The sequence below is a fragment of the Cupressus sempervirens genome, chromosome 11 (assembly GCF_028749045.1).
Source record: "Cupressus sempervirens isolate cs-2001-9-10 chromosome 11, ASM2874904v1, whole genome shotgun sequence".
NCBI classification, from domain to species: domain Eukaryota; kingdom Viridiplantae; phylum Streptophyta; class Pinopsida; order Cupressales; family Cupressaceae; genus Cupressus; species Cupressus sempervirens.
Genome location: NC_143128.1, coordinates 656102642 through 656390999, shown reverse-complemented (window position 1 = coordinate 656390999; position 288358 = coordinate 656102642). Strand labels below are relative to the sequence as shown.

General features: G+C 35.0%; 1 protein-coding gene and 1 pseudogene across 3 annotated transcripts; one reads left to right on the top strand and one right to left on the bottom strand.

Moving 5' to 3' along the window:
- Window positions 1-104503: 104503 nt before the first annotated feature.
- Window positions 104504-235905, top strand: LOC149531485 (protein virilizer homolog). 3 transcript variants are annotated; one of them, XM_089811442.1, is made up of 27 exons: window positions 104504-104961; window positions 143972-144060; window positions 203388-203511; window positions 203995-204660; window positions 204772-205140; window positions 205229-205333; window positions 205431-205610; window positions 219902-220043; window positions 220140-220321; window positions 220529-220614; window positions 220701-220749; window positions 220875-220941; window positions 221078-221520; window positions 221642-221741; window positions 221906-222039; window positions 224382-224449; window positions 224555-224771; window positions 225303-225518; window positions 230476-230631; window positions 230754-230807; window positions 230904-231106; window positions 231204-231273; window positions 231506-231831; window positions 232145-232316; window positions 232426-235002; window positions 235109-235180; window positions 235390-235905. In XM_089811442.1, the coding sequence occupies exons 1-27, from the start codon at window positions 104887-104889 to the stop codon at window positions 235399-235401; spliced, it is 6954 nt and encodes a 2317-aa protein (XP_089667568.1). In that variant the 5' UTR covers window positions 104504-104886; the 3' UTR covers window positions 235402-235905. The 3 variants fall into 3 exon arrangements, with proteins under 3 accessions (XP_089667568.1, XP_089667567.1, XP_089667569.1); XM_089811441.1 differs by having other exon boundaries at window positions 221036-221520; XM_089811443.1 differs by lacking the exons at window positions 104504-104961; window positions 143972-144060 and adding an exon at window positions 167439-167527 and having other exon boundaries at window positions 221036-221520.
- Window positions 235906-241943: 6038 nt separating this feature from the next.
- LOC149531484 (exocyst complex component EXO84B pseudogene) lies at window positions 241944-242836 on the bottom strand (annotated as a pseudogene).
- Window positions 242837-288358: the final 45522 nt, after the last annotated feature.

The following is a 288358-nucleotide window of genomic DNA, read 5'->3' as shown; positions in this document are numbered from 1 at the left end:
AAAAATTAAATGTACAAATCTGAAATGATCATACCAATTTTGGAAATCGGTCCTTTGAGTGCTGATTTGCAAAAAAATTTGCCTCACAATCGACTTTGGCCTAGGGTAGGCAGCTTTGTAGCCGATTTTCACCGAATCAGCATTCTAGATGCCATGGCAAGGTCAGATTTGGCTCTAGATGCTCCCAATTTCTGCAGCACTCTAGATTTGAGCTGAGGTGATGAAGCAAGTGTGGTCTCAAAATGGCTATGTGATGAGAAAATCTCTATGCTCTGATACCATGTAAGAATTTGACTAAGGGAAAAATTCACCTAGGAACTAAGAACTCAAACACAAGCACACAATAGACCAAAAATGGATATGATCAATTAATCAGAGTATGTCTGAATACATTGCTCTATTCAAAATGTGATGTTCAACACATTAGGAGTGCCTGTATATAAAGGCCTCTTAGGAAGCACCTAGAATGTATCTAGAAACAACCAGGAGATAAGACAACTAAGCACCTTATCCAACATTCTAGATGAATGGATAAGAATGACTAAGTGTCATATGTGTGTAGAAGATTCTTGTGTTGTAGAAGATTCTTGTGTTGTAGACAACATGTGCTTTAAAGAGGTGTGGACCCCTTGTGATGTCATCAAGACAACTCGCAAGAGTGCACAAACTCCTAAGTGTCTCACAAATAAAATAATGCAAAATAATTAAATAATGCATTAATCTAAGTAAACTTAAGTAAGTGTAATAAGTAAATACTTATGTACACCAACAGATTTATTATTTTTCTTTTCTTTTTTAATCTACCTCTTCTGAAAACTTAATATACTTACTTTCATTATTTAATAAATTAAATATCATTTTTCTAATCCAAATTCTATAAAACATTATATGCTTAAACTTGTCAATCTGAGATCTACAAAAGGGTATTTCTGGTTTTTCAAATTTATCTATTTTTAATAGGAAATTTTGGCCTTAAAGTGGAAATTTGTATTAAAATACATACTTTGATGATGTGGCTACCACATGGCATGCCATATCAAAGGGCTTGATTGAGTCTCACCTAGCCGAGTGGCACTCTATAACCCATGTATGTGTTGGCCCTTGTAGTTGATTGCATGGGTGTTATGCCTCATATAAAATAGCTATCAAATTATTCATTTTACTCTAAAATTAATCAAGTAATTAGCTCCTAGTGCTTATTTGACTTCTAGATTATCATTTTGGGACAAAGTAGTGGGAAATTGATATATTTATTGAGGATTGTTAAAGAGGTTTATTTGAATACTTCAAGTGTAATGGGAAGAAAATATGAATGAAAGAGGAATGACAAAATGAAAGAGCATACAAAACTTAATCGAAAAGGTGTTGATGATAATAAGGTACCTATTGGTGTTGAAGAAAATGCAACTGAAGTTTGGGAAGATATTTTGTTTAAGTAAAGAGAGAAGGGCTTGAACCCATTACAACTAAAGTAACACCAAGTCCTTAGAGAACAAAAATAAATTCACGAGAAGTTTGGGAAGATGTTGGTACTAGAAATCAAAATATTTTTTATGGAATGAAAGATTTGGTGTAATTGATTGAAGAGTCTCTTTTTAATCAAGTTTCATCTAAAAAATGGTACTTGATAGCACAATCAAATTACACCTTAGAAAAATGTAGGAAGAATATTTTGAGAGTAAATCTTTGATAGGAAAAGCATAATTATTTATTAGAATATTTAGAAATAGAGAAATGAAACCAATTTTGGAATTGTTGGGTGTCAACAATAACAAATCTTATGGAGGTCAACTAAAAGAAATGGCTCTTGAAAAATTGCTTGATTTTTTGAATGTTTTTCAATTAAGGGTTAAAACAATTTTGTCACAAGGGACCTGAAACCCCAATAGTGAATACAAAATAAAAGTCATTTAAGTCCCAACATGAAATAGTGTTGTGAGAAACCAATACCCCCAAAATACTAACACCCTTAAAAAATAGCCAACACCTAAATAACAATAAGAAAAGAAACTAGCACCGGACATAGACCAAAAAATAGAAAGAACCTCCATAATAGACATTATGTTGGATCCATGACCAACTCCACCTCCATATATTTTATTGTGCCAATTGCCACTTTGATATCCTCCTTATTTAGCTCCATACTCTTAGTCTTCAATTTCCTTGTACTTGCTTCAAATGGGTCTTTTCATATTCCTTAAGAAGTCCTCTACATACTTATGGTACTCTAAATCAAGAATGAAAGTTTTATTAGCATTATAATCCATATTATCCACAAGTTTGTTTTGACAATTAGCAATGGCCTCCATTATCCCTTGGAAACATTTGGTCATATCATTAATGGTCTTTTCCAATTCATCAATTCTCTCTATTAGACTCATAATAAAATTATTTTTTTCATTAGGCTCCCCTAGCTTTCTTTCTTAGGACCATCCTAAAGTTGTTTTTGAATTTCTTCCATCTTTGCATTCAATGCTATTTAGTTAATATTCAAAAATTTTGTAGAGTCGAAGGACCATTTTTCCATACGAAAATTATGTTAGAAATGCTTTAGAATAACTGAGAGGTGGGGGGGAGGGGCGGGGGGGGGGGCGGGGTGGGGGGGGGGGGGGGGGGGGGGGGGGGGGGGGGGGGGGGGGGGGGGGGGGGGGGGGGGGGGGGGGGGGTCTCAGTGGGCGTGGTGGGTGGTGAATCAGTTATTCAAGGTCCAACATGTCCAATTCAAACTTTTTCACTAAGTGTTGTGAGCCCATTCAACCATTCATTCATCCAAGCATTAACTTTCCTAATTAGAAAGTTACTATAAATCAACATGCAAGCATAACACATAAAAGATCAACACATAACACAATGATTTACGTGGAAACTCAATTTGGAAAAAACCACTAGTAACATGCTACTCAATTATCACTCTTCTAAAGTGATGCCTTGTGAAAGGCCTACCCTGTTAAAGGCTTACAACACACTGTTAAATGTGACCTTGTTAGAGGATTTAACCAACTTGTTAGAAGTGGACCTTGTTAGAGGACTTTAGAATATTCATTTGGAATGCCACCCTATTAAAAGATTTACAAATGGCTATTAAACCAACCTAAGTCCATAGAATTTTCATATCTAATACAATTGCTAGTGAGTATTAGAAAATCTTTGACCTGATTACAACATACAACTTAACTTGCAAATCTCAGATCACTTCTCAGCTCATACCCTTTCCTGGCTTTCAGTCTCTGTAGCTCTTAATAGCTTGCCCTCCTTTCAAGCTCAATCTTCTCGAGTCTCCATGCTCAATGTACCAGTGCAACCATCTCTTCTTGACCACTTGTAGAAGCAAAGCCTCTGTGTTCTCCCTTCTCCTAGATGCCTTCTCCTTGACACCCTTCTAACCACTTCACAATTTGGCTCTTTAGCATCAGCAACATCAGTAGCCTTTGCTTCTTGGTCGATGACTCCTTAAATAGAAGTCTTGGAACTCCTTTTCTTGCTCGACTCTTCCATTCTTTAATTTTAATTTGTATGGATTAGGTAGGATTCATTGTATCTAACCCATATTTTTGTTTTCTCTAGAAACTTCTTGAATAATCCTTTGAATTAGCCCAAAAATGGTTTACATAGAATTCTGTGCCACCAGCTCATCATTCTTATCCTCCAAATGGTTCACAAAATTCAAGGCAACCACTTTCTCAGCTTAGATTTGGTGAATCTTCATCATTTGAAATAATGCAGCAGCTCAACACTACTAAAATATTGATGCTCAGTATATACTGTGTTACTTGGCACCTACTACGTTTTTATTGATGCTTGGCATCTGAAGTTCACTTAGCACCAACTAAGATTTTCTGATGCTCGGCACCTAATACTTTGCTTGGCACTTGAACTTCACTCGACACACACTAGAATTTTCTTTTGCTCGGCTCTGTTATGGTGTCCACAACACACGCCCCATTCCTAGTCAAGAATGGGGACCCCCTACGTGTTTTCGACTCCCGAACTCACAGTTCAAGAGTCGGGAGAAGAAATTTCATTATAGTTAGAGTGTTCGAGTCGAAAAAAATAGAAATTAAAAAATTAAAAATTAAAAATAATAATAATAATAATAAAATAAAAAATACAAAATTTTTAATTTAAAAAAAAAACATAATAATAATAATAAAAGAGGAGCACATATTGCACGCGCGCAAATGAAGAGTGTGGTGCGCACTAGCATGCGCACCAAGGTGCACTGTGCCCTTCACCCAGCACGCGGGGCTTATAAAAGCCCCCACCCCCCTCCTCTCATTTCATAACTTTTTTTTTTTCCCAAAGTCTGTCAACCAAAAGGTAAGCGCACCTGAGATTTTTTTTTGCGCTACGCACATGGCATCGCATGCATGTAAAATTTGCGTTGTGCACTTGGGACTATTGCGCCATGCACCTAAAATTGGTGCCGCACACCTATGGTGCCACATGTCCAAACAAACAAGTGCCCATGTGCCTTAAACATGCGTCGCAAACATGTACACTGCACACAAAATTTTGTTGTGCGCCTCCGCCCATCTCTGTGGCCCACCTTCCCTCTGCCGCGTCGCAGCTCCAAAGCCCCCCGCATGCCACCAAATGTTCACGCCCCTTGTGTATTGCGCACTACGTGCCTGAGTCCCAACACCACCATTTCAAACCCTTTTTTCCCCCACCAACGGCGTCGCACACCCATCCATGCCCTACCCGTGCGTCGTCGCTCCAAAGCTACTTCCCCACAACGCCCGCACGCCACTTGCATCCGCCCTCATCCATGACTGCGACACACTTTTTGCGCCCTCCATATATATATATTTTTTTTAAAAAAAATTAAAATAAAATAAAATAAAATTTAAATAAAATTTAAAAAAATAAAAAATAAAAAATATTGAAAAATACCCAAAGGGCACATTCTTTTTTTCTTTTCTTTGCACTTATTTTAATTTAAGAGTTATATATTTAAACTTTGGACTAATAAATTTTTATCTCGTTGTGTGTAGGTGATTAAATGGCGTCCACATCTAGGGTCACACCCAAACTAGTAGTGTTCAAATTCCAAGGTGTACCATCCAAATCAAGATTTCACGATGATTATGTCGAGATCTGAGATACTGATCTGGGACACACTGATTTAGGGGAATTCCTAAAAACTTATAATAAGCCAACCAAGAGATCAGATATGGTATCGTCCTTGATATGTTTCGAGTTGGTGAACACAGCATCACATCCCATATCAGTGCAGTCAATAGAACTAATCATGACTCTGGCGCAACATTTTGTTCTTGAAGAAAGAGTGGTGAAAAGTGCGATAGGAGAAGTAGTTCTTGATCTTGACCTAACAATATTGAGAGGCTCTTCCATCTCTCGAGAGCATATCAGTTCATCAGGATCTCCTACGAATCAACAGAGAGATGGTACAAGGAACATGCAAAGCAGGCGATAGATATCATCCAATCATACTATCTCATTGAGAGACCTCCTCAAGGAAGGATAACAGGGAAAGTGGATATGACTCGAGGATATATGAGGGAAGATATTGGTTACTCCATCATAGTTTTGAGCAGAGTCATGGGTTTATCTATAGCAAGCCACCTCAATACCTTCATGATCAACTTTATTGAGACCATCAAAACATCAAAGATACCATTGGACTGGGCCACCACACTAAGTGAAAACTTGTGTGAGCAGTTGAGGACTGTAAAGGATAAGAAGAAGTTTTATATGATGTCTTACATAGTATACTTGCTTGCAGTGAGGGTGACGAATTACCCCAATTTGTATAGAAGAGGCAATATACAGGATCCCAATGCCTGGCCTTACATAGTCTACCCTCAGCTGGTGAAGAAGAAACTATCTGCTCAAAGCAAGGAATATAGAATCATGAATGATGTCTTCATTTTTGTAATCATTTGATTCATTGAAGGAGATTATGGAAAGAGGCTATCTGATGAAGAAAAAGCACAAATAAGAACTCTCGGGGCCTATTTCATTCAGTTTAAGACATTTACATATTTACGAGTAGGTGGTGCCACCATCAACCCCAAGAAGCTCCCCAGATATACGAGTGAAAAGTTATTGTTACTGGAAATATCTCGACAAATTAAATCAGCATATGAAAGGGTGAAGAGACAAAGAAGACCTTGTTGGACATGACCTCTTGTCATTGGACCATACCAGGTAAAATGGAAGCAAGACATTCCAACTTTTGAATGGGAATGGGAGAATTATCCCCTTGAGGAGTAAAATTCCCCTAGGATACATTTTGATAATGTCGGGAAGGTGGAGAGTATGGCAGGTAAGGAGTTTCATCATGAAGATGTTATTGAAGATCATTAGATGAATGCGAAAAATGACTATGATATCCGCATACGGGATTATTGTAGGATGACTTTGTATTTGGCAAAGAAGACCCTCAATCTAAATATCCTAGAAGAAATAAGGCAACAAGATTCTAAGGAGCTATTGGACCCCCTGTTCAACTTGGACAAAATCGGAGAAAGACCCATTATGAATGCAGAAGTTGACAGGGAGGAGGGCGATGATATCAATCATCGAGAAAGACATGTGGTTAGAATGACCAAGGAATGGATCAAGCAGCCCTTTTCACTTGATCCCATACCTAACACTGTAATCTTCCATGCTCAAGCCCGCCCTGAGAAATGTAGAGGAAGGAAAGTTACAGTTCCTACTTTTGCACTCCAATCTCCCATCAAGCCAGAGACACTATACCAACTTGACCACCCGGTTGGATACTATCATCCTCTAGAGAGGACAAGAAAGAACAAAAGGAAGAGGACTTCCTTGCAAAGAATTCAAGCAGAACAGGGTGAAGTGTAAGCACCTCCCCATCAGCAATGAGAAGAGGTATAAGGATCTGAGGATATCAGAGCTTCTCAATTCCAGGATAATCCTTCACTACCTCCCTTTGTGTCTACCCAATCAGAAGAGGAAGAGAGTCAGCAAGTTTTTATACCTCCAACGCAAGAAGAACTAGCTTCCCCTTCTGCCTCTATAAAACAAAAGAAGATTAAGATCCAAATGAAGAAAAGGCAAAGGGTGACTAAAAGAATAGTGCCTTTTACTTCTATTCCTAAAACCATCTTAGAAGAAGAAGAAAATGAAGAAGAGGAGATAGATGAAGAGGAAGAAGTTCCCATACAAAGAAGAACTCGGCTAGCTAGAGCCATGGAGGAGGAAAGGAGAAGGAGTACCTCAAGCATATCACCATCCACTCAAGCAATACCCTTGCAAGTATCTTCTTCGGAAGATGAAGTGCAACAGTGGGTGGATGAGCAAAGTGAAGAAGGGGATGATGTATTTAAAATGTCCAATTTTGACTTTATGTCTATGGGAACAACGTTAATTGATAGCAAGATTATATGTACTCCTATTAGTCAATCTCAACCTGAAGGCTGGACACAAGTACCACCAGGCACACAAGGTCCCGATCCTGCTTGCCCATCTTCACCACAAGCTACGGTGGTAGATAAAGGTTCGGTTACTCCCCCACTTCTAGGATCAGAGGAACAAGTTCAGAAGGAACCATCACAAGAGGAGCAACCAAAACAAAGGGCAACTGATGAAGTGTCAAAGGAGGGGCAAATAGCCGAATATTCTCAATCACCTCCCCAAGATACTGAGGCACAAGTTGCCCAATCCACTAAGACTGAGCAAATAGAAGGAGAACCCTCACAGATAGAAACAACTCCGAGGATGAGTGATAAGGGGAAGAAAGTTGCAAAACATACTCCCTGGTCTTTAATAAGAAGACCTCCAGCTGAACACACTCCAAGATGGCTACAAAAAGAAGTCATAAGAAGCTCCAGACCCAGATTCCAAGCCTTGGAGGAAGATATTTATGAGATCGCAAAAATTTTGATAAACCTGAGTCCCCGACATGTGAGGCAATACCATTGGCATTTGTTACAACTACACAGAATAGCTTAGAGTTGTTTGCATAGGTAGATGTTCCTCTTGGAGATATAGATGTAGAAAGCCTTGGTCCCAAGGATTATCAATTGGAAAAAATCATGTTGGGAAAACCCACACGGGATGCATCCCGATTAATGGTGACCATGGGAATTAAGGAAATCATGAAGAACATGGGGGAAGATGAGATGGAAATCCAAGCACTTCAAAGGTAGGTTGAGATCCTAAAGGAATATTTGGCTGAAGCCATTGGTCCTCTTGATCTTGAGCACCCTGAGGAGACCTTGAATACTATTCTCGAAGAAGGGGGAGTAGTTCATATGGATCCATTTTTGAGAGCTTTTGAGAAATGGCGGGAGAGTTTTGAGAAAAAAGGAGTCATGATCATCATAGCAAACCTAAAGATGTTGCACACTACACAAGAAAATGTAAATAAAATGGTGGTAATTTTGAAGCAGGACTTTAGCATTATTGATGAAGTATAGGCTTGGAGCAAAGATTTAAGGACTCTACAAGCTATAAAGGGACAAAGGTTCCGAGTTTTGATTGATGTATATACGGGTGATGAATTGGATATGATTGATGACTGGATAGAAAAGATAGTAGATAGCAATAAAGTAATGGAAACATTACATGATGAAATTCATCGGCTTAATGACCAAGCCCGAGAGCAAATTTTGGAAGCAGAGAGGCACTATAGTGATGCCTGCTTGGATATTTTTGAAGATGAGGAACGTGAGAGATTGCTACCTGTAGAGACAGTAGTGGAGAACTTCAAGAAGATTTTTGTGGAAGTTGATGATGAGAAGGACATCCGACGGGCCTTCAAAATTGAGGAAGCATTGATAGAGTTGGATACCAAACTTGGGGATTTTGCTGATACCTGAATTGAGGTAGACAATTACAGATGAAAAGTTAAGGATAAATATGAGGCTTTGGATTTTTCAGATGCGGCCAAAATCACAAAGATTATAGAGAAATTCAAGGGAAAACATCCAAACATACCTTTGGTATGAAGTTGAAGAAAACCCAGATGCCAGAATTTTAATTTTGACACTTAGTGAAATTTTGAGATTTTGACCCAGTCGAGGTCCGCAGCTATATAGGTCCACAGCTTCGTAGATCCGCAGGTCTGTAGCTCTGCAATTCAGAGGTGCCCTGGCAGTTGACTGTCAGTTCTTAAAATAGCACTTTCTATGCATCGAGAGTGCATCTTGATGGCAAGTTAACTCCTACACACGCCTAGTGAAGGGCCAGCTTCCATTTTTGACGCTTCCAAGCACTTCCACTTTGACTGATGGCTTCCTCCTACTTTCTCTTTCATGCTTTCTCTATTTTTGACATGTAAAGGACTCATGCATCCAATCAATGAATAAAATATGGATGGAGTTCCTCAAAGCACTAGTTAGATTGTCAGTTTGTATATATTTAGTTTGTTTAAATGTTTTAAAAGCATTTTACTGCATCAAGATATCTCTCACTCTCAACACAAATTGAGGAGATGATTTCTTATAAATACCCCATTGTAAAATATAAGAAGGGTTGTCGTTATTATGCAATAAAATTATGCTTTTGGTGCTAGCATTCAGAGTGTAGTTATTCTTCCATGAATGTGTCATTATTTTATGAATTTTATTCATGAGATTGTGATTGAGCCAAAAGTTTATTGTGTTGTTTTTGTTTGTGCGATCTTTTAGTTCTGGTGTTTGCTATAGATATATGAATTCTACTAATGTAACGAGCTTGAGAAGAGGTCACCTGATTGTGTCTACATAGCTTTTTGTCTCGCATGAGTGCACTTTCTGTGGCCTTGCGATTTGATGAAGAGTGAAACATCATTCGATTTTTAAAGATTCTCACCGACAATTGCATCAGTGGATTCTAGGAAGTGTTGCTCCTATTTTCATTGGTTTCCTGCTGATTTCTTCGAAAGTTTAACTCGCAGCATGTTGTGTCTTGTAGCTTATGTCTGTTTAGGAATTTCAATTTCAAAGTCATTTGATTTCATGTTATTTGCTTTAAGTTTCATTATTTGCTTTGCTAACCCCCTGTTAGAGTAGGACCTCATACTAGCTGCATTGTTAGAATTGCATACATTGAAAAATAGAAAAAATATATATATATATTGTTCTTTTGGTGTGATATTTTGAGATAGCGAATAGATTTTACTTCAATTCCAAGATAAAAGAGTTTTTAGAACCAACAAAGGCCTCCTCGTGAATGCTCACATTTATCTTCTACTAAGTGGATTTTGGTACATCGCAAGACAAATACTAAACCTTGGGGTGGATCCTTAAAAAGATTTTCTTTTCAAGAGAGGAATTACACTATGGATTCCTGTTGTTGACCTCATGCAAAATGAACGCCCAACAAGCTCCAACTAAGAATTTGCTCAGCTTCAACTAGCTTGCTCGGCACCCACTAATTAACTTAGTTTAAGCTTTGCAGTCAACCTTGTTACAACTTCTTCCTCCAATGTTTCTAAGTGTGACCAACCTTTGTATCTTTGAGTATGTTATCAATACATCATTTAACCATTGTCTTAACTGATCCTTGCACTTCATTACAACATCATAACTCAACCTTTCCCTTGGGTGCTCTTGTTACATCTTGTTGATCAAATCCTCTTCATCAATCAACTAAGTGATAGTACTTAGATCTTATAAGAAATTTTCATTCCTACAAATAGCAGGTTTGGCATCAATGACAAAATAATGATTGAAAACATTATTTTAACAACAATCTCCCTCTTTGATCTTCAATCTTCCGCTCACAATGATCTTTTCAATCAGATTTCCAACAAAGTATATAGAGAAATGACCTTTGAAGTTTGCAAAATTCCAAGGGGAGTTTTGATACTTAAATCCTTAATGTCATCTTCCAATAGCTTAACATTGACCTCATCCACATTAACAGTGTTTTTCATAGGAAAAATCTTTTTTTTTCCTTTTCATGACTGTCAAAATCTTCAATCATCTCTTTTTGGACTAAGACATTAGGAGAAATGTTCTCATCATTAACCATCATCTTGAAAAAATCATCAAGGTGGAGAAATTATTTATCACATTCCTCTACATTCTCCTCTTCATTTTCTTCTTTTTCCTCTCCAACTTTATCATTCTATGAAAGGCCTATTTTCTCCTTAGAGAGAATTGAAATAGGAGATGGACAATTACTGTAAGGCATATACATTTTCTCGACCAAACCATTTGAATAATTACTTTTCCCTTTATCCACCATCTCCAAACTCTTCTCTTTCTCCTCACTCTCTCCTTTTCACTTTGTTTCCATCTCCTTATAACTCACATTTTGCTTCTTCCTTTTAATCAACTCTATCTTAGCTTCACCCAGTTTGAAAGTCACATATTCTTCCTTACTTTTCTACAACCAAAATTCTTAGAGATATTTTCCTTTTTTATCATTATATCCCTCAAGAAGGAATCTTTCACATTATCTACATATACTCAAAGATCAAAACCATCAACCCTTCATGCAGAATGGGTTTATTCAGCTTCTCTCTATAAGACTTAATACTATGACTCGAAGAAAAGAGAAAATAGAAGGGAAAACACACTCTTTTCTTATACCTAAAGTGATTTATAAGGGAATAATGATACTTATGGGCTCTATCATAATGTTTATCCAAGGTTATGTACTAAATCGTAGCCTTAAGTACCTTATTCCATAGGGTTTTAATCAAAGAAATTGTATAAATCCCACCGCCCCTCCCCCCCCTCCCCAACCCCCCTTTTTCTTTAATTGAAACCCCATACTCTTTTTAAGGAAACTTTTTAATTGCTTCTTCAGAAATCTCTTTATTATGATAAAAATGCATACCTTTAGTTTTAAGGTGAGTGATTGTCTCTATTACTTCTATGTTAGGCTTGAGACATCTTAGTATCATTTTCATAGTCCTGCCTACGATCCATGGATAAATTCCTCTATAATATTTGGCTTTGATTCATTCATCCTCTCCATAAACAACACCATACCTCCATGTTCAAGCTTCTTCCAGACCTTTGTTTCCTTTCTCCATTTATAATAATTTCTCGGTTCATCACTCTTCAAAGCACCACCCATGATTTTAACACTAAAAATAACCCTTTGTAGGATAACATAAAAAATGCATCACAAAGGAGAGAGCCAAGGTAAACTAGTTGCAAATAAAATACCCACAAAGCATGGCAGTATCTCTTATTCTTAGCATTCACACTTACAAAAGTACCACAATAATTAAAATTCATATCCCTTATACTATCTTTCATAAGTAGAAAGATTTTTGATATCAATAACTTAACTAGGTGTCTTTTCATGACTAATGAGCACATTTAGATTTTTCAACCCTTCTATGTCATCATTCTAATGAATGGAAGAGGCATTAACAACTATCACATTTTCTAACACATCAGCGACCCTGTTGGTTTCTCTATACAAGTGGTTGATCTAGTCCTTTTCAAGCTTATTAATGATATTTTTTGTCTCTTTTGATATTGTCTATATTCCAAGAAGGAATAGCCTTATTTGATATATAATTGAGAAAATTCTTGGAATCTCCCTCAATCCATAAGTATCTACTACCACATTTATTAGCTAGTCTTAAACTTGGAGTAACCCCATTATGTCAGCCAAATGGTTCATTTGGATCTCAAGAGGGACAAAAATGGATTAATTAGATTGCCCCTTTCATTTCTGATAATCGTTGCATAGCCAACAACACCTAGGTTCTCCTTCACTACCCCATTAAAATTCATCTTGACCTAGCCTTGAGGTGGATGTTATTGTTAGGATTAAGTTGAGACAAAAATAATAGTTACATGCAAATATAACCAATACTAGAAAATAGTAGATCACATAAAAGAGAACAAAAGACACCAAGATTTAACATGGTTCAACCAATCCCTAGGCTACATTCACCAACAGAAAGTCCAATATTATTATTATCTACTAATTACAACCTTATAATAATCTGCATTCCCTTACAGCTCAATACCACTGCAAGAAGCTACAATATCACCATTCATAATGAAATCCCTAATCCTAAACCTTTTTATACAAGATTTTTCTACTTACAAAATTACGGCTAGAATAATACAAAAATAGTAGCTGACACATTTTACAATATAAGGGAATTTTTGGCTTCAGGGGCACTACCTCCAAAAACCCTCATGGGGGTGTTGCCCCTTGACCCCACCATGTACTATGATAGGGAGTGCACCTAGGGCACTACCCCTCGACCCTATCTTTGGGGTACTGCCCCCAAACCCTTGTAGAAGTAATCTGGAGGGAGATCATGCTGAATAAACCTTTGAGTCTTATTAGGCTCCACATCACAAAAATCTCTAGCTTGGAGACTAATTAGACTCCATAATAATAACCTCCCACTTGGAGACTGATCATAGCACTACAAAACCTATAGCTCCCACTAGAATATCAAACCACCCTAAACTCTACTATTCTTTTAATATGTTTAGTCTAAAAGACCAACCAAAGTCGAAGAGGAATTTAACTTCTCCCTAGTCAAAACCTTTGTAGACATATGTACTGGATTATCATTTGTATGTATCTTCTCTAGCTTTAACTATCCATCATCAAAAAATGGTCGAATGAAATGATACTACAACTATATGTGTTTTCTCTTTGAATGCAGAGCTAAATTTTTTGCAAGATGAATGGCACTTTGACTATCTGTAAAAAAATAATTATCCTTTTGAGGTTGTCCCAATTCTTCCAAGAATATTTGAAGCCACATCATCTCCTTAGCTACCTCTATAGCAGCAACATAGTCTGCCTCTATAGTGGATAAAGCATTAACCTTCTACAACCTAGAAACCTAACTCACGGCTGACCCACCAATAGTAAATGCATAACTTATAGTACTCCACCTGTTATTGATATCCCCTACCAAATCTAAGTCAAGATAGCCCTCTAAATCAGTAATAGAACCCCTAAAGTGTAAACACTTACCAAATGTTCCTCTCAAACATCTGAGAATCCATTTAACTGCATTCCAATGCTAAAGCCTTAAATGACTCATATACCTGCTAACAACTCCCACTGCATGTGCAATATCTAGCATAGTACATACAATAGCATACATAAAGCTTCCTACAGCTGAAGCATAAGGTATCTTAGACATCTTGTCCTCCTCTTCTTATGTCTTGGGACACATTTCCTTAATCAATGTCAAATGACAAGGTAAAGGTGTGCTGACAGCTTTAGCATTCTCCATAGAGAAATGTTGCAACACTTTCTCAATATAATTAGCCTGAGATAATATCAATTTCTTGTTCTTCTTATCTCTGCAAATATTCATACCAAGGATTTTTTTTGCTACCCCCAAATCCTTCATAGCAAATGCATGTGCTAACTAGCATTTCAGCCCCTTAATATGATCCATGTTAGACCCAGCTACAAGCATATCATCAACATATAAACATAAAATAATGTAGTTTTCATCATCCAACCTCTTAAAATAAACACAATGATTTGAATGACACCTACTATATCCATGCTCATTCATAAAACTGTCAAATTTCAAATACCATTGCCGAGGTGCTTGCTTCAAGCCATATAAACTTTTGTCAATTTGCACACTAAGTTCGCCTTACCTTTGACATCAAATTCTTTTGGTTGAGCCATATATATCTCTTCATCCAAATCACCATGAAGGAAGGTTGTTTTAATATCAAGCTGCTCCAAATGCAAATGTTTAGTAGCCTTAACACTTAAAACAGTGCAAATAGAAGTCATTTTAACAATAGGAGAGCATATCTCATCAAAATCGATGCCTTTTTTCTATGTAAATCCTTTTACAACTAACCTGGCTTTAGATCTTTTGTTACCTCCATCCTCTTCTTTCAACCTATAAACCCATTTATTCTATAAAGCCTTTTACCTACAGGTAACTTGCATAAATTTCAAGTCTTATTTTTCAACAAAGAGCCCATTAAATCTTTGTATCCACCTACACAAGTTCTTCATAACATTCAAGTTCACTAGCATTAGTAAGTAAAATAGAATACAAGGAAGGAGAAAATCTTTATGGAGGTCTACTCATCCTTACTGACCATCTAACAGTCACTGGGGTCTGTGGAATTTGTTGTTGTGATTGTTGCAAATCATGAGGAATTATTGGAACATCAGCTTTTGGAGTATCATCCAGCACTACATAGTCATTTTTTTTCTTATCATGTTGTTGCAACAGATCTTTGCATAACACTTTCTCATTGAATATGACATCCCTACTTTTTGTAATTTTATGATTTTCAAAATTCCAAAGCATATAACCAAATTCATTAATGTCATATCCAACAAATACACATTTCTTTGATTTAGCTTCTAGCTTAGTTCTATTTACATAATCTATATGAGTAAATGCTTTACAACCAAAGGTCCTAAGAAAAGAATAACTCACCTTCTTACTAGTCCATGCTTCCTCTAGAATACCACAACCCAAATGAGTAGAGGGACCTCTATTAATCAAATATACAGTAGTATTAATAGCCTCCACCCACATATTTAAGGGAAAATCTGCATGCAACCTCGTGCTTATTGCACGCTCCATTATAGTCATGTTCATGCGTTCAGCCACTCTATTTTCTTGTGGAGTCCTTGGAATAGTTTTCTATCTATGAATACCATTAGCAAAGCAATAATCTTCAAATTCATGACTGTAATACTCACCACTATTATCATATCTAAGACATTTTAATTTCTTTTCAATCTCATTTTCAATCAAGCATTTCCATTTCTTATAAGTTTGAAATACATCAGATTTCTATCTAAGGAAATAAACCCATACTTTTCTAGTTGCATCATCAATAAATGTAACATGATAATGAATGCCAGCAAGGGAAGATACCTAAGCTAGTCCCCATACATCTGTATGCACAAGCTCTAATTTCTCACTTTTATTTTCCTTCCTAGTCTTCACAAAACTCACTCTCTTTTGTTTTCCATACACACATCTTTCATAGAAATCCATATTAACACATTTCAGACCTGGTCAAACTTGCTTTGAATGAAGTACTTTCATACCTTTCTCACTCATGTGCCCAATTTTTTAGTGCCATAGTGTTGTATTAGAATCTATAGTAGCTATTTGTTCTCCCTGCTCAACTGCAGCAACTGTTCCTAAACATTATTTTTTCTCCAAAACAATCAAAGTAGAAGGAACAATATGACCTGAACAAATATATAAGTTGCCTATTTTCACACCTTTTTCTACTACAAGGGAACCTTTTGAAACATTCCAATTTTTATCATTAAAAGTAACTACACAACCCTCATCACCAGGTTGTCCTACTGAAATTAAATTTCTACTCAACCTTGAAACATGTCTTACCTCATGTAGTAGCCAATGATTCTCATATTGTAACTTAATCTTAACTTTTCCCTTTTCAAAAATCTGATAGGGTTCATTATCCCCAAATAAACAAGTCCAAAATCCCCTTGGACATAATCAATGAAATAATCTCTATGAGGTATAGCATGAAATGAAGCACAAAATCTAAAACCCATGAACCATCAACACGTTCTAAAGATAGAAGAAAAGCATCCTCTTTGAATTTGTTACTTACCACATGTGCCTCCTTGTTCCCTTTTGGTTTATCTCCTTCATTGTTCTTTCAAGTCTAGCAATATTTCTTCTTATGCCCTAATTTTTTATAGTACCAACAATCTCTCGGTCCTCTAGATTAAGACCTCTTCTCCTTTGACTTTCCTTTTGATTTTTCACAATTTTTGGAATTATTTCCTCTCTTAGTCATTCTGCCTTTGCTTTGTGCATTCAAAGCCCTTCCTAATGTAGATCCACTTGAGGTTTTCCTACAAGTTTCCTCACTCAAAATAACAGCGATCACATCATCATATTTTAGGGTACTAGATCTAGAAATAGAATTACTCACAACCATTACCAAGTCATTCTAGCTTTCAGGAAAAGAACACAAAATTAAGAGAGCCCCAATTTTTTCATCAAAATTGATACCCATAGAAGATAACTAACTAGTAATAGTATTAAACTCATTTAAATGATCCACAATAGATCCACCTTCTGTCATTTTTATATTAAATAAACACTTCATCATAAATACCTTGTTTGAAGCAAGGGGCTTTTCATACAGTTCTACTAGGGTTTGCATCAACTCTTCTATTGTGTTCACTTTTGTAATATTAAATGCCACCAATGGTGCCGAGCATAATCGAATGCTTCCAAGTACCTTTCTATCTAAAAGATTCTAGTCATCATTTATCATATATCCCTAATTCTTGGTTTGCCCTTCCAATGGCTTCCATAAATCCTTCTGATAAAGATAATCCTCCATTTGCATTTTCCATACCTGAAAGTTATGCCCATTGAAATTGTCAACCCTTAGCTTACCCTCATCTGTCATCACTCCCACTCAACTATGAGACCTTCTTATAGAGGATCTCTATAAAAAAATGATGATAGTCTGGCTAAAAAAAATGGTGACCATCTATCTTAGATACCACTTGTTAGGATTGACCTTAAATAGAAATAATAGTTACATGCAAATATAACCAACACCACAAAATAGTAGATCGCATAAAAGAGAACAAAAGACACCAAGATTTAATGTGGTTTACCCAATCCTTGCACTACATCCATCAATAGAAAGTCCAATATTATTATTATACAATGATTACAACCTGATTATAATTCATAATTCCTTATAGTTCAATACTACCGCAAGAAGCTACAATATCACCATTCATAATGAAATCCCTAACCCTAAGCCTTTTTATACAATCTTTTGTCACTTACAAAATTAGGGCTAGAATAATACAAAAATAGTAACCAACACCTTTTACAATATAAGGGCATTTTTGGCTTCGGGGATGCTACCCTCAAAAACCCTTATGGGGGCATTGCCTCTCAACCCCACCCTATACTACAATAGAGTGTGCACTTGAGGTGCTGCCCCTTGATCTTGTCTTAGGGGCACTACCCCTAAACCCCTGTAGAAATAATCTAGAGAAAAATCATGCCAAATAAACCTCTGAGTCTTATTATGCTCCACATCAAAAAAATTATATCTAGCATTGTCTTGTTTCTCTTTATTCACCCTAAGTCTTTTTGATTCACCCTCATCAAAAACAAGTTTCCACTAAAGGATACTTTAGAAATTCTCATCAACATTAGTTTTTATCCTTTCATCTAGGGACACTGGCAAGAAGGTAGAGTCCCTAAACATCATATTATTCCACTCCTTCCATAGATTTGACATAACATTAAGGGAAAGAAGTATCTAGAGGTTCTTATCCACAACAGGACCTTTCTACATCACCCAAAAATTAGTCTGCTAAAATGGGCTACACACACTTCAACATAGTCATTGCATACCAGATTCATCCAAGAGTGAACATGATATTGTTCATCTCAAAAGATCCAAGCAAAATGACCTACTACCTTCTATCTAGTAGGAATTTTAATGTTTTCTCTCAAAATCAAGAGCTTAGTGACCATGGACCAAGCTAGAACAAAGGATTTGAAAACACTAAGATGAATACAATGCTTAAATTGAAAAAAAAAAATTGGTATTTTCTAGACAAACAGATGAGATGTTAAGCTATATGAAATGTAGATTTGATCTAAGAACAAGTAAAAAAATAAATCTAAATAAGATGCATGCAAGAGTAGTCTATATTTTTGAGATTTTTCAATACAATAGAATGAGATCTAAGATATTGAAATAAAGAACAAAGTAAGCTAAAATGTATGCAATATTAAGCTAGAAATGAAATGCTAATAAAATACAACAAATCTTGAATACACAAAGTGAGTGATCAATATTATAGAGTTTCTTTCCTCAAAGGTAAGATCCTTTGTGAGATATGAGAGCTCTTTATTTGTAGAGAAAGTGAGTAAAAACTCCAAGGAAAGGAGTGGAGAGAATTTGACTATTCAGATTCCACAAGAATGGGAATATGACATGTCTTCCCTCTTGCAACTTGTCCACTTTTTGAAGATTCTTTTTGAAAAGTGCCCTTTATTTGAATATTCTAAAAGGCATCTCATATTTGAATACTCCAAAAGGTGTCTCATATTTCAATATTCCAAAAGATGTCTTTTTTTTTTTTAAATCAAATAAATGAATATGTGGAGATAATTTAATTTCAAATAATTAATAAATCCCTTTGTCATGTATTATTGACAAAAGTGTATTAATGTAATAAAAGTGTTGGAACTTTATATTAAATTAATTAGTCAAAGAGATTAAATTAGCCAATTTAAATCTAATATTTAAGGATTTATTAATATTACATGATAATTGCAAATTATTTTTTTATGCAATTGATATTCAAATCAAGTAGCATCAATTAGGACTAGAAATGCCTAGTGGTTTTAGGACTCTATTGATTGATTTAGAGATTATGAGAAAATTGGTTTACAAGATCAATTTTAGGGTATTACAATGGGCTCAAATGTGGAGGTGGTGTACATGATGAGGGAGTGCATTGAACCCAAGTTGGGGGTGGTTTTGACGGTGGGATACATAGGGATAAGATTGGCATTGGTTGTTAGATTGTGGTGATTGATCAGGAAAGTACTATACATACTTCATAAAGGTGTGCTAACAGCTTTAGCATTCTCCATAAAGAAACGTTGCAACACCTTCTCAACATAATCAACCTGAGATAGCATCAATTTTCTATTCTACCTATCTCTACAAATCTTCATACCAAGGATTTGTTTTTCTGCCGCCAAATCCTTCATAGCAAATGCATGTGTTAACTGGTGTTTAAGCCCCTTAATATGATCCATGTTAGACCCATCTACAAGCATATCATCAACATATAAACATAAAATAATGTAGCTATCATCATCCAACCTCTTAAAATAAACACAATGATCTGAATGACATCTATTGTATCCATGCTCATGCATAAAACTGTCAAATTTCAGATACCATCGCCAAGGTGCTTGCTTTAAGCTATATAAAAATTTCTTAAATTTGCACATTTAGTTATCCTTACCTTTGACCTCAAATCCCCATGGCTGATCCATATATATCTCTTCATCCAAATCACCATGAAGGAAGGTTGTTTAACATCAAGCTACTCTAAATGCAAATCTTCAGTAGCCACAATACTTAAAATAGTACAAATAGAAATCATTTTAACAACAGGAGAAAATATCTCATCAAAATCAATGCCCTTTTTCTGTGCAAATCCTTTTACAATTGTCTTGGCTTTAAATCTTTTCTTACCTCCATCCTCTCCTTTTAACCTGTACACTCACTTATTATGTAAAGCACTTTTACCTACAGGCAACTTGTATAAATCCCATGCCTTATTCTTTAGCAAAGAGTCCATTTCATCTTTCATTGCAGACTCCCAATGAGTCTTAGTATCCACCTGCACAACTTTATCATAGCATTTAGGTTCACCAGCATCAAAAAGTAAAATTGAATACAAAGAGGGAAAAAATCTTTATGGAGGTCTAATTTGCCTTATTGACCGTCTAACATTCACTGTTGTGTGTGTTATTTTTTGTTGCAGTTGTTGCACATCATGAGGAATGGCTAGAACATTATCTTTTGAAGTATCATCAAGCACTACATAATCATCTTCTTTCTTCTCATGTTGTTGCAACAAATATTTGTACAACACTTTCTCATTGAATATGACATCCCCGCTTCTTACAATTTTATGATTTTTAAAATCCCAAAGCCTATAACCAAATTCATTAATGCCATTTCCAAAAAATACACATTTCTTTGACTTAGCTTGTAGCTTGGTTCAATTTTCAAAATCTATGTGAGAAAATGCTTCACAACTGAAGGTTTTGAGAAAAGAATAACTCACCTTTTTACCAGTCCATGCTTCCTCTCGAATGCCACAACCCAAAGGAGTAGAGGGGCATCTATTAATCAAATATATAGCAGTATTGATAGCCTTCACCCACATGTGTAAGGGCAACCCAGCATGCAACCTCATGCTCCTTGCACGTTCCATTATAGTCCTATTCATGCGTTTAGCCACTCCATTTTTTTATGGAGTCCTTGGAACAGTTTTCTATCTACGAATACCATTAGTAGAGCAATAATCTTCAAATTCATGACTACAATACTAACCACCATTATCAAGTTTGAGACATTTTAATTTCTTACTAGTCTCATTTTCAACCAAGCATTTCCATTTCTTAAAAGTTTGAAATACATCAGATTTCTATCTAAGGAAATAAACCCATACTCTTCTAGTTGCATCATCAATGAATGTAACATAATAATGAGAGCCACCAAGGGAAGATACCTATATGTACAAGCTCTAATTTCTCTCTTTTATTTTCCTTCCTAGTCTTCACAAAACTAACTCTCTTTTGTTTTCAATACACACAACTTTCATAGAAATCCATATTAACACATTTCAAACCTAGTAAAACATTCTTTGAATGAAGTACTTTCATACCTTTCTCACTTATGTGCCCAAGTCTATTGTGCCATAGCATTGTATCAAAATTTACAGCAACTATTTGTTCTCCCTACTCAACTGCAGCAATTGTTCATGAACATTCATTTTTCTCTTAAACAATTAAAGTAGAAGGAACAATATGACCTGTACAAAGATATAAGGTGCCTATTTTCACACATTTTTCTACTACAAGGGAACCTTTTGAAACCTTCCAATTTTTATCATTAAAAGTAACTACACAACCCTCATCACCAAGTTGCCCTATTGAAATTAAATTCCTACTCAACCTTGGAACATGTCTTACCTCATGTAGTAGCCAATGATTCCCATTCTGCAACTTAATCTTAACTTTCCCCTTTCCAACAATCTGACACGGTTCATTATTCCCCAAAATAAACAAGTCCAAAATTCCCTTGGACATAATCAATGAAAAAACCTCTGTGAGGTGTAGCATGAAATGAAGCATCAGAATCTAAAACCCATGAATCATCAACACTTTCTAAAGATAGAAGTAAAGCATCCTCTTCAGATTTGTTACTTATCACATTTGCCTCCTTGTCTACATCTGGTTTATCTCCTTCATTTTTCTTTCGATTCCAACAATATTGCTTTTTATGCTATGGTTTCCCATAGTACCAGTAATCGTTTGTTCCTCTTGATTGAGACCTCATCCCCTTTGACTTTTCTTTTGATTTCTCATGATTTTCAAAATTACTTCCTCTCTCAGTCGTTATGCCTCTGCTTTGTGCATTCAAAGCACTTTTTGATGTAGATCCACCTAAGGTTTTCCTACACATTTCCTCACTCAAAATAACACCAATCACATTATCATATTATAAAGTACTAGATTTAGGAACAAAATCACTCACAACCATTACCAAGCCATTCTAGCTTTCAGGTAAAGAGCACAAAATCAAGAGAGCCCTAATTTCTTCATCAAAATTGATACCCACATAAGATAACTGACTAGTAATAGTATTAAAATCATTTAAATGATCCACAATAGATCCACCTTCTATTATTTTCATATTAAATAAAACCTTCATGAGAAATACCTTGTTTGAAGCAGAGGGCTTTTCATATAGTTTCGCTAGGGTTTGCATCAATTCTTCTGTCATATTCACTTTTATAATATTAAATGCCACTAATGGTGCTAGGCATAATCAAATTCTTCCAAGTGCCTTTCTGTCTAAAAGATCCCATTTTTCTTTTGACATAGATCCCTGATTCTTGGTTTTGCCTTCCAGTAGCTTCCATAAATCCTTATGATAAAGATAGTCTTCCATTTGCATCTTCCATAACTAAAAGTTATGCCCATTAAACCTATCAACCCTCAGCTTACCCTCGTTTTCCATTGCTCTCGCTCAATCGTGAGACTTTCTTGCAGAGGATAACTAAAAAAACAACCTGGCTCTAATACCACTTGTTAGGATTAAACCATGGACATAAATAACAATCACATGCAAATATAACCAATATCAAAAAATAATAGATCACACATAAAAGAACACAAGACACTAAGATTTAACATGGTTCACCCAATCCCTAGGCTACCTCCACCAAACCACAAGTCTGATATTATCATGATCCAGTGATTTCAATCTGATTACAATCTGTAATCCCTTACAGCTCAATACCGCTACAAGAACCAATTTTTGTATCACAACTATGAAACAATCCCTAACCCTAAGCTCTTTTACACAAGTATTTTTATCACTTTAGGGTTATAATTAATAATTACATGTCGACTCAAAATCTTGATAAAATAGGGCCCAAAAAAATCTTCAACCCCAAAGAATTTATGAAGTATGTACAGTACTTTCTTGATCAGTCACCACAATCTAACATTGGCATCCACGTGGGGAATCATCCTTTAAGGTTAATTAGGGGAGTGTATGGTGAAATTCAATAGTTTTTGGTTTGGTCATCTACAAATCCTGCTAAATTTATCCTTCCTTATATTTCTTGGGGATGGTGCACATTACTTATTTTCCTCTGATCTAAACCTAGAGTGGGTAATGGTAGGAGACCGAATGGTGAGAAAGTGTAAGACACCTATGCAATCTAATGTACTAATTGGTAAGGATGGGTTGTCACTTTTTTGAAGGAAAAATCCCCCTCGGTAGAGCAAGCAAGGCTTTGGGATGTCTAGTGGGTTTTTTGTGGGTGATCGTGGTGTGGAGGAAGTGGTGGGTTCTTCTAGTTTTCTAAATGTGGGTGGTATGGTGGCTAGTTCTTCATCTCACTCTATTTAGATTCATATGGTGGGGGTGAACATATCCTTGATTCCAAACTACACTCTAACTCAAAGTAGGAGGAAGGCTCGTGACCACATGGTTTCTTTACTAGATCATGGAATCCTTAGCTTCTCAAGGGAGGAAGTTGCCTCATGGTTCAAGTGAGCATGTTCTAGTTTCTTGGGTATGGTTTTTATGTCTTGGTTATATGTTTATGGGCCTGCAATTTTTCCATGATGCAAAAATTTTTGGATACTAATATGTAAAATGTAACCCAGCATATGGGGGTTTCGTTGATATTGCATAGGTAGGGGTTTTGTTTAGGCTTGGGAGTCTTTTTTGGATAGCTCAATTTTGAGGTGCATCACTGTAAAAAAAATTTAATATTAATATAATTAACTATTACCGATAAAAAAAAGTAAGAAAAGAGAAATAAGCATCCAATGGTGAAAACTTGGCAATTCAAGCACCCTGGATAGGTACCTAGTTGAAAACCAAGTAACATGTACCATGTGTACTCAGACCCTCTCATTATCAATCAAAATCCCATCTCAAACCCCCATAGTGTCCACTCATTCATTAAATTGTGCATCCACATAATGCTCTAGTATTGCAACATGTGACAAACAAGAAGTTGTTGCTATCCTAATTCTTGAGCTTAGAAAGAAATCAAACACATTATGTTATAATCCTACACTTTTTAGTTGTACTATGTCAATTAAATTTTTGTTATCTTCTCATCCTGAGGTTTTTCACCCTTGTCCTTATAAATACATTAGCTATTTAGTTTTACATATCCCCTTGTAGTTAACCATCATTTGGTCTCATTGTATATCTCCTTGTTTTGTATTAGATTGTGATTGATCAAGATCTCAAGCTCTCCCAACTATCTACTATAGAAATTCCTCATGTGAGATCCTTCATCATCAATGGTTATCCTAAAGATTGTAAATTTCCAGATAATCATGGTTCTAGATCCTACTAATAGGTCCTTGCACAATGCATCCTTCCTCTTGTCTGACCTTGGTCAATCAATATCCAGACCTATCGATCTTTTTTGCAAAAGGTTGTTTTCATGGAATTACACTTTTTATGGCTGATTTTAATTTTTTTTTTAAATTATCTTGCCCATAAAATTTGGTTGTCCCCTTCTCAAGTCACCATAATCTCTTATATCATTGCATTGTGAACGAGACAATCTAAGAGTGAGGTATAGATTAGTTTTTGTTTGTTTCTTTTTCTTCCTGTGAGTCAGTCAAATGTAACCCTTGCATATCCAAACATGTGACCATGCATGGTTGTATGGTACACTTGGAAATGTAATTTATCTATGGGTTCCTAGCATCAGTTCTACTCTAAATCCTTTTGGACTCATGTTTGATGTTAGGGAAATCCTTACATATCTATTTTGAGTTATTCATATGCAATATTGGTGACAAGGTCTTGATGTTCTTAGTAATGTTGGTAGGTGGTCCCTAACATTTCTATATCAAATGAAGTGCTCAAACTATATGGTGCTACTCAATCTTGGGGTACCCTACACTCACACTTCATAGGATCCCACACCCCATCAAGGAAACACAATAGAAATACTATTAGAATCTTGAAAGATCCAAAAGTATAAGTTATCCAAATCTTATCAAAAATCAATAAATCAAGTCATATAGATCCTAAAATCCCAAGAAGTCCAAAAGTTTCAAATCTCCCTCATTACAAATCCCACACCCTAAGGGTTCAATTTAGAAAGAAAACTCCCCTACTATCCCCCTCACAAATCCTTAGTCTCTCAATCCTCATACATAAAGTTGTGCAAGTAATTTTGAGACCCCCCACAACTACTTGCACAATGAGGGTACATTTGGTCAGTGATATGCTACATCATTCATTCATTAATTACATTATATTGAATTCATGTCATTAATTTCATTAAGTTGTATTCATGTCATTAAATTCTTTAAGTTACATTCATTTCATTAATTACTTTAAGTTGCATTCATCTCATTTATTGCATTAAGTTGTTTTCATTTCATAATTGCATTAAGTTGCACTTATTTGCTAATTACATTTGGTAGCATATTAATTTCCTTTAGATGGCATTTTAGTATCATTTTAATTACATCTTATATTGTCTTCGTTGATTAACTACATGTTTGTTCATTTACACAATTTATTAGATTGCTTTATAACTTTTATCCATTTATCAAATATGTATTAAGTGCATTAATTTCAGCTCATTATATACATATAGTTCATTAATTAACCTCAATGTAGATCCATTCTGATAATCTAATAAGGTTCATTTCAAGTATCCATATTAAACATATTTTAGTTGCATATTAACTTAACACGTGCATTCAAATAATTTTGCATGTGTAACATATAAATGCATAAAAATCTCATCATAAACATTTTGCATCATAGTAAACCATCATATAGAACCTAATCACAAAACTACATCACATGCAAAATCATACATCACATAATCATACAGAAATTAGACATCATCACATGCATCTCATATAACATTAAATTGCATATGTCACATCACATGTCTTGTAAACATAAATCATATCATTTACATCATCATATACATAAGCTACATCATAAATCATGCATATCCTATCACATATAGATTCATAAACATACATCTTGTAAAGTTGCATCAAATTGCATCAAACATTTCTTAAAGCATATAAAAGTCATAAATGCATCTCATCCTACAAAAATGTGTTAGAACATATACCATAATCATATAAAATCATCGCATCATGTAGTCACACACATCAATACATCACATAAACATATACATAATTGCATCATAAACATCATGAAATGAGGCACGTGATCCCACCTCATCAGCTCATACATATATCACAATGTCCCAAAAAAGAATCACATAATGCATCCTTGTTCCATGAAAGAATTAAGAATGTTCATAGAATATCCTATCATGTCCATAAGAAAAAATGCAATGTCCATATGATATAATAAATGGATCATGTTCCCTCAAAAATGTAGTGCCTGCCCCTGGTTCACATTTTGTTATCGTTGCTGAACTCTTTTAGAACTAGTTTTATGTTGTTGGTTAGCAGCATTCTTTTGAGATTATCAGATGTTGTGCTATGGATTCAATTTATTATGTGATGAGATTACTTAGACTCTACATTTCATGTATGTATGATGATTATTTTTAGTGTTCACAATTATTGATGATGATTATTACATTTCTTTCAATTATTAATGATGATTAGTAAGATGATTTATTATCATATGTTCTTTCTTATGGTTACTTACCCCATACTTGCATGTGTATGGTGTGCGTGTTTGCTTTTGTATGGCGTGTTTGATGTGGTTAAGGAAGGGAGTCGTAGTCACCTGCTAGTCGGGATCTACACGATGCACCACTTCCTACCATTGTTTGTTTAATTTAGTATATATTGTGTTTGTACATGCATGATTTTATGCAGGTTGCAGGTACCAGGTATCGACTTCCCTGAATTGCCAAAATGAGCGTACTTTATCACATTATCTCAATGATAAGAGAGGGGAGATAAATTCTCAAGTCTAAATCCCAACCCTTTGAGCCATTTGTCCTAATTGGAAAATTAGGACAAGTATCTGAGTTGAATACCCACCAAATGTGTCGGATGACATATTTCATGATTTTTAACCCTTTAGATTTATTTTGTATGATTTGTTCTATGATGGGTTTTCATATTTTATCTTGGAGGTCTATAGTGAATTTTCCATTAATTAAGTCTTAATAAATAGATTTAATTAATAAATTATTTATTTGAGAAAATTAATAAAATATCATGATCTTTGATATTTTGATTGTGATTAATTAAATGTGAATTATTGAGGTAAGGAATTAAATAAAAAAAAACTAGAAATTAAAATTAATAATAATTATAAAATAATAATAAAGTAATAAATAAAATAATAATAATAAAAGTTATAAAAATTAAAATGAAAGTTATAAAATTTAAATAGATATTATTTAAAAAGTAAATTGGAGTTATAAGTTTGCATGGGAATTAACATGTGTCAACAACACGGGGGTTAGTGCATCAATTAAGCACAAGGTCTACAATTCTATGACTCATCAAAAAGAATTGGAAATGACCCATGCTTAGTTGGTGACACCTTTCAGCGGTTTCAAGAAGCAATCCAAAGGATTCTTGAGAGCTCTTTATATTCAGGCATTCATAGAAGCTTAGGGATAGCATGGAGAGCAATTGAAGCATTGGAGGACTCAAGAACTCTGAAGAAGGGAGCTTGCTCTGCGGGTTTTCTGAGGAAGAGCGAATTAGCATCAGAATCCAGCACTTCTTGTCACGTGAGAATTTCGGTTGACTTGGATCATGGAGGAATTTGCGAATGTTGGAGAAGGAAGGGATTTTCTATGGACTTCTGAGGCATGGCAAATTAGCATCAGTGTCTAGGTGCACTCGTGATATTCTCATATTTCCTTTGCACTATTTCTCTTCCTGTCTTCACCATATTTTTTACAATTAAATTGGAATCTAGATATGTATGGTTGCAAAAAAAACAATAAAAAAACTTTAGATCCAATTAAGGAAGAAATTAGATCTAAACGGGTTTGGATTCAAATTAGAATCAAATTGAAATAGATTTGAAAATAGTTTCAAGATTTATGGCCAAATCCATTAGTGAAATTATTGGATAAATTTAGAGAACAATTACCTTTTTAAGAGAAAATTCTTAATTCATCACAAACTGCCATGTCGCTGCCCCTTGGAAAGACCCGAACTCAGTCATTCATAACTTTTTATTGAGATCGAATTTATTCGATCGCTCCGATCAGAATTGGCGCAACTTGGCCCTCTCCAACATATTTAAATTTCAACCGGATCCAACAGTTCATTAGAGAGATATGGCCGTCGTACTGGGACTATATTATTCAAGGACAAATATTTCTCCATTTTTCATAACCAAGAGTTCTTTATGCTTAAACTTCACAAAAATAATATATCAAAACATGGAATGAATTAAAGATATTATTGAAATCTTCCTTTAGTAGAATCTTATTAATATGCATTAGTTTTATATGGTTTATTATCTAATCTAATTAAATCAAATTTAATTAAGATTAGTTAATAGTAGAAGAAGTGTAATTAATTTATTAGTCAATCTAAGTAAATGGATGAGAGAAAATTAAAAGAAAAGAGATTTTAATATAGTTTATATAGTGGACTTTTTATAATGTATATTAAATACTATTTAATATATATTAAATAATTTAGAAATGGTAATTTTATATTACGTTTTTAAATGATGAGACTTTAATGATATTGGATTTAATTGACAAGGGTCAAAATCATTGTTATAACATTTAATAACCTAGTTATAATCTGAATTGTTAATACGTTATAATTATTGATATACCTTAATGGTATTAAGAGTTAACTAATGAAGCTTATGTAAAGTTCTCTAGATCGATTAATAATAGTTTTGATGAGTTTATTATTTATTAATGTTTGTTGGGTCTAACAAACTATTAATAAATAATAGTATAAATAGTTTAAATAGTTATCAATTAATACGATCAGAGTTAATCTAGAAGATATTAGTTAATGATTGAAATATTGTAAAAGATATTAATCAAATTTAATTGATTAATAATTTGGAGGAGTATCAATTAACTGAATCAACGTACATAGTGGAAACTTATTTGAGATAATAATACTTGGTATTGGAGATTTATTATAACTTGTTATTGTTAAAATATAAATGGAAACTTTGCTGAAGAGTGATGAATTTGGTTAGTATAGAATTATTAATAAGATTTTCAATATAGCTTGTTATTAATTATTAACAAGATTATTATTATTGAATTTCTAATATGAACATTTGAGTATTGAATTATAGCTGACTTTCAACTTATAGAATTCTAGTTGGTTATTAGTCAACTGATATTAATTGAAACGTTGCTATGGTTATGCAATTATTAATTAAATCAATTAATGAGAGTTAATTATATTTAATTAATAATTAAGTTATGTAATAGAGATTTAATTGATATAATTCTTTTAACGAGATTGTGGATTATCTATATTGAAGTTGATAAGTCTTATGACTTTAGATATTATATGATTGTCAATGATGTTAACGATTGAATTAAGAGGCTTAAATTTTAATAATATTTAATTAAGTCTTAATTAAGATTATTAGATATTAATAGGTCATGGATGGTGTACCTATGTTAATGGATTGAGATAAATAAAGTTACTTTCTTCTTATTCGAAGATTGATAATTGGTTCTTTTATAAATGAATAATGATCATTTGATTATCTCGAAAGTTGTAGTAACATTAAGGAAGAGTTATCCAATTAGTACTATGGATCTTAGCAAATAAAGCAAATGATTTAATAAATAAATATTTATCCTTAGGTTATTCTTAGAATGTAATTCTTAATAATGGAAGGATAATGCTATCGGGGAACAAATGGGTTGACTTGTAGGTCAAATAATGAAACTTAGACACTTGAGGTATACTTGCAAACAGAAAACTGGAAACCCCTACACATTATTCAACTATGTGATTTTAGTAAACCAAAACATGTGTTTGCATCGTGTATTTTGTATGCTTCTTGTTTTGAGTTTTGGGTTGACTAGTGTTGACCAGTCCTAGGCTGTTACCAGAGGCTCGAGGGTTATGAGATGTGTTGGCATGTTGATCTTATTTGGTCTCAATCTTTATAAGCCCAACCATGGTAATGTGATCATGTGCTCTATGAAATGTTTGTATTTATTCATCAGTCTTCATGTGTGAAGCTGAGATGTATGTGTATGAGACACTTGAGCTAATCATTTTTGAGTCATTGATCAGTTATCCTTGGATTATTTTCTAGTCACCATGATGGGACTGAAATGTGGATTTATTTTTTGATGATGTCATGTTGTGACATATTTGACTCAACCATTTTGGAGTCTTCGATCAGTATGATTTTGAGATATTCTTGGTTGCTTGTTGAGAACCATTTATCTTGAGATATATTTTGGTTATTGAGAACCAATGGATATTTATGATTATCAGTGATGCTTTCAGTTGCCAAGAGAGAACTGTTGTGGTCATGATTTTCTATGGATGCTTTTTCAGATGCTCATGGAGATTTGATGATCCTTATCTTGGAGATTTGATGATTCTTATTATGGATATTTGATGCTTTTATGCATATTTGATGATTTAAGTATGGATTATCTTTTATGATTTTGAGATTTATGATTCCATGAGCTTAGGGTAGGTAATCTACTTGTAGTGTCAGGAAGTGGCTTGCAATGGGGGTCGGGGCCCTAAGTGGCTGTCAGGGTAACTCATTGTAAGTTTGGTTAATAAGTGATAACATTTACACACTAAATGGGGATTAAATGAACTTAAAAAGATAATTGTTTTGATGTTCTCACCCATGCCTTGAGTGCTTGTACAGGCTAGGATGGGAGTAGTGAGAACGCATGGTTGCGACCGTGCATTCCGTAGTATGCCTCGTCAGTATGAGAGGATACTAGTGGATGCATGAGATCAGTATGGACCCGTGGAGTTTAGCTAACTGCCAAGGTAACTTATACGTGATAAATGCAATGACACTTTCCTGCTTGCATAGTAGGTTTCCTACATGTCATTATGTGCCTCTGGGAATTAGATGTCGATTTTGTGTGATGGAACCTTTGAGTTAGTATACTTTTAGGATTCCTGGACTTATAGAGATTTGTGCTTCGTGAATTGATATCCTGTTTGGGACTTGAGATCATCTCCTCGGCACGGTGGGAGTGGACCACTTAGGTTCCACGTGGTCGGGTGGTAGTGTATTTTCACTCTTATCATTTGAGATCCGTCCGAGACACCGTGGCTGGAGCATCTTTGGTTAGTATTTATTCTTCATTATGTTTTTGGAGCATTATAATAGATAATATACCTTATGATGGATGTATTTACTGATATGTTTCTTATATTGATGATTTGTTTTACTTTGCATATGTTAGTTGATGATTTATTATGATGTAATTTGCATGTTAGTAGGATGTTTTAGGAGTGACATTCCTACTATGTTAATATCGATGATATCTTCAATGCTTTGGAATGTTACGCACGGAGGGATGGCTAGGATCCACGATGGTCTAATGATGCTACTTACGGTTGGGAGGAACCGTGCACTTAGTTATTTATGTTTGTGATATATGGTTATCTTTTGTGATGGATGTTTATATCTTTTGTGATGATGTATCATGTATGATATGTGGTTTCATTTATGTTATTGCATCATGGATTAATATTAGATGATGATGATGTACTTTATTTACTTGGATGTTTATTCTTTTAAGCTTTTCATACCCTGTGATATGTACAATGGATGATTGAGCTAAACTAAAATATAATTACAAAAGGACACTTGTATATTGTTTAAGTACATTGGATGTATCATTGTTATTTTATAAGGATGGGATGTTAGATGAATAGTTAGTTTAGATGTGTTACAACGTTAAGGGATCTTTAAAGAATGTAGCTTGTTATGTATATATGTTATGTTTATTTTCATTTGAATTGTTGTTATTGCTTCCGCAAATGTTATGAATGGTTTTATCTTTCATGTTTAAAAAAAAATTGTTTGGCAAACTTAGTAAAATTCTTTGGATCCCTTGCCGAGGCATTACAAAAAATATATAGAGTAAATCATACATATAAATAAAAACCCCAAAATACAACATATAACTACATGTATGTCTCTCCTATGGCTAGCTAGGTAGGATCTGGTTGTGTTTCTACTAGATCTAGACTTGAGCTAACCTACATTGGATCTAGTGATGGCAGTGGTAGCATATGTATTCTTAGGATCTTGTCACACAACCTCTTGATCATAATCTATCGACCACTTAGATCCCTAAATGTTGTGTGTGTTAGGACTAATCCTATCATTGCCACATCATCACCCCCCTCTCCTCCATGCCCCCTTCCAAGGCCTCCCTCCTCCCAGGGATATTTACCTCCTCCATCTAGACCAAACACCTAACCAACTATTATTATCATGTTATATTTCCTTGTTGGTGGCCCTACCCTATCCTTTGTGAGGATCCCACCCTATGGTTGTTTCTCTCTCTAGCCTATGTTTGCATTCTTATACGAGTAGCCTATGATCAGTACACTCTCCTAAAATGATCCCTCTTATCCCAAGGCACAACCACATAGTAGTTGTGCCTATATAATAACACCTTCTTCCTAAAGTCCATGACATCCCCCTAGAGTAAATCCTTATCCCACTAAAGGTGAGTAATCTCCTCTATATTTGTGAGTGACCTCCCTCCTTGAACCTAAGCCTATGTCTGTGCCACCACTAGGTCCTATATTGACTAATCCCTCTCTTACTAGATCTAGTCTCTATCAACTTAATAATTTTCCTTCTCTCACTAGAGTCTCTCTTGCTCCTTAATCAACTCTATTCCCTCCTCTAATGTTCTTCTCAGGTCCACCTCTAGTGAGTCTATCTCCACATGTATCTGCTCTACCTCTCCAACCAACATTGTTGTAAATGTAGTATATACTCAGTTACCAAGAGGGGGATGAATCAAGAACCAATAAAACTTATACTTTAATTCACCAATTAAACCTTCACAATATAATTTGATCTAATTGCATGCATGAAACACTAAAAGCAATAAAACATTCATAACACTTGACTCAATATTTGGTAACCCAAAAACCTTCCAAATAGAAAATAAAACTGGGTTGGAGATGATACCCACAAGATTTATTACTGCAATGTATAGTTATCCAATTAAATCTTATAATTGATCACTTCTCTTGATCTACCCTATTAGGAGCAATAAGGACTATTAGGTCCACCTTGTGAAAGGATTTACAACATATAATGAAGTATGTACTTTGTTAGGAGATTTGTAAAAGACTATAAAGTCCACCTTGTTAGAGGATTTGGCTAATACACATGTTAGGATGAATCAGTGGCTGATCTCTGATCTATGACTTAGTTTTCTAAATGAGATTCCTTTGAAATACAATAATCACCTAACTGTGATAGATGAGACTCTACTTTTTCTTATACTTCTTGCACCCTCCTTAATTCACACTCATACTAATTGATTGATTCACTTCTTTATTACTACATTGCATATGAAAAGATATATTACATATATACCAATTTGTTAAATTACCTTCTAGAGTCAACTACAAAACCTGATTCAAACAATCTTCACTATGTTGGCTTACTACTGTAACTCTGGTTCTGAAGACAACTCGGGTGATATTCTGGCACTCAAAAACATACTCAACAAACTCTAGCATTTGTTTTCCATTAATGCTCAGTCCACATTGACCACTTAGAGTAGAAGGAATTCAATTAGCATTGGGTGACTTGATGAATACTAAAGAACTCAGTAGTCTTGGTTGACACTAAATGGCTCAGTCAATACTACCTTCATTCATTTTGTTAACATTGTGAGCTCAGTAGACACTGATTAGCTTGAGTAACCTTTCAGAGCTTGGTTAACACTATATCATGTATGGTTTGCACTGATGAACTTGGTAGACTCTGTGAAGCTTGACAAACACTATAATCTAAATGAATAGCTCAGTAGCAATTGTGAAACACGACTTTCACTGCAATCTATCTTAGATGCTTGGTAGACACTGTGAAGCTTAGGAGACTCTTCTTTCTACATGTGGAGCTAGGTAGCAATGTAGACAACTGAATAAGTGTTAAGTCACTAATAGTCAAATCATTTGACCATAAGGTCAACAATACCCCTTTGGAATTAGTGACAAAAACACTTATCATACCAAAATATTGAATACATAAAATTCAAGTAAAAACTCCCCTATCAACATGTTTGGGTTTGTAACTCAGTTTTGACTATTAACTGTTGCTACAACTCGGTAACCTCTGACTCTATTTTTTTATTTTTCAAATTTTTTGTTGTAAACATTTTTTTTTTCTTTTTATATACATCTTTCATACTATATATATATATATATATTTCCTTCTTGTTTATATACATTACATTCCCCCTTGTGTATGATAATATTATTCTCTCCCTTTTTTACGCAAATGCCAAAAATGTATAATTACAAGGTAATGCCAAAATGTGAAAGGAAATCACTATGTACCTTTAAAAGTATGGACATTGTCTTGTCCCAATTCTCTTGAAAAAAAATTGAATTGTGGAATGTTATATGCACCTCTGCTGATAGTTCCATCATGTGATTAACTATAGAGAAATTGTTGTCATGGATCAATGTTTTTACATATGCAATATATTTTTGCATTACATCCATGTTAGGAAGTGTCATGCCCTATATTTTTGCTAGTGTGGCCCTAATCCTAGCTTCTTCCCTTAACAATTCTTCCTGTAGATCAGTCAAATATCTGATCCTTACAAAATGTGCAGAACTACTATTAGGATCAAGTGACAATTGATGTGCACTTGTCTTCGTATCAACATCTATCTTGGATAGCTTATCCTTTATTTCCTTAGTAAAATTTTATGTATCACTTCACATTACAAATAAAGTAACAACATTAGTTATAAAATCTTCAAATGTAGCAAGAATGGTGGACAACTCCACTAGGTCAATAGCAATCTTTTGGGCTACTTTCTCCAAAACTTTATTTTCAAACTTCTTTTTTGCTCTCTACAAAAGTTTGTCTTGTCCATTCACTTCCTCATTATACTTGTGAACAACTTGAACAAGTTGATCCAATATTGGTTGTGTTTCATCAACCTCAATATTCAGTGCATCAACAAATATGCTCTTAATATCTTCAAGAACTTTCTTTTTCTTTTTCTTCTCTTCTCTCAACTTTTGTTTTTTTTTCCTCTTCTTCTATAGCTCACTAAGGGTATCCACTTGATTAGGAGTCAGATTGGAAAGATCCCAATCTGGTATTAAATTGTCCTCCTCTAGATCACTTTCTTCAGTATAGGGTTCTGCCTCTTTACCCTTTTCTTTTTGAATAGTAGAAGGAATAATTTCCTTTTCTTTCTTCAAAACTTTAGTGCCCAATCGAGGCTTAACCTCAATTGTCATTTCACTCATTATAGATGAACTCAACAAAGAAGCAATAGTATCAATAGCACTTATAATAAGAAAACTTATTGATGATGGCTATGACTCTATTTGATCCACTATTGTAACAACAGGAACTTGTTGCTCAGTAGATGAAGTTGTGAGCATAGCACTTAGTTGGATGGTTCCTATTATCAATTGGGTGCCTAATAAAATAATGTTTACCTCAACTAACTCTATAGAGGCCTTCTCTAAGTTGGATTTCACTAAGGCTTTTTTGAAGAGAGTGGGAGGGAGGTAGTTACCTCTGTTGTTATCTTCTCTGGGTCTAAGTCTTAAATACTCTCAATTTTAGGGAGGTCTCTAATAGTAGTTTGATCCACTTCATCCTCTTCATTATTGACTTCTTCATCCACATTATCAATTTCATCTTCATTTATTTCCTCATCATCTTTCTCACCATCTTCTTTTCCATCATCTATTTGTACAACCTCCTCACTAGGCTTGTGCAAACCACAGATGTTCTTCCATGAAGTTGTGTTAAATTTCACAACAAATTAAATGTCTTTTGATAGGATTAGGAATGCATTTAGGGGTCAGCTTTGTTTCATTCTTCTTCAATGATTCCTTTAATTCCTTATTAGATAGAGTCAGCATAAGTTGTCTCAGGGTTTGTTCTCTGATGTCCTTGGCAATGTTTAATGCATTATTCCATTGTGGTGCAACTGCCTTTAGTAAGACATTAGGAACCTTCTTGGTCATTTCCTCTAGTTAGTACTTCCACTTTGCCATTTTAGCCATTAGGGCTTCTTCAATTTGATTCTACTCCTCCTTGGTTCTTGTTTCATACCTAAGGAATTTGAAATCTACCATGTCTCCTCTATTATTCAATTTTTTTAGTCTATATTGGAAGGTAGGGGCAGACCTCTTGAAGACTACTTCTTCTTCATCTTCATTCTTCAATTTCAATTTCTTCCTTGACTTTGTAGATTGCCTTGTCAACACGGCAGGGGAGGACTTTGTAGGTTGGTTATGATAACATTCCCTTTCTTCTTGGGTGGCTCCAATTCAACTAAGTCTTCATTGCTTGGAAGATACTTTTGACTCAATAAAGTCTCTAACCTTGGAAGGAACTTTGAACTAGGTAGATTCTTCGACTTGGTAAACTCTTAAACTTGGTAAGAACACTAATCTATCCATCTGTATCTAAGCTTGGTTAAGTCTTTCAACCTAACCATTCTTGGTAAGGTCTAAGATATTACTTCAATTGTCATTCCAACTCAATGATCCTTGTGCATCTAGAATGTTGATATGGATCTTCTGCTTGTTGACTAGAACTAATGTGAGATAAATCCTTTTGAACCATAGTTCTTGTAATCTCCATAAATAACTAGGTTGAAATGGTTGAGTCACCCAACTCACTGACTTGGGTGTCAACACTTTCATTACTCTGATTTGCATCCTTGGGAGATTTTCTTACCCATTGTTGCCTCATTTGACTTCTAATATTATTAGCCTTTGCTATCTTTTCATCTTCAACTCCTCCTCATTTCATACAGTTCTTGGCAAGATGTCCAAGTTTTTAACATACAAAACATCTCCTAGTAGTGTCTCTCTTCCTTGTGTAATGTTTTATGCAATTTTCTCCAATGTACCCATACTCATCACATTAGTGATATCTATATTATGTGTTATAATCTTAATCAAAATATAGCTTTGACAATTTCTTCTATTGGGTTCCATTTCTTGGTCTTTCATTATGAGGATTTGTGCCCTTGTTTGTTGCAATTGAAACACTTTCCTTCAAACTTAGGTTTCTTTGTGCATTCACTTGGTCTATGTCCTAGTTTGTTACAACTGTAACACATTGCACTAAACTTTGATTTACCATTGCTCCAATGCTTGTTTGATGTTTGTCCTATCTTCCCACAATGATTACAATAGGCCTTTTGTTCTTTTGAGCTTCATACTTAGATGATTCACCTTCTTCTTGAATCCTAATCTAGTTTTTCCTTTGTGTCTAAATTGAGTTTTCTTATTGAATCAATTCATGATTTCTTGATATTTCATCATTCTCTCATCGGTTTTCTTCTCTATGCTGAGATCATTCTACAATACTTCATTCTTTTTTCTCAAGTTGATAAGTTCTTGATTTGCATCATTGAGTTGATCAATCAAATATATTTTCTAAAGAGATAGTTGTTGAATTTCATTTTCCTTTTCTTTTATTTCTTCTTTAGCTTTGTCCTTTTGTTCAATGACTTCAAAAATTCTGAATGATTGAATTTCTTGTTCTCTTTTTAGTTTTCCGACTTCTTCATGAAGAGTAAGATTCTTTTCGAGTAGATTTGTGATTGTTGCATCAGCTTCATCTAAGCTTTTGTCTTGACAAATGTCTTCAATTCTTTCTTCAATGTAGAGATTATCATCCATCTGTGCTACAAGGTTTTACTTCTTTTAATGGATTAAGAGAGTTGCTCCTTCATTTTATTGAACTATTACATGGCCAATTACAGATCCAACTTTTCATTTTCAATAGCTTTCTCTAGTCTATATACTTCCATTATCTCTAATCTTTTCTCAAGTTGCTAGACTTCTGATGTGAGAACTAATTCTCTAATACCAATTGTTGGAAATGTAGTATAGACTAGGTTACTAAGTGGAGGGTCAATCAGGAACCAATAAAACTTATACTTTAATTCATCAATTAATCCTTCACAATATAATTTGATCTAATTGCATGCATGAAACACTGAAAGCGATAAAATATTCATAAGACTTGACACAATATTTGGTAACCCAAAAAATTTCCAAATAGAAAGTAAAACTGGGATGGGGATGATATCCACAAGCTTTATTACTACAGTATAAAGTTAGCTTGTTAAAGCTTACAATTGATCACTTCTAGTGATCTACCCTGTTAGGAGCAATAAAGACTATTAGGTCCACCTTGTGAAAGGATTTACAACATACAATAAAGTATGCACTCTATTAGGAGATTTGTAAAAGATTGTTAAGTCCACCTTGCTAGAGGATTTAGCTGATAAACCTGTTAGGAAGAATTAGTGGCTGGTCTTTGATCTAGAAATTAGTTTACTGAATGAGATTCCTTTGAAATATAATAATCACCTAACTGTGATTGATGAGACTCTACTTGTCCTTATACTTCTAGTAGCCTTCTTAATTCACACTATTACTGCTTGCTTGATTCACTTCTTTATTACTACATTGGATATGCAAAGATATATTACATATATAACAATCTAATAAATTACCTTCTGGGGTCAACTACAATACCTAATTCAAACAATCTTCACTAAGTCAGCTTACTATTATAACTCAGGTTTTGAAGACAACTTAGGTGATATTCTGACACTCAACAACACTGTCAACTTGGAGAAATTTGGTATTCATTTGACATTGATGCTCAATCTACATTGATCACTTACAGTAGCAAGGACTCAGTTAGCATTGGGTGACTCAGTGAATATTAAAGAACTCGGTAGACTCGATTGACACTAAATGGCTCGATCAACACTACCTTCATTCACTTCATTAACACTGCAAGCTTGGTAGACACTAATTAGCTTAGGTAACCTTGCAAATCTCAGCTAACACTATATCTTGTATGGTTTTCACTGATGAACTTGGCAGACTCTGAAGCTCAGCAAACACTGCAATCTGAATGACTAGCTCTATAGCAACTATGAAACATGACTTTTACTGCAATTTGTCTTAGATGCTCGATAGACACTGTGAAGCTTGAGAGACTCTTCTTTCTGCATGTGGAGCTTGGTAGTAATGTATACAACTAACTAAGTGTTAAGTCACTAATAGACAAATTATTTGACCGTAAGGTCAAAAAATATCCATTTTTTCCTTACTTTCCTAAAGTAGCCAACCAAATAAACATGCGTATGCTTAAGAGAAACCAACCTTATTATCATACCTTTATATCCACCCTTACATGATAACCCCTCTCCCCATAATCCTTCCACCAATACCTCTTTAACATGTGGCACTTGAAAACCATGTCCTCTAGCATGCCTACCATTTCCATCATCTATGCCTCCTACTCTATCCACGTCTATCTAATTTCTATCTCCTCTCCATGACCCCTCTCCCTAGGCCTCCTACTAGGTGATGCCCTGACTGGCACCACCTTAGCTTCCTACCCTCCCCTCATATCCCTCCTAGTTATTAGTGTAGTTACTCTACCATTAGAGGAAATCTTGCTCTCCCTATAGGTGGAGACCTATGAAATCATGCCTTATACTCTTGATTTGAACTAGCATTAGGAGGCATGTCCACTAATCCTAGTGGATGACTACATACCTCGCCAAATTTCTAGTAACACCCTTATTCCAATCTAGGCCAAACTCTACTCACTTCTCTTGTGTAATCCTCTAGTACTAGACCTTGGGGTCTAGCACCCCCTGCATAATCCCAAAATATCAAACAACTCATTCAAGTATGTATGACTCAATAATGTAGTCGCATTGTGTAGTGATGTATCTAATAGTCCTTACATAAGGAAATTGGAACTGGCTTTATGGATAAGGACACACACTCAAATAAGGTCACTAGGTAATCCCATATCTAATAGTGTTGATGGTCTCTCACAAATAATCCAAATCATTAATATCATGATACATCAATAGCTCTATCTAGTTGTATACCATCCACTCATCTAACTACCTATCTTTTTGATGCAGGAGCATCCTGGGTGTAAGAGAAATCCTGCATTGCCAAAAAATATTTTTATTGTGTTTTTTGAATAAGGGTTGTCTTAGTGTAGATTTGTTTTTGGAGGCTTTCTACTTAGTAAGTTAATCATGTGATCTCATAATGTCCTAATTTCAAAGGTAGATGTTCATCTTGCATATATTAGCCTACCAATTGAGGCTCAATACCATTTCATGAGTATTCATGAAGTTTGGAGATTTTGGTGTGTAGTTTTGGTATAAAAAAATTCAAGCTTTTTCTTGAAGGCCTTAATGGCCCGAATAGAGCTTATGTGAGTCAAGACCCTATAGATCAAAAGTTGAGGATTACGGAATGGGATTATAATACAAAATTGGAGCAAGGGTTCAAAATTTATGGCCTTCCAAAGTTGGACTGACAAAAATTTCCAAAATAAGTGTTAAAGGTGTATCGAGCCTACTCTATATATTATTTTAGAGTTTAATCAGTCTCGAGGGTTAGGGTTTAATGTTTAGAAACTTAGTGGGTGGTGTAAAAATGCATATTTAATGAATGCTTGTACATTGTCTAGGACAACTTTGGGTGATAATTCGTAGCTTGGTGTTGCAAATTATTGTAAGGAAGGCACCCGTGTGGGTTTTCATATTATATTTCAAAATTCTGTAATTACACATCTGTGACAATAGTAAGAAGCCCATATTTTGTTCTCACAAATTATTGTTGTTTCTTTGTTTATGTTATGTGTTTGTGGTATTAAGGGGAGAAACCTTCATCACATGGTATTAGAGCAAGAGATCCTGAGTGTGTGATAGATCCTCAATTGTGAGGCAGTTATGCTAAGACTATGGTTTGAGATGAACATGTGGACAAATTGTCGATTGTGAGGCAATTCGTACTAGGGTTTTAGCATAACTGCAAAAATGTCTCTATGAAGAGAGCATGATGGGAGAGTCATAAGTGTTACACTTGAGGGTTTTAGAGCCCTCCATATATAGATGCAAGGATTGGAAGAACAAATGTGTTGTCGATTGTGAGGCAATTTGTACTAGGTTTTTAGCATAAGTGCAAAAATGCCTCCACAAAGAGAGTGTGATGGGAGAGCCATAGGTGTTACACCTGAGGGTTTTAGAGCCTTCTAGAGATAGATGCAAGCATTGGAAGAACAACTGTGTAGAGGATTAAATCTTATCGTAAGAGATGAAAGCAAGGATGAAGAAGAAGAAGAAGAAAATGTTGAAGAAGAGATGGTTCTAAACCCAAAAGAAGAAATACTTTTTAAGGCCATCTCCACGATTGGAAAAAGACCTAAGTTTGAAGTTCCTACATTTTTGGAAAATCTTAACCCACATGAATTGATCGATTGGATCAATGAATTAGAGGAATACTTTGGGATGAAGATATTGAGAATCCTGATAGGGTCAAGTTTGTGAGGGTGAAACTAAAGGGTCATGGAAAGATCTAGTGGCATGAGATTCAGTTTGAGAGAAATAGAAGAGGCAAGGACAAAATCACCAGATGGGATCAAATGATAGCTAAATTGAAGTGACAATTCATTCACGTGGATTATGAGCTTGATCTTCTAAATAAAATTTAACGATTGAAGCAAGTAGGAAGATCTATTTACAAGTATACCAAGGAGTTCTACCAAATTCTCATTAGAACCAGCCATGCAAAAGATTATAAAGAGAAAGTCTCTTGTTATCTTAATGGGTTGAGGCCAAGAATTTAGGAGGAGTTAAGTTTGGTCCAAATGAATAGTATTACAGAGGCGTAGAAATTTTCCCTAAGAGTTGAGGAAAGTTGAATAAGAATTTTGATAACAAGAATAGTGGAAGAGATCACCATGGAAGATCTAGTAGAGGGTCTTATGGATGTCAAAATTGTGATCAAAAGAACAAGGATGAGGAGAGTAGTAGCAATCAAAACCAGAGAGTAAAAAAATTCCAATAGTTTCCATGATTAGAACAATGGAGATTAGAGAGGAAGAGGAAGAGGGAAAGGATCTGGAAGAGGAGGTTTCTATGGAAAATACTTTCATTGGGGAGTAAAAGGGAATCAAGCATTTGAATGTTACTAGCACCAAGGAAGGACTAATAGAATCACTAAATGTTAGGCCAGAGTTGTGCATATTGATGAAGATGCCAAATTATCACAATTTGAAGATGTTGAAAGAGGAGAAGTCCTAATTAATAGAAGAGTCCTACTAAGTGGTGAGAATGAACCCGATCAAAGGAGGAGTTTGTTTCACACAAGGTGCAAATGTGAAGGTAGGTGTTGTGATAAAATCATTGATGGTAGAAGTACTGACAATCTAGTGTTAAAAAATATGTTCATGAAGTTAAAACTAAAGAGGCATAAACACCCACATTCATACCATATTTCTTGGGTGTAGGAAGACCACAAGGTCATGGTCAATGAGAAGTGCCTAGTGAAGTTCAAAATTGGAAGCTACCAGGATGAGGTGCTTTGTGGTGTCATACCAATGGACATATGTCATATGTTGTTGGGTAGACCATGGTAGTTTGATAGGAATGTTGTACATGATGGGTATGCAAATATCCACACAATGAAAAAGGATGGAGTGAAACATAAGTTGAAGCCATTGAAGGATACAAATGAAAAGGTGTGTAGTGCTACTAGAATATGTGTTGTTGATAGAAATATGTTCTTAGAGGGTATAAGGCATAAACATATGTGTTTTGCTATAATTACAAAAGATGGTAAAGAAGAAGGAGAAGAGGTACCTAAAAATTTTGAAGATTTGTTGGAAGAGTTTCTAGATATTGTATCAAATAATGTACCTGATGGATTACCACTAGTGATGAAGATCAGTCACTAGATGGACTTGATTCTAGGAGCTAGTTTTCCAAATAAGGCAGTGCACAGAATGACACCAACTGAAAGTGAAGAGTTAAATAGAAAAGTGAATGATTTGTTGCAAAAGAGATTGATTTGAGAGAGTCTTAATCCATGTGTTGTACTAGTAGTATTAGCACCAAAGAAGAATGGAGAATAGAGGATGTGTACATTATCACAATCTATCAACAAGATCACAATCAAGTATAGATTTCTACTATTGCAGATGGATGATATTATGGATTGTTTGAGTGGAGTTGTATATTTCACAACGATAGATTTGAAGAGTGGATATCACCAGATATACATTAGAGAAGGGGATGAGTGGAAGACTATCTTCAAGACAAGGGAAGTATTATACGAATGGTTTAGTCATGCATTTTTGGCTAGCCAATGTGCTGAGCATTTTCATGTGGCTAATGAATGAGGTACTGAAGCAATTTTTGGGTAAATTTTTCATTTTTTACCTAGATGATATTTTGATCTTTATTAAGACATTGGAGGATCATTTGATGCATATCCATGAGGTGCTTGATAAGTTAAGGGAAGAAAAGTTGATAAATCTAAAGAAATGTATTTTGTGAAGGAGTTGGTGTACATAGGATTTGTAGTTTCAGAAAAAGGTCTAAATATGGACCCTAAGACAATAAAGGCTATCCTTGAATGATGTACTCCAAGAAGTGTGACTGAGATAAGATCTTTTCATGGACTGGGTAGTTCTTACAAAAAAAAATCAGAGGTTTTAGCAATATTTGTGGACCTTTGACTAAATTAATGAGAGGATGTAGGAAAGAATTTAAGTGGACTATAGGAGTAGCTAAGAGTTTAATTTATTTATTTTTAAAGTTATAGATCAGCCTATTTTAGCACTTCCAGATTTTAATAAGGTGTTTCAAGTAGACTGTGATGCTAGTGGTATTACAATAGGAGTTGTTTTGATTCAAGAAGGTAGACATGTTGCTTATTTTAGTGAGAATTTGAATGATGCCAAAAGAAAATATTTTGTTTATGATTAGGAATTTTATGCTATAGTTTAGGCATTGAAGAAGTGAAGACACTATCTTCTTCATCAGGAGTTTTCTATGTTGATCATCAAGTTTTGCAATATTTGAATAGCCAAGGAAAGTTGAATCAAAGGAATTTGAAATAATGAATTGAGTTTTTTGTAGAGTCATACATTTGTTTTGAAACACGGGATTGAGAAGTCTAATAGAGTTGCAGATGCTCTTAGTAGGAGACAACTTTTGTTGTGAGAGATGAAGATTGAGGTGGTTGGGTTTAAGAAACTCAAGAAATTCTACCCAAATGATCTTGATTTTGGTGAAACTTGGAAGACTTGTAAAAAACTTGTTACACTTGACTAAAAAAAGTGGTTGGATTCATAATCCAAGATAGTATGTTGTTAAAAAGAAGTCAATTGTGTATTCTAAGAAGTTCTATGAGAGAGAATCTCATCAAGAAGAAGCATAGTGGAGGATTGGTTTGACACTTTGGTAGAGATGAAACCATTACTTTGGTTGCTAAGAATTATTACTAGCCACAGTTGTAGCAAGATGTCAAGAAGTTTGTGTAGAGTTGTAGATTACATCATATGGCAAGAGGAGTGAAGCAAAATACAGGTCTGTATTAGCCATTACCTATAAACATGGATTTTGTTCTTGGCTTACCAAAGACACAGTGAGGGCATGATTAAATATTTGAGGTGGTTGATAGATTTCCAATAATGTCACATTTCATTCCCTATAAGAAGACTAGTGATAATGTTCATGTAGCGGAGTTGTTTTTTAGATAAGTGGTGAGACTAAATTGTTTGCCAAAGAGTGTGGTTTTAGATTGAGATACCAAGTTTTTTGGGTATTTCTAGTGTACATTATGGAAGAATTTGAAGATAGATTTGAAGTTTAGCTCATCTAATCATCCACAAACTAATGGAAAAATAGAAGTTATAAATCAGAAGATTTGTTGAGATGCTTAGTTGGAGATAAACCAAAGGGTTTGGATCTAATTTTACCACAAGTAGAATTTGCATACAATAATTATGCCAATAGGAGTTCTAGTAAATCACCATTCCATATTGTATATGGGAACGATTCAAGAAATACTTATGAATTGAGGCAATTAGATAAAGGAAAAATAAGTAGTGTTGAAGTGTAAGATTTTGCTAAACATTTGAAGAACATCCATGAGGAGGTGAGGAAGCACATTATTAAGATGAATACACAATACAAGGCTATGGTAGATTTCAAAAGGAATATAAGGAATTTAAAATTAGAGATGAAGTCATGGTTCATTTGAGAAATGAGCTTTTTCTAGTGGGTACATATAATAAGTTGAAAAATAAGAAGTTTGGACTGTGCAAGCTAGTTGTTGTCACAAAAGCTTGCACCCTTATCCAAAGTTTTTACTGCAGGACAACCTTGTGAAATATGGAAACAACCTCCAAGTTATGGGACTTGAACTATGAGGTTGAGTCTCTAGAGAAGGTCGGCTTCCTCTACTATTAGGATGCAATTAAACTACTCTTGAAGAGAAAAGGGAGAAGGAATAGGTAAAAGTAACTACCTAATCTATTCTAAGGAGGTGTGCACCAAAATAGGGTGTTTAGACTAGTCTCTACCCATACATGCACAGTACAATTATCATGACAATCCAAAGATATATAGATTTGGACTTGCTTTAATCTATTAGCTATATACAGATCAAACAACCAAATGAGCAACACAAGGGAAAAAAGCTTCACTTCTTATCATTCATAGGCCAAAAGAGATAGAGAAATGTATGTTATAGATATCCACATTACATCAAAGAAAGGCAAAGAAAGCTTGCAAAATACATCAGTGACTAAAGGAGATAAGACAAGATGTCATATAATTAAGAGGAAAAGATGAAATTTACAATAGCATGTCAAGGCAATACCAGAGAAACAGAGAAAATCTTACCTTAAAAAAGAGTACAACATCTTTTATAGTGTAAGCATAACTCAAATAGCTTCCACCCTAAGATAAAATTCAACCACTACATTCAAATTTATAGAGAATAATTAGTGCAAAAACTAGAAACGATCTAATTACAATGCAAATCCAGATGTGAGAAGATCACTTATCCATAAAAAAAATCTTTGAGAGGACAAGAACAATGGCCATTAACCTTCTGACTGGGTAGATGGATCAACATGTGGCAATGGAGTGTTCTTTTGCATTTATTAGGTCTGGGGAATGATGAAAGTGGTTGTAGGAGATCAAAAAGTTTGGATCTATCATCAAAGAGTTGCTTCTCCTATCATCAACTTGCCAAATTAGATGGAAAGCATAGGTCAATTGTATTCAACTATCGCTCTATACCTTTCATGCTACCTAATTGGTTGGGAGTTCCTCTTTGTCCATCTTAGTGGGTGAAACTCTTTATATGTTTTGGTCAACACTGAACTCACTATCCTACAAGTGTCAACTGTGGTTAAAACCCTTTATATCACTTTTTGTTCATAACCCCAACTTCTATGATCTAACAATCACTGATACTTTGTATCATTGAGCCCATCCTTCATTCTCTTTACAATCCTTTGACAGCACTAAGATCCTATGATCTCACAATAGAATGGCAGACCTTAACACCCCTGGCGTAAGGTTTTGGTACCATTATTATTTCTTTTTTATGTCACAAGCATGGTTGATTTGACCTTTACAATCTTATGATAGCAATCCATCACGATATCGGCAACCATGGCAATAACCCTTGTGATCCTATGATCATTGTTTAACTATCTTTTGTTGTAATCTCGGGAGGCATCCTCACTTGTGCTTACAATCTTATGACTCTAACATCATATGACCAACCTTCCCCTTTGTAGTATCAACAACATAGGAAGTCAACCCCGCGATCCTACAATCGTTGACCCTCGTGGCATCAAAACACATCCTTGTGGCACCTACAATCTTATGATCACTTACTGTCATAACATTCGGCAAGACCTTTATTTAGCTTACAACTTCTCAACTATCTTTGATGTCATGACAACCTGACTACTCGACCAACAGGAGCCCCATAGCATCTTATCACTACTTAATTTTCCTGATGATCCTCCAATACATGAGCTATCATAAGATTTAGACCATACCATCTTATTGTGGCTCTAGGATTTAAAATATAATATGAAATTGAATCTTGTGACCATTGGGTGGGTTTAAATATTTTGAGATCAATCCTTGGTGGGAGGGCACTTTTGGCCAACAACAGTAAAAAAGCATGATTTTGGAAATGTCTATGATGTAGAGTTGCCTATTGAACTTAATATTTCACTAGTATTTAACATTTTAGATTTGATAGAGTATCATGAAGGAGGTGATAAAGATGAAGTTGCAGAAGCATAGTGGAGTATTCCATTAGCTAGTTCGGCTACAAAGGAAATTGAGAAGATATTGGATAGTCATGTTGGTAAAAGTACAAGGAACAGAACTTATACAAAGTTCACAGTTAAATATTTTGAGATCAATCCTTGGTGGGAGGGCACTTTTGGCCAACAATAGTGAAAAAGCATGATTTTGGAAATGTCTATGATGTAGAGTTGCCTATTGAACTTAATATTTCACTAGTATTTAACATTTCAGATTTGATAGAGTATCATGAAGGAGGTGGTAAAGATGAAGTTGTAGAAGCATAGTGGAGTATTCCATTAGCTAGTTCAGCTACAAAGGAAATTGAGAAGATATTGGATAGTCATGTTGGTAAAAGTACAAGGAATAGAACTTATACAAAGTTCACAGTCAAATGGAAAGGGAGGCTAGTAAAAGATTCATCATGGCTAAAATGGGAGGAGGTTAACCATCTTCATTTTCCTCTGAACACCTAAGACATGATGGGGTCACTTCTCAAATTACCTCAATTGTCTAATGCAGGAGCATCCTGGATGTAAGAGAAATCTTGCATTGCCCAAAAATATTTCCTTTTTGTTTCTTGAATAAGAGTTGTCTCAATGCAAAGTTTTTGTTTCTGGAGGCTTATTACTTATTAAATTAGTCAAGCGAGCTCAAAATGTCCTAATTTTAGATGTGGATGTTCATCTTGGATATATTAACCTATTAATTGAGGTTCAGTGTCATATCATGAGTATTCATGAAGTTATTATGGATTTTTGGTGTGAAATTTTGGTAAAAAATCTTTAGGCTCAGCAATGAAGGCCTTAGAGGCCCTGGATGGGCTCCAAAATGAGGTCAAATAGAGCTTTCACAAAACAAGGATTGTAGATCAAAAGCTAAGGATTTCAAAATGGGGTTATAATAGAAAATAGGAGCAACGATTTAAAATTTATGGCCTTCCAAAATTGGGCTAACCAAAATTTCCAAAATAAGCATCAAAGGTGTATCGAACCAACTCTTTATGTTATTTTAGGGTTAGTCAATCTCAAGAGTTAGGGTTTGATGTCTAGAAACTTCCCTAGTAATGTAAACATATCTTTTAAGGAATGCATGTACATTGTCTAGGAAAACTCTAGTTTATAGTTTGTAGCTCTGTGTTGCAAATTATTGTAAGAAAGGTGCCCATGTGGATTTGCATATTGTATTTCAAAATTATGTAATTCCACATTTTTAGTGATAATAAGAAGCCCATATTTTGTTCTCGCAAATTATTATTGTTTCTTTATTTTTGTTATGTGTTTGTGGTATTAAGGGGACCAACCTTCATCACTTTCCTTCCAAGGGAGTGAAGCACTACAATGTGCTTCCACACCCAAAACTAAAATAATGAAGTAAAACCAATGTTGTATCCTTGAGCTTGGTCACCATGGTAAATAATATGATGAAGGTCTATGTACTCTAACAATATATGTGTCCCATGGCTATTGGGAATCCTACATCAATAATCTGAGTGATAGTCAAAATCAAGGCCAATATAATGCTAGCCCCACCTATATCTAGGGTAATGTGTCTCAGCACTAATCTATACATAAAGAAATAAATACACCTCCCACATGCAACCTCTATATGTCAATATAATACCATTTAATTGTACCATAGTATTGGTACCACTCCTAGTCATATCACTGCATGAACAACCTAAGGTTGTGTCACCTTAACAACTATAACCTCTAGTCCCCAAATGGGAGGATAGAATATCTTGTAGACATCCTCAAACATCATTGTCATCTCCCTTATCTAGAGATGGAATTGTGTTGTCTATGAATGTTAGTGGTTACATAATATAGTAACCATCACCATATATATCCTTTTGTAGGGCATCTTGGCTAGATAGCCCAAACCAATGGTGTCTACTCAAGCTCAATATACCTACATGAACTCCTCCATTGCCCTTAACACTATTAACCATCTCTCCCATGAAATTAACCTCCATGGGCCACTACATCTAAGTAACCAAATTTCATTATCCTTAAGTCCTTTACTAATGATCCCATAACCTTCCTCTTAGGTCCCTATAATCCTCATCTCACTTAACCCTTAGTTTAACCTATTTTCGTGTGACCATATTATACAAGATGGGTGATCTTGAAGACTCCCCATTCTCTATATTCTCACCTTTGTAGGAACACATGAACCTAACCCTAATTAGGTTGCAACAATCTTTTGACTAACCTAACCTACCCACCTAAACCCTTGCAAGATCATTATTGTCACCCACTCCAACTGTGGATTAAAAAAATCCCATAGAGAATTTATTGTAGGAACATGTTCCCACAATAAATTCCAATATTGATCATTTTTTTGTGATCCTGTAAAAAAAATCCCAAATTTTAACCCAAAACCCTACGGTCCTAAAAAAAAATTGTAGGATTATGATCCCATCCAACTTAAGTTAGTGGGAATGCTAATTCTAGTTCTAAAACTATAAATAAAATAATAATAACAAAGAACAAGAGGAGTTTCTTGATCATATCATCATATCTATCTTGTGGTGCCTTCAGACGCTCTTCACCATGTCCACTTGGTGCCTTAGATATCCTCATCTTGCAACCCAAAACTAGAGCTCAAAATAACAAGAATTCAACAAAAAATATGATTAAAAATGAGCTCCTTTCTAGCCCCCCAATTCAATGTGTAGGACACCTTCTGAGCCCTTATACCCTGTTCTCCCTCCTAGATACCCTCTTTCACACTCCCTAGTTATTTTTGCCTCATAATCATAATTTTAATATCTATTATGGCCCTTTTGCATCTTTTTTTTCCCTCCTGGGCATTCTTTCCTCTTGAGATGTTGTCGGTCTCATTTTCTCTACCTTGTTGGTTATCAAAACCATTGATTAGAATCCTACAAGCCTTGTCTGCTCGATGTTGGGATATCTAATCAATTTTGGTCAACTTGATAGGATCAATCAAATTGATTTAAATCCTCCACGCTTTTGGCTCCACTAAACCAATTCCTGTACACCTAATCCTGGATAGAAAAACTTGGATCCAAGATGTTTTATAGTGAATAGATATAATGCAACGGCAATCTCCTTAAATGGAAAGATTCTAAGGAAAACCTTTTGGATTACGAATGATGAATAATCTTCGAATTTTAATTACTTTAGGAGAGTTGTGAGTTTCTGAAAGGAAAATTTAAAATGAATTACTGAGACAAATAAGTATCAAATCCTTCAAAGAAAAAGATTAGAAAAATTGCCAGCATGTAGATTGAGAAATATGAAAGGTTTAATGATCAATGCTGAGTTTTAAATGGGCGATAGAGTCAAATTTATAAGTTTTACATACAACTTTATGATATTATAATATTAAATCTATAAACAATTTAATTATTGGGATGTGTCAAATTATTTCTTCTTATGCATTTTAAAACCAGTCTATAATGTTTTAACCGTTAAAAGGATAAAATAGATACGAATACAGAAACAATTTCTATATTCCACAATATTTGTATTTATCATGTCTAAATAGCAACAAATAATTTAATCCACTTCTCCCAATAATAAATTATTAATAGAAAAACAAAATATCATAAAGGACGAACTATATAATATTTAACTCTAAAACCAATGAAAACCTTACTGATTATACTACGAAAAGGTCATGTTGAAGACACCTAGATGTTAATACTCCACTCAACACAATATTTTATAGTATTTAAAATGTTTGTGCAATAATCTCAATGTCCAGATGCTTAGTTCAACTTTAGTCCTTTTCAGAAGAGAAATTTTAAAGATATTTGCTTCAAGAGTGTTGATAGCCTTTTTGAAAGTAGTTTTTGAATAGTGAATTGTTTGATTTCTCATCACATATTTATAGAGGACCAAGAGGTATTTGTTGCCTCTCCAAATGTTGCATCTCTTAATTAATAAACAGTTTCTAAAAAAAGTAATCCTTAAATAATTATAACCAGCAATTTAGCAAGTAAAAGCCTTTAACCATAAAGCCCAGATAAATATTATAATACTCTGACTCGTGTCTTCTTCCATATAGCTTTCCTTGTTCCTTTCTCTTGCACCAGCAAATAATGGCCTAGGTAGGGACTTTACAGATTCCCAAGGACCATGCTATTCTTCAAGAGGCATATCATTATGAACCTGACAATGATAAGGTGTATACAGGGAATCTGAACCTGACTATCAATGGCGAGCATGCAACCCTCAATTTTTATCAAATTGATGAAGGTATGATTATCCTCATTCTAGTGCTCATCATACTAATTCCACCATGCTAATTCTTCGGCAACCTTCATATATTTTTGCATTTACAGATATCCCAAGCTTGTTGACTCCCGACGTCCCTTCCTGCCACAACAACACAGAGTCAAAAACAATGAACACATTTCTCAAAATCATTTTCATTTAGAGTAACCTTAAATCTTGCAAATGTTCACGGTAACCCCTAATAAGTTTATGGATGCATGGGTTAAGTCTTTTCCCAAACATCGTTATTCCAAGCACAAACCTCTGAAATTGTCACTTTGTAAAAATAGAGGCTTGACTATTGTTGTTTGTACTCACAGAAATGATGCCAAAGATCAAAGTTCTTCAATACTTCTTTGTTTGAAACAGTATATCACTTATATTTGAAAATCACCAATAGACTTGGTAAAACTGTAATTCATTTCTTTAGCAATTATGCCCCTTCATGATGATTATTTATACAAAATTGTGCGCACAGGTCTAGAGAAATTTTCTTGCAAGGCATTAACAACTGTACTACATGGTACAAGAAATAACAATCCTTAATATGTCAAGTGGATATTCCTCCTTCATAATCATGCGTGAAACAAGTGCTTTCTCTTCCAGATTGCAGAACAATGTATGTAAGCCTCTATTAATCCTTTGAAACCCAATTAATGAGCAACCTAGTTGTATATTCCTTTTCTATTCAAAAATAATATTGACTATGAGATTGTAACAACCTAGTATGAACCATTTAACTAGGGAATAAAAGGAACATATGCTATACTTAGTAATGACAAAATTATGGGAGTAATATATAAGATATAGAGATTATCAAATGCATTTCAAATGGATGCCCAAAATTTTGGGCTCCACCAGTGGCTCTTATTAGGGACATATGTCTATTGTGGACATAATGAGATTCCAGTTATCTTTGGAGGAGTAGACTGAGCACCTATGCTTAGCATGATGCACGGTGAAATTGGGTGTCCCTAAGCCCCCCAAAAAATGAGCACTTATTCTTTCCTCTATCAAACACCCAATTCTGATCATGTAACACTTTGAACCTTGTTGAAGTAGATGTATCATGTTGTCTCCTAGTAAAATTTGATCCGTTAGTACATATAAAATAGTCATCACGTGATATGTGCTTGCCTTTCATCTCCCATTTAGGATTAGAATTTGTGTTTGCCTTATCAATAGGATTTTTTTTAAAGAAATAAATTTGATTATTTAATTCAAACATGTGAAATTCTTACTTCATTGATTTGATTAGTATACATAAAACAAAAATTCTCAAAAGAAAGATGATGAAAACTTGAAAACAATTCCTTCAGCATATTATTAACAAATGTTATCATAGAGTCTTCAGGGATACTTACCTCGGTATTTTACTCATACCTTATACTTGTATCAAATATATCATCTTCATGAACAATACTCACTATCTTTGCTTCTTGAAAGTAATCCTTGGCATCTAACTCTTGTTTAGCCTTTGAAAAGTCATTAAGTGTATTGTGATCTTTAATAATTGGAGGGTTCGCATGTATGTAATTAGGCATACTTTCATTAGAACAAGTCCTTTTTTTTTTGGTTTTCCTTTTGCACACAATCTGCCCCACATTCCAAATAATTCTTCTCACAAGAAAATTTTGAATATAACCCACATTCAAGAATTATCACTTCCATGATGTCAAGAGTCTGATCAATTGAGATATTTGAAAAAAATTTAGGACTAGCTTCCAACATGTCCTCCTTACTATGTACATTTGATTGCATGTCATCCTCACATTCTAAATGCAAAAATTGATCATAAAATGGATTGAAAAATGGCTCTTCCTCTAAATATATTGCTCCACATATGCTATATTTTCATTATTTTCATAATCATCCTTAGGCATATCATCGTAGTGCTGATATATTTGATCTAAAAACTCTTCTTCAAACAATGGACTCAAGAAAGAAACCTTGGGAGTATCCTCATGAGAACCTTCATCCCAAACTTCTTCATGTTGTTCTACTTCACTTTTGCAAAATATTATGTCTCGATTCTCTATTGTTTTACTACATAAGGTGTTTGAAATGATTTGGAAGTTCTTGGATGCATTTTCTTTCTTTAAATATATATTCACATTGTTTTCAAAATCTCCTTCTACTATTCCATCATGTACAAGATCTGAAAATTCTTTGATATTGTATCTAAATAGATCTCTTTCCATACTTAGACTAGAATGCACATCGTCAACAAATATCTCATCCTCCTGAGAAGTGTATGATCCTTCTAGTTCATTGTTTTCCTCCTCATGAAAGTGATATGGATTTGGCAGAATGAATGAATTTTCCTGTTCAGCGAATTTATCATAGGGTACATTTATTGTTTCATTAGTTTACTCTTCTTTGTATACAAGAAGAAAAAATTGACTACCCTTTTTGAAATTCTTTTGATATTCCATATCTAACAAGGTCAAAATCTCATCGACACTGAGAGAATCCTCCTCATCATTTCCATTTTCTTCACAATTTGATTCCTTATCAGTCTCATCATGATCAGATTCTTCTTCAATTTCCAATACATTTGAATCTGAAACTTCGTTATGTTCTTGTTTTACCTTAGTATTTTTTGCTTCATCTTTAATTGCTTTATCCCATACCTAAAGAAGAAGCTCCATGTCAAGGTCCTTTGGCGAGATTCTCAACTTAACAATTTTGTTTAGAAATTCCTTGTAATGAGGTTTGATGTTTGATGGAATATCATGGTAAGCATTCATCATCCTCAAAAATAAATGTGTTGAAGTCTTGCCCTCATATCTTTATACATTAAAAAAGGCATCAAGTGGAGACATGTCAGGATCCTCCTCCATGCTGCAATTCTAATTTTTATCTTGTTCATAACACATGTCATCTTCCTCACTTGTATCATGAAATTCATATATGAACCATTGTTTGAATTGTTTCCAAGATGAGATACATTATGTGAGTAATGATTTGTATGCCTATCTTGCATTGTCCTTCAAAGTCCTGGCAAATAATTTCATCACCTGATCTTTCAAATAAATCTCATAATCTTCTATAAATGTGTAGAATGCATCCAAATGTCGAATTTCCGATTCATCCCATTCTCCATGGAACTTTGGTACCAGTTGTGAAAGCTTTAGAGATAACTTGCTAGGTTCATAATCAAAATTTCTGAAATCCAATGGCTTGATGCCACCTAGAACAAAAGACTTTCTTTCAAATGATTGATACATTTGAAAAATTGTATAGCACTTCCTTTTGAGTCTTCTCTCTCAGCAGAGTCACTATAGATTCACCACCTCCAAATGGAGGAAAATGAATAATCTTCAAGAATCTAAGTTCTTCCTTCCAGTATAGTATTCCTCACTAAAGATTAGATCTACACAAAAAACTTCAAGAAAAATATACAATGCTTCTACAAGATCAAATCTTTATAAAGCAATTTAAGATTTGTATTAAAAATTATGAGAGATTGAAATCTTCAAGGAAATTAAATGCACTGTAAAAAACTTATCAAAATGTTCTAAGAAATTAAATAGAATCAAACTCTTACTAGTCTACAATCAGAAACTCTTAGGGTTTATTTTGCAACATCCCCAGTATAGTTGCCAATCTGTTGGTTATCAAAATTGTTGATTAGAAACCTATGAGCCTTTCCTGCTCGATGCTGGGATATCTAATTGATTTTGGCCAACTCGACAGGATCAATCAAATTGATTTAAATCCTCCAAGATTTTGGCTCCACTAAACCAAGGCCTGTACACCTAATCCTGGACAGCAAAACTTAGATCCAAGATGTTTTATAGTGAATAGATATAATGCAAAGATAATTTCCTTAAATGGAAAGATTCTAAGGAAAAACGTTTGGATTATAAATGATGAATAATCTTCAAATTTTAATTACTTTAGTAGGGTTGTGAGTTGTTGAAAGGAAAATTCAAAATGAATTACTAAAATAAATAAGTATCAAATCCTTCAAAGAAAAAAGATTAGAAAATTGCTAGCACATGGATTGAGAAATGCGAATGGTTAAATGATCAGTGCTAAATTTTAAATGGGCAATAGAGTCAAAAGTATACGATCTCACATACAATTTTATGATATACTATATCTATAAATAATTCAGTTATCGCAATGCATCAAATTATTTCTTTTTATGTGTATTTAAACTAGTCTATAATATTTTAACCCTTGTACAAACAAAATAGATACAAATAAAGAAAACAATAATATTTCACTGTATTTGTATTTATCAAGTTAAAATAGCAGTAAACAATTTGATCTACTTATCATGATAATGAATTATTGATAAATAAAAGTATAATGATCACAAAAAAATGAACTATATAATATTTAACTCTAGCGCTAATGAAATTCTTACTAATTATACTGCAAAAAAAGATATCTTGAAGACACCTGATTATTGACGCTCCACTCAACACAATTTCTTACAATATCTGAAATATATGTCCAATAACCTTAATATCCAAGAGCTTAGTTCAACTTCAATCTTTTCCCAGAAAGAATTTTAATAACATATGTGCTTTAGAATATGCAGAGTTTTTTAATTTTTTAAAAATATCTTGAATGGTGTCATTGTTTAGTTTTACATCATATATTTATCGAACCACAAGGGGTATCAGTTTGTTTTCCCAAACAATGCACCTCTCCATAACTCATAACTAGCATAAAGTAATTTACATAATTTCACTAAACTAATCAATATTTGGATGCCTCCATATCTTCAATGGTGATTAGGATTAATTTTATTTTTAGAATTCATTTTGACATATAAATAGGCCTAAGACTTTTATGCAAGCTTCCTTTCTGGTTTTTCAAATGCAACAAACATTATTCAAAATGTTCACATACTCCAAGACCACATGGAATCCTTCCATCTTTGTTATCGAGGCTTAGGCATTTTCCATCTGTAACATGACACATGAAACTGAGGATCCTATGTCTGCATCTTCCAATTTTGATTTGTATGTGCTGGAGATTCCTGTGAGGTTTGTATTATGTAGAACTGCCTGACTTTAAAGAATGGTAGTAATCACTCCCTGGGAAATAACGATGATGTAATACTCCATCATCATTTAGCATGTGCTCTTGCAACAAAGTCAAAGAAAATATTATATATTTGATAATCGTATAGAACTTAAACCAATGGTTGATAACCAATACTGAAAACTCCCTTCGGCTTCTCCTGGGTGAAAATTTGACTCTCGTGAACTTTTTGATAGCCTACTTTCATCATTGGATATCTAGGGCAAAAAAAAAAAAAACCTCAATACTACATTTGTTTGGGACTGGGTGCCAATTATCTTCATTTCTATAGAGGCAAGGATTATCTTATCTTTGATGGTATTGCAATCTACTAATGACTAATTAATTTTGAGAATCATCAAAATTCATGTTCTTTATATTAGCAGGCCAATGATTTCTATCGTCTATGGGTGAGATTCCATTTTACTTTCCCTATAATCTTATTCGCATCTAAACAATATTTTTTTCTATTAACTGATACCATGTGTTGTATATGCATAGAAGGTGCTGCTAGAAATACATCACCAAAAAAAAATCATCCATAGAATTACAAGTCAAACCAATATTGGGTGACAATGACTATTTTTGTGTGTCAGGTCATGCATAATTGTCACTTCAGAAATCAGAGGATGCCATAAGAAATTTAGCATTAAATATTTGAAATATGCTCAAGAGACCTCAAATCCTTTGATCATTCCCTTTTAAGAAAAAAAAAAAAAAAAACTGCTACATACACCTATTATCTGATTAAAAATCTCTAATTTTGAATCCACGCAAGAATTAACTATTATCATTCTGATGATTTTCTCAATCGTCAATTTGTTCAAGGGTAAATATGATCTCAAAACCTTCCATGCTTTGTGAAACTCTGCTCACTCTTTACAATCCATTTTATTTAATGAATGATTAACAAAGTATTGCAAATGGAAACTTTAATTTGCAAAAATTTTAAGGTTCCATCTATATATGAGAAATATGTTAGCAAGTAATACTAATCTATTAAGAAAACAAAGCATTAACTAGCATAAAAGACATAACATATATGAGAGACAAAGTGAAACCCTCAAATGAGAATATGAGCCATGGAATGGCTCTCCCAATGAGGGTAGTCACTTGATTTAGGGATGAGTCTATTTGATAGGATTTGGGATGTATGCTCAAGCTTCAAACTAGCTTCAATGGAGATTTTTGGGATTTTTGGTGTGGATGCATGCAAAAGTATGGATTTGGCTTCAAAATGGCATTATAACTTTACTTGATGGATTGTGATTGAAAAGGCTTGGGAGGGGATCCAATTTATAGGCTAAGGGCTAAGATGGAAGGAAAGATGAAAGCTTAAGGAGGGCTAGGATGCACTCAAAAGGGAGCACATGGATTGTGCTTGTTTAGCACCAATCAGGGAGTGACACATGTCACAAGGTGAGTGGATGGAGGAAAGGGGAAGGATGAGTCAACAAAGGAGGCTCAAAGGATAATATCTTCATAAAGACCCTTCATTATGGCTTGTAAGAGCTTGTAAGAGTCTTTATGGTTTTTGTAAGAGCATTCATTGTTGGGTGGTTGGGATATTTTGAGGGGAGTTGAGATTGTTGACTTTCCTTGGCTTAGGAAAGTCTTAAGCTTGCTTAGGGAATGTGACAACATTAGGGGGTGGATTAGGCTTGGGTTTAGGATTAGATTAGGGATGTTAGAGATTTGCAAGTGGATGGCATTCATGAGGGTGGGTGAGTTAGTGACTAAGCTTAGTTAGTATGGGTGGATGGGGTGGATTAGGCTAAAAGGGGATTTAGGATAGGTTAGGGGTTATTAGATTTGAGGGTTTTATTTATCAAATAGGTTTATTTAATAAATGGGGATTTTGGATTTAGATAGAATAATAGGATTTAATTGATAAATAATAGGTTATTTGATTTATCAATTAGGATTATAGATGATTAATTAAATTAATCAGCTAGGGGATGGCAAAGGATTAATTAAATAGGAATTTAATTAATGATGCCTTTAGAGATAACTAAATAGGATTACCAAATCAATGTAATCAAATTTAGGTGTCTACACCATCATACCCATCACCTTCTCAAGTGGGCATCACTCAGTACAGTCTCTCATATTCCTCTAAAGACTAGGGCAACTTAGTTGCTTTAAAAATTCTTCTCATCGTCTATTATTTTACAATGTCTTTGAAATGATGTTCTCTAAACAACATGTAGAAGAGGGGGAAAATGTAGACACCTAAATCTAATTACATAAATTAAGTAATCTTATTTAGTCCTTTTTTAAGGCATTATTAATTAAATATTTATTATTTTATGTCATACCCTGGCTAAGTAATATAATTAATTGACTATAGCCCAATTATTTGATCAACATGATAACTACTAGTCTAGTTATTAATTAAATCTCGTACCTCTATTAAATTAAATAATTGCACAAACCTATTTAATTTAAGTTTTTGAAATCCCTCTTTGATTAAATAATCTCCTTTAATCAATCATAATCATTAACCCAATATTAACCCCTAGATTCAAACTCAACCCAACCTATTCACCCATACTAAACTTGCTCAATTAAATAATTAACCTTGGTTAATTAAGTGACCCACTTGCATTTTCCAAAAATTCTTACTTGCATCCTAATCACCATCTATTATAAGCCTAATAAAAACTTAATCATTTGCACAACTTTAAGTATGAGGATTAAGAAATCCTAACCCAAGCCCAAGTCAACTCTTGTCACATCCTCCAATTCTCCAAATAAATGCATTAAAGTCTTCCTTAAATGCTCTTACATACTCTATAAATCTCTTAGAAATTTATCTCCTTCACACCCCTTGAAATGGTCAGATTCCCCCCTTAATAAACCCTAATGCCCTCACTTGCATTCTTCTTCTGACACTTATCACAAGGCTATGCATTTGACAAATCAAGATACAAGTGCCTCCATTTCCCTGCATCTTGACCGCTCTTAAGGGGTTTTCAAGTTTGCATCTTGGCCATCCATTCCATCCTCCCCTTTCTTCAAAAATTGAACCCCCTCCCCTTCACAAATCATCCTGATAGGGAAACTCTAGATTCATATCCCTTCGTTGGGTTTCTTGATCACTTCATAGATCTTGGATTCTTCAAGCTTCTCTTAAGCATAATCCTTCAATATTTGAATGGTTACATTGATAGAAATACTCTCTACTAGATCTTCCCAAAAAATTCAAAAAAATAATGCTCAAATTTGCTTTTAAACCCATCCTCAAAATTTTGGCATTTAACCATCCAATTCCTTTTAATACTTACTTGGAGGAGTGTAAAGACTTCAAAAATCATTTGGATTCCTTGGAACCAAACCAACTTTCTTGTTCTCCATTGCATTTTTCCATTGATTTCAAATTTTGCTCTTTATAGGTCTTCTAGCCTGTTAGGACTCAATTAACACATTGATTTGGGTTTTTGGGCTCTAGTTCAAAAACTTATCAAAAGAAATCATGAAAAAACTACCATTATAATTACCCTTTTGGAAGACCTAAAATATTTTGTAGATCTTGGGCCTCTAACCCTCTGTATAATACTAGACCCTAAATAGAGTCATTTTAACCTTAACTAGTCTAGAGATTAAACACATTGCTCAAAACCTATTTAAAAAAATTAAACCAAATCTAAACTTGTCACTAGGGATCGTATTGGTCTATTCACACATCTATAAGTTCTTGGATTGCAAATTTCAATTCACTCCTGTAGGATTTTTCAAACTTTTACTCACAATTCCTAGCCAAGTTATTGTAGAGATCGCTTAGGGCATGAGCTTAAAATCCATTGTTAAGGTTTTTTGGCCTACAACCAAATGTAAAATATTGTACAAAGCCTCAACTCAAAGACTCACAATGGTTGTGAAAATACCATAGTGGAATTTCAAGATTGAGGCATTCTTTCCTTCAAAAATGTGACTATGCTAGTGATCAACATACTTGGGTTTTGATTTTATTTAACATTGAAAAATTGCAAAAAACTTAACACCAAATCACACAAATGAAATTAAAATTTATATGCTAATTATTTACATCAAAAGAAAACCATTTTCAATCAATAGCACATGAGTTTCTTGTGTTGCAAACTAACTGTGGATAATTTACCTGAAAACTCTCAATTGTTTACTATTGCAATTTGCACCAAATGACATCCAACCTCATTACAATGCCTTGGGAGATCTTATATGTGTTTCCCCAACATGTCTCAATCAACTATGCATGATGCACCAAATGACATCCAACCTCATTACAATGCCTTCGGAGGTCTTATATGTGTTTCCCCAACATGTCTCAATCAACTATGCATGACTATAACTATTTTAGCAGAAAATGAAAAAACTTGCAAAATTCTTATCAATGAAACATTGCAAAGTTGTAGAAGTTGTCATGACAACTTTTTGCAACATATGCATCTTTTTCCTCATCAATGCATATACCAAATATAATGGTGAAAAATGATGTTTTAGACCCCCTTGATATATAAACACCAGTACATGACCCCTTCACCATTATTATGCCATCTTTTGTTTCTTCCAAAACTACATCTAGCTCAAGAGAGATTGGATTTATTGTCTTCTAGTTCTTCCCCTAATGGGTCTCATGGCATTTTAGACATGATGTGATAATAATTTTGTAATAATTTTTCTAATCTAAAAGGGTAAGAAACTTCTAAGAAGAAACCCTCGAAATCAGGGTCATTCTTCTTCAACTCCCTTTCTACCCTTTGAATATCTTCAATTTTTCTCAATCTCTCCTCTACATCACTCTCAATCAAATTTTTTCTAATTATTTCCTCGTAAGGTAATTCTTTGTTGTAAGGGAGAGTGCAATTTCTTATTTCCTTTGAGGCACTCCTGACAATATTCTCAAGATCATATATTATATATGGAGTAGAAGACAAATTATAATGTTTCAAATATTCATGAATTAGGTCAATGGCTTCCTTCCCAATTGTAAAGTTGCCAATTTTAAAACTAAAATTATTGAAAAATGACACAAAGCTCGATTAAGGGTAGTGTCTATCTCATACCCAGGTCCAAAGTTGCACTAATAGATCTCCATCAAGGTCTAAAGTTTGATCAATGAAATATGTGTTGAGGTAGCCAATGTTCTTGTATAGAATCAGATGCATCAATAGTGAATAATGATGGAATTTGAAGTTTCCAAATTCTCCCCTTTGAGCAGCTCCAATCTCTTCTTTCATTTTTTTAATGATATATTTCACATAATCATACTAAATATTAGTGACAGGGTCTTGAATATTCAGAGTCATGAGGTAAGGTCCTCTATACACCATATCAGAACCATCACTCCTAAGTGCCTTATGCAATTCATAGATAGTATTCTGCATATAATTTTAGAACTTTTTATTGGGAGCATCTTATCTACCTTCTTTGGTATGTCTCCAACTAACTTGAGCTCATACAGAATATGGTGGATCATTATTTTGCCAATGTAAAAGATGGCATTCTTTTCAAACTTCTAAAAATCCTAGATGTCAACCTCTGCACTCATCTAACCTTTAAGCTCAAAAGCTTCAATGAAAGAGGCACAGTCAAGTGTACATAATACACTCATATCCTTCTTATGAAAGGATTTTTGTGTAGGGTTATAGGACACTATAATGGCCTTCAACAAGTCTACATCAACATATACCTTAGGGAAGATGAGCTTTGCCAAATTCCTTTGCCATGGGTTTGAGGTCGGTGGCTTCTTGAATCTATTGTTGTAGAAAAACATGAACAACTCATACCCATTTGTGTCTTGGCATATGAAATCTCTGCAATATATAAATGGGTCACTAAAATTATGATCATTTTTTGAAATAGCATTTGATGATCCAAGTAGAAGTTGAGTTTATTCCTCTACATATTTATTTGGCTTTCTTTGCCTGGTTTTCCCTACATTCAATGTTGATGTTTGGGCCACCTCTATGTTGCCCCTCATCAACTCCACTATCAAACATGTGAAGCCTTGAAGCTCGCAAGAAATAATTCAGCATCTTGATAGCTCGGACGCTCTGTAACTTAATGATTTCTCCAACTTCAGTAAGTAGTACCTTTCTTGATCATAGAGAATGTCTTTATGTATGTGTGTACCTCATCAACTTCCTTTACTCCATTAAATGTCTGCATGCACAAGGATTCAAAATTTATAGGAGTGTCATTTCTGAATTTTGGTGATGTTTACTACCAACTAATCCTTTTTATTTTATGCCAAAATTTTTGACTGTCTAGAAATCCCTATCCTTTTTAAAATTTGGTGAAGTCCCTTTATGGAGTTTTTTCTTATTATGGTTCTAATCTTATGCTCCTTTGAATTTTAGTTTCATCATTACCCTGTAAATTTAGATGTCATAGCCTTCTGATCTTACGTTCTAAAGTTTTTCATATAGTTAGAGACCCTAACTGCTATATCCTTTTTGAAAATATGAACTTATGCTTGGTGGTTAATAGCATCACAGTATAGCATCATGATTATTTATGTGACCTTTGGAAATTATCCTTTGATCTTACACTTCACTTCAGTCATATCTTTGTAAGACCTTAAAATAAACCTTGCAATCTTACATTTAACCTTCAATCATAGCACAACAAGACTTCATGCCCTATGAGAAATACCTTTTATACATTGACGCTCAAGCCCTAGCCATGTCTTCATATGACTCTTGCAACATAACTTACGCATTTATGTCTTCCCTATATTCATATTATCGGGACCCACTTTTAGACATGAGAATTTTAACTTACAGCCCTATGTTTAACTCTTGGAATGCATGGTTGGGAGACACTTTAACCTTTGAAGGAACAGACTTAAGATCCTACGCTCAGATCCTAAGCATAAAGTTGAGAAAATTTTTCACTTCTACAAAGGCATACTTATGGTGATATGCTTGAGCCTTAAGCATAAGGTTAGGAAACTTGGTTCATAGCCTTTATGACTCTATGCTTCACAGTTGGTCGGGAAATTAGAGAAGAATAAGGAATATTCATATCAAGACTTATGACTTCTCACTTGTATATAAGACTTAGGAAAAGGTAAAGTATTAACCATAGGATTAAATATTTGTGGCTAGTTGAATAATATGATTAAATCATTTAGTATAATCTTAAGTCATAAAAGATAACCATAAATCTTAACATGACCTAGGGCACAGGTTAACCAATTTATGGTTTCTCTACTAAAAACTTTGTAACAAAATACATGAAAACTGTAACTACATACATCTACTTGATTTTCACAATATTTTTCAAAAAAATTGGAGTGGTGAAAATACAGGCCATCATAGTATATGTCTTCACTCCATTTGTCATGAACTAAGTATGGGCCCAAACATATACAATCAAATTTCCCATGTTTTCCCTTATCTTTTATCCTTGCATTCTATAGCAGCACTAGGTCTTATGGTTCAAACTTCCTGCTAAGGGACCTTTTATCATATAAATATTTCATCTATAATTGTAACTTTGAATTTCTAGTTGATGTTTCTCTCCTATTTCATCCAATCCAATAAGTTCATCCAATCTTTTGTGCATGTCATCAACTCTATCATCATCAAATTTTTGAATAAATTTTTACATTCCAATCAAATTATTTTGGGGCAATCTTGATTGAATTCCATAGACTAGATCAAGAGGTAATGATCCTATAGCCTTCTTTATTGTCACCCTATCAGCCCATACTTCCAATGGTAACCTAGAATCCCATGCCTTTTTATTTTCATCTATGATTCTCTTGATAATATTTAGAATACTTTTATATGTGGATTATCCATGTTCATTTCCTTGAGGGTGATAGGGAGAATAAGTTGACCTAGTTATGCCATACTTGTCACGAAACTGGACATACTTGTCAAATCCAAAGCATATAGCATTGGTTGTTACAATTTTCTCAGGGCATCCAAATCTAGTAATGATGTTATTCAAGATGGAATCATTTACTAATTTACTGATTGATCTCCTTGTTGGAGTAGCTTCTGCCCATTTTGTAAAATAGTCAGTTGCTATCAAGATCCAAGAATGTCCACTAGAATTATTTGCTATTCCACCTATAAAATCAATACTCCATTGCTAGAAATAAAGCTTGTACTTCTACTTGTTTCAAAGTCACATTTCTAGAAACCTCTAGCTTACCTACAAACCTCTGATAAGGATCATATTTCCTGATTAGCATATAAGCATCCCTGAATAGGGTAGGACACAAAAACCAACCCCTTATCACTTTTTTAGTTGTAGTCTTGGCTATGTAGTGACCGCCACACACTCCATTATGCATTTCATTTAGAATCCTAATGGATTCCTCTTTACCAGCACATTTTAATAATACTCCTTCAAGATTTCTCCACCATAGCTTTCCATCAACAATAATATAATTGATGGCCTCAAGCTTTAGTGTTCTCTTCTCATTATTATTCATTGGTGTTGGAGCAAACATGTACTACAAATAGTAGATAATATCCTTATACCAATCACAATTATCCATATCACATATACATGGCATGTAGTCATCATCCATTATATTTATCTTATTTGCATTTAGATTTGATCGTGCCATTAGTTTCACTAAACCCTGGCCTCTTACTAACTTAGTAATTTGGTTGTCTACAATGAATTCATGAATCCTATTTATGCATCTACATCTTCTACTAGACACTTCTTGTTGAGAGAAAATGTCTTTGACTATAGCACTTGGAACAAAATCTATCACTATGGCTCCTACTTAGTAACACCTAAAAGCTCTAATTGCCTTCACCAAAGCATATGCTTACTTATTCTTTATATCATACCTGAGCTCTACTTCTTAGAGGGGTTTACTAAAGAAAGAAATTGATTGTTCAAAACCCTCTTCATTTTTATAAAGTAGTACTATTGCAATTGTATGAAACAAAGCAAAGGAAAAAATATGCATGAGTTTATTATAATCAGGGGCTCTTAATACTAGTGCATTTTTATTTGCTTGATATTATGAAATACAACTATAGGCTCCCACTCCCATCTAATCTCTGCCCCTTTCTTGAGCATATGGAAACAAGTCAACTAATTTTAGAAAAATTGGTTATGAATCTCCTCAAAAAAATTACCTATCCAAAAAATGATAAATTCCTTTTACATTTTTAGGTCTGGGTGCTTTCTCTATAGCAATCACTCTTCTAGGATCTATTCTTACCCAATATTTTGATACAATATGACCCAAAAGCTTACCCTCAATTACTCCATACACACACTTCCATGGGTTAAGGGAAACCTCATATTCCAAAGCTTTCATAAAGATGTTCTCTAGATGTTTATAATGATCCTCTACATTCTTAAAGTAGGTAGTCAAATCATCTTGATACACTACCATAAATTTATCTATGAAATCAGCAAAAGCCACATCCATAGCTCTCTAAAAATTTGCCGCAATATTGATTACTCTGAAAGACATCCTCATACATACATATGTTCCCCGTGGGGTAGTGAATGTAGTCTTGTATTGTTCAACTTCATCCACTAATACTTGATTAAAATCATATAATCCATCCATCATGGACATGAGCTTAGAACAAGTCACCCTTTGTAACATAGCTTCCATGTTAGGTAATCCATAATTATCTTTCTGGGATGAAATGTTTAGATTTCTGAAATCTACACATAATCTAATGTCTCCATTATTTTTTCTAACTAGTACCAAGTTTGAAACCCACGTTGAATGTTTTATCAGCTTGATAATGCCCCCATCTCTAAGTTTCATCAGTTCTTCTTACATCTAAGAGGATAGGGTAGGGTTTATGGGTCTTTTCTTCTACCTAAAAAGTTTAGCATTCTCTTTTAGAGGTATTACATATTTAAACAAGTCTTCCCCATAGGCCTTAAAGTCATCATATGACCACATGCAAAACATGCCAATACTTCCTTAATAATCCAATTAAAGACTTCCTAATAATAGGAGAGAGCCTTTTACCTATGTATACCTTCTTGGGAGCTTCATTTGTACCTAAATTTATATCCCCCAACTCTTTTGTCTTATTTTCTTTAACATATCCTTTTACTCTATCTTGATTGTCAAACATGGTCTCTGAGATAACTAAACCTTTGGGGACCTTTTTTTTCTAAAACTATATAATCTCATTTCCAAAAATTGTATCCTTTCCATCTATATTTCCCACAAAAGCACTACAATCTAGTTCATGTCCATGGTATTTGTCTTCACAATTAAGAAACTTTAAAATATCTAAATCATCTTCAAAGACCTGCCAACTTTTGACATTATCAAGGATTGAAGGTCTTGCCTGCATTTCCACCTTGGATACTCCTACAAAGGATGTTCCATTTGGTTTAATAGAAATATTTGATAGTAAATATACCATTTTATTATTGGTTTTGTCCATCCAAGCTATTCCAAAAGCATCAAAGGCTTCAACTTCATCCATACAACATTTCTATATTGCTTGATTCTCTTAATTTTTAATGCATAAGATTGTTTGACTTGTGACATTACCATCTTAAAGTGACCAATTGCATTTAAACATTTTATACCATGCTTGGAAGCTAGTCTAAGACCTAAAGCAATGCTTCATACTTTGTAATGTTATTTTCATATGTAAAACTCAAAGTGAAACAGTACCTAAATGTTTTCTTCTTAGGTGAAATAAGAACTACCCAGAACTTGCTCCCTCTTTTGAACAAGCACCATCAAAATACATGGTCCATAACTCACCCTCTTTAAAATATCTCTTGACTTCATGCGCTATTGGTACAAGTGTTTTTTCTTTTTCCATGACAATGACCTCAGCACTGAAAGCATTTATATTAGTATCCAAGAAACAAACGGTATCATTATCTACATTTTCTTGAATCATGTGAGTAATATTGGGCTTTCTATTTACCTTTATAGCTTGATCACCTATATGAAAGGTAGCAAATGATATATCACATTGTAAACCACCACCCATTAGAACACTGTAGTTTCTAGACAATAACATCCCCATAGTGGGGAGAAGTGTCTACTACTAGCGCACTCATAAAAAGTTCATTTACTGGGCATGTAGCTAGTGTTGAAAATAATTCTTCAATTGCATGTTGTCATTTATGTTCACACAAATGTTAGTATTAACCAAGTAATGTAGAGTTTGCAGTATTAACCTTGTACATCTCAATACTAACTTAGTAGATTATTAACGAAGAGTATCTTACTTGCAGTATTGACCAAGTGGTCAGGAATCAAAGGGCTTTCAGTATTGACCAAGTGGTTGGGCATCAAAGGGGTCATAGTGTTAACAGAGTGTTCAATCCTAGTTTTGACCAAGTGACAAAAAAATGTAATTGACAAATATTTTATTAATTGAGGTCAATTATTTGGATGTTTATTGTTGTTTTGGAAGGGTATTCAAGTTGACTTGTCTAATCTTATGACATATAAGAAAGGTCAAGCTGTGAGGATAAATGTATTGAAGTGTAATATGAAATAAGATGGATATGTATTGAAAGGCAGAGTAGGAAAGTGTATAAGATAAGCTGCAAATAGAAGGATCTAGAGGTCAAGCCAGAATAGAGATCTAAATCTACAAAGAAATTTGCTTCATCAATCAAATCAAAATTACTGTTGCTTTCTAACCATTGTGGCAGTAAAGAAATCTTTTAACAGAGTTTACTTAAAAATCATTTTGTAAATCCTCTAACAAGGTGACATTTCAAGATTGAAGTGTTTAAAGACCTCTAACAAGGTCACTCCTAACAGGGTGATTTAAATCCTCTAATAGGGTCATACTTAATAGTATGTTTTGTAACCTTTAACAAGGTTGGCTCCTAACAAGGCTCACTTCAGAAGATTGATGAAAGCGCACATGTGAAGATTGATGAGTTTGCATAAAGAAGCGAAGAAAGAAGCAGCAAGGATCCTGAAGACTATAGAAAGTTTGTTCATTATGAGGAGGAACTTAAGACTTTGCCTCATAAAGTTGAAGTTGATTAGCATTCAAGTGTACCTAGCAATTCTCTAGTAGTTTAGCCTGAGTCATTGATTGTTCAACCAAAGTTGTAGCCTCAGATAGTGCAACCTGAGTCATAGGCAATGCAAACCAAGTCATAGTTAGTGAAACCCAAGTTATAGCCAGATCAGTCTAAAGATCCTAAGTAGGAGACAGAAGATCATGGAGAACCAATTGAACCAAATTTAGAATCAAGAAAGAAAGATCCAATACTTGCAAAATATGTCAGAAGGCATCATGAACCTGAACCAATAATTGGAGAAGAGATGGAAGGAATGGTGACAAGGAAAAAATTAAAAGGTACATGTTTACTTAGTGAATTTGAGCCTAGATTTGTAAAAGATGCATTAGAAAATGAAGGTTGGATAGAGGTAATGAATGAAGAAATCGAGCAAATAGAAAAGAATAAAATTTGGTCTCTTGTACCTAGACCTAAGGATAAGAATGTGATTGGTACAAAATGGATATTCAAAAATAAGTTGAATGAGAAAGGAGAAGTAACAAGGAACAAGGCAAGGCTTGTATGCAAAGGTTATGCTCAAGAAGAAGGTATTGATTATGGGGAAACATTTGGCCCTATTGCAAGACTTGAAGGAGTCAAAATACTTTTAGCATACAACACAAAATGGATTCAAAGTATATCAAATGGATGCTAAATCAACTTTCTTAAATGGAATCATAGAAGAAGAAGTATACATTTGAAATGTCCCTTTACTTATTTTAAATGATATTTCAAGCCTCAAATCAGATCTTTAAAATCAAACAACCAATATTATAAAGATCCACCAATTTCTCAATAAAACCCAAATCGGGTATGTCCAAAATAGTGCCAAAAACTTCACAACTTCACAAATTATTAATAAATCTGAAAATGGACATTTTTATAGAAATTTCAGCAGCATAACAGCCTACAAAATGACATTTCCAGATCCGTATAGCCTTTACACAACAGTTCACAAATGTAGGACAAAAAATATGCTCATCGGGCTCCCGAAATTAACACAAAAATGCCCAAAAATACCACAAAAACACTAATAATCTATCTCAAAAGTTTAATCACGTCCCAATACATATATTCAGCTCTATTTTAACATCTTAAAGTCTGAAATACAGCAGCAACTCAAACTGATATGAAATACTCAACCGAAAACACCAAACTCTTACAAAAAATACACCCGAAAACTCACAAATCTGCACTGTTCAGCACAAAGGCAAACTCTGCATGAGCATGCACATGGAATGGCTTCAAACTCCCATCCTTAGCCTTCCTGAAAACTTGCAAACTCCTATTCTTGGGTCTCCCTGGAAACCTGTAAACTCTCGTTCTTGCGTCTCCTTCTCCACAGGTTTGGCAGCCTCTGAAGAATAACAAAGAAATGAGCAAAAATCAAGTTCTGGAATGAGCCCAAAATGCCTCCAAACCCCTTAAAAGAGGGCATAACCCTAACTCACATCCAAGAGGGGTTAATTAAAATATTTTAATAATATTTTTCATTTATTAGTCCATTCGCTTCCAAAGATTATCCCCCTTTGCTAAAACTTCACCTTTTTGGGCCTGCTTGCCTTAGCAAAGATTATTATTTTTAATTATTTGAAAAGGGGACATGACAACGTTGAACAACCTAAACATTTCATTGATCCAAGCAAAAGAAATATGGTATGTAAACTTCATAAAGCTTTATATGGATTGAATCAAGCTCTTAGAGCATGGTATGAGAGACTATACGGATATTTGATAAAAATTGGCTTTGAGAAGACAAATGATAATAACAATTTACATATCAAAGAAGGACTACAAGACAAGATATTGCTTGGAGAAATATGTGTATATGATATCATACTTGGAGGACATGAGATGTTATGCAAATCATTTTATGAAGAAATAAAGAAATAATTTTAAATGTCTATGTTTGGAGAGATTAAATTCTTTGCGAGTCTACAAGTACATCAAATGAAGGATGTCATATACATCACTCAATCAAAATACATCAAGGAAACATTGAAAGTATTTGGGATAGAAGATTCCAAGCTAGTTCGAACACCTATGTCAACTGGTCATAAGCTCTCAAATAATGATGATTCAAAGGAGGTAAATCAAACTACTTTAGATCAATGATTGGGAAACTTTAGTATGTGTTACACACTAGACCTGATATTGCATTAGCAGCAGGCATAGTTGCAAGATTTTTAGCTAATCCAAAAGAAAATCACATGATGGCAGTAAAAAAATGTTTGAGATACCTAAAAGGAACTAAAGAATATGGATTATGGTACAAGAAAGGAGGAAATCTTGAGTTGAGAGCCTTTACTGATGCAAATTGGGCAGGAAGCATTGATGATAGAAAAAGCATTAGTGGAGGAGCTTTCTTTCTTGGAAAGAGGTTACTTTCTTGGACAAGCAAGATGAAGAATTGTATTTCTCAATCCAAAACAGAGGTAGAATATGTTATTGCAATAGTCAATTGTTCTAACATAATGTGGATCAAATAATTGATGTCAGGAATGAAGGAAGAAATCAAGGAACCAGTGGCTATCTATTGTGATAAAGTGAAATCAATATATCCAAAAATCTAGTGATGCACACAAAGACAAAACACATTGCAATCAAATATAATTTCTTAAGGGAACCAGTTCAAGAAAAAGAGGTGAGATTAGAATATGTGAACACTAAGGAGAAGATAGTAGATATATTTACTAAGGCTTTGCCTAAGGATGCATTAATGTATCTAAGAGGTAAAATAGGGATTATTCCCCTATCTGATGCTCACTAAAGCAAAAGATAGTGAGGAATCAACCAAAATTCATTGAAAATCCATCAAGTTGATGCAAATTGTTATACTTTAGGTGTAAAATGTAGATAATATTGCATATGAATTAGTACAAAAGGTACATTATAATTTCAAAGTGTGTATCATTTGGCATTTGATGTCAAAGAGGGAGAATTTAGTGTGTCAACATGGAAGATTGAAGGAAGTTCAATGTCAGAGTAAAAGAGAGAGAGTTTTGTATCTCAAAAGGAATATATTCAAATGATGGAATGATCAACAAAGAGGGAGTAAAGACATAAGTTCACAACAAAGTGTTGACAAGAAGCAATAGAGACAAATCCGAGTAGAATCTTAGAGGGAGTTGGCATGGATAAGAATCATAATGAAACTAAGGATATTATCTAACTGCTCATACTTTTATCAGTTTATGTTGACATGTTGTGTTGCCATCAATGCCAAAGGAGTTTTTTTAAGAATAATTCTTCAATTGTATGTTGTCATTGATGTTCACATAAATGCCAATATTAACCTGGCAATGTAGAGTTTGTAGTATTAACCAACAGTCAGTTAATGAAGAGAATCTTTCTTGCAGTATTAACTGAGTGGTTGGGCATCAAAGGGCTTTTAGTATTGACCAAGTGGTCAGGAATCAAAGGAGTCATAGTGTTAACCGAGTGTTCAGTCCTAGTTTTGGTTGAATGACAGTAGAATGTAATTGAAAAATATTTTATTAATTGAGGCTAACTATTTGGATGTTTATCGTTATTTTGGAAGGGTATTCAAACCGACTTGTCAAATCTTAGGATATATAAGAAAGGTCAAGTTGTGTGGATAAATGTATTGAAGTGTAATATGAAATAAGATGGATATGTAAGTGAAAGGTAGAGGAGGAAAGTGTAGAAGATAAGATGCAAAGAACATTTGATCAAGAAGGATCCAAAGGTCAAGCCAGAATAAAGATCTCAATCTGCAAAGAAAGTTTCTTCATCAATCAGGTCAAAATTACTATTTCTTTCTAACCATTGTAGCAGTAAAGAAATCTCTTAACAGAGTTGACTTAACAGTCATTTTGTAAATCCTCTAATAAGGTGACATTTCAAGATTGAAGTGTTTAAAGACCTCTTACAAGGCCAATCCTAATAGGGTGATTTAAATCCTTTAATAGGGTCATACTCAACAGTATGTTTGTAACCTTTAACAAGGTTGGCTCCTAATAGGGCTCACTTCATAAGAGTGAAAATTATTGTGACTAGTTGCAAGGTTGTTTTCCCCAAATTGGGTTTCCACGTTAAATCTTGGTGTCATCTGTGTTCATGTTATTTGATTATGCTTTATGGTTCTACAACTAAGTTACTAAAGAGATAAATAATCTTAAAATTACTTTGTTAACCAAGTATCGGTAATATTCTAATGTTAACCAAGCTAGTTAGTATTGTATGATCAATGGAAGTTTGTATTGACATCTAAGGGACAAGGATTTTTTTTGGTGGTAATTGATTCACGCCTCCCCTCTTAGTTACTCTCTTACATTTCCAACAACAAGTTTATAGGGTAACACATTTATAGTGCCAATGATAGGAACTTCTCTAGAATCAAGAGCACAACACCTCCCATGCTTTATATCTATTTTCAGACCTAAAATTCCATTATTTTAATGGCATAACAATGTTTGAAGCTTCTGAGTCTATCATACCATTCTTAACTACCCTTCCATTTATAACATGACTGAGGAAAAATTTGGATACATATCTTCAATGTAAACAACAATAGAATTATCTAAATACATAGGAGGAATCTGAGACACTACCCCTTTAGCTTCCTTATCCCTACATGGTACATCCTTCTTGCTTGTTAAAGGTTTACTATCTTCAATATCATTTGTCACTCCTATAGTTCCTAGCCAAGCTAAGGCTTTACTCTTATGCTCTTTTATCCTAAATAGTTTAGACAAAGGAACTTTAGTAGTAATCTGAGAAAGCATGGACAACATATCTATAGGAGTATGAGGAGGAAACTCAACAAGCACATAGTTTTCCTCCTTTGGCTAAACATCAATGTTTACAAGTTGTTTATTAACTTTCACTTCTAGTACTTTTACCTGTGTAGTCTACTTTTTTATCTCATCATTTTGGGATGTTGTCACTTTCTTTGGTTTACATTTCTTTAGATCTTTACATCTTTCACTTTCACTACTAGCCAGTCCTTGACCTTATTACCATTAGGCATCTTATGTGTTATATCTTTGATGAATATTCCTAATTTTTTGCTAGCATTATCATTCACAACTCTTTTCCTAAAATTGCAATTGTTTTGGACATGAACCACCATATTTGTTGTTATCTTGCCAATTTCTTCTTTTGATGGCTTCCTCAAATTAATGTATCTCACATTAGAGATCACATTGCAAGCATTATCATCAACAATTTTTTTTGCTAATGAAACCTTTCATACTTATATCTCTATGAGTTTATATCTATTTCATATCACAAGAGTGTACCAAGGTACAAGCTACATTATCTAGGTTCTCTTCTTCAACAATTTATTTTGGCTTAGGTTCCTATAAGGCAATTATTAATTGGGCAACTGTACAATAATCTAGAAGATGGGGTGATTGCAAGCATTATCATCATCATCAAAAAAATTTTTGCTAATGAAACCTTTCATACTTATATCTCTATGAGTTTATATTTATTTCATATCACAAGAGTGTACCAAGGTACAAGCTACATTATCTAGGTTCTCTTCTTCAACAATTTCTTTTGGTTTGGGTTCCTGTGAGGCAATTATTAATTGGGCAACTGTACAATAATCTAGAAGATGGGGTGATTGACATGCCATGCACCAAGGGGTATCCTCTGCCATATTGATAATATTTCCCAGTAATGGGTCTCGAGTAGTTTTCTCATTTCCTTTAGCCATATTTGTAATAGGCTTCCCATCTCACCGTTGGTTACTATAAGGGTAATTTTGTAACCAGGTTTGTCTATTTAAATTGTTTTTGAATTGTGTCTTGACATCAACATTTGCTTTATTTGCATTTCCTATTAGTGGCTTCATGTTCTTCAACAAATTCAACATCTAATCCATCTTATCTTCCTCTAGTTTCTTGTTTGTAGAAGGTCTCTCATTTTCTCTTTTGTTACTTCTAGACCCAAAAAGTTGTGGGTAATCTCTTCTCCCTAGCTTTTCAAATGCTCTCCTATTATTTTCTATGTTTACTTCAATTATGAAAGCATCTCTTAAAGTCTTGGGATCTTCGTCTCTCAATATATAGGCGATCTTGCTATCAAAAGCATTAAAATAAGATGTGAGACATATATTTTCATCCAACCTCATTACTTGGAACAATTTGTACATCCCTTTCTAAAACCCCACATTAAGATCAAAAGTGGATTCATTGTAGTTTTTCTTAATATTTTTAAATTCATTTAGTATAAAACCAACATTTGTATTGTCTCCATAATGTTCCTTGAAACATTTCTCCAGATCACACCATGAAGCAATATTGTCATTAAAGAGTCTTCTGAACCAATCCCTAACATCCTTAGTAAGAGAATGCACAAACAACTTCATGACAACATCCTCCAATTAAAATTAATAATTATTCAACATATGTAGTACATTTCTGAGATGTTCTTCTCCACTAACTTCATTATTTCTACTAAACTTAGCTAGCTTATCCCTTAGCTCATTTGGAATAGGATTAGGATGACCCAAGATTCCTACAAAAGGTATATGTTTATATCTCTCTAAATATACAAGTCTTTTTTGGAAAAAAAAACCCCACTTGCATTGGGACCAACAATATTTGTAACCAACTTTATCATACTGGCATTTACTAGTTGCCCTAATGCAATATTTCAAACTATAATAGAAAATATCATAGGATTTGCCTAAGAATTCCCCACATTACTACTCATAATAGTAGGAATACAATTAGAAGACATACCTTGGGAAGAAACAACAAGGCCAGTATTAGGACAAGATGTAGACTTTAGGAATTGAATCTTCTTCTTTATCTTAGCAATTTGTGCTTCATTTTCAACCTTCTCCAACTCCTTAGCAAGATTATCACATTTTCTCCCAGCTTTTTCCAACTCTATGTCAATTTGTGATATGACAGGGACACTTTTTGGAACTACAGTAGGTTCATTTGTGTGAATACCAATCACCTTTTGTTTACCCTTATCTATAATCTTAGTTGTGGGTTCAAATGTATTCACTGTGTCTTTAGCCTTCTCAATGGGCTCATATTGACAGATCTGATTAATAAGTGGTCCCTCCTTCATAAACTCAAAATTGTCGTGTAAATCTTGTTCCCATGCCATGCATTCAGACCTTAGATTTCCCAAATCTCCAAACACATCTGCATGTAGAGATGTGGGTTTCTTCTCTAATCTCTTGTTTTGTTCTTTCAACAAAGATATTCTCCTAAGCAGGTTATCCCTTTCCATGAGGGCGTTCATGACTTATATTTCTTTATCTTTCTCCAAACGTTTATGTCTGGTGTCCTCTTCAATAGCTTGTCTTATGAGGACCTTTGAATCAACATACAAATCAGTGGTATTAACAACAACAACCTTTGACTCCATGGTCTCACTAAGATCTATAAGGTTTTTTTCAATGTAACGGACATGTTCTAGGTGAGATCCAATGAGCTAGGAGTTTGTTGAGTTTTCATGTCTATCCATATTTCTTGAACTAGTTACTCCAGATTTGGCATATCCCACGGATGAGACTACTTTATCTTCACACATTTCTTCTCCTTGAAAAGGAGTGTTGAAAAAATTACCCAAGATACTAGTATTGTCAGAGTGAGAACTTTTAAAGGAAAAACCCTTTTCTTCTACAATTTGAAATTACAAGTTCACTCCTAAATTATTTCTATGTTGCCAAGCATGATTGGAATCCCCTCTCATTTTAGGTCAGACTTTTGTATTACTCTTGGATAAATCAATTTGTATTGAGACATTAGGGTGTGCCTTTATGTAAGATCTTGTGTTTTTTTCTTTTGTAGGTCATTAAGATGTTAATAAAATGTAAATTTTAAAACACTAGTTAAGAAACCTTGATCAAGTCGCCACCCACCTAGGGAAATGAAGCTTTCTTAATGACAAACCTTGAAAATCTAAAAGAGGTTGAACCAATCAAAGAAATGGATGAAACCTAGTTGCATGAAAGACATAAAACATGACTGGCCCACTTACCACATAAAATAAAGCACACTACTCGAGGAAAGGTACTTAAAATATCAACTCAGCACATACGCTTCTAATATAGATAGATTCAACTCTACACATAGGTAAGGACACTATTCTAACATATGCAACACTTTTCACACATGACCTATGTCATATATTTCCCATTAGAGTCATCATTTTGTTGGCTCCTCATTTGACAGGATTTCAAATACCTTTTGAGAATGTAGCAAATACATAGGAATTAACTAAAAACCATAACAAATATTCCCATGCAAGCCAATAGGACAAACTAATAAAACTTTAAAGTCTTCTTCCCTTTGAATTTTGTAGGATTCAGGCATGTATACCTTGAAATTTATTATTATTTTCCTTAATGACAATATTCACCATAAATTCCAATATAGCAAACATTTGCCTTTGATTCTTCTAATTTGGATACTATGTGAGGGATGCAAAACAACTAAGTCTCCATACCCTACAACTTTCTAAATCAAGCACAGGCTAACTTTCTAGATCTACAAATAAGAAACAAGATAATAAAGATTTGATTTATGAATTTGGATACTACATAACCTTATAAAACTTGTCTAGCATCAATTAATTATGATTGGTGCTTTATCCATTTAGGCCATTTACTCACAAAATATGACACACTACTGTTGGAATTATGATATATTTGTCATTAGTTACAACACTTACTCGATTCGGAATGCTTACCGAGCTCATCACTCAGTCTACAGTTCATAACGAGCATTCCCTTGGAAACCGAGCATATGGGCAGTTCAGCAGTATCTACCAAGTTCTTAGTGTTTACCGAGGGATCAAGGTAAATGAAGAAACTTAGTGTTTACTGAGTGATCAAGGTAAATGAAGAAACTTAGTGTTTACCGAGTGATCAAGGTAAATGAAGAACTTAGTATTTACCGAGTGATCAAGGTAAATGAAGAACTTAGTATTTACCGAGTAAACAAGGTAAATGAAGGAATGAGTGTTTACCAAGTGAAGAAGGTTATCAATGGATTCAATTTTTACCGAGTGACACAATATTCACCAAGTCACCAATGGTTACCGAGTTCCAAGCTACTTACAATGGTAAGTATAAACCGTACCTCTACTCTTACCAAGTGCATGACAATGCGTTGTATTGTAGTGGATGCCGAGTATCAAAAGGTCATCAAGTCAGTTTTAGAAACTCGAGTTTTCTACCATTTGGCCGACTCAGTAATGTTTTCTTCACTTGTGTTTGGCCGACCTTGTTAAGTAAATATTGGAATGGTATATATGTGATGTATTATATCATTTGTACAGATACATAGAAAATTGGATGGATTTCGTATTGCTATATTTTTGAAAAGAGCGAAAGCGAATCAACAGTAGAACAGAGGAATACAGCAAGGTCAACATTGGTGCAAAAAATTTATATCTATTACATCAGGTGATCAGAGCATAAAGGATCTTATCACCAATTAGTTGTAACCAGATCCACTACTTCATTCTAATAGGTGAATCAGTTTGTAAATCCTTTAGCAGGGTAGACTTAGCAGTCTTTTGTAAATCTCCTAACAGAGTGCATACTTCATTGTATGTTTGTAAATCCTCTAACAAGGTGGATCTAGCAATCCTACTTGCTCCTAACAGGGCAGATCATTAGAAGTGATCATTGTAAGCCTTAATAGGCCAACTTTATATTGTAGTACTGAAGTTTTGTGGGCACCATCCCCACCCCTGTTTTACTTTCTAATTGGAAGGTTTCTGGGTCACCAAATCAGTGTGTTCATGTGTTATAAATGTTTATCTGTTCATGCATAGAGTAGATTAGATGGATGAATGGTGAATATGTTATTATGCATAATTAATTTAAATTTTTAGGGTTACTAATTCACCCCTCCCCTCTCAGTAACCTTGTTAGTCTGGATTATTTCCAACACACTACAACATATTTGCTTTCTCACTTTGTGAAAAGGAAATCAATGCTCAATTTCAAATCTCATACTTATCGAAATCTCCCTATGATACCTTCAATTCTCTTAAGCCATATCAAGCATTTACATAGTCATTTTGATTATCAGCAAAATATGAGACAACATATAATTCAAAATGAATTACAACTGAAATTCAAAATGCTTATCATTAAATTTTAGAAAATTGAAAGATAACACAAGAAGAGATAAAACCTGACTTGGGCAACCAAGTATTTCTTCATTTATATTAATTTGCTTGAAACGATATAACCCAAGTATCAAATTTAGTGAAAATAAGCTAACTAAAGATAGAATAAACATCTAGTGAACTCTAAACTTCCATTAAATAAACCATACAAGATGTTCTTTTCTATATAGTATTGGACCGACTTAAAACATGAAAATATCATTCATTCTTTTTTAATTTTGCCCTTTCTCTAGCCTTGTAACTCATTTATATAGATAAGTTGCAATAAGATTTAGGCATAGAGAGACTAGACACATGTCACATTTTTATTTGACATTTACAACTTGTTACATATAAGACAAAATAAGAAGAGACAACAAATGGAGATAGTTTCAAAAATGAACAGTTGGCAGCATGTGTTTTCAAGATCAACTCTTTGTTTACAATTTAGTTGTATCCATAGCAGATTAATTGCAAAAGTAAGATACACTATTCTAATGGTTGTCTTTCCTCTAGTTTCTCTCCATGATTTTATTCTAGCTCTATTCAACCACTATCTCCATCGAGCAATGCTTTGATTTTAGCTAAAACTTCCCAAATGGTAATGTAATTGTCAATGTCTAACCATGTGGCATCTCTAACCATATTCAGCTCATTCGGACTCTTGATCTACATTGCATATGGTATTTCCCTTGCATTTGTTATTGCCCTTGCATCTACAAATACCTCATTCATATCCTTTTCCATATTATACAAAATATCAACAACCTCATAAAAATTGGACACGTCAACACCATTATTACAATAGGATGTGACCTTTTCATGATTCCAAATATCTTGAAATGATGTGGCCCACTCTTTCTATTCCCTCAAAATTCCATCATTATCAATAATAGGAGGAATAAAACCTTGTTTGCCATCTACAATAATTTTCATTTTATTTAGAATCAATTGCATTTTTCTAGAAAAATGGCCATCTAGTTCCTTAACCTTGTCAATCATTTTTCTAGTAGGAATAATAATTTCCTTGGCAACTCTTTCTTCAAGGTTAAAATTGGAACTAGCTTTTCAAAGAATTAGCTATACGGGCCACACTTCTTAAATAAAGGATAGAATAATGATAATGCTTCAAAGCACTAACATTTCACTCCTTGTAATGAGATGTAAATACCATGAACATTTTGTGAAATATTCTATAATACATTTATCTTCTAAGATAATGTACATTTCATTGCTCTTTCCTTTCTCTCCCTTTCTATGTCTTTTTCATCAATATCCACACCTGATGGTTGGTTAATCATTGTTATGGATATTAGTCCTTCTTCCTTTGTTTGGATTTCTTTCTCACTAACCTCTGTAATAGGCCAACTAGTACTTTTCAAAGTTCTTATTTATGTCTCTAGTTATGTGATTTTCTGTTCTATCACATAAGTCTTTTTCATCTCCTCTTCATATTGTTTCCTAGTAGTAACATAATCTTTGAAAGTTTAATGTAATTGATCCTATCATTGCTCTTAACAAACCAAACATCTATTTTCCATGTGTAGACTGTACACTCTAGAAAATCACATTTCCTTGAGGTGTGTCCTTCACCTCCGTTAGCTTTGCCTTATCTAATTTTGGAGATATACTCCACATAGCTACTGTTTGTGAATCTATATTATACCCTGATCCTCTTTGTAACCCTCCTGGGACAAAATGTTCAAAGGAAATTGACTTTTCTTGTCTCCTTATTTGATTTAACATGAAAGATGAACTCAAGTCCCAACCAAACAACAACAACATCCCACTTCTTTTCACTAAGTCTCTAGCCTCTTCCATAGTGAGAGTCTCACTATTTAGATCATAGGCTTGCAATTTCTCAAATAATTCAACCACTTTTCATCTGAATCTTTAGGTTGTAGTGTTAGGGATAGTTGATTTTGTTTCAATTTAAATAAAAAAACTCTTGAACTCCTCACTTTTGACAAAGTCATAATCCTATAAGAATTCTCGCACCTCGATTATCTTGACATCTAAATTTTTTGCTATAAACTACATTTCACTTGGGGCCTTTTCATTCTCAATAGCTTGGTTGATAAGAAAATTTTGCTTCATGTCATCAAAATACTGACTTTTCCTAGGTAAAATTTGCAAAGCTTTTTCTCTTGCCTTTTGGGGAATTTCAATTGACTTCTGCTTCTTCCTCCCTCCCTATTCCTAAGCTGAGGTCTTAGGCTACTTCTCTTCTTCATCTAACTCAAGAATAATATTAGGCTTAGTGGAATCTAGGTTGAACCTTTTATCTTCTTGATCCCCATCTTCATCTACATTATCTCTTAGTAATTTTGAATGCAATTATGAAACCTATCTAGATATTTTTCTTCATGATAGAAATTTGGAAAAGAGGGATCATTGTTTCTCATTTCTTTGTCCATCGTCATGATCTCTCTCCATTTCAAAGTCCTATCCTTGCATATACCTTCTTAAAACAATTGTGAATAACATCCTCTTCCCATAGGGGTTTTCTTGGAGGAAAATCATACCCTCTCATTTGTCGTAATGCAGTCTTAACTATTGCAGTTAATGAAAGATCAACCCCACAATTGCCAAGAATCATTAGCATGCAAACACTTATCATAGAAGAGAGAAGTAAAAAGCTATGGAGGCTAGAATTTCCATATCTATAGATGAGACATTCTTGATGAGCAAAAAGATAAATTTCTATAATAAAAAGTGAATTAATTTCAATTTTTGTTTATAATGAGAGATCATCCTTATAAAGGAGATCGAAACCCTGAAAAGGACTAACACAAGTTGCATCCAAATAATTAATAAAATAATTATTTATTAGATGCCTAAAGGTTACCTTAACCAACTAGAGTTAATTAGGACAAGATAAACTTGGGGAGTATCTAAAAACCTAGAACCTACTACAAAAAGTAGAATTGGGTCTTGACAAACAAGGCTTGATGAGGTACCCAAGCACAACCAAATCTCTGGAAAAAGGAGAAATAGATAAAACTGCATGGGAAAAACCCTACTCCAAAAAGAAATGGAAATAATGTTGAAAGAAACTAGTGAAGGACTAAGGAAGCCTCCAAACTAGGGAATGTCCTAGAAGATAGGAACAAAAGATGATCATGAAAAACACCACTCAAACATGTAGACGCTGCAAAACTCTGTCAAAAGTAACTGTTGATCTGAAGAACTTCCACTGAAATAGAACCTAACTAGGTAGAGGAGACTATAATGTACATTAAATAAAGAGCCATAGAAAGACAAACAAATGAACTCAAAGATGCAGATGACATGAAACACCAAAGCTTGAATAGTTGATCAATCGAACCAAGGAAGCATGAGAAACAATAGAAGAATCCCCCCTACTGAAAACAAGGGTGAGGTGATATGCTACTATAAAAGTGGGGCAAAAGAACTACATGTCAAGGAACCACGATCAAGATGAACAAAAGAATACATATGTGTGTACCGAGGTGATCAATCTCAGACATTACATGAGGCTAATGTTATGGAAGAGGAAGATGGCAACCAAAGGCAAAACATCAACCCCCCATGGCACTTTATTAGAGTAGTGCATGTATAATAAGGCACAAGATATGGTGAACCCCAATAATACAATAATCTGCATGAGTGTCCTCAGATGACCTAGCTCGAATCAGAAGGCAAAACAAGGCAAACAACTGAAATGGAAATACAGATGTAATATGGCACTTTATCTCAGTGTGTTTGTGAGAATGCTTAAAAAGATGTCTAAATAGACCATAAGAGACATAAGACTAATACAATAGATAGTACAAGTCATGATGAATCATCTAAAGCGAAAAAATCAATCCCCATACCTAAAATATGTAAGGAAACTTGCAACAAAGAATATAATTGTTTCCACATAACCCATAATAGATCTAAAATAAATATGTAATTGAAATCCACATGCAAGAGAATAGACAACATACCCACAAAATTGTTACACAAGATATACCCTGGAAAACCCTCATTGAGGGAAAATACCCAACCTCCAAAAGCATCCATCACCATGTATTATTCATCAAAAAATACCATTGCAATACAACCATGGAAGCCTTCAAAGCCATAGCCACCACCGATAAAATTATGTGAACAAACATGAATCCGCACATCCCATGCTATGCTTCCAAACTTCGCAAATGTTCCCTTGGCTAACCTATCAAGCCTTATCTCACTCGACTCTTGCCTTTTGTCTTCTCCTTTTCACTCATACTATAACTACCCTTGTGGCTGCTTATATAGTAGCAAGTCCCACAAAACCACCAAGTGGTATTACATAAACCATGTACTAAAACCATGTGCTACCTAACCCATCGACCTCACATTTAACATTAGAAATTTAATTCTTTTCCCCAACATTAAATAATTACATCAAATACTATCACAATGTCACAATGCAACTTATCAAGTATATCCCATGGGAATCTTTACATGTTGCACGTCCATCTAGGTGTAACATTACATAATAAAATAAAATAATACAGTATAACAATATTATGCAATGTGTGTAACTCCCATTATCTCAACAATCTCCCACTTGTTGTATATATTGCATAGAGTCAATCTGTAGCCACATAAATGAACAAGGGAACAATCCCTCCTAGCACATCCACCATCATGGATCAAAGTAAGCCATGTGCTCCATCCTAGTACCCGCAACAAAATCAAAGTATCCAACATATCAAACATGAATGAAGCTACCTCCTATTATGCCACTACCATTGAACATACATAGAAGTCATCCAAAGAGAAAGCCACCCAACTTGTTGCATTAGAAAATCATAAATTCCTAGACCAACTGAAATGTCAAGCACAAAAAACCTAATCCAAAGGTAATCACATGTATCTATAGTTGTCAAAATATCCATAGCTGAAATAACACCCACAGCAAGTCCCAAACCCATCCAACTATCCATACCTCCAAAGGTATATACCAAGTGAATCTCACATCATCAACATATCCAATCTATAACCTACAATCACAAGCCTCAAGAGCAATACCTACCACATATGTACCAAAAAGCTCCCACTGCAAAAGATAATGTTAAATCTATAACCAATCCACTCACAACATCTTTAAAAAGTTAATCCATGTAGTCTCAAGAAAATCCACAATACATAAACTGATATCCTGCAAGAACAACTCTCGTAACAAGTCTACAACACTCTCCCAAGTTCTCCACAACCAACAGAGCAAAGAGATAAAAGAATGACCATGTCATCTCTCACATGACATACATGACCACAAACTAGTGATCACAATCTCTAACCAATCTCAAATCCAATGTAAGAAAAATTGAACATCCAGGAAAATAACCAAGACCAAAGAGAAATCATGCAAATCATAACCTATATCATGTCCTTCCACACACATCTCTAGATGTAAACTATGCAAGTATGATCTCCTCCATAAAACCCCAACAAGAAGCCGCAACAACACCCAAACCATACCATATAAATAATCATGGATGTAATCCTCTCACAAGAAGATTGAACTCATAAACCATTCCTAAACCAAGGAATAACCATTCCTAATCCAAGGAATATGCCCAATATAAAACCATCTCCCAAACTCAACCAACATAACAACATATGGAAATGGAGATAACCAATGCTAAACCATCTCTCAAAATGAACCCTTCAGAACTAACTCATGTACCATAGTTCAAGATCCATATCCATGAAAGACAAGCATAAATGAAACTAAGAGAAACAATGGACTATACCTCTCAAGTAGCAAACTGCTAAGTAGACCAAGAGTGGGGAATGAGAATGCTCATCAAGATATCCAAGTCTCCAACCAAGACTCATCTAAGAACAATCTCCTCTCAAGTCCATATTAGGTGACTGCCCCTCGAACTTCCTATTGAAACCATCAATTATCCTAACAAATACTTCTCTAATCCAAGAGAAATCAGCATCACCACCATCTCTAAGTATCCATGAGCACTTGTAACCAATCAATCCATGCCAACTCCAAAAGCAACATAGCAATATCATGAAGTATCAAGGTTATGATTAGTGTACTCAATACCAAGAAACTAAACCAAAATCAATGTCAAAGTTCCAACCATGGCCTCAGGAACATAAACATGACAACATGATCTTGCCATCTCAACCAAAGAGATAACATGCTCCATATGAACACACTATGACATGTCAAAAACCTAAATGTGTATCAAGAGTATACCATGACATAAAAAATGAAACCATCCTCACACCAAGGATAACATGCTAAATGAAAGCATAAACCACACCTTTACCAAGAACCTTGTAAGTCCTCAAGATGCAACCATCTCCACACACCATGAAGATAGCCAAGTGCACCATGCAAATGTCAAAGATGCTTTTGCAGCAATACGATCTAAGACAAACCTCCAACATCTGCAAACACTCAATAAATATATCAATGCCAACAACTCTCACTCAATTGTGGTACCAAGTCACATATGGCATCATAAAATCCATCTCCTATATGAATATTCTCCAGGTCTACACTCACACAACCGAAGTGTCAGTACCAAGTGAAACCAAGATCTCCAAACAAAGAAGATACAAACCAAACTAGGAGCTAATCCTGCACTATCACCCCATCACTGTCACAAGCTCCCACTAAACTGTGTATCCAAGCTATCCATGACATCATGATGAAAATACCATTCTCTAACCATGAGAATCAACCAAGTCATAAAACCATCAAAGAACTCAAAATGCACATCATAAGCTCCTCAAAAGAAACCAAATAACCATGATCCTGAACCAAGAAGATATACCACCATAACCAAATTAGAAATCCAAGCCAATAAATATCAAGGATGTACCTATATATCCAATCATGTCATGCCAAAATCCATGGCACCATGATCACATCCATGAATAGAGCATCTAACTCTCAATGTGTCCAACCTATCAGCATAAAATAGTCAACCACAATCCTCCACCATGATTGTACCTTGTAACAACATCTCATCCCTTCTATATGAAGAAAATTCAACAAATCATGTGACTTAGGGCATAGACAACCCAAATGCAAGCCACCAATTTGAATATACACCAATAATGAAAGATCAATGGGCAAAGACAACCCATAACCAAGCTATAAATACAACCTATAAGTATAGACCACTTAGAACACTGCACAACTTGTAGACCCAACAAGTCATCATACATATCCAAACTAAACACTAATAACCATATCATCATGAGACCAATCTAAATAATGAACTGAGTATACAATGACATCAAATCTTAAATCTCCAAAATATACAATGTCATAAACTCATAATGTTACCATAGTCAATATATATCATACATTGTTCATATCAATGTATAACCAAATAAGTCATGCCAAACCTGCACCAAATCCAAACCAATGTCTAGAGCTCTCCAAGAGCTTTTTGTTGACTACTTGAAGTCCAAAATCTAACTCTGTATGTCCAAGTTATGCCCTAATTCGTGCTCAAAATAAATAACATCTAACTTTTAGGCTCTTAAAATCTAAGAAAATGTCAAAAATATAAAACCAAACCTACACCAAGTTGTAGTGCTTTGAATTAGCTTTCCAATGCCTATAAGAACTCTGAAATTCGATCTCCTAAGAGAAAGTTATGGATGTTTTACTAAGACAACCTTTTTACCATTTTCACTACGATTTCTCTTTATGACGAAAATTTTGATGGGATTAATTTTGACAGCCATCACAAGCTGAAATTGAAAACCTATTTCATTTCCTCTGAACATGACCAAACTAGGGCATATTATATATCAAAATTTATAGAAACGTCGACCTAGATCCAATGGTGAGGTCTGTTTTTATGCAAGAGGTCATTTTTGCAAGCTACCCCCTAAAACCTCATTTAAATGAAACATCCAAAAAACCCTTTTGTCCAATAATTTCACATGTCCAAAATCTACCAATATCCCATCATAAAAGCAAACTGAAAACCATCAGATCTGCAATAAACAACTCATATATCTTGCCTTTTTTTATCCTTTCATGCATTCCCATGGATTTAATCTAGGGTTACCAACAACACAACCATAGCTCTTATACCACTTGTAAGGAAACTTGCAACAAAGAATATAATCATTTCCACATAACCCATAATAGATCTAAAATAAATATGCAATTGAAATCCACATGCAAGAGAATAGATAACATACCCACAAAATTGTGACGCGAGATATACTCTGGAAAATCCTCGTTGAGGGAAAAACCCAACCTCCAAAAGCATCCATCACCATGTATTATTCAACAAAAAATGCCATTGCAATACAACCATGGAAGCCTTCAAAGCCATAGCCACCACCGTGCAAACTATGTGAACAAACATGAATACACACATCCCATGCCATGCTTCCAACCTTCACAAATGTTCCCTTGGCTAACCTGTCAAGCCTTATCCTGCTTGACTGTCTTCTCCTTGTCACTCATACAACAACTACCCTTGTGACTACTTATACAGTAGCAAGTCCCACAAAACCACCAAGTGGTATTACATAAAACATGTGCTAAAACCATGTGCTACCTATAACCCACTGACCCCACATTTAATATTGAAAATTTAATTCTTTTCCCCAACATTAAATAATTACATCAAATATTATCACAATGTTACAATACAACTCATCAAGTATATCCCATGGGAATCTTTACATGTTGCATGTCCATTTAGGTGCAACATTACATAATAAAATAAAATAATACAAAATAACAATATTATGCAATGTGTGCAACACCCATTATCTCAACAAAACAACCAAGATATCCATCAAAATGCAAAAAACGTAGAGGACTGAATAGATTGTGCTAGGAGCAGAATCTAGAAAAACGAGCAACATTGTTGGAAAGAGCTCGAAAAGACCTTTCCAACAATATAAAGAATTCCCAAATCAAAGATCGAATGCTCAAGATATGTCTCCAGGAGTGCAAAAGGAACTCCTAAATTTGACATCATTAAAAAGCTATTCAAAAAGCATTGAAACTAAAAATCAACTATACCACTATGATGGGCTTAGAACCAGCTTTCTAGTGATATCTCATTTGCGAAAAATAGAGTCGATATGCCCGAGATATGAGCAAAAAAGTGAAGGTAGGTCCAAACAGAGCTTGAGGAGGTGACAAGAATGTTGATGTAATGTTGATGTGGCACTAATGTCAATAAGTGATGAGCTCAAATTTAATGGTCATCGAGGAAAAAAAATACTGCAAAATGACCCCTACCAGTAAAAGAAAATTGATCATCAGAAACATAGCCAAGAAAAGAGCTGGTACTGGATAAAAATTCAGTGGCCAATAAGCAAGTTTGGAAAATATGCCATGAACCAGATCCACATGCAAGCATGTGGTATACAATCAAAATGCACTATCAAAGCACTAGAGATCAAAAAAAAATTGCAGTCCAAACTTTGATGTCACTTAGCCAATGACATGTGCATAAGGTGTCAGAAAAATCTCAAGCATGAGCCAAGAACTCTAGAAGGCATGTTAATGTAGGTTTATAAAAGTATGAAAGCCATCAATGATGGCTCTCAAACAATGAACTAAGACTTTGAATGTAAATGAGAAAGGAAATGAAAGTACCCATTGTAATACCTCATGTCTAAGAGATCTCTCGGGTATGTCCTATCATCACGGGAATAAGATCTTGAAAAAGGGTTCATGATGAGGGGAGTAATAAACAAGTAAGTGTGAGGACAAATGAGATTGCACATCATCGCCAAGCAAATAATATTGCCCATAATCCACATGATGCCTAATTATCTCTCTTCTCCTCATGTCATATGGTTTCTTCCTTCTTTCCTCTCCAAAGACAACTATTATTTCTTTCCTTGAAACATCTTCCTATCCATGTAATACTTTGCTTTTGTTGCATCAACTGGGTCTATGCACTGCACAAACCCAAACCCTCGAGTCTCTAAAACTGCCAAATGCCTTGAAAGAGAGCATCAACTTCCAAAATGCATGCACTAACTTGAACAAACTGGAGAAAGCAGAGGTGGTGATCGTTGTCTGAGACTCAAGAAGAAAAAACCAATGCCAATATCAATGCCTCCAATCACATCCACTAATGGTGGATCATGCCAATATCAATGCCTCCAAGATCTTCATCTGAAGCGGCTCCCCTACAAAAATGCCATTAGTTTGGAAAACTGCAAACCAACACTGGCACATAAAACTGCCAAAATAAATAGAGATCTACCAATGGTAATGGAGGAAATGAGTTGTTTCTTCATAAAACCCCAAATTCACTGAGGCAAGAAGAAGCATTTGGAAGTGTGTGGAGTCCAAAACGTCCAACTGAGGAGGAAAAAATGGTGGTGGTTGTCAATCCCTCAACACACAAAAGCTTACTTTTCTCACACGTCAAAAGGGGCCTTTTAGTTAAGGTTGGATCACATTAGAAAGGTTCTATGAATCAACTTTAGAGCCTGTGAAAAAAGGTCTCTAATCAGGACTGTTGGCCATTGAGGATGTGACCGAGGTGCAGATGCATGGATCCTCTAAGGCCCAAAAGAATGGTATGGGCTTGCAAAGTGTGCCTACCAATAATCTCTCCCCCTACGAAACTCCATTAAAAAAACTTCGCTCGCATGGCTCGGAGTGTACAAGAGCCACTAAAGAACGCCTCTTCAAAATTTAAAAAAATGCCAAAGTTTGCCTTTACAAATAAAGGGCATGCAAACAAAAATTGTTAACAATAAACAAAAAAATCACCTCCAAATTATTTGTTGAGAATAAAAATAATCATTGCTTTGATTTTCGTGCCTAGGTCAAAACGATTTGGGTGCAAAAAAAAATTGCCTCTGATTTCAACAATGTCCAAACTGGACATATCTTATATGGAAATGGGGGTTTTTGATGTTCAGAGCTCAACGACGATGTCTATTTTTACTCAAAGTGCCACAAAAATCAGTAACCCCCAGATCCAATAAAAAAATGTTGAAAGCTCATATATGAAAACCAATGTCAAATCTCTCACAAACAGAATAGGGGCATGAAGAGCTGGTGCTCTGATACCATGTTTTAGTTGATGAAAGATCAACCCCACAACAGCCAAGAATCACCTGTATGTAAACACTTGTCACAAAAGCAAGAAGCAAAGAGCTATGGAGGTTGGAATTGCTAGATCCATAGATGAGACATTCTTGATGAGCAAAAAGATAAATTGCCATAATTAAAAGTGAATTAATTTTAATTTTTGTTTACAATGAGAGATCATCATTATAAAGGAGATCAAAACCCTAAAAAGGTCTAACCTGACTTGTATCAAAATAATTAATAAGAGAATTAATTGTTAGATGCCTAAAGTTTAGCTTAAGCAACTAGAGTTAATTAGGAAATATTGCAGCAAAAAAGTTTTAGTTCTATCATATTCATGTTGAAGGAGATTCTTTTGTTATCATTAATGCTTGTGTTAGGCAGTCTTCCTTTGCACGACATATCCACTATGTTTGTGTTTAAATATGGTCTCTGCTTGATTCATTTGATGAGGTTTTTCTTACTCGTGTTTTTTGTGAAGGTAACTCTGTTGCCGATTTACTTGCAAATTATGGTGTGGATAGTTGCTCTATTTTGTATCCGTCTGATAATGTCACTTTGGACACCTACTTATCGATTTTCCATTTGATTCAATTTGAATCATCTTAATTACAATGGCATCGTATTAGCAATAGTTCTCACTTGTGGCTATACAACAAGTTTCCACCTGGCATTATTCTCATCCTTGCTAACTTTGATTGGATCTTGCCATATCTTTCACTAAATTTTTTCCATGTCATCTTTCTCTCTTGGTTGTTTAAATATGCTCTCACACAAGGTTATCCTTGTACCTTCTTGTCCTTCGAAGGTTTTTTCAGCTCACTTCATATCTTTCTATTTATTTCTTCCCATCTCACATGCTCCCTCCTTTATATCACATTCCATATTCCTTTTGCTTCTTAAAAATTCCCTCTGGCTCTCATTGTGTGTTAAGCATGCCTTTCTACACTAATGAATTTCAGCCTTTTAATCTCCATATCTGTCTTTGACCTCCTTCGCCTGAAATTCCCTTGCAGACCTCTGTGAATGATGTATGGCTTTCATCCATTTTCCATAGTCCCCATTCCGATGTTGCCTCCTCCTCCTCCCCTGTTATCCCTTCCACTTCCCATACTGCTATTGATTACGTCCTAGAGCAGGCCGACCAATTATGGAGCTCGCTATTTTTTTCTCCACCATCTCAGTTTGATCTTGGAGGGTGATCTGCTATATCTATTGCTTCTTTTTCTCTATGATGTTTGGTTTTTTGTCTCCTAACATTTAGGTTTGGGTTCACCTTCTGCTGCCAGTTCGATATGTAGCTTGGTGTTTCTTAGCTATCTTCTCTTTTTGGACATGTTGATTATTAGTTCGTTTACTATTATGATCCCTTTGGGATTTCATGTATCACTTGGCATTTTGTATAATTATCAAGTCTGGTTTTTGGTGCTTATTATTTCTCTCGTGCCATCCTTGGCACATATATTATAATTGAGTTTGGCTTGTCAACTCTCTTCTTGGGTAGCTCTAGGTATACTATATTTTTTGTAATGGGTTATGAATGGAGTTTTCTTTCCTAGTTCTTTCTCCAAGAGCCCCTTTTGAACCAGTTGATTATATTAATATAAATACAAAGATTTGACCCAAAAAAAAACTATATCATTAGGGGCATAAATTCTAGTGACTAAGGATAGCAATTTGTATTGTCTGATAAATGTGTCAATCATATCTATTGCATCATTACCAATGTTGAAATCCCCAATCTTAAAATTTGTACAAAGGAAAGTACCCTTTCGCCTTACAGTCCCTGAATGCTCTCTATTCATCAGAATTAAATTCTATTTATATATCTGGACCTTGAATAACTGATTCACTCCCCCTCTCAGTTATTCTAAAGAATTCCAACACATACTCAGCGAGACTTGATCCCTGATATGTAGTGCCTACCTCTAGTTTGCTTTTTAGTTATTATTGTCAAACTCTTTTAGGCTGGTTTATGTCTATGCTTGATGATTAGTGACATTGTGTTTTTAGATTGTTGGATATTATCTCATACTCAATTGATTATATCATGAGTTAATTGTTACTATTTATTTCATGTATGCATGATTATTCTTTGATGATGATTGTATACAGTGATTTTCAGTTATTTCATGATGATAATTAGATGGATTATTTATACACGTTTCTATGGATACTTACCCCATACTTGCATGTGTATGGTGTACCTATATCTTTTATCTTATGTATGATGTTTTTGATATGGTTGAGGAAGGGAGTTGTACTCACCTGCTAGTCGAGATCTACACGATGCGCCACTTCCTGCCATGCATGGATTTTATACAGATTGCAAGTATTGGTTATTGACTTCCCTGAATTTCCAAGATGAGCATACCCTATCACAATATCTCAATGGTAAGAGAGGGGAGATAACTCTTTAGTATGAGTACTATCCCTAAGCCAATTGTCCTAGAAAGTCGAACAAGTATCTAAGATGTTTACCCTTCTGAATTCATCATATGACATAAATTTGTGATTATAACCCTCGAGTTTGATCTAGTATGTTGTATTTTATGATGGGTTTTCATAATTTGTCTTGCGGGTCTATGGTGATTTTTTCGTTAATTAAATCAAAGTAAAAGAATATTTAATGATTTAATTTAATGGAAAATTATTAAGATAATTTTAATATTTAATTATATTTAATAAATCGAGAAATTAATCAAATAAAAGAAATTAAATTTAAAGATAAATTTATAGTTCTAATTTTGGAGCATAATAATATTAATTTAATTTAATAATAATATATTTAAGAGATCATTTTTAAATAAATGCTAAATATTATTATTACTTAACAAATATTTTTACAAAAATTGCTTCAAAAATTAACTAAAGAGAGAAAGAGAAATTAATTTAATAAAGATATTTTAAATTGCAAAAAGTGTGCATGGATATTTAAAAAGTAATAAAATATTAAAAGATATTGATCAACAAGTTCCCTCTCGTGATTCAACAATCAGAGCCCCAAATTTAGGGGAGAACTCTTTATCAGAGAGGGGGAGTTCATTTTCCAATTATTGAGTTTTGAAGGAGCAATTTTTGGGAAGAAGGGTTTTAGAAGAAAGTGTTAGAATTCTTTAGAATAACTGAGGGGGGAGGGGGGGTGAATTAGTTATTCAAGGTCCAATAATGTCCAATCAAACTTTCTAATAAAACAAAAGTGAATCAGAAGTACTATCCTTTTCACTTTCTTAACATGCATACAATTAAACATGCATCACACCATAACACAAAGGATTTTGATGACCCATAAACCCTCGAGGAATAAGAAGGTAAAACTGGGGTGGGGATGATACCCACAAAATAACTGCGCAATTGATTTCAACCACTTGTGATGGTTTGCCTGTTAAAGGATTTCTACACCGTATTAGGAGTGTGCCCTATTAGAGGACTTAAGAACATTCAACTTAGAATGCCACCCTGTTATAGGATTTACAGTTACCTTCTCAAAAGAATCTATCATCCCTCTCTAAAGATCTTGTTATCCTTCTCCTGAGGATCTCTTTATCCTTCTCCTGGGGATCTTCTATCCTTTTCCTGATGCTTATCCACCTAGCTGTTAAGCTAACCTAGAAATGTAGGATTTTAATATCTAATACAATGGTAAGAAAGTATTAAAAGGGTTTTGAGCTAATAAAGATTGCAACCCTATCCTTGTAGATTTCAAATCACTCTTCAGTTCTTTTCTTTGCTTGGCTTTTCTTCCTTACAATGCTGACAGCTTGTTCACCCTTCAAGATCTGTCTCCTTGAGTTCTTCCACTCGTAATGCCAATGCACTCTTATGGTCACTTGATCAACTCAGAGTCTTGATGCTCTGTTCTTACTCCTCACTGTGTCCTATTCTTGACACTTCACACTAGCCTTCTCTTGGCTTTTTCACATGACCACACTTACGACCAACTCCCTCTCACACATACTTGATCTCTGACCTGTAACTCCTTATAAAGAAATTATGTTCTTCATTTCCCGCTCAAATTTTGATTTGATCTAAGAAAACGATATTGTTTTCCCTCCAAATTGCTTCTTCTAGAAACTTCATGATAAGTCCACCAGCATTCGCCTTGAATTGGTTTGCATGGTTTACATAGAATTATGTGACATCTACTCATCATCCTTATCATCCAACTAATTCACAAAATTCAATGTAACAAACTTATCATTACTGATCTGGCGAATCTTTTGACTTAACAAATAATGCAGCAACTCGACATCATTGGTTTACTGATGCTCGGTTCCTTCTGTGCTACTCAACTTCTACTGCATTTACTGATGCTTGGCACCTAAAGAAATTTGCTCGGCATCCATTACCTTTTTTTCTGATGCTCGACACCTGAAGTCTTTTCCTAAGTTACTCGGCACCTGAAGGATTTCTTGGCACACACTGAAGTTGAACTTGCTCAGCTTCAACTATGAATTCGCTCAACTCTAACTAGCTTGCTCGGCTCTCTCAAATAACTTAGTTAAACCTTACATCTTTGACGTGTCTTAGTGTGTCCATTCTCTGTGTCTTAGAGTATGTCATCAATACAATATTTCATCAATGGCTTAGTTGATCCTTATACTTATTTTCAACATCATAACTTCAACCTTTCTCTAGGTGCCCTAGTTACATCTTATTGATTGCCTCCTCCTTGTCAATCAACCAATTGATAGTACTTGGATCAATTAAGCAATTTTCATTCTTGCAAGTAGAAAGTTTGACATCAATAACAAAACAATGATTGAAAACATTCTTTACAAGTTCCATTATTCTTCATTCATGATCCTTTCAATCATTTCTAACAATCTCCCTCTTTGGCATTGATGGCAAACCAAACTGATCAATTGATTGAGCTGATCAACTTAGTTACCACCAAAATTAGATACCAAACAAAAAACTTGTTGCCATTACATATCTTCCTCTTCACTGCTGCATCATTACTACTAATCTCATACATCTCCATATCTTTACCTTTCATTGATCAGTTTCTCATAAATCTCCCTATTTGACATAAATGCCAAAGATATAACATCTTCAACATGCTAAATATAAGCTTTGCATCTTCATGTTTTCTCCCTCTGTCACCATGCTTGTGATTGATCTGAAATTTCTATTCCTGTTGTCATCCTCTACCTCATTCTTCTGATATTTCAATGATCTACTCATGTTGATGCAGGGCAACTTCTTTATTCCTTTAGACTGCTTGAGTTAGGGGCATTATCCCCAACTTGCCTCTAAGATATTCATAAGTATCCTTGGGCAATGGTTTGGTGAAGATATCTGTCGTTTGTTCCTTTGTGTGAATGTACTCCATCTTCACTTGTTTTTCTTCCACCAATTCTCTTACATAGTGATACTTGATTGCAATATGCTTGGTTTTTGCATGCATTACTAGATTCTTGGATATGTTTATAGCACATGTATTATCACAATACAATATCACAGGTTTGGTTACCTCTTCTTTCATTCCTTTCAATAGATGTTTAAGCCATACAATGTTTGTGCAAGTGACTGTTGCTGCCACATATTTTGCTTCTGTAGTGGACTGAGATGTGCATGTTTGTTTCTTGCTAGTCCAAGTGACTAGCCTTCTTCCTAAGAATAGTGCTCCTCCACTTGTTCTTTTCCTGTCATCAATGTTGCCTCCCCAATCTGCGTCTGTGTATGCATTGAGCTCAAACTTTTCATTCTTTTTGTAATATAGGCCAAAATCATTAGTTCCTTTGAGATACCTCATTATCCTTTTTACTGCCATGAGATGATTTTCTTTGGGATTAGTAGAGAATCTAGCCACTATTCCAACTGCTGGTACTATGTCTAGTTTGCTACGTACAACATATTGTAATTTTCCAATCATGGATCTTTAAGTTGTTTGATTGACTTCAGCTAATTCATCATTTTTGGATAGCTTATGTCCTATTGCCATTGGTGTGCTGACTGGTTTGGAGTCTTCCAATCCAAACATCCTGAGTATCTCTTTGATGTACTTTGATTATGTCATGAATATACCATGTTTTAGTTGATGTACTTGCAATCCAACAAAGAACTTGATTTCTCCAAACATAGACATTTTAAACTCATGTTTCATTTTGTTAGCAAAACTTTTGCAAAGTGCTTCCTTTCCTCCAAAAACTATGTCATCCAAAAAGATTTCAAATACAAGGATATCCTTACCTTCTTTTGATTTGATGTACATGTTGTTGTTATCATCAGTTCTTTCAAATCCTATTTGCACTAGATACTTGTGAAGTCTCTCATACCATGCTCTAGGGGCTTGCTTTAATCCACATAGAGCCTTATGCAATTTGCATACCTTATTTTTGTTATTTTCATCAACAAATCCTTATGGTTGATCTATGTATACTTCCTCTTCAAGTATACTATTCAGAAATGTGGACTTAACATCCATTTGATAGACTTTAAATCCTTTGAAGGTTGCATATGCCAATAAAGTCCTTACTCCTTCCATTCTGGCAATTGGAGCAAAAGTTTCTTCATAGTCTAGTCCTTCTTCTTGTGCATACCTCTTACAGACTAGTCTTGCCTTATTCCTTGTGATTTCACCATTCTCATCTAACTTGTTTCTAAACACCCACTTAGTTCCAATTGCATTTTTGTCTGTTGGTCTTGAGACTAAGGTCCATGTCTTGTTCTTCTCAATTTGTTCTATTTCTTCTTTCATAGCATTGTACTAGTCATCATCTTTTATGGCTTCACTTACTGTTTTTTGTTCCATTTTGCTGAGCATACATGTCTCACTTCTGAGTCTATTCCTTGTCATTGGTCTTGCCTCTTTGTTTCCAATAATTTGATCTACAGGATGATTTCTTCTTACATACTTTGCCAATATTGATTCTTTCCTTGTTTGCATGTTGTCTCTTTCCGAATTTGAATCCTCATGCATATTTTCATCAAGTATTTGTTCATTTCCTTCATGTTGGTTATTCTCAAAATTTGAATGAACATTCTCTGTATTTTGTAGCTCGATTTCTGAATGTGTCTGCTGCTCGGCATCCACTGTCTGTGATTCGACAGATGCTAGATTTTGTTGTTGATTGTCATTCTGAGTTGCAACTTCACCATTAATAGGTATACCTTCATAAAAGTATACAAAGGTCTTGTATTCTTCTACTTTCTTGGTGTTCTCAACACTTTGAACTTCTGCAAGCTCATCAAATTTCACATTTGTGCTTTCTACTACTTTGTTAGTATTAATATTCAAGCACTTATAAGCTTTGCTTCTAGTAGAATAACCAAGAAATGTGCCTTCCTCACTCTTTGCATCAAACTTTCCATTTCTAGACTCTTTATATATATAGCATTTGCATCCAAATATTTTGAAATATTTTACATTAGGAGAATGCCCATACCATAATTCAAAAAGTGTTGCATTTGTACCTTTCTTGACTTGAACTCTGTTGAGTGTGCAGACTGCAGTACTTACAGCTTCTCTCCAGTACTTGAGTGCAACATTTTTCTCCATCATTAAGGTCCTGGCACAGTCAATAACTGATCTATTCCTTCTTTCTGCTATACCATTCTGAGGTGGAGTCCTACGTGTTGATGTCTGCCTTTTGATTCCTCTTTCATTGCAAAATTCTTTAAATTCTCTTGATGTGAATTCACCTCCTCTATCAGATCTGAGACATTTTAGGCTCTTCCCAATCTCTTTCTCAACTCTGGCCAAGTACCATTTGAACATTTGGAATGCATCTGATTTTTGTTTCAGGAACATGATTGTCATCATCCTTGAATAGTCATCTACAAATAGCATTATGTATCTGTCACCTTTGTAGCTTTGCACTTCAATAGGACCACACAAGTCAGTATGAACTAGCTCTAATACTTGATTAGAAGTATAAGTTTTTCTTTTGAAATTTGACTTGGTCATCTTCCCTAGTTGGCATTGTTTGCACATGGTGTTATCAGGCTTTTTCAACTTTGGTAGACCTCTGACTTTTTTCATTTTGTTGATGCTTATCAGATTGTCAAAATTTACATGACATAGCCTCTTGTGCCATAACCATACATCATCAGTTTGAACAATGAGACAAGAAGCATCTTCCATGTCTAGGTAGAACAAATTACTCCTAGTTTGGTCACCTTTTCCTAATAGACTTCCTTGGGAATCATAGATCTTGGCAACTCTATTTTCAAATTCAACCTTGCATCCTATGTTGCCTAACTATGAGACACTTAACAAGTTATAATTTAGGCCTTCAACATAGTATGCATTATCACATGTTATTTTTTCAGTAAGCTTGATACTACCTTTCCCTTTGATTTGACATGGTGCATTGTTACCAAATCTAACACTATTTCCTTCATATTGAGTAAAGGAAATGAACTTACTTTTATCTCCAGTCATGTGATGAGAGCATCCATTATCTATGATCCATTTGTTATTCTTGTTCATGCAGGTTACCAGGGCAGTTGCTTCATCTTCATCTGATTCATCTTTCATAGCCATATAGACTACTTCATCATCATTCTCGTCAGAGTCTTCTTCATCAATGTAGCATCTTTTGCCTTTACCTCTATAGTCCTTGTTGTCCTCCTTTTTGTTCTTGAAGTTGCCTCCATCCTTGTAATTTTTCTTTTGTGTGCATCTGACTGCAATGTGACCAACTTCATTACAGTTGAAACAAATGATTGGCAACTTACCTTTGAATTTTCCTCTTCCTCTATGAAATCTTCTTGCTAGTAATGCCTCCAATTGATCTACATCATCTTCATCAGTGTTGCTGTCACTAGATACATACTTTCCTTTTCCACTCTTTTTCGTTGTTTGCACCTCCTCATTGTCTTTTATTGTCATCTTGGCTTTGAATGCAGATTCAAAGTTTTTTGGCTTGTAGTTGTCAAAGTTGGATAGCTCAAAGGCAGTGAGTCTTCCAATTATTCCTTCAATGACAATGTGTTGCCTAGTACACACCTTAGCTCTTGGATGGCTGATACTCTTATAGCATAGATAGGAAGCAAAGTTCTCAAGTATTTGCTACATACTGTTTCTTCTACTAACTGTCCTCCTAGGCTTCTTATGGTACTCACCACTTCCTTCATCTTTGCACCATATTGAGCAAAATTCTCTCCTTCTTCCATTTTCATGTCATCAAACTTTCCTCTTAGGCTCTCTCTTTTGGCTCTCTTGACATTATCGTCACCTCCATAGATTCTTGATAATGTTCCCACATTTGATGTGCAGTACCACATTCTTTGATGTCATCATAATCGGCATAGCTTAGTGCTGAAGCAATATCTAACATTGCTTGATTGTGCTCCTTCTTCTTGCTCATGTCATCTGCAGCGAGGGGTCCTGCAGGGTCTACATGATCAACTGTGATTGAGGTTTGTGCATAGTCACCTATTGATCCGAGGTGTAGCTTCATCAAACTTTGCCATGCAACAAAGTTGTCTTTGTTTAGCTTGGGAACTTCTCTTTTGGACATCTTGATCTTCCTGCTGCTAGTACCTTGAAACAAATCAACAGTGAGCTCTGATACCAATTGTTAGAATTCTTTAGAATAACTGAGAGGGGGGGGGGGGGTGAATCAGTTATTCAAGGTCCAATAATGTCCAATCAAACTTTCTAATAAAATAGAAGTGAATTAGAAGTACTATCCTTTTCACTTTCTTAACATGCATAGAATTAAACATGAAAAGTAAACATGCATCACACCATAACACAAAGGATTTTGATGACCCGAAAACCCTCCAGGAATAAGAAGGTAAAACTGGGGTGGGGATGATACTCACGAAATAATTGCGCAATTGATTTCAACCACTTATGATGGTTTTCCTTGTTAAAGGCTTTACACACTGTCAGATGTGACCCTGTTAAAGGATTTCTACACCCTGTTAGGAGTGTGCCCTGTTAGAGGACTTAAGAACATTCAACTTAGAATGCCACCTTGTTAAAGGATTTACATAGAGCTGTTAGGCTCACCCAAGCCCATGGGATTTATAGTTACCTTCTCAAAAGAATCTATTATCCCTCTCTAAGGATCTCCTATCCTCCTCCTAAGGATCTCCTATCCTTCTCCTAAGGATCTCTTTATCCTTCTCCTGGGGATCCTCTATCTTTTTCCTGAGGCTTATCCACCTAGCTGTTAAGCTAACCTAACAATGTAGGATTTCAATATCTAATACAATGGTAAGAAAGTATTAGAAGGGTTTTGACCTGATAAAGATTGCAACCCTATCCTTGTAGATTTCAGATCACTCTTCAGTTCTTTTCTTTGCTTGGCTTTTCTTCCTTGCAGTGCTGACAGCTTGTTCACCCTTCAAGATCTGTCTCCTTGAGTTCTTCCACTCGTAATGCCAATGCACTCTTATGGTCGCTTGATCAACTCAGAGTCTTGATGCTCTGTTCGTACTCCTCATTGTGTCCTCTTCTTGACACTTCACACTAGCCTTCTCTTGGCTTCTTCGAATGACCACACTTATGACCAACTCCCTCTCACACATACTTGATCTTTGACCTGTAACTCCTTATAAAGAAGTTGTGTTCTTCATTTCCTGCTCAAATCTTGATTTGATCTGAGAAAATGATATTGTTTTCACTCCAAATTGCTTCTTCTAGAAACTTCATGATAAGTCCACCAGCATTCGCCTTGAATTGGTTTGCATGGTTTACATAGAATTCTGTGACATCTACTCATCATCCTTATCATCCAACTAATTCACAAAATTCAATGTAATAAACTTATCGTTACTGATCTGGCAAATCTTTTGACTTAACAAATAATGTAGCAACTCAGCATCATTGGTTTACTGATGCTCGGCTCCTTTTGTGTTACTCAGCTTCTACTACATTTACTGATGCTCGACACTTGAAGAAATTTGCTAGGCATCCATTACCTTTTTTTTTTTTGATGCTCGGCACCTGAAGTCTTTTCCTGAGTTACTCAACACTTGAACATTCTTGTATTACTTGGCACCTGAAGGATTGCTCGACACACACTGAAGTGAACTTGTTCAGCTTCAACTATGAATTCACTCAGCTCTAACTAGCTTGCTCGACTCTCTCAAATAACTTAGTTAAACCTTACATCTTTGATGTGTCTTAGTGTGTCAATTCTCTGTGTCTTAGAGTATGTCATCAATACACTATTTCATCAATGGCTTAGCTGATCCTTATACTTATTTTCAACATCATAACTTCAACCTTTCTCTAGGTGCCCTAGTTACATCTTATTGATTGCCTCCTCCTTGTCAATCAACCAATTGATAGTACTTGGATCACTTAAGCAATTGTCATTCCTGCAAGTAGCAAGTTTGACATCAATGACAAAACAATGATTGAAAACATTATGTACTAGTTCCATTATTCTTTATTCGTGATCCTTTCAATCATTTCCAACAGAAAGAGGATTTCTCGCGTGCTTCGTGTGATTTTGTATTAGCATCAAATTCAGGTAGAATCTCGTGGTTTATTGGCACAATGATTTCTATTCTTCGAATTCCTATCATCTTCATGTCTGATAAATTTGTTTTCAGAGTTTTATTTAAGATGAATCTTTCGTTGTAAATTTTATTGATATTCATATCAAATTTATCTGTATTTGAGAAATTGAGTTTTTAGAACCCCCACTTTGTGAATTTTAATCAGTTGGGTATTTTTATCGGTAAGGGTTTTGAAAAGAAATTGAATTATAGAATGCAAAACTCGACTGGTTCATTGGGTTTTCCCTATCAGATTTAAATTCATAATTTTTATTAAAAAAATTAAAATTGGGGGGGGGGGTGGGGGGATTGTTGTGATGTTTGTTTTGTTTTTATAGAACAAAATATTTTTAAATAAATTAAAAAAAAAAAAAGAGTGGGTGGGGGCCACCAACCCCCCACCCATCGTACTGTTGCCAGCGATAGACAATCGCTACTGTACACATCAACAATACATAGTACTGCTGCATGTGACAGACAACTACTGCTCTTGCTGCTGTGGCAGTCACCCATAAGGTAGGCCGACATGCCTTAAATGCCTTGTCTTTTGATATTAAATTTTATTTTATTATTATTATAAATTTAATTATTATTTGTTAATAGTTTTATTAAATATTAATTAATTAATAATTAATAATTTATTAATATAGTTAAAAAAAATTAGTTTAATTAAGTTTTAATTAATAATAAATATTATTTAATAAAGTTTAAATTTATTTATTGTTATTATTATTTAATGATTTTGATTTTTAATAAATAATTATTATTTTTATTGAATAATCAATAATTATTATTTTAATAATTTAATAAATAATTATTCTCAAATCATTTTATGATATTTAATTGTAACCTTTGTATTTTCACAAGTTAATGTTAATTGTGCAATTTGTTTTAAAGTGGGAAATGAGTTAAATTGTAAGGGGAAATTCGTAAACCTTATTAGTTCGAAAACTTACATTGAAATGAAATCTCAAACCTTACTGTTAACTCAAATTGTGTGTTTTCAAAATCAAACAAAACTGTGAAACTACGCTGTTAATTGTATGCTTTCTTATGTTTTGGGTTTGGGGTTGACCTAGAAGGGTTGACTAGTTTAGGATGCCTACCAGAGGCTGAGAGTTATTGTTTTGATGTTTACATATGATGTCATGATTTAGTTTATGTATACTTTCTTAGATCAGTCCTGTTAGGATGATCGTATTAGTGATGCTTGTACTTTGACCAGTGATTTCAGTACTTGTTGGTTGCTTGTTTAAGAACTAATGTATGGTATGTGGTCTTTTGAGATCTTTTTGTTTTACTGAGCTTAAGGTAGGTTATCTGCATGCAATGTCGGGAAGTGGCTTGCAATGGAGGCTGGAGCGCAAATAGGCTGCCTGGGTAACCCATTGTAGGTTGTTTAAATAAGTGAAAACATTACATTAAACAAGAGTAAAATGAATTATCAAGAGTCATTATTTTTCCTCGCCCATGCCTCGAGTGCTAGTACATACTAGGATGGGAGTAGAGAGGATGCTTGGTTATGACCTTGCTTTGTTAGTATGCCTTGTCAATATGAAAGGATACTAGTGCCGCATAGAGTCACTAGGGGGCCGGATTCCAGTCAGGCTGCTAGGGTAACCTTAGAGTTGACTCATGTGATGACACTTGTCCACTTACATAGTAGATATCCTACAAGGCATTGTTGCCTCTAAGTTTAGATGTCATTTGTGTCTTGGTACCTTTGAGGTAGATTACTTCTAGGATTTCCTTGACCAAGATGTTAGATTTGAATTTTGAGTTGATATCATGTTTGGGACTTGAGACTATCTCCTCAGTGTGGTGGGAGTGTGCTTTTTACTTTTACCATTGAGATCTGACAGTTTGATGACGTGGTTGATGTTCTTTATTTTGTATCTTCTTTCATTTTGTTCTTATGTACTTTGATGGATGGTTGTACTTTATTGTTTCTAGTTTCATGGATCTTACGAGATGATGTATAATCTTTCAGCCTTTCATACCTTGTGACATGTACAGTGGATGATTGTGAATTTTGATTATTGTGAACTGGCATTCGAGATCATTGTATATCATTTAAATAGATTCATACTTGTAATTATTCTTTGATGTTGATTTAGTATATATTGGATTTAGTATTAATTAAATTTAAATGTGATTCAACGTCATAAGATCCTTAAGGAGTCTAATCTGTTTATGTGTTGCTTGTGTTTGAATGTATGTTATTGCTTCCGCTAATTTATAACTATTGTTATATGTTATCTTTAAAAAAAAAAAATGTTTGGCAAACTTAGTGAAACTTTAGGTTAGTTCTTTTGGATCCCTTGGCGAGGCATTATAGATCCATGTGGGCTCTTTAAGAACCTTTCAACTTCACCGGTAGATCAAGGGTCCATTGATTTTTTATTAATATTTGAGTTTGATATATTTTGACTTTCTTATGTTTAAAGTTTATATTTTTTGGTTAGGTAATCCACATAAGCCTAGATTATTTATTATTATTGTTAAGATTAATTATTATTATTATGTGTTAATTACAAGTAGATTCGAACCCAAGACCTCCCACAATTTTCTGATATGTTGCAGACTCTTGCCTATGTTTAAAGTTTATTTTAGCAATTTGGAAAATAAAGAAATATATAGAGGGAAAATAAAATTAATTGTAATTACAAAATATATTTCAAGTCTTTATTTACCTCTCCATTTGTTAGGGTCAAGGTTATATTTAGAAATATAATTAGTTTTATGGTCAAAGTTAAGATTTTAAGTAAGGTTAGGTTGTTGATAATGATTTAGGCTTATGTTTTTAAATGTTTAAGGTTAGTATGTTTATAGTTTAGGTTATAATCTTATTTAGAATTAAAATTATGTTTATAGTTTTGTACCTATCATTTCTATTTTAACACCTATTTTCATAGTTTTACAAATATATGAAAATAAAAAATAAAAAATAAATTCTTTCTCACTCACCCTCTATATCTCCTCGGCATGATTCAGAAATATTGAATAGCTAATTACAAATTCAGTGTACGCCAAGATAGGATTGATTGCTAGTTAAAAATTTAAAAAACATATTTTTAACTTTTTTTTTTGCCCAAAAACAAGAGAACGGAGAGGAAGAAATAAAGCATTCTCTCAATCGATCATTTCCTTCCAACAGACTATATTTGGGGTTCGAACAGAGGGCAGTAACCAGTTATAAAACAAAACGGCAATAAATAGACAGGATTGCAGACAATGGAGTTGTGGTCTCTGTGATCAGTCTAGTAGCTTGAGTGCGAGACACACCGCCTAAATAAATTTTGCTCTGACTGTTGTGCCTGTGCCAGCAGAACTAGCAGCTCAAGCAGCTCATTCCTCTTCGACAGACTAAATGTGAAGCAACCGAAAGCTGTCCAAGAAATTGAAATGGGACGCCCAGAGCCCTGCGTTTTATTTGCCCAGTCTTTTGTTCATCCTCATCTCGACGAATATGTTGATGAAGTAAGCATTATAAACATCTATTCTTTCCTCTTATGTTTTGTTTGCTTTTATTTTGATTTTTCTGGGTTTGAATTTTATCTTGCAACGTTGAGAATTGTGATTTTTACGTAGAGACCTGTTTCTGCTTCCTATCAAGCATTTTTTTGTTCGCAAACCTCTGAGTATTGTACTTGTGAATGCGAATTCGCAAGTCGGTTATTTATTAAACAAAACGGTCAATGCCCTAAAACACTGCCAGTTTTTTAAAAGAGGGTGTAAGGGTGGTTGAGAAACTTGTAGTGAATACGCAAATGCTAAAAAAAGCACCGAGAGTGAGATCTCAATAAATTGCAATAACAAGTTTGAAACGTTGGAAACGACAGGGGAGAGGGCGCTTCGTAAAAATGCTGTAATTGTTTCCAAAAACAGGACTAATGAGGTTTAATTTATCATATGGTACGAGGCTGGTACTGTGGGCACCCTGTGTGGGGTAACATGGTAGGATGATTGGGACGCACAAGCATTCCGTTGAAGTAAGGGACACGCATTTGGAATGAGATTGTGCGCCGCCATATTGAGTGTGGCACAAGCAGTGTAAGCTTCTATATCATAGGGAGCTAAGCCTGGCTGCCTTACTAGGGTTGATTATGTTGTCCCTCTTCTTGTAGGGTGACATGGGCTTAGTTTGGTTTTAACCATGGACTTGTAAAAATAAGCAGATTTATCAAACATTCACAGCCTTTTAAATGCCATCCGGTTGTATATTTTTTCCATTTCAAAAATCTCATTAGGAATCTTCCTTTAACAAACTCCTTTGATGGTGGTGTTGCACTGCAGGACCTAGACTTCTCCATGGTCTAAATGCTGGGTTAATCACTTATATCACCCAAATACAGTGGCGACTTTACCTTTATGCAATTTTCCTTAAACATGCCCCTTGAGGGAGGAGCTGCATTTTAGAACCCGGACTTCCCCGTGCTCTAAATGCATGGTGGATTACTGTACAACACTCATTATAGCACTAGATCCCCTTACTGGGACTGCACTAACAAGATTCATATCTTTACTGTGTCCATGGAGGATTTTTTTTTCCATATACAAGGGAGCAAATCTATGCTGTCTCATATGGTATGTTTCTCCCTATTCACATCTTCTTACTGCATGTTCAGGGCACAGGACAGATCTCAGACGGAGCATATAAGTCATGCACTGCAGGATCCAGACTTTATGTGTTTTTAATGCCAGGTGGATCACTTTGTAACACCCAATTCTGGTAGTAGTTCATAACCTATTTTGTAAAATCAAAGAAACCTGACACTCAATTCACAAAGAATGACCCTGGAGCTTAGTATTGGTTCAAATGTTTTTTCACTTCTCAAGTCTAATTATTTTTGTTTAAAAATAAGTGCATGGTAAACTTTTCAATGTGACTGATGATTCTGGCATGACATGCCCTTTGGGTCCACGTGAAATGCATTGGACATAGAGTGATGAACCAGTGAGCCCACAAATGTGAGAACTCATCCCTCATGATAAAGCTGATGCCCAAAGCTGCAAGCACATTGGACCAGCAAAGGCACAAGTCTGTGATTGCAATGGCCCAATGGAGGTTTGAACTTGGGTGAGGACAACAACACCACCACCACTTAATTATCACACTGAGTGGTTAAGGCACGAAGAATGATATAATTATATCTTCCTAACCTTTTCTATTCATGGATACTGCCAACAATTTACAGGATCTAAGCCTATAAAGAAACTCAACAAATTCTCCTGGAAATTTGTAAAGTAAAACAATGATTGTTTTCCTGTTTATTCTATTCCAATCCTCTTGATTTGTTCATTCTGAGCCTTCATCATAGGATTTTTAATCAAACAAAGTTAAACTACATCTAAAACCCTCGTATGCTTTATGCTAATGCGATTATCAGTACCAACGGCTTCACAACCAAAAAATGTAACTGAAGGTTGTTATGGCCCTGTTAAATGCAAATAGATTGCAATATCTATTTAGAAATTGTATTCTACAACCAACACTCGATGTTGAGACACAAAATGATATTGACACAATCATTGCATATTAGTCATTCATAATAGAATCTTCCATGCTGCAAATGGCGAAACAATTATATGGGGTATGTGCTGGAGACTTTTTTGTTCTCACTTGTCTTTTCCTGATTTGTCATATTCTTTCAGATGATAGTCAGCCTCAGGTCACAACCTTTTTGAGGAAGAGCTTCCTGCATATCACACATAACAAGAAGTATTTAGCCGCTTCTAGTTTGCACAGAAACTTTAGTAATATATATCAGGTAACCTATGTCAGGAATTCTATCTGCTACATATCAAATAATTCATGTATATATCAAATTTTGAATTGCACAGTAATAGTTACAGCTGATACCAGGCACTAATATGTAAAATTAGAGTAATAGCGAGGTGGACTGTGACAGTTTAGTTGGATTATGGCCATCTGCTCACTGGGCGCCACTGGCCCATGGTCATCTACTTTTTGCTAACATTTGGTGATCTGCTTCTTGTTATCATATGGCCATCCACTCACCTTTTGCGTGGGTCATATTTATTTTTCTTTTGACCCACTGAAAAATCTGAAATATTTATAAGAACTATCATTTTTTTCTTCTTTTGAAATCTTATTGGGAACGACCTTTTCTTTTCTTCCAAGTACTTACATCATGGGGTTGCCTAAAAGATAAATGGGAAAGTACCAATTCACTAACTTTTTTCTGGCCTTTGATTTTATGACAGAAAAAGGTGATATGATATGAATGAATGAAAGATGTTAATAATGTCCACAATGCCAGAGTAGCCTATGGGATCCCCTAGGTGGCACACATCCTAAGAATACTCTTCTTCGATTATGCATTTTGATCACAAGGTTTGCTTTTCTGTCTCGCTGTGCTTCTTCAAACAGGGTACACATAAACTGCCTACTTCTAATATATCGACATATCTGGAACAGATATAATTGTATGCTGGGCACTCCATGATAAAATGTTTCTCTGTCTCTACCACGCCTCTATTGCAAAATAGTCATATCCTTTCTTCCCATTCATCCTTAGTTATCAACCATCTACCTGTTCACACCTCAAATGATGAGAACCAGTCCTAAGTTGGGCTATGATTATTTTTTGCTGCTATGCATGCTTTTTCCACATGATCTCCCATGAGGTTAAATCTTTTTTGCGTGCATGTTGTTTTGAGTCTTGACCATATGATATTCCTGAATTTATTCCCCACAACTTTTTTGTTTTTTCATTGATTTCTGTACATTCTCATATGTTAACCTCCCATTTTTTCATCCATTTGTTGTTTTGCTTCATTTATGCCTTCTTTCTCCTATCTAATTTCTTCTTGGTAATCAATTAGGCCAGTGGTGTTGTTCCATACTTTTATCATTCTCAGAATGAGACTCTGTAGCCAAAATCAAAGCGCTGAAGATCTCTTTGAGGCGAATTGCTAAACATTTCATATCCGTTTTCTACTATTGTTCTGAAATTATTTTTCCTGATGATGGGATGACTCATATGGATGAAAATTTTCGCGCGAATGTTTCTAGCTATGGTTGTGATCATGGCTTCCTGTAGGAGAGCACTGGTGTTGCAGTTTGGTGGTGTTTGTTTGCAAGTCACGGGCTGGTTTCTCCTGTTACGTGCAACACTAGGGTTGGAGATTGTCAAGTGCCTTTTACTTGTGTTACGCATGTGGATGTGTGAGATTTTGTACCTGTGTTTTTTCTCCAGCAACTAGGCTTCCTTTCCTTAAGCTTCTCGCGGTTTGGAGTTGTGTGCTGATGTTTTTGCTTGCGTTTGAAACCCTGCACTACTATGCTTCCTGATGACGGAAATGTCCACGTGGCTATTTCCATATGCCTTGTCTCTGGTTGTGATTGCCTGTAGTAGTGTGTAGGGGTGTTTGTTGCACTTTGTTTGGTTTCTTGCCCTTGGTTTGGTTTCTAGCTTCTTGTTGTTCCTGCTCACTTTTCTCTGTAATGAGCTTTGTTTGGGTTGTGTCAGGCTTCTTGATGCTTAGGCTTCTTTGTTGGGCTTCGCAGCGTTTTGTGCTACTACTGCGGCGGGAATTCTCAGCCTGTGATTGCTGCTGAGGTCTGATTCTTCCCTGTGACCTTTCATCTTCCCTGCACTCATTTTCAGTGTGAGTTTCTCAGAGGTTGAATAGTTTCAACAAACTTTTCTCAGTTGACAGTTCATTGATCACTGTTGGGTCGATTTCCGGTGTATGGAGGACATGCGCAAACTGAAATTAGCATACCATAGAAGAACTTCTCATATGGATTTCTCAGACAGATTATCTGCATTGGAGGAGGAGAATTAAATCCTCAAGGAATCTCTTCTTTCTCACACGTAAATACACAACACTCGAACTTCAGGTTTTCACCATTAATGATGAGGTGTCAAACATTAAACAACATCTTGATGAAAGTTCTATTCAGGCTACAGAGATTAAAGACACTAAAGAGATGCAAGATGAGCTCCTTAGCTGCCATAATGCGCTGAAAAGAAACACAGACTCATAGTTAAAAACATGGGTAGAAGTCTGCAATAATGAGAAACAACTGTAACAACTTCCTTTGGCGGGTGTTGAGGAGCTTGTTTAGTCCAAGCTTTTGAACAAATGGGCACAAAGAGTTGGGGAACTTAATCTGAAAGTTGTGGTCTCCCATCTTCCACCGCTAACCTAGCTGATAAGGCGTATGCCTTCCTTTATACCTTCCTTTGTGACCAGCAAGAGCTCTTTGAGATTATCATTGATAGAGCATGAATAGGGTATGAATCCACACTTTTTATCAGATTTCTCAATACATCAGACAGGCTACAAGTTCTAAGGGCTTGTAGAAAGCTCTTTCCTGTACTAGCTAAAATCTACCTCAATGAGGGTCTCACCAAGTCACAGGTTACTGAGCTTAAGCATAGGTGAACTTTAATTGCTGCAACCTGCCTTGAGGGTAAATGGGCAGTTATCTGCAACCTTAAGGCGGTCATTAGAGATTGTCCTCTACCTGGATGGGAATCCAGGTTGGCCCCCTAGGCCAAATGATGCTCACTGGGTGAGGACGGGATGGGGAGGTCTAGTGACTCTTTGATCGTCCACTATTGGAACGGTAATGATACTCTTTGGTCATTACTTAGTCTTTTTATGGATGTTATTGGCATTGTGGATGTTATTCTTGTTATTGAGATGCATGAGAGCCCGACCCATCCCCTTCCCAATATTCCTGGGTAGCAGTGGCTTTTTGTTTATTGGGATGAGGTCAAGTTTTTTTGGAGGTGTCAAGGGCCTGAGTGGGGTTGCTTGCCTCATCTGCGACCACCTTGTCAGCATGACGATTGTTATGCATTTTGACGATCTTGCTAGATTCATGTGGGTCTCTTCATTGCTGTTTGTTATTTCCCACTAGCTACTAGATTCATGAGATCTTTGAGGTAGACTAGACAAAGATCTCTTCATTGCTGTTTGTTATTTCCCACTAGCTACTTCTCCATATGCAGTTCATAGCCTCGAAGGTGACCCATTTGGTGACCTTTGCGATTGGATTGACAGATTCTCTACTGTGGGGAACTTGTCTATTTTAGGGGACTTCAACGTCCGTACTAGAGATCTTCGGGCTCCTTTTCATGATCGGCGGATTGACTCCCATTGCACTTCCAAGTCAGACAGTGATACAATAGTTTACAACGCTCCTCAGATGACATCGATGGCCCCTTGATACGGTATGGCAAACAGCTAAGTCACAAGGTTCGAATTCAAGTTCGAGTTCGACAACAATAAAATTCGGATAAAGTTCGACAAGGCTAAAAAGTTCGGGAAAAAATTCCACAATAAATTCGCCTCAAGTAAATATTTAAAAATAATAATATATCTAATAATTTATCAAATTAGTTTATCTATTATTTTCGAAAGAGAAAAGATGTTAAATTAATTATAATTCACAATTTTAAAAAAATTAATATTTAAATTTTTATCAAAACATTTAGACTTTTAGTAAATATATTTAATTTAAAAACACATTTTAAAAATCCATTTAATTTTTTTTATAGAATTTGTTTTAAAAACAAATTAATATTTAAACTTTTTATTAACATTTTAGGAAATATCTTATTTAAAAACACATTTTAAAAACACATTTTAAAAACATATTTTTATTTTTTTATAGAATTAGAAATAATGTAAAGCAAGATCATTTTATGTTTTCCATCAAATATCAAGAGTCCACTTTTATTCCGCGCCATTGTATTTCCCAGTTTGAACAGAGTTTTGACGACTTTCAGGAGTTCACATCGTTGCGTGAAATCCATTAACGTGGGGCCATGTTTTTGGGTGGTGATTAAATCCCTTAGCCAAGTGACAGGTGATATATCGCAGCGTTTTTCAACAAGCCCTAGCCGGACATTGCATTTTCATTGATGACTAAATCCAGTAAAAGTGCCCGTGGATATTTTTTAGAAATATCAATGCGCTTTTTGAACGCGAATTTAATAGCGAATTTGATCGAACTTTTTCTTAACATTGAATATTCGATGAATTTCGAACTTCATGTTTGATGTTCGCCGAACCCTGTGACATAGGCAAACAACTCCTTCATCTCTCTGAGTCTTTTGCTCTTGTGGTTCGTAATGGGTTCCCCTGCTTACTCCGATTTGAGTTATTTACCTGTCGGTCCCATTGTGGTGGCGCTAGTGTCGTTGACTACGTCCTTGCTTGCACCTCCCTTATTCCCCTTGTTAGCTGATTTTTTGTCTCCCACCTTCCATTAGTTGACCACTCCCTGCTTAGCCTCACCTTTCGTGCCCCTCTTGTCATCCCCCTCCCACCCCTGTCCTCCCTCCCTGCTCCTTTGTGTTGCCCTCACCTACCTGCACCACGTTTTCCTTCGTGGATGCCGATTAGGACCTCTTTAACGACCACCTCATAGTGTGCTCTTTGAGCCGCTCCCCTAAAGGACTTGTCTTGTGCTTCCACCATGTTTGATCTCATCTCTATGGTGATTCGAGAGTTTGCCGTCCTCTCTTTCTTGTATTTCTCTGTCCCCCTCATGGCTTGTCCCCTCTTGCCCCAACTTCTGTCCCTAGAACCATTGGTTTGATGATGATTGCAAGTCCTTCTAGTGTCTTATTTGCTCCACCTTCATCGATCAGGATCCCTCCTTCCCCCAGGTTAGGCTCTCCTACCATAGCTTCCTTTGTTGGAAGAAGCATCCCTTTTACTTTGAGTAGTGTAGGTCCCTTAGTTCCTCCCTTTGAGCCTCCTTGAAACACTTTTCATGTACACTATTTCCCCTTCACTCCGCTTTCCTCGCTGACCTGGACTTCAGCTCCCTCATCCACTGCCACATCTTTACCATATTCACCATTGACGAGGCCATTAGAGCCATGAGTTGTAGCAAGGCGGCTGATGAGGAAGGGTTCCAGGTGGAGTTCTCCAAGTTGGGGATTTTTTTCTTGGTTCCTATCATTCTGATCTCCTCAACAGAGTATTGTGTATTACCTTTCTGCTGTCTTGGTCTCACCATATTATCCACTCGATCCACAAGGGTGGGCCGACCCTTAATTGGGGGAACTATAGGACCATTATGATTGGACATACCTTTGCCAAACTTTATGCCATAATTTTGTACATTATTGTGTAATGTCCTTGGTACTGGCTTTATTGGCTTTGAAGGATAAGTGCTGGAACTTGCAATTGTCGTTAGTATAGCATAAACGATATATATCCAATCTTAAAATATGTTAGGAAAAAGATAAGACAATTAACTTTAACACCTAAATACCATTTGTAACTAGCCCTTCCTAATCCTTAGGGAAGAACTTCTCTCAGATCAACTAACTCTCTATTGAGAATTAATTCTCGATTAGGCAATGATCATATGAGAAATGCTTCTTTAAGGCCTCTGGGATCTCTGATCATTACTTGGTAGAGATCCCACCTCCAACCAAGTCTCTTCTTTGTCATATGCATATGATTAACCACTACAATATAGATTGTCCTTAAGAGATTCTTCTGCAAATCTCTTCCCTAGATTCAATTTCGAATCCGACATTCAAATTGTGTATGCCTTCTAATCACACCATCCTCCCTTTGGAGAGACTTAACCTTCCTAATGAATGTTCTCTGTCTAGGCTCTATTGGACCTTTAAGAAAGTTATGAATTCTCTTATGAATGTAATTCTTTACGCAATGTTTCGGTTCTTAATTCTAATGTATTTCATACCTTAATCTTCTATGAATCTGTAACCTATCTTCTTGTGCAACTCTTGATCAATAGTTTTCTGTGATTCACTTGGTGCCTGTGGTTTGTCCTTGCTTGTGCCTGTGTTACTTTAGAGACTTTGGCTATATGCTTTCTATTGTTTGGTATATTTGTCATTGATTGACTCCTTACTTGAGCTTGTGTGTTCCTAGTGTAGGGATGTTGAATAATGATACTATTTGTTTGGATTCGATGCCATGTGTGTTAATAATGCCTGGGGAGTCTGTATTTTTATGCTCTGTCTTTGCGATGTTGAATTGATGTGTTTGTTGACTGTTGTGACTCTAACTGCACTTGTTGTATATGGGCAACGCGACACTCATTACCTATTCCCTTTCACTTTGCACGATGTCTTTGATGTGGTTTATCTGTGATGCCTTCCAATGATAAATATTCCTCTGGATCTCTTCTATCTGTTTCTAGAGACTCTAGCTATACGCTTTCTATTGTTTGTTACCCACGTACTCTATGATATTTGTCATTGATTGACTCCTTACTTGAGCTTGTGTGTTCCCACTGTAGAGACGTTGAATAATAATACTATTTGTTTGGATTCAATGCCATTTGTGTTAATAATGCCTGGGGAGTCTATATTTTTTATACTCTATCTTTGTGCGATGTTGAATTGGTGTGTTCGTTGACTGTTGGGACTCTAATTGCACTTGTTGTATATGGGCAACACGACACTCCTTACCTATTCCCTTTCACTTCGCACGATGTCTTATTTGATCTGGTTTATCTATGATGCCTTCCAATGATAAATATTCGTCTGGATCTCTTCTGTTCGTTTTTGTTAGTTGGCAGATGCATTTTTATTCTATTTTTTGATGATAAATTCATTCACTTCGACCCTATATATATATATATATATATGTTTGACCAAATCGCGTCCCTTGAATTGGGGACCATTAGCTCATATCAGGAGTTTATAGTTTCAATCTAATTTGATTAAGGTTAGGCGACCATATTGGGAGTTCATAGTTTGCAATTTAATTTTGATAATATATTTTGAAATAGATTTAGTTGTTTGTGTAATGATATTGTGCCTAGATTAATTTATTATTTGTTTATTTTTTTTTATATTACACATGTTTCAAATATACATATTATTTCCTTATTTCCTCATTTATCATTATTATTATAAAATATGAATATCTTATGTAGGAAATTACATTCATAACTTATTACGGGGTTATCACAGTCCCTTCGTCTCAATTTTGCTTGTTCTCAAGCAATTTGAGGCTTTCTTCTTTTCCCCAAGTGGCATCTTCATCTGGCAATCCCTTCCATTTGATTGAGAATTCTCTCACAATGCTATTCCTTAGTGCCATTTATCTAGTATCAAGAATTGCTTCAGGTTTCAAGATGAGTTGTCCCTCGTCATTAAGTGAGGGGAGTTTTGCACAAGGTGCTATCTGTAGGTCCAAAACCTTTCTGAGTCTGGATGCATGGAATACATTGTGAATTCGACTATTACTAGGTAATTCTAACTCATAGGCTACTTCTCCAACTCTTTTGATTACTTTATATGGTCCATAGAATTGAGGTTTGAGTTTCTCTATTCCATTCTTCTTAATAGATGATTGTTTATAGGGCTGTAGTTGCAAGTACACTAGATCCCCTTCTTGGAATGATTGTTCTACTCTATTCTTATCTACATAGAGTTTTTGTTGATTCTGTGCAATATGCAAATTGTCCTTTAATTCTTTCATAATATCAATGTTTCTTTGAATGAATTCTTGTGTGCTGGGTACCTTGCTTTTTGGGATGATTATGCCTTCGAACGTGGTGGCTTCATATCCATATAATGCTTTGAAGGGACTCATCCCTATGGACACATGACGTGTTGTGACATAATTTCTTAGATATCCCTCTGTCCACTTATTCACTATCTCAATTTGACCATCGGTTTGTGGTTGATAACTATTACAAAGTAATTAGAAAATATTTGCTTATTATTAATAGTGATCAAGAGATCAGTTTATACAAGAGGCTGGACGATGTTTTATAAAGAAACAATCATAAAGATTAGAAACATTCTATTCTAGAAACAAAAAACTAAAAATTAGAAACATTCTAATATTTATAGAAGATTACAATAGATAACCATTAGATACTAAATAGAGATAATAGAAACTATATATTATCATAATAATAACTGGTGCTTGGAGTGAGTGAAGTCCTTGCTAGTTTGAGTAATTCTTGCCAAAATTTGCTGAGGAATTTGTCGAGTAACATGGATCATTTTTTTGCAAATGTATTAACATTACCAAATGTAATTGATGTGTACCAAATGTAGATTTGGATCTTGTATAAATATGAGAGGAGACATGTTTCTAAGGTTTAATCATCCTTTAATTAATATATTTAATAATAATAATTTGTATAATATATATATATATATATATATATATATATATATATGTATAATATATATTTATATGTATTATATATTATATATATATAAAATATATGATAATAATATATGTTATTATTACATGACTAAGTATATATGGTAAATGATGATTTACCAATAAAAAAAATGTATCTTAGATCAAATTAATCTAACTAAAGCTACAAGTTTAACACTACCTGTTAGTTAGGGAGGATTTATAGAACACATTATGTCTCAAGAATATGGAGAAATATCATCTCTATATGATATTTTTGGAGTGACAAATTTTAGGATATAAACATAAATCCATCAATTTAGATGTTATATTTCAATATAATCTAAAGTATGATTCAACAAGAAATATTAATCATATGATATTCATCATACGTATTCTTTTGGTATGTGCACTGGCATCAAATCCTTGATGCCTACCAAAAGAATATGTTATACCCTAGAAGGATACGAGTTCTCTGATTTCCAGCACCTTGGGCCAACAATTTAATATAGTCTATCAGATAACAAGAAATCACAATGTCATGGTCTCTATCATGACAAGTATCGTGATCTCCAACACTTTGGGACAACAACTTAATGAAGTTGGATCATGATACGTTAGTAATCATGACTTACAACACTCTAGGAAAACAACTCAATGGAGTCTGTCATGATAATAGGTCTACCATTTATAAGATTGTCACCTGTTAGTGAAATAGGATCGATTACTATATTTTGTAACTTGTAATAGCACTTGTAGATATTTATGTGTTTTCCAAGTTACTATATGAATGAATATATATGTGAAATAAAGAGGCATGTCTCTTTAATATATTAACTTACATTAGTTATAGTAATAACACAAGCAATATATCCTTAACATAATTTATAATGGTTATATATATATATATATATATATATATATATATATATATATATATATATATATATATATATATATATATATCACTCTTAATATAAGTTAATTATCCCATATATAATATTTGTCATATATTATATATCTCATATATATAATATAATTTATCCGACAGAATTATAACATTAACCCTCCCTCTTAATGAAGAAGGATAAAACACATAGATATTACACCTTAGGTAATATTTCAAAAATAATACATATAAGAAATCTTTGATCAAAAGATTTCTAGAATATGATATCATGTAAGTATTGGCCTATCAGAATATTAACATATGATATTCACCAATTACTATTTGATATCATATTTGGTAACATGAGCATTGGTCTATCAGAATATCAATCAAATGATATTCACCAAATACTCTGAGTAATGGCCTATCAGAACATCAACTAAATGATATCCACCAAGTACTCAATGTGGTAATGGCCTATCAGAATATCAAGGCAAGATATACACCAAGTACCGAAAATATATCTATACAAGCAACTTGCAGATAATCAAATTAATGATATCAATTGCTTAGTTGTTGATTTATAAGATAAAGCCTTTACATGAAACAATTTCGCAAAACTGAATCATGCTACAAGTTATTGTAAGGACGTCACTTTACAACAGCTTCTCCTAATACAAGTGATAATCATTTAGAAGTTGTCACTTCTTCATGATGTACATAGGGGACAGGCTCATACATGTATGATATCAAAAGTTTGCATGAAGTCTCCATGAATACTGTCAAGTGGTCTTGTCACAACATTCACCATAAAAACATATCAGAGAATAAGGTTTCTCCCTCTTAGTTTGATATCAACTTTTCTGACCTCTTAGCATAAGGTTCTCTCCGATGAAGTATCAGACTTCCTCTGAATCTATTATCATCCTTCTAACCTCTTGGTAGGAAGTCATGTCATGCTTCCTTATGTCAATGGTTATCCTGATAGCATAATGCCTTCCAGCCTACATACATGAGACTTTATCCTATGAATCATAGTCCTTTAGCTATTATAGTTTTTGACTAGTGGAGAATCCATCAATCGGCCTTCCAGCCTACATGCATGAGACTTTATCCTATGAATCATAGTCCTTTAGCTATTATAGTTTTTGACTAGTGGAGAATCCATCAATCAAGATCTACTCCTTCTGAACTAAGGTCATCAAAAGTTTGATTGAAGCAATTTTTATTTTCTGCTCCCTCTCTTTCTCCAAGGTTGCCTCTAATGAACTGTTAGACTCCCTCTAATAATTTCAATCATCAAGAATTTTTGCTTCAAGAAACTCACATTATCCAACCTAATCATCAGATGATTCGTGAATCCTAGATCACAACTTCTTTGGAGCTACTATCATAAGATTGAGTCTATACAATATTTGGTAGCATGCCTAATGTACCAATCTTCTTTTCCTGCAAGAATATTCTCAGAGACAAAGGAAAAGATCAAGGCAAATAGCTCTTTATAGTAATTATAGAAATACAAAATAAGAGAGAGACTACAATGAGTAGATACATGCAATACCCGAGGATAATAAATACTTAATCTAAATCATATTCATATACGACCTCCTCAAAAGACATAAGACCTCCTATGTTGCACATTTTCAAATGTCGCACATGAATATCTTATCGAAGCTTGGCAAAGGTCTCAATTAAATTTTGTTTGTGTTTATCCACTTCGTCTACCGTAGCTACACACCACTCGTTTCCATGAAATTCTATTGTATTAACCATATACCTTGGGACCTTGTTGAGTTCCATATGCACCTGAACTAGATGGATGTCCTCCGGGTTTGAACAGTTAGCCACCCAATCACATCCACCCCAACACAGGGCTTGTTAAAGATGCGCATCCCAAATTTGATCATTGACGGATAGCAAGCCATCTCAACTTTAAGGTAACCTTAGTTCAACATCAGAGATTTTGTCTATGTGGCACCCGATCACTATCCACTTGTTGCACTTGGTAATATTCTTTGCACGCAGAGTCATTGAGAGCTTCTTTCTATCATTATTAAAGTTTTGACTCCATGCCCTAATCTCTTTCCCTGGTCAGATTACTGAACAACTCTTGAAACATCAACTATGGTGTTATCACTATGGTCTTCTTTGCTATCTCACGTGTATACCAAATAAAATACGGTGATTCTAGATTTAGGTCAGAATCACGTAGGAGACCAAGTGACATAAGTGCAATGGTGATATCTCTCAAAAGATGTTTGAAAAAAAATTGATCCTCTGCTGACTCCTCCCTCAAGTTTTCAGTGGATCGCTTGTCCTTCTAAATAGTAGCAGTTAGTAGTAGCCCGTTTAGTGAATGTTTCACTCTACATTTTGCTCAAGGCAACCATCCCTATACATTGTCATCCTCAATATTTAAATAAGTTTATTTTCCAAATACATCGTAATCTTTGCCAATACGATTCTCTGATGCCAGTAAGTAGCATGTGAATTATAGCACTGCACTACATTTCATTTCATCCAACTTCCATCGTAGTAAGCAAGATAATGTAGTGAAACACTGTACGGAGAATCGAGTATGATAATAGATCTCATGCCAGTTGTACAGTTTACTTTGAATAAAGTAATGTTACCGTCTGCTCCATGCCAGAAAAGTAATGCTAGGTAGCTGAAGTGTGGACAAATCAAGTCACACCAAAGATAATGCAATAGCAACTTAGGTGCTTTCGCAAAAACAAAATCATGTGGAAGATGATTTTTCAATTCACTTATGGCAAACCATCTGGTTCTTGGATTCTCCATGGCTTCTATTATTACACTTGCAACCTGCTCTGATACTATGTTAGTGAAATAGGATTGATTACTATATTCTGTAACTTGTAATAGCACTTGTAGATATTTATGTGTTTTCCAAGTTACTATATGAATGAATATATATGTGAAATAAAGAGGCATGTCTCTTGAAGAGACATGTCTCTTTAATATATTAACTTACATTAGTTATAGTAATAACACAAGTAATATATCCTTAACATATTATAATGGTTATATATATATATATATATATATATATATATATATATATATATATATATATATCACTCTTAATATAAGTTAATTATTCCATATATAATATTTGTCATATATTATATATCTCATATATATAATATAATTTATCCGACAGAATTATAACATTAACACAATGGTTACCTTTTGTTTGTTTGTTATTATGACTTCCAACACTTTGGGACAACAACTTAATGAAGTCTGTCATGATAATAGGTCTACCAATATAAGATTGTCAGCTTACAATGGTTACCTTCTGTTTGTTTGTTACCATGACTTCCAGCACTCTGGGACAACAACTTAATGAAGTCTGTCATGATAACAGGTCTACCATTTATTAGATCATCATCTTACAATGGTTACCTTTTGTTCGTATATGTCAATGAAACGTCACCTTTCATTACATATCATATGCTAAATAGTTACCACCATGAACCAAGTTAGAGGGTGCTACAAAGGCTTTCACCTCAATCTCTCTCACGGAGAAGAATGCATTACAAGGAATTTCACTTAGAACTTCTCCTCATGGAGAAGATATCATTCACAAAGGATTGCACCTCAAAATTCTCCCTCCGAACAATGATCCTGGGAAGTCAGGTCCAGTAGTTACTCCCTTAGATGCTCTCTTCCCCAAGGATTTTGTCACACTCACTCTAAATTTGATGTCAATTTTTTGATTTTCTAGTGATAAGTCAATACTTCTTCATGACGCACTCAAGAGTAGGCCCATCAAAATCATGCAGTCACACACATGTATTTGTAGACTCCCTCTGAGTATTAATCTTCTAAGCTCAAGCGTTGCCTTCAAAGAAGTGTCATACTCCCTCTTAATGTAGAAGGTTACTCATAATCTCAATCATCAAAGCTATTTGCTTCAAGAGCCTCACTTTATCCAGCCTGATTACAACTTCTTTTAAGCTACTGTCATAAGTTGCCTAATGTGTCATTCTTCTTTTCCTGCAACATCAACTTCAGATACAAAGGAAAATATCAAGACAAATAACTCTTATAGTATGTGTAGAATTACAAATAAGAGAGAGACTACAATAAGCAAGTAAATATAATACTCAAGGATGATAAATACTTATCTGCACATTAATGTTCTTGATACAAGTTGCTTCAATGAAGGTCCATACTTGAATAAGATGATGTTTCTGTATAAACATTTGTCAACCAATGGGAATGAAACATCGGTTATTATTCCCCCCCACAACGTAAAATTTCCACTCGTTTCATCAATATTGTTAGTGATACTTAGTTCTCATGAACGATGATTTCATTCTATGCAATTCATATCTAGAGGAATGTATTGAAATTTTGCTTCCATGTATGATCCATCATTGCTATTATTCCTCATATCATCATCTCCTTGGTGTGAGTATGTAAAGTTCCTTCTATACAGTTGCTTGATTCTATCTGATTTTCCAATTTTAAGAGGGTCTTTGTAGTTTCCTTGTAGAATATTTCTCATCTTTAACTTTGATATGTAGTAGAGTTTACCTTGGTTTTAAGGAGATTGTATATGTTTTACCCTTCAGAATACATGTTTCCTCTATTTGCTTCCGCTCTTTCAAGGTTGCCTCTAATGAAATGTCAATTTCCCTTTGAATCTCAATTGCCCTCTTTTTTATTCAATAACATTCTCGGAGGAAAAGATCAAGGAAAATAATTCTTATAGTATGTATAGAATTACAAATAAGAGGTTGACTGTGTTGGTTCCCAAAACCGCAGATTGGAAATCCAAGAGCCTGCCACTTCTCCGATAGGACTTCTCAATCAGTTCTGGCCAACGAACGGGAATACTTCTTGATTCCCCTGCACTTCGGGCTCCGCTACACCCAGGCAGGTAAACCTTCACCTTGAACACTGACTACTCAATTCAAGGGTTTTCTATAGCGAATTTAAACTTTGCGAGTTCCTCGGTTGGCAAGGTCCTTCAACTCGATCAAAATGAAACTGAAATGTTGAATAAGGGTTAAATGTTTTGAACAATTTAATAATAATTAATTTGATGCTTGTAGGAGGAATATATAGATTATCTGACTTCAATAAAAAGACCAGTGCCTTTGCTCATCCGGGCGATAGAGTCAACTTCGGTGAACTTTTACATACAACTTCATAATGTTTAATGCACTTGTATTGCCAATAATTTTGATAATCCAGATGCGACAGACCAATTATAATGCAATCTTTAAATTAGTCCAGATTGAATTTTAACTCCACTGAGACAAACTGGACACAGCTGCGGAAACAATTAAATATTTCACAACACCTATGATGATCAAATTTAAAATGCTAACTGATCATGTCCACTTATCTGATAACAAAATCATATACAGAATTTTAAAATATAATTATGAAGGACGATTCGCTTGCAGTTTAAATCTCCATGCCATTAAAGGTAAACAAAAACATTTTTATTTTATTTAAAAAATAAAATAATGGACTTTATTACATAATCATAATATTGCCCTTATCTCTCCATACAATAAAATAAATATAAAATACTTCTCTCTAATTGAATAAAAATGTTCGGATATATTACAATTATCCCTCTTCCATCTTATTTCTCTTATTATTTATATCCTGTAATACCTAAAGAAATGGAACGTGACTTTTCAAACACAAAAGTCATTTCCTTTCTTAAAAGTAAATCACACCTTTTCAAAGTAAAATCTTTTAATTATATTTTATGCTTATAATGTCTTTGAATAAACTACGGCTTTGATAATTATTCTTTATCAAACATAAACTCCACAAATTATTTTGTCGCTGTGTCCCCATTGTCAACTTGTCTTCGTTTGATAATATAAATTAATTGCAAACAGTATATGCCTGTGCGTTTTCTGTAAAAGTTCTGGCATTTTATCATATGGACGACATGCTATTTCAACCCCTGTAGGGCGTATATGGCATTCCTTCCGCCGAATATCTTCCAGACGGATTGACACGTATTTCTGTCATTGGTTATGCAGAATGCGGAAGCCCCTTTTGACTTTCCAAACTCATATTAGACGCTGAAGACTCCTTACTTCATTGACGTCTCTTATGTTGTTAAGGACATCGCGATTTTTTTGAAATCTGGGTGCCGGCAATGACTTTGTCTTTATTTGCTGACGGCTATTATCACAGTTTAGTTTCTTGTCAATGATTCAAGATTTTAATGTGCTTTGACCAAATGGTGACTGCGTTGAGCATATATTGGAGACTCCACTTTGAGTGTAGCCTTTAATTCTGAATTCCATCTTACTCGCTGGATACTGGAATGGACTTGCGTACATGCTAACCACCTTCTGATATGCACTCATCTGAATACTTCAACGCGTGCTGATACTGTTATCCGTCTGATACATTCACGTCTCAATGCCTTCATTCGATGCCAGTTCAGCGTATAACTTTGTCATGTTCTCATTTGTTCTGAATTTCCAATATTCTAAGCCATGGAAAGACACGCCACCGGCAACCCTTATTATACAGAATCAAGGATACGACCTTACATTCTAAAACTGTCTCCATAATCACTTCGTCTTTAGGGCAAGCTATACTTCTTTGTTTTCAAATCATTATATCATCACCGGTAAATTTAGAGATCACATTGATATTTGGCATTGCCGTAAAGCACTTGCTATATGCACGATATCTTTTCTTCAATGCTTCTGAACTTTGATTGAATATTGAAATCATAGATGGTCGCTTCCAAATTTTAACCATATAATCACTGTCACGGCTCAATACAAATATTAATTTTTTATCCTGATTGCTATTTGGTATCATTGTATAAATTCACACCGCTATTGAATTACTGGAGTCACTTGGATTTCAGATTGAACACTTATTTCCATATAATGCTCAGTTGTAGCACATTACTTTCGGCCTTCCAGTATGTCGTCCCTGTACGTTTCATAGCAATGAACATTCCCACTTCAATCATATCCTTACTCATTCTGGATGGCACCAGTGTTTGAGTGTTAATTTCATTAACACGAGAGTATAATCTCTGAACTCTGTCCTGGGAGAGACTTTTGAAGACTTCCTTCCTACTATTATTTTGCCTTGTACATACTGCCCTATCGGCTTCAATTCCATCTCATACTCCTTGAATTAATAAAGTCATTATCTAGTTTCAACCATTGTATTAATTTACGGAGGATGATTTTGTCTTGCTGCTATAAAATTTTCTGCTCAGAGACTTCTCAGCATCAAGGAGACTGCCATGCATTTGATGTAATTAGTGAAGCTGTATCAGGGTCTTATGAAAAAGCTTTCATTTTAAATCATTATGGCTTGAGGTCCCGTTGCTTCCTTCAAAATTTCCACATTAAAACATGGCAGCAGGAGCAGAAGAAAAATAAAGAGACTGGAGCTTCCACATATCGATATAGAAACTGCAGCTGGGTGAAAGATTTTCATCATTTTATAATCTCTCATACATGCCAAATACATGCCTTTGACAACTCCTCTCATCCTTATTAATCTGTGTCAAATGCCATTCTGCAGGTCTGCGTAAGATTACTTATATTGATTCATTTCAATCCTTGACTAATCTCATTCATCAGTATCAATGTCTTTTGCACGTTCAATATTCTTTTGTAATCTCTGGATCTCAAGGCAGAAATGAAGAATACTTCCAGATTATGGCTTTTACACTCTTAATTCTCTGGCACATCAACATCTTCTGATAGTTCACTCAAACCTTTCATAATGCTCCTTTCCTCATATAATTTGATCTCTTATAATCATCAGCATATGGCATGAGAACTCTTGTCATTGGTACACAACATAAAAAATGAAAATATATAAGAATGGAACTTCTAAAATTTGGGCTCCATCAGACTGCAATAATTAGATGAATGTAATACTCAAGGAAAATACTTACATGTACATAAACATCTTTGATGCAATCTTTTATACTTCTTGATTCATCATCCTCTTTATGCTAATATCGATACTTCCTCTCATTTATATCTTTCACATTATTCTAATATTTGGGAAATCCTTAATCTCAGTCATGTTGGTCAAAGATCAAATGGAGATCATTATCTTACATACCAACATTATAAAGTTTGTAAAAAACATGGTCATGTCAATCAGATCTCATATTATGATACTATAGCCTTTGAATCAATGTTTCCATACATAATATTTTATATTAATTATAAAATATCACTTCAAATATTCTCAAGTGTCACAATATCAAATAGGTATTATCCACTTATATCTACCTATAAGGAAATAAATGAATAATTATATAAAACAAGTTCATAACAAAATAAAATAAAATCATTGTACTTCCAATCCTTGTGGTACCCACAAAATGACTTTCAAATATCTATGATTTGACTTACCTTCTTTGTTGCATATTCCAAAATATCGAGCGTAATTATATTTCTATCAAAATAGTGACAATGTCAAGGAAGTCATTTTCAATGTGCCCAGTATTTGAAAGTACTCGGTTCCCACTGTACATGGATCACCAACGTGTTCAACATGTGAAGGTTGATTGATGTTATTTGGTCTTCTAGCTGAAACACAAGGGTATTATGATGCACTTTCAAATACATCTTCTAATGTAGGCTTTGGCACCTTGTAATGTTTTGAATGGTTTCGGCAATGTTCTCGAAAGTTTCAGAGATTTTTCAAACATTTTCGGAGATGCTTCTGAACGGTTTTTGCTCTAATACCATTGTAATGTTCCGTTCTAGAGTTTCCTTATGAAGCTCCGTACTATGCTTTAGGTTGTCTTGTCATGTGCTTTAGGTAGTCTGGTTGTGTGCTCTAAATAATATTCCTTAGTGCTTCGGGTGGCTAGTGCTTTAGGTCAATGCTTCATGTAGTTCTCCCTTAGTGCTTCATGTTTGTGCTTCAGGTCAGTGCTTTGGGTCAGCGCTTCTGTCAGTTTTTTGGGTGGCCAGTGCTTCAGGTTAGTGAAAGTTTCGGAGATTTCCCGAATGGTTTCGGAGATGCTGCTGAATAGTTTCTGCTCTAATACCACTGTAATGTTTTGTTCTAGAGTTTCCTTATGAAGCCCCGTACTATGCTTTAGGTAGTCCTTTGGGTGGCGATGCACAATGGAGTGAGGCTGTACTGCAATTTTGGAGCACAAGGAGGCCGTACGACAAGGAGCAGGTAGTGAGACGCCGTGTGGTGCAGGAACAAGTGACCATACAGTGGTCTTTGGGTGATCATATGGTAGTGGATTGAAGGGCTGTACGGTGACAAGGGAAGAGGTGGCCGTATGGTGGAGGTGGAGGGGCAATTGTGTGGGATGGAGATAATGAGGCTGTACGGTGGGAAGGATAGTTGTACGGTATGGAGAAATTGGAGGCCGAAAGGGAGGTACGGAAAGATAGTGTGCTGAGGCTGTACATTCGTATGGTGATAAAGGAGGTTGTACGTTGAAGTAAAGGTAATTACGAAAAGGAGGAAAACAAAGAAGTTTGGCAATGCCATTCGCAATGCAAAATGCAATATATTAAACACAAACACCTTATAGGATCCCAAAGACCAGCTAGATACACACTTGCACCAATTAATAAAGATATTTTGCATATAGATTCAAAAATAGAGATTAGAACACACATTACCTTCAATTAGATTTGCCAAAAGATGGTGCTCCGATTTGCAAGATCCGAGCAAAGTATTACAGGTGATGGAATAGGGTGAGGGTTGAATCCCATCGAAACTGGAAATAACCAAGTAGGGAAAGCCTTCCACTTTCGAAATGGCGAACAACAGAGAATCCCAATAGGAATTTGCAATACAAAGAAATAATCCAAATTGCATACCTGCAACTACATACAAGCCATCCTTAAATACGCGTCAGGGAAAACCTTTCCGAGGGTGTACAAAGATAGCTGATGGCAAAACTTGTCAATGGAAATTAAAATTAAAATAGGTTTGAGATATATTAAATCAATCGGAACCACAAATACAAATAATAACTTGGGCCCATATTAATTAATTAAAGTAACTAATTAAAGGTTCTTTTATTATATTATTTAAATTTTGGGACCAGTTAATTAATTAATTAAATTAAATTATTACATTCAAATTCGGGGACATGACAAATCCTTGCTGCCCAAAATTGCTTGCCCTCAAACAATCCATCATCAAACGAAACACCAATAGCTCCTGGGTCCCAAATCAAATGCGCATGCAAGACAAGTGAAATGACGTCAATCCTCCGCAGCACCACATTGCTATCAAACTTTCGTTGCACCACTTTGGTATTATTATTGTCGTATCCTTCACTAGGATCCTAATGACACAAATTGATGAAATCTTTCACGTCATTATGTTCAAAAATCTCTTTAGGTATGGTCATGCACATAGATGCTGATGCAGGCACAAACTTAGCCACTGCCACAATCACAACGACCACTATTATATTTTTTACGGATGAAACCTTGACGAAGAGAGCTTTAGTGGTGAGAATGTTGACGAAGGGGGCCTCGACTGTAAGTACCTTGATGACAGGAGTTTCAGTGAAGGGTGCTGCGATGATGGGTGCCTCAACAAAGAGTACCTTAGTAAAGGGAACCTTGGTAGAAAAAAATCAACAAAGAGTACCACGACAACAAATAAAATTTTAGCTGCAGATAAAACCTCAATGGGACACAAAACCTCGGTTGAAGCCTCGATGATGGATAGAGCCTTGACAACGAGCAATGTCGCAATGGTGACAGACATAACTATTGCGACCAATGTAGCCACAATGACAGACACACCATGATGATGGAGACAACCATGACGTCGTCGATGGACACAACTACGGCGACCAATACACACTTGATGGCGGATACACACTTGACATTGTTGACAGAAGCAATGACGGTGACGAACATGATGATGGACTTGGCAATAGACATGGCTGCGGTGACAACAATGGACAAAATGAAGATGACATATATGATGACAATAGCAATGTCAGACATGGCAACAGACAATGCGGCGGTGATGACAATGGATATAATGACGATGACGGATATGGCGATGGTGACAACAACGGACACAATGATAGTGACAGACACCAACTCGACAGACACAGACTCGGTGTCGGTAGCAAACACGATGGTGACAGACTTGGCGTCGGTGACGGACATGAAGGTGACAGATACAAACTTGACGATGGACATAGACTTGATGTCAGTGATGGACATGACGGTGTCGGACATGAACTTGGCGTCGATGACGAACATGACGGTGACAGACATGATGGTGATGAACACGAACTTGACGATGCACATAGGCTTAGCGTCAGTGACTGACATGAACTTGGCGTTGGTGACGGACACAAACTCAGTGTCAGTGATAGACACAACGGTGACAAACATGACGGTGACGAACACGACGGTGACAAACACGACAACAACGACAGACACAAACTTGGCATTGGTGACAAACATGATGGTGATGGACACGACAGTGACAGACGTAATGGTGACGAACATTACGGTGACAAACACAACGGTGATGAACACGACGGTGACAGATAAGACGATAGTGACAGACACAAACTTGATGTCGATGACGGTGATGGACACAAATTCGGCGTCGGTGATAGGCGCGATGACGGTGAGGGACACGAACTCAACGATGGATACAGACTCGGCATTGGTGACGGACATGAACTCAACATCGGTGATAGACATGATGGTAATGGACACGATGGTGACAGACACAAGGACGGTGATGGACATACAACCTCATTGACGGGCAAGACCACGATGATGGACATTGCATCAGTGACAGATACACAACCTCGACAACAAACACAACCTTTGTGACAAGCACAACCTCGGGCACAACTTCAGTGATGGACACAACTTGATCCTTCCATGTCTTCACAAGATCCATGCAAGCAACTTCTTCATTTTTTTGGTGTTATCCCAATGTTGGTGTAGTAGAAATATTTAGCAAATCCTCTTGGAGCGGCCCTATAATCATGCCTTCATTCTCCTCACGTAAAGCATCACCCTTATCGTTGTCAGTCATTTTCTCCCACTTGTGCAAATGAGATATTAGTTTTTCTTCACAATGCTTGAAAACATTACTGACCAATCTATATGCTGCTATAGAGGGAATACATTCTAGATTATGAACAACCCATAACATAGATGTGATGGGTTGAGATATTTCATCCATCTCTTCAATGTACGAAATCATAAGACTCTCCATAGCCAATGAAATCTTAGTATCATGATCTTCCTTGATGGTGACCAAGAAGTGATGAAACATATCATGAACCAAATTTTGCAATTCGAGATCTAAGAGAAGGTTACTTACTTTGACATTTGCACAATTCTCCAATACTATAGATCTCCTACCAAAAGGATTACCATTGAAGTCATTAAGACTCTGAAAGCTGTCAACTATTAATTGCAATATCTCTATCACGGTGTTATCATCATATGGTGCTTTAGGAGCCGAAATTCTCAAGACTTCACTAAGACATGCTGCAACTGCCAATCTTTTATCCTTGTCATGGTGTCTCAAAAGCATGGGTTGACTTAAGGCCTCCTTAATCGGCAAGAGGATTCTCTGTATAAATCTTGAAGGTAATTGGTTCACCTAACACAAACAAACTTCCAATATATCTAATGGAAGATCAACATCCTCATTGAGCTCTTTGCTAATCCTTTGTAGTGCCTTCAACCACCACTCTCCATTGATCTTGGGGCCACAGTGTGATCCAAGTACCAAAATCTTTCAATCATCCTAGTAGGCTGGCAAGATCACCGGCTCTGATACCACTGTAATGTTCCAAACGGTTTCGGTAATGTTCCCGAAAGTTTTGGAGATTTCCTGAACGGTTTCGGATATACTCCTGAACGGTTTTTGCTCTGATACCACTGTAATGTTCTATTCTAGAGTTTCCTTATGAAGCCCTGTACTATGCTTTAGGTAGTCTTGTCGTGTGCTTAGGTAGTCTGGTTGTGTGCTCCAAATAGTATCCCTTAGTGCTTCGGGTTAGTGCTTCAGGTCAGTGCTTCGGGTTAGTGCTTCAAGTGGCCAGTGCTTCAGGTTAGTAAAAGTTTCGAAGATATCCCGAACGGTTTCGAAGATGCTCCCAAATGGTTTCTACTCTAATACCACTGTAATGTTTTGTTCTAGAGTTTCCTTATGAAGCCCCATACTATGCTTTAGGTAGTCCTCTGGGTGGCAATGCAAAATGGAGTGAGGTCGTACTGCAGTGTTGGAGCACAAGGAGGCTGTACGACAAGGAGCAAGTAGTGAGAAGCCGTGCGGTGCAGGAACAAGTGACCGTATGGTGGTCTTTGGGTGACCATAAGGTAGTGGATTGAAGGGTCATACGGTGAAAAGGGAAGAAGTGGTCATATGGTGGAGGTGGAGGGGCAATTGTGTGGGATGGAGATAATGAGGCCGTATGGTGGGAAGAATAGTCGTACATTATGGACAAACTGGAGGCCGAAAGGGAGGTACGGAAAGATGGTGGTTTGTTGAGGCCGTACGTTCGCACGGTGATACAGAAGGAGGTTGTACGGTGAAGTAAAGGTAATTACAGCAAGGAGGAAAACAAAGAAGTTCGGCAATGCCGTTCGTAATGCAAAATGCAATATATTAAACACAAACACCTTATAGGAAACCAAAGATCAGCTAGATACACACTTGCACCAATTAATAATGATATTTCACATATAGACTCAAAAATAGAGATTAGAACACACATAACCTTCAATTAGATTTGCCAAAAGATGGTGCTCTGATTTGCCGGATCCGAGCGAAATATTATAGGCGACAGAATAGGGTGAGGATTGAATCCCACCAAAACATGAAATAGCCAAGTAGGTAAGTCTTCCACTTCCAAAATGGTGAACAACAGAGAATTCCAATAGGTATTCGCAGTACAAAGAAATAATCCAAATTGCATATCTACAACTACATACAAGCCGTGCTTAAATGCTCGTTGGGGAAAACCTTTCTGAGGGTGTACAAAGATAGCCGACGACAAAACTTACCAACGAAAACTAAAATAAAAATAGGTCCGAGATATATTAAATCAATCAGAACCACAAAGACAAATAATAACTTGGGTCCATATTAATTGATTAAAGTAACTTATTAAAGGTCCTTTTATTATATTATATAAATTTTGGGACCAGTTAATTAATTAATTCAATTAAATTATTACATTCAAATTCAGGGACATGACACACCCAATGTGTGGGTATTGCGTTTTTTGGTTACCCACCTATTGTAGGTTGTGTGAAGCCCCGTTGTTGTACGTCATGTGGATTGTGGCCTCCTACTCAAAGTTGGAATTATTCACAAATTTGGAAATATTTCTAGTTATCTCCAATATGCAGACGAGCAGAGTGCGCTCAGTGTTTCCGCAAAACAATGGTTGTCATAAGTGAGGCTCTTGATGCAGAAAACAATTGACAAGTGCGTTATTTAGCATTTGCATTCAAAGCCCACTGTCGTATTTTTCCTTGCTTTAGTTGGTGTATTTATCACCTTTGACTTCATAATCGATCCAGAGCTCCCATTTTTTTACGTGGCATGCTTTAATCCCAAAAACATAAGTAGTCGTAGATCAACATAAAGGAGTTTATGTTTTCTCTTTTTTTTGTGTGTATTATTCCATATTTGGTTCAATCTCCTTTTCTAAGATATGTATTTTGCTACTTCTTTTGTTTTCTTTCATTTGCAGTCCAACTTTGATACCATGTTGAATAACATGAATCATTTTTCTACAAATGTATTAACATTGTCAAATGTAATTGATGTGTACCAAATGCAGATTTGGATTTCATATAAATATAAGAGGAGACATGTGTCATGAAGAGACATGTCTCTAAGGTTTAATCATCATTTAATTAATATATTTAATAATAATAATTTGTACAATATATATAAATGTATTATATATAATATTATATATACATATTATTAACTATAATAATATATATAATTATTACATGAGTAAGTATATATAGGAAATGATGATTTACAATGTTCTGGGGTAGTCCATGGAGACAAAAATTTCCTTGAAACATATCCGTTATTTGGGGTGCCTTATACTCTGTAGAGATTGGGAAGAAATGTGCAAATTTTGTGAGTTTGTCTACCACTACATAGATGCTGTCGTTCCCTTGGATCTTTGGAAACCTTGTAATGAAATCCGTAAATATACTTTCCCATTTTTGATTTGTGATAGGAAATGGTTGTAATAGTCCTCTAGGATGTGATTGCTTTGCTTTATTTTGCTGACAAATTCTACATTCTTGTACATATTTTTGTATGTCTCTTTTTTAACGTTTCCATGAATATTTTTCCCTTATGTTCTTATACATTTTGTAATACCTAGGGTGACCTGCTAAAGGGTGGTTATGATATTCCTTCATAACTGTCTCTTTCATCTTGGATTTTGGGGTCAAATAGATCCTCCCTTTGTAGAAGATGATGTCATTTGAGACTTTAAAATCTCCATTAGATGCCTTTCCTTCCAATACCGCAGTCGCAAATTGATCTTTAGCATAATCCGCTATTATATCATCTTTCCAATTTCGGACAATGCAAGAAATGTTGATGTGGGGCCTTCTTGATAAGGCGTCTGCTGCTCCATTATTCACACCTTTTACATACCCTATATCGAAATCATAGGCTTGAATTTTGCTTACTCACTTCTGTTGTCTATTATTTAGGTCTCTTTGGTTTAGGAAGAAACATAAACTATTGTGATCTGTTTTGATTATGAATTTCCCACAAACTAGATATTGATGAAATTTTGCCAAAGCACGCATATTGCTAACATCTCTTTGTCACAAATGAAATAATGTTTTTCAGCTTCTCTAAGTTTGCGACTTTCAAAAACTATAGGATGTTTTCTTTGCATTAGCACAACCCCTATGCCTTCTCCTGAGGCATCACATTGTAATTCGAATGGTATAGAGCAATCTGATTTGGCTAATATTGGGCATGAGCTCATAACTTCCTTTAGTTGCTCGAAGGCTTGTTGTGTTCTTTTGTTCCAAGTGAAAGCTCCTTTCTTGGTTAAAGTTGTAAGAGCGGTTGCAATCATTGAAAAACCTTTAATGAATATTTGGTAACAACTTCATTGTCCCACAAATCCCCTGAGTTGTGTAAGGGTTCTGGGCTTTGACCATTCTTTAATAGCTTTGATCTTTTCTCCATCGACACTTACCCATTCTCTATTGATTTTGTGCCGAAGGTAAAGTATTTCCTCAAGCCTAAATTCACATTTTGATATTTTAGCATACATAGACTCTCTTTCTAAAATACTTAAAACTTCCTCGATGTGGCTTAGGTGTTCCACCCATGTTCTGCTATAAATAGGAATGTCATCAAAGAATATGAGGAGGAATTTTCACAATTGTTGTCTAAAAATGTGGTTCAGGTGGGATTGGAAAGTTGCCGGTGCATTTGTGAGCCCAAAGGGGGAAGCACTAGGAATTCAAAATGTCCATAATGACATCTAAATGTTGTTTTTGGTACATCCTCTTCTTTCATCTGGATTTGATGATATCCCGATCTTAAATCAATTTTGGAGAAATAGCATGCTTCATGTAACTCTTCCATTAGCTTATCAATTCTAGGGATAAGATATCTATTTTTTATAGTTTTTTTGTTTAATGCTCAATAATTGATGCACATTCTCATAGTCCCATCTTTCTTTTTGACCAATACTACTGAAGATGCAAAAGGGCTGCTACTAGGTTGTATGTGTCCCATTTCTAAGAGTTGTTTGATAATTTTCTCTATTACTTCTTTATATTTGTGGGGATGTCTATAAGGTGTAGTGATTATAGGTTTTGCTCCTTCCAATTCTATGTTGTGTCCAAAACCTCACTTGGGAGGAAGTCTTGGGGGAATGTCTTCAAACACTTCTAAATATTTCTTAAGGATGGCTTGAATCTCTACATGAAATGTTTGCTCTTTAGTGAGGTTTTGATCTAGGATCATACATTGGGCTATCATTTCTCCTTGGTCATGTTTTTATATTTTCTCGATTTTATTACATAATACCATTTTTGCTGATCCATCAGGCATTCCCCTCAACGTTGTTTCTTTCCCTTCATGTTTGAAACATATTTCAAGATTTGGTCCATCCATGATAAATTGTCCTAGTGAATTTATCCAAGGCATACCTAGGATGACGTCATTTTGTATATTTGCTACATAAAAGTTTCTTTTAATTATATGTTCGCCAATGGCAATTTCTACTTGTGTAACCATCTTTGTGCAATGATCTATGGTTCCATTTGCCAATTGGACCCTAAAACCTTCAAAGTCTTGAGCTTTTAGCCTCTTTTTTGCTACCAAGTGTTTGCTGATAATGTCATGAGAGGCACCTGTATCTACTAGTGCATTACCTTTTGACCCTTAAGTATACCATCGTGGGATATGACTGCCAGTGTCCCTTGTTCTGATTCCTCCACTCTTGCCTTTTTATTTGTTTCTTTGATTTGATTTACTTGCCCTCTTTTACATCAGTGACCTCATTCCCAAGGTTCCTTACATTTAAAGCATAGATTTTTTTGGATTAACTCTTCCCTTTGTTGGCATTTGTGTCCAGTTCTCCATGGTTTATTACATAAGTAACATGGTTTATCTTGGTTACCTCTTCTGGTTCCTTCACTCCGGTGGAATGTTTTGGAAGTGAAGTTTCAATCTCTTTCCTTATTATTAGATTGAACCATTTTTGCCTTATAGCTTCTTGTAGATTTTGCGGCTTGTGAAGTTTTACCATATTTTTTGTGGATTCTTTAAGACATTCTATGAACATACGTGTACATCTCTTTTGGGGGAGACTAGGAATTATGACTGAAAATTCTTGGAATTGTTTAACATCTTCGTGCAATGTTCCTGTTTGCTTAAGGTGTGTTAACTCTTGTAAGTACCACTCAATATCTTTCTCATCAGATCGGTTCATGAGTTTTTGGGAGAGCTCTTCATAAGTTTTAACGTCTTTATGCCCCAATGGGATACGCCCCTAGGTCCACCAATCATGTGCTGCTCCACCTAGGAGGATTATGGTGTATTGGAGGATTTAGGATGAAGAATGTGTTTAGTTTTTCTAACCATTGATGCGCTGACATCTCCCCTGACCCATTAAAAAATGGAATTGCGACCTTGCTTATTTTGGGTTTGAGTTCTTCATTCATATAACCTCTAGGCATCTCTCTTCTCTTATCCGCACAAAATTCCCTAATGGAGATTGCTTCTCGATGTGAGGTTCTAGAGGTGCATATGCTCTTGCAATGTCTTGAATGCTAGTTAGGAGTTGTTCTACCCCTTCCTTCTCTCTAGGTTTACTCTTTTGGGTAGGAATGTAGGTTGGGGGAGGTTCGAACTTGAACTTATAGTGTTATTATCAGAAATGGCCCTTTAGCTACCGAAAACGATTCTTTAGCCAAAAACGAGCTTGAAGCTTCTGAAAACAATTTAGGACACCGGAAACAACCTTTTGCAACAACATAGACCAGTTTGCCACTTGGTCAACATGTAGGGTCAAATTTATGAAGTCTAACTTGTCTAATGGGAACATGTTTGTGGGCCTAAGAGTTTTGCAAATGTTTGAAATGTTGTTAATTGAGATAGATTATCTTTTGTGGTAGCTCAAGCACATCAAGCAATTTTTTGTGGTAGCTCAAGCACATCAAGCAATTTTTTAAACCATCAAACACATGTGTCCTCCCTATTTGACCTGGGTAGAGGCTTGGAACACTTGTTTGCTGACTTACGAACACAACCAGAGACTCCTTAGCTATGGCAGGCCAATCAACACGCAATGGATAATGGCGTCCATATTCCTGAGTAGTAACGTCAAAGGGGGCTCGATATGCTGAATTTCTTGGGGTGATTACTATTTGCCTTGCACAAGTATAATCAGCCTTACAAAGGCAATCCAAATGGAAAACTAATTTAGGTTCAGATAATGGAGATTTGTTTGTGCCCTTCCTCGATAGTCCCACAAGCAGGATTAAGGTCTGTCAACCCTATGAGCACCTAAAAATGTGTAGTCTTACAAGCAAGATTCAAGCTTCTCTACTTTACACAACCTCCAAGTGGTGTCCAAGGAAATGATCAAATCATGGTTTCAAGGACAAAATGAATGTCTCCTGAGATTTTCATCTCAAGGAAGCATCTTGATTATAGTGAGATGGAAGGGTTCACTTGGTTTGTTCCTGGGAGCTTTTTACCTCAACCTTCAAGCCCTTCAAAGGTAAAATAAGGAAAGTGGATTAGATCCAAGAGTCTAAGTTTCTGATTCTCTTAAAGAGAGAAGACTATACTCCTCTACCTCTACGTCTTTCCAATACTTATGTTAGCTAACATACTCATGAAAATGTCAAAAGGTTCTAGGTTTGTTATTCTCCTTAAAGGAAAAGAGTATGATCCCCTCACTTCCAATAGGATCACTCACAATCAAGCTCTTGTTGTCTCTAAGAATGCCTCTCTTTTTAACTTGGTCTAGGTTTCTGATTGTCCTAAGAAGGAGAAGAGCATACTCCCCTACAAGTCATCAAGACAGGCAAAGAACACAACACTAATTACTAGATTCCTACTAAAGTACTAAGCAAGCACAATGTTCTATATCCGCTTCAAAGGTAACCTGCAAACCAAGCACTAGTATTTATTATGTTTGAATATAGCAATCTTTGACAAGCATTCTCTGTCAAGAGTCCTGCAAACACATGCTAGGATGTAAGGTCAATCAAGCAATGCTAGATCACGCATTAGTCGTTACTCAATTATGCAAGTAGAGACATTGGAAATGACTGAAGAAGTGCTTCCATATACTACCCTTCCCAAAAATGACTAATGAATCACTAAAGGTGACCCTTTACCCTAAAGGCAACCCATAACTCCCTAAAGGCGACCCTTCCCAAAAGAGACATAAGATTGACCAGAAATGCCTCAAGATGGACTAGAAGCACAATAGTTTCCTAGAAATGACCCTTTAGCTTAAAGGCAACTCAGTATCTGCAAAACAAAGGTTTAGAACATGACCAAAAAGCTCAAAAATGGTTAGAAAGAGCTAGGGCTAGGCCCCATGGTAGGTGCTAGAAATGTGTGTGTGAAATGGTGTACTTGCACAAGCAATAGCACACTTCAATAAACATTAGATTATTAGTCTATAATGAGCAAATAGTGCAAATTACAAGCAAAGAGACTAACAAGAGTGTCCTATTGCTCTCTATCTAAAACAAGTATAAAATGGGTCTTTGAGGTTCTCTTAGACATTGCAGATCCATGATCAATGACAATGCATTCTAGAATGAGAGATTCAAATTGAAACAATGCATCTAAAATGAGCTAATTAAGACTAAATGAGTTGATTCCATTATGAAATTGAAGTTATCTAAATGCAAAGTGCACAATTAAGCTAGAGTGTGTTGGTTTCCAAAATCGCAGATTGGAATTCTATGAGTCTTGCCAACTTGATGTTAGGATATTAAACTGGTTATGGCCAATTTGACGGGATTGATTAATGCGATCCAAATCCCTTGTGCTTTTGGCTCTGCAAAACCAAGGCAGGTGTACTTGATTCTGGACAACAACTTTAAATCCAAGATGCTTAAAGCAGATTGGTTAGAACATGAATACAACGAAAGTTGTCCACATGGCAAGAATTATAGAAAACTTCAAATTTACAAATTACGAATCAATATATGAATGTTTTTAAAATAAGGATAAGTATGGATTAATGCAACAAATGAATATATTAATTATTCAAAGGAAATATATGAAATAATTGCTAGCATATGGATTGCGAATTATGAAAAATATAAAGACCAGTGCCAAAGGGCGATAGAGTCAGTATTATAAGTTTAAAACGTACAACTTTATAAAATTCTACGCTCATCAATTATAAACAATTTAGTAATCAAGATGTGACAAATCAAATATATGGACACAATTTTAAAATAGTGTAGAATGTATTTTAACTCCTATGGTAGGGAGACAAACTAGACATAGATTTGGAAACAATTAAATATTTCACAATATCTATAATGTTTGATTTTAAAATGCTATAATTGATCTTGTCCACTTATCTATCTTATAAATTATTTATAAAATTAAAATAATAAATATGAAGGACAAAACTATATAATATTTTAACTCTAAAGCTTCATGCAAATAAAATAAAATAAAAATTCTTACTGATCATGCGGAAAATAAAAATTGCAATGGAGATACTCCTTACGGATGATCCATCCAATCAACTGGACTCTAGAATCGCATAAAAATATTTATTCAATAATCGGAATTCATGAACTTAGTTCAAAAATTCATTCATTTGTCAATGAAAGAATATAATACATCAAATGCGCTTTATAATATGAATATGTAAGTTGTTTGGAAATTGTATCTATAAATATCAATTGTATCTCCCCTTGTTTCATTTTACATATCATATTTATAACTGATGCGGAGACACTTTCAACCATCTTGCCCTTTTGTAACAAGTAAGTGAATATTGTGAACCTTTAATGTAACTTGTAATATAATTTGACTTGAGGGAAATGAAACCATTTATTTGGGCGTATAAACATGGGCTTTTGGTATGCATATCATGCTTAATTCCATACTTTTGCCATGGTCGATTGTTTATATCTGTCATGGGTGCATATCTCCGTAGACTCGTTACATCCTGGTGAGAATCTCCCGCTCCTCAACAATTCATTCCTACTTCTGTGCAATGTCTGGAGTAATTTGGAAACATGAAAGCTTCTAATCCATCAATCTTTACTCCTCCGCTAGAACAACTTTCTCGGATTAGACGTGAAATCTTATTTGGAAGGGTTCTGTAAGTTGCACTTCTGGATGCTCATGCTTGCGTTGTCAGACATTGGGGTCAACCATCTAAGTAATGCTCGAGCCACTCCTCTCTGACGCATTACAGAACTGCGTAAAACACAAACCATCCTCAGGTGAAATTTAAAAATGATTGATAAAAAACACTATAATTCCACCGCTTCATGGTATCGAATATTGAAAGGGTCTGACGGCATCTCATTTTTTTGCCATTAACTCTAAATTTTTGGTTTTGTATCCACTGAGCCTCTGCATCCATCGGTTTTTCCTTGCTAACACATTCTTCTCCAGGACTACTTGGACTCTATGTCTCCAATCCTTCAACGTGTTCAAAGAATAGTCAAATCTCTATGCTTATTGAAAAACAAACCTATTCCATTTCTGCATCGAAGTGTATTGCTGACATCGCACACCTTATCAAGAATATATTTTACCACAAATTTCATAGTTAAATACTCGTACATATTACAGTATATCCTTTCCAGATTATCGGGTGCTGGTAACAAAGTTTGTAGTTGCAGACTTAATATTCACTGCCTTCAAATTATAATTTGCACTTAGCCTCGATATTAGTTAGCATGATGACTGTAAGATCATGATGCTGTTCTCGTTCTCAATGCCATTTCTGATACACCTATTTCCCTCACTCATGCTCCACCATCTGTCAATACTGTCTAATTATTCTGAAAACAATTATGTGAAGGTAATGTCCTGATCTGAAATTTCGACCAAAGTCCATTATGATTAAATGTGGGAAATGTCTGGTAATATCATTGCAGTGAGCTTAATATGAGAAAAATCTGCTACAAACAATTATGACTGCAATGCTCCACCAGTTGTGTGTCAGATATTTGTTTCTGAATCAAGAGAAGCGTGCTGTAGGTAGCTGAAAATAACTGTCAGCTATGGATGTTAAGAAATTACCGATGCCACTGCTACTTAACTTTCTGCATTAGAAGTCTCTGGTTGTAGAGAACTGAACTTCTTTTGACAGCACAAAAAATCCCATTATGCAGAGCAAAAAGTTTCTTTACCAGACTGATCAGAGGTGCCTGAACAACAGTCCACATTTGCAACAATATAGTGGATTTGCTGTATCAGGGCTATCCAAGTCGTGAGAATTCATATTTTCTTGATCAACAGCTATGTCAATTCCAGAATTTTGCTGCCCAAGCTTATTAAACTCACTGAGGCTTCCTTCTATTAAGAGTATATCAGTCTGTAGAGAATTGATATGTCTCTGAATCTGTGTGCTGAATAGAATGTTCTGCCATTTGATCACCACAAGCATAATTATCTGCTGTCAACCCAACATCATGCTATTTGTTCCCCCAATGTGACGAATACACACCTTTCGCACAAGTAGTAATAGACCTATTTGCTACATGAGGCTTGTATCAATATAAGGCTCTGAAACATCTGTGCATCTTGGAACCAAAATGTTGGAGAGAAAATGGATAACTCTTAGCACAGCATCATCAGAAGGTTTATCATGATGTGTCTGAGATCAAGGCGCTTGAATAGTGTTGAAATGCGAAATGTGTGCTTATGTGAAACTTCCTTTTCCATATTCTTCTGATCATGACCTTTCAGTGTTATGAAGCATATTGATTGAATATAAGTAGAGTGTAAGATCTGAAAATCCTCTCTTTGCCACGGTGGTTAGGACTCTAAAATTTGCCAAAATTTTAGAGTTCCATCAGAGTGAGTATTCAATTCTATAACATGCACTTAAGAATGTAAGAGTGGGATATTTTGACAACATATGGATATGAATGTAGAAGTGTGGATCAAATGAGCTCAAAATTCATTCCTTTTATAGAAATTGAGAGGAAATGAGTGGTTAAGATTGGTTCTCAATGTGTGATTAGGATCAACTCATAATTGATCCACGTGTGTTAATTCCCATTTGTCCATTAACAATTGATTTGTCACTTAGTGGTGGGTTGAAAAGTGGGAGCTTTTATTAATTTGTTTTAATTAATTACTTTAGCTGATGGAGTTAATGGGATTGATTTATTTACATAGGCCAAGGTAATAACAAAGATTTTTGATCGATTAATAATGATTTGATGCTTGATTAGGGATTTTGATGATTTTAATGACTTATACAAGTGATCGGACAATCAGACTAGCATAATTAAGGAGTAGATTTTGAGTTGGAGCAAATAGGGCTTCTAGTTAGACTAGCCCATTTTAGGGTGGTTACAGGTATGACTGACAGTTATTCTTTGCAACCATTGATCTCCTTAATAGGAAAAGTCAAGGTAATGTTCCCAGGTTGCTGGCGTAAGCAACTGGGTGACAGGGGTATGTCTTTGCCTTCAGTCATGGAATCTTATCTCCTCAACCTTCTGTGTGATCTGAGTGGTGGAACCTTCAGATGGCAGCCCACTGATGCCCACTGATGCCCTAATACTCTGAACTTCTCATTCTGTGCAGTAAATTGTATCTAAACCTTATTGCACTCCTATGTAATTCTTCCATATGGTTTGATCTGGCCTGATACCAAATTCTCTTCACTGTCCACCCCTAAAGCTTGCTGTACGTATTCATTGCTCATAGATATCTGCTACAGCTCTTTCGATTTGCCAATCACTGTAGGTATCTAGATCTGGCGGCTGTCAGATTACACTGCATCTGAGATGCTGCGATCTGTCTATCTTGATGAAATCCAGGTTTATCCTTTTCCTTTGTAGATTTCTGGATTATGTGCAGTTCTGGAACTACAGACTGGTGCATAATGGGAATGATGTTGGTATCAGCTCCTGGAGATTGGTATCAATTGCATCAGTTAAGTCCTCTTTTATAGCTCACCAATTGGACGATTGGCAAGGCATCAATGTTTCAACTCAGCACTGTTGCAACCCCTGCTGTAGGATCACACAGCAAAGTAGGATTTCAGTGCTTGGCTCCAAGGGATTTTGTCTTTTTCTGCTAGGTGGCTTGAGAACTGATGAGAAAATTCAGCTTCCATAATTCCAAATTATGTACCTCCGAATGGTGCCCAAATCTGAATGTATGCTTGAATAAGAATAGGTCCCAAGGCCCTAATTTGTGTGCCACAATTTAAAATTTGAAATTCTAATTTGATTTAATATTTAATATTTAAATAGTCATTGATTAAAATATATTTAGTGGTGTCATGAAACATTCTTGTTGAGGAGGGCAATGGAAGCTGACTTCAAAAGGGAGGGGGCATCACAGTTAAGGTTCTTGTGAATTTTGATGAGTTCCTTTTTTCTCTCTTATATTGTTGCATCTCCTACTTTCTCAAATACTGTCTTTGAGTTACATCTTGCACATGGAATAAATAAGATGAATATGGAAGCGGTGGCAAAGTGAATAATGGCATGGTTTGGCATGGTTTGCAAGCTTCTTGTTTGTTGTGTAGCCATTCAAATGGCATGCTCATTGCCAATCACCTGCCAAAGAGTCTGTTAGTTTGGTGTGACTTAACATGTCTCAGGGCTACTTGAGTTTACATAAACTAGGAGAGTCCAGTATGGAACCTCTCAAATAGAAGTAATTGTATTTGCTGGATCATTAGGACAAGGAAGTATTTTGCAAAGTGATTTGGCATCTCTAGTTAGTATAGAAAATAAATTTTTAATCCAGAAGAACAAGGATCAAACACAATGCATATGGAATGGACTGGAAAACTGTGCAAGTTATCTCACAAACAGCACGAACCAATTGCCAAATTTGTCAAAATATTTTCAATGAATTGCTAACCACTTCTGAGCATTTTTATAGAAGCTACATGTTATGGCACTGAGGGAAGCTTCGACTAACTTGATGGGCAATTTTTTTAAAATATTGTTTTCAATAATGCACAGGAGGACATACTGAAACAAAAGAGTTCTACTTATTTTTGCTCACACACTGGGAGGCCTATTTACTCAAGCTGATTAATGATCTTGTGCCTAAGAGGGACAATCAACTACTTCTGACCACAAATGGTTGTGAAATGAGTGTAGCATTTATGCACATGTATTTTTGTTAGTTAATTTATCATGAATATATCATCCAAGTATTCTGTGAGATGTGCAACATAACCGATGTTTAAGGTAAGAGAGGTGAAGCACAAACTGAGCTTGCTGTTTTATTAGACTTGATCTGGCAATTTTCCAGAAATGAATAAATATAAACTTTTTAGGAGTCAACGTGTTATCTTAAATTGCATAAAATTTCAATACCATGATTATTCAAAATCTACCATGTTACAGATTGCTCTGACAAAATGATTTCCACTCTTTAATGTTTGCTGGGCATTGCTTGTGCTTCCTTGAGGCAATGTCCATTCTGGTAACGTAACGGAAATTTTTTACACGATATTGCAGAGATGATTGCATAGGATTTACCATCTGTGGGTGTGAAGGGTATTTTAAGTGGCAAGTCACCCTATTCTTGCTTGTGATTGCAAATTTCCGTGGGCTGGTATAATTGCATCAATGTCAGATGGTATAATTGCATCGATGTCAGATGTGATAATTTCTTATACATTTGCTACAGGTTAAGTTACCAGATTCTCTCCAGCAAACCTCAAAGTCTGGTTCAATTTTGTACAAATTCTGGTCCTTGTCAAATTCTCCCCAAACTCACCTACAGAGCCACAGATTCAGTGCAAATTCTGTCAGAGGAACCTGGGCAGAATTTCAAGCAAATTTGGTCTGAAAACAATATTTTCGAACTGCTTTTTTTGCCTAATTTGGTCTATTTAATTCTCCCAACCCTAAAAGTGACCACGAAAAAGGCCAAAAAGGGTGGTTTATATGTCATCATGCATTTTCAAATTAATATGAAAACTTGCTTATGGAAGAAATTCAAATCGATGATTATATAGGTATCTCTTTAAAAAAGCAATGATATCTTTGAAATCCAGGGCTTAAAATTTGAATCTCAACTTTTGATCTGGCCTGGCTAGAAATCCTCTAACCAATACAAAATAAAAAGTCAGATAACTGGATTTATCTTTTGATGAAGTCCTTTCATTCTCAAATTGTCTCCTTGATATGGAAATATGTCCCATGCACGTGACCAAGTAAGTGTAGCATTGTATGTATGGCTAAATGATGCAACCAATATCCTTTTGAACTGAAACATAGATATGCGGGTGTGTTTTGCTATGTTTCTTTACTATTAGTAAAGTGGTGCATGGACTTATTTGTTGTTGCATATATACACACACAAATATATATATATATATATATATATATATATATTTTAAAATATCTATTTTTGTAATCTTGAACCTGCATCTGTACTGAAATCCGAACTGGCAACTTGGGCTAGAGGTGATAAACATGGATTAAACTCAGGAAGCTCAGAGAGCTGCCACCCTAGTGGCTGGGGTAGTAATCCATACAAATGTAAGAAACTTAATGAGAGGGTTGGGACCTGAGCATTAACCAGCACCAAATCAGATCTTTTCGTAAGAAATTTGACATTGTAGTTCTTATGTGCAAATTCAATCTTAGTCAAGATTTTGCTTTGTTTTTCAATTATAATATCTGATGCAATTTTGGATTATGGTTGGGTTATCTATTAGGAAAAATAATTATTTGTAATTTATTGTCTCTATTTCAGGTACGATTCACAGAACCTGTTGTTATCAGTGCTTGTGAATTTTTGGAACAAAATGCTTCTGCCTCTTGCCCAATGATATCACTTTCAGGGTGAGATTTTTATGTTGCATTGGATCTCATAATTTGCAGGGCTAGTTGACATTTTTATATTGTGGTGGTCAAGTCAAATTGTATTTTATATCATAGATCATCAGAGTCAGACATTATTGACAATATCATTGTGTAATTGCTAGTGCAATTGAAATATGATTTGTGTCAATGATTTCAGATACAGGTTTTGGTATTCTGACACAAAAGTTATGCTCATGGTTATTTTTGATTGAGTACATCACATTCTTCTCAATGTAGTTAAACTTTCTTTAGTATGAAATGTGCCACGAGTATATAGAAGTTAATTTGACTGTTGTATTACAGATCTTCTTGGTTATCTGAATAACCCAGCAAACTGGACAAAAGGGAATTTTTCTTTTTTCTTTTTTGATCTATTGGGAAAAATGTGGAAAGGAAATTTTCAAATGTAAAGTTATATAGTTGTCCATTAAATGTTAAAAACAGTCCAATCAATTCACTGCAAAAGATTGCAACTTTTTCAGCAAGGAAAGGCATCAGGTCAAGTGGTAGTTAAATCAGATTAAATTGCTATGTTTTAAAGGTTTCTGGAACTATGCTTTTCTACCCTCAATGAATGAGGTAGAGGAACTGGTCTTCATTATTAAATGTGTCATGGCCCCTTCTTGAAGTGGTATTAATTAATAAACAATAATAATTAAATAAAAATATGAAAGAAGAATACTAAGAATTAAGTAAATATTAGTTAAACAAAAAGTTGAAAGGCGTGGATGGAAAAGTTGTGCCTCTGCCAAATGAGAGGTATGAATGGGAGAGATGAGAACATCATTTGGCGTAAAAAGTGAAGGAGGAAGATAGAATGGAGCATAAGAATTAAGGAGATATTCAGGGAAAGGGAAGTGAAGAAATGAAGGAAGTGACTTTCAAAAGGTGAAGGGTTGTGAGTCTTTGAAAGGGCTGTGATTATGAAGTGTAGTGACTCTTCAAAAGGGCTGTAATTATGTGTTATGATAATAGATAGTTTTTACTATTGTTTATTATTATTTAATGGTCATCTATTTGTAATCTATTGTAAATATTAGAATGTTGCTAAAATTTAGTTAGTTAGTTAACTGTTAGCTAGAATAGAATGTTCCAATTCTTTACGATCGTGTCCTTAGGAAGCATTATTTATTCATTTATATATATTGACCTATTAATCACTGTCAATAACAAGCATTTAACCAACAATTTTGTAATATGGTTTCAGAGCAAATACCTAAAAAATAAAATTTTGAATGAATTTTTTTCCTCGACTTCTGGAAAATATTTTTTTTGTTTGAATCATTTTTCTGGAAGATGTTTTTTTGAGAAACCCTAATAAGGTTTTTTGACTGGGTGTCGTCTCTTATTTCTAGCCATCAGTTTTTCTGGCTTGTGTGTGAGTTCTACCTCCTGGCTCTGCGTCCTCAATCTGGCTCCCACACGCACCCATAGCCTCTTCTTTTTTGCGTCCCTTTGTCTGATATTGTCTGTATTGACGCTGTTTTTGGTCACACCTTGCAGTGAATCTGACAGTTCGTTTTTTACATCACGACTGGCTATTTTAGCAAAATTATGATCCAAATCGTGGTTACTTTTTCTCTATTTGGTGACATCTAGGGTTTCTTAAACCCTCAATCTCAGATTTGCGACGAACAAATGTATTTTGTCTGCAAATTTCTGCAATTTTTGAAGCCTTTTGTTGATTTCCTCAGATCGCTGCAAATATAATTGCATTGTTGTAAGATATATGTTTTCTAATGGCAGCGATATCGCTCTTATTTATATTAAGGAAGAGACATGGAGAGACTTGTCTCCTTGAGGAAACATGTCTATCCATCATTATCTAATTAATATAGTAACAAATAATTTGTAAATATTAAAATATCTCATATATATATATATATATATATATTTATTTATTTATTTCTTCACTTTAGTCTCATAGGTTATCCAAGTGAAGCTACCAAACATCAACACTCTCTCTTAGCGGGGAGGATAAACACATGACCATATATTACCTCAATGTATTATAAAGATATTGGGAGTAATGGCCTCTTGAATGTCAACTCATTTGACACTCACCATGTACTCTTTGAGAAATGGCCTCCTGAATATCAACTAGGACTTTGTGTAATGGCCTCTTGAACACCAATTTGCATAACATTCACCATGTACTCAAAATGTTCATAAGGTATGTGCACACACATTCTCATAATGCTTATCATATGAACATCCACCATGCAAAGTATAATCTATCAGGATCTGCATAAACATTGTAAGATATCCATCATAATTGAAAATCAAGTTATTGCAAGATCGTCACCTTTCAATAACTTCTGCAAATACAAGTAATAATCATTTGGAAGTCGTCACTTCCTCATGATGTACATAGCGGGTAGGCCCATCAAAATCATATAGTCATATGCATGATACGAAAAGTGTACATGAAGTCAACACTACCTTTGATTCTGATATGATCAAAGATCTTTAAAGATTAATTGAAACATATCCTCTACCTGCTCCTTTAGACGGATGTGTTAGACTCCCTCTAAAAATTAATCTTCTAAGCTGCTTTACCTTTGAAGAAGTGTCAGACTCTCTCTAAATCTATTATCAGTGCTTAGTCCTCCCTTTTTCTGCAATAACATCCTCTGAGAAAAGATCAAGGCAAATAGCTCTTATAGAGCATGATAAAAATAGGGGAGAGAGAGAGAGAGAGAGAGAGAGTAATACAATAATCAAGAAAATATGTAATTTTGCATAATAGAACCATCCCAATATTGCGCACACACATTCTCCTCACAATTCTTAATTCTTTTATGTATAGAAGAAATGCATTCCTTATAAATTCCCTTACATACTCACCATGTATATATATATATATAAAATTAAGTAAAATATTTCAATGTATATATATAAGAAAAAAGGAGAACCTCAAATATACCTACCTCTTATATACCTGCCTTTTAATCACCCCCTCGGCTATGTATTTTGCCAAATCTTCTCTGCACGTCTTCCGCAATCATCCTTGCCTGATGACGTGGATTTACTATCCTTTGGTTGCTGATTCTCAACATAAATTTGCCTGATGACAATGTCGGCACGATCATTGTCTTGTCCGCCTTTGTTGAGTGCTTTTGGCTTATGTGGCGAACGTTCTTCGTTACCTTTCTTGTACCTTGGTATTGATGACTGATTGACTTATCTATGCATTCATTCCCTTATGCAGTGGATGACCTATTTCTATGAGTGCATAGTATGATGTGTTGGTCTTCAGTATTGTTCGATTACGTCCCTCTTATGAAGTGCATTCTTAATGGCTAATGCTCCCCTAATTAATGGTGTTCCTTTGTTTCTGATCATGTCTTTGGTCTTGGAGATTGGTGCTTTCTGCTATTTGGTTTGCCAAATCCCTTATTATGTGCATTTCTTTTGTAATTCTCAATATTCTTTATCTGCTATCCACGCTGGAGATCAATGGACTATTGCTTGTCATTCTGTGTAGAAATGCCTATTTATTTCGATGGTGTTTGTCTTTCTAGTATTTGCGATATCTTCAAACGTTATTTGATTTACCTTTTGTATGTGCTGCTGGGATTGATTCCATCAGCTTCTATCTTAGGAAATTTTATTCATCTTTGTTCTATCGTAGATATAACTCCTATGCAATGATGGCTTCCAATAGAGACTTTACTTGTAAGATGCAGTCTTATTGGTGTCTCTACAGATGCTTTCATCCTTAAAACGATGATTTGAAGATGTATTTCTGCTGTGAATGATTATGTGTAGACGTATTTTATGATCGTCCCTTCATTCCTTTTCTAGGTGACGTGGCTTTTGTATGTTTGCATACTTCCTTTATGGTCGAGCCAATACCCTGTTTGGTTGCATGCCACCTTTCTTCATGTCTAGCTATATGTTCAATGATGTCGATCGACCTTGATCGATCTTCATGTAGGCAAGTGTCTTCGGTATCCACTCTGTAGCATGTATAATAATACCCTCTGTAATATGTATTATCCTCTGCGATATATAACCTTTGTTCTTCGTATTTGCAAATGCATTTTTGCGTTCTGTGCCATGATAATTATGTTAGCTTCTACACTTGTAGTTGGCTCTGATACCATGTTATTTCTAACAGATTGCTGCAAATGTGGTTGCATTATCGGTAAGGTACATGTTTTCTAGTTGCAACGACATCACTCTTATTTATATTAAGAAAGAGACATGGAGAGACATGTCTCCTTGAGGAGGAGACATGTCTATCCATCATTATTTAATTAATATAAGACAAATGATTATTTAATAATATAATATCTCATATATTAATATATTTTTAATGTATAAAAAAAAATATATATATATTTCTGCACTTTAGTCTCATAGCTTATCCAACTAAAGCTACCAAACATCAACACGTTTTTTTTGAAACCCTAATTTTCTGTATCGGATCTTTTTTTTGTTTAGATTCTTGGTGGGTTTTTCTTGAGCTCAACTGAATTGTTGTCCGTTTTTTCTGGGTGCTCGATTTTCAAGCGGATACATCTAGAATCCGTCAACATATTCCTTTTGAGTTTTTCGAGCTCTCTTCTAGGCACCTCATTTTTTCTAGGTTTTCTGCTTTTTGCCTCAAAGAACATGCCTTCATAGGTTTTTAGGTGTTTCACTGAAAAACACGCTATGGCATCTTTGTCTAATAGTTTGCTCAAGGGCAATTAGAAATTCAATGGTCGAAATTATGGCACATGTAAGCAACGGATGTTAACAATTTTTGAATATCAGAATGCTGATTAGATTGTTCTGGGTGTTAGACAACGTCCGATTGCAATTAGTATTGATTAGAATAATCGGGAGGCAATGATGCTTCTCAAATTATTCGTAGCTGATGATGAACGCCCTTAGATTCCATCCGGCAAGACAACTGACAAGATATGAGAGTATCTCAACAAACTACATGGGAGTTCAGACAAAAGCAAGGCCTTCTTTCTCAAGAATTTTGTGTTTTCTATTGTCACAGATGAGCGAAAATCGCTCCATGAATACCTGAATAAGATTTAGGATATTTGTGATCAGTTGCTTGCCATTGGATGCAAGATGGAGGAAGGGGACACTGTGGTAATAACCCTCAAAAGTTTACCCAAGTCTTTCGAGGATTTTATGGAGACTCTCAGCATCACCTCTATTGGTGTTGATAAAAAGTTCACAGATCTTTGCACACTTATGCTTCAACAAGATCGGTGGAAACAACAGTTTGGTAGCAGTTCTAGCTCCACCTCCACAGAGAAAGCCTTTACTGCTAAATCCTTTCAAAAGGATAAAGGCAAGTCTCATTCATAGCAATCTTCTCAGTAGAAGTCCTCTGCTCTAGTATCAGAAGGCTCCAACAAAAAGATCATTCAATGCAACTACTGCAACAAGTATGGCCACATGAAGGTTGAATGTATGAAACAGTTAGTTGCCCATACTAAGCAATCTGGTTTGCAACCCAAAGCGAACGATGCAGAGCACACTGAGCAGACAAAATATGCCTTTTACATCTTAATGGCTAAAAGACCTACAGATCATGTGAAGTCATCTGTATATTGATTCAGGTGCCTCTCGTCATTTCACCCACCGTAGAGACTGGTTCACTAACTACTAGCCTTTTTGAAATTCAATTATTTTTGGTGGAGGGTAAGAGTACACTGTTGTTGGCAAAGGCAACATTCAGATTCAGTTTGTTGGCAGGAATCTCATTTTGCTCAATGTGTACTATTTTCCAGAGATAGAACTCAATCTACTCTCAGTCAGTACGATGCTGCAACACTCTCCACAGTTAGATATCACCTTCAGTTCATATCAATGCACCATCACTGATAGGTATACTCAATCTATTGTTGTAGTTGGCCTTAAGGATCATAGTTTTCACACTTGTTGATTCTGGCGATTTTTAGGACCGAGCTATGGCTGCTCAACGATCTTTTGTCAGCTCACTTTGGCATCAGCGGTATGGGCACTTAATTGTGCATTATCTCTCCTAGCTTGCTTGGGAAGAGCTTGTCCCGATTCGCTAAAGATTCAGACTCAACTTGGAGTTTGTAATGCATGTCAAGCTGGGAAGCAATATCGCACACCTTTTCCTGTTGGCGATTCATGTCATGCTTCTTAGGTACTTCAACTTGTTTATGCCAATATTTGCGGCCCTATGGTTACTCCTATTCTTGGGTCTAGGTCTTTTTTGTTGTTTGTTGATGATTTTAGTAGAAAGATGTGGGTATATGTTCTTAAAAAGAAATCAGATGTGTTTATTATATTTTAGAAGTTCAAACCTCTAGTTGAAAATAAGTTTGGGAAATATATTATTGCTCTTAGGATAGATACTGAGGGGGAATTTTGTTACGTTGATCTCTCTAGCTTCTGTGATATTCATGACATCAAGCACTAGTTAACTACACATCACAACAAAACAATGTAGTTGAACATTAGAATAGAAAATTATCGAGATGGCTTGATCTATGCTTGAACATAGACATGTTTCGAAGAAGTTTGGGCAGAAGCAGATAACACTGCAATCTATCTTTTGAACCAGTCACCCACTGTGGCATTCAAAGGTTAGACTCCGGAGGAGGCTTGGTTAGGTCGCAAACCCAAAAGCAGTCACCTAAAGGTTTTTGGCTTAAAGGTTTTTCGCTTTCTTGCCTATGTTTAGATACCTGATGCATCACACACCAAGTTGAATGCCAAGAGTCAGAAACTCATGCTTGTTGGATACGGTAGTTTTTGCAAAGCCTACTGCTTGATCGGCATTGAGTCCTCTTGTCTCCTGTACAGTCATGATCTAGTCTTCAATGAACAATGAGGACCATTCATGCTTATTTCTCCTATTTCTAATCCAGTAGATCAACCTAGGAAGGCTCACGAGGGAGTTCAACTTCCCTTAGGTTCACCTGATGGGAGGGCTCCAACAACTCCTGTAGCTCTAGTTATACTAGTGATTCCTGTACAGACACCTTTGGCTTCTCCTATAGGATTGCCCAAATTTTTAGATGCTTCACCCGAGTTTGATCCATATTCTTCTGATGAGGAACCTGATCATAGAGCATCTCCTTGATGCTAATGTTCGTCCTCCTCTCTGGTGTAAGTGGTGGGCTAAGACATTTGCTGATCTTCAAGATAATGAGCTCATCGATGGGAGAACTACTTAAAAAAAGAGCAAACCTATAGAGTCTGTTAATTTTTCTTTTATGGCCAACACCTACAATGTGTTTGAACTTCAGCCATACTCATAGGCTAACGAAATTGTAGAGTGGGAACAAGCCATGCAATTTGAACATGAAAGCTTGTTGAAGAATCACTCCTGGGTCCTTTCTGATTTTCCACCAGGGAAGAAACCCGATGACTGCAAATGGGTTTACAAAATAAAATACAAGTCTGATGGTACTTTAGATAAGTACAAAACTTGTTTTAGTTGCAAAGGGCTTTTCTCAATGCTAGCGCATTGATTATGAGGAGACCTTTGCCCCTTTAATAAAGATGAGCACTATCAGATTAGTTCTAGCCATGGCAACTCAGTTTGGCTGGAAGGTCCATTAGATGGACGTCAAGAGTGCTTTCTTGAATGGTGATCTACAAGAAAAGGTCTACATGATGCAACTTCCTAATTTCAAGGTTGCTGGTAAAGAACACCAAGTTCTTAGACTTGTGAAAGTTCTCTATGGTTTGAAGCAGGACCCTAGGGCATGGCACATGAAAATTGATAAGTACCTTAGTGATCAAGGCTTCTAGAGAAGTTTTTCAAACTCAAATTTGTATATCAAGACTATTGACAATGACATCATCTTTTTAGTCATTTATGTGGATGATTGGATCATTGCTGGCAGTTTGACTTCTTTGATTTAGGAAATCAAACAAAATTTATGCCAATCTTTTGATATGACTGATATCAGGCTCATGCATTATTGCCTAGGTGTTGAGGTTTGGAAGCAGTCTTCTGGTATATTCATTTCTCAATCCAAATATGCCAAGGCTCTGTTAGACAAATTCTATATGCAAGATTGCTAGCTTGCATCCACACCTGTGGAGAAAGGTCTGAAGATATTAGTCATTTGTGATTCTCCTCTAGTTGATGATACTACATATAGGCAACTAGTAGGTAGCCTCATCTATCTCTCTGTTACTAGACTTGATATTAGCTTCGTAGTCAGCTACATGTCATGCTTTATGACAACTCCTAATGCTGATCATTGGATGGCAGCAAAGTGTGTGCTTCATTATGTGAAGGGTACTATAGATTATGGACTTAATCACTCTTGGAGTTCTAATCCTAGACTTAGTGGGTTAACAGATTTAGACTGGGTAGGTTTTGTTGACAATAAGAATTCAACTTCTGGATATGTGTTTGGTTTGAATCCGGTGTTGTCACATGGACTAGTGAAAAGTAGTAGACCGTTTCTCTCTCCTCTTCCGAGGCTGAATACAAAGGGACAATTAAGGCAGGATGTGGAGCTGTTTGGCTTCGTGGGATGCTTGGGAATATGCAGAGATCACCAACAAGATCAACCATTTTGTTTGTTGATAATGAAGGAGTTATCAAGTTAGCACGGAATCTAGTCTTCCGTGAATGAACCAAGCATGTGGATGTTCATTGTCACTACATACGACATTTGGTTGAAGACGGGACAATAGACTTGCAGTATGTTCCTACAGCGGATCAGACTGCAAACATTCTCACCAAGCCTCTTGGTCTAGATAAGTTTGTCAAATTCAGAGGACAACTTGGTGTTGTGGATAGATTAACCATTAAGGGAGGGTATTATGATAATAGATAGTTTCTATTATTGTCTATTATTATATAATGGCTATCTATTGTAAGTATTAGAATGTTTCTAGTATTTAGTTAGTTATGATTGTTTCCTAAGGAAACATTGTTTATTCATTTGTATATATTGATCTATTGATCACAGTTAATAACAAACAAGTATTTTACCAGTTACTTTTTAATATTATGGAGGGTTGTGAATCTTTGAAAGAGGGTTGACTACGAATGGTTGCAACTCTTGCTAAAAGGCATGCACGATGAAGAAGACGTGTGAACCAGAAATATAGAAGAAATTGCTTAGAACAAAGAATAGATAACTTCAATAAACTAGGCATAGAATTAGAATTACCTTTGGAAAACCCTCCAACTTGAGTGAAAAACTCAGCCACATCGAAAATATCACTTTATTTAATAATGAAAGATTTTGAATATTACAATCCTTACACCTTGAAACGATACCAAATCCTCTTCATATCACAAACACTTAATCACAAATATATAACATATTACTAAACAATCATGAATCAACAATCTAAATGCCTCACACTGAAGACTCATAACACCTATTAAAGTAACTAGGATCGTTTCTGTAAATGTAATTTCATTGCCATTGTAATTGATGATTTCCAAATGCAGATTTGGATCTTATATAAATATGAGAGGAGGAGACATGTCTCTTCAAGAGACATGAAGAGACATGTCTCTAAAGTTAATCACCATTTAGTTTATAAATAACTATATGTATAACTCACTTTAACATATATATAATATCAATATATTAACCATATATGTAATTGTTAGTTGTGTGTAGAGTCGCCTTATCTTTTTCTAAGGATCTCCTTCAAACCCTTACCTATCTTTGTTCGAAGTCTTTTCCTCACCATTTATGTGTTCACCGTTCCTTGAAGTAGTTGGTCAAAGTCGCAAGCTTCCGCGGGTGTGATCCCTTCCTTTGAACCGCTTTGAACCACTTTGAACCTTGGTTCAAAGTAGTTCAAAGTAGTTCAACCTAAGATTTTCATACTAATGCTTTTTCCTTTGGCAGGAAATATTCTTTATGCGGTGGTTTTCTTTGAAGCACTTTGAACCACTTTGAATCTCAGTTCAAAGCAGTTCAAAGTAGTTCTTGATTAGAATGATTGGCGATAATTTATTTCTAAAATACGGTGCGCCGCCTTTTCACAATCAATTGAGGGTCTTGTTAGAATATCAAAAATCAAAAGATTTTGCTCTTTTTCCAAGGAGAAAGTCGTCATCATTAGAAGTGGGAGAATAGATCTTCGACTTGAGGAATGATCGGATGTTGTACGAAATCAATCATTGTTAATTTATGTGAGAAGAGAAATCATTAAATGTAAAGCTCATGCAGCGATGCTTCGAACGTGCCAAGGTTGATGTGAGGTGATATGTCATCATGCTTATTAATTATCCAATACTTCCGCATGTAAACCTCTCCTTTAATAAAACCATTCAGTAGCTTTGTAAATTACTTTGCAAAAAGCTGGTTTCAAAGAGAAGGAGCTGTTAAGGAAGATAGAAGAAGTTATTTGGTTTTCAGCGGAAAGCAGGTGAGAGTTTAGAAATCTTTGTTTTGTTCTGCAAATCTGTTGTTTTCAAAGGATTGTCTGCCAGAGGTTTTGCTTGTTTTGTTGAAAATGAAGTCAGTCTTGCACTTTTTTGGCAATGCTTCTAGCCTTGAATGTAAGAGACCAGTGATCTGTGATACAAACTTAGAAGGGGTGAATGTAGAAAAGCTGCAAACGAATTTTCTCGAGAATACCAAGGAGGTTAAGGGATGCATGGAAGTGTTAACAAGTGGGTTAATTGAAGCCGCTGCCTTTCCTCTTGCTTTCGTAAGCCCTAAGCTTTTGCAACTTTGCATTGACCATTACGATGTAAGGAGTAGAAGCATAGTAAGTGAGAATGGCAACACAATACTTTCCATCTCAAGGGAAACCATTTTATTTAGTTTTACAATTAATAGCAAATACCTTTGCCGCATTTTCACCCACTCAAGCTTTGGCCAAATACCAGGAAACCCCTAGCATTTTCCGAAACACCCTTGCTAGGAAATGGACCGAAGTTAACTATGGAGGTGGGGCTAGGCTGCCCAAAGTCATTACGAAGGATCACATGAAACCTCATATACATGACCTGGTTGTATTATTGCACAGGGTAAAGGGTTCAGCTGATGTATATTTGTTTGAAGAATGGATGTATAGGTATATTGAGATTATCTTGAAGGGCGAGCAATGGATGGATTGGGCGGAGATCATTGCCAATTCCTTGAGGAATCAACTCAAAAGGGCCAAAGAATCTCGTAAGGACTTCTATATGGCCTCGTATTTAACTTATTGTATTGCCTGTACATGTGATCTCACTACCCTTCCACATGGGGTATGGAACGAAGAGATAACCGTCTTCCAGTATTGTCCTTTGTTGCAGAAAGACAGAGTTTTAGAGGATTTCCGTAAGGTGCATGATGTATTGTATGGAAGTGTTTATTTGACTCTAAAGGGTGTTCAGATGCCACGACTTTCTTCTGAATCGCAGAAACTAGTTCAACAGTATGGGAGTCACTTCATTCAATTTCCTAGGTTCACATACTTGAGAGCTGTAGGGTTTGAAGATGAACCTCTGAAGTTACCCCGATATGCCCTTGACTGTTTCATTTTAGCCAAATTATGCAGACAGCTTTTTTCTGTCATCAAAGATAACCTTCCTTAGGAGAATTGGGATTGGCTTTCCCTATCACATTGGGCTCCTTAGTCTGTACTAATATGAATAATGCTTCCATCATCGGAAACAATTTGCTGGGATTCAATCTTGGTTTCTACCACAGCAGGAGAAATTTTGATAGTAAGGGATACGCAGCTCTAACCCTTGGCCTTGAAGTCAACCCTTCAGATGCTCCTCATCTAGAAGACCTATGGAGAGATTGTGGAAATGAAGAAGAAGTCTTGAGGAAAGACCATTCTAGATTAACCTTACAGCAAATCAATTCTTTTAGATTAAAGTTCAAAACACAGGGAATTATTGAAGATGGTTCATACCTAATTGAGCCCGGTTGTGAAGAGTCAAATAAGGCAAAGTTCCTAGTAGTAGACTGGAGCAAAGAGGAGGAAGATGATGTTAATTTGAGAGCTAGATCTATATTAACCTATACAGATGATTGGTTACAGAGGAAGAGAAGAGGAAATATCAATGAGTCTTCTCCTAAGGTGATTTCTTCCCCAGGGCCACTTCAATTTGACATTCCATTTTCTCATATTGCAGGTGACGCACCGATTCCAGATAAGAAAGTGAGATCCCCTCCCCATTCGCAAGCTACGGCTCCTAGGACGAGATCCCAGTCCAAGTCCAAAGCCTCAAAGCAACCTAGTATTCAGAAACAGAAAATGACATCTCAGGGGCAGGATTCAGACGATAAATTTATTTCCCTTGATGAAGCAGACGGCGAGGTTCAATTCATTGAAGCCTCGAGAGTAGATCAACCCAAGTTCTTAACTCCAACTAGAGACACTCAAGTAATGTCAACCACTCCTACTGTTCCTTCGTGGTTGTCGAATTCAATCAACAAGAAGCGGAGTCTACAGCCAGTATCCACACCGGTAAAGGACATAGTCACTAGATACGTGGCCAGAGGTTCTAAGACTAAGAAAGTAAAAATGGATGCTTGTCTCACCAAAGACCCGATAACGGGAAAAATCATAGTAGAGGTGGCCACTTATAAACAAAAGAAAGAGTCTGGGGAGATCGATGATGAAGGGTTCAAAGTTACTTCTTTTGAACTAGGTGCTATTAATAGGAATACTGGCAACAATTTCTTTAAGTTTTCTGCTGACCACATGCTCACACAATCAGAGAAAGATTCCAGGGAAAAGAAAGAACTAAAAGCAATGGTGGTAACAATGGCCGCATACATCGATTCGCTGATCAACCTAGGGGCTGCTCCCATAATCCAGGTACCACAGCCTTTTGACCCAAACTCTGTTGAGAGTCAGCAATTGATGAAACGGATGCAGAGGGGAAAACTGCTAACTGATGCCATGACCATCTTGACGAATAACATAGTAAACTAGGGAAATAAATTTATTTCTGAAGTTGCTAGTATCTACTCCGAAGGTGAAGCGCTTCTAGGGGAGATTCAAACCTTGATCCCAGCATGGGAAACAGAATTAGCACGTTGCCAAGCTGTGGTTCTCCAGGTCTCAGAAGTTGAAAAATTCGGGGTCCTCAGATTCTTGAATGAAAATCCTATGAAGGCCGTGGACCCCTGCATACTTTTTATTTTGAAAAATAATATGAACTGGAAGGAGTCCATCTACAAAGAAACCATCAAAGAAATACAGGGCATCGAAAATAAGATAACAGGAATGCACGAGGAATTGGGAAAGGACATGAAGATTGTCAATCCTACAGGCATTTTAGAACTCAAGGAAAGAAATATGGACACTGAAGCATTAATCAGGTGTTTCACCGGAGCAGTGGAACAGATCAGAGACAAAGAATCGCCGAAGGCCGACGATTTCACCTCCTTGGCAAGCATCGAATCCATGTTGCGCCTTAATGAGAACCTGATGCCACGTCAGAATTTGAAGGTGAAGGAGTATATGTGGCAGAAAGACGCATGCAGAGCCCAGGTGATGAGCTTGAAAAACCCATACTCCCATGCCACGCAGGAATTCATATCCACGTTTCGGAGTTGGAAGCTAGTGCGCCAAACTGTCGGAGAGGAGGAGAAAACTGACGCAGATACTGGGAACTGAACGGTCGCCTGTTGGCGCTCTTTCTTTTTGATAACTGCTTTCTAGTTTAATAACGATTTCTTGTATTAATCCGATAGTGCTGGGTTTTAATGGAGGCCCTTCAGATTTGAAAAACTATAAATGCTATGGCATTGAACTGTGTTTTTTTAAGCAAATAGGAGATAGAAGATAGAGGTTAGATAGCAATATTTCAATATAGATTTGATTTTGATAACAGTATTTGGGAATAGTATATGAATGTTTTGGATTTCAAAGACTTGGTGCATTGAAGTTTGAATATACATATATGAAGAATTTCGAATTATGCTTTGAAACTTTGTGTTCAGAGTGTTGAATTATTATTACTTTGTGGATGTGATTTGGCGATTCGAATGTTCCAGATTGCCGTTACTTGGTTGTAAGTTCTTTTAAATTTCTGTCCTTTGTTAGTGATACATGTTGAGATTTTAGCGAAAATTCATTCTTTGAAGTGGGTTTTCTTTTTCGTATCAGTTGAATCTGTTCATCTTTAAGTAGCCTTTGATAATTACCTCACTACCTAGGAGTAGTTGAGAGACCCTTATGCACTTTCGGAAAAAGTGTGAAAATGGTTTCCAATTTATTGTAAATTTAGTAAGGGAGCTATACCTTTAGAAAATTCAGAGAGGAAGTGTAAAGTAAAATAAAATGCTTCCTCAACTGCAGTGAGCGATTTTGTTCTTTGTGATATTTGGGTATAGAGTAAATTTGATAAATTATTTGAAAGGACAAATCTGTTCACTAACAGTAATATAATATAATATTATTATATAATGCATAATACATATTATATTACATATATCATATATATATTATATATATAAGATATATAATGTATAATATATAATATATATTATATATACAAGGACAATTTATCATCAGTGAGGTAGCTTAAATAAACTCAATCCAACAGAGGCTACAACAAAGTCATGTCTCGTAGCTTATGTAAGTCATAGACATACATACATACATACATACACTCATATATTATGATCTCCACTGATATATAACACAATCAATCGATGTTCTCTCAATCGATTATGTCATTGGTTTAATCCAAACAATATATATATACATATATGTATATGTGTGTGTGTGTCGGTGTGTGTGTATATGTATAGGTAACTATAATGAACATTTATCTGGAAACATAAACACAGATTAGTATATCAAATAAGCATCATTTACTTCTAGTGATGCTAAAACATTAACACTCCCTCTTTAGCAAGGGAGAAGTAAAACACCATTAGAATTTCAGTATAGAATACCTGATCACTTTATCTGATCTTCACACACAATGAAACAGTTATAAGTCAGATAACAAAAATCACCCAGTTATAAACACTATCATAATGTATATTATAATCTCTAATTGTCTGAACAATATCTAAAGTAACCACAATGAAAATGTTACCTATTATCTCTAATTGCTTGAAGCAATGTCTAGAGATGTCCATAGTAATAACATAAGATTTCATGATCTCTAATTGCCCGAAGCAACGTCTAGAGATGTCCATGAAAATTTGTTACTCATGATCTCTAATTGCTCGAGGCAATGTCTAGAGATGTCCATGATAATAACACGAGTTCGTTATCTATGATCTCTAATTGCTTGAAGCAATGTTGAGATGTCCATGATAATAGGCCTATCATTTGCAAGATCATCACCTTAAATAATTACCTTTTGTTTGTTTGTTATCATGGTGTCCGACTAAATTCGGTCCAAAGAACCATGATAACAGGTCTACCATTTACAAGATCGTCGTCTTATAATGGTTACCTTATGTTTATATATGTCAATGAAAAATCGTTACCTTTCATTACATATCATATGTGAAATAGTAAGTACCATGAACCTAGTTATAGGGTGGTACAAAAGGGTTTTCACCTTATATTTCTCTCTTTTAGAGAAGATTTCATCCACAAAGGATTGCATCTCAAAAATTTCTCCTTATGAACATTGATCCTGGTAAGTCAGGTGCTCTTGTTACTTCCTCAGAAACTCTCTTTACCCAAGGATGCCTGTCAAACTCATCACTCCCTCATGATATATGTAGGAGTAGGCCCATCAATATCATGCAGTCACCCACATGGATTTCTAGACTCCCTCTGAGTATCAATCTTCTAAGCTCCAACATTGCCTTCGAAGAAGTGTTGTCATGCTCCCTCGTAATGTAGATGAATCTCATAATCTTAATCATCAAAGATGGTTTCTTCAAGAGCCTCACTTTATCTATCTTAATCATCAGGGTCTTTGGAACTACTATCATTAGATTTAGTCTGCACAATATTTGGTAGCATATGTGAAGTACCAACCTTCTTTTCCTGTAAGAATATCCTCAAACATAAAGGAAAAGATCCAAACAAATAATCCTTATAATATGTAAAGAATTACATATAAGAGAGAGACTACAAAGAGTAGATAAATGTAAAAGATACAATTACTTACCTGTACATGAAGATTAGATTATTTGAGAATGGAACATCTCCCCTTTAAATAAGTTTCAATTGGGAATGGAATATTGCCTATTATTTCCCCCACAATGTAAAATTTCCACTTGCTCTTTTCATTTATTTAAGCTCCAAATCATTCATTAAGCTTAATAGTAGAAGCGAACACAAACTCGTCCACAATACGCCAATATCTTGATTGAGTATGATTGTGCCACTTGAATGACTCTGCAACTCATACGTCAAGTATCATTTATCATTTATCGTAGATGGTTAATTGAAATCACCACTTTCATATGATGTACATAAGGGGTAGGCCCATTAAGATCACATAGTTGCATGAATTATAGTCCTCTTAACTATTGCAATTTGTCGACCATTGAAGATTCTATCACAACATGGTTTACTCCCTCTGAATCAAAATGATCGAGATCACCGAAGATTGATTGAATCATATCCCCTATTTGCTCCGTCTCTTTCAAGGTTGCCTCAATGAATTGTTGGGCTCCCTCATAGATCTCAATCTCCCTCTTTCTGCAATAACATTCTCAGAGGAAAAGATCAAGGACATAGCTCTTATAGTTTATAAAAAACAATAAGAAAACAAATAAGAGAGAGACTTCATTGATTAGTTAAATAAAATACTTGAGGCTAATAAATAATTCTCCATAATATAAGATCATTCCAATGCAATCTAGTTCAAAGATACACTTTAATGTATATTCACTATCTTTGGGATACCAAATCATGTCCATGTTGAACCAATTCATCCAGCATAGTTTATATTTTATCCATGATACTTTGTAATGGAGCTACCAATGTTTGTAAAAGAGTGATCACAATCTGTAATAGAGATACCATGCTACCAAATGTGTGTTATATAGTCACCGTTGGTTGAGATATAGAATTCCCAATATCATGATGGGAAGTAAGATATGTCTGCAACCTTTTGTGAGTTGATTATGACAAAGGGTTATCTACCTTGGCACATGTTCCAAAAGTTGCATGTGATAATAGGACGATGTAACATTTTATTCTTGTTCTGAAAACTTATGTATCCAAACTTAATACATGTCGAACAAGTCTTATGCATGAATATTCTTTTGGATAGACTAGATTCTTTACTACATGAATCGAGCCTTGAGTGTTGTCAACAATATTACTCCAATCAAACTTATCTGGTAACCATAATACAACAACCTTTGTAATCTACGACGACTTCACTATCATATAATGAACTCTACTAGTTCCTTCTTATTGATTCTCATTCATATTATTTTACTTTCTTGTACGTAGATGATTGGAGGTTTTCCTCTTTGTCCAAATCGACTCCTTTGATGAGTTCAATTTACAGTCATTATTTTCTTCTTCTTTTTTTAAAGAAAAGTTCCAAATCAAGTCTGGATGAATGCCAAATTATTTATCTTTATCTTGTATATACAAATTGGTTCCCTATGATATTATGTTTGCGAAATTCTATATGATCCAATCTGAGAGTAGACAAAACCAAGATAATTTGTGCAGTTATCTTAACTGATATTTCTTCCCGTGCATCCTTCCCATGGACTCGGATATGATTAAATAGATAGAGAAACTCATTGGGTTCCATAATCTCTGGCTTCTCCAGTAAAAAATAATAGTCTCTTAATCTGATTATTATATTGTTCAATTCACCTTTTCGGAAATAATAACTTGCATCCATACGCATTATAGAGAATGCTCTAGCCATGTAGAGGGTTTAACAAGCCTGAGATGTTACCGATTTATTGATATCTCCAAACAGACATTGCCATAGTTGTTTGGAAATATAGTGTGCATTTATTTCGAATTCATTGTATCTCGTAGTCTTGGCATCATATATAAGGTTGCTCCATATATTCTTACTCCCACAATAATGATTGCATCTACCAAGTGATATGGAGAATTTGTCGCTGATTGTGTATCCTATTCCCATCGATTATCCTCCTTGTTGAGTGTGATCATCCCCACATTTTAAACCCTGCACATGATCTAACTTGTTTGCGGATGTTATTTTTCCTTTCATGTCTTTTTTGTTTTGTTTTGTACATCCTGGTTCTACCATAAATCACAATGTATTTTGTGGTTTGTGTTAGTCTATACAATATTCATGCTATATATGTTATGGTTTAAGTAGTGTTTCATCACCTGTTGTATGTGACCTAGTTCTGCCGGTGTTATTTTGCCTCGCCTTGTTATATTACAAACTCCTTGGATGAAAAGGTACTGCCCCAATATACAGGTTGGTCTTTTGTACAAAGATCATTCTCATTTGTCTTTGGCCTAAGAATTTCATATATATCCACATTCCAATTGGGTGGATAAAGTAAGCAATTAAAAATTCAAATCCTGTGTCATCATTGAAATCGTAATGCTTTGCAATTTGGAACGTTGAAGAGTGCTTCTTCATTGCACCGAATCTCCTGTTCAACATTTACAAAAGAAGAACTAATTTGAAGACCATGAATCCTCGATCATGATGGGCACGTTGAGATCACATGATCGTCTACTAAAATGGTGTCGTTCTACTGTCTCAAGCAACCATCTGAATCAACCATATTATTAATTTAATCATGAAAACAACATTTGCAGTTTGGCTCTAATACCATGTTAAAGTAACTAGGATCATTTCTACAAATGTATTTTCATTGCCATTGTAATTGATGATTTCCAAATGCAGATTTGGATCTTATATGAATATGAGAGGAGGAGACATGTCTCTTCAAGAGACATGTCTCTGAAGTTAATCACCATTTAGTTTATAAATAACTATATGTATAACTCATTTTTAACATATATATAATATCAATATATTAACCATATATGTAATATAATATAATATTATTATATTATTATATAATGCATAATACGTATTATATTACATATATCATATATATATATATATATATATATATATTATATATAAGATATATAATGTATAATATTTAATATATATTATGTATACAAGGACAATTTATCACCAATGAGGTAGCTTTAATAAACTCAATCCAACAGAGGCTACAACAAAGTCATGTCCCGTAGCTTATGTAATTCATAGACATACATACATACACTCATATATATATATTATGATCTCCATTGATATATAACACAATCAGTCGATGTTCTCTCAGCCGATAATGTCATTGGTTTAATCCAAACAATATGTATACATGTGTGTGTGTGTGTGTGTGTGTGTGTAGGTAACTACAATGAACATTTATCTGGAAACATAAACACAGATTAGTGTATCAAATAAGCATCATTTACTTCTACTGATGCTAAAACATTAACAACACCTACCCATTGATAATATTCATAACAACATTAAACCCCATAAGCAACAAAAACCCTTGCAACCAATGCTTAAGAATAGTAACCAATGAATTCTTGCTGTTGTGATGCAAAAACCTGATGTTACTGGATGTCTCTCAAGTTACAAAGTGGCGACACTTCATTATTCATGGGGTCACTCAACATGGATGCCTCAACGTGATATCGTCATGGGGTCACTCAACATGGATGTCTCAACGTGATATCGTCATGGGGTCACTCAACATGACATTCACCATGGCTACTCTCATGTGTGAAAGAAATTATGTACATAAGTGCTCATCACAGAGTCAACGTTATGTTGTCATGGAGTCTCTCAACATGACATCCACTATTGCCACTTCCATGATTGCAAAGAGTAATACCTTCATCTTAGAGGCAAACAAGAGTTTTGACCTCATATTTCTCCATCACAGAGAAATATGCATTACATTGGCTTTCACCTCACATTTCTCCATCTTAAAGAAATATGCATTGCACAGATTTTCTTCACATTTGTCCATCGCAGGGAAATATGCAAAATAGCAAGTAGCATGAATCACTGATGCTGAGACTCTCAGCAAGAACAACATTCTCCACAATAGCAAGCTTATCTTGAAAATATGTAAACTTCACTCCAGGAAGTTGCTTAGTGAGAATGTCAGACGAGGTGCTGAGAATGTCAGCTCAGACACTCATCAGTGCAGTTATACTTGAGCTGAATTGCTTTTCGGACATCTGTGTACCATATCTCTTAAATCATGATATTTGATCTCCACATGTTTTGTTTTATCATGAAATATTGGATAAATAGAAAGCTTTAAACAACTTTGATTATCATAGTGAATTACAATTAGTTCCATATTCTAATCAAACAATCCTGCAAGAAGCTTTGAAGCCACACTACTTCTCTGGCTGCCACACATACTGCAACATATTCAGCTTCTGCAGTACCTTTAGCCACACATGACCATTTCCTAATGCACTAAGAAATCAAGGCAAATCCTAAGCTGAAACAATAACTAGAATTACTCTCCCTGTTGGTTATACTCCTGGCCCAATAAAATTAGAGTAAGCTTGCAATTTTAGATCTTCACAAGAAGTATATTTCAGACCATATCCCACTGTACCATGCGAATAGCACAAGATATGTTTTGTTGCAACAAGATGAATCTGTCGAGGTTCACACATGAACTAATTGAGAGTGTTTACATCATAACAAATATCTGGTTTAATATTGACTAGCTACATCAATGATCCAATCAATTGTTATTACATGGTGGGATCTACAAAACTTGAGCTGGCTGCTGAATCATTCAATTTCTTCAAATTTGTTTCCATAGGTGTTGACATGGACTTGCAATGTAGCATACCAAATCTCTTCAAAATGTCTATAGAGTATTTCCCATGACTAAGAATAATCTCATTAGGCTTTTGTCACACTTCCAATTCTAGAAAGTAATGCATACGACCGAAATCCTTCTTCTCAAACTCAAAAACTAAATCTTTCTTACATTTTACAATGAGATTATCTGCCCTAGTAAGAAATATATCATTAACATAAAAAACTAAAATTAAAGCTTTATCATAACCATCAACTACCTTGAAGTAAAGTTTAGATCTGCACCATTCTCAAATAATCCCAAGCTTATTAATTATTGATCAATCTTTTCATACCATGCATGTGGTGCTTGCTTAAGGCCATACAAGGCTTTTTCAATCTGCCTACAGGAAATTGCTTCCCATGAATCAAAAAAGAATTTGGCTGTTCAATAAACACTTCTTTTTCAATCACACCATTAAGAAATGCAGTCTTTACATTCATTTGATGTAACTATCAGCTTTCAACTGCTGCAATAGCAATGATAGTTCCGATAGAAGTATACTAAGCTACAGGAGCAAATGTGTTCTCACAATCTATACCCTCCTTTTGAGAGAAACCTCTTGCCACAAATCTTGCTTTATACTTTTCAATACTCTCATCAGTTGTATGGTTGATTTTGAACAGCCACTTGGAAGACAATTGGTTTTTCTGCAGGCCTTAGAACAGCATCCCAAACCTCATTCTTGATGATAGATTGATATTCTTTATTCATAGCATCTCTTCATACTTCCTGATTTGATGCCTACTCAAAACTTGAATGCTTGGACTCAATGATATGACTCATTAATGCAACAAAACCTGGAAACTTATGTGGTCGCTTGCTTTCTTTGAAGGTACTACGAGGAGCTGCTTTCTTTTCAACCTCTTGCACAGTATGTCTAGCCCATAAAGATCTCTTTCTATCTAAGGAAATATTACTTGGCCCATTAGTTGGTTCTTTGAAATCAACTTGATCAATAGATTCTTCTAGTTTAGTTGATTCCCACTGATCTTAGAAGGAGAATAATGAGTAATATCCATATCTTGGGATGTCTCTTGTTCTTCCCTATCGATCTCCATGGAAGATCCTTTTGATCTTTTGGAAGCTGCTTTCTTCAAAAGATACATCTCTGCTGATCTTAATCTATTTTTGTCCTGGAATGTAGATCCTGTAGGCCTTAGAAGACTTGTTGTAACCAACAAAAACTCCTCTCTTGCTTCAAGGTTGTAGCTTAATTCTCTCATCTTAGGTACATGAATAAAAATAGGACACCAATTTTTTTAAATGACTAACCTCAGGTTTAATACTTGTGAAGGCCTCTTCAGGAGTCATATTTTCCAACATTTGATAAGGACATGGATTCTAAACAGTTGTTCTGCAAGCTTGTCCCCAAAGAAAAGTTTGCAGATTTTGCTCATGAATTATTGCTTTGGCTGCCTCAACTATGAATATATTCTATCTTTCTGCAACTGCATTTTGTTGTGGGTTATATGGAATGCAAAACTCAGTCTTTATCCTTGCCTGAATACAGAAATTTTAAAAAACTCCAGAGTTATATTCCCTTCCATTATCAAACCACAAAACTTTTATCCTTTTTACATACATGTTTTCAACTTTAGCTTTGAACTCTTGAAATCTATAATGTATTTCATTAAACTAATCAGATTTTATGAAATAAGTCTAGGTCTTCTGAGAAAACTCATAAATAAAAATCACATATTACCAAAAACCACTCAAAGTTGGCACAGACATTGGTCTACATAAATTAGAATGAATCAGCTGTAAAATTTCTATGCTCTACTTTCACTATTGTGAAAAGGACCTTTCAACATTCTATAATGTCCCCAGTTTAGCAGGTTCCAGTAGTTTGCTGACGTTAGTTCATCATTGCAACCCTGGTGGGCTGACACTATGTTTTGAGGGTCTCAGTGGAGTGACTTGCTAGTAAGTTGGATATGCAGAGTTTCTACTTTTAGAAATGTAGTTGTAGCACCCTATGACTTGGCTTCTTCAGTGTTTGATTGGGCTTCATTAATGAATTGCAGATTGCAAGTTATTTATTAACTCAACGAATAAACTCGTAAGTCTTTATTTTAATTTGATGTTGTGAAGTCGAAGCTTCATTAGTGAAAAGTGCAACCAGGAAGCTAAGTGGTGTCTAGTGTGTTGTTAAAGACTTGGGCTTTGTAAACATTATAAAATACCTTCATGACACAAATCGACCCTTCCATTATTGCATTTTTGTTTGATATAACTGAGCTCCAAGGGTTTCAGCATGAGTTTGGAGTAAGTCTGGTTTTTTCCTCAAATTGTTTGTACTTTGAGCTGGTTCTCTACACCACTGAATTGTGTTCATTTGTTGTGTATTCATTGTGCAATTCATTTGAGGAATTGATTGGCGCTGTTGTATACCAATCAACAAATTATTTGGCTGCAATTTGATGAGAGAAGGAAATAGGTTACATTGGTGTTGAATCAGCTGCAACATCTTCTCCTTGCAATCAAATGGAATTTATAGAGGCTGCGATCATTGTTATTGGCCAATGTTTTCCTGTGGATGAGGTGCTTCTGGATTACAAGCAGCATTTACCATTCTGAAGCTGTGTTTCATCATCTGCTGGCAGTGATATTAGTTCATATTCTGAAGGCATTCACACAGGAATGTGGTGTGGGATTCCAGCTGCTGCAAAAATGATTTTCCACCCAAATAAGACTAGCGCTCATTTGCAAACCAGGTTCTTTGATAAACTAAGTTATTGCTTATATGTTTTTTGCATTGTAATAATTGCAACTTGAAATGATTGTGCTGGCGTTTTAAATTAGTTTTCATTTTTTGTTCAGTTAATGAGCATTTCTATATATACATAAAACAAAAAAATTGCAAACTTAAAAAACAAAACAAAACAATTCTTCAACATTATTCTAGAGTGAGCTAGCAGGGCTCTCTACAGCGGTATCACAACAGATTCCTTCCAGCCTGTAGGTAACTGGATTCATTATGGTACAACAATTAATGCCTGGCATGCATTACACCCACAAGGGAAGGACTTCACCATCAGGTGAGGATGAGCATGACTTACAGTTTTTTACCACAGGTGATAGAGGTGCTTGTGGTTCTGGCAATTCTGGTAATTACAGAGATGGTATAGGTTCTAGAAATTTGATAGAGAGGCTAGGGAGACACTGAGGGATTTGGCACACGGTCAACACCATTTTGCCGATGTTTTGCAACAGTAATTGGGACTTTGCAGTGCATTTCTCTCCTTAGAGGACAAAGTGGGGATTGTGGTACTAGGAGCATTTTAGTTAGCTCTCACAGGTCTAGAATTGATGACAGGGTTGAGCACACAGGTGCCTATGATAGGCCACTATGACCTACCTTCCGAAGACCTGAGTTGGATGTGGTGACCTATTATGCTAAGTGGGATGCTCTACCACAAGCTATTAAGCAAAAGCTGAATTTTGACAAATTCTTGACAGAGAAAAGGTAGAACACTGGAGGTAGGTCGACACCTGAGAGATGAAAGCCTAGAAAGAGGGATCTGAAGTAGGCAACCAACAAGATGACTTTGACTCACTTTGATAGCAGTGGGAAAGTTACAATGAGAGCTTGGGTACATAAGCTTGACACTTATCTTTGTTTGTGTCTCGTGACTGACAAGGATGTCATTCGTTTTGTAGTGTTGCACTTGGACGGGATAGCCCATGACTAGTGGTACCATGGGTTAACAGCATTGCAGCATGATCAAATAGTATCCTACCAAGAGTTTGTTGATAGATTGGTAGAGAGATTCAATAGAAACCCTGAGACATTTCTGTGAGCTGACACAATTGAGACAAACAGGAGGTTCTGAGACATTCATCAATGAGTTTCAATGAGAGGAGATGGGTTATGTTATCTATAGAAGGACTTGTTGAGCCTCTCAGAGGGTGGGTTAAGTCCTTGGATCCACCTACTTTGTAGGAAGACAAGGAATCTTGAGATTTCTACTCAAAGCATGTTTGCTTCCAAACCTTCTACTTTATCATATGACAATAAGGAAACCCCTAACAAGGATGATAGATCTGATTCTAAGAGATCTATGACAGCCCCTTTAGATCAAGAAACTCTTAAGGATCTAAGTGGTAGACTTTGCATTTATTGTAGGGGTCCCGATGATGATAAATGTGATTGCCGTTTGAAGCCTAAGGATAAAAGCAGGATAATGAAGTGGTTCTATGATGAGGAAGAGAGTTCTGATTTTTTAGAACAGCGAGCTGATAATGAGTAGGAGACACATGAGGGAGCAGGAAATAGAGGTGAAGTGATTGATGATTATAATCTTAAGGTGGTATACCTTTCTAGTATGAGAAAGGGAGGAGCACTTAGGCTGTGTGGTCTCTTGGCAGGGCAACATGTTATTGCTCTTCTTCATAGAGGCGCTACTCACAATTTTATTGATTCACGTTTGGTCTCCAAAAGGGGAATTAAGACAAAGGAGTTTGAGGACCTTAGAGTTCAGGTGGCTGATGGTTACACTCTTCAGTGTAACAAGATGATTTCAAAGTTTCCCATAAAGTTGAATAACTATTTATTAAAGACAGATTTTAATGTTGTGGACATGGGGAGTATTGATGTGGTTCTTGGTATGAGCTAGTTACACACCATAGAGGAGATTTATCTCAGCACCAAGAAGATGGAGATGAGGTTTGTTAAGAATTGTAAAACTATCCGTAATGCTATTACGAATAGCAATTTGAAGCTGATTACTTTTAGACGTATGCAGCGTCTTGTTGAGCATGATACAATTGTTTGATTAGTAGAGCGTAGGATGTTGCCTACATTTGAAGGGATAAAAAACCTAGCCTACAATCCTTATGTACAACAACTTAGAACTAAACATTCTAAAGTATTTAGTGAGATACCAATAGGTAGGCAACTTGATAGAGGCACAGAGCACATTATTGAGCTAGAGGAGGGCACTAATCCTGTTATGATTACTCCTTTTCGACACCCTAAGCGGCTGAAAGATGAGATTGAGGAGACAAAAGATCATTCAGGAGCTGCTTGCTAAGGGACATATTAGGCCAAGTAAGTCCCTTTTTGCTTCATCAGTTGTTTTAGTGAAGAAAAATGATGGTACGCTCAGAATGTGTAATGATTACTGAATGGTGATCTAATGCCCCCACTTTTGGTTTAAGGAAGAAACACTAGAACCTGCATTAGATTGTTAGTACATGATTATATATATATATATATATATATATATATATATATATATAAAATTATGAAATTAAGATCCTACAACATGTTAGTAATGATGAAATAATTAGCTAATAACTAAGTACTATCCTTTCTAACCCCTCCTAATTGTTAAGAATATTAAGCAGATAACTTATAGGCCTGATAGTATAGACTGTACTACCTCTTCTTATTATAATATATCTCTAAATTGGCATTATATTATATATAACTCTTCCTATAGGAGTCGGCGACTTCTCATGAAGCAACAGTATAATGCTTAACTAACACATAGTTAGGTGTTATTAAATTTGTCTTCCCTAATCGCTGACTTAGAAGGAGTTTAGTTAGTGCTAGTTTAGGAAGGGTTATGTCCCTTTGAGGGACATACCCTTTAGGAAGGATATATAGGGAGGTTATTGATGCAAATTGAGGACACAGTTACAACAAAGTATGCTACTCTAAGCATCTATATCCTGTGAACTATATCAGAGATACTCCCTCACAATCAAAGGTTGAATATTCATTATTGGATTTGCATCAAAATAGGCATTAACTTCATCAATATTCAAAATTCTTAGAAGACCATTCTCAACATTTAAAGACTAGATTAAAAGTCTAATTCAGTGATAATGAATTAGCAAAAACTTTACATGGTATTAGAGCTCTGGTAGTCAAACCTAGGCTCTGCAAAATTCAGTAAGTAGACTTTGTATATTTCTAGCAACAATCGCTTATCTTCAATGGCATACACAATTAGACCCGAGGATAGTTTTGATGGGAAGGAACATTTTGATGCCTAGAAGTTCAGAATCATGATGATTCTTGAAGAAAATGATTGTCTTCAAGAGGAATCTAGAAAACTAAAGAAAGGAGGGAAACCAAAAGTAGAAGATGAAGAACTTCACGTTCTTAATACAAACTCCTATAAGGGAAAGAAGAAGCCTTTCAAGAAGAAAAAGGGAAATCAAAAGAATGGAAAACGCAAGAAAGATCTATCTAAAATAAAGTGTTCCAAATGTGAAAAATTTGGACATTAGAGATCTAATTGTCCAGAAAATTCCAAACAACAAGCAAATTGTACAAATGTTATTAGAGAAGAAGATACTTATGATCCTGAGAACTGTGTTTTGTATTCCTCTGTATCAAATGAAAGTTCAAATAAAGCATGGGTAATTGATAGTGGATCTTCTAGACATATAACGAGATACAAAGAAACTCTAAATTCTTTATCAGAGATGGTTAATGGTAACTTACGATTGGTGATAACTTAGCACACTCCGTTGAAGGAATTGGAAATTGTACTTTGAAACTAAAGTCAGGAAATACTCTTCTTCTTAAAGGTGTACTCTATGTACCATGAATTAAAAGAAACCTAATCTCAATTACAACACCTGAAGATGATGGGCACAATGTTGCATTCGTGGATGACAAAGTATTGACTTGGGCTAAGAACTCCTCTATCAAGAAAGCAAAGTTAATTGGTCAAAGAAAATGATATTTGTATGAATTGAATACAGAACCTAGTTGATCTATTCAAGCCCTAGTTCACAAAGCTGCAAATACAAATGAAATATGACACAGAAAATTAGGGCATCTAAATTTCAAAACTTTATCACCTATTAAGAAGATGGTTACTGGATTACCTAAACTAAATAAAGACCACCCAAGTATTTGCAAAAGGTGCGCTCTGGGTAAGAACACCAGAAGTCCCTTTCATGATAGTACTAGGAAAACAAATAATGTACTAGAATTAATTCATTTTGATTTATGTGGACCCATTTCTGTTTCTTCTCTTTGAGGATTTTGGTATTATATCTTGTTCATAGATGACTTCTCTAGGAAAACATGGATTTATTTTTTAAAATGTAAGGAATTAGAAGAAATCCTACAAAGGTTTAAAGAATTCAAAACATTAACTGAAAACTTTTTAGGGCATAAAATTAAAACCCTTAGAATTGTTAACGAAGGAGAATATACCTCAGATTTGTTTAAAAGGTTTTGTAAAGAATTAGGGATTAAGAGGGAGTACATTGGTCGTTATAATCCAAAGAAAAACATGGTAGCAGAAAGAAAGAATAGGACGATTATAGAAGCTGCTAGAGCTATGAATTTTGATCAAAATAAAAAATATTATCTTTGGGCAGAAGCCTCTTGTACTGCTGTATATATTCAAAATAGAAGTCCTCACTCCTATCTTAAAAATAAAACCCCTGAAGAAGTATTTACTAAAGTAAAACCCAATATAAGTTATCTTAGAATTTTTGGGTGTCCTATATATATCCATGTTCCAAAAGAAAAAAGAACCAAGTTAGAACCCTCTGGGAGGAAAGGTATTTTTGTAGGGTATAGTGAAACATCTAAGGCATATAGGATTATCAAATTTGTTCAGAAAAATATTGAACTTAGCAGAGATGTAATCTTTGAAGAAGATCTTGCATTCAAAAGAGCAATAAGTTCTGATGAACCTTCTCCTTTATCTAGTTCTGAAAGAAATAGTGAATCTAGGTTCCAGAGGGAGAACTTAGAAGAAATCAAAGATAAAATTCAAAATATGAACCTTGAAGAAAATTCAAAGAAAAGACCAGTTTGGGCAATCAAAACAGTTGAAGCAGCTCAAGACTTTGCTGCACCTTCCAGAATAGTCATAGAAAGCAAAAGACCTAAAAGATTCTCTGGTTATACAACAAACATGAGTGATTTATCCAAAATAGAGCCAACCAATCCATCTGATGCTATTAAACATACAGCTTGGAAAGAAGCTATGACAGAAGAATACCAATCTATTATGAAAAATGATGTTTGGGAAATTGTTCCAAGACCTAAAGGAAAATCTATTCATTCTTCCAAATGGATATTTAAAATAAGGCATGCTGCTGATGGTAGTATTGAGAAGTATAAAGCCAGATTTGCAGCCAGAGGATTTTCTCAGAAAGAAGGGATTGATTATGAAGAAACCTTTGCTCCTGTTGCCAGATATACCTTTGTAAGCGCAATCTTAGCAATTGCTGCATCAAAGGGATGGAAGGTACATTAGATGGATGTGAAAACAACATTTCTAAATGGAAAGATTTCAGAAGAAGTATATCTGAAGCAACCTGAAGAATTTGAAACTCATGATCCTAACGCTTTTGTTTGCAGGCTCAAGAAAGCTCTCTATGGGCTTAAACAGGCTCCCAGGGCATGGTATGAAAGAATTGATAAGTATCTCACCAGTTTAGGATTCTCCAAGAATAAAGCTGATCCAAATTTATATTATAAAAGAGATAAAGATGATATGGTAATTGTGATACTGTATGTCGATGATTTACTAATAACAGGTGATGATCATCTCATATATCAGTGCAAGAAAGATCTAACTAGAGAATTCAAAATGAAAGATTTGGTTCTCCTTCATTACTTCTTAGGACTGGAAGTATGACAAAATTTTGATAGTATCATACTTAGTCAAGGAAAGTATACATCAGACATTTTGAGGAGATTTGGAATGTGGAATTGTAAACCTATGTCTTCTCCAATGGAGACTAATCTACATAAACTTAAGGAAGCAGCAGCAGAATCACCTTCTATAGATTCTAGTCTCTACAAACACATGATTGGGTCCCTTATGTACTTAGTAAATACAAGACCAGATATTTGCTATGCAGTTCATGCCTTAAGTCAGTTTATGTGTGAACCAAAGGAGTTTCACCTAGTTGCGGTGAAACACGTTATGAGATACTTACAAGGCACTCTTTATTTTGGACTCAAATATGAGAAAGTTGCTTTAGACTTACATGGATTGACCGATTCAGATTGGGGTGGAAGTGTTAAAGACAGGAAAAGTACTTCAGGATGCTGTTTTAGTTTAGGATCAGCAATGATATCTTGGATACGCAGAAAGCAGTCTTCAGTAGCACAGAGTTCCATAGAAGTCGAATACATTGCAGTAGCGATGGCTTCTTGAGAAGTAGTCTGGTTGAGGAATTTACTTGTGGGATTATTTGGGCAAGCTATGAATCCCACGATTATTCATTGTGATAATTAGAGTTCCATCATGCTCTCAGTGAATCCCGTTTTCCATGATAGGTCCAAGCATATTGAAATTTCTTACCATTATGTAAGAGTTATGGTAGATAGGAATTCTGTAAAATTGGAATACATTTGCATTGCAGATCTGACAGCAGACATACTCACCGAATCTCTATCTAGAGTGAAGATAGAACATTTTAGGAGACTTGGTATGGTTGAGTTGTAATTCATTTGTACTCTTTTGATTATTAATAAAATAATTTTATTTTGTCAGGCTATTGATTGTTATGAGCTCTACCAAGCGTATTTATTATTTAAAGAGGTGATGATCTCTAAAATAATGAACTCTTGTATAAAAGGCATTATATGAGATGATGATCTCTTAGATAATGTACTAAACAGTAGATTTTACTATAAGATCTAGATGAGTTTTAGATCATATTGTAATGTTGACATTGCTATGTTAATGGATCACAAATTGGATAAAGGAAGAAACTTAGTATTCTCCGGGTTTATCTTGTATTCTGGTAGATCTTAAAACTTAGGATCTTGTTGTGATATAGAAATACTAGTTTCTATGAAATCACAACTTGGATAAATGAAGAGATTAGTCTTCAGATTTATCCTGTATAATATCACTAGTAGTAGTGATTTGTCATATCATAGGTTTAGTAATATGACTTTGTATCATGTGTTCTATGATACCACATACTAAGAAGAAACAGGTAGATATACAGTATTAATTCTTGCTTATTCATCTGTATTGGTGTTGGTAGATATAATATCGCTCTGTAGGATTATCAGGTTAAGAGGGAGTGTTAGGAATATTAATCGGATAACCTACAGGTCTAATAGTACAGACCGTACTTCCTCTTCTTCTTATTATAATATATCTCTAAACTGGCATTATATTATATATAACTCTTCCTATAGGAGCTGGCGACTTCTCATGAAGCAACAATATAATGCTTAACTAAACTAACACATAGTTAGTTAGGTGTTATTAAATTTGTCTTCCCTAATCGTTGACTTAGAGGGAGTTTAGTTAGTGCTAGTTTAGGAAGGGTTATGTCCCTTTGAGGGATATACCCTTTAGGAAGGATATGTAGGGAGGTTATCGATGTAGATTGAGGACACACAGTCACAACAAAGTCTTCTCCTCTAAGCATCTATATCCTGTGAATTATATTAGAGATACTCCCTCACAATCAAAGGTCGAATATTCATTATTGGATCTGCATCAAAATAGGCATTAACTTCATCAATATTCAGAATTCTTAGAAGACCATACCATTCTCAGCATTTAAAGACTTGATTAAAAGTCTGATTTAGTGATAAGGAATTAGCAGAAACTTTATACTAATCCTTAAGAAGAATCCTTCTCAGGTTTACTCAACCCTCTAGTGGGAATAAATCTCAGTTGGACAACCATCATATAAAGAATGCCTCCCTAAGGCCTTTGGGATCTTTGTTAATGAGCATACTCATTAATAATCACTACTTGGTAGAGATACTACCTTTAACCAAATCTCTAGTCTCTAACATATGCATATGATTAATCACTACAATATATATTGTCTCTAAGAGATTATCTACAAATCTCTCTCTGGGTTCTAATTCGGAATCCTGACATTCAATCAAGAATGTCCTCTAATCTTTGAGTTCTCTTAAAAGAAACTCGACATTCTAATGAATTCTCTCAACCAAGTTCTTACTTGATCTCTATGAGAACTATAAAGTTCTTCTCAATCCTTGATCTTGATAATTTTATCTACCAAACGTTTCATATTCATTTATGAAATAAACATATCAAATGAACACACCTCTAGTTCCCTATAGTTTTTCATTTTATAATCCTTAATATAATATATATATTACTTCAATTTCCAACATTCAGTATATATTAGTTTAGTTTCTTCTCTTACTCTGCTCTGATGGTTTTGTAGTTCAACTTTCTTGGGTATAGTTGTTTTTTAATCCTCCCATATTTTATTTATCATCTGTGTCCTTTTCAAAGAGTTGCAAACCTTCATAATCAGAATCCTTTTTAAAAGTCACAACCCTTTATAATCACAATCTTTTGGAAAATTCATAACACTTTATAATCAAAATCCTTTGAAAAAGTCGCAACACTTCATAATCACAATACTACCAAAAAGTTACAACACTTAATAATCACAATACTATCAAAAACTCACAACCTGTCATAATCAAATCTCTTTTGAAAAGTCACAACTCTTCATAGTAAAAATATTTTTGAAGAGTCACAACCATTCATAATTACAACACTTTCAAAGAGTCGCATCCTTTCATCATTGAAAATATGTGAAAAAAAGTCACAAACATTCATAATTACAACACTTTCAAAGAGTCACATCTTTTCATCATTGAAAATATGTGGAAAAGTCACTTGTTTTCTTCTCATTCCTCTTCTAATAATCCTTCTTTAACTCTTCTCTTCTTCTCCTCTTCCTTCCTCTTTAAAATGAACTCTCCTCCTTTTTATACCTTAATTTTAAAGAGTCATGTCTTTTATTACATCTCGACTTTTTATTAGATTTAGTTAAATTATATTATATTATTTATTTACTTTTCTATTTTCTATTTATTATTGTTTATTATTAAATCTTATTTAGAAAGATAACATACTTTCTACAATATTCTCTTGTATTTAATTTAATTAATTAATTTATTCATTGTAAATTTATTATTATTTAATTTTTTTAATATTATACTAAATATTATTTTATTGAAAATATATTATATATGTAATTTTTATTTATTTATTAATTATGATCAGTAAACGACCGAGACCTTGATTATATTAAAATTGACAAAAGTACAATAGAGTATCTTCGCTCAAATGGGCATTAGTAGGAAAGAACAGAGAAGAAACCCTCCAGTCTTGCTCGGGACCATAGTCCTATATTATTACATTATTGAAAGGGGCATACCCCAGTTGTCATTTTCCCAATTTTATTTTAAGTATAAAAAGATAGACTAGTGTCCTCTTTTGAATTTTGTGTTCATTGACGTTCTCTATACAGATCATTCATAATTCTTTGTCTGAGATGCGAGTAGCAAATTCGACAAGATCTTTATATATGTAGTAGGTACCTCTTCTATAGCTATATTGGAAGAAATGATTACACTTTATTAACCTGCTGATCAAAAATACAACTTAACAAGAATGTTAGTACTGTTAGTAAAAAAGATTTGATTTGGAAATCCTTGAATTCCTGGCTTGAAATTGATGAGATTATATGGGACAAGATTACTTGAATCAAACCAAATTGACGGTTGTTTCTCTCAAACTCTAATATAATATTCATTTATAATGCAATCTTTGAAAAAACAATCTTTCGACTAAATAAGAATCATTGTAAACTTTTGAGTCCTAGTAAACCAAGTTTTTATATAAAGGCCCTGTATTTAACTGGGATTAATCTGAACTTTGTTTATCAATATTTTCATATATAGTGTTAGCCTATTGCCCTTACTTGTTAATTTAATGTCATCTTAACATAACATATTGTGAATTTGTACTTATTAGGGAAGACACTGTGGGTTGCTAAATGTAAAATCCTATTTCACCCTTCTCGACTGATTTGGATCATCAAAATCTGCTCAATTTAACCCTCAAAATAGTACGAAACTTGATAATCTTTAACATTTTGAAGACAATTTCCTGTAACATATCTAAATAGATAAGGTATAACCCAATTTAACTTTGACAAATTCGAAATGAATATTCGTCCTTAACAATACAACCCTGTCAGCTTACAACATTCGAAGGAAGCAAAAGGCAAAAGCTAATCCTAACAAACTGCTATAAAGATAACATAGATTCGTATTTATATTGAAAATAATTTACATATTGAATTCTTAGATAAAGGAGACCCGAGCTATTAAACATTACTACCAAACTTGCAGACCTCCTTTTGAAAACGGTTCTATTTTGATGTATCGAACAAAATCCTATATATGTTAAGAATATTAACTAGATAACCTACAGGTCTGATAGTACAGACCGCATTTCCTCTTCTTATTATATATCTCTAAACTGGCAGTATATTATATATATATATATATATATATATATATATATATATATATATATATATATAACTCTTCCTAGTGTAGACACCTAAATTTGATTACACCGCTTTGGTAATCCTATTTAGTTATCTCTAAAGGCATCATTAATTAAATTTATATTTAATTAAATCCTTTGCCATCCCCTAGCTGATTAATTTAATTAATTATCTATAGTCCTAATTGATAAATCAAATAACCTATTATTTATCAATTAATCCTATTCTTCTATCTAATTCCAAAATCCTCATTTATTAAATAAATCTATTTGATAAATAAAACCCTCAAATCTAATAAGCCCCTAACTTATCCCTAAACCCCCCTTTTAGCCTAATCCACCCCATCCACCCATACTAACCAAGCTTAGCCACTAACTCACCCACCCTCATGAATGCCATCCACTTGCAAATCTCTAACATCCCTAATCTAATCCTAAACCCAAGCCTAATCCACCCCCTAATGTTGTCACATTCCCTAAACAAGCTTAAGACTTTCCTAAGCCAAGGAAAGTCAACAATCTCAACTCCCTCCAAAATATCCCAACCACCCAACAATGAATGCTCTTACAAAAGCCATAAAGACTCTTACAAGCTCTTACAAGCCATAATGAAGGGTCTTTATGAAGATATTATCCCTTGAGCCTCCTTTGTTGACTCATCCATCCCCTTTCCTCCATCCACTCACCTTGTGACAGGTGTCACTCCCTGATTGGTGCTAAACAAACACAATCCATGTGCTCCCCTTTGAGTGCATCTTAGCCCTCCTTAACCATTTCTCCATCCTTACATCTTAGCCCTCCATCCCTCAAGCCCTTAGCCTATAAATTGAATCCCCTCCCAAGCTATTTCATCACAATCTTGGAGCTAAAGTTATAATGCCCTTTTGAGAGCCAAAAGCCATCAACCATACCATTATGATGCCAAATTGAGAGCTCACAAAGCTACCAATTTGCCATTTTCCATCTCCATTGAAGCTAGTTTTTGAGAACCTTGAGCATACATCCCAATCCTTAGACTCATCTACCAAGCAAGGAGCTAAATCCTATTGGGAGAGTCCATTCATTTGGCTCACATTTCCAATTAGGGTTTCCTCTTTAGTCTCTCATTTATGTTATGGTTTATATGCTAGTTAATGCTTTTGTTTTTGAATAGATTAGTATTACTTGCTAACATATTTCTCATATACACCTAGGAGCTAGCGACTTTTCAGGAAGCAATAATATAATGCTTAACTAAACTAACACATAGTTAGTTAGGTGTTATTAATTTGTCTTCTCTAATCGCTGACTTAGAGGGAGTTTAGTTAGTGCTAGTTTAGGAAGGGTTATGTCCCTTTGAGGGATATACCCTTTAGGAAGGATATATAGGGAGTTTATAGATGTAGATAAAGGACACACAGCTACAAAAAAGTCTGCTCCTCTAAGTATCTATATCTTGCAAATAATATTAGAGATACTTCCTCACAATCAAAAGCCGAATATTCAATATTGGATCTGCATAAAATTAGGAATTAACTACATCAATATTCAAAATTCTTAGAAGACCATTCTTAGCATTTAAAGACTGGATTAAAAGTCTGATTCAGAGATAAGGAATTTGCAGAATCTTTACATGGTATTAGAGCTTTGGTAGTCGAGCCTAGGCTCTGCAAAATTCAATCATCAGACTCTATATATATCTAGCAACTATCTTCTATCTTCAATGGCATACACAATTAGACCCGAGGACAGGTTTGATGGGAAAGAGCACTTTGAAGCCTGGAAATTTAGAATCATGATGATTCTTGAAGAGAATGATGTAAAACAATTCATTGATGGAGCATCCAAACAACCCCCAGTTGAACGTCACAAATCTATCTGGAGTAGAGGAAATAGAAAAGCTATTCAAATCATCTTTGATGGAGTAAAAAATGATATTGTACCTATGCTTACAAAACATCAAACTGCCTTTGATATGATGAATGCATTATGAAATGCCTATGAAGTAAACAATGCAACTAGGGTTCTTGCACTAAAAAGGCAATTGAATCACATTCAGATAAAGAAAGGAGAATCGATAAATTCTTACTTTCTAAGAGTTGCTGGCATTAGATATGAACTATCAAGCATAGGAACCATCATTAGTGACACAAAATTAACACTTATGGCTATAGATGGATTGCCAGATTCATGGGAGACATTTGCACAAGGAATAAGTGCCAAAGATAAGCTTCCAAACCTTAACAGACTCAAGAATGATTGTCTTCAAGAGGAATCCAGAAAACTAAAGAAAGGAGGGAAACCAAAAGTAGAAGATGAAGAACTTCACGTTCTTAATACAAACTCCTATAAGGGCAAGAAGAAGCATTTCAAGAAGAAAAAGGGAAATCAAAAGAATGGAAAACCCAAGAAAGATCTATCTAAAATAAAGTGTTTCAAATGTGAAAAATTTGGACACTATAGATCTAATTGTCCTAAAAATTCTAAACAACAAGCAAATTGTACAAATGTCATCAAAGAAGAAGATACTTATGATCTTGAGCACTATGTTTTGTATTCCTCTCTATCAAATGAAATTTTAGATAAAGCATGGGTAATTGATAGTGGATCTTCTAGACATATAATGAGATACAAAGAAACTCTAGATTCTTTATCAGAGAAGGTTAAAGGTGAAGTTACCATTGGTGATAACTCAACACACTCCGTTGAAGGATTTTGAAATTGTACTTTGAAACTAAAATCAAGAAATACTCTTCTTCTTAAAGGTGTACTCTATGTACTAGGAATTAAAAGAAACCTAATCTCAATTACAACACTTGAAGATGATGGGCACAATGTTGCATTCGTAGATGGCAAAGTATTAACTTGGGCTAAGAACTCCTCTATCAAGAAAGCAAAGTTAATTGGTCCAAGAAAAGGATATTTGTATGAGTTGAATACAAAACCTAGTCGCTCTATTCAAGCCCTAGTTCACGAAGCTATAGATACAAATGAAATATGGCACAAAAGATTAGGGCATCTAAATTTTAAAACTTTATCAACTATAGAGAAGATGGTTATTGGATTACCTAAACTAAATAAAGACCACCTAAGTATTTGCAAAGGGTGTGCTCTGGGTAAGAACACCAGAAGTCCCTTTCATGATAGTACTAGGAAAACAAATAATGTACTAGAATTAATTCATTTTGATTTATGTGGACCCATGTCTGTTTCTTCTCTTGGAGGATTTTGGTATTATATCTTGTTCATAGATGACTTCTCTAGGAAAACATGGATTTATTTTTTAAAATGCAAGGAATTAGAAGAAATCCTACAAAGGTTTAAAGAATTCAAAACATTAACTAAAAACTTTTCAGGGCATAAAATTAAAACCCTTAGAATTGTTAACGAAGGAGAGTATACCTCAGATTTGTTTAAAAGGTTTTGTAAAGAATTAGGGATTAAGAGGGAGTACATTGTTTGTTATAATCCAAAGCAAAACAGGGTAGCAGAAAGAAAGAATAGGACGATTATAGAAGCTGCTAGAGCTATGAATTTTGATCAAAATAAAAAATATTATCTTTGGGCAGAAGCCTCTTGTACTGCTGTATATATTCAAAACAGAAGTCCTCACTCCTATCTTAAAAATAAAACCCCTGAAGAAGTATTTACTAAAGTAAAACCCAATATAAGTTATCTTAGAATTTTTGGGTGTCCTGTATATATCCATGTTCCAAAAGAAAAAAGAACCAAGTTAGAACCCTCTGGGAGGAAAGGTAGTTTTGTAGGGTATAGTGAAACATCTAAGGCATATAGGATTTTCATACCTGGACAGAAAAATATTTATTTTAGCAGAGATGTAATTTTTGAAGATCTTGCATTCAAAAGAGCCATAAGTTCTGATGAACCTTCTCCTTTATCTAGTGCTGAAAGAAATAGTGAATCTAGGTCATAGAGGGAGAACTTAGAAGAATTCAAAGATGAAATTCAAAATATGAACCTTGAAAAAAATTCAAAGAACAGACCACTTTGGGCCATTAAAACAGTTGAAGCAGCTCAAGACTTTGCTGCACCTTTTGGAACAGTCAGAGAAAGCAAAAGACCTAAAAGATTCTCTGGTTATACAACAAATATGAGTGATTTATCCAAAACAGAGCCAAACAATCCTTCTGATGCTATTAAACATACAGCTTGGAAAGAAGCTATGACAGAAGAATACCAATCTATTATGAAAAACGATGTTTGGGAAATTGTTCCAAGACCTAAAGCAAAATCTGTTGTTTCTTCCAATTGGATATTTAAAATAAAGCATGCTGCTGACAATAATATTGAGAAATATAAAGCCAGATTTGTAGTCAGAGGATTTTCTCAGAAAGAAGGGATTGATTATGAAGAAACCTTTACTCTTGTTCCCAGGTATACCTTTGTAAGAGTAGTCTTAGCAATTGCCGCAGCAAAGGGATCAAAGGCGCATTAGATGATGTAAAAACAACATTTCTAAATGGAAAGATTTCAGAAGAAGAATATTTGGAGCAACCGGAAGGATTTGAAACTAATGATCCTAACGCATTTGTTTGCAGGCTCAAGAAAGCTCTCTATGGGCTTAAACAGGCTCCCAAGGCGTGGTATGAAAGAACTAATAAGTATTTGACTAGCTTAGGATTCTCCAAGAATGAAGTTGATCTAAATTTATATTATAAAAGAGATAAGGATGATATGGTAATTCTGATACTGTATGTCGATGATTTACTAATAACAGGTGATAATCATCTCATAGATCAGTGCAAGAAAGATCTAACTAGAGAGTTCGAAATGAAAGATTTGGTACTCCATTAGTTCCTAGGACTGGAAGTACGATAGAATTCTAATAGTATCATACTTAATCAAGGAAAGTATATATTAGACATTTTGAAGAGATTTGGAATGTGGAATTGCAAACCTATGTCCTCTCCAATGGAAACTAATTTACATAAACTTAAGATAGATGATTGGGTCCCTTATGTACTTAGTAAATACAAGGTCAGATATTTGCTATGCAGTTAATGCCTTAAGTCAGTTTATGTGTGAATTGAAGGAGATTCACCTACTTGCGGTTAAACACATAATGAGATACTCTTAATTTTGGATTTAGATATGAGAAAGTTGCTTTAGACTTGCATGGATTTACCGACTCAGATTGGGGTGGAAGTGTTAAAAACAAAGAAAGTACTTTAGGATGTTGTTTCAGTTTAGGATCAGCTATGATATCTTGGATTTGCAGAAAGCAGTCTTCAGTAGCTCAGAGCTCCACAGAGCCGAATACATTGCAGCAGCGATGGCTTCTCAAGAAGCAGTCTGGCTGAGGCAGTTACTTGTGGGATTATTTGGGCAAGCCATGAATCCTACAATTATTCATTGTGATAATTAGAGTTCCATCAAGCTCTCAGTTAATCCAATTTTCCATGACAGGTCCAAGCATATTGAAATTTCTTACCATTATGTAAGAGATATGATAGATAGGAGTTCTGTAAAATTGGAGTACATTTGCACTGCAGATCAGACAACAGACATACTCACCAAACCTCTATCTAGAGTGAAGATAGAACATTTTAGGAGGAGACTTGGTATGGTTGAGTTGTAATCTATTTGTACTCTTTTGATTATTAATAAAATAATTTTATTTTATTAGGCTATTGACTCTTATGGGCTCCACCAAGTGTATTTATTATTTAAAGAGGTGACGATCTCTAAAATAATGAACACTTGTATAAGAGGCATTATGAGAGATGACGATCTCTTAGATAATCTTCTAAACAGTGGATTTTAATGTAAGATTTAGATGAGTTTTAGATCATATTGTGATATTGACATTGCTATGTTCATGGGTCACAAATTGGATAAAGGAAGAGTCTTAGTATTCTTAGGGTTTATCCTGTATTCTGGTAAATCTTAAAACTCAGGATCTTGTTGTGATATAGAAATACCAATTTCTATGAAATCACACCTTGGATAAATGAAGAGATTACTCTTCAGATATTATCCTATATAATATCACTAGTAGCAGTGATTTGCCATATCATAGGTTTAGTAATATTACTTTATATCATGTGTTCAATGATAACATATACTAAGAAGAAACAGACAGGTATAGAGTATTAATTCTTGCTTATTCATTTGTATTGGTGTTGCTAGATATAATATCTCTGTAGGATTATCAGGTTAAGAGGGAGTGTTAAGAATATTAACCAGATAACCTGCAGGTTTGATAGTACATACCGTACTTCCTCTTCTTAATATATATCTCTAAACTGGCAGTATATTATATATATAACTCTTCCTAGGAGCCAACGACTTTTTAGGAAGCAATAGTATGATGCTTAACTAAACTAACACATAGTTAGTTAGGTGTTATTAATTGGTCTTATCTAATCGCTGACTTAGAGGGAGTTTAGTTAGTGCTAGTTTAGGAAGGGTTATGTCCCTTTGAGGGATATACCCTTTAGGAAGGATATAGTGGGAGGTTATAGATGTAGATAAAGGACACACAGCTACAAAAAAGTCTGCTTCTCTAAGTATCTATAGCCTGCAAATAATATTAGAGATACTTCCTCACAATCAAAAGCTGAACATTTATTATTGGATCTGCATAAAATTAGGAATTAACTCCATCAATATTCATAATTCTTGGAAGACTATTTTCAACATTTAAAGACTGGATTAAAGTCTGATTCAGAGATAAGGAATTTGCAGAACCTTTACAATATACAAATCTGACATAGCCCTTCATATATTACAAGGACTTAAAACAAAACTTACTATGTATATTCTTATACCGAAATAAGAAGCTTTGGTTACTTATATATACAATGCCGGTGTTATACATGAACTAACACTTTTTGAGAAGCAAGGCCTATAGAGCTTAGAGGAGGATACAAAAGACCAAACCAAGAGCTAGCCAGACACAAAAGGCCGAAGGCAAGGCAGTAGATACAAAACAGTGGAAACCCCCAGCCATTTTTTTGGAATTCAAAAACAAAGCATCCAAACAGAACCAACATGAATAAGTCATCTAGAGCATATAGCTATTTCCAATACACAATGATAATTTCTAAGGTCGTTGGGATTCTTAGTTTGGAAATTTGGCGAGAATTCAAAGGAACTCTTTTCCTTGCTTGATTTTTTCATGTTAGGGGTACAAAATTACAGAGCTTCCAGATTATCAAGCACCAAGCTAGGATGAATATAAGACTTAAAGATGTCGAGATAATTTCTGAGCCTTTGCTTGCTATGGTCTTCTACGATCCCTCTCCACCTGAGAAGAAAATGAATGCTGGCTTCCATTCTCAGCCATGCCTGAAAAAAGGCAGCATTCTCTCGGATAGCTAGAGAAGGACGGCTAGTTACGATGGCCAAATCAAAACTCTCAGGTAGATGTACCATATACATTTCTGAGAGAGGAATCCTAAATTTCTCATCTATACTCAGAATAGCATCTTCCAGACCCGCACACCAAATTGGATTAAAAACATTTAAGAAGAGTCTAATCATAGCCCACTTTTCTACTTTGGCTCGGGCCAAACAACTTATAAATGCCCCTATAGTATCACTATTAGTTTTCCAAGAGAAATCATAGTTAAAATTACCTTCTCCTATGACATGGCTCACCGCAATCCTGGTCGTGTCATCCACCGAGTTTAGCAATCGGTTCCATGTAATTTTTTAATTATTATTTCTATACTTGCATATGATTTTATTATCATTATTTATTTAATTATTATTAAAATTATATCTTAAAATGGGGACATGACAGGTGAACAGAAGGACTATTAAGAACCGATATCCCATTCCACACATTGATGAGCTTATAGATATGCTACATGGGGCATGCTACTTCTCCAAGATTGATTTGAGATCTGGGTATCATCAATTAGAGAGCAAAATATGGAGAAGATAGCATTCAAGTGTCATTGTGGTCACTTTGAGTTCTTAGTCATGCCATTTGGCTTGTCTAGTGCCCCCAATGACATTTTAGATGAACAAAGTCTTCCTCAGTCAGCTAAGGAGGTTTGTTCTTGTTTTCTTTGATGATATACTTGTATACAACAAGACATGGGATGATCATGTGACACACATGGATACAGTGCTAGACATTCTAGATGCAACTTTTTTGTATGCCAAGGAGTCCAAATATGCCTAAAGTATGACAAAGTTACTCTATCTTGGGTATATCATTAATTCAGAGGGAGTTGACATGGATCCTGATAAGGTTTGTGCTATACTAGATTGGCCTACACCAGAGAACCTGACACAACTTAGAGGCTTCATTGGCTTGTGTTCATTCCATTGCAAATTTGTCGCAGCTTTCTCTTGTCATGCAACTCTCATCCATAAGGGTGCTTTTGAGTGGATTGCTGAGGCACAAGAGTGCTTTGAGAAGTTTAAGCAGATTTTGACATCATGCCCACTGTTAGCATTGGCAGATTTTTCGAGGCCATTTGAGTTGCATTGGGATGCCTCAGATGAGGGCATTAGTGTCGTTCTTTCCCAAGATCACCATCCTATTGCATTTTAGAGCAGGAAGCTTTGGGGTCCATAGAGATCTTTTAGTGTGTATGATAAGTAGAGGTTGACCATTGTGCATGCTTTGGCTGAATTTAGGAAATACTTAGTTGGAAGTAAGTTTTGCATCAAAACTGACCATAATAGCTTGAAGCATTTCCTTGGACAACGAGATCTTAATGAGAGGTAACAAAAGTGTGTCAACAAGTTTTAGTCATATGATTTTGGTATTTCCTATATTAAGGGTACACAGAATATAGTTCTTGACGTGCTCTCACAGAGACCCTACTTGTGTGTTATCACAGAGATATCTGAGGATTGGAGACACTTGGTCATTGTCGGTTATGCCAAGGATCAATGGACAATTGGTAAAGTTGATGGCATTATTCAAGACAACAGGTATACTCGTGTAAATGTGTTGATCATTTACAAAGGGAGGATTTATTCGGTCCTAAGATCAAGTGTTAGACAAATTGTGTTATAGACCTTTCATGATTCTCCATTGGCTGGATATTTTTATTTCTTTAGAACTTATAGACAGATTCGGGAGAGGTTCACATGGAAGGGCTTGAAGTCAGATGCACAACAGTATGTTAGAGAGTGCTCTGTTTGTCAGCAAAACAAATAGGAGAACACTTATCCGGTCGGGTTACTGCAACCACTTCTCATTCCTGAGAGGAAGTGAGAGTGTTTATCTATGGATTTTATTGTGGGCTTGCCGAAAGCCCAAAGAAGAGATTGTATCTTTGTAGTGGTGGATCGCCTCACAAATTTTCACACTTTTTCCCTATCACCACTACAATTTTTTGGTGATGCAGATGGATGAGTTGTTTTTCTAAGAGGTTTCAGATTGCATAGTTTACCCCTAAATATCATTAGTGATTGTGATAGCCTGTTTATGAGTGACTTTTGGTAGGAGTTGTTTAGATTGTGCAGGATCGAGTCGACTCTGAGCACTAGTTACCACCCTCATATTGATGGTCAGATTGGGATTGTTTATAAACGAGAGGAGGGCTATCTTCGGAAGTATGTGTTGGCACAACAACGAGCTTGGGTGGAGTGGATATACTTATGCGAGTATTGATATAATTCCACTCACCACATGTCTATTCAAATGTAACCTTTTAGAGCCTCGTATGGGCATGATCCCCCCAACTTCATGTATTTGATATTCAGTGATAGTAGGGTACCCAGTGCAAGAGATTTACTATAGGACTATTAGGATGTTATGAGGACTTTGAAAGACAACATACAAAAGGCTCAAAATCAAAAAAAGCAGTATGCTGATCAACAGAGGATTGCTCTCTCTTTCCTAGTGGGTGATATGGTGTGCTTGATGTTGCAGCCTTACAGGCAATCATCTATTAGGAAGAGTGGAGCTAAAAAGTTCAAGCCTCGCTATTATGGTCGCTTTTGTGTGGCTAGACGTGAGGGTGAGGAAGCCTATGAGCTTAATTCACTAGAGGACAACAAATTTCATAATGTATTTCATGTATCATGCCTCAAGAAGGCGTTGGGTAGACTATGTTGTCTTATCTTTTACTTTACCCTCACTAGATGATGAGGGGAGATTAGAGTTGATCCTTGAGGCTATGTTGGATACTAGGGAGAGGCACTTGCGTTTGAAAGTCAATAGAGAGTTTTTGGTTAAGAAGCAGTGTCTTCTAGATGAGGACGCCACTTGGGAGCTTGAAGATATACTGCACGGTGGATTGCGATTGCATGAGGACAAGTAATCTTAGGGAGGGAGGATTGTAATGTCCCTAATTTAGTAGGTTTCAATAGTTTGGCAACGTTAGTTCACCATCGTTACTGTTGTTCGGCAAAGTAGGTAGTTAGATAGTTACAGGTACAAGCATGGTTGTGTCGTTACATTGGCACTGTGTCGGATATTATAAATGTGGCATACACTTATGTATTTGGATCATTGTATCTTACATTATTGTTATGGATGGAAGCATTTGATGAATGAATAATATTTTACTTTGTTAAGTTATATGTTTCTTTCTAGTTCACCTACGCGCTGAACATTTGGCATCGTTGCTAGTTCGAATCCAGAGTGGTAGCCTATGGAACGCTGAGGATAAATGGGAATAGTCATACCATACAACCGGAAAGGTAATGAGGACGGCAAAACATAACTCTTGGAAGGCGAGCACGAGGCAACCTTGAACTTCCACATCCTGTACCACGTAAGTGTCAAAACCTTCGTATGGAGAGAAGCTGCGGAGAACGAGGTTACATACAATACTGTGTGGGATGCCATGCACGCAAGCCCAACAATGGTCGTAGAAGAGACAAAGGGAAGAAGTGGAACAAGAGGAACATTGTCAACAAACCCTCAAATTTCTATGAGGAGAGAGATACACGGTGTTGCAAAACTGAACCATGAACTTTTGAGCAATGTTACCAAGAGCACTCAAGAGTCTGTAACGGTCACATGAGTCAACCACATGATGTATATAGATTAGATAAATGAGTGTTTTGTTTTTTTTTTTGATATAATGGTATATATCAAATGCCCAATCTCTTAAATAAAAATAGGAACTTGAGGGAGGATATTGATGAATTACAATCTGTACGTGGATATTTAATCCAAGCCGAATGAAGGCCACGACTAAGACAACTTACCGAAGAATGAACTGTGGGGTAGTCGAGGGAATCATCGAGTGTGGTAGAAGGCAACCGCATGGGGGGCGCAGGAACCACCAAAGGGTGCCACAGTTTGTCGAAACGACAAGTACGGAGCAATGAGGAGTTGCTCGAGGAAACACGACATAGATTAACTATGCTCGAGGAGACAATGGAACAGTATCTTCATTCATTCCATAACACCACTACGAGAGGGAACTCGTGAAGCAGGGAAGAAGGCAAGGCGAACAAATGACATCGGGGCACAAGAAAGTGTTGGAGGGACACTGCACGGTGGTTAGAGTAACCTGCTGGGACCAATTCCTAACAGTTCCAAGACACAATCGAGTGGTCATCAAAGGACAAGAAACACAATGTCTCAAAAACAAAAACTCTCGAAGTTCACAGGCGACGGGAAGGAAGACCCCGTATGACATTGCTGTACATGTGAAACCATATGGACCGTCAACTTGGTCACAGACGCCAACGAGTGGTTAAACTAGTTCCTAGCCAACTTACGAGGAGGAGCGGTGGATTGGTTTTTTGATATGGACAAGGTGAAGATCACCACATGGGATGATCTAAAGAAAGGATTTCATGCAGAATTTTGATTGCTATGGGATGACAAGGTTGTCACCGAGATCTACAATTGCAAACAAGGGAAAAAGGAAATGATACGAGCCTATAAGTGAAGGTTCAAGGATCTTCTTAGTAAGATGGGTACTCAACCCGTCGATGAATCAAAAAACTCTGGCTTATAGAAGGACTCCATGGGGCATTGAGAAGGAAGATGAAGATAGTCCCGCCCACATCGTACACAGGCGCCTACGACCATGCCATGAACTTGGAAAGTGAGGGCAAGACAACAAAGAAAAAGAAGAAAAGTAAATCCTCATCCTCCTATGAGAACGATGAGTCCTTTGAAGAGGAAAGTAGTGTCGACAACGATAAAGAACCCAACAAGAAAGTACAGGTCCTCCAAAAGGACATGGATCAAATGAGGACGAAGTTCAAGTCGATGAAGGGAACCACTAGCCATACAGAGGAGGGCAAAATATGGTGTACCGATTGTAAATAGAAAGGACACACAAAGGGAACATGTCCTAAAGAAGGCGATGTGCGATATTTGCCAGGTTTTGGGCCATTCTACGAAGGAGTGCCCTTATAACATGAAGGCACGAAGCCAACAAATACTCTTCACGTAGGAACAACCATCCACCTCTGGCACTAATAATGAGATGCATGGGAATAACAACAATGCCACACCTGACAGCTACAGAAACAATCGTCGAGGGGGACGGGGTGGAAATGACAATAGGAACAGGATACAGTATGACTCCAAGAGAAGGCCTATAATCCAATGCCGTGCATGTTGCCAATGGGGCCACTTTGGGAGAGATTGCCCAAAGGGTGACACTCAAAAATTGTGTCGATGGTGTGATCCAGGGAACCACAAAGATGCCAACTGCTCAAAACAAGTCAACCTCCTTAACATTGATGAGGAGAAGGTCCTTGTCCTCACCTGCAACTAGGCCAAGCAAGCAACGTACAGGCCCTCCAAAAGGACATGGAGCAAATGAGGAAGGAGTTAAAGTCGATGAAGGGAACCACTAGCCGTACAGAGGAGGGAGAAATATGGTGTACCGATTGTAAAGAGAAAGGACACACAAAGGGAACATGTCCTAAGAAGGCGATGTGTGATATTTGCCAGGTTTTGGGCCATTCTACGAAGGACTACCCTTATAACACGAAGACACAAAGCCAAAAAATACTCTTCATGCAGGAACAACCATCCACCTCTAACACTAATAATGAGATGCAAGGGAATAACAACAATGCCACACCCGATAGCTACAGAAACAACTGTCGAGGGGGACGGGGTGGAAATGACAACAGGAACAGGATACAGTATGACTCTAAGGGAAGGCCCATAATCCAATGCCATGCATGTTGCCAATGGGGCCAGTTTGGGAGAGATTACCCAAGGGGTGATACTCAGAAACTGTATAAATGGTGTGATCCAGGGGACCACAAAGATGCCAATTGCTCAAAATAAGTCAACCTCCTTAACATTGACGAGGAGAAGGTCCTCGTCCTCACTCGCAACCAGGCCAAGCAGGCAACGTATCCAGATCCCTGCATGGAGAAATAGAGGCTGCTTGAGGCATGAGAACTAGAAAGGGCAATGAAGGATACAAAAGATATCAATGGAACTACTCCTTCGAATGGAGGAGGAGAATAACTTATTGAACTAGACGTTGCAAATGGAGGTGCCCATCAAACTTCAAGACCTCTTACAAACAGTATCACAATTAAGGACAACATTATTAAACACCTACGCAAACCAGCCCAAGACGAATGCACAACCAACTATACCAGGAGGGTCAGCCACAGATCCCATGTTGCTGGCAGTAAACAATGGCCGTCACCCGGCGGTGGTCAAGATGGGAATCCTTAGAAACATTTTGATAGACACCATCGTGGATGGTGGGTCTGGGGTGAATGTTCTTCACGAGGAGACATGGAAGAAACTCGGTAAGCCTACCCTGTGGCTGCACACATTCAACCTGCTCGGCGTCGACCAACAAGGAATAAAGCTACTAGGAAGCCTGGTGGCTCAACAAGTAACCATCGGGACAACCATTTGTGCTTGATTTCGTGGTGATTTTCTTAAAGAAAAAGGGTTATGACGCCATTCTTGGAAGAGGATGGCTGGTGGCAGCCAAGGTGAATCACAATTGGAAAAAGAATATTTTGTCGATGGAAAGCGGAGGGTGGAAGTTCGCCATTGACCTCCCAACATAGATAGTAAGTGAAGAAATGGTGTTGTCGTTGGTGTCCGAGTCAGACGAGGAACATCAGATGGATGAGGGAAGAGTTTGCATGGATCCGAATAACGAGGGCATTTTGGAATTGGAGGAATGTTCAGGAGATGAGACTAGTTCAATGAATGGACTTTTCCGTTGGCAGATGGAAGATTATGAGCTCTTCCATTCTTACATGCTTGGCATTGAGGAATTGGAAGGTGAGGAGATATTCCCACCAGAGTTTGTAGAATACAAAGAAGGCCATCGCTTTGAAGGGAAAGCCATTAGATACGAAGAGCTGTCAGTGGAAGGCAAAATGAAGGCCGTATGGTGTAGGGAGGGAAGTGCCCCACACACAACAATTAGGCCATACGATAGGTGATGTAGCCACGGAAAGATGGACTTTGTACTGAATGAAGTGGATGGAGTATGGATAGAGAGGGAACGTTCAGACATACAATAAACTCAGAGAACCGAATTCAACAACCAAACAAGAAAATGAGAGTGAAGATGAATAATCCTCGAACTTAATAATTGGCAAAAGATGGTGCTCCGATTTGCTAGATCTAAAGGAAGTATTACAGGCGACAGAATAGGGTGAGGGTTGAATCCCACTGAAACCGGTAATAGCCAGATAGGGAAGGTATTTCATATCCGAAATAGCGAACAATAGGGAATCCCAACGAGAATTCATAGTACAAAGAAATAATCCAAAATGCATACCTAACGACTAGCTACAACCCATGCTTAAATACCCGTTAGGGAAAACTTTCTGAGGGTGTACAAAGATAGCCGATGGCTACACAAAACTATGGAAACAAAATAAAATTGGGTCCGAGATGTATTAAATCAACCAAACCATTAACAATAGTTTGATTAAAATTTTATTTTATAATGGTAACATTACAGTCCTCCTGTCCCAAATTTTTCTTGTCCTCAAGCAAATGCAATGTCGAATGCTGTAGAAAATGCAATGCCAGATGCTGTATAATGTGCTTGCCCTCCCATGTTGCGTCATCTAACAGCATGTGTTTCCAACGTACCAAATATTCCTTCACCTTGCGGTTCTACAGGTTCGTCTCATGTACTTCGATAATCTCGACTGGTTCCAATATGAGCTTTCCTTCTTCATTGAGCGGCGAAAGTTTTGCAGCTATTGTGACATTCTGTCCTACAACTTTCTTAAGATAGGAGACATGAAACACGTTATGAATACGACTCCTCTCTAGATGTTCTAGCTCATAGGCAACTTCACCGACGTGGCGAACTACCCAATAAGGGCCATGCAATTGTGGCTTCAGTTTTTCTTTCCCATTTTCCTTTAATGAGGATTGTCGGTATGGTTGAAGTCTGAGATAGACCAAGTCTCCCACTTCGAAACTTCCCTCGATTTGGTGTCTGTTGGCGTACATCTTTTGTTGATTTTGTGCCCGTTGTAAGTTTTCCTTTAAGCATCTCAGGATGTCCCGTCCCTTCTCAAGCCAGTCCCTCGCCCTTGGTGCATGACTGTCAGCTAGAACTATGTCGATGAAGGAAAGGGGTTTGTACCCATATGGTGCTTTGAAAGGTGCCATCCCGATGGACATGTGGTAAGTGGTATTGTAGCAATATTCCTCTAGGTGCATCCATTTGACCCACGCCCATTGTTGTGCCGAAACGTAGTTTCGAAGGTAGCTTTTGAGCCATTTGTTTACAATCTCCATTTGTTCGTCTGTGTGAGGGTGGTAACTAGTATTGGGTGACAATTCTATTCCTGCCAGCCAAAACAGTTTGTCCAAAAGATACTAATAAATCACCCATCCCGATCACTGACAATGTTTCGGGATAACCTGTGCAGACGGAAGACTTCTCTAAAAAGACAGATTGGCTACATGTGCGACCTGAAAAATTTGAGGGGATGACGAAGAAATGTGCGTGCTTCGTCAGTCAATCAACCACCACGAAGATACAATCCTTTCCGTTCACCTCAAGAAGTCTAGTTATGAAATCCATCGAGATACTTTCCCACTTTTGTTTTGAAATTGGTAGAGGTTGTAGTAACCCAACGGGTAGAGTATGTTCGGATTTGTTCTGCTAGTAGAGCGCACACTCTTACATATTGCAATACGTCTCCTTTAAGACCTTTCCATGTGAACGTCTCCCTAAGATGTCTATAAGTTTTGAGGAAGCCCGGGTGTTTGGCCAAGGGTAAGTCATGTACCTCCTTCAAGATTTTCTGCTTCAATTTGGATTCTGGCACTAAATATATCCAATTCTTATAGTAAATGATGTCATCCACCACTTTGTACCGATCATCCTGGGTGTTGCTATCCATTAGCTCATAGACAAATGTGTTTCTGGAATATTCTACCAACAAATGTGCTTTCTAGTCAACTGAAATCTAGGTCAGTAAGTAGATGGCGGGTTTCATGGGCAAGGCATCTGCAACGACATTGTTCTTTCCTTTCACATATTCAATGTCAAAATCAAAAGCTTGAACCTTGCTTACCCATTTTTGTTGCCTCTCATTCAAGTCTCGTTGCTCTAGAAAATATCTCAAACTATTGTGATCTGTACGAATGACAAACTTGGCACCCACCAGATACTACCAGAACTTGGTTAGTGCATGTATGATGGCCAACATCTCTTTGTCATAAATGAAATATAAGCGTTTTGTTTGTGTAAGCTTCCTACTCTCATAGGCTATGGGGTGTCTATCTTGCATCAATACTGTGCCAATGCCTTCTCCGGATGCATGACACTTCAGAATGAACGGTTGAGTGAAATCAGGTAATGCAAATACGAGACAAGTGCTCATTGCTTCTTTCACCTTATCAAAAGTGAATTGTGCCTTTTCATTCAATTGGAAGGACTCCTTTCTTGTTAGATCTGTTAATGGTGCACTGAGCTGAGAGAATCCTTTTACAGATCTCTGGTAATAACTACACAGTCCAAAAAATCCTCGCAACTCTGTGAATGATTTTGGAGGAGGCCAATCAAGGATAGCTTGAATCTTCTCCTGATGAACTTGAACTCCATATTTAACGACAACATGGCCCAGGTACAATATTTCTGTCATACCAAATTCACACTTGGATCGCTTGGTGAACAAGGATTGATCCTTCATGATCCTTAGGACTTCATCCAGATGCTTTAGGTCCTCTTCCCATGTCCTGCCATAAATAAGAATATTATCAAAAAATACCAGTAAGTACTTACACAATTGTTTGTTAAAGATGCGATTCATGAATGATTGTAATGTAGTAGGTGCATTCGTTAATCCGAACGGCATGACCAAGAACTCATAATGCTCGTAGTGACAACGAAAGGCCATCTTTTCCACGTCTTTTTCTCTCATGCGGATCTGATGGTATCCAGAACGAAGATCTATTTTTCGAGAAATAGATTGCGCCATGTAATTCATCTATCCTTGGAAGGGGATATCTTTTTTTTTTTTTTGGTTCAATGCACAATAGTCCACAGACATGTGCATCGTCTTGTCCTTTTTGACCAATACCTAGAACTTGGACGGATCCATCCTTTGTCTAACAATTCTTGAATCATCTTTTCGATCTCATCTTTGAATATCTTGGGATGGCAGTAGGGTGTGGTTATGACTGGATTGGCTCCTGCTTCCAATTCAATAGTATGTTCAAACCCTCGATGAGGTGGTATGTTAGGAGGAATGTCTATAAAAACTTTATCATGATCACTCAAAATATTCTAGATATCATCATCCCGGGGAGGTGTCCGTTGCCCTTTTATAGGTTCTGCCAAGAGAAAACAATGTGCAGCCTAGGTAGTGTCATCATGTCAAAAAATTGCCTCCATCTGATGTGGAAAAATTTCCTTCAGGCCCTCATTTGCCATTCCACGGAGAACAACCTTCTTTCCATTGACAACAAAAGTGAAGTCCATCCATTTGAAGTTCTAAGTGTATTCATCAAGTGTCTCCATCCACTGTATACCCAAAATAACCTCCATATCATCAAGGTCCATTATGAAGAAATCCTCGATCATCGTGTGATTTGCCATTGTGATACTTAGCTGAGGAACAAGGTGTGTGCAGGGCAAAAGAGTCCCTTCGACAATCTTGAATTGGAGTCTTGCATGCATTTTTGTAGGTAGACCTCTTCTCTTCACCAGAGATGAGTTTATGAAGTTTAGAGTGGCTCTGCTATTGGGCATCCCCATAACTCTTTGTCCTTGAAGGCTTCCCCGTACACGAAACACCATGCACCTCGGGCTACCGACTAGGGCAATAGTTCATCCGTGTCGTAGCAATGTTGCAATTCTTTCCGTACGATTCAAACTAACCATTTTGGTGTCCTCGTGGGGCTAGTTGTCTTCGCAGGGTAAATCTTCTTGTTTGACCCCAATGTAGTGGATTTTTCCTTTCTTGAGGCATCTGTGGCAAGGTTCCCATGGTCCTTTGCAGTTGAAACATAGCTTCTTCCTTCAGAGCTCCTATCTAGTAGCTTCGTCCAACGATGGCTTTTTCGGTGGAGTTTTGTTATCTTTGTCCTTTGGAAACACCAGTGGTTTGGAATGTGAGTAACTTTGTGAGGATGACGCCGATGATGATGCCATACTCCTTGCCTTCTTAATGGCCTCTGACGGGGTGGTAGGATTGAAACCTTTTACCCGACCCTTTAGTGGTTCTATCAGTTCGTCCATGAAGAATACTATCCGTCTTCTTTCAAAAATGTTCATGACCAAAACAAGGAATTTTTGAAATTCCGCAATGTACTGGTCAATCGATCCAGTTTGCCTCAACTGTGCCAAATCTTTGAAATTCAGTTTCGGATCTTTACTATCAAATCGATCTATCTCTCAATGAATTCTGCATAGGTATTTATTTGATCATGCCCGAGTGTGATGGTGCCGTGATGCCACTATTCATGCGCAACTCCCTCCAAGTGTAATGCTGTAAATTTAATTGCTTCTTTTTTTGGCATATGATTAAGGTAGAAGTAAGTATCGGACTTCATTGCCCACACTTGCACAGATATGGATCCGGATCCGTCAAATGGAGACAACTTCCTTTTGAGATCATCGTTAAAATATCCTTGGTTTTTGCCTCCCGAATATCTCATCCTCATATCTACATAATCTTTGTAGGATATATCTTCCTCCAAATTCATATTCTTCCATTCTTTTCTTAGCTGTTCTTGCATTTCTTCAAAGGTTGGCTGCTTTCCTCCGTGTGGTGCCTCCATCCATGGGGGAAAAGATGGCGTGGAAGGTTGAGAGCGTGCTGGATGAGGGTTTGCTTTACCCGACACCAAGTTTGCGCTGTGACCATTTTGTTCACCGGATATTTTATTGTCTGTCAACTTCTTGAGAGTTTCTTCCATGAAACGCTGAGCATCATTGATCTGTGCCTGATTTGTCACAAGTTCTCTCAGTAGTGCTACGAGATCGACAGTTGTGGGTTCCGGTTCTACATCCATTCTATCAATGGAATGGGTTCTTTTTATCTTCCAACTCTACACTCTCGTTCATTGTCCATAGGCTGGTAGGATCGAAGCTCTAATACCACTGTAATGTTCCTCATCTCTAGAGACTTAATTGTATACCCTTCAAGACTAGTATCGTACGGTATACAAAGTGTACAATAGTGACTAGGTTAGAGGCTGTATGGCTGGGTGGGAGAGACGGGTACCGTACGGTGACAACAAACAAGTGATAGGAAGTCTGTACGGTATGCACTTTATGGCCGTGTGGTAGATTGAATGTGAGGGCCGTACGGTATGATGTTCGTACAGTAGATTGTATATAGAGGTAGTACAATAAGGGGGCCATACAAAGGTGAGGGTAGATGATGCATAGAAGGGAAAATGAAAGCCGTATAGTGTAGGGAGGGAAGTGTTCCACAAACAACAATTAGGCCATATGGTAGGTGATGTAGCCATAGAAAGATGTACTTCATATTGAATGAAGTGGATGGAGTACGAACAGAGAGGGAATGTTCAGAGATACAATAAACTTAGAGAACTGAATTCAACAACCAAACAAGAAAACGAGAGTGAGCACGAATAATCTTCCAAATTAATAATTGCCAAAAGATGGTGCTCCGATTTGCTAGATTTGATCGAAGTATTACAGGCGACAAAATAGGGTTGAGGGTTGAATCTCATCGAAATCGGTAATAGCCAGATAGGGAAGGTCTTTCACTTCCAAATTGGCGAACAACAAAGAATCTCGACAGGAATTCACAGTACAAATAAATAATCCAAAATGCATACCTAACGACTATCTACAAGCCATTCTTAAATATGTTGGGATAAGAGGTTGATGTTTTTGATGCTTCTGTGTAGCTCATGAGCACAGTGGAGTGGTGGCAGTGTGTGTAGCCTTTGTTATCACATGGATCTTATGCTTGTGTTATTTGGACATGTTTCTAGTTGGAGCACGTGAGCATATGTTATGATTTATGTTGTTTTATGGATGGCTGTGATGATATAGTTTCATCAGTTTGAATCTTGTAATGTCTTCGTCAAGTGGTAGATTGTTGGGATAAGGTGATTCAGCCTTACCATGATTTATTGCTTTATTTGTGCTTTCTTGGAAAGTTTCTAAATGAAGCTGGATTTTTCCACAAGAAATGACTTGGAGTAGAAAAACAGAAAGCTTTTGTATTTTGGTGATTTATTCTCTTATGTTTTGTTTTATGCAAGGGTTCTGCATAAAGAAGTTTCTAAAATAATTTGTAGATGCATTGAATGTAGACGCTTTAGAAACTGTTTCCTCTTGTATGAAAACTCTATAAGTACAAAGCATTGTTGTAGAGAATGTAGAGAGAATTGAGAAGTTATTTGCACAGGGTTATGTTGCCGGATTTTCTCTAGAATGGAGCAAGACATAAATCTCCATGTGAAGGCTGAAAATGTATTGTAACTTGTTGCTAAATAATACATTAGCTTGATGGTTTGGAGGGTGGGGTTTTTATCTGGAAAGGTTTTCCCCACGTATATCTGTGTTCTCCGTTCTGTCTCATTCTTCTAGTTTCATGATTGTAGAATAATAATCTGTATGTTGTAATGCTGCTGAAATTTATTTAGATCGGTAAATTGCAATCACTTTCCTTTAAGGTTTTAATTGTGGGAAATCAACTGTTTGTTTCCGCTTTTATGGCATAGTAGTATACACTTGTATTTTCTTATTAGAAGTTATTCAATGAACTATTGGATACATGATGTGCATACTGATCTTAGATGAGTTTCAGCAGCATTACGACATATAGATTATTATTATGCAATCATGAAACTAGAAGAATGAGACAGAACAAAGAACACAGATATACGTGGGGAAAACCTTTCCAAGTAAAAATCCCACCCTCCAAACCATCAAGCTAATGTATTATTCAACAACAAGTTACTATACATTTTCAGCCTTCACATGGAGATTTACATATTGCTCCATTCTAGAGAAAATCCGGCATCATAACCCTGTGCAAATAACTTCTCATATCTCTCTACATTCTCTACAACAATGCTTTGTACTTATAGAGTTTTCATATAAGAGGAAACAGTTTCTAAAGCGTCTACATTCAATGCATCTACAAATTATTTTAGAAACTTCTTTATGCAGAACCCTTGCATAAAACAAAACATAAGAGAATAAATCACTAAAAAATAGAAGCTTTCTGTTTTTCTACTCCAAGTCATTTCTTGTGGAAGAATCCAACTTCATTTAGCAACTTTCTAAGAAAGCACAAATAAAGCAATAAATTGTGGTAAGGTTGAGTCACCTTATCCCAACAAAATACCCGTCAAGGAAAATTTTCCGAGGGTGTGCAAAGATAGCTGACAGCTACACAAAACTACGGAAACAAAACAAAAAAGGGTCCGAAATATATTAAATCAATCGGCCCATTAACAATAGTTTGATTAAGATTTTATTTTATAACGGGAACATTATAAGAACTAATAATTTGATATATTATATGTTACTATAATATAGATGTGAAATACATTATTACATTTATAACAAATACACAGACACACAGACACACACATATACACGTTATATATTAGATAATAATAAATTAAAACATGATATTAGTTAATAATATTAATCTGATCAATAATATTAAGTTAATAATATTTATCAATATTTCTATGATATCAATCAGAAATATAAATCAAATCTGTGAATGATATAAATCAATGATAAATATTCTGACAAACAAATATATTTCTATAAACACAATATCTAATGATACCTCAAGAGTTCAACAATGAGGATATAATCAAACCACCACCTTAGTCACCATGAAGGCAACATGATGGGAGGACGTGTCTCATGAATGGGAACAGATATGTCCCCAATACGTAAAGGTATAGGAAAGGCAATGATCAATTCAGAGGTTTTAATAAAAAATTAAGTCTAAGCATTTTTTCCAGTTTCCCTATCACCCGACAATCACCAGACAACAAAGGAAATAGTGATATGAAGATAGGAGAGTTTATGCAGAGGTCAAAGGAAAAGCGGAGCTTAGATAGGGAAACTCAACATATACGGATGAAACATCAATCAGGAATCTCACGGAGGAAGCAGCTACCAGTATCGTGGGTTGATATGGGAGAAAAATGAAAGATTATATAGTGGCAAAAAGGAAAAAAGAGAAAAAAGAAAAAGAAATGACAAGGCATCAATTCTAAACATCACGAATGTAGACAGATTAAAAAAGGCATCCACAATAGGACTACATGGAAGGTCTGTCCTGGGTTGGAAATGCGATGAAAGATTCAATCCTTGTTTATCACATATAAATGCAATATGGTCTACCCTTATTGAAAAGCATTTAATGACCCACAATTAACAATTTATAATATTCCTTGTGCTGTTTTGCAAGACAATTAATAGAAACTGACATATTATTCATTCATCAAATAATGGTTGGGACGATAGATCTTCATGATGAAACATATATCATCCAATGATTAATAATAATTATATTATATCCCAGTCGAGTTATGAGAAAACACGAAAGAGTTTATCACTCTCTAATACGAAGTTTGGCTTGAGCTCTTTGGGCAATTACTCCTTGGCACCCTTTGATAAATCACAAAATTCGATATTACTATAAGGGACAGAATTTGGGAAATCAAGGAACTCAACTGCGATAACCATTTGGGGTGAAATAGCTGAGCAATCTCAAGTCAACAATAATATAGCCGTTGAGTGTAGCATGGGTTAGACATGCACATAGATATTGCTGTTAAAAAACTGAAGTACATTATTAGTATATAAAGAGATGTAGGTTAGCTTATATATACCTAAGATAAACAATTCCTTGCAATATCAATCCTTGGGAAGAACAAACATAAGTAATTTCATAAAGGATATTACAACTGGTGATTTGGAACTATAGACAAATTAAGTAAGATCATAAGGAGACATTACAATATAATTATCACTCTCATTGGTTGCTCTATAAAAACCCTTCTTGTAATCTCTATCGGAACAAATCCTCAAGTGTTTAGAGATCAATTGGGTAAATTGTGCACAAATTTGGATAGGAGGAAGTCTTTTATGATGGAATCAATCTCTAACACCAAAGACCAAAGTAGGGACATAATAGGAGATGCCAAAGTTAAAACATGAATGACCAGTATAAGGGGTTCAACATGGTTGGATAGGTGTAGAGTCAAAGCTCGAGGATGTGTACAAGGAGCACAAAAGGAAGGAAAGCAAAGGATGCTTGACATGCACTTCTATTCCATGATAGTGTGTGTTAATGCAGTCAAGTGGTGGGCACTTGATGAAGGGGATAAGGTGTAGTCTAGGAGCAAGAAATAAAAAGATCAAACTATTTTCAAAATTTGAAACATAACATTATAATTTAAAATTCAGGTTTCAACATAAAAAAGATCAAACTAGAATCTCATGATAGATATATTCAGGGTTCGCAAATCAGCTCTGTCAAAAAGATCAAACTAAAATCACTAAGCATATCAGCACGTAAAAACATGAGCCCTGGATGCACCCACAAAAGATTTGTTTCAGAATCTGATTCCGGTATGTTTTGTACCTGGAATGAGCCAAAAGATCCCATTTCAATAACCTAGATATTAATAGATTATGGATTTTTGATGTTTGAGACTAGTGTCATAATGCGTTAGGAAATTATTATGCCGTTATACTGCTGCTCTCATGATTTATTTACATATTGATATTGTTGTAATCAGTTACTGCTGGGGCTAGTACTTGTGTTTAATAACTTAAATTTTGAAAATTAATTAATACTTAAGAACTTTCATCCTAGCTATCAGTAATCCTCGCATTTTTATTCCTAACCAAATCAATTACTTCTGCATTCAATTGAGATGTCAGAAATTGCTTGTTGTCATGTCTTGCATCAGCTTCCCTTTCTGCAGTCTAGCTGATTGCTCAGTTTCCTTTTCAAGTTGGTTTGAATCAGTAATTAGAGCGTCCTCTTCAGTTGCTCATAATTGTTAGATAATTTGAAAACTAAATTAGGGTTCTTGGCTTTTATTGAACCATTTCAGTAGGATAAATCAATCCACAAAATAAGAGGACTGTATTTTTTATCGTCTAGAATCATTTTTCTGTGATGATTGTACAGTATGATGTATGCTATTTGGGATATAAATAATTTCTGATGGTGATTACACAAAAAAGTCACTTTCTTCATAGCAACCCTTTTTAAAACAGGATTCATATGGATAATGCAATATTGACCGCAGAACAATTAGACCAGGATTATTTTGGGTTCCATGCCTGTGATAAACCTGTGTGAGAGCAAGTATTTATAATTATTATAGAGTCACATGCTAAGAGTTATATATATTGAATCTTTCAACTCCCTAGTACACTTGAAACTAATTAAGTATGTAGCTTAATGTTTATACTTTCTTTAGCTACCTATGTTGTCGTAATTTCTTTCTACGTTGTAACATCTAAGAAAATGCACAGTAGAAGTTAGGTGCATATTGATTAGATTTTGATGCATGTGCACATCCAACGAACAAGGACATATAATTAGCAATAAGTCATTTGTGTCAAAATATCATCATATATGTTGTTTATATTGGATATGTATTTGGCTTGGTTCAACTCTCGAGGATACTGGCTAATTGGAAACATCTTTTGAGTTTTTGACTTTATTACTTTTAATGTGCAATTGAATAATATTCTAAGTTTCTATTTGCTATTGTCATTGAATTGGAAAGTTGAGGATTATCAACTTGTGAACATATAAAGTTTCACAGGATTTCCCATAAAGATGGCTTTAAATGTAAACCATACTAATGATCTATAATATACAATTGGTAATGCATATTTTATGTTTTCTGCTGACATAATTTATGTTTACATGGTACTTGTAGAGCAAGCTTTCCCCAATCATTTGCACTTGAGGCTTTTGTACAATGTGAAGGGGATGCTCGCTTCAGGCGCCTTTGCCAAGCTTTTCTGTATTCACCATCATCATCAAATATACTTGAAGTTCAGGTTAGTGCTTAATATGCTGCATTAATATGGCACGTTGTGAGTTTACATGTATGTGTAGCAAGTGCAGTGTTAGTCATCTACTCTTCTTTGGTGTCACAGCTTTTTCTTTCTTTGCTATTGTTTGGTAGTGTACAATTGTACCTGTTTTTTGTTTTGAATATGAAGCCCAGAACACTCTAAAATTACTTGTACATCAATCGACGTTTACAGTTTTACCACTTTTCTCTTCTCACTTAGATAGAAGGAGCAACCATTTTGAATTGGTCACATGTATTAGTAGAAATAATGTTCTTCTATTAAGTTGCAGCTTGGCACATATCATATCATGTTGCTGACAAGAGCATGTGTTCTGTAAAGAGGCTCTGTCTGGGTTTTGTAATTGCCTTCATGATTTGTGTATCTGAATGGCTATATTGTATCTGCGATTCATTAGTCACCAAAACATTTTAACTTGTGGAATTAATTTTTGTTGTTTCATTCCAGCCTGTTGTGACAAACCATCTTGTGATCAGAGGCAGTTACCGCACTCTAACATTGGTTGTCTATGGAAACACTGCTGAAGAACTGGGTCAATTTAGCGTGGTATTTGATTTGGATAATTCTTTGGCAAATCTAGTACGTTCCCATGCAGAGGGTAAGATTGAAGATCTTCCTTTAGCATTGCAGTCTGTCAAACCAACATTTGAAGAGTCTATATCATCAGTGAAAAGATTGCACCTTACTGTGAAGCCTCAGCCATCAATAGAGGTTAATAAAATCCTCTATTTGGGCATCAAGATTCTTCAGACACATGTTGATGAAAGGAGTGTTCAAACTCTAACCAGTAGTCTTTTTTCGGCGGTGTCTCCATATCTCCAGCATGAATTTTCAACTATTTCAGGAAATGACAAACACAATGACCTTATGCAATATAGTGTTAAAAGTCCCCCACAATTTTCAACAAACTTGGTCAAAGTGAAAATTGAACTCATGGGCCTATATAGAAAGCTCGGTTCAAAGACAAATGATATTCATAGTGGATTTTTAGAACATTTTGAGTTGAATGACTACATCCAACCACTTACAGAGGATCTGGTTTTGGATATTTTCGACCACTGCTTTCAATTTGATGAGGACCTTGTCAGTGATGGCATTTCTATAAATTGTCAGGTGATCATCCCAACTATAGCAGATATGTTTATCTTGTACTTCCTATACTGTTCTATATGTCCAGCGATATTGTAGTTGATATTTGTGTTCTTATTTTACTACCCTTAACAGATAAGTAAATTGGTTGCGGGATTGAGTATGGTGCACCTAGTATGCATGGATATGGAAGGTTGTTGCCAATTTGTAAATTCAGGCGGGATGCAGCATCTTATTAATGTCCTACAGCATGATTTTGGTAGATCAACCAGCACAACCTTGCTAGCATTGGGACTTGTTGAACGTGCCTGTCGTTATGCTGTTGGTTGTGAATCCTTTTTAGGATGGGTGCGATGTAAGGGTGAGAGTGTTCCAACGGGTAGTAGTGAAGGTTACAGTACTCTTTTAAAATTACTACTACAAAGGCCATGCCACAATGTTGCCTGTCTTGTCACAAAAATTTTACACCGTTTGCGGGCGTATGAAATCATTGTTAAGTTTGAGGTATTTTCTTGACCTTTCAAATTGATAATGATAATTTTTTTCTCTTCAATTGTTACTTTGACATGGCATTGTTTACTTTGATTCACAGTGTACGGTTGGGTCCTTGTTGGAGAATCTTTCAGACAATTCTAAAGTTTCAGAGTCAGGCATAAAGGCTCTTGTTGAAGCCAATTCAGAAATGAAAAGGCTCTTGGTTAGCATCCTTTCTTTCAGTACTTCCTTTTTGTGATATGCTGCGGTATAAATTTTTGTTCTATTCAATTCAGGATAATCAGTGAATTCAATTGCAGAAGTTGTTGAACCTTCGGAATACTATTGAGGATCCATCACCAGTAACACATGCCAAGCGACTACTACTAGATCAGGACGATGATGTGCTTACATACACAACAACAGTTGGCTTAATTGGATCTTCTAAGTATTGCGATTATCAGAAAGACATAGATTCTTATTTGCTTTCTTTGTTGAAGGTACTGTCTATGTCCTTGATTGTCAGAAACTTTTTTGGTATTGATGCTTAATGTTGTTGGTATTGATTCTTATTGTTCTGTAAAAAGTAAAATTTTCAAGTAGAATTCAGGATATACCATTTAAGTGTGTGTTGATTTATATTTGGAAAATTGCTATCAATTTCAAGAGCTTTCTTACTGGACAACTAATTCAAATGACCAAATTAGTTATTGAACTTATTTCACACAGGTCTATATTGAAAGTTAATTGAGTCTCCAGTTTGGAAAACACTAAAACTCAAAACCACATATCATTCAATAACTTGAATGGTCAATTTCAATCATTTTTTGAATTTCAAGTTTACCAGAGTATCTCTCCAAACTTTTCATTGTTGATTGGCTTGAATTGAAATTTGTGGAGCATGCATTATTTGTGTGCAGCAAACTTGCAATGACCAATTCATACTGTGTGGAAGATCCAATAAATTCAGACAACACATACAGATTGCCAAAACTTTTCAGTGTCCCTGGAAATGATGTTACATTATAATAACTTTAAAAAACCGGAATTGATTGTATTAACAATACACACTCTTAAATAGAGTTTATAGATGCAATAAAAAACATTAAGTAAAAAGAGAAGTTGTCTAAATAAAGACAATGTCTAAAATAGAACTGATTAAGAGAACTAAAAGAATGAGCAAAATATAGAAAGAACTGAGGATACTACGAATATTCTGATACTTTCCCTTAATGGTCATTCCATCAACTATCTTGCAGAAGACAATGCATGTCTTTTAGTTACAAATCCTGCAGAACATTCTGCTGTTGCTGAAACCCTCCCTCCATCTGCAGAATGTTAATAACCAAGAGTAGCCTAGATAAAAATAAACAGTGAAGATTGTTCCCTTCTTCAGAATGGTCTGCATCATGACAGTAGGGCCTGCCATTGACTGTGCCACCGAGGTGAGTCTGCCATGAACCCTACCAAAACATGAAGAACACGTTTTGTGGGGGGCAATTAGTAGTGAATATAACTTAATCTTTTCATCCAATTTACAACGTTGTCCAATTATTTCTGACTGTATTGTAAAACTAAGGCATCAAATGTAAGATATAAAGAAAGTACCAAGAGACAATACACAAGAATATCACATGGAAACCTAACTAGGAAAAACCACGGTGAGTATAACTGCTAGTATCTACCATATTAATCCAGCCTCACAAGTTTGTAGCCAGTTACAATTTTAAGGGCTTCAACCCTAAGGAGCAACAACCCGTATTCAAGAGCAGTGAACCCTACAAAAATTCAGGGCTCCAACCCAATCACCTTTTTAACTTTCAATATTATAAAACAATGAAATGGATTTTCAAATTCAATACAGGCCTTAATATGCCTTCAATCTGTTTCAACCTTGGAACATAAATACTAGATATCAGAGTATGGTCTGTAACTTGGTATGAACTACACAGACAAGTCTTCTGTACATCAGATAACAGTATAAATTGAACTGGGAGTGGAAAGCAGATACTGTCTACAGAGATATGTATTGGTGTAAAATGAACTGTCCTTAGAAAACTGTAAACTGATATGTCTGTGAATTGAACTCAATCCTGTTACAGTATCTCTGTCATACATATATTTCTGAAAAACTAGAAAAATTAAAAAACTGTATAATTTGTATAGCTGACTTTATATTGCTTTCCGAATTTTTGCTGAAGATTTGCAGATCCTGAGATAGTATCTTCCTCCAATCCAGTGAGTCATTTCAGTGAAAACACTGCTGTGAACTTCGTGACAAGAAAACATCTGAATTCTGCCCATTCATAGTCTTACTACTACTCACAAAAATTATATATACAACCCATTTCTCTCTGATACTTTTATTTCAATTTCTCAATTTACTGATTCTACCAGTGAAACTTGGGGACGCACACTTGGCCCAAAACCCAGGAGTCCCTGGTGTGGGGACATTCCCGAGATGTGTACTTGGCATACCCAAGCACCCCAACCGCCGCCCAAGTATTGTGGCACTGCGGCCGCACCCTTTGATGCACCACTTGTTTGCTTGGAGACTTCAGGGGAACATGGGTACTTGGGTGCTGCATCCACTCTTTTAAGAGGAAGAAACTTACCTTGAAATAGGTGCTTGTGTGCTTGGGTGCTACATCCACCTTGTGAAGAGAAACAATCTCATTTGTAAGAGAGCGGGAAGCTAATTGTTGTACCTAGTGTCTTGCACATTGTAGATTGCAAGATGTGTGTGTACAAAGAGAGCCTAGCAGCATGATGGGATGTAGAACCAGAGGATCTATCTCACATTGATGAGGATGAGATTGCAGCAGAAACAAATGTAGAGATGGTTGGTGTTCCTTTATCAAAACTTGAGCGCGAGGAGTCTAGTAGCTGCAGTGATGAGGACTTGGCTTGGGGGATGATTAGAGGCTTCCTATCACTACATTTTGTAATTTTGACATGATTTTGTAGTTACTCATTTTGATATTGTTCATGATTCATATCATGCATGACTCTACACATTGTAATCATCTTTATCATTATGATATAATTGATATTGATAGAACTAATATAAATCATTTTTGCTAGTTTTGGATTTCTATTTGAATCTTGATTTATGAATGTTACTATTAGGTAGTTACACATTTTGATATTGTTCATGATTCATATCATGCATGATGCTACACATTGTAATCATCTTTATCATTATGATATAATTGATATTGATAGAACTATTATAAATCGTTTTTGCTAGTTTTGGATTTCTATTTGAATCTTGATTTATGAATGTTACTATTAGGTATGTACTATCTTACTATGCTGAACGTTCAATGGTTTGGTTCATGTTGTAATTTTGCTATGTGCAAGTAGTTCAATTTGGTATGTTACATTGAACATCATTTCATGACTAGCATATCATGTTTTATATGTATACTATAAAACCAAACACAATTTTTGGATTGAAAAATGGATCAAAACCAAGCATGATTTTGAGGTGAAGAATCGATCAAAACTAAGCAAAATCAAAGACACAAAATCGAGAATATGAAACTTTGATTTTGAGGAAAAATGGTAAAACCCTACAAAATATTTTTGAAGGAAAAAATTACAAAAAACCCACTGTATCATTTTTAAGGGAAAATTATTAAAACCCACCAGATAATTTTGAGGAAAAGTTATTAAAATTTAAAACCCTCTAGAATATTTTTTGAAGGGAAAAAATTATTTAAAACCCCAACATAAACTTGTGAAGGGAAAATATTCTATAAGCCCATCAATTGTTTTTGGAGGGAAAAAACAGTGAAAATCCATCAGAAATATTTGAAGGGAAAAAAATACGAAAACCTATCAAAATTTTTTTTAAGGCGAAAAATTATGAATACCCATAAGAGAAAGTTTAAGCGACAAAACATGAGACTTGTGTGGTAAAACAAGACATGCAAGTGACATGCAATCACAAAAAACACATGCAAGTACATGAAATGCATGCAACAAACACACAGCCCTAAAAAATAAGAGATTTTCGCTCAAGCATGTGATTAAAAGTTTCGACTAAGCTTGCAATTTTCAGCAAAATCTTCAAAGACAAATCTGAATTTTTTAATAAAATACCTCAAACGGTTTTAATTTTATTTTAAAAGTTGAAAAACAATTTTTTGGAAAAAACCTAAATTAAAATAGGCTCAATTTTTTCTTAAAATCACCAAATTTTATAGCATCCCCTTGACTTGCTCTAATAGCAACTTTAAAAAACTACTTTTTTTAAATAGAGTTTATAGACGCTATAAAAAGCATAAAGTAAAAAGAAAAGTTGTCTAAATAAAGAACTGATTAAGAGAACTCAAAAGAAAGCCTAAATGACCATAAATTAAATTTCTAGAAAAACAAGCTAAGTATAAAAAGAATCTAGGATACTAAAAATATTGTAAAAGAAATGACAATGAAGCTCCACATGATTTTATATGCTCGTGGAAGACTAGATTCTTTGCAAAGTTCAACATTCCTTGCTTATCATAAAACAAGGGTAAATACCTTTCTTTAGACATTTGCATGTTAGAAAGCACCCTCGTCAAAAAGCATCCTCTGGATATGGCTTGCTTGCAAGTTACTTTGATAGTTCCTTGATATTCTGTTTTATGCAAGGAAAGAGCTAGTGCCTGCTGCTTCTTATTGGTTCATGTGGCTATGCTTTTACTTAAACTGAATACATGTAATGCCCCGCTTGAGATTCCTTGTACACAAGGATTAAACATGCACTAACCAATTTCTTTTTGGTTTAATTTAATTACAACACATCAAGGTAATCAAGTGCAACAACATGCATCAAATAATATAATATGTATATGGAACATGGCACAACTACATGTCCATATACACAAGCGGAGTCTTTTGACACCTCCAAAGATTCCCAAGCTACTGACTAAGCCAACATGACGAAATACACTTATCCACGAGTTTGTTGCATTGGGAGTGAATAACATACAAGAATTAATACAAGAGTTACTACACTAATCATATCCATCATGATGTTCATATAAACCTAAATTACAATTCCTACCATGGTTAATCATACAAATTCATTTACCAATTTAACCACATATCCAAACATGAGTAACACATACAATTACTACTACAGTGATATAACTTTGATTTGTTTTGAATGGGAAGTATATGTCTCCGAAAAGGATATCCGAATCATCGATTTGAACTTTCAGTACAAGGGCGGAAGTGTCCACTGTTTGAGAAATGACAATTCAACAAATTTTGTCGTATGAGCCAGAAGTGGGGCCTCGTACTACAAAATACTGGGTCTTGCATGATAGTGAATCCAAAGTCGTACAAGTAAGTTCTTGCTCGTACGACATAATCCCATTGCCATCTGACATAATGATTCCTATATAACATAACACTATTGTAATATGATAAACTATTGTACAACCATTCAAAATAGAAAGAGAATCTAACTCGACACTGGGGAGTATCAAAAACATGCATATCGAGGAAATAGGCACTTGATTGCATCATAAACACAAGTAAGCATGCATCGAAGAATCTAGATCAATAACAACATAAATCTATAGATCTAAATCATTATAATGAGAATAAGCGACATCTAATATATACATGTGTATGATCTAGAGTAAATCGCATGAAATAAGTGGGATAAGATAAAATATAAATGTCCAACAAGAGACCACAAACAGACCTAAGGGACGGAAAGTACAAGCTCCAATCTTCTAGTTGGAGGTAGACCGTCTTTGCATTCCAATCCCAAGCAGTGGTAATGGTTAGCAACACCTCCCAACCATGTCAGACCCATAGGTCCACCCTGCCATGCTCATGGAGATAGTAACCCGACTATAGTCACAAAGGACACATACACCAACAATGTATGACTCAAAGTACACAAATGCTCATGAAGGTCACAATGCAGTATTTAATGTCACTACTCAAAACACACTATAGGCTACTATGATGGGCTCTAGTGGAGTGTCATTACTTAGCTCGTAGCACCAAAGTATTGAGTCTTTGTTCCAACTCCCTCAAGAGGCCAAACTTAGAATGTAGCTTCCTTCCAATTGCCCTTGGGAGGCCAAATACTATGTCTTCGCTCTAGCTCCTGCAGGAGGCCATATACCATCTAGACACACCACCTTTGCTTTGACTCCCTCATAAGGCCAAATACCGTCCATGTGGTCAAATCTCTTATTCTGCATTAAGTTTTATTGACCCATATGTTTATTTGTTTATTGCATTTTAAAACCTCCACTTTCGGGTTGTGCTACCATGAGAAGCCACTCCACGTCTACCCTATGTACCTTTCTCATTATACCAGTGCCATGAGACAATGCATTTTCCCAAAACCCGCCAATGCTCGAGGTACTCGATTGGCCTCATTCCAAGAGTTTGATTCTCACAAGATCCCATCAAAGTACGCTAAGGTGCTTGTGGGTGGGCATAACCATCACCATGCTTCTCCATGCAACACAAAACCATGCAAGTGACTGGATTTTCCCAACAATGTAACAACACATGAAAAAAATATAAACATTCAACTGCGCACTTTGTCGAGAGTACAGGTTCGCCTATGAATCCAAAAATCACAAAGTAACCATAGGATGATTAGAAACATGGAGGACAATCCATTTCTGAAATCCAAAATTTGACAACAAAATCCAAGCTAAAATGTAGGTGGCACACAAAATGAGGCAACACAAAAACACCCAAAATTGCATTTGCAAAACATGCCCAAACTCAAAAAATCAAGTTCCGGTCACAGATACAAAATCCAAAAGCATAATGAGGGGAAACTTCATTTTTCACACAAAAATAAACAAATGCTCATACCCTTCCAATTGGGTCATTGAAATGCACGAAATTGTGGGGGAAGACTGTTAAAACTTGAACTAGAAAATATAAACTAAACACATCAAGATATCCTGGGAAAAACCCTCTTCAGAGAGGGAAACAACCCAGCCCGAACAAATATATCCTTATATTGATGAAAGCATCATTAGTACAACATCAACATCAGAATTGCTGCCCTTCGAACATCAGAAAAATCAGGCACTAAAACAATATCTGTACAAAACTAGTAACAGATGTTCAGAAAACATCAATCTGATATGACAGTTATCAAACTAAGAAATCGTCTACCAAACTGAGATATCGTTCACACAACTGAAATACCGTTCACCATCATTGGATGCCGTTTTACCATTATTGGATGCCGTTCATCATTACTGGATGCCGTTCAACAGGAAAAACTCATTGATATATCGCAACTAGGTTATACTTTGAAGATTATACTGAGAACGATAAATAGAACTGCACACCAGCAATCTTCACTGAAAAACGAGTATATATCTGATGCCTGCGGTGAAAGAAAACATCCTTGCACGATGGAGAAAAGAAATGACACACGTTTCTGATTTGATCGGGTTGCATATTTCTTGAAACATATTTGATGACTTTTAAATAATCTTCCTCTATGATTTGGCAATTAGTAAAGGATGAAGGTAACTGATGCCAGCAAATATACAGGACCCAAAATAAAGTATGATACTGAATACGATGATGAAGTATAGTTGACTGTGTAGCTATTTTCCAAGTCAGACTAACAACGATGACACCTGTCAAATGAAAATTTCATACATGGCGAAATACAAGATTGCTCTAAAATATGTTAGCGCATATATAGTATATAGATCTGCGATTTATAAATCATAGTATTCAGAATTTCATATGAAGCTAAAATATTTAACAAAGACTAGTTGCCAACTCGCAATCCTAAAGCAGGCAAAAGAAATTGAAAAGACAAAGTAGATAATTAAATATTGAGAGCCCTACCCCAAGCCAAAAGCTCAAGAAACCAGAATGAAGAGAAGAATTCAACAGAAGCACCTAAAGGGGAGAAAGATACGACAAAGGTGAGGAATATCGCCCTGAATCCAACGAGCTTCTCTTCGTGAGAATCCGGTGAGCCAATCTCTCCCAAAAAGCAAAAAATCAAAAACTCCAGAACGGTTTTGAGAGGGAAATTTCAAATCTTACAAAAGCAAAATAAGAAGTGATTTAGAAAATTCACTTTTTGCCTCAAAAACAATTTTACAGAAGTGATTTAGAAAATAGATTATTAACTCAATAATCTATTGGCCCTTTTACTCAATTATATAAATCAATCCTAGGTATATGGAATCCAATTATGACAAATTAGCCGGTAAATTAAATTAAATAATTAATAACCTCTAAGTTACAAGTAAATGGGCATTTTAAATCAAAAGCTTCCGTGACAACTGTGGAGCTCTAAATGCACATACATGCTAAGTGGTCTAATCCACATAATGCATCATGCAGCGCAGATTTACCAACATGTATGGGAGGGATAATAATAATAACAGTAATACGGATATGTCATCCATACTAGGACGACATTGGCTCAAAATGAAAGGCCAAGGTCACTATCTGCTGGGGATATAGGTATACACTCTATTCCTGCAACTCAAGATGCATATTCCTAGTACCTTTTCATTGAACAAATGAACATCAAGTGTAGATGCTCAACGTATAAATAGCCGAAGCACATAAACATAGATAATCACATTGAAGGAGAATGAGACACCATGTAGATCTCACAAGCAAGTGATTATGGCTCTCTCTCACTTCGTACTAGCACCAATGGGCAAAATGCATAGCAGTGATGCTATACATCACACACAACATATAATCATATACTATTGCATTAAATTAAAACATTTAAATAATTGTTTTTAGGCTATTTGAGCATATATCAATTGAAAGTAAAATACAACAATCCTCAGCGCAAAGGCACAATAAGCACAAGTTGAAAAAAAAATCCTTATATGCATAATCCATAGGCCAGGTCCAGATACAAAATAAACCAGACATCATCAGAAAGCATCATGTCACATCACTAACATCATAATGCAGATATGATCAAATTGAATAGAAAAATACTCTAACTGTGATACTTACCATCAAAATAATGTATAGTCATCGAAGCATCTCATCATTCCGATAATCAAATAATAACAATCATATTATCTCTTGGCTCAACATAACCATGGAACAAAATGCAAACATGGGAGGCACTACAACATATCTAGTAGTTGACTAACTGTGACCGACAAAACCTGCCATCTGAATTTGTGAACCCAACCAGCCTAGGATCTTTGCTTCTGCTGCATAGGATGCCAAAGTCAAGTGTCCCTTTCACATATCACAGTACTTGCTTTGCTGCAACCCAATGTTTTGCACTGGAGGTTGTTATAAAATGAAAAATGTAACTCACAACATAACTCAAATTTTAAGGTCTGGTGTTGTAAGGTAGATATGGCCAGACTACCACTAGACACTTGAATGTGTTACTGTTCTGGTAGCTTCGAGGATTACCATTCGTACCCGCAGAAGGATTGCGGTTGATTATGATCATGAAGCGGTTCATATTTTGTAATGTCATTTTTATATTTTCTCTGCCTAGCTTGAGATGTATTGTGTCTCCTACATCGTGTTTGTATTGTTCCATGTCATCGACTCTCTCTCATATATGATATTCTTAGTAGGTTGTCCTTGTCCATGCTGATATATGATGACATGTCACCGTTTATAAGATGACTTGGCTTCGGTTATTCTTCTTGCGGTATAGCTTGTCGTTTCATGGTTATGAATCATGTTGATGTTATGTATTTGGTTTACTGTCAATAAAACAAAGGGTCTTGTCAGTACTGGGAACAACTGTCTTTTGGCTTTCCACGAGAGACTCTTCAGTTACAGAAACAATTCATGGTTCATGTGTTGAAGAATATAGACATTTTCTGGACACATTTATTTGGTGACAATAAATTATAGTGAATTTCTGCAGGGTGTTTAGCTGTTTCGTGAATGTTAAGAATTCATGTATCTTTTGTAATATGGGTATTATCTATGCTACAGGATTGCTCTGTGTATGATCATAAATGATCATTGATTGTGGAAAGTTATTGCAGCTGATTGATGTATCTATGAGATACTCATTGTTTGGTATTGATTGAACTGGAAAAAGGGGGCTTGTTGATTGATTGACAAATATTATCAATCATAATCATGAAGATCATTGTAATTGTGTTGAACCTTTAATAAAGGATCTATTCTATGGGCGTGGCTGAGTTTTAGGCCTTAAGTAAGAGGGACTTCGCAGGATAAACATTTACATCTTCTGCTCTTATGTTTTTTTAAAGTTTTTGGTTATTGCATATTATGCTATTTTGTTTCGAAAACTTAACGGAATGCTGACTCATTGATTACCTTTGAGGTTGTTTTGGCTGAAAGCATCAACCCTTTCTACATAGGAGTGGACGAGATTTTGCAACCTTCTATTCAAAATTTGACTAGCAAAACTTTGGGCATATTTAGATTGAGAAATCAAAATGCCATCACTTTTCTGCCATACTTCTATATCTAGGCAATAATGAAGAAGCCCTAAGTCAGTCATATCGAAGGCCTGACACAAATTCGATTTTATTTGCTGAAGCAAATGTGCCTTACTATTTGTAATGGTAATCTTGTCCACAAAAATGACGAAAAAAATGATATCGATACCTGTGTCTTACAGATATAAATTGGGATCCAAAGGATTTCTGTAAAACCCTTGATCATCCAAGTTCCTCTCAATCTTATGTACCATGCCCTGGGTGACTATAGCAGGCCATAAGGAGCATTTGTTAGTCGAGAAATTTGATGCTCTTTTCCTGCAACATGGAAAGCTGGTGCTGTGTCATGTATTTGTCTTCCTCTACATCTCCATTGAGGAAGGGACTCTTCACGTCCATTTGACGAACTTTCCAGCCAAATTGAGTTGCCATGGCAAGAGTGTGATGGATGGTGCCCATTGTTGATGTAGGCTCACATTTTTCGTCATAGTCTATCTCTTCTCATTGTGAGAATCTTTTAACTACCAACTCTGCTTTGTATTTGTCAAATGTACCATCAGAATTGTGCTTGACTTTGTTCACCCATTTACAGCCAATGGGTTTCTTCCCTAGTGGAAGATGTGAAAGAATTCAACTCTTTATTTTTAGAAGACTCATATTGAGATTCTGTAGCCGTTTCCCATTAAGTATACCTTTTGCCTCGGAATAATCTTGAGGTTTGTAAACAATCCAAATGTGAGGCATAATAGAAAAGTTTGCTGTATTCTACTTGCTCTTGCCTCTTGATGATTGACCCTCAACCAATTTATCATCCAACCATCACCAATGAGTTTTTCTCACCAAACAGGTCTCATAGTAGAAAAATCTTGACGCAAATCATCATGATCATCATGACTTGTTCTTCCTTGAACTTTCTTATCTGGATACTTATCTGAATTTTCTTGAAGAAAAAGTTCTGGTACTGGAATTTGCTAAGGAGATTCCACAACTTGGGAATTGTGAAGAGTCTACTCCCTTCAAGTGTAGTAAATGGAAGTTGAATGCTGAAATCTGTAGGCATCAGAGGCTAATCTTTCAACTGTTGATGTTAGAAGAGAGCTTTAATGGCCCAACTTCTTCATCAAGCACTACATCCGTGCTGAATGTTAGGTGGTCAATGTCCACATCAATTTAACCTGTAGGCTTTAGGATTATCACTATACTCTGTGAACATTGACTCTTGACACTTGGAGTCAAGCTTGGTTCTTTTGGCATTTGGAATCAAAACATATGCAGAAACAAAAACCTTAAGATGGTGGATATGTGGTTTCCTTTTAGACCATGCCTCCTTTGGGGTCTTCTCCTCGAGTGCATGTGTTGGGGAGCTGTTGAGAAGGTACACTGCAGTGTAAACTGCCTGAGCGAAATACTTTCTCCTACATACATTGGGCCATTTCCATATTAGTATGCTGCCTCCTCTCAAATATATGATTGTTTTGAGGGTTTTAGGGTGTGGTAAATTGATGTTTAAAACCGTGCTCACTATAGAAGTTAGGGAATTCATTTGAATAGAGCTCATCCCCATAGTCAGACCTAATAGTGATGATTTCATGTTGCGGCTCTTTTTCCACGGAGGATTTAAACTTCTGAATGTCTTTAAAATTACTGGATGTCCTTTGAGAAAATGCCCACATTTCGTATTGAAATTATCAACGTACAAGAGAATAGAACTGGCACTAGTGATTGATGAAGTATACATTGGTCCACAGATAGTAGCGTGAGCAAACCAAATGACCTTTGATGCTCTCTAAGCTGCTTCCCTGCTTGGAAAGCTTGACAAACATCCTGTCTTGTTTGCTAGATGTTAGGTAATCCTTCTTTTATATTCTCTTGAGCCAACAGAGATAGATAGGATAGATTGAGATGTCTATAGTGTTGATGCCATCCTTTGGGGTCTTCTCCTGGAGTGCATGTGTTGGGGAGCTGTTGAGAAGGTACACTGCAGTGTAAACTGCCTGAGTGAAATACTTTCTCCTACATACATTGGGCCATTTCCATATTAGTATGCTGCCTCCTCTCAAATATATGATTGTTTTGAGGGTTTTAGGGTGTGGTAAATTGATGTTTAAAACCGTGCTCACTATAGAAGTTAGGGAATTCATTTGAATAGAGCTCATCCCCATAGTCAGACCTAATAGTGATGATTTCATGTTGCGGCTCTTTTTCCACAGAGGATTTAAACTTCTGAATGTCTTTAAAATTACTGGTTGTCCTTTGAGAAAACGCCCACATTTCCTATTGAAATTATCAACGTACAAGAGAATAGAACTGGCACTAGTGATTGATGAAGTATACATTTGTCCACAGATATTAGCGTGAGCAAACCGAATGACCTTTGATGCTCTCTAAGCTGCTTCCCTGCTTGGAAAGCTTGACAAACATCCTGTCTTGTTTGCTAGATGTTAGGTAATCCTTCTTTTATATTCTCTTGAGCCAACAGAGATAGATAAGACAGATTGAGATGCCTATAGTGTTGATGCCAACGAATACTGATAGAAGATGAACTCTTTGCAACCAGTGGGTGTTCTTGAACCTGTCCTTTTGATCAAGCTGATACATTCCCTGATATTCAATTGCAGCTGCAATCATTTTATTGTAACCCTTGTCAACAATATAACACTTGTGTGCACTGAAAATGACATCCTACTTGGGATAGTGTTGTTTACTTTGACTTACTGAGAGTAGATTGAACTCCATGCTCGGACCATTGTATACATTGAGAAAAAAGAGATTTGCCCCTCCAGATATTATCTGAACATTGGCTTTGCTAATAGTTGTATGCTCTTAACCACCACCAAAGATTATTGTATCAGAGAGAACTGTATGCTCAGCGAATCGATCTTTCCTGTTTGTAAAGTATTAAGATGCTCTAAAATAGTTAAATCAATATACCTTGTAGAAGACTTTGCATGATCTACTAGTTGTTTGACCATGAAGGCATATAGGTTGATTACTGCTCTGAATGCTTTGCAATAGGGGCCTTCTTTAAAGACCGACCTTGGTTGGATTTTTGATTAACCAACCTTGTTTTATAGTACTTCATATGACCAAGTTTAGCAAATAATGACATTTGATATGTTTTACATTCTTTGTAGTGTCATTAGGTTTTTCTTGTCCTTTTTGATGAGAGGAGTTGCCTTTGGCTGGAAATGTCATCTACAGTAATTGAACACTGTTGTCCATACTGTTTCTTCTCTTTGTCCTGCTAGAAGAGTTTGTTGTATATATCATGAAACTTCAGGTCAATATTGGTAGACTTGATTGTGATTGTTTCTTCAAAATACTCGTAGGATAATGTTAAACTTTTCAGCATTATCACAATGATATTTTCTTACATCTTGCGATCACTGGTTTCCAATTGATTGCAAATTTATTTGGTTTTCATCAAATGATCCTGCAAAGACATTCTCTCATCCATTATGATCAAGAATGACATGTTGTTAAGGAAGAAGGCTCTACCTCAATCTGATGCTTTGTGCAAATATATTAGGCACGTCCAAATTGTTTTACCAGGCTTGCCCGAGGAACCTTTGATAGATAATTTGACAAGCATAACAAGCTTCTGCCCATTGAATATTTTCCTTAGGCATGTCCAAATTGTTTTACCAGGCTTGCCCGAGGAACCTTTGATAGATAATTTGACAAGCATAACAAGCTTCTGCTCATTGAATATTTTCCTTTTCTTTACCCGTAGCTGTTTGATAAGGGGTTGTACCAAGGACAACATGGTCCAGGCACCTGTACTTTAGTCCATGCATTAAGATCCCATTCATCAGTAAATTTATATGAAGGAATCTTGGGAGAGTTTAATGCTGTAAAGAAGACTGACAATAGTTTTTAGCTTGTATGATTCAGAGGAAATAGTTTCAACCATTTCCTTATTAAAGCAGATGGTGAGAGATTTACTTGGAGATAGAGAACACTTGTTTTCTTCCTTTTTTTTGTTCTTGAGTCATGGACATGCCTCGGACAAGCCCAAGCCCATTTAACTTTTTTTTTGGCCATACCAGCAAACCTGAACGTCTGTCTGGACCATATAAGATTTTGCTTCAGCTCTTTTGTGGTAATTATCAACAATGTGCTAGGTAATGTGTGCTAACAAAATTATATTTGCTAGTCAGTCATTATGAGTATACATGGTTAAAACATTTTCTGTTAATTAGAATCCCTCAATAGTTTATTTCTTGTCAGCATAACTGAAACTCTCACAAAATTTTAAAATTGTGAAACAGATAATGTTGCAATCAAGTAGAGTGGAGTACTTTGTTGGGTGACTTTGCGTTGGAATTTAGAGATAGTAAATTAATTTCAAGGTTTTATAACTGCAGGAGAGATGTTTTCTTCCTTTGTTGGCTGCTTTGCTTTCATCATCCACTCTTCGGTCAGGAACTGGTTGTACTCTGGATGTTTTTGTAGACCTTGTTACAACTATTGAAGCCATACTTCTTTCGCTTCTTTTATGTCGTTCTGGTATGCCACTTCTCATAATCAAAATTCTTTTTTATATGGTGACATGATTAATTACTGCTTTAGATGATGCATTGAAAATTAAATTTTATTTTTCAGGGTTACTGTTTTTTGTGAGTGAACCTGAAGCTACAGCAGCTCTTGTTGTTGCACTGCAAGGGGTTGAAGATATTGATAGAGAAGAATTTTTATCTCTGAGATATGCAGCAGTGATGATATCCAAGGGTTTTTTTTGTCCTCCACAGGACATTGGTATGATAGTTGAGACAAATCTTAGAGTGGTTAGTGCCATATTATCCATAATTGACTTCATTATGATAGCAAAAAAGAAGATTGACTTCATTATATGCAACAAAAGTTTGGGATTATAACATTCTGTATGCCACTATCAGAGAACATGGGTTTTATTTTTCTCTTATCATTTTCCAGATTCTAGACTTCTTGTACAGTTTTTAAAAAAAATTTTATTGTTTCTTTCTGGGCTGCAGGTGAGTGCCATTGATCAGCTGATGGGTGCATCTCTTCACTCAGAAGAACTGCTTTGGGCATTGTGGGATCTTTGTTCTATATCTAGGTTGTGCATTAGTTTGATGGCATTCATTGACTGTGAATTTGGCATACGTCACATGTAAGTGAAGCCTGATGTTTCTTATTATACAGGTCTGATATTGGCAGGCAGGCTGTTTTGGCAATAGGATTCTTTCCAGAGGTATTTGGATCTGTAGTTAAATAACCTGTCATAGTCGTCAACCCCAAGTTTGAACCTCATTATAAAGTATAGCAATTGAAAACTTTGCACCTTGCAATAATGAACATTGTTCTTGATTCATGCAGGCTATTTCTGTTCTAATGACAGTTATACAATCTGGGAAGGAATCAGAATCACTGAATACAAATAGTGGTAGGTGGTTACATTTAGCAGTTAGTATGATTTTATTGTAGGCAACTCTTTTGTATTTCCATCGTAGAGTTCTTGATTTGCTTGCAAATGTCAGGTACTAGTCCATTGAGCCTTGCGATTTTCCATGCTTCAGCAGAGCTCTTTGAAGTTATGGTGAATGACTCAACTGCTTGCAGTATGAATGCCTGGATTCCACATGCAGTTGATCTTCATAAAGCTTTACATTCCTCTTCTCCTGGATCCAATAAGAAGGATGCTCCAACAAGGTTATTGGAACAGGTGGATGCCGCAGTTGTATATCACAAAAAAGGAGCTATTGGACTATTAAGATATGCCGCTGTCCTGGCATCGGGTGGGGATGCTCAGTTGACTTCAACAAGTTTCTTGATATCTGACCCAATGGAGATTGAAAACATAGCAGCAGCTGATTCAGGTGGAAGTGCAGATTTCCAGTCTGTTGAGAGCATACTTGGAAAGCTTGTAACAGATAAATTATTTGATGGAGTTATATTGCGCGACTCATCTGTGCCACCATTAACCATAGCCATGCGGATCTTGTCATTTCTTGCAGAGCATCCGGTATGAACAGCAAACTGTCCTACTTGCTACTACTATTCATTTTTCTCAATTTGTTCACCATGTGTTAAGAGTTTTAATTGATATAGTTTGTTTCATCAACTGTCCATAATTCTCTTGTTAGGGAATTGCTGCAGCTCTTTATGAAGATGGTGCAGTCACTGTCGTGTATGTTATTATAATGAACTGTGCCATGATGTTGGAAAGATCATCTAACACTTATGGTAGGTTCTGTTTTTATGTTAATAGTTCCTGTATCAGTGAAAATAAATAATTGCAATATTGATAATTTATAGCTTGATTCTGACAAAGGTAGGAATACACGCCCATAAGCCATGGACAATATTGATTGTTTATAGCTTAACATATGTATGCTTTTGCAATACAGATTACCTTGTTGATGAAGGTGCGGAATGTAATTCCACAGCTGATTTGCTTTTGGAGAGAAGTCAAGAACAGTACCTCATTGACTTGTTGTTTCCTTCTCTTATCTTGTTGCTTACTGTACTAAGGAAATTGCAGGTATAATGCTACCGTGTTTATAGTATAGTAGGAAAACATTTGTGTGCAGTATCATATGTGATTTTTGATAATGACTGACAAACATTATGACTTGCAATTTTTCTAGAAGCTTATTATATTTTATTAATCTATCTTACATTAATTGTGGTGCATAAATGAAAGTGCATGTAGTCAAGATTTTGCAAAGATGATAGTATTGAAACTTAGTATGGTCTGTCTCAGTTGCAATCTGTGTATCTTTTACATACAGGAGAGAAATATTGTACGTTGGAAAACCGTGAGGGTATATTGTGAGCATAAAGTCAAAGCTATCCATGACTAGAATGACTTTTTTGACTTAACATATGGTCTTTGATAATACTGTTGGCATTATACACATTTTCCACCTATGGAAAAAGGTCTCAAGTTATCAGTGAATTCTGATTCTTCTCTTGTTGATGATACTACATATAGGCAACTAGTAGGAAAGCTCATCTACTCTTTGCTACTAGGCCTGATATCAGCTTCGCAGTCAGCTATATCTCACCCTTTATGATAGCTCCCAATGCTGATCATTGGATGGCAGCAAAGCATGTTCTTTGTTATGTGAAGGGCACTTCAGATTATGGACTTCTCTACTCTCGAAGTTCTAATCCTAGACTCAGTGAGTTCACAGATTCAGATTGGGTAGGCTCTATTGATGAAAAATGTCAACTTTTGGATCTGTGTTTAGTTTGGGATCCGGTGTCGTCACATGGACCAGTAAGAAGCAAATGGACCAGTAAGAAGCAACAGGCAGTTTCTCTCTCCTCCACAAAGGCTAAATACAAAGGGATTGTTAAGGCAAGATGTGAAGCTATTTGGCTTCGTCGGATGCTTGGAGATATGCAGATGGCACTAGAAGGACTGACTACTTTGTTTGTTAATAATGGAGTTGTTATCAAGTTAGCATGCAATCCAGTCTTCTATGAACGAACGAAGCATGTGGATGTTCATTGTCACTACATACAACAATTGGTTGCAGCCAAGACAATAGACTTACAGTATGTTCCTACCACGGATTAGATTGTAGACATTCTCACCAAGCCTCTTGGTCCTGATGAGTTTGTCAAATTCAGAAGACAACTTGTGTTGTGGATAGATTAACCATTAAGGGAGGGTATTACAATAATAGATAAGCTTCTATTATTAGTTAATGATTATCTATTTGTAACCTATTGTAAATATTAGAATGTTTATAATATTAGTTAGTTTGGAGTTATCTGTTAGGTTTCTTTAGCTTTCTTTTAGCTAGAATTTACAATTGTTTCCTAAGGAAACATCGCGGAAATGAAATATTGCTATATAATTTTGTATATATTGACTTCTTGGTCTTTGTTAATATCAAGCAAGTATTTCACCAATTACATCGTAATAGGAAAATTGTATTTGTACACCTTTCATTTTTAAGGACATTGTGAAGTTTTTATTGTTAGGAAAGTAGGTTTACAGTTTGCGTAGTTAGATTAATCGTTATTGCAAGTTGCGATTCTTTTGGAAGAGACACCATACTCTGGTTGCTAGGTCTATATCTCTAAGCTTAATGTTATATAAAACATTGGAATTGCAAGCATAAGTTGGTGTCACAAAGGACAACTAAAGGAAATTGTGGGCATTTGGATTAACTTATGGAACTTGGAGAATATGGGGGGCATGAAGGGTATGTATAACATATGTGGAGATGTGGCCAATATGAAGGGTCATAGCCGATAGTTTGGTAACTATTTTATTGTGAAATTGCTTAGTGGTTTCTCTTGAGCTTCATTCCTAACAATAGAAGCTCATGTCATTGTAGAAACATACAAAAATTTGTAGGTTGCATGTTATTGTGGCATGATCTAGATTAGGTATGGCAATATATTGGTAAGGTTGGAACCATAAAATTGCCATTTGGTGGTTAATATGTATGGTTTGATCTCATCTCACAGGGTAAGACAACTGCACAGATTTGGCTACCATTGTGCAACATTTAGAATGACATAAATAGGCTGAATGGGAGCCACCAGAAGCCAAAGATGCAAAAACATTTTTAGAAAATCAAGTTCGTTTTGATTTTATGATTGGTATTATCTTTTATAATCTTGTCTGCTTCTTAATCTGTGCTTATATGATCAATGCTTATAATAATAAATGGTATACATATGGAGGGGTTGGTATGGTAAGCTTGTATTTTTCTATCTTTGTGATTTTTTAGTTCATGCTTGTAAAGGATCAATAATGTAGCAACCTTTTAAAATGTAAAGAAATAAAATGTGTTTGTCTTTTCTGGCTTTTAGATGATCTATTAGTACTTTTGATTCATTTGTTTATGGACATGCTGTCAGGAAGCTGCAGAACAGCATCATAATACAAAATTATTGAATGCATTGCTCCAGTTACATCGTGAGATCAGGTTAACATGCAATTTCCTTTTGCTATTTTCTGGAACAATTTATTTTCTGGAACAGTTTATAAGAAGTATATGTTTGCATGCTAATTGCTATCTGTTTTGTTGCAGTCCAAAATTAGCTGCTCGTACTGCTGTTCAACCATTTTGTTTTGCTAGGTCGACACTTGCACTGGGAGGTGTCTGTCACCTCCTTGTATCTTGTGTAGCGTGTTGGCCTATTTTTGGTTGGACACCTGGATTATTTCAACGTCTTTTGGAAAATGCTCCAGCTCCCGCTTCTTTGGCACTGGGTCCAAAAGAAGCATGCAGCATCCTTTACCTGTTGGTGAGTGTTTTAGTTTTTTGGCAAATTCTGAAATTTATATTATGACAATTAAAAAGTACAATTGGTAGTAAGAAGGAAAGTTGAAGGTAGCAAAAATCAAGAGGTGTTTTAACAGGTACTGATGCTAAAAGTGCTTTTCTTGAATACTTTCTTTGTTATTTATTTAATTATTTACTATTTGCAGAATATGATCTTTAAGCAGAAATGCTTAGTTTGTGTCTTATGTCAAGTTCATCTCTAGAATTTGTGCACCTTTTGAGCTGTTAATTTTGCAAAGAATGTTTTATCACTTTATGCCAAGTCCCAGGAAATGGAAGATACTGAATTTTGTTCTCTAAATCTGCTTCCTTAATTATTGGAAATCCTGTAGGAGAAGCATTGTGATACTGTCCTTGAAATTTATGTGTATTATGTATGGGAAGAATGCCACAAATTTTATTCCATTTTGAGTATTTGCAATCACTGACAAGCTGTTTTTATGTTAATGTGCTGTAAAGTCTTTTATTCATTCTGTAATTTCTATGTCCTAAGGGAGCGCTTTTCCCAGAAGAGGGTATTTGGCTCTGGAAGAATGGTACTTCGTCTCTCAATGCTCTGAAGACATTGGGTGTTGGAACCCTTCTAGGTATAAAGAGCATTGAGGATATTGATTGGTACTTACAACCTCAGCAGTTTGAGAAGATGCTCAGTAGACTGCTCCCACACCTCGACAAGATATCGCAGATAGTGTTGCATTTTTCTTGTGCGGTATGTATACATTTTCTCGATGCAATTTTTTCTCCTACTAGCCTTTTACTCTGAAGATGCAGCATATTATTTATGTGTATTGGAATACAAAAGGAACTATGTTCAAAGTTAATCAATTTGTGTGGACAGAGAAAAATATATAGAATATTGTATTAGTCTTTTTCTTTTTTACTTTATAAATTTGAAACTAATGTAATTGTCAGGTTTGTAGGGAATTTTCATATTCTGTAATTTGTGAATAAGGTATAATCTGGTATTCACACATGCACACATACAGATATACACTTGAATGAAATTATTACATTTATGATCGATCATAATTTCAATGCAAGTGAATGCTTACTTTTGGTCAATCAATGCTTGATATCTAAGGGGAAGACATATCTGAATATATGTTAATCGTTGAAATCATGCAATCAGGTGGCAATGATTAAATAAATGAAAGGGCAGTGATTGATGTATTGAAAGGTGCAATTACCCCTGTTGATAAGGCAGTGACTAAATTTATTAAGAGGCAGCAATTAAGTCGAGAAGAGATACATGATTTTTGAAGGACAGTGACTTTAGTAGGGATTGTGACTCTTTATCCTCTCTTGATGACTACATAGGGCAGACTGTCGATTGGATAAAAGGGGCATGGAACGAGATCACCACCAACCGGATGACATATATTATTATATAAGGGGAAATGCCCCTGCACAACTAGTAGAGGAGTGATCATGGCATGCATTGTCGCTGGAATATAAGACGGAATTGATAGAAGGGGACCAACCTTTAATAAGGATATAGAGTGTCGTTCCCTTCATATCTCTCTCTTTCGTTCCTTTGTGGGCCTTTTGAACAAAGGTAGCTAGTTCGGACCATGGTGAGCTCTTGGCAAAGGCAAAGCTAAGTATAAACCACTTTTCTTAGGGCCTTGGCAATACACTTAAGAGATGGCCTTCTCTCAATTGTGTTTGGTTGGGCCTTCCCATTATTATGATGATTAAGATGCAACTACATAATACAAATCTTGGGTTGGAGCATCATCTCTTCCAATTAAAGGTGTGGCCTGAGTTGCATGTTCAAATGTTAACTCCCAAGCTTTTGGTATGATTACAAACTCTTTTGTAGCTCTCTCTGAGAATCTCAAGCAGGGGAAACACTCCTCATTGTGCCATAATCTTTGTAATAAGAGTAGACATAGCTGTACTATTTTAAGAGCCACCTAGTTAGTTGTCGATCCTAGAGAACGCTTATGCCTTAGAATAGTAGGGAATAGGAGGAAACTACTAGAAGGGCATTGAGAGCAGTAGCCTTTAGGTGTTTGGGAAGGATTAGGGATGTATGGGCCTAAGGAGTGGCGTAGTGGTACTCGATGTGCATCTGCATAGCAGGGCACTCACTATATTCCTTCTAGATAGAGCTATAACACAAATGATTGTCATGGTTTACTATTCTTCATTGGGAAATCAATATTCTTGTTTGAAAGATTGGATAAAAGAGACTGCCTAGGAGAGGGAGAGCTATTTATGAGGACTTTACTAGGAAAGTGATTATGTCCCATAAGCTATATGATCCCTATTTCCAAGCTATGTGATTGGTTTCTTTTGGCATCCCTTTATCCCTTTTATGATGCAGTTGACCTTGTTCTCTATGTGATCGTTGCTAGTAGTTTGGATTTTGCCCAATCCTATATAGAAATAAGTAAGGGGAGACAATTTGACTCTATCTCAATATATCTCTCTTGTTGGTAGGTTGAATGGAGGCAAAGAATCATGATGTCATTGCCATATTAAAGCAACCACTTGCCTCTAGGACAACATTTATGGTGCATGTTGAAAAGCTGCCTTATCACTCGCTTTAAGACATTGGTTCTAGGCCATCGACCTCCTTCTGTCAAGGAAGAAATTGATGATTATGGAGCATGCTTTCATTGTCTAATAATTCGATGCATGCCCATGAAATAGTAGGGGAGTTCATTACGAATCGTACTAGCTAGAAGCATTGATGAGTATTACGTATGGTGGTTGAATTTGCATGCTTTAGGGGGATAGCAGGGGCACTCCAATAGTTTTGATGTAGGGGAGATAAATTCCTATTGAGATCCTCTAGCTAGTAGATCAGCAATAGGGGCATTCGCTCTACACTACAGATTCCTACCAAATTGATTAGTTGGTACACGTAGATTGGCTCTTTACTATTCCACCTTTGTCAAATCAATGCTAACAATAGACGAGAGGTTGTGTCATAATACCACCGATTTCTTCTTTTGGGGAATAGAGATCATATCTGTAGAACTTATTCTATGTTAGTCCTGCTATAAATGACTGGTGATTCGAGTGAAGAAAAGATTTTCTTATCCCGCCTCAATTTTTCTAATTTTAGAAAATGGTAAGAATTATAGAACCTTAGATGAGAATACCCAGAGCTCAATACTAGTAAAAGTTCACTTTACTTCTCATGTGTGAGGAGGTTACATGGAATATATTTGTCAACTTTGTTTCTCAACAATGGCTTCTACAATTATTTTGATTCTAAAAAATGATAAGAGTTCTAGAACCATAGGTAGGGGAATATCCATAGCTGAATACTAGGAAAAGCTCAGTTGACTTTTTAAGTATCTTCCTCAATACACAAGGACGAGATTTTTTGGTTTTAGGAACCACACATTTTTTATGGAATTCAATAGCCAGATAGGGACAAGTGGATTTTTACTATTTGATTTGATGACATATTTTTGAGCAATCATTGGAACAAGAGCATAACTTTAGTTTTAACAAACCATAAGAAGGTAAATTGAGAAGTCTTTATGTGAAAGAAGTTAATATAAAATGGTTAAGTAAAAATTCGCTCCATATGATGAAAAAACTAGTAATTTTGTTTGATTTTTTTTTTAAAGGAATGCAAGAGAAGATGAGAATTTGTGGGAAACTAATGTCCCAACACAAATGGAAGCATGATGCAATGCATGAAATAAAGGAATGTGGAGCCTCAATGGTCAAATAAATATAATTTTAAGGTTGCTTTTATCTTTTATGGTAAGAACAACTACACAAATCAAGCCTCTTGGATGACACTTAGGCAAGGCAAGACTAACAATGAACAATAGGGGAGACAAATTGATTCAAATTGCGTACAGTCTTGCACATACCACATAATGGTAAACAATCATCAAAGTGAACAGTATTTGTCACCTATAGAGATGCTAGGTATGCTTTTAGGTTTACATGTTAACATAATTTGTCTCTCATCTTTTGAAAAGATTCATATTGCTTTAAATTCTTGGGATGTGACGGCAAGGTGTCAGGGTTGAGAAATTTTTGCTCAAATGTTAGGGAGAATGCTTGGGCATAGCTATTTAAAATGATTCAAACAAACAAAATGAAGCCAAAATTTGAAAAATTAAAAATGAGGTGTTGCAGTTGCATTGGAAATCCTCCTATTAGGTTTTCAGCCGTTTCCCCTTAATAGGTCATTTAGATGAAAATATTTAAACATCAAATGGGGCAAGTTGTCATGTCATTCCTTCAAATGTCCTTTGGATGTTCAACACAGAGGGGATGTCACCTAAAAAATGTTAGTAAAGAAAGCCAAGTAATTAAGTGCACATGTGATGTTGTTGGTGGAAACAATTTACCTATTTCGCATATAAGTGGTCTTTGAGACTAAGTTAAACCTCCCTACTTTCTCTACATATGCTAAATCTTTATGGAGCTTCCTTAGGTTTCTATAGTTTAATCTTAGGAATTTGTTCGTTGGTTGACTATGAAGCCTCGCTCGAATTTCATCCAAATTTAGATGACATTGACATAGAGAAACTCAATTTACTATAAGATAACGAGGATGCACAAACTTATTCGAGATATGTGGTGAGATTTCTATTTCATGAAGAGCTTAAAAGGCCGTAAGTTAAATTCATCCCAATTCCAATAGCACCTTTCGAAAAATGCACAAATAGGTTTAAAATAAACAAATGCATTGTTAAAACTTACAACTACCACCAACCCGTGTCAAGTACTCTCTAAGATATTTGTAAGAGTTGATATAGAATGCTTCATACCATGCTAAATTTGACTATGGAGGTAGCTGCCCAAGATGTAGGAGCCTCAATAAAAGTACAAAAGAGATGAAATATGAGAGGATAAGTCTATTTTAACAAATGATGCAAATGCATGATATGTGCACATGATGACTCAATATGATTGATTAAGGTTACAATGAGAATTCCCCTGGTGTTATATAGACCAAAGTGGGACACAGGACAAAATACAATTATGACATTTATCTTGGGTTTATAACTTGAAAAATAAAGTGCTAATGCTTTCAGTAAAAGCAAATTATTGTGAACAGGACCTCATAGGTAAACTGGTTAGGTAATATACCATATTACACCGATAAGGATTAATATAATACTGCTGCTTGTCACACGTGTTTTTTTTTTTAATATCTTATTTACCATTAACAAAACAATCATTTGCCAAATATAGACATCATCTTTATGTCTCTCTGATCATCCCACCAATTGCCTTCACTCGAAATATAAATAAGCAAAAAATAAAATCCTAGGATAATATTTACCTATAAATTGCTTGTCTCGTTCTTGAGATAATTAATCTAGGCTAGAGAATCTAAAAAGTGTCTCTATGGCCTGGCTTTCAGTCAGTGCTTTGTTATACTGGATGATGAGCCTGTTTCTCTAATTGCCGAAATCTTTCAATTGCAATTTTGGTATTGAAATAACATCGTTATTGTCCCTATCAGTTAACAGGAGATTTTGAGATATGTGTCTCTAATATTTTGGCAAATTACCAATAAAAACTAAGACTAGAATAAATTCGGATTGCTGAATCTCTAATGTTATAAAATGTCCAGGATAGAATTGATAGAATAACTTGTATTCTTAGACAATTGGTGTTGTGATAATTTTCTGGGAACTGCCAGTGTATAACTTTGACCCATTTCATCTATTGTACAGGCTTTGGTAGTGTTGCAGGATATGCTTAGGGTGCTAGTAATTCGAATCTCATGTCAAAAGCCAGATTCTGCTGCTGTACTATTACAGCCATTACTTCGTTGGGCACAGGACCATATCAATAGTGGAGCTACAATTTCAGAAACAGACGTTTTCAAGGTGATTGGAAATTTTATGTTGGCAAAAATTTTGGTTTTCCTTCTTAAGTTTCCTTTTCTGGTATTGTATTTTATGGATTTCATCTGTGATATGATGTTTTCGAATGTTATTTGTGTCATCAGGCGGAGCGATTGCTTGAATTTTTAGCTGGTATACTGGAGCACCCTTCTACAAAGGTTCTTCATTGCTTCTATAAAAATTCTTGGTTTGTTTTTGGTATTTTGCAGCTACCATCTTTTGCTGATCAGGTTCACTTTTTATGTGCTTTACAGAAGATTTTGATGAGTGAAGGGCTAGTTGACATTCTTATAAGCGTACTGGACAAAGTAATTGAATCATCAATCGTAGGTGAGAAATTGTCAATGGAGAAGAACGAATGCTCCCTGTGGGTGCATTGGTGCATTCCTGTATTCAGGTCATTTTCATTCATTTGTGATCCAGATGTTTCTGTTTACCCAACTACAATGAATAGCAGGTGAGTCAGCATTGACTTGGTTGAGCTTAGATTTTTATGTATGTGCAATTTCAAGCTTTAATTTTCTGTTTCATTTTTCCTCTACTTTTGGATGCAGACGACTCTGTGATTGTCCATCTTTTGAGGGGCATTGTTCAATTATTTCACGCCTATTAAAATTCTGTACTGTGAGTATTAGTTCAATCAAGCACTGCAGTTATGTAATTTGTAGTTTTTTAAATTTTTTATTTTTGGGTTTTCCATTATGTTAACCTTTTTATGATAGTCTGTGGATTTAAAAATATATGTTGCTCTGGTGACTTATTGGTCCATCTTCTTTCTAATTCCGTTGCAACCAATGAATCTTTCTTAATTATTGTTGTATAATCAATTTTTATTAATCGATACACATGTTCTCAGGTTTCAAAAGTTGGAAAGGAATTACGAGCTTGCTGGGATGCATTAATGAGTTTGTCGAGTCACAACTTGGGAAGATCTGCTTTTGCATTTGTATCTATACAAATGCGATTGTCTACTTTAAGCAGAGACACGCCAAAGGAAAGTGAATATGCGTTTACTACTACAAGTTCTGAAGAACCCAATCATTTGGCAACTTGTCCTTTATTATCTTGCTGGCAAAAATTATTAGCAGCAATGGAGAATGATGATCATATTTCTCATGAAGCTATAGAAATTGTAAGATGCTTTGCTATAGGCATCTTACATTTATGTGCAGCCGGTAAAAGGTGTGTCTTTTTATTATCCGCTGACCATCTTTTAAGACTTCATTTCTTTGTCCCCATAGATTAAATTAATGCTCCTTGATTTATTCTTGACCTAATTATAGAAATTACCGTTTGAGGAAGATAGGTCACTAATGATTGTCAATCTAATGCAAACATGTAATGGTCACTAATGATGGGATAAATATCGAACCTGATTTTAATGTTTTGGAAGTTTCGTTTTTAGTTTAGTTGTAAATTTATTATTGATTAAATATATTGTTGTTTGCATATGCTGACTGCTTATTAACCATGATGCGGATGGATCAATATGCAGTTCACATGGCCTTGTGGCATCAAGGTCTCTTTTTGGGCTCGAATGTGAGGCAGCAGAAAGTCAGAATGAAGAGAAGTTGAAACATGTAGTTCACATGATTGATCTTCTTAACTTGAAAATAAGTGGGGCGGGTACAGATGCTTCCTTGTATACATTGACGAAATTAGAGCAGGTGCATTAAGATTGTCAATCTAGTAATATTATTAAAAAAAAATAGTTGCCATATGATTTTTTGTTTTGTTTTTTCTTTTACTACTAATCTATAATTTATTGGATGTTAGACTAGGGCAGCTGTAAGAGCAATGCATTGTTTGCTGGAGAAATCTACGAGTATAGTTCATGTACCGGAAATTGTTCCAGAAAAAGAGCTGCCATCTTCTGACCTTTCATTTTCATCTAGGGAGTTGCCACCCCATTCAGCTATCAAGTCAGAGGTTTTACTAAAATGCATCAGCAAAGGATTGGAAACATCTAACGAAGATCTTGAAGTATTACAAAAGGGTATACAAAAAACTGATGAATCATACTTCTTGGGGCATCTTGCAGATAAATATATGTGGGAATGTCCAGATTCCCCACCTGATCTACCTACAATTACAGTGCCATCATTAAAGAGAAAAGCAGCTTCAGTTGATGGCTCAAATAGGCGTCAACGTGGAGATGGTATAGGGCCAGTAGGTGGAGCAGAAGGACCTAATGCAGGCAGTTCATTTGGTCGCGCAGCAGGTACAAGTGTTTCCTCTTGTGGTCCCTCTAGAAGGGATACTTTTCGCCAACGCAAACCTAATACTAGCAGACCACCTTCTATGCATGTTGATGATTATGTGGCAAGAGAACGAAATAATGATGGTATGAGTAGCAGCTCCAATGTTGCAACTGTTTCACGTGCAGGCTCTACCGGTGGTAGGCCACCATCTATCCATGTTGATGAGTTTATGGCCAGACAAAGGGAACGCCACCAGCTAGTAGCTTCAAGTGGAGACTTGCAACAACCTGTGCATGCACCGCTACCCACAACAGAGAGTACTGTTGATAAAGTTAGTAAGTCTAGACAGATGAAGACTCACCTTGAAGACGACTTGCAGGAAATCAATATTGAGTTGGATGTTGTTTCTGAGTCAGATGACATGTTGCAGTTCCCTCAGTCTGATGACTTTTTACCATCTGCCCCAGGGGGTTTACCTGGGACTAATTCATCGGATTCACTTGCTGATGATGCAGAATTCAACACTGGCAGTGCACTACATTTTATCCAGAATAAAAAGGATACTTCATCTAATCCAGTGGAAGGTCTCAATCCTGCAAGTGGTAAATCAAGAGAGACTGTCCCACAGTCCGAGGGTGGGATTCAGAGACATGGAAGTCTTACCGGGGATAAAGAACAAATAAATCAGATTGTCAGCGGTCAAAGATCTGTTTCAGGAATTAAACAAACAGTAGCAGAGCAGGGATCTATGTCTTTCCCTGCACTTCATCATGGGTCCAGTCAATCACAGCCTGGTCCTGTCCCAACGTTGACTGTGTCCCAGGCCCACTTTGAACAGAAAACTCTTGCACATGCACCACCATTGCCACCTTTGCCACCACCTCCAGCAATTCTGTCTGGTTCAACTCCACAGAGGGTTGAAACCAGTAATTTGCATATGTCTTCTTACCTGCAATCCACAAGAGATGTTCAACCGCCACTTCCTTCAGGTTTACCTTTTCAGGCATTTGATTCTGCGGTGAGTGGTCCAGTCGCATCATTGCCGGAAAGAGATCAAAATTATATGGCTCCAAAAGATTACTATAAGGATGGTGTAGGCAGTAGCATGAATACAACCACTGCACCACCATTACCTCCAACTGGTTCTCATGCTCAATTGGAAGTACCCCTTCATCAACCTTCACATTTACAATTTCATCCTGAACAATTGCGACCAACTAGTTATGGCTCTATTGCCTTATCCACCACTCCACGACCTCTTTTTGGTTCTGTGTCTGGCATTAGCACTTCAACAACACTGTGGGTTGGTGTTCCATCTACAGCCAGAATCTCTGATGAGAATATTGCTTCCAGCAGACCTCCTCCACCTCTTCCTCCCATGCCTCCACCATTCTCTGCCCCTCCAGTTCTACAGTCATCGGTGCATGGTTCAACTGTCCCGCCAGTGTCTGGTATGTATATTCAGTCAATTCCAGCTGTGCCACTGCCTCCATCTGGTTCTTCAAGTGATAAGCTGTTCGGAAGCTTTTCTGCTTCTAGCATTGGACAAAGTTCTGTCAGCCAGTCTCATCCCTTACCGCCTACTTTTGTACCTCCTTTGCCACCTGGTAGGCCTATGTCATTGTCCGGAAATCTATCCAGTAGTGTTTTGGCTCAACAAGGACAAAACCAGCAAACTCAAACACATCATGGTCAACAGCATGTGACAAATCAGCTACCACAACCACCTTTACAGCCACGTCAGCCTCCTCAACCTCCTCAACCACCCCGTCCTCCCCCACCTCAGCCTCCTCAGCAGCCACGGCCTCCTCTTCAGCCTCACCAACCATTGGAACAGAGGCCACAAACACATATACAAGGATCCATACATCCACCACATCTACAATATCAACCTCAACCACCATCACCTCAGCAAAATCAGCCCCAACACTCTCTGCATCAGCATCCACCTTTGCACCAGCAACAAGCTCAGCAGCCCTATTATTCTCAACAGCCGCAGGAATACCATCAGCAGCAACATCATGATCAAGGAGAGCATCATCTCCCTCAATATCATCATCAGCAAACTGAGCATGCTCAACATCCAAACCTGCAGCAACAAGAATCGAGTATGAGGCTGCAGCAGTATTTCAGTTCGCCTGAATCTATACAGGTATGTATCTTTAGGATTATTATGGTTTCGTACTTGGGTGGAGATGTTCCAACCGTATTTAGGTTTATTATATTTAGGAATTGATATCCTTCTCTGCTTTGGTTAGGCTTTACTGAGTGATCAAGAGAAACTTCGCCAACTTTTGGAACAGCACCCAAAGTTGATGCAGATGTTGCAGGTATGACTTTGAGTTTGAGTTTTTAAACTGCCTATGTGCCTAGTAGAAAGTGTACCAAATGACCTTGGTTACTGTGCCAGTCCTATGTTTTGTTTGAATGAAAATAGCGTTATATTCCATTTTTTAGCATGCTTTAGAAGTAGCTTTGTGCATTGTAAAGTCTGAAAATACTGCAGATGTAGCTGACAATATTGTTTGTGCTTTCTCAGGAAAGACTATAACAGTGGTCATTATGTACTTGGAGTGAAACAGTATTGAGGAGGATAAATGATTTTTTTATCAACAGAATCATACAATGTCCAGAATGAGATTTGGACTGATGGTTACTTCTCTGCTACAAAAATTACAACTTTTAGTTTCTATCAGTTGGTGCTTATTTTTCATATCTTAGCTTTTAGCTGATTGTTGCTCGAGTAAGTGCTATGCTAGACTTCAATTTGGAATCTTTTGGAGTCAAGTTTACAGGGAAAGCGATATTCAACCTGCCATTCATTTTCAATTTCTTTCAGAAATGTAAATAACTTCATACTGGAATCGTGAAATTGAAATGTTTTTTCCATTTTCCAGATGATTATGTTGATTTGTACTTTTGTAAAGTTTCACTTAAATGGTGTCGCCATGTTTTGTAAGTGGGTTGGATCAGATGTGTTTGTTCAGGTGATATTGAATATAAATAATGCAATTTGGCTATTGGAGATGCAATATATAATGCTAAATTTGTTTCATCAACCATCTCAGTTTATTCCCATTTCATTTTGATTATGGATCTGTAATTGAATCATTATGCTGATACATAAAATTCTACTTTTGGCTGCTTGTGTTTCTAAAACATCTTCTAGTTATCACGTAATCTTCAAAGCATTTTAAGAATTTATTGAGTGCAAGAAGAGTTAAAAATATTGTGGTGCAACATGGGGTGGTTGGTTCTACAACATATCAGAAACGTACACCTTGTTGTTTTGGACCAAACCCTTCTGTTTGTACACCTGCACATCCATGCTACCCATTAGTGGCTATGATTAAAATAATATATGTTATTGTCTTCTGATTTACACTGTTTTAATTCTAACACATTGTGCTTTGCACTAAATCAAATGTAAGATCATTGAAATGGGATTTCCCACACTATAGCCCTATTCTGGGTTAGACACATGACTTAGATCAATGCTTTGTTGCTTCCTCTGAATACATTAATCAAGTACTTAAAAAATAACAATGTAAGTATAATTTGAGTTTTTCATTTTGGTTTTGTATGTGTCAGGGTTCATCCTCTCAACTTGTTGGTGTGAACTGAAAGATCACTTTCTTTAAGTGTAGCATAAAGATAATATTGAATTCCTATGTCAACAGTATGTTTTCTCATGACTCCGAGACACTGGAGTTGAGTAATGTCCTCGATGATGGTGATGATAGAGAGGGCAAGCCTCATCCTGGACCTCATGGATGATGCTAACCTTGCAATAACAACAACAACATGACATGATTGTTAATGAGACATCTGGATGATTTACTTCTGCAAGTTTGAAAAACATGATTATGGACATATGGTTGTGATTCACTCCAGAGCAAAACACTTTTCTTATGAGAATATTTCTTCATACCTGTGAAAAGCGTTCAAGAAGATCATCTTTTAGCCTTTTATTATTTAGAGGAGAGATGGAACCATTAAATCATGTAAAATTACCATCAGTGCAGTAAGGAGACTAGTAGACTCTTTTCCTCAGTTCTGATCTCATAGCTAGCAAATTATTTGAGGATTTAAGGAAGTTCATGCTGTAATGGGAATCTGTTGTAATGGGAATCTGCCTCTACATATGGAGGAATTCAGAAGGCTCTTGTGCACTTGTAGTACCTCTATACTTGAGGAAAAAATATTGACAGATGAGATGCCTGCACAATTGGGAAACTACAGTCAGCTGAGATCTTCTTTCTCAAATATAATACTGGCAAGCACTGGAGCAGATATTAGTAGGCTTCAGGGAACTCAATTATTGCAGAATGTGTTCGGTATTCAGTAGAATATAGATACTTCTTTGGATTTATTGGAACCTTATTTTGAATATTCTCTTCCTTTAGAGCACAGCATAATCTTCCTTGCTGGCCTGCATCAGAAATAAAGGATCTTAAAGTGAGAGTTATTGGTGGATATCTTGATTCATACTTTGGAACATTGTCCTTCGTGACGAGGCTATATGTGGTAGGATAGCTAAACAATTGAAAGGGCAACAAACAATGAGGCAGAAATGGAAGCATTAATAGAAGGGTTGCCATTGTGCAAAGATCTAGGAATAGAAAATTTTGTAATTGAAGGAGTTTCTCAAATCATAATAAATGCAATCAAAACAAGAATGCTGAATTGGAATTTAAATTCAATGCTGGGGAGAGCTCCAAATTTATTAGTGTTTTAAAGATTAAATCATTGATCATATTTATAGGGAAGGTAATAGCGAGGCAAGTAGGTTGGAAAATGAAGGGGCAAATAGAAACAGTTGTTGAGGTAGCAGATGGTTCGAGAGACAACAAACATTTAGCAGTAATCAACAAGAGTTCAACCAAACTGGGGCATAACAGCTTAAATTAGAGGCTGATAGAAAATAATGAAGATAACAAAGCATTGTCTGAAAAAGATGTTAAAGCAAATAGATAACAAGTAAACATAAGGACAGGAGGAATGTCCATATAGAGGAAAACAAAAATAAAACTAATGCCTTGAAACCCTCAAAGAGCACCTAAAAGATCATCTAGCGAGACAAGTAGGAATTCTTTGTAGATCAAGGTTTGATTGATGTCATGCTGAGAAGAAGAATGCAGCCAGTAGTAGCACATAGGGTTACAGTTCTTTTATAGAAAGAACATAGTATTATAGATATAACTCAAGAATGATTTTGTAAAATGCATGCCTATATTTGTAATGTATTTGGGGCATTTTGTGACTTTTGTAAATACCGAGTATCGAGAGGTTTTTGAAATCTGTCATTCATAGGATAGTAGAAGATTGATATGTGGAATAGTATGGAATGATAATTTTAGTGGCACTTTTTAGGCCCAATATTATAAACAAGATTACGCAGACATCAAGATAAAGGACATTTTTTATTAAGAAAGCTCCCTAAATGGAAATTGGAGAGACTGAAAACTGGGCAGAATGCAAGAGGCAGGTGTGTACCTTACTTCTTTTTAATAATGTGTGTCTTCTTCAATCTTGACCTATTTTGTCATTAAATTGATGTAAGAAATCAGGTATGTAAAAAATTCGGATTGAAATTCTTGTAAGGAGCATCGTCCAGTGTCTGTTTTTCCCAGGGAAGTATACTGATATAGTAGTTAGCCTAAAAGACTGCTTATTTTAATATTATGTTCAATAAGAGGAAAACGGGTAATAGATTTTTGAAGAAAGTTTCTAGTTAAGGCAGACTTAAAGCCAGATATAAGAGAAAGAGAATATATATAAGCATATTATACTGAACTAAATTAGAATCCAAAGGCTTGCCTTTTTATAATATTATAGCTTCTCCTTAGTAAGCCTCTTTCCATAAGGTTGTTTGCATTTATCTGGTTATTGGTGGACTTTAGATTTAGAGGGCAATATAATGCTGAATATGGATCTCTTAATATGGTATTTCCATCTCTAATTAAGAAGATAACATCTGTAATGGATACAGATAATGATTATTCTTGGGAGTTTCATAAATTAAGAGGCAAATAACTAAGATTTGGGCCTTATCATTAACCTCACATGAATATATTATGTAATTTTGAAGTTGATAAGCCATCTATAATGTATGAACTGCGATTTGGGGAAGGGAAAGCTAAAACTGCAGGGAATAACTGTTGAGAGTAACGAGGTGTGCTACTAATTAGAGGATCAGAACCTATAGCAGTACACAATATATGTATTTTTGGATGCTCGTATCTATTAGTCTGAGGCAGATAAAATGTTTTTCTTCAAGGGACAGGTTGTAACAACTAGGTAATTGGCATCACAATCAGACTAATCTATTCTTTATGAGAAATTTTCAGTTGTAGCAAGAATTCACAAAAAGCAAGCAGAATGGTCGTACCAAGTAACTCCAAAACCACTCATTCTTTTTTGGCTACAGCCCATTACCACTCAAAAAAAAGGCATATAAGAAATAACTTAGCTAATGTAATTAGCATTTTTTCTTTGGTATTCCTTTGTTGGTCCACCAAAACCATCCCTTCATTTGTTGGCACTGAACTGCAAGTTGCACCCATTTGTATTTGAGAATTTAGCGAATCCATCAAATATCCTCCCATCCATTAAAGAGAAGTTTTAAAATGTATTCAACACAGAAGTAGTATTAGTTAAATTACCAATTTTGCAAGTTGTTTTTGTCCCTTGACGCCTGGCCACTCGAGGTTGCAGCCTGACAGGAAACACATAAAGGAACATGATCATGAAATACAGTTTTCACCAAAAACTAGACGGAAAAAATATCATACTCCACAGAGAGTAAAATCAACTTTTCAAACACACATTTCAATCAAATGAAGCAACATGGCATGAAGATAACCTACGAATTGTGACATCCGGCTTCATTTTTGTCTCTTCCTTAGCGCCTGACCACTCGAGGCTGCACCCTGACATGATACGAGTAAAAGAATGTGATCATGCAATACAGTGTCCACCAAAGACTATATGGCAAAAATATCATACTCCACTAGGAGTAAAATCAACTTTCCCAACACACATTTCAATCAAATGTAGCAACATGGTATATCGAAAACAAACAAATACTGACATCCTTATCATAATTACTCAATATAGAGAACTCTGGAGAATATATTGGTCAACTTACAACATTGGAAAGTTGGTTTTTTATGAAACATAGACCTCAGCATGGCCTACAAAGTATCTTTCGTTATTTGGAACTTGACATCTGTCTCTCCAGAAGCTGTGTTATTGAAAAAATACATAATATAGTTATGAAATGCTATTTCAAAACTAACAATTATACCAAAATTATTCTGTTGAACTTGTTGATTCTGAGCAATATCTTTCTAATCAAAGTGAGTTATTGCTTGAGTAGCAAGTGACATAGAATATTTACACATAAGCAGTCTCTGTTTAACCCCAACATGTACCTATCTCTACACAAATTTGCAACATCTATGCAAAAATCATGATGTACAAGCGATTATTATATATTATTACACTAACACGATGACATTTAAAACCAAACAGTAGATTAATAACATATCAAATATGCACGCAAGTGGATTGAAACTAATAATATTTAACAAGGTGAAGTTGTGATCACCTCATATCTTTTATTGAAATTAATTTCAATGGTGCTTCCAAAGGTAACCCAACATTAGCAACACAAAGACGTGTTCCTCAAGACCATAAAATATAATGAATGTTTTGTAGGAGCAACAACCCACTTTATCCCAAAAGGCACCAATAAAAAGGCAGAGAAAATCAAATTGTTTGGTGATTTCAACTTTCCTCTGTTCAATGCCACTCTAAGGTGGTCGAATGGGTGACATGTAGCTAATAATAAATGTCATCAATAAGGACATGACCTCTACCAGGAAACTAAAGAGCATTCTAGAGAAGCTAGAAACCTTTTTCTATTTAACTTGTTGGAAGAACAAGAAGAAAATGCGGATGAGCAAATAAAGCCTCTGATCCTTACAATAAGCCTTTCCTATGAGTGGTTTCCATTAAAACTTCTATTCCTTAATGACCTTGGATGTTTTTGGAATGGCAATTACCTCTCAAATCGTACAATGTCTCACACTCATCGTCATTGATTATAGTAGCACAAATTATTGTATGGAATGGCTATTACCTGAATTAAATAATTAAGAAATGGAAGCAATGCTTGCTAAAGCCTTGATATGATTATTTGTCAATGGCTTTTACTAATTTTATATGCACTTACCATGTATCACTGTTCTCATGCATGCTCTCTAACTTCTGTCTGTATCTTGTTGGAAAGACCAATCAACCAAGCTCAAAACTTTCCTGTTCACTTACCTTGTATCACTGTTCTCATGCATACTGTCTACCTTCTATCTGTATCTTGTTGGAAAGACCAATCAACCAAGCTCAAAACTTTCCTGTTCACTTACCTTGTATCACTGTTCTCATGCATACTGTCTACCTTCTATCTGTATCTTGTTGGAAAGACCAATCAACCAAGCTCAAAACTTACTTGTTGGACAACTAATTACTTTCAAAACACATCCTAACAAGGATTGCATTAGACTGCAGACAAACAATTATCTTTTGGGCTGAGTACTTCAGTAGGATTCCTATGATAATTTTAAGAAAGAACAATGTATAGGGAAGATTTGTGCTAGGATCCTCATTGAAGAGGGCTTTCTCTTCAAAGTAGCTCTTGAAAAAGTTGACAATATAGTTCATTTTAGCATTCTCTCTATTACAAAGGAAACTCTTAATCATGTATTCTTAAGATGTCTCTATATCACGAACTATCTATCATGGTTCTGTACAAAAATCAACTATATATTCAGTGCTCCTCTTAGGGCATCTTTCTTCTCATGAGGGCATGAATGATTAACGATTAAAACATTAATAACACAGTTTGAGAAGCTGATATTAATTTCTTTTGGAGCTCATGGTGGAAAGCTTTTTTGCATCAAGACTTTTTTGTAAGGTAAAATGCGTTAATCTTTTTCAAACAAAATTTGGCTTTTCCACAAAAAAAGGGTGAGATCTATGTTGCTTTCCCTGCTAGATTGATGTAATAGTGACATTACTTATTCCATGACATTAATGGTTTCGTTTTTCAACTAATCACTTTCAAGGATCTTCCTTGCCACTAGATTGATTAGGGATGAGTTTGAGTGCAGCAAGTGGTAGTAACTCATATGCTTGGGCAGATGCATTTCCCAGGAGGGCAATTTATTGGGTCTCAATCTCAACTTATCTCACTATATAATTTTCTGACACCTCCAAGTTGCTATCCTCTTCAATTGTTGTTGGCATGCCTTTATTAACAGGTTGACATAGAGTCGAACAACTTTGTGAGACTAGCCAAGATTGGTCCTCCCAATTTCATGCTCAAAATTGGTGCTACATCAGCAAAAACTCTTGAACCATTGAATAGAATCTGTATGCACTACTTGAAAGCTTTAGATGGAATGAATTTCCACTCGTTGAAATGTTTGATGCTCGATTTAATGGTTGGTTAGCAGTAGGTAAATGTGTCACCACGTAATCATCAACTGTAGCAAGTCTCCTAAATACATTTTAAGTTGGCATCAAATGCTTATTCCACACTGGATCTAAACAACTTTAGGACAACAAGACAGATTGCAATACCCTGAGCTTCCAACAAAGAGCAATAATCACCTGAGGCTATCTAAACACATCTTGCAACAACTTGAAGCCATCCAACAACTGCTGAAGAAGCAAGTGCATGCTTCTTCACAAGGAGTGTAAATTCTTCAGTTTGTTTTCTAGCCCACATTACAAGATCTAAGGCATACACTAATTCCTCTCCTAAAACAATTGAAGAATCACTTGCATCTTGTGCAATAGCCAAAAAAAACCAAGTTACAAAAGGGTTGCAATATATGCACCACCATAAGAAGTGTTAGATGGTCATAAACCTTGCATATTTTACTGAATCCGTTAACAATGAGCGTTAAGCATAGTAACATAAAGACACATCCCCTCCTTTTTCCCCATGTCTTAGAGATGGGGACCCATCGGGGACTTGGGGAATAGAGTCCCTAGCGATGCCACCAAATTCTACATCTGCCAAGGATAAGGGGACATTCCGTTGTTGACTATTTGTTGATTAGACTATTTATGTTCTATGTTCTATGTCAAGTGGATGAACGTTTCTAACGCCTTTCCAAAAAATATTGCACAATGTGTCCTATTCAAGGAACCACATTTAGATTAGGCTTTTTGTTAATAGAGCATGTGTTGGGTCTAGATCTCACATTATATAGTTGTTACCATAGAGAAGATGGAAGAGAAAATGGTGATTTGACACGTAGTATGTGCCCAAACAAGCAAGCTCTACAATGGCTATGGTGGGATCCTATGGAATATCACCAAAGAAGCTATTGATGTTGAGATTAACAAATAGTTTGGGAGATGGATTATCATGAAGAGAAGTGGATGTTAATGCATGCTCCAATATGTATGTTTTGCATACATATCAACTATGGGAGTGACAATTACATTAGTTGGTAAATTCCATTTTGAGGGATGGCTACACTTTGATCCAAATCTTTCCATGCTGCAAGTGAATGCAAGTAAAGGAAGTTGAGGTCATGAAACAACTTTGCACACTCACTTTGAGAGAAAGGTTATGTAGGAACTTTCTCATATCTTTACAACAATTACAAAAGCTTTATAGAATTAAACATGAATAAGATGCATACAACAACACAATGATCAATGTGGGAAAAACCCTTTTAGGAGAAAAACCACACACTCTGAAGACTGCCTTACATTATTCAAAAACCAACAACAGATTGTTGTACATTTGTAGATCAAGTTTCTTGTAGGAGTATCATCTACCAGAGATCTAGAAGTAGCTCAATAGCTATAAGACTAACACACAACTTCCATCTCATGTACCTAATATATAAGAGATACAAATGAAACTGTTGAAATGGTTTTCCAAAACCATGAGCAAAAACCACCTAAAACTAGCACCCATCTTATCTCCAGTTGAAAATGCCCCATGTTGTGTCTAATTACACACAATACATGTAACTCCCTTTTATAAATCATCCATGTCTGACATGCTTTTGTATTTCTTGTTTTGGGAGATCCAACTTCCAAAGACCATATCTTTCAAACCAAGGCTTTGATTGATGAATCTTTTGAAGCGTCAAACATCCTTTATCAAAATATAACTGGCTATGCAGGTATTGGACACTTTCAGACATTTTCAAAGCCTCTAAGGCCTTCAAAAGTGAGTTTAACCTTTCATTCACAACATTTTCAAGTTTAAACATGATCTTGAAACATAAAATTACCAACAAGCTTATCTTGCCCATCCAAAGCTTTGGAGAAAATTTCAGACCAATCCATGCTCAAATGTAAACTTACTAGAAATAGCAGCCTTATGTAAATGTAAGTTTGAGACACCATTTTCCTAACATTGCTAGTGGAATAGCATAAATGTGAATTGTATGAGATGGTTTAGGGATTCACACTAATGTCTATTAGAAACTAGTTTATGATTTTCAAAGGTTTGACTCTAGAGATAGTTGTAGTTTTTACATCATAGAAAGTCCCTTTTTAATATCTTATTTATCGATACGATGTATTTAGAAGTTGTAGATCATATTTTTAATAGTATTATGCCATTTTCACTATATAACAATTGTGTTGGGGAGTTTTTTCATCTTCTACAAATGGTCTCATCCATAAATTCTATTCAATTAGTAGTGGGTCCTCGAGGTTATCTTATGCAACTTAAGTGAGTTGTTTAGTAGGCTGCATGTTATTTATAATATGCTGAATTTGAATGCATTGTTCTAATTGTGTAAATAGTTTCTAAATAGTCAATCCTACACACATTGTATTTTAAGTGATGTAATTGAGTTACAATGTTATATTTCATTTGCAGAAGATACAAACACAAAATATGTCAAGAGTTCTATCAGTAGGATATTTGAATTCTCAATTAACTGGCCTCTCCCAAGGCGGGCAATCTTCTCTCTCAACCACACTTCCACATACACCACAATGGCCAAAGATGCAATAGTCCAGCTTGCCCCTTTTAGCTTCATCTTCCTACCAACTTCAACAACATCAAAGGCATCAACAGGCTCAACTACAACAAAAAACACACCCATTGCTCTCATAGTAACAACCAACATTATCTCATCCACAACAACTATCTCAACAAAAAAACTCATCACAACTGCAACAACAACAACGTCAACAATCTGGTCAGCCACAACCAATATCTCGTATGCCTTCCTTGAAAGTCCAAAAGCCTTCAACACCAATAGGATCTCAACTTGCCATCCTTGCATCAAGTGTTACCCTCCCAATAGGAAGTAACAATGAAGGAAATGGAGGCAGCCCTCAAATTCTTGGAAAGAGAAGCATTGAAGATTTAGCTTCCCAGGTAAAGATGGATTCTAATGTCTTTGTTTTCATTAGGAACATTCCTTTTTTGGATATATGCATCAATTCAATAACTAAATATCTTAATTGATTGATATAAAATATTAGATGAGTATTTTCTAGTTTACTAATGTTTAATGATCATTTTATACTTCTGAACAAACACACTTGACAAGAAAACAATAGTTGGCATCAGTAAATGTGTAGAGAATTAAGGAAAATTCAAGAATGTGAAACTTCATTGCTAGTAAATAATGCAGCGTCTTTCTAAGTGGCTTGTGTGGAAATTGAAACCTCTCATAGAAAATAATGCTATCATTTTAATTGAAGATCCCATCACATAGCTTTTGAAATAGGAAGATGGACAAATATAATATGAGAAGAAGATTTGTGTCTGCCTCTAAGCAAGGAGAAACGCAGGGGGAAATGCCATATGATGTTGTGCTACTTGAGAGTAAATAAGGCTTTACAAACATATTAGGGTGTTAAGATTTGATAGCTTATGGAGTTTCGTAATTTTGTGGAGTAAACAACTAGTTGGAAAGTTGTATTAGTTTAGAACATCAAAACATGAGCACCTATATCCTTGTGGCTAAAGATAGCTAGGATGCAGAAAAATCATAATCTAGAGGGTCTCTTACTAATGTAAATATAACTTCAATTATATTTTTACAATTTTTTGGAATAGAGAAGCTGAATTCATTTATACTTTTCTCTATAATCCAGAGAGTTATCTTGCAAGACTCTTTCAAGTTCCAAGGATTATTGACAATAGAAATGATTGTTGTAAAATGACAAGAATAACTAGGAATTTTTGGCTGAACGGTAATTAAAAAATGCTTTAGTGTTAGAAATTAACTATTATTCTAAGAAATTATTTATTATCAAATAGGAATTAAATGATTGTTTATTTGGTCTAATATAAATCTACACTTTTCATTTATGTAGGTTGATCCAACCATCAAGTTAGATCCTAATGTGATAGAAATCCTTTCAGAGATAGCAGAGGAGTATTATCAATCCGTAAGGTATTTTATTACTATTAGCTATCATTTAATACTTTTTATATCACACTATTATCATCAAGAAAAAATGTTGATTCTATTTACAACTTTGGTTTTTTGATGGCCAGACATCTGATCTAATAATGGACAAAGAAGGCTTTCAAAAAATAGACTAAAATCAATGTTGCATGGGGACAGGGGTACTTAGATTACGGGGATGGGTATGTGTATGGCTATTTTTCAAAGGCTAAATCCCTTATTTGTAGTTTTCATAGACAACTAAAAGAGGCTAAATTAAGTTCATGTGCTATTCTAGGTTCAACTCTTAAAAACTATGAGAATGGGCCCCTTAAAGATGATTGTGTTAGAGTAGGGGAAACTCAACAAAATGGGGCCATAAATTTGTTGATGATGATGTAAAGAGTAAGCTTACAAAGACCTCATAGTTGGGATCTCTATTTGGCCTTTGGTATCTCTTTAATATCTATTTCAACATTTGTTACAAACTTCTTCAATGGATAACTGGTTCACAACTAATGGAAATTTCACCTTTGGCATGTGTAAAGAGGCCTTTGGGGAAGATGTAATACAGGAGCTGCATCTCAATGATTGATGCGACCAACACTCGAGGCCTCAATAAGATTGTTTTTTTTTTTGGCAAACTCATTTTGATTCTTCTAGGTCTCCATATGCTTCAAGCTCTAGTTAAAGGTTAGTTTTCACTCATAGGTTATAAATTACCACCTTATATTCTCTTTTTATTTTGATTATTATTTCAATGTTTAATCATCATGGACAATGGAATGTGATTTTATTAGCATTTCAGACTAATTTACTTGTTCATTGTTTGATTAGAAAATTTTATATTAGTTAACATTTGGTGAATATTAATCTAGGAGAAGTTAAATAAATACAATTTGACCTCTGCATCAAGGCATTTTTTGGCTTAATTTCGTTATTTGAAAAATTTTCCAGCATTTGGTTATCAAATGGATTTAATGATTATAGCTATTTCTTGGGTAATTTGATTTAAACCAAAATTGAACTAATTGTTTTGTTTTCATGGGTAAGTTGATTTAAATCTTATAGGAAGAGTTCTGTTACTTTACCTTAGCAATGAATAACTAAATTTCTAATGTAGAAATCATCTAAATCTCACATTTTTACTAGAACATGCTCATGTTGTGCAACCTATATGTCTTTCTCATTGCAAGCCGAATGACAATTGTAACAGTTGAAGCATATGTTTCAAAGTGTTATATCATCAAAAAAACTATAGATATGCTCTTTTTATCTGGTATTTTACACAATTAGATTAAAATTAATATATCTGATTTATATCTTTTGTCACATTTGCACTACACTGTTTTTCTAAAACTTCTGTTGTTTCTGTCAAGGCTCTAGACTTTTGGTTAATGCCTATTGATATTTTCAATTCTCTTTAAACTATAATTGATCTCAAGGTTTTTTCAAATTCTTTAATAAACATTGCTTTCTTAAAAATATTTAGAGATCGATAGGCTTATGTTCTCCACCTTTAATTCCAATGATGATCGCCCAATTTTTTATTCGATGTGGCACAAATTGGAAATGCAATATCATTGGTAGAGAAAACAAGTTGCCAAGCTATTTTCTTTGGATTCATAGAATCAAGCTTACAATCATTATGAAATCTGATATGAAATTTTGACTTCTTTTAAAAGATGCATGAAATTCCAATTTACCTAGTGAAGAGAAAGCCAATAAAGAAAAAATGAAAATAATAACTAAAATTAATACACAACAATTTATGGAGAAACTTAAAACAAAGAACTTCCGCTTTTGCCAAAAATTTAGACCATATATATCACAATTGCTTGCTCTAAATACAAATTAAGAATAGGGATAATGTTTATCTTAGAAAAATAAATAAAACAGACTTACTCTTATTACAAACGTTGAGCCTCAACTTCAACTTGGAGGTGATGATCATTCTTTAAAGGGTGCTAGCTCAATGGAAGAGCACCTGCTTTATGGTTCGATTCCATCATGCCCTATTATGACCAAATACACTATTAAAAATACTACTAAATATTTGATCAAATATACTACTAGATATGCTGCTAAATATACCACTAAACATGTGATTAAATATACTAAATATGTCACCAAATATACAATTAAATATGCTACTAAATATACTATTAACTATGTAACTAAATCAACTATCAAATATACAACTAAATTTGTGATTAAATATACTACTAAATATGTGACTAGCAACATGATTAAATATACTTCTAAATCAGCTAATAAACCATTTACTAAACATACTACTAAATATACCACTATATATACTACTAAACATACCACTATATATACTAATAAACATACCACTAAATCGAAGATCAAAATTAGTGATCAAATAAATGACTAAAATTTCTTAGTAGAAAATTTAGTAGTGTTATAAATGACTGGATATTAACTACTATTAGTCATGTGACTAATTTTAGTCACGTATATACAAATTTTAGTGGTTTTTTTAGTCACATATTGCTATTTTGTACTAGTGTTAACCACATGACAACTTTCCTAACCTTTAAGTTGTTTTCTTGCTAATGTGGAGGAACATACTTTAATAGTCAAGTGAACTTCTTCGAGTACTTGTGTACTTTCACACCTCCTTGGTTAAAGTTCTAGAAGTCCAACTACTTTTGGTCATAAAAAGTTTGGGGTATCCATGTTTATTTTTAAAAATAGAGAAAACTTGTCTCAGGTAACATTGGTAGTCTTAATATTTAGTTCTATCTTAATGTTTCCACACCAGGTGGTTGACTCTCCTAAGAGTTGATAAATTCCTCAAATTGTTTTGGAGGTTTCAAAGAAACTTTTGAACTTGATGTACTATTCTGACTCAAAGGCTTCATCAGATTTAGATCTGGAAAATCTAGGGGTTTTAATCTTCTTAATATTAGTTGATAAATCATTGACTGTCTCATATTTCTTTTGTTGTTTAGGCTATGTTTTAGGAGGTCTACTTTCATGAGCACCACAAGAAGATAACTCTTGCTCCATTCTAGGAGGGGGAGTTTAGAGATTATCTTATTGTCCTTGCCCAAGTTGAGCCGCTAGGGCATTCGTGCTTTTCTCTATGTTTTCCATCATAGTTTGGATTTTCCTCCAGACTCTGACCAACATGTTTGTGGGGTTTGGAGGAACAAATTTCTAGGGATGAAATTTTAAGGAACATAATTTTGAGGAATGGTCCCATTGGATATCTCATTCTCTACATTATTCTCATTTTTTTCCATGGTGTTTGTTTTCTTGAAATATATAATTGGTTCCTTTATCAATATGGTGTTTTTAGCTAATAGGCTATTAAAGACGGAGATTTCACCTAAAACCTATCCAACACTTCAAACAACTACTTGTTTTTATAAGTGGTTTTTAGTAGTGACTAGATTATGCATCATTTAATAAACTCCCATCAGACCAACTTAGACTGTTGGATTTCATGGGAATGAGGTACAATTCCAAAGCGTGAATGCAATGACAAGTATTGATAGTAGCAAATACGTGGACATCCAAAAGATCTTTTACTGCACTACTTTACCATCAATTGCATGTCAAAACCAAGGATTAATGAATATTTCTACCGAAACAAATGTCTTACAAGTTGGGGGTTCAAGTTACAACTAAAATCTAGGGTATTCTTTTAAACACCTCTAAATCATACCTTACCCATTATTGATTTGGTAAAGTTTTTGGTTTGTCGTACCCGCTACCTTATGCAATCAAACAAATGAGAAAATCACTGGATGTAAATTTTATTCTTGCCTCCTTCGAATGTGAGCTTTGTGGCCAAATTCTATGCAGTTATATTGTAAGACATTTATTGTGAAGAATTATATTTTTAAAGAAAATTAATTCACTTTCACATTAATGTTGAGAATAGGATGTGAGACAATTAAAATAATTTAAAATAAATTGTTTATCATTTTATAATACATATATACAACTTTGCTTTGGTGCACGCCTCGTTGGAGTTTTTTTTTAAATTTAAATTTATTCTAAACAATGTGAGGTTTGAACTAATGACCTCCCCAAAGGAAGACATGCCAATTCACCACTGTACTGCGAGTGACTCACCTGATTGGAGTTTTTATCTTGTACAATTTATTTTTGAATGATGAAAATGAATAGGTAGAAAAACTTCACATATAAATATGATGTTTTAAAAATGTTTTGCAGAGAAATGATTAACTTATTTAGTTTTAATTGTTTTAATTTTAATTTTATTCAATATTTTCAATAGATAATTTTAATTTCATTTTCAAATATATTACAGAGTTCCAACATGCTCTTTTTATTTTATTCAATATTTTCAATAGATAGTTAAATTAAGTTTAATTTTAAATATTTAAAATTATTAGATTTAAATTCATATTATAATAATATTTGACACTTGCTAGATTTTGTAAATATTATTTATGTAAAATAATTTTTTATTTATTAATAAATAATTAAACTTATGAAGTACTATACTTACTTCATATTATCCATATGAAGTAGAAAATAGATAATTAAAAAGTATATATAGCTATTGTAAAATATGTCTTTATTGAAATTAACTTTAAAGAAATATAGTATAATATAATAATTGATCATTTATTAAAATTAATTGTTAAGAAATATTAATTTTAAAAATGAATAAATACCCAAGAGCTCGCACATGAGAGTTGTCTTGTACGTTCTCATCTTAATAAATATTAGATTAATAAATGAAGAAATATTTTAAATTTTGTAAATGATAAAGAATATTCAATATTTTTTTATCTATGCATTTTAAGCTTTTACAAAAGCGATTTGTTTTCTTAAATTTTTAAATCATCATCATCATCATCATCTATGTTTGACATATAAATAAATTATGTTGTAAAATATGATTTCTATTTTTCAAATTTATTTTTAAATAAATACGTAGTTTGATTGTGAATTGAACTAGCATATTTTATAATTGTAATTAGTATATTTTTATTCTAGCTAATAATAATATGTATAGTGTAGGCATGGAGCATACTGATTGCTGATATCTTCATTGTACAACTTAGTATAAAAGACATGATAGCATTTGATTGACATTTATGTGAACCCAAAAGTTCTATCTTGACAAAGTAGTACATGTAATATGTGTACCAGTTCAAGAGCTCAAAGATGTAATTTGTAAGAAAAACTTATGAACATACACAATATTATGAATTTGGAATAACATGCATGTTATAAGAAAAAAATATTAACATACACGATACGATAATTTTTTACGAAGATGTGAGTTATAAGAAAAACTTAATAATATACATTATAATAACATGCAAGTTATGTCCTTGTTTCTATCACTATTTCTCCATCATACTTGATATTAAAGTCTGAGTATCTTTCTATCCATAAATTTTTATACTGGCCATATTTGGATTCTTATTAGTGGATACCTATTTGATTTGATGCTACAAGGGAAACCAAATAAAACACATGTACTACATATGCTAGAAATTAAGCAAAAAGTCCCTAATTAACTTTTTATACCTCTTCAACATACCCATTACACACTAAAGTGTGATTGGTAGTATACAATTAATTATACAATTTACATCACACACTATTTCCTCATAATAATTAGCTCTTCATGCATCATGGAGTTTAACATTTTTTAAGTATAGTAATATATTATATATTTATCTATATATAGCTTATTTGTACGTGACAAGTATATTTAGATTTTTTGAGCCTATGTAAAAAATGTCAATTTCAAAATATTTTACAATTTATAAATTGATTTTAAAGTTTAAAGATAATAGTAAATACCTACCATTGATAATAGGAGGAGGTATAGTCAGGGGGTTCAATAGGGCTAAACTACATGACTGCATGCACAGGGTGGGAATCACCAAAAGGTGTTGGTGCAAACCCATATAATTTTAGGGGCCTGTAGAATTGTAAGGGTTGAATGCACACCCAAGTATTGATATTTTTCATGTTTGGTCAAGTGATAGGAAAAGAGGACTTAAAGTGGTAGTTTTTTTTACTGATGTCAATGCCCCAATTTAGTCCTTCAAGACACCACTGGTCTTCATTCAGACTCCTATTCCAGTACACCTTCAATCGCTCCCTCTTCCAACACATCACTTACAAATGATGATTGACTAAGTGTTAGTGGTTGACTACAAGTCTGAATCAACCTTCCCACTGGTTTCTCCTCCCTAAACAATTCTCAGTCATTCACGACCAATTTAGTTTGTTAGCCACTTTTTTTCATAGAGAAATGCAATCTTGAACCCTTCATGGATGTGGTCATCAATAACCATTTCAATAAGGGTCTGATGAAGAATAATATGAAATAAGACTTTGCCCCTACATTCCATAGGCAATAAGCTTCTACTCAGTGATTAACTTTATTTTAGTTTGAGTCGATTAAAATTTAATATTATTAATAAGAATACTTATATTTTAATATTCATAAAGTAAACATATATTAAATATACCTGTGCTGAAAGGAAAGAAAATTTAATTTTAATTTTACCCTAAAAGTTCTTGTACTTACATGAAAAATGTCATAAAGGGATTTTGTACAATGTATAATATGTAGCATGTTTGCAGTATGCAAAGGTAATATTATATAGATGTGCATCGTGAAGAAATAATATGTCTTTTTTTAATATTACTGTAAGATGTCTTCATAGCTACAATGATAAGGAAATCTTGGCTTAGATATGAAAATATGGAGAAATGGGGAATAATATTCTTGCAATAGATCAAATCGCATAGTTTTGAAAAGACAACTTGGGACAATGGTATTCTCTAATAGGGCTAGGAAAATTAGATGAGCCCATTGTTATCTTTATTTCCTTACTATATGTTAAATGAATTAATGGAATTATTGTGGAGACAGAGATTCATAGTGAGGGGCCCTAAACTTGATCTCCAAGGATCACACCATTATGGAAATGTATTACCATTTCTAGAAATATTGAGCTTGCAAACTTAAGCCCCTTCATCAATAGGAAACAACATTGTATAATAGATGACATTCCCTTTGTACAACTTGATACAACATAGAAGCTTGCATTTTACTACAACATAGGTAGATGAAAGATCTTTTTACTAGTAAAATATTGTGATCTCTAGACTGTAGAGAGTGCTTACTAAGATTCTATTCCAAAACTATGAAAACACCTTCCAGACATAGAATTTGGATGGGTACTCTTTGTTTGTAGCAGGTTAAGTTGCAAATCTTGAAAAATACCCATGTGTTGTAAATTATCAAAATATATAACATATTTAGCATCAAGTATATGCTCATGAAGACATATGTAGAAAAAAAATCATTAATTTTTTCATGCCTCTTTACCTTATTGTGGTATTTTATCACTATAGTTACCTAATCTTCTAAAGCAACAAGAACAAACATAAAATATTTCTTCATAATATTTTAAGAATAGAGCACCAGAAATGACCATCATTTTTGAGTTACTATCTAAAATGGTCATAATATTTTTAATTTATTAGACAAAACAAATGCACAGGCAACAATCACCTTTTGTCACTATTAGTGTTCCCCTTGCTCCTTCGGGTGCAAGTGCTAGTCATACATATGCTTAGGAAAAGAGAGAAGATACAATTATTTTCTCAAAATAAATTAAATAAAAAATACCATTTGATCTCATTATCATTTTAAAAAGTGAATTATTTCTCTTATTGCAACTACAACCAATCTTCTTTACAATATTTTCTCTTCTGAGGATATATAAAAATAGCTTAACATAGGGAATTGGACACCCTATTCCTAGTTATTCTATTTGTTTCCTTCCTTGGGAGTACCTTGTCCATTACAAGGTTTATGATTGATCATGAGTGGATTTGTTTTCTTGGCATTCCATGCCTTAATGAGTTGGGTTCTCAAAATTTCCTTGTGGGCATGACCCCACCTGACTCTCTCCTTAATCTGGAGCAAAGCACAGGCTAAAGTTTTGTCATCCTTGGGTATATATAAAAGAGAGTAGTCATAATTTGGCACTCTTAATGAAATTTAGGAATACAAAGTGGTGAGGTTTCTTTCGAAGAGTAATTTGGGTGTACATCCTATTTTTCATTTAACACTACATATTTCAGTTTTCTAGCTAAGATAGCGATGAGCCTAGTGCCCTTATACCATATGTAATATGTTAAAATTTCCTAACCTAATTTAATGGATTAAGATAATTAAACAACAATTCCTTTTAGATTCAAAAGAATACCAATTATAACAACCATATAATCATTTATAGATCAAATACCATTTCATCCTAATGTATATATTCAAGAAAAAAAGAATAATAGATTTAACTAATTCTTAATCCAATCAAAGAGAAACTAACTTAGCTATAATAACCATCAACAATACATAAACTATAATGTGGAGAATATAAAAGTAAAATACTCGAAATGTAGTTATCTTGCATGCAAATCTTATCTTTGAGTTGTGCAAGCCTTGAAATCTTGAAGAGAGGAGAAGCATTGCCAAGGTCTTAACCTCCCAACCAAAGATCCTTAAGTATCCCCACACAATCTCTACTGAAAAAATTCCTCCCTACCCTAGGATTAGGCTTGGGACATCACTCTCCAAAAAATGAGCATCCTGATGTTAGAGTGTCACCTAAACAAAAAATAGGCTTTGGATACCACCCATACACCTATCTACCAACTGCTAGCAACTCTAACCTCTAGAGATCACAACAACAAGCATTGCACTAACATACATTGGCTAAGGATTTGTTTGGGCACTATGAACCTGATTATCCATCGCCTGACTTGACAACAAGACCTATACAATGGACTACCATGAGATGAATTAGTTTAAAACATATTTTATTACTTTCTTATTTGTTACTAGTTTTTCTTTCTTTTATCATGCAGGGATACACCATGGTTCTATGATTATCAATCCACACCTTTGATCTCGACCATGCTGGTCTTCCTTGATAAATTTATGGGGTGATTGTATAAGCATAATAGCCATCACATTTATCCCAACCTGGGCATATGTCATTAAAAAAGATTCATAATTATTGTAATTTATTCTTGACTTCATAAGGATTCTCTCTCTTAGCTCATAGAGTATAAAATAGTACCAGAATATAAGCTTGTACTTTCGAATGTTACTTTAGTTAAATATAATTCTGAAAAGAAACCATATATATGTAGAGTTCCACAAATTTTTTTGATCTGGAGAATATTTATAATTCTTATATAAATGAAAAATATTAGGAGTAAGTGCAAGAAATTGGGTCTCACTTTGTGGCAAAAGATGGAAGTGTTTTTCCTATTTTTGAAAAATATTTTCAATTGATGTCAAAATTTGAGGATTTTAGAAATTGAATATAAAAAACTTCAGAAATAATTTTTTTAATGTTTGGAATTTTGTTTTTGAATATGTAATTTATTTGTGTACCCATATGATAGATTTTGTTTTTGGTATGAATTTTTTAAAACCACTTCTTCAAAATGCCTGTTTCAGGACCATACCACATTCGTGTATGGTCACCATAATTTGACACAAATAAATGAATTTTTTGAAATCCTTTTAAAGGGAGTTACCTTATACACCTAGGATTGATGAAAACATTTTTCCTTAATGTTTTATTAAATAATTTTATTATTATTAATTATTAAATTGCTATAAAAGGTAAATTTTAAAACTTCTCGTGTACGGACACCATAATTTGATCAAAATTTCACTTTTTTCAATTTTTTTTTTTAACTTGAAAAGAATTGTATGTAGATTGATGACATATAAATTAATTTAATAAAAATTATAAAATAAAAAAGTTATTAAAGTTTTAGTGAACTTCACTATTTTACATTTAGGTACTAAATTTCATTAAAAAATAATACAAAAAAAGTAAATAAAATCATAGAACTATAAAATTTATATTTCTAAAATCAAGATAGTTTGAGCTTTAATGGGTTTTTGTTTCATAAAAAAATTGATCGGGAAGATCTTCTAAAAATTATGGCAAGGCATGAATTTGTTAGTTCAATGTCTTAGCCAAATCTTAAGAGGTCAAGGCATAGTCTTGGTTTCACCAAGCCTATCTTGAACCAAAATCAGAGGTAGGAGGAAAAAATCCTGCCTAATGTTGTAAGAAATTCAAAAAATGGGTACTCGTTTTGAAAAAGTCAAATATGCATATAGAATCCCCCAAAAAAGAAAATTTTAAATTTTATAGAAACGGGTACCCATTTTTTACTTTTAAAAAATGGGTACTCATTTCTAAAAAAATACAACGTTTTCATGTTTTCAAAAACGGGAATGGGTACCCAATTTTTTAAAAAATGGGTGCCCATTTTTTAAATTTTAGATTGGGTGCCCGAGCCTAAAATGGGTACCCATTTCTAAAAGGGCATGATCTCAATTTGTAGACTTCTACGAAATCGAGATCGAACTCCTTTCTTCTACTCTTAGATCATTTTAGATCAAGGCTCTATCAATGTTAATGTTGACTTCTAATACCAGGCTAAAAATGACAAGCCTCATGATATGAAATTTAAAGAGAATAATTAAGCATATTTTATTTTCATGACCTGACTACAATGTCGCCCCTTGAAATGCTCAATTGGACTTTAAGCAATGCTGGTGATAGATGACCAAGGTTGTTAATCATAGTGCTTAAAGTATTGCAAATAATATCTGATGCCTAATGTAAGAAGTATCATTGTATAGAAAATATGAATAAGATAATTTGTTATGGTGTGATTAACCATAGTGACCCTTGATTCAATATTTAAGGTAGAATAACAATCCACGATAATATGGTAATAGTAGGTAGAATGCATCTACAAGAAAAATGTGAAGGATTCACAGAGAATATGTGAAGCAATGTGTGAAAGAATAATGCAAGCCATATGAGATGGAAATAACCTTGCCAATGATGCGTGTTTCTCAATATGAACCATTGCACAAATATATCTTTTCCTTCTCGACTGCATGCCCGGTGAAGTGTGAAGGCAGCAAGGAGTTAAAAAAAATCCATCTATACATAGCAACAATATTAATAAAATGGCCACCAAACATTATAAGGCTAGATGAAATAATATAGAAATATGGACACTCAAGATAAAATACTAAAAATAAATTGCGAAGGAGTAATAATAACTCTTACTGATATCTCAATATAAAAGTATCATACTATACTTACATGTTCTTGTATATGTACATACACACACATATACGTATGCGTGATATTCCAACAACGCATCAAGGTATACACCATATATTAAGTGGGCGTATACGCACGTCTCATTTGGAATCACACATACATACATATATGTGCATATACATATTCAAACATATGTAAATACTATGGTATTGTTGTATTAAGACATGAGAAATATCACAGGAAGCTTTGAGATCATCCAATTTATTAGGTAACATATTGTTTTTAGATTTTTTAATTTAATGCTTAGTGATATTTTTCTTAATAATACATATTTATTGACCAGCTAGCTCATGATAATATATAGTATACTCTTGCTTGCCTAGCCATTTTTGCTACTTAGCCTTGGTGGTTAGTGTTGGCACTCAAAATTGAAGTCTTGATTTTGAGCATCATTGAGAAAATTAAGTCTCGTAGATGCTTTTAAATGCATATGTACTCGGCTCTCAGTCTGAGGCCTAAGAGGTGTTTAATGTTTCTGACACCCTCCGTTCAGTGCGTCCACTTGTTCCATGAAGTTTAATTTTGATTTCGAGCCATTTCGTGGAGTCCCATTTTGAGCATTTATCAAATCTACATTTTACCTTGAGTGTCAAACAGTGCAGGAGGGCATGTTTGCATCTAAATATCTTGCACCCAAAAATGTTTCATGACTTGCCGCTTTGGGAATGTCTAGTGTCCATACCTAAGAACCTATGTTTCAGATTTCAAGCCGTTTTGAGTTTGTTTGACTAAGTTTTGAATCTGTCAAAGTTGGTAGTTTACAATTTTCATGCTTTTGCAAAATATTCAGAATTTTGGGAAGCCTTGTTTGACGAGTTATAATTTTGACCCAGTTGACCAAAATGTTAAAATTCCTTTTGCGTTGTATTATAGACGTCAGAGACTTGTTATGTTTCAAGTTTCAGCTTATGAAGAATCCGTTTGATTAGTTTTCAAACGTGATTCCAAACATAATTTCTAAAGTTTACTGGTGTCAGTATTGGTAGATTGTTTGGTAACCCTGTTCGGGACATCATAACTTGAGATCCATGGTTGGTAAGATCGAATGGATTGTACCCCTGTATTGTCCTCTAAAAATACTCCAAGTGTGTCAATTTTTAAGTTACAAGAAAAAAAATTAACATACATGATACTATAAATTTTTACTAAGATGTGAGTTATAAGAAAAACTTAATAATACACATTATAATCACAAGCAAGTTATGTCCTTGTTTCTATTTCTCCATTGTACTGGATATTGAAGTCTAAGTATCTTTCTATTCATAAATTTTTATATTGGTCATGTTTGGATTCCTATTAGTGGATATCTATTTGATTTGGTGCTACAAAGGAAACCAAATAAAACACATGTACTACATAGAGTTATGCTAGAAATTAAGCAAAAAAATCCTTAATTAACTTTCTATACCTCTTCAGCATACCCATTACAAACTAAAGTGTGATTGGTAGTATACAATTAATTATACAGTTTACATCACACACTATTTCCTCATAATAATTAGCTCTTCATGCATCATGTAGTTCAACATTTGTTAAGTATAGTAATATCTAATATATTTATTTACATATAGCTTATTTGTATGTGACTAGTATATTTGGATTTTTTGAACCTATGTAAAAAATGTGAAAAAATGTCAATTTCAAAATTTTTTACAATTTATAAATTGATTTTAAAGTTTAAAGATAATAGTAAATACCTGCCATTGATAGTAGGAGGTATAGTTAGGAGGTTCAATAGGGCTAAACTATGACTGCATGCATAGGGTGGGAATAAGCAAAAGGTGTTGGTACAAACCCATATAATTTTAGGGGTCTGTAGAATGGTAGGGGTTGAATGCACACCCACGTATTGATATGTGTCATGTCTAGTCAAGTGATAAGAAAAGAGGACTTAAAGTGGTAGTTTTATTGACTGATGTCAGTGCCCCAGTTTAGTTTTTCAGGACACTACTGCTCTTCATTCAGACTCCTATTCCAGTACACCTTCAGTCGCTCCCTCTTCCAACACATCACTTACAAATGATGATTGACTAAGTGTCAGTGGTTGACTACAAGTTTGAATCAACCTTCCCAGTGGTTTCTCATTGTTCAAGGGGGAGAAACCACTGGGAAGGTTGATTCAAACTTGTAGTCAACCACTGACACTTAGTCAATCATCATTTGTAAGTGATGTGTTGGAAGAGGGAGCGACTGAAGGTGTACTGGAATAGGAGTCTGAATGAAGAGCAGTAGTGTCCTGAAAAACTAAACTGGGGCACTGACATCAGTCAATAAAACTACCACTTTAAGTCCTCTTTTCTTATCACTTGACTAGACATGACACATATCAATACGTGGGTGTGCATTCAACCCCTACCATTCTACAGACCCCTAAAATTATATGGGTTTGTACCAACACCTTTTGCTTATTCCCACCCTATGCATGCAGTCATAGTTTAGCCCTATTGAACCTCCTGACTATACCTCCTACTATCAATGGCAGGTATTTACCATTATCTTTAAACTTTAAAATCAATTTATAAATTGTAAAATATTTTGAAATTGATATTTTTTCACATTTTTTACATAGGTTCAAAAAATCCAAATATACTAGTCACATACAAATAAGCTATATGTAAATAAATATATTATATATTACTATACTTAACAAATGTTGAACTACATGATGCATGAAGAGCTAATTATTATGAGGAAATAGTGTGTGATGTAAACTGTATAATTAATTGTATACTACCAATCACACTTTAGTGTGTAATGGGTATGCTGAAGAGGTATAGAAAGTTAATTAAGGATTTTTTTGCTTAATTTCTAGCATAACTCTATGTAGTACATGTGTTTTATTTGGTTTCCTTTGTAGCACCAAATTAAATAGATATCCACTAATAGGAATCCAAACATGACTAATATAAAAATTTATGAATAGAAAGATATTTAGACTTCAATATCCAATACAATGGAGAAATAGAAACAAGGACATAACTTGCTTGTGATTATAATGTGTATTATTAAGTTTTTCTTATAACTCACATCTTAGTAAAAATTTATAGTATCATGTATGTTAATATTTTTTTCTTGTAACTTAAAAATTGACACACTTGGAGTATTTTTAGAGGACAATATAGAGGAACAATCCATTCGATCTTACCAACCATGGATCTCAAGTTATGATGTCTCGAATAAGGTTACCAAACAATCTGCCAATACTGACACCAGTAAACTTTAGAAATTATGTTTGGAATCATGTTAGAAAACTAATCAAACGGATTCTTCATAAGCTGAAACTTGAAACATAACAAGTCTCTGATGTCTATAATACAACACAAAAGGAATTTTAACATTTTGGTCAACTGGGTCAAAATTATAACTCGTCAAACAAGACTTCCCAGAATTCTGAATATTTTGCAAAAGCATGAAAATTGTAAACTACCAACTTTGACAGATTCAAAACTTAGTCAAACAAACTCAAAACGGCTTGAAATCTGAAACATAGGTTCTTAGGTATGGACACTAGACATTCCCAAAGCAACAAGTCATGAAACATTTTTGGGTGCAAGATATTCAGATGCAAACATGCCCTCCTGCACTGTTTGACACTCAAGGTAAAATGTAGATTTGATAAATGCTCAAAATGGGACTCCACGAAATGGATCAAAATCACAATTAAACTTCATGGAACAAGTGGACACACTGAATGGAGGGTGTCAGAAACATTAAACACCTCTTAGGCCTCAGACTGACAGCCGAGTACATATGCATTTAAAAGCATCTACGGGACTTAATTTTCTCAGTGATGCTCAAAATCAAGACTTCAATTTTGAGTGCCAACACTAACCACCAAGGCTAAGGAGTAAATGGCTAGGCAAGCAAGAGTATACTATATATTATCATGAGCTAGCTGGTCAATAAATATGTATTATTAAGAAAAATATCACTAAGCATTAAATTAAAAAATCTAAAAACAATATGTTACCTAATAAATTGGATGATCTCAAGGCTTCCTGCGATATTTCTCATGTCTTAATACAACAATACCATAGTATTTACATATGTTTGAATATGTATATGCACATATATGTATGTATGTGTGATTCCAAATGAGACGTGCGTATACGCCCACTTAATATATGGTGTATACCTTGATGCGTTGTTGGAATATCACGCATACGTATATGTGTGTGTATGTACATATACAAGAAAATGTAAGTATAGAATGATACTTTTATATTGAGATATCAGTAAGAGTTATTATTACTCCTTCGCAATTTATTTTCAGTATTTTATCTTGAGTGTCCATATTTCTATATTATTTCATCTAGCCTTATAATGTTTGGTGGCCATTTTATTAATATTGTTGCTATGTATCGATGGATCTTTTTTTAACTCCTTGCTGCCTTCACACTTCACCGGGCATGCAGTCGAGAAAGAAAAGATCTATTTGTGCAATGGTTCATATTTAGAAACACACATCATTGGCAGGGTTATTTCCATCTCATATGGCTTGCATTATTCTTTCACACATTGCTTCACATATTCTCTGTGAATCCTTCACATTTTTCTTGTAGATGCATTCTACCTACTATTACCATATTATTGTGGATTGTTATTCTACCTTAAATATTGAATCAAGGGTCACTGTGGTTAATCACACCATAACAAATTATCTTATTCATATTTTCTATACAATGATACTTCTTACATTTGGCATCAGATATTATTTGCAATACTTTAAGCACTATGATTAACAACCTTGGTCATCTATCACCAGCATTGCTTAAAGTCCAATTGAGCATTTCAAGAGGCAACATTGTAGTCAGGTCATGAAAATAAAATATGCTTAATTATTCTCTTTAAATTTCATATCATGAGGCTTGTCATTTTTAGCTTGGTATTAGAAGTCAACATTAACATTGATAGAGCCTTGATCTAAAATAATCTAAGAGTAGAAGAAAGGAGTTCGGTCTCGATTCCGCAGAAGTCTACAAATTGAGATCATGCCCTTTTAGAAATGGGTACCCATTTTAGGCTCGGACACCCAATCTAAAATTTAAAAAATGGGCACCCATTTTAAAAAAAATTGGGTACCCATTCCTGTTTTTGAAAACATGAAAAAGTTGTATTTTTTTAGAAATGAGTACCCATTTTTGAAAAGTAAAAAACGGGTACCCATTTTTTACTTTTAAAAAATGGGTACCTGTTTCTAAAAAATTTAAAATTTTGTTTTTTGGGGGATTCTATATGCAGATTTGACTTTTTCAAAACGAGTACCCATTTTTTGAATTTCAAATAACGGGTGCTTGTTTCTTACAACATTAGGCAGGATTTTTTTCCTCCTACCTCAGATTTTGGTTCAGGATAGGCTTGGTGAAACCAAGACTATGCCTTGACCTCTTAAGATTTGGCTAAGACATTGAACTGACAAATTCATGCCTTGCCATAATTTTTAGAAGATCTTCCCGATCAATTTTTTTATGAAACAAAAACCCATTAAAGCTCACACTATCTTGATTTTAGAAATATAAATTTTATAGTTCTATGATTTTATTTACTTTTTTTGAATTATTTTTAAATGAAATTTAGTACCTAAATGTAAAATAGTGAAGTTCACTAAAACTTTAATAAATTTTTTATTTTATAGTTTTTATTAAATTAATTTATATGTCATCTTACATACAATTCTTTTCTGGTTAAAAAAAATTTAAAAAAGTGAAATTTTAATCAAATTATGGTGTCCGTACACAAGAAGTTTTAAAATTTACCTTTATAGCAATTTAATAATTAATAATAATAAAATTATTTAATAAAAAATCAAGGAAAAATATTTTCATCAATCCTAGGTGTATTAGGTAACTCCCTTTAAAAGGATTTACAAAAATTCATTTATTTGTGTCAAATTATGGTGACCATACACGAGTGTGGTATGGTCCTGAAACAAGCATTTTGAAGAAGTGGTTTTAAAAATTCATACCAAAAACAAAATCTATCATATGGGTACACAAATAAATTACGTATTCAAAAACAAAATTCAAAACATTAAAAAAATTATTTTTGAAGTTTTTTATATTCAATTTCTAAAATCCTCAAATTTTGACATCAATTGACAAGAAATTTCAAAAATAGGAAAAACACTTCCACCTTTTGCCCAAAAGTGAGACCTAATTTCTTGCACTTACCCCTAAAATTTTTCATTTATATAAGAATTATAAATATTCTCTAGATAGAAAAAATTTGTGGAACTCTACATATATATGGTTTCTTTTCAGAATTATATTTAACTAAAGTAACATTTGAAAGTACAAGCTTATATTGAGGTACTATTATATACTCTCTGAGCTAAAAGAGAGAATCCTTATGAAGTCAAGAATAAATTACAATAATTATGAATCTTTTTTAATGACATATGCCCAGGTTGGGATAAATGTGATGGCTATTATGCTTATACAATCACCCCATTAATTTATCAAGGTAGACCAGCATGGTCGAGATCAAAGGTGTGGATTGATAATCATAGAACCATGGTGTATCCCTGCATGATAAAAGAAAGAAAAACTAGTAACAAATAAGAAAGTAATAAAATATGTTTTAAACTAATTCATCTCATGGTAGTCCATTGTATAGGTCTTGTTGTCAAGTTAGGCGGCGGATAATCAGGTACATAGTGCCCAAACAAATCCTTAGCCAATGTATGTTAGTGCAATGCTTGTTGTTGTGATCACTAGAGGTTAGAGTTGCTAGCAGTTGGTAGATAGGTGTATGGGTGGTATCCAAAGTCTATTTTTTGTTTAGGTGACACTCTGACACCAGGATGCTCTTTTGTTGGAGAGTGATGTCCCAAGCCTAATCCTAGGGTAGGGAGGGACTTTCTTAGTAGAGATTGTGTGGGATACTTAAGGATCTGTGGTTGGGAGGTTAAGACCTTGGCAATGCTTCTCCTCTCTTCAAGATTTCAAGGCCTTCACAACTCAAAGATAAGATTTGCATGCAAGATAACTACATTTCGAGTGTTTTACTTTTATATTCTCCACATTATAGTTTATGTATTGTTGATGGTTATTATAGCTAAGTTAGTTTCTCTTTGATTGGATTAAGAATTAGTTAAATCTATTATTATTTTTTCTTGAATATATACATTAGGATGAAATGGTATTTGACCTATAAATGATTATATGGTTGTTATAATTGTTATTATTTTGAATCTAAAATGAATTGTTGTTGAATTATCTTAATCCATTAAATTAGGTTTGGAAATTTTAACGCATTACATATGGTATAAGGGCACTAGGCTCATCGATATATTAGCTAGAAAACTGAAATATGTAGTGTTAAATGAAAAATAGGATGTACACCCAAATTACTCTTCGAAAGAAACCTCACCACTTTGTATTCCTAAATTTCATTAAGAGTGCCAAATTATGACTACTCTCTTTTATATATACCCAAGGATGACGAAACTTTAGCCTGTGCTTTGCTCCAGATTAAGGAGAGAGTCAGGTGGGGTCATGCCCACAAGGAAATTTTGAGAACCCAACTCATTAAGGCATGGAATGCCAAGAAAAAAAATCCACTCATGATCTATCATAAACCTTGTAATGGAAAGGGTACTCCCAAGGAAGGAAACAAATAGAATAACTAGGAATAGGGTGTCCAATTCCCTATGTTAAGCTATTTTTATATATCCTCAGAAGAGAAAATATTGTAAAGAAGATTGGTTGTAGTTGCAATAAGAGAAATAATTCACTTTTTAAAATGATAATGAGATCAAATGGTATTTTGTATTTAATTTATTTTGAGCAAATAATTGTATCTTCTCTCTTTTCCTAAGCATATGTATGACTAGCACTTGCACCCGAAGGAGCAAGGGGAACACTAATAGTGACAAAAGGTGATGGTTGCCTGTGCATTTTTTTTGTCTAGTAGATTAAAAATATTATGACCATTTGAGATAGTAACTCAAAAATGATGGTCATTTTTGGTGCTCTATTCTTAAAATATTATGAAGAAACATTTTATGTTTGTTCTTGTTGCTTTAGAAGATTAGGTAACTATAGTGATAAAATACCACAATAAGGTAAAGAGGCATGAAAAAATTAATGATTTTTTTTCTACATATGTCTTCATGAGCATATACTTGATGCTAAATATGTTATATATTTTGATAATTTACAACACATGGGTATTTTTCAAGATTTGCAACTTAACCTGCTACAAACAAAGAGTACCCATCCAAATTCCATGTCTGGAAGGTGTTTTCATAGTTTTGGAATAGAATCTTAGTAAGCACTCTCTACAGTCTAGAGATCACAATATTTTACTAGTAAAAAGATCTTTCATCTACCTATGTTGCAATAAAATGCAAGCTTCTATGTTGTATCAAGTTGTACAAAGGGAATTCCATCTATTATACAATGTTGTTTCCTATTGATGAAGGGGCTTAAGTTTGCAAGCTCAATATTTCTAGAAATGGTAATACATTTCCATAATGGTGTGATCCTTGGAGATAAAGTTTAGGGCCCCTCACTATCAATCTCTGTCTGCACAATAATTCCATTAATTCATTTAACATATAGTAGGGAAATAAAAATAACAATGGGCTCATCTAATTTGCCTAGCCCTATTAGAGAATACCATTGTCCCAAGTTGTCTTTTCAAAACTATGCGATTTGATCTATTGCAAGAATATTATTCCCCATTTCTCCATATTTTCATAGCTAAGCCAAGATTTCCTTATCATTGTAGCTATGAAGACATCTTACAGTAATATTTAAAAAAGACATATTATACATTCACAATGCACATCTATATAATATTACCTTTGCATACTACAAACATGCTACATATTATACATTGTACAAAATCCCTTTATGACATTTTTCATATAAGTAGAAGAAATTTTAGGGTAAAATTAAAATTAAATTTTCTTTCCTTTCAGCACAGGTATATTTAATATATGTTTACTTTATGAATATTAAAATATAAGTATTCTTATTAATAATATTAAATTTTAATCGGCTCAAACTAAAATAAAGTTAATCAATGAGTAGAAGCTTATTGCCTATGGAATGTAGGGGCAAAGTCTTATTTCATATTATTCTTCATGAGACCCTTATTGAAATGGTTATTGATGACCACATCCATGAATGGTTCAAGATTGCATTTCTCTATCAAAAAAAGTGGCTAACAAACTAAATTGGTCGTGAATGACTGAGAATTGTTTAGGGAGGAGAAACCAGTGGGAAGGTTGATTCAGACTTGTAGTCAACCACTAACACTTAGTCAATCATCATTTGTAAGTGATGTGTTGGAAGAGGGAGCGATTGAAGGTGTACTGGAATAGGAGTCTGAATGAAGACCAGTGGTGTCTTGAAGGACTAAATTGGGGCACTGACATCAGTAAAAAAAACTACCACTTTAACTCCTCTTTTCCTATCACTTGACCAAACATGACAAATATCAATACTTGGGTGTGCATTCAACCCTTACAATTCTACAGGCCCCTAAAATTATATGGGTTTGCACCAACACCTTTTGGTGATTCCCACCCTGTGCATGCAGTCATGTAGTTTAGCCCTATTGAACCCCCTGACTATACCTCCTTGTATTATCAATGGTAGGTATTTACTATTATCTTTAAACTTTAAAATCAATTTATAAATTGTAAAATATTTTGAAATTGACATTTTTTACATAGGCTCAAAAAATCTAAATATACTTGTCATGTACAAATAAGCTATATATAGATAAATATATAATATATTACTATACTTAAAAAATGTTAAACTCCATGACGCATGAAGAGCTAATTATTATGAGGAAATAGTGTGTGATGTAAATTGTATAATTAATTGTATACTACCAATCACACTTTAGTGTGTAATGGGTATGCCGAAGAGGTATAAAAAGTTAATTAGGGACTTTTTGCTTAATTTATAGCATATGTAGTACATGTGTTTTATTTGGTTTCCCTTGTAGCATCAAATCAAATAGGTATCCACTAATAAGAATCCAAACATGGCCAGTATAAAAATTTATGGATAGAAAGATACTCAAACTTTAATATCAAGTATGATGGAGAAATAGTGATAGAAACAAGGACATAACTTGCATGTTATTATAATGTATATTATTAAGTTTTTCTTATAACTCACATCTTCGTAAAAAATTATAGTATCATGTATGTTAATATTTTTTTCTTATAACATGCATGTTATTCCAAATTCATAATATTGTGTATGTTCATAAGTTTTTCTTACAACTTACATCTTTGAGCTCTTGAACTGGTACACATACTACATGTACTACTTTGTCAAGATAGAACTTTTGGGTTCACATAAATGTCAATCAAATGCTATCATGTCTTTTATACTAAGTTGTACAATGAAGATATCAGCAATCAATATGCTCCATGCCTACACTATACATATTATTATTAGCTAGAATAAAATTATACTAATTACAATTATAAAATATGCTAGTTCAATTCACAATCAAACTACGTATTTATTTAAAAATAAATTTGAAAAATAGAAATCATATTTTACAACATAATTTATTTATATGTCAAACATAGATGATGATGATGATGATGATTTAAAAATTTAAGAAAACAAATCGCTTTTGTAAAAGCTTAAAATGCATAGATAAAAAAATATTGAATATTCCTTATCATTTACAAAATTTAAAATATTTCTTCATTTATTAATCTAATATTTATTAAGATGAGAACCTACAAGACAACTCTCATGTGCGAGGTCTTGGGTATTCATTCATTTTAAAAATTAATATTTCTTAACAATTAATTTTAATAAATGATCAATTATTATATTATACTATATTTCTTTAAAGTTAATTTCAATAAAGACATATTTTACAATAGCTATATATACTTTTTAATTATCTATTTTCTACTTCATATGGATAATATGAAGTAAGTATAGTATTTCATAAGTTTAATTATTTATTAATAAATAAAAATTAATTTACATAATAATATTTACAAAATCTAGCAAGTGTCAAATATTATTATAATATGAATTTAAATCTAATAATTTTAAATAATGAAAATTAAACTTAATTAAACTATCTATTGAAAATATTGAATAAAATAAAAAGAGCATGTTGGAACTCTGTAATATATTTGAAAATGAAATTAAAATTAAGTATCTATTGAAAATATTGAATAAAATTAAAATTAAAACAATTAAAACTAAATAAGTTAATCATTTCTCTACAAAACATTTTAAAAACATCATATTTATATGTGAAGTTTTTCTACCTATTCATTTTCATCATTCAAAAATAAATTGTACAAAATAAAAAATCCAATGAGGTGAGTCACTCGTAGTACAGTGGTGAATTGGCATGTCTTCCTTTGGGGAGGTCATTAGTTCAAACCTCACATTGTTTAGAATAAATTTAAATTGAAAAAAAACTCCAATGAGGCGTGCACCAAAGCAAAGTTGTATATATGTATTATAAAATGATAAACAATTTATTTTAAATTATTTTAATTGTCTCACATCCTATTCTCAACATTAATGTGAAAGTGAATTAATTTTCTTTAAAAATATAATTCTTCATAATAAATGTCTTACAATATAACTGCATAGAATTTGGCCACAAAGCTCACATTCGAAGGAGGCAGGAATAAAATTTACATCCAGTGATTTTCTCATTTGTTTGATTGCATAAGGTAGCGGGTACGACAAGAGCTGTTTAAAAGAATGCCCTAGATTTTAGTTGTAACTTGAACCCCCAACTTGTAAGACATTTGTTTCGGTAGAAATATTCATTAATCCTTGGTTTTGACATGCAATTGATGGTGAAGTAGTGCAGTAAAAGATCTTTTGGATGTCCACGTATTTGCTACTATCAATACTTGTCATTGCATTCACGCGTTGGAATTGTACCTCATTCCCATGAAATCCAACAGTCTAAGTTGGTCTGATGGGAGTTTATTGAATGATGCATAATCTAGTCACTACTACAAACCACTTATAAAAACAAGTAGTTGTTTGAAGTGTTGGATAGGTTTTAGGTGAAATCTCCGTCTTTAATAGCCTATTAGCTAAAAACACCATATTGATAAAGGAACCAATTATATATTTCAAGAAAACAAACACCATGGAGAAAAATGAGAATAATGTAGAGAATGAGATGTCCAATGGGACTATTCCTCAAAATTATGTTCCTTAAAATTTCATCCCTAGAAATTTGTTCCTCCAAACCCCACAAACATGTTGGTCAGAGTCTGGAGGAAAATCCAAACTATGATGGAAAACATAGAGAAAATCACGAATGCCCTAGCGGCTCAACTTAGGCAAGGACAACAAGATAATCTCTAATCTCGCCCTCCTAGAATGGAGCAAGAGTTATCTTCTTGTGGTGCTCATGAAACTAGACCTCCTAAAACATAGTCTAAACAACAAAAGAAATATGAGACAGTCAATGATTTTTCAACTAATATTAAGAAGATTAAAACCCCTATATTTTCCAGATCTAAATCTGATGAAGCCTTTGAGTTAGAATAGTACATCAAGATCAAAAGTTTATTTGAAACCTCCAAAACAATTTGAGGAATTTATCAACTCTTAGGGGAGTCAACCACCTAGTGTGGAAACATCGAGATAGAACTAAATATTAAGACTACCAATGTTACCTGGGACAAGTTTTCTCTATTTTTAAAAATAAACATGGATACCCCAAACTTTTTATGACCAGAAGTAGCTAGACTTCTAGAACTTTAACCAAGGAGGTGTGAAAGTACACAAGTACTCAAAGAAGTTCACTTGACTATTAAAGTATGTTCCTCCATATTAGCAAGAAAACAACTTAAAGGTTAGGAAAGTTGTCATGTGGTTAACACTAGTACAAAAATAGCAATATGTGACTTAAAAAACCACTAAAATTTGTATATACGTGACTAAAATTAGTCACATGACTAATAGTAGTTAATATCCAATCATTTATAACACTACTAAATTTACTACTAAGAAATTTTAGTCATTTATTTGATTATTGATTTTGATCTTTGATTTAGTGGTATGTTTATTAGTATATATAGTGGTATGTTTAGTAGTATATATAGTGGTATATTTAGTAGTATGTTTAGTAAATGGTTTATTAGTTGATTTAGAAGTATATTTAATCATGTTGCTAGTCACATATTTAGTAGTATATTTAATCACAAATTTAGTTGTATATTTGATAGTTGATTTAGTTACATAGTTAATAGTATATTTAGTAGCATATTTAATTGTATATTTGGTGACATATTTAGTATATTTAATCACATGTTTAGTGGTATATTTAGCAGCATATCTAGTAGTATATTTGATCAAATATTTAGTAGTATTTTTAATAGTGTATTTTGTCATAATAGGGCATGATGGAATCGAACCATAAAGCAGGTGCTCTTCCATTGAGCTAGCACCCTTTAAAGAATGATCATCACCTCCAAGTTGAAGTTGAGGCTCAACGTTTGTAATAAGAGTAAGTCTGTTTTATTTATTTTTCTAAGATAAACATTATCCCTATTCTTAATTTGTATTTAGAGCAAGCAATTGTGATATATATGGTCTAAATTTTTTGCAAAAGTGGAAGTTCTTTGTTTTAAGTTTCTCCATAAATTGTTGTGTATTAATTGTAGTTATTATTGTCAATTTTTCTTTATTGGCTTTCTCTTCACTAGGTAAACTGGAATTTCATGCATCTTTTAAAAGAAGTCAAAATTTCATATCAGATTTCATAATGATTGTAAGCTTGATTCTATGAATCCAAAGAAAATAGCTTGGCAACTTGTTTTCTCTACCAATGATATTGCATTGCCAATTTATGCCACATCCAATAAAAAATTGGGCGATCATCATTGGAATTAAAGGTGGAGAACATAAGCCTATCGATCTCTAAATATCTTTAAGAAAGAAATTTTTATGAAAGAATTTGAAAAAACCTTGAGATCAATTATAGTTTAAAGAGAATTTCAAATATCAATAGGCATTAACCAAAAGTCTAGAGCCTTGACAGAAACAACAAAAGTTTTAGAAAAATAGTGTAGTGCAAATGTGACAAAAGATATAAATTAGATATATTAATTTTAATCTAATTGTGTAAAATACCAGATAAAAAGAGAATACCTATGGTGTTTTTGATGATATAACACTTTGAAACATATGCTTCAACTGTTACAATTGTCATTCGGCTTGCAGTGAGAAAGACATATAGGTTGCACAACATGAGCATGTTCTAGTAAAAATGTGAGATTTAGATGATTTCTACATTAGAAATTTAGTTATTCATTGCTAAGGTAAAGTAACAAAACTCTTCCTATAAGATTTAAATCAACTTACCCATGAAAAAAAACAATTAGTTCAATTTTGGTTTAAATCAAATTACCCAAGAAATAGCTATAATTATTAAATCCATTTGATAACCAAATGTTGGAAAAGTTTTCAAATAATGAAATTAAGCCAAAAAATGCCTTGATGCAAAGGTCAAATTGTATTTATTTAACTTCTCCTAGATTAATATTCACCAAATGTTAACTAATATAAAATTTTCTAATCAAACAATGAACAAGTAAATTAGTTTGAAATGCCAATAAAATCACATTCCATAGTCCACGATGATTAAACATTGAAATGATAATCAAAATAAAAAGAGAATATAAGGTGGTAATTTATAATCTATGAGTGAAAACTAACCTTTAACTAGAGCTTGAAGCATATGGAGACCTAGAAGAATCAAAGTGAGTCTGCCAAAAAAAAACAATCTTATTGAGGCCTCGAGTGTTGGTCGCATCAATCATTGAGATGGAGCTCCCATATTACATCTTCCCCAAAGGCCTCTTTACACATGCCAAAGGTGAAATTTCAATTAGTTGTGAACTAGTTATCCATTGGAGAAGTTTGTAGCAAATGTTGAAATAGATATTAAAGAGATACCAAAGGCCAACTAGAGATCCCAACTATGAGGTCTTTGTAAGCTTACTCTTTACATCGTCATCAACAGATGTATGGCCCCATTTTGTTGAGTTTCCCCTACTCTAACACAATCATCTTTAAGGGGCCCATTCTCATACTTCTTAAGAGTTGAACCCAGAATAGCACATGAACTTAATTTAGCCTCTTTTAGTTGTCTATGAAAACTACAAATAAGGGATTTAGCCTTTGAAAAATAGCCATACACATACCCATCCCCATAACCTAAGTACCCCCGTCCCCATGCAACATTGATTTTAGTCTATTTTTTGAAAGCCTTCTTTGTCCATTATTAGATCAGATGTCTGACCATCAAAAAACCAAAGTTGTAAGTAGATTCAACATTTTTTATTGATGATAATAGTGTGACATAAATAGTATTAAATGATAGCTAATAGTAATAAAATACCTTACGGATTGATAATACTCCTCTGCTATCTCTGAAAGGATTTCTATCACATTAGGATATAACTTGATGGTTGGATCAACTTGCATAAATGAAAAGTGTAAATTTATATTAGACCAAATAAAAAATCATTTAATTCCTATTTGATAATAAATAATTGCTTAGAATAATAGTTAATTTCTAAAACTAAAGCATGTTTTAATTACCGTTCAGCCAAAAATTCCTAGTTATTCTTGTCATTTTACAACAATCATTTCTATTGTCAATAATCCTTGGAACTTGAAAGAGTCTTGCAAGATAACTCTCTAGATTATAGAGAAAAGTATAAATGAATTCAGCTTCTCTATTCCAAAAAATTGTAAAAATATAAATGAAGTTATATTTACATTAGTAAGAGACCCTCTAGATTATGATTTTTCTGCATCCTAGCTATCTTTAGCCTCAAGGATATAGGTGCTCATGTTTTGATGTTCTAAACTAATACAACTTTCCAACTAGTTGTTTACTCCACAAAATTACGAAACTCCATAAGCTATCAAATCTTAACACACTGATATGTTTGTAAAGCCTTATTTACTCTCAAGTAGCACAACATCATATGGCATTTCCCCCTGAGTTTCTCCTTGCTTAGAGGCAGACACAAATGTTCTTCTCATATTATATTTGTCCATCTTCCTATTTCAAAAGCTATGTGATGGGATCTTCAATTAAAATGATAGTATTATTTTCTATGAGAGGTTTCAATTTCCACACAAGCCACTTAGAAAGACATTGCATTATTTACTAGCAATAAAGTTTCACATTCTTGAATTTTCCTTAATTCTCTACACATTTACTGATGCCAACTATTGTTTTCTTGTCAAGTGTGTTTGTTCAGAAGTAGAAAATGATCATTAAACATTAGTAAACTAGAAAATACTCATCAAATATTTTATATCAATCAATTAAGTTATTCAGTTATTGAATTGATGCGTATATCCAAAAAAGGAATGTTCCTAATGAAAATAAAGACATTAGAATCCATCTTTACCTGGGAAGCTAAATCTTCAATGCTTCTCTTTCCAAGAGTTTGAGGGCTGCCTCCATTTCCTTCACTGTTACTTCCTATTGGGAGGGTAACACTTGATGCTAGGATGGCAGGTTGAGATCCTATTAGTGTTGAAGGCTTTTGGACTGTCAAGGAAGGCATACGAGATATTGGTTGTGGCTGACCAGATTGTTGACGTTGTTGTTGTTGCAGTTGTGATGAGTTTTGTTATTGAGATAGTTGTTGTGGATGAGATAATGTTGGTTGTTACTATCAGGGCAATGGGTGTGTTTGTTGTTGTAGTTGAGCCTGTTGATGCCTTTGATGTTGCTGAAGTTGGTAGGAAGATGAAGCTAAAAGGGGCAAGCTGGACTATTGCATCTTTGGCAACTATGGTGTATGTGGAAGTGCGGTAGAGAGAGAAGATTGCCCACCTTGGGAGAGGCCAATTAATTGAGAATTCAAAGATCCTACTGATAGAACTCTTGACATATTTTGTGTTTGTATCTTTTGCAAATGAAATATAACATTGTAACTCAATTACATCACTTAAAATACAACGTGTGTAGGATTTACTATTTAGAAACTATTTACACAATTAGAACAATGCATTCAAATTGAGCATATTATAAATAACATGTAGCCTACTAAACCACCCACTTAAGTTGCATAAGATAACCTCAAGGACCCACTATTAATTGAATAGAATTTATGGATGAGACCATTTTTAGAAGATGAAAATACTCCACAACACAATTGTTATATTTCAACTTTGTAGACTCAAGCTCAAATGTCAAGGTTAGATCTCAGATATGCATTTTTTAGATTCCAAATCTAACTCAATTTCACTTTCACCATCCTTGAAGATCAACTTTGGATTTGTATTCTCCAATTCATGCTTGAGGATCTCATTTTCCTTCTTCAAACTTGAAACTTCATCTCAATCCTTGACACAATCTTTAGGTTCTTTCTTGGACTTAAGATAATCTATCTTATCTTTTAGCTTCCCAATGTAGTCTTTAGCATCTTCATACTTGTCTTTCAAATAATCTCTTTCTTTAGTAAGAATATCAATATTCTCAAGAGATTCTTCTAGGTTCTTTAATAACTGTTCCATATCTATAGGATATTATTTAAGTTGTTAGGCCTTCTTTGAGTAATTAAGCACTGATACCAATTGTTAGAAATAGGAAATATAGAGAGGGGGCAGGGAGGGGGCGGGGAGGGGTGAATCAATATTTCGCAAACTTTTTCCAAAACTAGACAACTTTAACAATTTTAAAAATTCCATATGAAAGTAAACTAACTATGATGAACAATAAACACAATCATAAAATAAGGTAACACATAATACCATATTTTGTTAACTAGAGAAACCTTGGCCAAGGGAAAACCCTGGTGGGGATGGTACCAACAAAATGATCCATTAATCAAAAGTACCTTGTGAAAGATATTGACCATGTTAGGAGTCTATATCATCCGTATAGTATCTCATTCTTTGTTAGTGGACTAGGCCTTTATAGAAGCCTCAACCCTATTAGGCGTTGTTTATTACAATTTACAAATGTATGCAAGATGATCTCATTGCCCAAACATGCAACCTACAATGATTTTCTTCAATACAAAAAAGCTCTTTACTGCTACTGATATCTTCAATATTTGATATTTTCTTTTGCTTCTGTTTGGAAAACTTAATCAAAATTTTCACTTCTCTGATCATACATCATAATTTAGATCATAAAACATAGCATTACACACAAGTTCACACTACATAATATCCAAAATTCTTTTCCTTTATACCATATTTATTTAACTGTTGACCTTCAACTCTTTGCATGCTTGCCAAAATAAAAAATAAAATATTTTCCACTTAGGGTTAACATATAGGATATCATCCCTAATTAATTAAGTAATTATTTTGATAAAAAAATTAATTCCTAGATGCAAAATACTTGATTACATATCCTTTATGCTGATCTATCTGCTCAAAATTGTCACTATAAAACCAAAATATTTCTATCCCTACTATCTGTATAGAGCTACACTCTTGCACACATTATCCTTACATGTTTTACTACCTCCATTTAAGTGCGCATGTGTTGATCTTCTCTCAGTGAAGCTCGCTAACCAAAACTATTCCTCTGTTGATGGAAAAACTAAATGATACTTAGACAATTTTCTATAAGCACAAAGGTTTTATGTCATTCAACACCTCAATTACTCTAGAGTGTCCTGTATTAGGGGAGACATGAGTCTTTGATGCAATGAGAATCCGTATCCCACCAAACAAACACGTGGTGGAAAAATGAACAAGAGAAATGAGATTCAGCTTCTAGGATATAATATTTCATGTAAGAAGTTTACATCTAACATGCCTGGCTATATGACCTTATAGGTTATGACCATTACAAAGAAGAATACATCTTTAAAAGAAGAACAGATCTCTAGACTCAAATGTGAACTTCTACCTCCAAGCCATTCCATGCTAAGAATTCTACTACATATCCATCATCAAATAATAATCCTAAGACTCTACCCAAGACCCCTTTAAATAATTTTACGACCACAAGTCATTTTTTTACAAATTACCAACTAAATAAACCCTTACATTAAATGAAAAACAAGCCACAAGTCAGCTCTCAACAAAAACACATCACAAAATTAAATATGCAAGCTCAACCCAAACTGGAACCATACACAGACAATTCGGTCAAAGAAGAACCAAAATAATACTAGTACTCGACAATGCTTGACATATACTAGATCTCAACATCAACAAGGAACTCGACACTAATAGGAACTCGAGATCAACAAGGAACTTGACATCATCTGTAACTCAGCTAACATTGCATACTTGACTAACCCTGCATTCCTCTTGTTCATTTTTCCACTATGTCTTTGTTTGGTGGGATCTAAATTATGTGTTTGAAGCTCACTCATTGGTGGGATTTGGATTCTTGCTGCATCAGTCTCCCCCAAAATCATCTTTTGAATCTCTGAGTCCTTAATAATGAATATCCTACTTTTATATATTAAGAGTCCATCTATTTCTAGTTAGTGTCCTTCATACTTGGGATCTCGAGGATCTTACAGAGTGTTGGATGAACCTCATTGTTAAAGTCATCTCTTGGCACACTATAGTATTTGTTCCCTAGGCCCAATTTTTATTGCTATCATGGTTGAAATATGTCTTCGCCAACTTAAGGTATAAACTTCTTTATTATCTTTACCCTTGATGTAACTAATCTCAGAATTATAATTTGCTAAGAATTCTACCCACATTCTCTAACAAACATTAAGGTTGAGTTGGGTAAATAGGTACTTCAATCCATGATGGTCTGATTTGAGTTTGAATGGTTTTCCAAGTAGATAATTCTCCACATATGTAGAACATGGACAATGACTACTAGCTCCAAGTCATGTGGTGCATAATTTTGTTCATACTTTTTCAACTTCCTAGATTCATAAGCAATTTTTTGGTCATGTTTCATCAGGACAACCCTAGTCCTTCTCCTGATGCATGTGTTATTACCAAAAAATGACCATCAAGATTTGGTATCCTAAGTAATAGTACATAGATAAACTTATCTTTGAAGTATTCAAAGGATGCTTGAAATTTTTTAGTCTAGATAATTTCTTCCCTTTTCTTTGCATGGTCATGATGGGATATACTATTCTAGAGAAACCCCTAATAAATTTCGTGTAAAAATTTGCCAAACCTGTGAAGCTCCTTACTTATGTTACATTCCTAGGAATCAACCATTCTTTGATTGCCTTGATCTTTGTAGTATCTACTGATATTGCCTTGGCTGATATAATATGTTCTAAATACTAGATTTCCTTCCAGTAAAAAGAACACCTAGATAGCTTTCCATAAAAATTATGTTCACATTATATTTGCAACACTATCTTAAGACGTTTCTAGTGCTTTTCCTCAATTTGGGAATAGATGAGAATATCATTGATAAAAAACTAACACAATCTTGTCTAAATAGTCCTAGAATATACTATTCATGAGATTTATAAAAGATGTAGAGGATTTAATTAGCTAGAAGGGTAAAAATGTGAACTCGTAGTGCCTATAGTGGGTTTTGAAAACAATTTTGTAGATATCCTCTGCGTAGATCCCAAGCTGGTGATGTCTTGATCTCAAGTTTCTTTTGGAAAATATCGCCACTCCCATCATTTGGTCGAATAGATCATCAATACTAGGGAGTGGATATCTATTCTTGATGGTGACTTTATTAAGCATTCTATAATCTATGCACAACTTCATAGTTCCATCATTTTTCTTTCAAATAGCACTGGAGCTCCCTAAGGTGAAATACTTGGTTGGATGATTTTCTTGTCTAATAAATCCTACAACTATACCTATAATTCTATTAATTCAGTAGTGGTTATTAGGCATGGTACCCTTGATATGGTCTCTACACTAGGTACAAGGTCTATGGTAAAATCAAATACCCTAGAAGGAGGTAGGCTAGGCAGTTCCTTTGGAAATACATCTTGAAAATTCACAATATATGGATGCTTTTCTTCAAAGGATTCTTTTATCCTCTCTCTAATCTCGCCATCCTAAAAAAAATGTAATCATACTTATCAGTGGTCTCTAAGGGTTCCCTCAGCTCTTCTATCTTTACTAAAAAGTTCTCACACCCTTTTCTCCTACATCTCTTAAGTTGCATGGTTGATATTTGACCAATATTTACCTCATGCATTAATTCTTGAATGCTCATAGGGTTCCCCTAGTCATCTAGGCATTCTACTATCTTTGCTTTGTGCCCAGTGAACCAATTTATCCCCATGATGATATCGTAGGACCCTACAGGAGCAATATACAAATTTACCTTGGTAGAGAAATTTGTAAAGTCTTTCTAAGCCTTGAATAAACATTGATCTACTTGAGTCTTTGACTAATTTGCATCTTCAACTGTCCAAGTTTTTTCCATAAATATTGTTCTTTTGGGAAATCTACATAATAGTTTTGGCGAAATGAACCATTTTGTGGCTCCAATATCAATTAAAATAGAGACAAGGTTTCCATAATTCTTAGTAGTGGTTTCTATAGGGCTTAATTGTTGCTCCACTTGATAGTTATCCAAGGCTACATGTACCTTCTATTGGAAGATGACCTGCTGAGGAGGTAAGGGAGGTAAAGGTTGCTGGTTATAGATGCATTTACTAGCACACTAGTTGGTGTAGTTATCTCTACCACATGTGCAACAACCTTTAGGCAGTCCTTTCCCTTCACTTTCCTTGATGCCAATACCACTACCACTGTTGGAGTTACATTTAAGCTCTTTATTGTTATCCTCCTTGTGTTAAGTCTTGTTGGGCTTAAAATGTTTAAAACTCTTTTTGTGTGTCTATGAGTCATAACTGTTAGTGCTCCAACTTTCCTTCATTTAAAAAAAAATCTCGGATATAATCATCCCTTTTAACCTTGTGTTCCTATTGGATGACCCTCTTAAGAGCTTCCTCCATGGTTCATGGTGTGAGAACATCAATTTCTCCCTCAATCCTATTGTTTAACCACATGACAACTTTCCTAACCTTTAAGTTATTTTCTTGTTGATATGGAGGAACATACTTTAGTAGTCGAGTGAACTTCTCCTAGTACTTGTGTACTTTCACAGCTCCTTGGTTAAGGTTCTAGAAGTCTAGCTACTTCTGGTCATAAAAGTTTGGGGTATCCATTTATTTTTAAAAATAGAGAAAACTTGTCCCAGGTAAGATCAGTAGTCTTAATATTTAGTTCTATCTCGATGTTTCCACACTAGGTGGTTGGCTCTCCTAAGAGTTGATAAATTCCTCAAACTGCTTTGGGGGTTTCAAAGAAACTTTTGATCTTGATATACTATTCAATATTGGTTAACCAAATCTCAAAGGCTTCATTATATTCAGATCTAGAAAATCTAGGGGGTTTAATCTTCTTAATATTAGTTGATAGATCATTGACTATCTCATATTTCTTTTGTTGTTTAAATCGTGTTTTAGGAGGTCTAGTTTTGTGAGTACCATGAGTAGATAACTCTTGCTCTATTCTAGGAGGGAGAGAGTAGTGTGTATCCTATTGTCCTTGCCCAAGTTGAGCCACCAAGGCATTCATGCTTTTCTCCATGTTTTCTATCATAGTTTGGGTTTTCCTCAAGACTCTAACCAACATGTATGTGGGGTTTAGAGGTACAAATTTGTAGGGATGAAATCCCAGGGAACATAATTTTGAGGAATGGTCGCATTGGACATCTCATTCTCTACAATGTTCTCATTTTTTTCCATGTTGTTTATTTTCTTGAAATATACAATTGGTTCCTTTATCAATATGATGTTTTTAGTTGATAGGCTACTAAAGGTGAAGAGTTCACCTAAAAAGTGGTTTTTAGTAGTAACTATATTGTGTATCTTTCAATAAACTCCCATCAGACCAACTTAGACTAGTGGATTTCATAGGAGGCAGGCACAATTCCAACCCGTGAATGCAACAAAAATTTTTGATAGCAAAAAATACATGGACATGCAAAAGATCTTTAATTGCTCTACTTTACCATTGATTGCACATCAAAACTAAGGATTATCAAATATTTCTAACAAAACAACTAATGTCTTACAAGTTGAGGGTTCTAGTTACAACTAAAATCCAAGGCATTCTTTTAAACACCTCTAAATCCTACCCTACCCATTATTGATTTGGTAAAGTTTTTGGTTTGTCAAAAATTAGACTAATGAGAAAATCACTGGATGTAATTGTTCCTACCTCCTTCAAATGTGAGCTTTGTGGCCAAATTCTGTACAGTTCTATTGTAAGATATTTATGGTGGAGAATTATATTTTTGAAGAAAATTAATTCACTTTCACATTAATGTTAAGAGTAGGATGTGAGACAATTAAAATAATTTAAAATAATTTTTTTATCATTTTATAATACATATATACAACTTTTGTTTTGGTGCACGCCTTGTTGGAGTTTTTATCTTGCACAATTTATTTTTGAATGATGAAAATGAATAGGTAGAAAAATTTCACATTTAAATATGATGTTTTTTTAAATGTTTTGTAGAGAAATAATTAACTTATTATAGGTTTAATTTTTTTAATTTTAATTTTATTTAATATTTTCAATAGATACTTAATTTTAATTTAATTTTCAAATATATTACAGGGTTCTGATGTGTTCTTTTTATTTTATTCAATATTTTCAATAGATAGTCAAATTAAGTTTAATTTTTAATATTTAAAATAATTAGATTTATTAAAATTAACTTTTAAGAAATATTAATTTGTTAAATGAATAAATAACAGACTCAAACCCAAGACCTCCAACATGAGAGTTGTGTTGTAGGTTCTCATCTTAATAAATATGAAATTAATAAATGAAGAAATATTTTGAATTTTGTAAATGATAAGGAATATTTAATACTTTGTTATCTATACATTTTAAGCTTTTACAAAAGAGATCTTTGTTTTAAATTTTAAATTTATTAATATTATTATCATCATCTATGTTTGACATATAAATATATTATGTTGTAAAATATGATTTTTATTTTTCAAAATTATTTTTAAATAAATAGGTAGTTTGATTGTGAATTGAACTAGCATATTTTATAATTGTAATTAATATATTTTTATTCTAGCTAATAATAATCTATATAGTGTAGGTATGGGGCATTACTGATTGGTGATTACTTCATGATACATCTTAGCATAAAAGACATAATAGCATTTTATTGATGCTTATGTGAACCCAAAAGTTCTATCTTGATAGAGTAGTATGTAGTATGTGTACTAGTTCAAGAGCTCAAAGATGTAAGTTGTAAGAAAGACTTATGAACATACACAATATTATGAATTTGGAATAACATGTATGTTACAAGAAAAAAATATTAACATACATGATATTATAAATTTTTACTAAGATGTGAGTTATAAGAAAAACTTAATAATACACATTATAATCACAAGCAAGTTATGTCCTTGTTTCTATTTCTCCATTGTACTGGATATTGAAGTCTAAGTATCTTTCTATTCATAAATTTTTATATTGGTCATGTTTGGATTCCTATTAGTGGATATCTATTTGATTTGGTGCTACAAAGGAAACCAAATAAAACACATGTACTACATAGAGTTATGCTAGAAATTAAGCAAAAAAATCCCTAATTTACTTTCTATACCTCTTCAACATACCCATTACACACTAAAGTGTGATTGGTAGTATACAATTAATTATACAGTTTACATCACACACTATTTCCTCATAATAATTAGCTCTTCATGCATCATGTAGTTCAACATTTGTTAAGTATAGTAATATATAATATATTTATCTACATATAGCTTATTTGTACATGACTAGTATATTTGGATTTTTTGAACCTATGTGAAAATATGTCAATTTCAAAATATTTTACAATTTATAAATTGATTTTAAAGTTTTAAGATAATAGTAAATATCTGCCATTGGTAGTAGGAGGTATAGTCAAGAGGTTCAATAGGGCTAAATTATGACTGCATACATAGGGTGGGAATCAACAAAAGGTGTTGGTACAAACCCATATAATTTTAGGGGCTTGTAGAATGGTAGGGGTTGAATGCACACCCACGTATTGATATGTGTCACGTCTAGTCAAGTGATAAGAAAAAAAGACTTAAAGTGGTAGTTTTATTGACTAATGTGTTGGATACAATTGTTAATTGTGTATTGTCTTTGATGTTACACAAATGTCATATCAGCCATCAGACAGAGTTTACTGTGCTTAGACGGTCAGCAAAGCAATTTACAATGTCTACTGAACGTTCCTGAACATTACATAGTAAGTTATCCCTTATTGAGCTCACTTGGGCATTAAAGGATCTTGTAGTAGAAAGTTAACGTTAACTGAGCTCCCAAGGTTAACAAAGGAAAAGTCAATGTTTACCAAGTTCACTCGATCATAGAAGAGAAAGCTAGCTTTTATCAAGCTCACTCAGTAAGTGAAGGAAGGTTAGCTTTTACCGAGCTCACTCGGTAAGTGAAGGAAGGTCAGTGTTTACCGAGTTAACTTGGTCTCCGAAGGAAGTTGCAAGGTTTGCAGTTTTTACCGAGCTTCACTTGGTTAACACTAGGGAAACCATTCTGGAGCAGTGGTCACCGAGCTGGGTCGGGCAGCGAAGAATTTTATTGTTCTAAGGAATTAAGTTTAATTGTTTTGTGCAGCCGACTGATTTAATGTTTTTTAGTTGTTGTAACTTGTAATTGAGCCGACTTGACAATCTGTAAGGTATATATGAAAGGTCAAGATGTGAATTCATAAGATGTAAGAGTGTGGATGAATAAGAGTACGAATGTATGGATATGGAATGAGCGAATATTGAATATATGAGAGAATGTTGAAGAAGGATTAGATATTCTTATGGAGCTGCAAAGTTGTATTCGATCAGTGAGGATCTAGTGAAGTAGAATAGAGATCTGTATTCAGAAAAGATAAGTTGCATATATTTCAGATCACTTCATTGTTTCTTTCTAATCATTGTAACACTGATTCAAAACCTCTTAACAAAGTTGGTTTGAAAGCCATTTTGTAAATCCTCTAACAAGGTGACAATTCAGTTGAATTGTTTTAAAGACCTCTGACAAGGCCACTTCTAACAGGGTGATTAAATCCTCTAACAGGGTCACACCTAACAGTGTTTTTTGTAACCTTTAACAGGGTTGGCTCCTAACAGGGCTCACTTCAGAAGAGTGAAAATCGGTAACTAGTTACTTGGTGGTTTTTCCCAAATTGGGTTTCCATGTTAAATATGGTGTCTCTTGTGTTCATGTTATTTCTTTATGCATGCATGTTAATCACTTTAAATGCTCAATAAGTTAACAGAACATCTATCAAGTTTTAGCATTCATTTGTGGTTATCGAGTATCAGCAACAATTATATTTTAAGACATCTTAGGATCTGTGGATTTATTTTTGTGGTAACTGATTCACCCCTCCCCTCTCAGTTACTCTATCTCTATTTTCCAACAATTGGTATTAGAGATTTTGTGCTTGCAGGAAAGATTTCAAGGATCTAAGCTAAAGATCAGAATGTCTTACAAGAGGGAAATTCTAAGGCTTAACTGGAATAACTTCTCAGCATGGCAAGGGTTGATGAGACTTCATCTAGCTTCTATTGGAGACACAAGACTAAAATACCTTGATGAAAAATATGTAGAACCAGCTTGTACACTATTTGTTAATGATATTACTGAAAAGAAGACTCACAATATTATGATGATAGATATAGCATCTACTCTGAGTTATAAAGAATTTGATGATATCAAGGATTGCAAATCTGCCTTTGAAATATGGGAAAAGCTGAAAGAGATCTATGGAGGAGATGATAATGTTAGAAGAGCCAAAGCAGAAAGTCTGAGAGGACAATTTGATCAAATGAGAATGAGAGAGGATGAAAACATTGCCAAATATGTTGACAGAGTTAAAGCATGTGTCGGTGCAATCAAAGCTTCTGGAGGAGATATTAGTGAAGAGATAGTTATAAGTAAAGTTCTCAAAACTCTACTTCCCATTTATGCAATCAGAGTTTCTTTAATTCAAGAAAGAAGATGTGAAGCAAATCACAAGATAAATCTAGAGGCTATAGTTGGAAGATTGACTGCATTTGAACTGGACAACTTTGATAACTATGTTCCAGCTTCCAAGAACATTGAATCAGCATTTGAAGCAAAACTTTCACTCAAGGAGAAAGGCAAAAAGAAAAAGGAATCTCAGTCAGAAAGTGAAGATGAATCAAACCAAAGTTCAGACAATGATCTTGAAGTAATTGAAGCCCTTCTAGCAAGGAAATATTCTAGAGGCAGAGGGAAATACAAAGGTAAAGTACCCCTAATCTATTTTTCATGTGAAGAAGTTGGTCATATTGCTGCTAGGTGTCCAAACAAGTAGAATAAAGATGAAAAGAAAGATCACAAATGGAATGGCAAGAAAGATTTCAAATCATTCAATGATAAAGGTAAGAAAACATGTTTTATGACTAAAGATTCTAATGATTTTAATGATGTAGAAGAAGATGAAATTGTCTACATTTTTGTGAAAGATGAATCTGATAATGATGAGGAAATGGCACTCATTTCTCATATGAGCAAAAATGATACATGGATCATAGATAGTGGTTGTTCTCATCACATGACTGGCGACAAAACTAAGTTTGAATACTTTGAAGACTATGATGGTGGCAGTGTAAGATTTGGTAACAATGAACCTTGTTGTATAAAAGGAAGAGGAAGAATCTCTCTAACCCAAGAACTTATATGTGATAATGCCTATTGGGTAGAAGGACTAAAGCATAATTTGTTAAGTGTGGCACAACTACACAATAATAGATTCAAAGTAGAATTCATGCATGGTAAAGCAAGACTATTGGATGGCAAAAGAAAGCTGATTGGATCAGGAACTCAAACTAAAGGTAACTTGTTCTATCTTGAACTAGGTGAATGTTCATGTTTCATTGCTCAAGTAGAAGAAAATTGGTTATGGCATAAAAGGTTGTGTCATGTAAATTTTGATAATTTGGTAAAAATAAGAAAATTCAAGAAAGTAAGAGGCATTCCTAACATAAAAAAAATTGAGGTCAGTCTATGCAAAAATTGTCAGATTGGAAAGATGGGAAAGACTAGTTTTAAAAGTAAAAACTATTAGTCTGAAGATATATTAGAAATTGTGCATACTGATTTATGTGGACCCATTGGAATTGAAAGCTATATTTGAGAAAAATTCTTCATTCTTTTTGTTGATGATTACTCAAGAATGATGATAGTCATGTATCTAAGAAATAAATCAGAAGCATTTGAAAAGTTCAGATGGTATTTGGCCAGAGTAGAAAAGGAAACAGGGAAAAGATTAAAATGCTTGAGGTCAGGCAGAGGTGGAGAATTCATTTCACATGAGTTTAATAACTTTTGCATTGAAAGAGGAATCAAAAGACAGGTATCAACCTCTGGAACACCCTAGCAAAATGGAATAGTTGAAAGAAGAAACAGATCCATCATGGATTGTGCAAGAATTTTAATGATTGAAAAGAGCATTTCTATCAAATACTGGAAGGAAGCTATCAACACTACAGTTTATACCTTGAACTGAGTACAACTGAAGAAAGACTCATTCAAAACCCCCTATGAGTTATGGTATGGCTATAAACCTAATATAAGTTACCTTAAAGTATTTGGAAGTAAATGTTACATTTTGAAAGAATCTAGAAAAGGAAAATTTGATGTGAAAGGTGATGAAGGTATATTATTTGGATACTCATGCAAAAGTAAGGCATATAGATGTTTGAACTTGTCTACTCACAAATTCATAGAAAGTGCACATGTGAAAGTTGATGAGTTTGCAGAAAGGACTGAAGAAGAAAGCAAAAGGGAACTAGAAGATTATAAAAGGTTTGTTTTCAGTGAACCTAATACAGTACCAGTTACATCAAAAAATCAAGAAACTTCTACTCCCGAGTCATCTATAATCGAGTTACAAGAAGTTCAAACCGAGCCACAAAAAACCAAGTTAAATTCAGTGTCTACCGAGCAAGTATCTACCGAGCCAGAATAGACAGAACTTGAAGTTGAAATGCAAGAAGATAATAATGAAATCCATTCAAAAGGCAAGGAACCTGTATTAGCTAATTATGTCAGGAGACATCATTCAACAGATCAGATCATTGGAGATAAATCTGAAGGAACCATGACAAGAAATAAGTTGAAAGGTACTTGTTTACTTGATGATTTTGAACCTAGAAATGTCAAAGATGCATTGGAAAATGATAGTTGGATTGAGGCTATGAATGAAGAGATAGAGAAAATAGAGAAAAACAAGACATGGACTCTTGTACCCAGACCTAAAGATAAAAATGTGATTGAAACCAAGTGGGTATTCAAAAACAAGTTGGATGAAGATGGTAAGGTATCAAGAAACAAAGCTAGACTAGTATGCAAAGGATATGCTCAAGAAGAAGGAATAGACTATGGAGAAACTTTTGCTCCTGTTACAAGATTGGAAGGAGTCAGAACCTTACTAGCATATGCTGCTCACAAAGGATTCAAATTTTATCAGATGGATGTCAAGTCAAAATTCCTCAATGGTATACTGGATGAAGAGGTTTACATTGAACAACCTGAAGGTTTTGTTGATCCAGATAAGAAGAACATGGTCTGCAAATTACACAAGGCATTGTACGGTCTGAATCAAGCCCCTAGAGCATGGTATGAAAGATTGTACAACTATCTTATTCAGATTGGTTTTCAAAGAACTAATGATAACAATAGCTTGTATATTAAGGAAGGACCAGATAATAAGATTGTCTTGGCAGAAATATTTGTAGATGATACTGTTTTCATAGGGAATGATGATCTGTGCAAAGAATTCTTAGAACAAATGAACAAGGAATTTGAAATGTCTATGTTTGGTGAGATTAAATTCTTTGTTGGTCTTCAAATTCAACAGAATAAAAATGGTATCTACATTACTCAATCAAAATACATCAAGGAGATATTGAAAAAGTTTGGAATGGAAGATTGTAAACTAGTTGGAACTCCTATGTGTACCGGATTAAAACTTACCAAGAAAGATGAATCAAAAGAAGTAGATCAAACATTGTATAGATCTATGATTGGAAAGTTGCAGTATGTAGTTCATACTAGGCTAGATATTGCCCTTGCAGTTGGTATTGTAGCAAGATTTTCAGAAAAACCAAGAGAAAATCACATGATGGCAATCAAAAGAATAATAAGATATTTGAAAGGAACTGAAGAGTATGGTTTATGGTATAAGTTTGGAAAAAAATTGGATTTGAAAGTGTTTATTGATGCTGATTGGGCAGGAAACCTTGATGAAAAAAAAAGTACAAGTGGAGGTGCATTCTTTCTTGGAAAGAGGTCGGTTTCTTGGACAAGCAAAAAGCAAAATTGTACATCTCAATCTACAGCAGAGGCAGAGTATGTTGCTGCAGTAGTAAATTGTTCTAATATTGTTTGGTTCAAACAGTTGTTGGAAGGCATGAAGATGGAAATCAAAGAACCAGTTGTTATGTTCTGTGATAATACAAGTGCAATCAACATTTTGTCAGAGAATTGGTGCAAAATAAGGAGATTAGATTGGAATATGTTCATACAAAGGAACAAATTGCTGACATATTCACAAAACCATTACCAAAGGGTGCATTCTTATATCTAAGAGGTAAGTTAGGGGTCACTCCCCTATCTGAAGTTCACTAAAATAAAGTTTTAGTGATGCATCAACTCATACCAGATTGAAGATCTATCAGTTGATGTAGCATAACCAAGAAATATTGCATATGAATTAGTACTAAAGGTATACTGAAATTCATTTGAGTTGAGTTTTCTTTGGCATGTGTTGTCAAAGAGGGAGAGTTTTACTGTCATATCTCTCTGAAATTTGTTCAAAATATAAAGAGTTTGCT

Excerpts from the sequence above, each read along its gene's own strand:
- LOC149531485 (XM_089811441.1), top strand. The coding sequence starts at position 104,887 with ATGGGACGCCCAGAGCCCTGCGTTTTATTTGCCCAGTCTTTTGTTCAT. Across the intron at positions 220,322-220,528 it reads TTGAGACAAATCTTAGAGTG|GTGAGTGCCATTGATCAGCT; the intron begins GTTAGTGCCATA and ends TCTGGGCTGCAG. Across the intron at positions 231,274-231,505 it reads GCCTATTAAAATTCTGTACT|GTTTCAAAAGTTGGAAAGGA; the intron begins GTGAGTATTAGT and ends ACATGTTCTCAG.